Source organism: Pinus tabuliformis, chromosome 4_2 (assembly GCF_031772625.1).
Source record: "Pinus tabuliformis cultivar Carrire ecotype Pingquan chromosome 4_2, CPIR1, whole genome shotgun sequence".
Classification (NCBI taxonomy): Eukaryota; Viridiplantae; Streptophyta; class Pinopsida; order Pinales; family Pinaceae; genus Pinus; species Pinus tabuliformis.
This window is the reverse complement of record NC_142304.1, coordinates 662286560-662574917: the sequence shown is the minus strand read 5'-3', so window position 1 is coordinate 662574917 and position 288358 is coordinate 662286560. Positions and strand designations below refer to the sequence as shown.

At 38.1% G+C, this 288358-nt stretch overlaps 1 protein-coding gene across 7 annotated transcripts; it reads right to left on the bottom strand.

Moving 5' to 3' along the window:
* Positions 1–60640: 60640 nt before the first annotated feature.
* On the bottom strand, positions 60641–187335 carry LOC149171150 (uncharacterized). Of its 7 annotated transcripts, XM_089424039.1 has the most exons (10): positions 187043–187335; positions 186827–186877; positions 186506–186624; positions 64608–65516; positions 63704–64267; positions 63459–63590; positions 63113–63294; positions 62907–63018; positions 61387–61530; positions 60642–61276 (listed from the first exon to the last, which is right to left on the bottom strand). In XM_089424039.1, the coding sequence occupies exons 4-10, from the start codon at positions 65436–65438 to the stop codon at positions 61160–61162; spliced, it is 2082 nt and encodes a 693-aa protein (XP_089280165.1). In that variant the 5' UTR covers positions 65439–65516; positions 186506–186624; positions 186827–186877; positions 187043–187335; the 3' UTR covers positions 60642–61159. The 7 variants fall into 7 exon arrangements, with proteins under 7 accessions (XP_089280168.1, XP_089280165.1, XP_089280162.1 ...); XM_089424042.1 differs by lacking the exons at positions 186506–186624; positions 186827–186877; positions 187043–187335 and adding an exon at positions 67012–67570 and having other exon boundaries at positions 60641–61276; positions 63704–63990; positions 64132–64267; XM_089424036.1 differs by lacking the exons at positions 186506–186624; positions 186827–186877; positions 187043–187335 and adding exons at positions 66408–66516; positions 67012–67570.
* Between the last annotated feature and the right edge of the window lie 101023 nt (positions 187336–288358).

Here is a 288358-nt window from a genome sequence, read left to right as displayed (position 1 = left end):
GTATAATTCTTGGTCATCCTGAGTCAAAAAAACCGTTTCCTCATCATCTAACCCCATTAAGTTAATTTGAGTGTCTAGTTTAGGGTCTTCTTGATGGGAAGTTTCAACATAGTTCTTTTGGAAAGGAGGTCTAATGTTCTAATCCTGATTTTCACCAGTGTTTTGGTTCTGGTTTTTCCTGAATTTTGGATTCCTTACTGGAGATGCCGTTGGTTATCCCAATGAGGTTTCCTTTCAATGGATTCTATTCTATCCATCAATCTTTCCATTCCTTTGGCTAAAGCATCCATTTTTTGATCAAAGGGTGAGGTTTCATCTTTCAAGGGTGTTCTTCTTTCGTTTCTAACCTTGGCTCTTTTGGCTGGCAGATTAGCTTCTACACTAACTGCTACACTCTGCATATCTTCTAGGGTTGGGGGATTCCTTTCTCTCAGTTGGAAAGCCATATCAAATCCGTTTGGAAAGTTTATCAGGGCTAAGCCAGGTGGAGGTCTAAGGTCAAGTGGTATTGCATTATATACATTGTTAAACCTAGTATAGTAGTCCTGAACAATTTCGTTTGGTCCCCTCTTGAGGTTTTCATATTCAGAAAGAATTTGAAGAGGGTTCTTTTTCTTCTCCCACCTATGTAAAAATTTCTGGTAAAAACCTTCTAAACTATCTATACTATTATTAGGCAGATATCTAAACCATGTTCTCACTTCTCCAGCTAGAGTTTGGGCAAAAATTCTCATTTGGACATCTCCTATGTCAATTTCATGCAGTTCAAAATAATTTGTCATTTTTCTTGTGTGCTGCTGTGCTATGTAAGATCCAGTGCCATCAAATAGAACAATTTTACTCTGATAGTCTGGTGGCAAGACACCTTGAGGAGCGGGCATCACAAGAGGGGCATATCTGAGTGCCATAGCTCTAAGTTGAACAAGATTGAGAACAGGAGTTGGGGTAACAGGGGGATTTGAGACAACAGGGGGATTTGGGGTAATATGGGTAATGGGTATTTGATGGGTAGTGATAAGCTGATGGGGAAGCGAAGGTATGAACGGAGATGAGGGATGAACTTCAGAAGTGTGAGGAAATGAGGGTGAACTAAAAGAAGTTGAAGCTATTTCAAAAAGTTCAGGGATCCTATCAGTAGTAAGGGATGACTGAGGGGAATTCAAAAGGTACTAATCAATTGAAAAGTTTTCCCTTTGGACTTCGAGTTCTGTTGTAAATTCTGGATTTAGAACTATGTCCTAAAGTTCACTCTCAGACTTGGTTCTAAATAGGGAATGGTCAAAATACTCATCAAAAGGAAGGTCTTCTATGAACAACCACTCACTAGGGTAGGAATTGGATCTAAATAAAGGTCTTGGGCTTACTGAACTTTCTTGTCTTCTGATTATTCTCGAAATAAGGTTGGGATTGTCAAATACAGGGGGAGGATTTGGATCAGGGTTGGCCCTTGTATAGTGAGTTCTCCTTGAAGCTAGATTTCAAGCTCTTTATTTTAATTATTTTCTTTTTTATGAATTTTTGTGAAATAACTTCTAATAAACCCTTTAAGAGGCTTGAAAATAAAAATTTGAATTTCTCAAAGGTTTATTAAGACTGGGGGTTTGATTCCCCAGTATGGTCGCCACTATGTTATCACTCAGAAGTCTTCCCTAGAAGTTATCAAAGAAGGAATAATCTGAGGTAACCACAAACCTAATCTTTTAGACTCGGGTTCTAGCCAACCTAAGTCCAGAGAGGGCTCTCTCTTTATAATTTAACTTTGTTTTGGGTAGGATTTCAGGCTAGTTCTTAGTGCTCATGATGTTTTGGTTTTGATTGGGTGGTGGAATTAAGAAAATAGATGGGCAGAACAAGTATTCAGGCCATTGGGCTATGGAGTCAATCAAAGAGTGGCTTAACTAGATCTGATCAATTACTAAAGTAGGAGTTCACAGGGCAGGCTAGCACAACAAAAAGAAAATCTGCAAGTTCAAATGGATGAGGTAGTCCTAACCAGGGTAAAAGGGCAATGAAGAATCCTTAAACCGGGATCAAGATGAAGAAAAGAAGGAGATCAGTAGCAAAGGGCAACTAAGAATCCTTTACTATGGACCTAAGGGGGGAAACTATGGAAGTAAGGGAGCAATTAAGAATTCCCAGACCAAGATAGTTTAGTAGAAAACAATGAGAAAGTAAACAGTCAAAACAGAGAGCATTAAAGCTAATTCTGAGATATCATTCCTTGTTTACTATTCAGATTGCACAGTGAAAACATGTGAATATTTATAACATGACGAGAAAACAATAATAAAACATGAAGAGATAATACTTATTTGGTTCCAATTGTGCACAAGAATATAGTGAAATGTCTTTAGCTTTATTTCATGACCCAGCAAAAACCAGTCCAGTCTTGAATACAATAGCTCCTTAGCTCGATATAAAATGTCTATAGAAATGTATTTTAATCCACCCTAATTACTTCAAAATGTGAAGTATTTATACAAAATATGTTACAAAATATCTCATAACAATATAAGAATTATTCTAGGAAACCAAAAATATCTTCAAGCATGAAAATAGAGATAGTTGGAGAACTGCCTTCTTGTTGTCCATTTTATTCTAAATGTGCTGACTGTTGTAATTCGAATTTGGCTCTTTCAGTTGCTTTATAGCTGTGTGATGGAATCACTTTCTGTCTTCAATCTACTGATACTCCTTACCTACTACTCTTTGACTTTGTTTCATCTGTTTTACCTGGCTACCATATAGATTTATTGTAGTGACTTTATAGTAAATCGGTTAATTTCATCCACCATTCACCTTCAGGTAATTTCATCTTTAGCATTTTTCTATATATCTCATCAGCCTCGGTGTACTTGGAAAAATTTCGCTTGTTGTTGAACAAGTGCTTTATCTCATGTTCTATAAAAAATAGATTTTCCAAACTATCATATAATACCTTTCCAGTGGGAAAAGCTTTTACCCCTGAAGTACTAGCTTGGCTGCTGGCCAACTTATTTAGTCTTTCAATGTAATATTCCTGGGTCATTAGCTTGTCATGGATTACCATAGGACTGGGGAGTCCTTTTTCCCTTAAAATACCATACTTTGTCATAAATCTATCAATATCAGCTTGGATGCTTTGGCATCTTTTCTCAAGATTGAGCATAAGGTTCCTTTTGGTGAGAATCTTCTTGATTTCTATGATGGTCCATGTTCTATCTTCTATGCCTAGTTCATCTATCTGATACCTATTTTTACTATTCAAAAGTTCTATCAATTGGTTGGCCTCTTCGGGTTTGTCTCCCAGCGCTTCTCTTGTTTTATGAATTGCTTCGGTGGCCACTTTCACCAGTTCATTTTGCTCAAAAGTTACTTGAATAGATTGCCAAACATCATTGACAGAGTCAGTGATGTTGGCCCAGAGAATTTCCTTCATATCTCCTAGTGGCTTTTGCAATGTCAATTCCTTTTCAAGGACTTTTATCCTTTATCCCATTCTTTGATTCTTCTGAACTTCTTCCTTCTATTGTATTTGTGCAAGTTTGCAATAAGTCTCCAAACTTGACACTTTTTCTCTAAGATTTTTAAGCTCAGTAGCCTGGATGGTCATTTCCTCCATGGCTTTTACTAATTCAACTGTCTTTTCTATGGATGTCTGTGCACTTGTAGATGTACCTGTGACTGGCATAGTTGTAGCTGGTGGAACTATTGCTGCTAAGGAAGCAGCCAATGTGGAGGGTACTGTTGTAGAGACTATAGGAATGACAGTCTATGGAGTGGTGGCCAACTCACTCTGTCTAGACTAAATCAAGTTATCCAGCTCTTTCTCTGTTTCTTTTAGTTGATCATTCAACTTAAGGACTAAGTCTATAAGCTCTTCCTCTTTCCAAGTTTCCAATACTTTAGCTGTTTGTGGATGGTGCACAGAAGGAATTTTAAGCTGCTTTTTCAATGCAACTATGTCATCATTTTTCTTTTTAATTAGCTTTTCTGCAGCCTTTACATCCTTGGGATCATGTCCCATCTCTATGATTAAGTCCTCTAAGGACTTTATCCTGGTATCCTTGGCTTGTGAAGAGGCCTTCTCTAACTGAAAGTGCACTGATAAATTATTCAACGAATTTTGGAGTTGATGTGCTGTAATGGCCTTGCTGGTCAATGTAGAATAGACCATTTCACGGGTATGTTTGTGTAATTCTATTTATTTGATAGGATGTATATCCTTAGCCAACACTTCAAAATCTGTCTTCAAATAATCTGATATATACCTGGGCTATTGTGTTGTAGGCTTCATGAAAGTCATTTGCATTTTACCTTCTTTTACATCAAAGGCTGACATTAGCCTTGTTTGATTAGTAGTAGCCAGTTTAAGGTATTGTGCATAACTTTGGGCATTCAAGCTTTCATTTCTAGCCTTTATTTCTTTGTATTTCTCTCTAATGTCCTGGTTATGGCTTGTTGGAGCCCTAAAGGAGGATACTTCCACGCTCTGTTGTCCCTCCAACATTTGAGCCTGTGAACTGGAAGGTTCTTGTGTACCTCTAGAGGGAGTGTTCTGCTAGCTTTCTACTCTTTTTGTACCTGTGGTTCCAGCTATTTCCTCTGTGAATTCTTTTTCTGAAAAAGGATTCAACCTTTGCCTCTTGACATAAGCCTGTGCAACAGGTCTGCTGGAAGGAGTGGCCTCCTCTCTATTTCTTTTGGGATTCTTATCCTCATTTAGAGGAGTCTATACAATAGGAGGATTACACATGATGTGTTCTGGTTGATCCAGCTCTTCTGATATGTCTAGTTGTTCAGATTCCTCTTGCTCTTGAAGTCCTTCTTCTGGTAGTGGCTCACTGTGTTCCTGTGTCTCCCTTTGGGATTGGGATTCTTTTGGCACCTATACAAAGGAATCTTCATCAAGTCTTCTTTCTAAATCAATCAACACATTATTGGCAATAGTTTCTGTGCTATCCCTGTCTACTAGAGTATTCTCCACCCATTCCAGTTGATTTGCATATTTTTCTATTTCAAGAATTCGGTGGTGGGATTAGGGAGTCAATTTTTTTTTTGTATTCTGTTACAGATGACATCAAAGGGGTCATATCTCTAGATGAAACTTTGTTTGAGTTTGAGCCCTTGAAGGATTTCCTCTGCAACTCTTTTAGCTTCTCTATTGTTACACACAAAGGGGCCTAGCTAGTTTTTTATTCGGAGTTGTGCCTTTTTCTTGGACTTCACAAATTGTACCTCGTCAGAGTTGATTATTTGCCTATAGTACTCCAGAGCAAATAATCTCATTGGGAGGTATCTTGGAAATTTGTAAGGTGCCAATTCGCAACCATATATTCTGATCTCAGTGTGATTTTGGTACAAGTACCAATCTCCCACTTTGTACTATTTGGACAGCTATAGGACCCTCCTGATATCTACACTAATTCTTGGAGGAGGACTTCCTATCAGCATGGTAGCTAATGGATGCACAAATAGATCTATAACATCTGTATAGGTGTATGGAGATTCATATTTGTGGATTAAAGGGGCCCAGAAGACTACTGATCTAGGATTGCCTATGGTGTTAAGCTTCTGAATAGTGAAGGGAAATTTGTTAGCTTGATAGTAAAGAAAGAGATGATACAACACTGATGAGTATTTGAACACTCTCTCATTTTCCAATCTCATGAACTGATCATGCATTTTATTTGAGATGAATTTTTCATAGTCAAACATGATGGCAGGGGACTGCCCAGGAGTGAAAATGGACATGTAGGCAAGAATAATTTCATCTAAATACTCACTAGTAGTATAACCTAGAATATTGGATATCATTGATACGATGTCTTTGCCAAGCTGAGAAAAAAATGATGACATGTAAGGAGGGGGATCCTTTGGTATGTGCTTTTATTCTACAATGAAATTCTGGAGTAATTAAGCAATTTTGGAAAGGGGAAGTTTAGGGAATATGTCAAGCAAGTCTATAATAGAAAGGGGAGTAAGATTTTGACCAGGTTGCAACTGCAACATTGCATTTATGGACTCAGCGGTGATGGTGAAAAGTACTGTCTGGTCGAGGGACATCACCAATCTTAAGGTCGGATTGTAGCTCGCATGACAATAGTGAACAATTGCTGGGAAGATTTGTACGCTGGGGAATTGGTGCTTGGGTAGATTTGATTCCTAGAGACCTATTTTGTCTGCATGGTTCAAGTACTGGTCTCTATACATGCAGCATAATTTCAATGGGGATTCTTCAACAGAGATGTCTTTAATTTGAAAGTCTTTGTCTGCTAATGGGAGATGGTCTAAATCCATGTGGGGAGTAGAAATGGGTGGGACATTCAATGCAACTGGCGCAGCCATCCTTGGTTCTTGTGGATTCAAGGACGGGGGCAAAGGTTTTTTTGTAAAACTGGGGGCCAATTGATTTAGTTCGGAATGGTTTGGAGTTGCTGGGCACTTGTTTTACTTAATTACTTAATAGCTTATAGCAATTGAGTAAAGGTTTGGGAATTAAATAGGGTTCCTTAGTGAATTTGGGTAAATACCTAGTTTCATCTCTGAATGAATTGATGGGTGACTATACACGGTTCGCAGGAAGCATTCGTGCCTAAAGGGTGGTCTTGAAGTTCAATAGGTTGGCAATTGGACGTGGGTTAACGGTCACCCGTACACCGGTGCTTGCATGGAGGTCTTGTTGGCATTATGATGTATGTGTTGTACTTGATGGCAACCCTCTTGTAGCAGAACAACTCTCGTCTATATGGGAACTAGATGAATCTACAGAAGAGATATCAGATGTGACAGAATGCATGATAGTAGTGTTTACAGATGTGATGAAATGCAGGGCAACTTCAAGTAATCTGTTTAGAAGGCAACTCACTTAGATGAAAGATCACAGTATAGAAGGTAAATAGCAAATAATTACAAATCAGTCTTCACAAAATGAAGAAAGAGAGGTACACGCAGGTTCACCACTGACCAAGCTGCATATACATGCAGGTTCACTATATACAAGTCGCATATACGTACACACGCCCTTTCACAGAAGGAAAAGTGTGTATACCTTGGAAAAAGTAAATTTTTGGTCCGAAGTATTTGGTCCATGGTATTTTGATTATGGTATTGGTCCAAGGTATTGGTCCTAAGTGGTTTTGGTTGAAAGGCCTACAAACTATAAAAAGAGGATAAGATCATTAGGCCAAGGTGTGCAAGTATCGAATATCTGATGAAGTGTGAGATCTAATATGCAAGTTATTGGCTTATGGTATTGTGCTTGATCTGAACCAAGGATGAACCTTAGTGTTTGATAAAATCTAATGATGTATCAAGATCTCAAGGCTTGAAGTGAATTATCTTTATGTGGTTTGATCATGTATCTGAATAACTGGCGCATGTTGTAGTCTGTAATTATGATGATCTGGGTATGACTGAAGTCTAGAATAGTTGTAATGTTTAAATCATCATTTATAGATCTATACGCAGGTTCACTTTAGAAAATGAGCATATACATGCTGGTTCTGCATATCAAAGCCGCATATACATCATAAATTTGATTTGTAGATCTGTATGCTGGTTCACCTTGAGGAAAGAGCGTATGCACGCAAGTTCGATATATGCAAGTAGCATATACCTTATAAAATATGTTTTAGTAGCTTCTGTTTGATGTTGCAGTGTTTTGGGTTCTGGTTTGGGTTCTGGTTACTATATTCTAGTGACAGCATTCTGAATGATCAGATTGATGGAGTGACTGATTGATTCGGTTATGGTTGGTTCAAAAGGAGATTGGTTGATGCAGATATATTTGATGATTGAATTATGTTGTTGATGGATCCAATCTGAAAATTTATGAAACGTGGTCCCTGGAAGAAAAGAGAAGGTTGTAGCCTTCTGTAGGCCATCACCTATAGCTAGTTCAAGAGTTAGGGGGTTGTATCTCCCTTCCAATTGAAGCTGGAGAATGAGAGAAGGTTGTAGCCTTCTACATGTAGAAGCCTGCGTACTGGTATAAGACTGCACTAGTACAAAAATTGCAAACAAAATTCTCTTATTATTAAAAGAAGACAGAGACGATTGCAACGGTGTTTTTCACCCACATTGGGTTTCCACCTTATATCTTGGTGTTCATGTGTGTTACTTATGTGTGATGCTTTATTCTATTTTTACTACACTGTCTAATGAATTTCTAATATACTGGTTAAATTTCAATGCATGATAATTTGGGTAAATCAAAAGATCTCTACATATACGCTGGTTGCATTAAGTACAGTTGCGTATACACGCTAGTTCACTAAGCTAAAGTAGTGTATACAAATCAGTTTTGAAAATTAAATTATTGATCTAATAATACTGATTCACCCCCCCTCTCAGTATTATTTCCAACAATTGGTATCAGAGCAGGTCCTTCAGAAGAAGCTTGATCGCTTGAAGGAAGATCCATCATCATGAGTAATCAAGAAAGCGGGGGATCCATCAAACCGCCAATCTTTGATGGGAGCAAGTTTGTTTATTGGAAGGTAAGAACCACAACCTATCTTCAATTTCTTGGAACAGATGTCTAGGAAATCGTGGAAGGAGGATATACAATTCCATTTGCAATTCCTACAGATACAATAGGTAAAAAGCAATATGAAACCAATGCCAAGGTTGTCAATACATTATTGGGAATTCTGTCACAATCAGAGTTTGTCAAAGTTATGAAGCTCAAATCAGCCAAAGAAATATGGGACAAAATCATTCTAAGCTACGAAGGAGACTCTCAAGTAAAACGTGCTAAACTACAAACTCTCAGAATTCAATATGAAACTCTCAAGATGCACAATGATGAAAGTATAGCTAGTTACTTCTTACATATATATGAGATTGTTAATTGCATGAAGAATTTGGGTGAAGAGATAAAGGAAGTTACCTTAGTGGAAAAAGTTTTAAAATCCTTATCTGCTAGATTTGAATCAAAAGTATCTGCCATACAAGAAAAGCAGGATCTACAGACTATTACTATGACACAGCTTCACGGAATATTAACTACCTTTGAGATGAGAAGAGGAGGTCCATCAGATATGAGAGAAGCTACATTTAAAGCTTCAGCAAAAGGAAAAGAAGAACTCAATGAATCAGGACATATTTCAGAAGAAGAAGAGGAAGAAAACTTTGTCAAGAAGCTTCAACGGGATTCCGGAAGATTCAAAGGTAAACTACCTTTCAAATGTTTTGCCTGTGGTAGAGTCGGTCATTATGCTACCAAATGTCCTAATAAAGATAAATATGATAAAGGGAAGGAATCCGCAAAATGGAATAGAAAACAAAGTGTAAGTAAAAAGAGCTACTATACTCATGAAGATAGTGACGGTTTATCAAATAGTAATGAAGATGAAAATAGTAATGAATATAGACTTCTGATGGCTTATGAATATGATGATTTTTTGGATGCTTTAGATGAAGATGATCTTTATGAAGAAATCTCTAAACTCAAAATCTGTTTAGAAGAAAAGAATATGATTATAGATACCTTGACATACCAACTTGCTGAAAGAGAAAAACACAATGAAAAGCTAGAATGTGAAATTGTGGGTCTAAGAAAGGATCTTGAGAAAACAAAAACTCTCAATCTTAGATCTGTTAAAGGATCAGAAACCTCAAATGAAATTATCAAAGTGCAGTGCTCTCCTTTGATAAATACATGTCCTCGATATACTGAAGAAACATCTCAATCACAGAAGCCGTCAACCTCCACTAAAAGCTATCTTGATGTAGCAAAGAGAAGTGAACAATTTGACAATCGTCAGCAATGGCATAAAGTAGATCACCAAGTGAATCAAGCTCAATTTACTTCAAGGATGAAAAGAAGCCACAATGAACCTTAGGTAAATCGTACTCAATTTGCTTCAAAGATAAATATCAATAGAAACTACAATCAACAGGTCAGTAGATTCGATAATCGCAGGAACTTCTTTAATGGTCAATGTTTCTCATGTCATAATTTTGGACACATAGTTGCTCAATGTATTTCTTACAAAACTGTCATGACTAGAGAAGCATGAAATCAAAGGAACGTGACAGGGATCAAGAAAAGTTCCTATAATAACTTTCTCTTCTTGAAAATGAAATAGAATGCTCAATCTGTAACAACTTTGGCCATGAAGAATCTGAATGCAGGAGTAAATTTCGGCAAATAGCTCAAAAGGAGAAAACTCCATTAAATCACAAAATATGGAGAAAGAAAGAACGTCAAACAGAAAGATGTGGTATAGCCTTGTATGCAGAAGGACAAGAAAACCAGTGGTACATCGACAGTGGATGCTCAAAACACATGATAGTGACAAAGAAAACCTACACTCATATAATGCCTTAGAAAAGGAAAAGAGTGTCTCATTTGGAAACAACACTCCTGTTGTCATAAAATGTAAAGGCTCTGTTTTCTTGAAAGAAAAAGTTAAAGCTGGGAATTTTATGTATGTTGATGTCTTAAAGCATAACCTGTTGAGTGTGAGTCAAATATGTGATCAAGGAAATGAGGTAGTGTTTCGATCAAATGGATGTGTTGTTCGTGAGCTTGATACAAGAGAAACCATGATCAAAGGGACAAGAACTCCAAACAGCTTATACATACTCAAGGGAGGACAACAACAGTGCTATCTAAGAAAAAATGATGAAAACTGGCTATGGCACAGAAGATTGGGACATCTAAGCTTTTCTCAAATAAGAAAAACATGCAGATTCCAAGATGTTCATGATCTTCCAGATATCAACATTCCTGAAAATACTATATGCAAATCTTGTCAATTCAGTAAGCAAACCAGATCTCACTTCATCGAAAAGGAAGGGTTAGCTAGTAAGCCTCTTGAACTTGTTCATACTGATTTATGTGGACCATCAAGGAAAAAGTCACCTCGTGGAGAAGAATAATTTATATTATTCATTGATGATTTTTCTAGAATGTGTTGGATAAGTCTTCTAAAGCATAAAGATGAAGCATTTAAAAAGTTCAAAGCCTTCAAAGCTTTGGTTGAAAATGAATCAAATTGCAAAATCAAATGCCTCAAATTTGATCGAGGAGGGGAATTTACCTCGGATGAATTCTTTGACTTTTGTGAACAACATGGAATAAAAAGGCAGTTCTCCACTACAATGATTCCTCAACAAAATGGAGTGGTAGAAAGGATGAATAGAACTGTTCAACAAATGGCTTGTGCTATGCTAGATGAATCTGGAACTCCTGCAACCTTCTGGGGTGACGCTGCATTACCGTCACTATTCTCAACCAAGCAAATGTTCGGGTAAATAGTACTCAAAATCCACATGAACTTTGGTATGGTAAGACTCCTACTGTAAAATACTTCAAAGTTTTTGGAAGAAAATGTTACATAAAAAGGATTAATGAAAAACTTGGTAAGTTTGAATCGAGAGCAGATGAAGGTATTCTTCTTGGCTACTCTTCCCGAAGTAAAGGTTATAAATGTTACAATAAAAGACTTGGGAAAATTATTGAAAGTATTGATGTTGTGGTTGATGAAGAATGCAAAAATCCAAAACAAATAAAAACCGAAGATTATGACAATGAAGAAGATGAGGATCATTTTCCCACATCAAATCACATTGATTTTGAAGAAGAAACCAATGAAGCACCAGAAGAAGAGATAACAATAGAAGAAAAGACTATGTCCAGGTATGTTTAGAAAAATCATCCAGAAACTCAAATTTTAGGGGAAAAAGAAGCAGGTGTGTAGACTAGAAGAACCATTGCCGAAGCTTCAAGCTATCTAGCATTACTATCTTCCATTGAACCTCAAAATGTAAATGAAGCATGCAGAGATGAATGTTGGGTCAAGGCCATGAATGAAGAACTTGAGAAAATTGAAAAGAATAATACTTGGGAATTAGTTCCTAGACCTCATGATAAGAATATCATAGGAACTAAATGGATATTCAAAAACAAGCTGAACGAAAATGGAGAAGTTATTGGAAACAAGGCCAGACTTGTTTGTAAAGGATATGCTCAACAAGAAGGTATAGATTTTGAAGAAAATTTTGCACCTATTGCTAGACTTGAAGCCATAAGAATGTTTCTTGCTCTTTCTAGTTTTCAGAAATTCAAAGTATACCAAATGGATGTAAAATCTGCCTTTCTTAATGGAGACTTAGAAGAAGAAGTCTATATTGAACAACCAAAAGGATTTATTCTTGGAAATGATGCAAAACTTGTATGCAAACCCAAAAAAGCACTCGATGGTATAAAACAGGCTCCAAGGGCATGGTATTACCATCTTGACAAATATCTCCACTAACAGGGTTTTTCAAAGGGGTCAGCAGATAGCAATCTATATACAAAGATGGACACTGGTAAATTGCTAATAATTGCTTTGTATGTTGATGATATCATTTTTGGTAGCAAAGAAGAATCCATGAGTTAGAATTTTGCTTCAGTAATGTAGCAAGAATTTGAAATGTCCTTGCTTGGTGAGCTTACCTATTTTCTTGGTCTACAAGTTCAACAAAATAAAGATGGTATTTTTCTCTCACAAACCAAATATCTCAAACAGATCCTGAAAAAGTACGGCATGGAAGATTCTAAACCAGTATGTACCCCAATGGTAACAAGATGTAGTCTTAGCTCAAATGATGAATCAGCAGCAGTACATCAACCAACTTACAGATCCATGATTGGAAGTCTGCTTTATCTAACAGGTACCCGACCAGACATCATGCATGCAGTGGGAATTGTTGGAATATTCCAAGAAAATCCAAAGGAATCACACCTTTAGGCAGACAAAAGGATGTTCAAATATCTTCAAGGAACATAGAACTTTGGTTTATGGTATCCTAGAGATATAGATCTTACACTTCATGCATATACAGATGCAGATTGGGCAGGAAGTGTTGATGACAAAAAAAGCACTAGTGGTGGTGGATTCTATATACGTTCCAGGTTGGTGTCTTGGTTTAGCAAGAAAAAAAAGTTCAATTGCATTATCTACATCTAAAGCAGAGTACGTGGTTGTTGCATCTTTGCTGCACACAACTACTTTGGATGATGTAAACCTTGCAAGACATTCAGATCACATGCACTCCACCCATTTCCATTCTATGTGATAATACAAGTGCCATTAGTATTTCAAAGAATCCAGTCATGCACTCCAAGACCAAGCACATACCCATCAAATATCATTTCCTACGTGAACAAGTGCTTGAATAAAAGGTCAAATTGGAGTATGTTCCCTCCAAAGAACAGATTGCTCATATATTCACTAAACCACTGCCCAGAGAGACATTTGAATATCTTAGACAAAAGCTAGGAGTAGTTTCTGCATCATCCTCCTATTAAATCCTATTTTTCAAAGCAAGGTGGTTATACGCGAGTTTCATGAAGCATAGTAGCGTACATACGCTAGTTTCTGTGGGCACAGTCGCATATATGTTGGTTTGAAGAAAAGCAGTGGGCCAGACTCAAGAAAAAGGGGTCTGCTATGGTTATGTCAATTATCTGCTCTTTTTGATGATGGTTTCAATCTGTTGATATATTGGTCCTCATAGTTTTGTTGATCACTTGATGTATATCTAATAATGATGATGCTTTGATATCTCTTACTGACATATGCAATGATCAGATCTGACAGTGAACAGGTGGAACTAGTTCAGGGGGAGAACATGGTTGATGATATTTTTGGAACTAATGATGGACATATACAGATTGCTGGTCTGGATGCTATTGACAGATGTTGTTGATGATAGTTTTTGATGACTATCATGGTCTTCTTTAAGATATTTGGTCTCTGTTATATATGTCATGTATATCTTTTAATGTAACGGTCATGAAAAGACCTAATTTGTAACCCCACTATGCATGCGATGGATGATGTAATGTTTCTTGTTTTTGACATGTATAAACATTTGGTGTATCCCCACTTGGTTGGGAGATGGATGTATGTATGAGTCATTAGTGATAGGAAGTTCATTTGTATAGAGTCATGTTATTCTTTTAGAACCTCTTTTTGACTTTGCTTATGCTCAGAGGGAGCATGGACTCGATCATGGGAGCTTAATCAGCTTGCCCTCAGGGGGAGCATGACCCTTTGCCCTTGATGACAAAGGGGGAGAGTGACTTGGTATGGTTTTTGTTACTATCAAGTCCAAAGGGGGAGATTGTTGACATTATGATGTATGTGTTGTACTTGATGGCAACCCTCTTGTAGTAGAACAACTCTCATGTATATGGGAACTAGATGAATCTACAGAAGAGATATAAAATGTGATAGAATGCATGACAGTAGTGTTTACAGATGTGATGAAATGCAGGGCAGCTTCAAGGAATCAGTTCAGAAGGCAACTCACTCAGATGAAAGATCACAGTATAGAAGGTAAACAACAAATAATTACAAATCAATATTCACATAATGAAGAAAGAGAGGTATACGTAGGTTCACCACTGACCAAGTTGTGTATACATGCAAGTTCACTGTATACAAGTCGCATATACGTACACACGCACTTTCACATAAGGAAAAGCGCGTATACCTTGGAAAAATAAATTTTTGGTCCGAAATATTTGGTCCATGGTATTTTGGTCCATGGTATTGGTCCAAGGTATTGGGTCTGAGGTATTGACCCTAGGTATTTGGTCCAAGGTATTGGTCCTAAGTGGTTTTGGTCCATGGTATTGAGAAAGGCCTACAAACTATAAAAGGAGGAGAAGATCATTAGGCCAAGGTGTGCAAGTATCGAATATCTGATGAAGTGTGAGATCTAATATGCAGGTTATTGGCTTATGGTGTTGTGCTTGATCTGAACCAAGGATGAACCTTAGCGTTTGATAAGATCCAATGATGTATCAAAATCTCAAGGCTTGAAGTGAATTATCTTTATGTGGTTTGATCATGTATTTGAATAACTGGTGCATGTTGTAGTCTGTAAATATGATGATCTGGGTATGACTGAAGTCTAAAATAGTTGTAATGTTTAAATCATCATTTACAGATCTATACGCAGGTTCACTTTAGAAAGGGAGTGTATACACGTTGGTTCTGCATGTCAATGCCGCGTATACATCATAAATTTGATTTGCAGATCTGTACACTGGTTCACCTTGAGGAAAGCGCGTATGCATGCAGGTTCAACACATGCAAGTAGCGTATACCTTATAAAATATTTTTTAGTAGCTTCTATTTGCTATTGTAGTGTTCTGGTTTCTAGCTTGGGTTCTGGTTACTGTATTTTGGTGACAGCATTCTGAATGATCAGATTGATGGAGTGATTGATTGATTCGGTTGTGGTTGGTTCAAAAGGAGATTGGTTGATGCAGATATATTGGATGATTGAATTATGTTGTTGATGGATCCAGTCTAAAAATTTATGAAACATGGTCCCTGGAAGGAAAGAGAAGGTTGTGGCCTTCTGTAGGCTGGCACCTACAACTAGTATAAGAGCTAGGGGGTTGTAGCTCCATTTCAGTAGAAGTTGGAGAATGAGAGAAGGTTTTAGCCTTCTGCAGGTAGAAGCCTACGTACTGGTATAAGACTACACCAGTACAAAAATTATAAATAGAATTCTCTTATTATTAAAAGAAAACAGAGACGATTGCAGCAGGTGGTTTTCACCCACATTGGGTTTCCACCTTATATCTTGGTGTTCATGTGTGTTACTTATGTGTGATGCTTTATTCTATTTTTACTACATTGTCTAATGAATTTCTGATCTACTAGTTAAAGTTCAATGCATGATAATTTGGGTAAATCAAAAGACCTCTGCATATACGCTGGTTGCATTAAGTACAGTTGTATATACATGCTAGTTCACTAAGCTGAAGTAGCGTATACAAATCAGTTTTGAAAATTAAATTATTGATCTAATAATACTGATTCACCCCCCCCCCCCTCTCGGTATTACTTCCAACATGTCTGAGCGTCTTTTTCACAATAAAACCAAAAAAATGAGTTTTTTTAGTTTTATTTTCAAATTCAATTGTTTTGGCGGGTACACCGGGAAAGGTACGTTTGGAGTTAAGCAGAATATAAGACGTTTTGTCGTCTAGCGGAAGGTGGTAACTGGTTTTATTTCACAAAGCTTTTGGGTTGGAGCAGTTTCAGGGGAAGGTCGCCCGTTGCCATTCATCGGGCGCCACGTAGCAGCGGGGGGAACAGTGAAACCACCCATATCAGGTGGGTAAAGGTCGGCCTTTGGAGGCCACCCGATATGATCATCAATCGTCGGATCAAATGGGACCTGATCGCACGGTGATCGGGGCAGGGATTTGACATGAAATTTAATGGAGGGGCCCGGCGGGGGTTTAAGCATGGCGGAATTAATTAATCACGGATTATGGTGGATTAAGGGCATCGGGGGCGATTTCATTGGTGGAGGTAGATTATTAATTAACCACAGATTGGTTAGTTAGTTTATTTTATTTGTCAGAGGGTTTTGGTTCTTAATTAGCCGTTGATCGACTAATTTTAACCCATTAATGATATAAATAAAGTTTATATTTCAAACTTCGGGACGAGATATTAATATTAAGGGGTTTTAATAAATACATAGGGAAAAGGGTTATTTTCTCGGGAGTTAATACATATAAATAAAGTCAAAAGTTAATATGAATGAAGGCGGAAAATTTTTTAGCGCTAAGTAAAAAATGAGTTCTTTGCAATTTGTTTTTTCTTTTCACATAGAAAACATAAAAACTTAGGCTAAGTATGAATTTGTGGGTTTTTTGTGATAAGGGGTTTTTATGGGGATAATGGCTTTTCTAAGGTTTTATCCTTGGAAAAAGGGATTTATTAGGTGAAAGTAAGTTTATTTGGGAATATGAGTGAATTTGAAGGGGGTGAATGCTTATGAGGGGACTTTTACTACTTAGGACTTATAAGTTATTGGGCCGAGGGTCCGATCCCTCCAGAAGTCAGAGAAATGCTCTGAGCCCGTTTAACTTAAGATTTTAGGTACTTTAAGACTTTCTTTGGAAATTAGTTAAGTGAAAAATGTAATGAATGAGGGAAGTTAACCAGTTGACTTTGTGTACTTTGGTAAATGCTCAATATACTTAGAAATTTGATGATGAAGATGAATAATATGATGTTTATGTAATCAATCATCACAATTCTGCAACCATTCTTCTACTTACCCATCTACTCATCCTACCATTTTTTCTTCACTTTATTAGGGTGCACTTAAGCTGGCAAACCCTTTATCAAAACTTTTTTTTTCTTTTATAAAAGTAATCTATCTAAAACTAACCTTATTACATCCAAGGGCTCAGATTAAATAGTTGAGCTCCTTTTATTTACTCTACCTATCTACTTATCTGCCAAGATTAAACAGTTTGGTCAGATTTTATTCTCTATCTCTAAGCATAAAATTGAAAACATGAAATAACCAAGTTTAAACATTTTGACCATCCATGGATTGTGGCAAAGGTAACAAGCTACACACAATCTTTTATTCTGCATCAAAAGTAAATAGTAGTGGCATTTTGTCTTGCACACTTTCATGGTCTTTTTCTTTCTTGGGGTTCATTTTTTCATTTTTTTTTGACCTTTTTATTCTTTTTGTCCTTTAATTTTTCTTTAAGGACATACCCTCTTTACATTTTTTAAATTTTTCTTTTTTAAGGTTTTGAATATGGAAAACATTTGCAGAAAGCAAAGGTATGTACATATTATAGATTTGACCTCAGTTATTCAAAAATTATGACTCCTATTTGTATAGGAACCTAACATGTCCCACCACTGTCTATTTACCCCAATGGACCTAACCAACCCATCCATCTTTCATGTTCTTGCCTTCAACTTCCATCTATTCATTCATTGCCCTTCATCTGGGTCTTACATTGCTTGTTAGGTTTCACTTAGCTCTCCCCGTGCTCCATTAGCTTTACTATTTTCCCCAACCAATTCCTAATACCCTAAAAACATAAAATGCAAGAACGGGAAGACAAGATGAAAAAAACATAGAAATACAGACAACAATACAACACCATAAACAAAGTGGCATGACCATGCATCAATCACACCTAAAGAACAAAACTTTCAATATACACCATGACTCAACCCCCATGGTCTCCTAGTTCTTTGAAGGGTTCATGAGTGAAATCTCAACTCGATACTTCTTCAAGATATATGGAAGTCTCTTTTGCAATGCAATTCCCTGCATCAAACTACCATAAACACACGATTGTTAGTGCATTAATAAATATAGCAATATACTAGTTATCTTGCCCTATTGTACCCAACATGTTTCCCTGCAACTGAACACTCACACATATCATCTCTCAAGGGATTCCAATCCCCTTAATGAATTCAACTATAAATGAAATCCAACTATTATGCCCACATCTGATCAACCATCTTCCATGTAGTTTCCTTGGCCCCAATGTGCTTCTATGCACTTTAACTTGTTCTATGGATCGGTTCCGGAGCATGAGCTTATTTCGTTGTCCCACTCTGATACAAATTAAAATCCTTCCTTCGATAATATCCACCACAAGTTTAACACTGCAATGGTTCTCTTCCATTTCCTTTATTATGTTTCTCCTTGGACTAAGACCCATTTCCTATCCCAACTACATTGAACTTATTATGAGGTGCCACATTTTCCTTATCACCTACATCCTAAGATCTTTCTTGCTTCTCAGGCCATTTTCCTTTAGTCTTCTCATTACCCTATAGTCACCCCTGAACTCAGGCTTGCACTTTGACTGCTCATAACAAAGCTTCAACTTCCGGAAGAGTCTTTTAAACTCATCCCAAGTCAACTCCTCTTCTCTGATGCCTATAACATGATTAACATCTTCCCACTAGATATATGTTTTTCCCTTGAGACTAATGGTAGTTATATTTGCCTTCATGTTCTTTGAGTAATCATGAAATCTGAATAATTTCTTCATCCCAAGCAACCATTCTTCTACAACTTCTGATTTTTTCATTTCTCCATCGAAAGTAGGAGGCTTGGCTTTCTTGAACTCTTCTGGCAAGTATTACTTCTCACTCCTCCTATAAGGATGTTGGCAGTGATGGCGATGATGTCTCTTATAACCGAAGCTAGAATAAAATTCATGAGTGCTAGCCCTCCTGTCGGGTTTATCCAAGGATTTGCCACCCTTTACTGTATCATCTTTGGCCATTTTGTACCCCTTCTGAGACTTGCTTCCATCTGCACCATCAGCGTTTTATTCCTATCCACAAATGATCCCTAAATGTCCCTGCTTCTACAAATCTGAAAGGCTTTGGAGGATGATTGCATTAACCTCAACTTGCTTTTCTTAAGCTCTGAAAATCCTTTCCTCTGCCTTAATAAATTTCTCATTGTCTGCCTTCCAACTAGCGATTTCTACTTTCAAACTTCTCAATGTGTCTGTCAAACCAGGAGAATGTCCCTCTCCTTATTTCTCAAGTGATCTCTTCGATCCTACCAATGTCTCTTCGAGATTGTACGTAGAGTCATATGAACTGTATTCAACTATTATTCTCTTTATCTCTTGACCTTCTATTTCCTGCAATATGTCATTGTTAGCTAAATAAAACATAATCAAAACCATACCTCAAGGTATCTCAGGGGAGGCTATTATATCTACACAAGCCAATTCAGATTATCACAATACAACATCACAATCATACTAGCTCATACATGGATATCATAATCATAACAATAATCAACTAACATGCATGCATACTACCATATAGACAAATAACATGTATGCATAATAACATATAGACAACTAGCATGCATGAATAACAATCTGCATTTACCCTAAGGTCTAATGCTGCAACCTCGCTTTGATACCACTCTATAGCACCCCATCCCACATTTACCCACTTTTAGTATGCATGACAAAACCTCCAATATTTTGTTATGGAAATGGGACCCAACTTACCAACTTGTCTAACGCTTGTTGTAACACTCAGGAACACCTGAGTACACCCTTAAGAACTTGATTCCACTAGCAACCTTTTCCCTGAGTGTAGGCCACTCCCTGACCTATCTCATAGTCTAGACACATGCACGAAAGGCAGTCAATGCAGATAAAGGATTCCGCCCACATAGATGACCCATTCTTCCAGTGGTTTCATCCACATGGATGCCCCAACTTCAATGTGATTTGGGGTAGAGGATTCATAGTTTCAATATTTGGCTGTGTTCCTACTCAAGCTTGTCAAATGCATGATAATAATTTATCCAAACACTTTGTAAACATAACACCCACAGGTCATGAATGCATATCTATTCACTCTATCATTAGTTTCATCAAATAACCATCCAAAAGTCTTACTACTCTCTCTAGCTAGCTACAATAACACTAGTTAGCCCATGCATTCACATAACCATTCACTAACTTATCAATCCATAACAAGATAACATCATTTAACCATGTCTATAACCAAAAATCAAGCCATGACAAACCAGCCATAAAATCAACATAATAATTTAATGCATGTGCTCATAAATCTCAATAAGGAATAACACATACTAATATATGCATAAATCCAACCAAGTCAGGGACTTCCACGTACCACCCAACCACAAATTAGGCTGAACCAAATCTTTCTTTCATTCAATCACCCCCATGCTATATTCCAAGCATGAATGTGGGATCACATGGGATAAACCAAAACAAAACCAACCAGGGGTTTTAGAGGCTAAACCACCTCAATCCTCAACCACATTGATTTCACCTAAATCAATCCAGAAATCACCAAACCCAACAAGCTTAGATTCCTCCAACTCCTTCACCATACCCAGAGGAATTTTCCTATCTCCACCCATCGGTTAAGAGTTTCATGAGAAATCCAATCTCCACCCTCGACCCTTAGGAAATTTTCTGAGACCACCTCACCAGGATCTGAAATCTACCAGCCATATAAAGGCTAAACTAAAACAAGGAAGCCACTACATCATGGCTATCAAGGAAACAACAAGGCAAGGCTGAAACCATTGTTAATCCAGGAAAATCACATGCCAATGACAACAAACATAAATAATAAACCAATGCATGCACCATGCATTTGAATCCTAACATGCTAAATCACACATGCACATTGTTACCTACAAATCCATAGTTATTTCCTGCACTTACTTGTTGTCCAAAATTCCTCTTGCACTCTCTTGCTTTCCTTGCTTGCTTGCTCCCTTATTTGTTTTCTTCCTTGGAGTTCAATTTCTAAAATTGATCAAAAGTTCTCAATGTTTCTCGGGTTCCTTTTTTATCATTGATGACGTGTGATTAGGAATGAACTTAATCTTGCTAATATCTAGAGTGAAGCTACATTTGGGTATTGTGTTAATAATTTCTTCTCTGATATAAGTTTAAAATCACAAGGATGCATCCCTTTAATAATTTCATGGGTTATCTGGACCTTTAGAATTTTTTTCATATTTCAAGATAAGTTTGTCCCTACTTGGGTGACATCCTCAATGACAATGGCTTGTTTAAAATTATATGGATTTTGGTGGGCTCCAGTATTGTAGCAATAATGCTACAACTCCTGGAGCTTCTTATCTCTAATTTTATCAACCCGGTAGTTCGTACAAACTTGGAAGCGACGGTGCTGAATGCACAAGTACTAGCTCTTGTCGCAGCTGTCACTTGGTCAGCTGGCACAAGTCCGCTAGGGCTCAAGCCAACTTCTATATGCTCTCAGAAGAAGCTTTATGAGTGATGGACGAAAGCTATCTCGAAGAAAGCTAGCCTACTTTGCAAAAAGGAAACTGAAAGCCAACAAACCATGGAAACCCTAGTAAACCCTAATTTGACTGCTAGACCCTTACTATGCAAAACTGTGAATGAAACCACTACCAATAATGCCATTACTTGCAGTGAACTGAAATACATGCATCTAAGCTACTTGCATCTGAAAAGACATGTTTTTGTATTTTTTCATTAAGTGGTTGGATTTATTGTGATGATGCCTTTGATTAGGGTTTGGTTGTGCAGGAGCGGTTTGAATGGAAGGAAAGCATGGGCAAGGTCAGGATGGCTAGGGGAGGTCCCAGAGGGTCTCTAGCATCAGTCCACAGAAGTCTACCACGTTCGGATGCTCAGCAACCGAGTTTGCAGGCTTCTACAGGAAGTCTGCAGGGGATCCTACAGGAAACTCAGGGATTTCTACAGGAAGTCTGTGCAATTCTACAGGATGTTTGACCGAGGAAGTTTTGGGAGATGGTGAAGTGTTGGAGTGGTGTGGGAGGATAGGTGAGATGGAGATGGAACTAGTGATGGCTCAGGAGCAGAGAAGTCAGATGGAGGAAGAGTGCATACAGTGGGTTGATGGTTGGAAGGATGGGATCAACGAAAGTTTAAGTAGATGGAGCTAAGTGAATAATGGATGAGTTGGAGGGTAAATGAGCTGGACAGAGGCCGAGTGGGTGGCTTGAGGAGAGTTCAAGTAGAAGAAGAAGGAAGTGGAATGATATGGAGCAGCGTAAATGAAACAAATGACTTATGCACCAAAACGAGAATTCATCAACCTATGTTAATTGTGCCATTAAACCTATGATCAGCAATGGAAAACCGTGAAAAGAAACTCGTGCATGGAAGTGGAATGTAGAAGTATGCTTCAATATCAAAAGTGCATGGATGGATCTTCAACGAAAATGACTATGTTGCAGCTTGCATGGAAGTGAGAAGAACTGTGTTTCTTTTTGGTGGTTGGTTATGGACTGCACCCCAATCCCTAAGCAGAGATGGAAGTGAGCTCTAACAACCTTTTTCTGGAGCTCCAATGAATTATATCTATCCTCTTCTAACCTAAGCAACTGGAAACAAATTCACCATAAACTAATCCTATTCAATCTCATGAAAAAGACTAAATTAACAAACTGTAAATTCGAATTGCATGTTAAAGTAAAAACTCAAAGTGCTGGAACGAAATGCAAACAACATTACAACACCGAGGAGATCTATTGCTCTCAGGTTGGGCCCTAACCTGAGAGCTATAGCTCCCTTAGAAACTCAGAATGAGATCAAAATCTGCCTGCCTTTATTCATAAATAAAAATCTGATGTCATGCCAAAACTGGCTTACAAAAGGAACAAAACACCGAGCTGTAGCTCGTACTTCCAAATTACAAGAGCAATACAAAAGTTCAAAAAGCTTCTATCCAAGGCTACGGCCTCAGTATTTATGCAAAATGATCATCCAACAGGTGTCCTTGATTTGTGGAGCTCGGCTGTCCAACTGAAGGTTAAACTGTTGATCCTGTAGAACAGTTATAACTGCTGTTCCTGTAGAACAGTTGGCTGCCTCTAAGCTCGGTGGGGAGATTGATTGGAGCTCGGAGCTATGGTGGGAATCATGAGGAAGGTCCCCAAGACCGTGGACATCCTCTCCTAAAAACCAGCAGTGCCACCTCACTGTCTCCTTGTCTCCTTTCTCGTGGTCTTTGCTCCCTTTTAATGCCAAAACCTGAAATCATCATGTATTAGTCACGTGGATAGAATGCCTACCCTTCTTCCTACAAACAACACGAATAAACCAAGAAATGAATGCATAAGCAATAAAAAATGAATGGTTTGAGCAGAGCAAGTAGGCCATATGAGCCCAAATTGTACCAAAAATTGGGGCTCATCATCACCCCCCAGCTAAACTATTTGCTCATCCTTGAGCAACTTTGCTCTGGCTCCTCGTCTTTGGCCGAGAACTAGAGCCCGGATCATGCTTTTCCTTTCCTGTTTTTGGTGGTCCTGCCTTTTCTGCCGAGGGTGGCGCTTCTTCCTTTCCTATTTTTGGCGGCCCTGCCTTTGTTGCCCCTGGTGGTGACGAAGGTGGTGCTTCTTCCCCCTTCCCCATTTCCTTGAGCCGGGCTTCGGAAGGCGATTGGCCTATCTTTCGTGTCCAGGAAGTAATTTTTGGGCTTCCCTTCTCGGGGGTGGCTGATGTTTTAGAGGGGGTTCTTGCACTGGGCGAAGTAGGGACATCCCCTAAAATGGTTTGGCTACTGGGTGGAGGCTGTGGCTTGCCCGTGTTTATCCTCTTGCTTCTCCTGGCTTCAGATGGTAGAGGGGTCTCCCTCTCTCTCTTCTCCTTCGGCTTTGGAGGTGTACTGAGGGCAGCCAGCGCCGCTGCTGCCTCCTTTTCTAGAATACCAGCCTTCTCTTTCTTGCGTTTTGCTCTCTCAGAGCTCCTTGTAGAGGGCCCCTCCTTTTCAGACTTCGGGCTTCCTGTAGAAGACCCTGCTTTGCCCACTTCCGGGCCTCCGGTAGAAGATTCTTTCTTTCCCGATTTTGGGCTTCCTGTAGAAGACCCGGCTTTAGCCACTCCCGGGCTTCCTGTAGAAGCCCCTTTCTCTGTCTTCAGGCTTCCTGTAGGAGCCTGTTTCTCAATGACTTTCGGGCTTCCTGTAGAAGCCCCTTTTTCCAATTTCGGGCTTCCTGTAGAAGCCTTTGTCTCTGTTTTTGGGCTTCCTGTGGAAGCCTTTGTCTTTGTTTTTGGGCTTCCTGTAGAAGCCTGTTTCTCAATGATCTTCGGGCTTCCTGTAGAAGCCTTTGTCTTTGTCTTCGGGCTTCCTGTAGAAGCCTGTTTCTCAATGATTTTTGGGCTTCCTGTAGAAGCCTTTGTTTTTGTTTTCGGGCTTCCTGTAGAAGCCTGTTTCTGCTTTCCTATAGACACAGGTGTCTCCACCTCTGCTTGCTTGCCTGCCTGAGCTTTGCTTTTTGCTTTGGTTGCCGGTGCTGTTGAGGTACTTGGGCTGACGTGGACCACCTCAGCTTTGTCCATTCTGCTCTTCATCCTCTTTTCTCTTGCTGACAAGATAGGTGTTCCACCTTTTTCTTTGTCCTCCTTTTCCTCATGCTTCTTCCTTTGTTCTCTCTTCTGTACTGTGGTCGGGGTCTTCTGGCCTTCTTCTCTCTGTCCCTCGGCCACTGCTTCTTGTTCCTCACTGCTGGAGGAACCCGTTTCTTCGATCAACATTTTAATGTCTCCATCTTTTGTTAAATTCCGGAAGGATTCCCATGAGAGGGGGACCTTATATGAGTGCAGCGCATCCTCCACAAGAAGCTTGATCAACCCATGGTGGGCTATCTGATCTGGCATGCCCTCTTTCAGCTTTGTGGCACACTCCATTAGAGACTGCAGTAAGTAATAAGGGATGCTCAGTTTTTGTTCTACAGGAAGATCAATTCGGTGCCTCAATTCAGTGAGCAGCCGAAAGTGATATGCATACACGATGCTGAAACGGCCTTCACAAGTTATATATTTCATGATTTGCAAACTGACTTCATTCCATGGTGGCAACAGGCTCGTTCTTCGCACCTCATTTTTGTCCTCCGAGAATTCTTCCTCAGGTGGAAAGAATTCTTTCTTTGCCTGCTGGCTCAGCTTTCTTTCTTCCTTATCCCACGGCAAACCCATAGGAAGTTCTGTGATCCGACTGATATGTTCCGGGGTGAGCTTGAGGCTTAGACCTCTGAAGTTCACTGTGGCCACTGTCTGGGATTTAGGCTTCAGAGCCTGCAAGAATTCTTCGGCCACTTCATCATCGTAGCCCTGCAGCTTATCACAAAAAGGCATCCATTGTGCTATGGTGAAGAGCTCTACCACTGCCGGGTTTTCCCTTAATTTGGTTGAATCAGTGGGTTCCCGTCTTATAAACCCACCCGGCATGATGAACACGGTTGTTTTAATTAAAGGTGGCAAATGCAAAAGAGATTTGGTCTATTCAGACAAAGCATGCACATAATCCACAAAATTCAACACAGTCTACTTATACTGACATCCTGTAGAACGACAGCATAGGCACAGCAAACAACAATTCCACCAATATCTTTATGACCAGACTGTGGACGATGGTCTTGCCACTCTTACTAACCAGTTGCATGAAGAGTTCAGGGTTACCTCTTTAATTGGCCACCTTTTTCGTGAGGCACCCGCTTCCCTGTAGAAGACTGCGTTCCTGTAGAGACTGCGTTCCTGTAGAACTGCGTTCCTGTAGAAACTGTGCGCAATTCTCGGGGAGGACTGTAGTTGGCCCGCGCTCGAGGTGTGCTTCACCGGCGTTCTGGTAGCCAACAGCTCGGTGTATCAAAGTGCAGAGGAGATCAGAATAGCCACCCGAGTTTGAAGTGGTGGTTGATAAATGCATGCGCATGATCTAGCCGATTAGATTTTGAATCGGCGCAATCCGTGGCGCGGGGGATGAGCTGTCCCCGCCGGACCGTTGGGCGACGTCATCCATCATTCGCCTGCGTATTCACTTGCTACCGCATCCATTCCCACAGATTTGCCGCCGCCTTTTCCTGTTAAACTCATTGTTTCCGACGGGAGTGTTCTCACGTGCGTGCCGCTCATTCTTTTTGTCGTGGCCGCCACCCAAACATCCAATTACACTTTAACTAGCCGACGTGGCCAGTCGACTGGCCATACGGCCGCTCAACCATTCAATTTTACGTTGTGCAAACAATTTCAAAGTAAAATTCATGCGATTTGATAGAAGGAAGGGTCGAGACACTTACCTGCGTGGCTGCACACGATTTTTCCAGTTCTTGGACGATGGTGAGTGGATATACCTGCTGCATGCGAACTTACACAGACCCGGAGGCTCGTGGTTACAGGTTGCTGACGATGGAGTGGATGCTTGGGTTGCATGCGCCCGCGTTTCCTTGCAGATGGCGGTGCTGTGAATGGTATCCACTCTAGCAGGTTGAACTGTTACAGGATTCCCGCGAGGTGTCTCGTAACAGTTCTTTCTCCTTGGGTGCATGCTGCACGACGGAGGATCTGGCCGTTCAATCACGTTCCCGGAGCTCTTGATGCCTGTGGTATGAGATCTCAGCACTTGTTTATCTTTGAAAATGGCTTTTCCCGCGAGAACTCATCGATCTTCTTTGTTGGTGCAGGGAACTTGGTTGCATGTCGACAAGGATGGTGGAGCAAGGTGACAGTGATGTGCAAAGGTGCCAACAAAGGCTTGCATGCATCCAAACCAATCCGTAGTCGCTAAATCTCCTTTTAAGATGAATTCTGAGCCGTCCCAAACTTCTACAGGAAGTTTCCTGTAGAACACAGAGCTTCCTGTAGAAAGTTCGGCCTTCCTGTAGAAAGTCTGTACTTTCCTGTAGAAAATCCGCGCCTTCCTGTAGAAAGACTGCACTGCATCTTCCTGTAAAGGACTCAAACCATGATAAAATTGCACATACCTTGAAAAAAACATGGGTACCCTTGGAGGAGGTGCTGGTGAGGTCTCTTGACAGCATGATAAGGACCCTTGGCTTTGAGTTGAAGGGCTTCCTCTCCTCCATAGAACATCTGCAACCTGCATGCAATTTTACCATATTTTGCTTATTGTTTTTTTCTTTTTTTTTTCTTCTTTTTTTTTGAAAGATAACAGGGGCGCCTCAAAGAGGTTTTCACCCGTGCCATCTGCCCTGAGCGCCTCAGAGAGGTTTTCACTCAAGGATCTTTTTTTTTCAAACATTTTCTCCTTTTTTTTTTTGAAAGACAATAGGGACGCCTCAATGAGGTTTTCACCCCTACCACCTGCCTTGGGTGCCTCAGAGAGGTTTTCACCCAAGGATCTTTATTATTTTTTTTCTTTTTTTCTTTTTTTTTTTTTTTTTTTTTCATATCCCTCAGGGTATGCCAAAAGCAGAGGCAGAACCCCTCTCTAGGACCAATACAGATTTCTCCACGGTTTTGATGAACTCTTGTCTTGAGAGAGGTCTCCTGTAGATCTTCAATCGATGCCCATTGACAAGCATGGGAATGGCTTCCTCATCAATGGTTCGAATGAGGACAGATCCATTGTCATGGCATTTCTCCACTGCATATGGTCCTAGCCATCTGGTTCTCAGCTTCCCCTTGAAGTCTTTGTATCGGGAGTCATACAACAAAGCCCAATCTCCCGGCTGAAATTGCTTGTCATGGAGATGTTGGTCATGCCACACCTTTCTCTGAAGTTGAACCACTTCTGAGTGAAGGAGGGCCTGCATTCGGTGCTCATCTAGGCCATTCAGCTGCAGTAGCCTTTCTTGTTGTGCATGGCTGAGATCCAGGTCCAGCTGAGCTGCCATCCTCAAAGTGTTGTACTCAAACTCAATGGACATCAAAGCTTTCTTCCCATAGACCAGCTCATACGGTGTGAAGCCGGTGGTGGTCTTCCAAGTGGTGTTGTAAGCCCATGTGGCTTCAACCAGGCGATCTGCCCAGTCCTTTCTGCTGCTGCTCACCACCTTAGTCAAGATCCCTTCTAATGCTCTATTGGTGACTTCCACCTGCCCATTTGCTTGCGGGTGATAAGGGGTGGAATTCCTATGCTTGATCTTGTGATGAGCTAGTAGATCTTCAACCAGGTTGGAGGTGAACTGGCTCCCTTGATCGGTGACCAGCTCTCTTGGATAGCCAAACTTATAGAAGATGTTTTCTCTTAGGAACTCGGCCACCTTTTCTTCTGTTGTTGCTTTGATTGCTTTGGTCTCGGCCCACTTTGTCAAATAGTCAGTACACACAATGATGTAAGTCCTTTGCCTCGAAGAGGGGTTGATTAGGCCCACAAAGTCCATGCCCCACTTCTCAAATGGCTCAAGAGTCACTTGAGGTTGGAGAGGCATCTCATCCCTTTGGGTCGGTTTCCCCATTCTTTGGCATTGGTCACACTGACTGACATATCTTCTGACATCTTGATGAAGTGTGGGCCAATAGTAGCCTGCTTGCAGGATTTTGAAGGCAGTTCTCTTTGCTGCAAAATGTCCTCCACAAGGCCCATCATGACAAGTGAGGAGGATATCAAAGACTTCCTCCTCCCTTACACAACGCCTTAAGATCTGATCGGGGCCAAGCTTGAACAGATTGCCCCCGATCCAAGTAAATGAGGCACTTTTTCTGATGATTCTGCTCTTCTCTCTGGAAGATAGGTGTGGAGGGAACTGTGCTGAAACAAGATAGTTTGCTATATCAGCAAACCATGGAGAGAGTACTGAAATAGCAAACAGATGTTCATCGGGCATCTGGTCATCCACTGTTCCATCCTCATCTGCAGACAAATCCAATCTAGATAAAAAGTCAGCAACAACATTTTCTCTACCTGGTTTGTCAACAATGGTCAAATCAAACTGCTGCAATAAAAGTAACCATCTAATAATACGAGCATTCACATCTGGTTTATTCATTAAATATCTAATAGCAGCATGGTCAGTATGTACAAAGGTCTGGTAACCAGTAATATAATGTCGGAACTTGTTCAATGCATGGACCACAGCCAAGAATTCTTTCTCGGTTACAGTGTAATTCAGCTCAGCTTTGGACAAGTTTTTGCTAACAAAGTAAATGGCATATGGAAGTTTTTGCTCAACTTGTCCTAAAGCTGCACCTATGGCCTTGTTCGAGGCATCAGTGTGGATGTGGAAAGGTAGGGCCCAGTTTGGACCTCTCAGGATTGGGGCTGACACCAACTTGTCCTTCAATTCATTCAAATCCCTCTGGCAATCGTCAGTCCAATTAAACTCCACATCTTTTGCCAACAGGCCAAACAATGGCGAAGCTAGCTTGCTGAAATCTTTAATGAATCTCCGGTAGTATCCTGCTAATCCCAAGAAACTCCGGGCATCCCTTACCTTTTGGGGAGGTGGAACCCTCTTGATGAGAGCAATTTTGTTAGGATCCACCTGCAACCCTTGGCAAGAAATGGTATGGCCTAGCACGGTCCCTTCAGTCATTAGGAATTCACATTTTTTAGGACTAAGGGACAAGTTCATCTCGGTGCATTTGGTTAGGACTTTTCCCAGGTTGGAAAATGCTTCCTGGAAGTTGGCCCCATAAGGAGTAAAGTCATCCATATAGATTTCTACTGCATCATGGACCAGCTCCGAGAAGATGCTCAAGACAGCCCTCTGGAAGGTAGCAGGAGCATTGCATAGCCCAAAGGGAAGGACTCGATAGGCAAAGGTACCCCAAGGACAAGTGAAGGTGGTCTTATCTTGGTCTTCCGGGCTGATTTGGATTTGGTTGTACCCGCTAAACCCATCCAGGAAAGAGAAGAACTTCTTTCCTGCCAGTCCATCCAACACTTGATCTATGAAAGGTAGAGGGAAATGGTCCTTCTTGGTAGCTTTGTTCAACTCTCGGTAGTCCACACAGATTCTCCATTTCCCGTTTTTCTTGGGAACCAACACTAGAGGGGACACCCATTCACTATCTGAGATGGGGTAGATGAACCCGGCATCCAACAGTTTTTGCAATTCTTCCTTGACAATGTCCTTAAGGGCTGGATTCATTCTCCTCTGAGGTTGCCTAACCGGTTTACAATCCTCTTTGATGTATATATGATGGGTACAGACCGAAGGATGGACTCCTTTCATTTCCTTATAGCTCCAAGCAAAAGCATCTAGGTGGTTGGCCAACAGACTGCACAGCTCCTTTTCCTGGGAAGGAGATAGGGAGGAGCTGATCTTCAATGCTTTCTCAGGGCCGAACTCCACATTCTTGACTCTGGGAGTAACAGGGTTGGTTGTACAAAGATCCACTAAGGTGCTGGCTTGGGCATCCTCCACCAATTTCTCTAAGGGTAGTGCACTGGAAGGTGGATTCTGGATCAAGGTCTCGATCAAGTCATCCTCGGTTAGGGGGTCTCTTCTAGTGGTATCTAAGGTGCACAGAGGTGCTTAGTACACCTCGTCTTCCTCTCCTTCTTCCAACCAGAGTGGTAAGTCATGCTCTAAGGAGGGTTGGGCAGGAGGGTATAGGACTAGCTGCTTGGACATGGGACCATTTTTGATGGTCATGTTTCCTGCACGACAACTTATGTAAGCATCTGCAGTAGCTAACCAAGGCCTTCCCAAAATGAGAGGATATCCAGTAAGCTTGGCCTTTGGTTGCAGAACCAGGAAGTCTGCAGGGTATTCCCAAGAGTCAATAGAGACCAAGACATCCTCCACAATCCCTTCGGGAGTCATGGTGGAGCGATCTGCTAATTGCAGTACTGTCGAGGTCTTCCTCAAGGAACCCTGAAGATTAATCTTAAGCATGGTATCCCTGGTCATCACATTAATGGCAGCCCCCAGATCAATCAAGGTGTGAGGTATAATGGTGCCATTGATGTGAACATCTACTACAGGACTTCCAGGATCTAGGTACTTTGGGCAGATGACTTGTCCTAACATAAGGTCAGACAGTTTTCCTATGACATTGATAGTTGAGGCATCTTTCTTCCGTCTGCCTGGGTGTTTGAAACACTTCTCCTTAACCAGTTTGTTGTATATTGGCACATCCTTGATGGCTTGGAGAAGTGGTATTTTTACACACAACTGCTTGAGCTCACCCAGAAGCTCATCCTCCTCTGGGTTGGGTTGTGTGGTGGCTATTAGTCTCTCAGGAAAGGGTGGAATAACCTGCGGTTCACTTTCCTGTTTATCTTTCTCATCCTCTGGGGGAGGAGGTTGGCGATCTGGTAGAGTCTTTCCAGATCGAAGATTGATCTCCTGGATCTCCACAGCATAGGTAGGGCATGAGGTTTCCCCAGTGTATACCTGCTGGGCCTGTCTATTGTTGGGGTTCGGGTTCGGTTGAGCAGGCATTTGAGGTTGCCTTGGAGGAGCAGGAGGTAATGGCTGAGGTTGAACTGGTGGTGGAGGCAAGATGGCAGGAGGAGTGTTGTATTGGGGCCTCCACCCCGACTGAGGTGCATTCCATTGAGGCTGTGGCTGGGCATGTGAGTGATATGAATGAGAAGTAGGTTGAGTGGGGTACTGAGGTGGATAAGACCATGGAGGAGGCATGGACCATGAAGGATGAGCAGGGGGACCCCAGGAAGGCATAGGAGTCGATTGGTTGGGGCTGTAATAAGCTTGAGATGCCCCTTGCATCCCCTGTTGATAAGGTCTAGATCCCTGTGGCCTCCTTTGGTTGAGGTAATAGAGAGGTTCAGTGGGAGCTTCTGCCCCTTGGTACATGGCTTTAAACCCAGGTAAGGTTGGACACTGATTTGTGGGATGGTCCTCCTCACAAACGAAACACACTTCAACCGAATGCAATGGACATTCGTTCTTAGGGTGTCTCCTTGTGCACCTAGGGCAGAAGACAGCCAAGGCTCTCTCAGCTTCTTCTTTCTTTTGCTGAATCCTGAATGTGTCAAGCTGCATGGCAATGGTCTGTCTCACCTCACTCTTAAGATCTTCTAATTGATTTGCAAGCTCATGTTTGGAGAAAGGGACACTAGTTGAGAGGTGGTTTCCTCTACCTCGTTTCCGAGCTGCCCTGGAGTGGTTTCTAAACACAGTCTTGATGTCCTCATAAGGCAGTTGGTAAATGTCCCCCCCAGCTAACATGTGAAGGGTATCTAAGAGGTCTTCAGGGACTCCTCGGAGCAGGACCAACTTGAGGGATTCAGGGTCAAGTGTGCACCTGGCCCGCTTATAGCTTAGTTGGAACCTCTCCTCATAATCCTCTAAGGACTCATCATTTCCCATGGGCATCCGAAAGATTTCCCCCTTTGTTTCCTTGGACCTATAGTAATCCCGGTACTTGGTGTTGAAAGCTTGCTGCATCTGAGCCCAAGTGGTGATACTATTCCCAGGTAAGCCCATGAACCAGCGTAGTGCGGCATCCTTAAGAGTGGAAGGGAAAAGTTTCAACTTTTGCTCATCTTCAGTATAGTCATAGGTTCTACAAAGGACAGCAAACTCAAACAGGAAGGTATCCGGATCTTCAGTGGTCAACCCATGGAAGTGAGGTAAGGCGGAGGGGCTAATGTTCTTCATTTTCATCTCTCCATTGGTCTCTCGGATGGGGAAGGCACCTTCTATTCTCTCATCGTCTCTTCTATTGTCAGCCATAGCTTCAGATGGAGTGGTCTCTAACTCTTCTTCTACTATAGGATCTTTGGATATCTCAGGATGTTCACCTATAGGTTCTTCTGCGTCACTGTCACCAAAGAAGAGAGAAGGGTGACTCAGTGATGTGGTGGGGGTGTTTGGTAGGAATTTGCCTGATCTATCTCGGTTCCTACGAGGCATGAAATGGAAAAGACTTTCTTTTTCTTTTGATTGTTTTTTCTTTGCTTTTCTTTTGGTACCTGCAAAACTGAGACAGATTGATCTACACTAACTATGAAAGATGCAGAATTAAACTGAAAGCAGGAAAGAACTATTCTACTTTGCTCAAATGAAATTGCAAGAATGGAAATGCTAGTCTACGCTTGCAGAAAGGAAATGCTAATCTATGAAAGCAGGAAATGCTAATCTATGAAAGCAGGAAATATCTATGCTATTTTTGCAGAATGGAAATGAAGTAAACTACTTGGCAGAAGGCAAGAGTAAGAAAGTAGAAGAAAAGCAACAATTACTAATACTCTGACGCTTCCCCGGCAACGGCGCCAAAAAGATGGTGGGCTCCAGTATTGTAGCAATAATGCTACAACTCCTGGAGCTTCTTATCTCTAATTTTATCAACCCGGTAGTTCGTACAAACTTGGAAGCGGCGGTGCTGTATGCACAAGTACTAGCTCTTGTCGCAGCTGTCACTTGGTCAGCTGGCACAAGTCCGCTAGGGCTCAAGCCAACTTCTATATGCTCTCAGAAGAAGCTTTATGAGTGATGGACGAAAGCTATCTCGAAGAAAGCTAGCCTACTTTGCAAAAAGGAAACTGAAAGCCAACAAAGCATGGAAACCCTAGTAAACCCTAATTTGACTAGCAAGACCCTTACTATGCAAAACTGTGAATGAAACCACTACGAATAATGCCATTACTTTCAGTGAACTGAAATACATGCATCTAAGCTACTTGCATCTGAAAAGACATGTTTTTGTATTTTTTCATTAAGTGGTTGGATTTATTGTGATGATGCCTTTGATTAGGGTTTGGTTGTGCAGGAGTGGTTTGAATGGAAGGAAAGCATGGGCAAGGTCAGGATGGCTAGGGGAGGTCCCAGAGGGTCTCTAGCATCAATCCATAGAAGTCTACCACGTTCGGATGCTCAGCAACCGAGTTTGCAGGCTTCTACAGGAAGTCTGCAGGGGATCCTACAGGAAACTCAGGGATTTCTACAGGAAGTCTGTGCAACTCTACAGGATGTTTGACCGAGGAAGTTTTGGGAGATGGTGAAGTGTTGGAGTGGTGTGGGAGGATAGGTGAGATGGAGATGGAACTAGTGATGGCTCAGGAGCAGAGAATTCAGATGGAGGAAGAGTGCATACAGTGGGTTGATGGTTGGAAGGATGGGATCAACGAAAGTTTAAGTAGATGGAGCTAAGTGAATAATGGATGAGTTGGAGGGTAAATGAGCTAGACAGAGGCCGAGTGGGTGGCTTGAGGAGAGTTCAAGTAGAAGAAGAAGGAAGTGGAATGATATGGAGCAGCGTAAATGAAACAAATGACTTATGCACCAAAACGAGAATTCATCAACCTATGTTAACTGTGCCATTAAACCTATGATCAGCAATGGAAAACCGTGAAAAGAAACTCGTGCATGGAAGTGGAATGTAGAAGTATGCTTCAATATCAAAAGTGCATGGATGGATCTTCAACGAAAATGACTATGTTGCAGCTTGCATGGAAGTGAGAAGAACTGCGTTTCTTTTTGGTGGTTGGTTATGGACTGCACCCCAATCCCTAAGCAGAGATGGCAGTGAGCTCTAACAACCTTTTTCTGGAGCTCCAATGAATTATATCTATCCTCTTCTAACCTAAGCAACTGGAAACAAATTCACCATAAACTAATCCTATTCAATCTCATGAAAAAGACTAAATTAACAGACTGTAAATTCGAATTGCATGTTAAAGTAAAAACTCAAAGTGCTGGAACGAAATGCAAACAACATTACAACACCGAGGAGATCTATTGCTCTCAGGTTGGGCCCTAACCTGAGAGCTATAGCTCCCTTAGAAACTCAGAATGAGATCAAAATCTGCCTGCCTTTATTCATAAACAAAAATCTGATGTCATGCCAAAACTGGCTTACAAAAGGAACAAAACACCGAGCTGTAGCTCGTACTTCCAAATTACAAGAGCAATACAAAAGTTCAAAAAGCTTCTATCCAAGGCTACGGCCTCAGTATTTATGCAAAATGATCATCCAACAGGTGTCCTTGATTTGTGGAGCTCGGCTGTCCAACTGAAGGTTAAACTGCTGATCCTGTAGAACAGTTATAACTGCTGTTCCTGTAGAACAGTTGGCTGCCTCTAAGCTCGGTGGGGAGATTGATTGGAGCTCGGAGCTATGGTGGGAATCACGAGGAAGGTCCCCAAGACCGTGGACATCCTCTCCTAAAAACCAGCAGTGCCACCTCACTGTCTCCTTGTCTCGTTTCTCGTGGTCTTTGCTCCCTTTTAATGCCAAAACCTGAAATCATCATGTATTAGTCACGTGGATAGAATGCCTACCCTTCTTCCTACAAACAACACGAATAAACCAAGAAATGAATGCATAAGCAATAAAAAATGAATGGTTTGAGCAGAGCAAGTAGGCCAAATGAGCCCAAATTGTACCAAAAATTGGGGCTCGTCAGCTTTGTTTCCTCTCCTCGTGTACCCAGATAGGTAAATAATTTGATCATTGACAAATCAAAGTCTTGGGCTTTCTTCGATGGAGCTTGTTCAGACAGAGGACTCAAGAGTGGACTTGTGTTTTCCCCGTGGATTAGTGATGATCATCAATATACTTTCAAAGCTAATATGGGCGTTGGAAGAAACAAATTTGCTGAGCTAATGGCTTGTCTCTGCTTATTTAAAATGGTTGCAAAATTTGGTGTATTCTTATTTCAGGTCTTTGGAGATTCCATGCTTGTTATACAACACCTCAATGGTTCTGTTGACACCTAATCATAGGGATTGGGTGAACAACTGTAATTAGTGTAAATAAATAATAGAGGAAATGGAGAGTCATCAGGAGATGAAACTGAACATTCTCTCCCTCTTGTATATAATAATGAACAACCTAAATGAATAATACAATCTCATTTTCGAGGAGTTACCTCCTGGCCTGACATGGTATCAGAGCTAGCTCCATTTTTAGTTTTCCTTCCCTTGTAACTCCCTTCTTTCATTTTCTGCAATCTGCCAGATTCTTGTCATCTTCAAGCTTGGAGTGATTCTCGCTCCCTGTCTCCCTGATGCACATGACATCATTTCTGCGATGGTGTATTTGAAGATCGGTGTGGAGATTGAGTTTGCTGCCTTTGGTCTGAAAGGAATGAAATAGTGTGGCATTTTCTGAGAGATGATGTGGTTGGTGTGGCGAGTTTCAGCACCTTACCTTGACACAACAATTTCAAGTGTTAGTATGTGGTCTGGTATATCTGGAATGTTTTTTAAAAACATGGTGAATGTTATTGTAATGTGTTATTATAGATTTTTACCTGGTGTATGCGTTAGGCACATTTAATACCTCTCCAACACCCAAAAGCAGCAAACGTTGTCTTTGTCCTCCCGGTCTTGTGTATTAAATCTCAATCCGCTCTCAGTTTTTTTAAATCCACTCTCTACTGTCTCAGCTCTGCGTTAACCATACAAATGTTGGCCCATACAAATGTTGTCTCGGCTCTGCGTTAACCATACAAATGCTGGCCCATACAAATGTTGTCTCAGCTCTGCGTTAACCATACAATTGATGGCCCATACAAATGTTGTCTCGGCTCTACGTTAACCATCTCTTCTCCAATAAATATGCTCTGTGTTAACTCCATATACGTTTCTCCTTGCTCTAATACGTAGCCATCTCTTGGTATACGCAGCCTCCTCCCAATATATGCTGCTCCTTGCTCATATATGTAGCCAGCTCATATACGCAGCCAACTCTAATTCGTAGCCAACACCTCCCATACAGACATGGTATGCAATTTAAAACAATGTTTCTATATCAATCCCACACTACATAATAGTGGCACTTTGCATAACGCATTGTATTAAGAACCTCTGATATATATTTATATCAGAATTGTAATTTTTTTTACAAAACTACCACTGGAAGTCCTATTTTTTGGCAGCAGAAGTATATTTTTACAGTACACAAATTTTAAAAAAATGCATTCATTGATATCTATCGTGGGAGTGATTCTCACTGGCAAGGAGAACTATCTAGAATGGTCACAGAAAATCAAACACACTCTCATTTTTAATGAGTTGCGGAAAGGAGTGTGTGTTGGAGATAGAGACAAAGAACTAGAACAACCTACCTCAGACAAGGAATTCGCATTTTGGAAAATAAGAACAACAAGGCTTATCCATTGATTGCAGCATCAGTAAATGAAGAGGTGAGTCGCCATATTTCACCATTTTCAAATTCTTTTGAAGCCTTACAAAAACTAAAGGAACTCTATGGATCACACTCTACACTTGAAGTTGTTCAACTCATGATTAAATTGGTCACCCTTGAATTACAAATCGTGATCCTCTTGCTCTTGCATCAGAAGTAAAATCTATTATGCATGATATCAAATTCACTAATGTTGAACTGGAGATTCCTCTGATAGATTTTCTCAAGGCACTTTATCCCACTTACTCAAATTATCTTGAGTCATTGCAAGCAAATGGAAACCTCAAAGATATTACCTTTGACTCCCTTGTGAAAAAATTTGTTGAAAGAGAGAAAACTTTTAGGAAGAAGACAACTCCTCAGTCTTTTGAAGAGGCTATGTGTCTTGCACATAGAGAGAATAATCTTGCTCAATATTCTTCCAGAGGAAGAGGTGGTCAAAGTGGAAGAGGAAGAAATTTTAGAGGGAGGGGGGGTAGACACTTTCAAGGAGAAAATTCGGATTTTCACTACATACACTGCAAAAGAGATGGATCACATGATGCATCCACATGCAAGCTACCTTGGGATAGAATTGAGTAGGAAAGAAACCAACCCAAAGGTAAAAATAATGACAGAGAGAAAGGTAAAGCACCTGAATCCGCTCACTATATTGTGGCACACTGTAATATTGGAGTAAATGAAGACTTATTTAATGCTTCACTTGCTTCTTGAAAAAATTATTGGTTGCTTGATTCAAGAGCAACTTGCCACATGACTTTTAGAAGAGATTTTTTTAAAGAATTTACTGACAATGTTGATGGAGCAGTATACTTTGCAGACAAATCAAAACTCAAGCCATCAGGGCTTGGTACAATCAGGCTTAAATTGCCTAGCCTTCTAGCCTTTCTTTTGCATCATGTTTTATATCTCCCATAGGTGAGGAGAAACTTGTTGTCCTTGGTCCACATTTGCCAACAAGGACACTCCATTCATATGTTTGATGGCAAGCTTGAGGTGAGAAAAGCATTAGACCACTCACTTTTCATGACAGGGATTGAAGAAGAAAGGCTTCTCATGCTGCAGGATACCTCTGCTCATGCACAAAATTTCTCATACAATTCTCATTATGAAGAAGGTACATTTCCATCAAGTTTATTATGGCATGCTAGATTTGGACACTTGAACTATGACAACCTCCGCTTGTTGAAGAAAAATGGTGTTATTGGTTTTCCTACAATTCCTAGGAAACTTAAGCAATGTGATGCTTGCATTCTAGAAAAGCATAGCAAACAGTGTTTTCATGATTCACATTAGCACATAGGAAAATTGAACTCATTCATTTAGATTTATGTGGTCCATGTCTGTTCCTTCTGCAAATGGAAATAAATATATGATGACATTGATTGATGACTACACCAAAATGTGTTGGATTTATTTATTGAAGAACAACTCTGATCCTTTTTAAACATTCAAAAACTTTCATACATGGATTGAAAATGGTGCACAATCTCATATTTGCTTTATTCGCACTGATAATGGAAAAGAATACACTTCAAATGAATTTGAAAACTATCTTCGCCAACATGGGATCAAATATCAAACAATTGTGCCTTATAATCCCCAACAAAATGGAGTAGATGAAAGAATGAATAGGACAATCTTAGATATGGTGTGTTACATGATGTTTTTCAAAAATGTAAAATTGATGTTTTGGGTTGATGCAGTTCTATGTGTTGTATATGTAAAGAATAGATGTCCATCTAATGCTATTAGAAACAAGACTTCTTATGAAATCTGGTATGGGCACATTCCTTTGGTAAAGCATCTCAGGGTCTTTGGTTCCACATGTTATGCCTTGATACCAAAGGTACATAGAAAAAAACTTGGTGCAAGAAGTCATAAGTGTATCTTCCTGTGGTATTCAAACACCTCCAAATCATACCATCTCTATGATGAAGTCAATAAAAAGTTTGTTGTATCTAGAGATGTAATCTTTCTTGAATCATCCAAAACTGACAATGTTGTTGAGCAGAAACTTGATCTCTTGGATAGATTCACAAATGCAAAATCATTTCAAGAATTTGATAATCAAATTCCACATCTTGAAAGGGGGATTCCTATACTAGATCAACCTGTGGAATATTCTTCTGAAGCACTCTCTCCCCTGCATGAAACTCCAACAATGGATGATACTTTGAGTGATGTGATTGACAAAATTGGGAGACTCAATCTTGATTCAGTACCGACTTAATCAATGGAGCAGCCTAGACCATCTCAGAAAGGTCCCCAAAAGTGGCTGATAAAGACACTTGAAAGTGTTCATCCTGATGAGGTTGGAAAGACAGGAACTAGAAATTCAACCCGACAAAATGGAGGCAATGTAGATGACTCTGATTCACCTGTTGGTATGGATGTTTCTTATGACTATGAATTGAAATTGTCTACATAGTTTGAACCAACTTCCTTCAAAGAAACTGCTTCTCATGATGAATGGAAAGAAGCAATGCAAAAGGAGTATGATGCCTTGATAAAGAATGGCACTTGGAAGCTGGTTGATCCTCCATTGGGAACCAAACCAATTAGCTGCAAGTGGGTATACAAGAACAAGTATAAAGTTGATGGCTCACTTGACAAGCACAAAGTTAGGCTTGTGGCAAAAGGTTTTGCACAGAAGGAAGGGGTCGATTATGAGGATACTTTTGCCCCCACAGCAAAATGGGATACCATCCGGACACTCTTTGCCCTAGCAGCTTAGAACGGTTGGAAAGTCCATCAAATGGATGTAAAAACTGCTTTCTTGAATGCAGATCTAAAAGAGAATGTTTTTATGTCCCAGCCTGAGGCTGTGAAAGGACATGAACATAAAGTATGCAAACTTGTGAAATCCTTGTATGATCTGAAAATGTGATCTTAGACTAATATTAAGGTATTACAGACTCATGTGCAGGATTTTCCTATATTAATTAGTGCAACAGATCGAAAGGATTGCGAATAATATAGATAATGAATCAGTTAAAGAAACATAATATACAAACACGCATAACACAGCAAATAATCAAGGAGTTCACCCAAAACTCTTGGGCTATGTCTCCTGGTCCAGCTTTTAGTGGTGACCTCTCTATTATGTCTTCAAGAGCAGAGTTTTTACAAATGTGAGCTCAAATTGAGTCTCAACACAACAGGAATCAAACAACAGGGATTTACTTGGATCCCCCAAGTCTTTTTTAGTACAAAGACTCTCCCTCTCACTCTCTGTCTCAGCACTGCCTACCTCTGTCTCTGTCACTCTATGGCTTTTAAGCCATTCGGCGCTGTCTGTTCGTTTCCTCTTCGGCCTCTCTGGCTTTCAGCCTCTGTCCGCTCAAATCCCCTTTGAATGTTAAACAATCATTGTTAAACATCTTTAGGGATGGTGGCCACCTATTTTGCATTGGAAGGGACCATTGGCACCTTTGAAATCCCCAAGATAATCGTTCTCTATTTACACAGAGAAATACACAAAAACACTGTAAAAATCCACCAAAACACCTTTTTCCGGACTTGAAATATTATTAATTCCGCCTTATAACTCCATCAGGTCTGCCTTTATATTGCTATTTCATATCCACCATTGATCTATATGATCGTTGATCCAACGGTTGCTATTCATTTTGGGCAGCTTATGCGTACGGAGATTACCCCCCCGAAAAGGCGGTTTTCTCATGCCACGTGTCGGCCAGTGGATGGGATCGGGCGGAGCCCGTCCAATACCACTTACTGCCTAAGGCCCGCTCGAAATCCCGCTCATTATGAAACTCAAAATATATATCGTTGCATGTGTAAACCCTTTCAAGTCCATTTTATCGCTCCATTCGCATTTCCTTTGTTTTTTGTTTATTTAACGAAAATGTGAAATACATAGAAAAAACATTTTACAGGAACTCAAAATATATTAAATTTCATCCATAACCCTGTCGGGTCCGGCTATCACAAGTCGCATTTATATCAGCCCCGCTCCTTTGTATTGCTCCGATTCGGTATTGCGATGCGATATGTCATAATCGCACATCGCATAGTCCCCGAGCCTTTGGTAAGCGCTCCATTGTATTTTGCTGATGCGATATTGCAAGTTAACCTGGGTCGTCGATCTGCATGCTTGATTGACAGTCCTTGTTGACTCGTGCTAATCATTGTCACAACTTTCATATGGAAGCCTCCGATAGCCTCCGCTTGCCATCTCCGATTGTGATATGCCGATCGGATCTGGACCATTGATCGACCAGATCCGACAACTCCTGTGCATCATTGTTCAAGCCTCCGTTTAATTCTATTTTCACCATTTCTCCTTGTTTTTCCTTTGCAATAGTGTTTTCTGCCATTTTCTAATGTTTTCCCCTTGCAATAGTTTTTAAGTATATGAAGACTTAGAGGGTTTTATGATCCATTTTGGATCACGCCTTCCCACTGAAAAAGATTTTGGACCTCCAAAAGTTGGTTTTTAAGCATCGATCAAGTGAGGATACAGCATCCTCACTTGTCCAATCTCTATCCATTGTGCACTGCTTGGTTTCAAACCTTTGAGTCCGATTCTGGGGTACTCAACATCCCCTCTGTGCATAGTTCTCACCTTTCTGTCTAGAACTATGTTTTCCTGCAACTCATTGAGATATTCAGACAACAGATCATCAATAGAAGGCAACTGACTTTGATCTTCAGGATCTTCAATCAATGAAGGTTCATATAGCCTCAAGTTCTCTACATTAATGACTAAATAAATATGCATATAAGCTGGCAAATCAAGGCGAAAAGCATTTTCACCAATTTTCTTAAGTATCTTGAAAGGCCCATACCCATTGGCTTCAGCTTCTTGCCTTCACCTTGCATTCTGTCTTTGCTAATGTACAGCCAGACTTGATCACCAACTTGGAAGCTATGCTCAATTCGATGCTTGTCATGCCTTCCCTTGTACTTGGCCTGGCTTCTTTCCAGCTATTCCTGCACTAACTAGTGAATTTCTTAGATATGTTCAATGAAATTGGTTGCTTTGTCCACATCACTATGTCCATCAACTGTTATGTCTTTACTAAAGACACAATCCAAGGGAGACTTTGGTGTAAAACCAAAACAAGTCTCAAAAGGAGATCTCTGAGTAGAAGAGTGTTTGGCACGGTTGTAAGCATGTTGCACATAACACAAATGTTCATCCCAAAGCTTTGGATGCTTGATGCAATAGCCCCTGAGCAACTGGATCACTGTCCTGTTGACCACCTCTATTTGGCCATTTATTTTTGGATGAAATGTTGTGCTCTTCTTCAATCTGGTATCCATCAATTCCCACAGACTTGACCAAAACTTCCCAACAAATCGGGAATCTCGATCAGATACAATGGAAGTGGGTAACCCAAATGAACCCAGACATGTTGAAAGAACAACTTCTCTATTTTCTCAGCTGTAATTTGCTTGTTACAAGGTATTAAAATACACATTTTGTTGAACCTATCCACAATAACATAAAAATAATCGTGACCTTTTCTAGATTTTGGCAATCCCCCAACAAAGTCCATGGAATCACTTTCCCAAGGACGAGAAGGAACTGGAAGTGGAGTGTACAAGCCTATTTCTCTATTGCTGGGCTTTCTTTTAGCACACATAGTACACCCTTTAATATATCTAGAAACTGTTTCTTGCATTCTTGGCCAATCACAGAACCTTTGCAGCTGTGAAACTGTTTTACTTACACCAAAATGCCCTGATATAAGAGAAGTATGTGCTTCTCGGATTATGTTAACTCTTTTAGTTTGTGGAATGCATAACTTTCCCAAATGATACAAGAGTTGTTCATTAACATAATAATCCAATTCTTCTACTTGTTTTCCATTACTTAAAGTTGCATATACATCTTTAAAATCTACATCTTGAACATATTGTTCAATGTAGCTTTCATGCATTACTGAGTTATTCTTAAGTATAGTATATGCATTTATGATTGGTCTGGATAACATATCTGCAACCTTATTGTGTATGCCCTTCTTATATCTAATGACAACATGAAATTGCTGTAGAAAACCCATCCACCTATAATGTCTTGATTGCTGCAATTTAGTTTGTAAGTGCAAATATTGAAGTGGTTGATGGTCTGTTTGTATGATTGTTTCTTTGCCCATTAGGTAATGTTTCCACTTTTTCACACTCTGTACTAATGCATACAAATCTTTATCATATGTGGGATAATTAACTACTGCAGAAGTAAATGTCTCAGAATGATAGCATATGGGTTTACCGTGTTGCATCAACACTGCTCCCATGGCATAGTCACTGGCATCCGTTTCAATCTCAAATGGTCATTGAAGATCTGTCAGTGCTAGTACTGGTGCTGTAATATTTTTTTCTTTTAAGGTTTCGAAGGCTTTCTGCTGCTTGCCTCCCCACTGAAACACCTTGTTCAATCCTGTTAAAGCATGTAAGGGAGCTGAAATCAAGGAAAAGTTAGCAATAAACTTTCTCAAATATTGTGTTGCTCTTAGGAAACTCCTAACTTCTATAGCAGATTTGGGTTTAGGCTAGTTCACAATGACTTCAACCTTAGAGGGATCTATCTTCAATTCACCACCCCCTACAATATGACCCAAATAATTTAAAGATGTTTTTCCAAATTCACATTTTGATAACTTCACATAGAGATTTTCTCTTTTCAAAACATCTAAAGTCTGCTTTACATGCTTCAAATGTTCTTCCCATGTTTTACTGAAAACAAGAATGTCATCTAAATATACAATTACAAAATCATCAATAAAAGGTTGAAGTACATCATTCATAACTCTCATGAAAGTGGCAGGAGCATTAGTTAAGCCAAAAGGCATAACCAGCCATTCATACAGCCCTTTCTTTGTTTTGAAAGCAATCTTCCATGCATCTTGTTCTGCGACTTTGACTTGATGATAGCCACTACGTAAGTCCAACTTGGAAAATTAAACTGCTTCTTTCAGCTGATCTAAAAGATATCAATGCAAGGAGGAGGATAGCGATTCTTGATCGTTATTTTATTCAATGCTCTATAATCAATGCACATCCTCCACGAACCATCTTTCTTTCTCACCAATACGATTAGAGATCCACATGGTGATGTGCTTGGTCTTATGAACCCTTTATCGAGCAACTCATGTACCTGCTTCTTGATCTCTGCATTCTCTAAAGCGGATAACCTGTACATTCCAATGTTAGGCAATGGAGCATCTTGCTGCAAATGAATATCATGTACTATTTCCCTTTTGGGTGGCAGACCTTTAGGTTCTTGAAATAGGATATCATATTCTGAAACAACTTTAACTAAATCAGCTTTCTGTTTAGCATCACAGCCTTCAAATACATTGGTTTTATCAGGGTTCTTTTCCTTTACAACCATTAGTAAAAATTGCTTGCATGAATTTACAATTCTTTTCATCTACCCTGAGTTTATGAGAGAATAGTTATTCTTGAGTTTATGAGCTCTTACAATATATTCTATTCCATCCTTAATGAGTTGATACTTATTTTTAGCTCTATAGATTATGGCTTTTCTATCATACAAGTAAGGACTTCCTAAAACAATACCACATATATCCAAGGGAACTATGTCTAACTCAACCTCATCTACAAATGTTGACCCAATAACAAACCTAAGTTTACATTGTCTAGTCACTTGTAGCTTTGATTTATTACATACCCAACCTAATGGATATGGTTTCTTGTGAGGTGTTTTAGTAAGCCCAACTTCTTTACAATTGTTTCAGAAATCAAGTTTACTTGTCATCCACTATCAAATAAAGTATCAATCTTTTGGTGCTTAGAAATAACTCTAATATGAAAAAGCTCATGTCTTTTCCTCTCATTATCTTCATTATCAATAGATTGTGCAAAATTACTAGTAGATGCTTCAGAATTTTTACCTTTTATACCTGTGGCTGTGACTGTTGTTTCATCACCTAAGTCTAACCCCAAGTCTTTTTTAATAGCAACAGCAGTCTTCTTCTTCTTACCACCGAACTTCTTAGTTTTCATCTTCGGATGCAAAGACCAGCAGTGTTCATCATCGTGTCCATCCTTTTTGCAGTGAGTGCATGAAGGTTTGTCTTTCTGTACAGCGTTTTTCTTCCTCTCCTTCCATTTCAACTTCTTCTTTTCCTTGTTCTTGCTTGAAGAGGGTTTTGATGATCCCCCAATCTCTGGGTTCACATTCTTGCCTCTAGCCTCTAGATGTGTAGCCTGAACTGATACATCATCTAGGCTAGTGGGATTAAACATGAGAATGGTGTGCTTCAAATAGCTATGCAAACCACCTATATACTTCAACAAAGTTTTAGGTGAGTCTAGAGAAATGCCTAGAGTTAAAGCTCTTTTTCTAAATTCCTGGGTATAGCTTTGTACACTTTTTCCCTTTAATTGGCGAAGAGTTTGCCAACTCATCATTGCTTACTGCATATAAGCTAGAGGATAGAATTGTTTTTTAATGGCGGAAACAAATTTGTTCCAGGTAGAAAGAATTTTACCATGCTTCTTCAAATCATCTTGTGTCCTGCCTTCCCACCACACTAGTGCAGTTCCTCCAAGGTGAAGGCTAGCCAACTGAATCTTTCTCCTTTCTGAATCAATGTTCTGCACCCTGCAATATACATCAATCTGTCTAATCCAGTTATCTAGCTTTTTTGCATTTAATTCTCCATCATAAATTGGCAAATCAAACTTTACATCTAATTTAATCAAAGAAGTTTTCTTCATTTTCTTTCCAGGGCTAGATGGAGGTGCTGGTGGAGGAGATGATGGAGGAGGCTCTTCCCCTTTCCCTTTTCCTTCTGAATGGGCAACTAGAAGAGGTTCCTCTATTCCTTTACCTTGTTTGGGTGTTGAAGTGCTTTCACCTTGACCCTTCTTAATCCCCGGGTCTTTGGTAAGTGCTCCCTTGTATTTTTCCGATGCGATATTGCGAGTTAACTTGGGCCGTCAATCTGCGCGCTTGTTCGATGGTCCTCGTTAACTCGCGTTGATTGTTGTTGCAACTTTCATATGGTAGCCTCCGATAGCCTCCGCTTGCCATCTCCGATTGCAATATGCCGATCGGATCTGGACCATTGATCGGCCAAATCCGACAGCTCCTATGTATCGTTGTTCAAGCCTCCGTTTAATTCTGTTTTTGCCATTTCTCCTTGTTTTTCCTTTGCGATAGTGTTTTTTGCCATTTTCTAATGTTTTCCCCTTGCAATAGTTTTTAAGTATATTAAGACTTAGAGGGTTTTAGGATCCATTTTGGATCATTTTATGGCCTCAAACAAGCACCGTGAGCTTGGTATGAAAAACTAACTGAGCATCTTCGGAAACTCAATTTCAAACATTATGATCTTAATGATGCAACTTTGTTTGTCAAGAAGGTTGGAAAAATAGTTGTATATCTTGTGGTATATGTAGATGATCTTTTGATGACAGGGAACAATGAGAGCTACATTGCATCCATAAAGAAGGAATTGAGGAAAGGTTTTGAAATGACTGATTTGGGCTATGTTCATTACTATCATGGTATTGAAGTAACTCAACATCTGAAGTTCATATTCCTTTCTCAAAAGAAGTACATTGGAGATCTGTTGAACAGGTTTGGCATGACTAAATGTAATCCTTTGATTACTCCAATGGAACAAAACTTAAAGCTCACATCCATTGAAGGAAAAGAATTTGAGGATGCAACAAAGTATAGACAGCTTGTAGGAAGTCTCAACTACCTGACTACTACCAGACCATACATTTCGTTTGAATTGGAATCCTCTTTAGGTTTATGCAAAAGCCTTGTGAGGGATATTGGTTTGCTGCAAAAAGAGTTCTAAAGTACTTGAAGGGAACTCAAGGCTTTGGACTCAAGTATACACAGGTGGGCGACTTCAGCTTGATTGGATACTCTGATTCAGACTTCAATGGAGACAAAGAAACTGGGGTATCTACTTCAAGTTATGCTATGAGTCTTCAATCAGGAGTTGTCTCTTGGAGATCATGCAAACAATCAGTTCTAGCAAATTCCACAACAGAGGCAAAATATGTGGTAGCAGCTGAGGCAACAAAAGAAATTGTGTGGCTTAGGAAAATTCTGGAAGATTTGCAGGTAAAACAAGTACAATTGACTCCACTCATGATTGACAATACCTTGGCAATAAATTTGGCCAAGAACCCAAAGTTCCATGATCGAACGAAGCACATCAATACAAAATATCATCTGATTCGACATCATGTTAAGGCCAAAACAATCCATCTTCACCATTGTTTCACTAATGAGCAGATTGCAGACATCTTCACTAAAGCGCTTAGAAGAGAAAAGCTTGAAAGATTCAAAACGATGCTTGGACTCACCAACATCCCTTCAGATTAAGGGGGGGAATGTTGACACCTAATCATAGGGATTGGGTGAACAACTGTAATTAGTGTAAATAAATAATAGAGGAAATGGAGAATCATCAAGAAATGAAAGTGAACAATCTCTCCCTCTTGTATATAATAATGAACAACCTAAATGAATAATACAATCTCATTTTCAAGGAGTTACCTCCTGGCCTGACAGGTTCGAATAGAATAAGTCACTTGAATCTTCTCGAGCATCACAAATTAATGTAATTTTTCTCTTATTCAATAGAATGGAGTACACACATGTCTATAGAGAAAATAACATTTATCAAAATATGACTAGAGATGACAACATGAACCTATGAGATTACTCATACTGTGGATGGTGAAGCGGATCGGGAAAATGGTTCCCTTCAACAATTTTTGGACTAAATAGATATTTTTTCTGTTGTTTTGAAGAATAGGCATCAAGTTGCCACTAATGATGTATTCCCTATGGCAGGTCTTTTTATTAAGGCATATACCAATGAATACTCTGGACAAATAATCATATGTAGATTTTGAGAATATATCGGTAAGCCGACTTATCGGTTATATCAAAATATATTTTGTATTTGCGTTCGAAATGAAAAAGTATGACTTTTTCCTGGTAAAAAAAAAATTATAACATTTATAAAACATATAAAAATCAATTATACACCTTCCTAATTTTATCATTAATAAAACATCTAAAAATCAATTTTACAAGTCCCTATATTATTACTATGTGATATACCATGTAATATTATAAATATTATACTATTATCACATGTACACTTAACATTATTCTCCACCAAAGTTTTCATTGTATCCCACAACATTTATTTTATCTCCAAAATATATATTAAAAATATATATATGATGTAATAAATACCATGTAATATTATAAATATTATACTATTATCACATGTGCACTTAACATTATTCTCCACCAAAGTTTTCATTGTATCCCACAACATTTATTTTATCTCCAAAATATATATATGATATAATAAATGTGAATGAATTGAAGGAATAATATTGTAAAAGAACTAATATATAAATGGTTTTCTTAAATAAATTTGATGTGAAATTTGAAATTTAATTGGGACTATGTGAGAAGTTAGAATTCTAATTACATAAAAGGAAATGAAAATTTAATTAAGTTTAAGATGATTTTTCATTATCCATTTTTTAAAAATGATTAAAAAGCGTAAAACTTTCACTAACTCAAAAAAACAAAAATTCATAAAAATAAAGTTTTTTTTTAAATATTATAAAAACATAAAACTTGGACTTACTCAAAAAAATAAAAGCCAGGAAAAATAAAGCTATTTGAATGTTAGATGGTCAACCCCATGAGTAGTTATGTAACCATGAATAAGATTCTAAATAGTAGTATAAAGCTTTTTGTTCTCAATATACCTATAATGAATAAGATTCTAAAAATAATAATATAGCACTTTTTTTTCTCAACATACCTACAATGAATAAGATTCTAAAATAATAATATAACCTTTTTTTATTAAATTAATAAAAAAAAGTTAATGATTAAATTTGTATAATCCAAATATCTTTAAAAAATTCAATCATTTATATATTCAGAAGAAAAATTAAAAAATAAAATATTATAATCCCTTTAAAAATCATACTACCCAATTCCAACAAAAATAAAAAATAATTAATGCTTAAAATCTTCATTTTCCATTTCTAAAAAAAAATATTAAAAAACATAAAACTTTAACTAGTTCAATTCAAAAAATTATTAAAAAACATAAAACTTTCACTAATTGAAAAAAACAAAAGCTCATAAAACTAAAGTTATTTTTAAACCATATTGAAAAACATAAAACTTTGACTTACTCAAGAAAAACCAAAACCGGTGAAAATAAAGTTATATGACTGTTAGATGGTCAACCTCAATTAATAGTTATGTAACCATGAATAAGATTATAAATAATAGTACAACACTTTTTGTTTTCAACATACCTATAATGAATAAAATTCAAAATAATAATATAATACTTTTTCTTCTTAAGCTATCTGCCATGAATAAGATTCTAAAATAATAGTATAACATTTTTTTTATTAAATTAATAAAAAGTTTTAATAATTAGATTTGTATAACCCAAATATATTTAAAAATTTTCACTCAGTTATATATTCAAAAGACAATCAAAAAGATTTATTTTAATCCATTTAAAACATGCCACCCAATTCCAAAAAAAATAATAATAATTAATAATTAAAATCTAATATTCATTACTCTGTAACTGAATGCATAATGTTTCACCCATATTTCTTTAAAACACAAGCTTGTGTCACATTACTTTGTCATATTCAACAACTTCAACCGCCCATGGTTGTGACCATGTGAACAAATGACCATCAGCTTCCCCGTATAGGTTACGTTTCACCAAAAACCCGCACACTTTTCTGCAAGGACATTAACAGCAGCCTCCCATCAAATCCAGTTGGGTGGGATACACAGATTTCAGAGACAAAATGAAATGGCTTTTAATGCAAGTTTTTATATGATAACCAAAAGTCAAGATTTGCAGAAATGGAGTTTCACTGTTCGATGTGAAATCTGAACCGTAATTACAACTGAATGGATTTATAAATGTGCATGTGAACTTTGCCACTATGGAGTGCCTTAACATTGACGCATATAGAGGTGGCTTAACCTTGACTCATTAGTTATGAATTGCAATATTAATTTCCATAATGAGATATCCATTGGAGTAGCAAGACTCATTGCTATTAGTTGTCATTGTTTTCATTTTTTTTTGAAAAATAGTTAAATCAAATAAAATGGGGAGATAGTAGTTAGTGATGATTGTTTTTCTCGTTGAAATAGACTACTTAATCATGATAGATTATGTTATCTTTGGAGAAAACAAACAAATAAATAAATTATTAACATTGAATAGACAAATTGTTGAAGACAATAGCTCATAGCCAACTTTGCCATAGAACACACATTTTAGAAAGTCACTCAATAGCAACAAGTTAAGTCTACAAGCATTGTGTACAAATGCAATCATGGAGACATAGGAACTCCAACACAATACTATAATTAGGATTTAAAACCAAGACAACATCTTGAAAACAAGAAATATTGGGTACATATGCAATCATGAAAGCATAAAAACTCAAGAGTCAAAAGTAATTAGTATTTAAAATTAATATAAAAAGTTGAAAGCAAGATATCATAACCAACTTTATGAGCAAATGACTTTGTGTACACACTTATGAGCCAACACACTAATGTCAAAAGCAGAAAATTTGAAGAAATGAACACACAAAAAGTATATCACATATATATATATATATATATATATATAGCTTGGAAGAGAGAATGTTATGAGTGAAGTGATAAATGAATAGAAGATGGTGATTAAAAGTTAAAAAGTGGCTAGTGCATACCTCCCAAGTCATGTGAGTTACCTTGAGCCCTAAGCTTTATGAGCTAAAATTAAATTTGCAGTTTAAGCCCCATTTTTATCACATTCGATTGTAATGGAAATTATAAGAACAAAAGAAGTTCATTGCAAAGGATTATGATTATTTGGATGGATGTTGAATTTTCCTTAAGCCATAGATCTAGTCTAAGGTTAATAATGCACACAAACACAGTAGGAGCCCTCAACTTACAAGCACTTTACACAGTGGAAATCTTAAGTAGTAAAATCAATTTAGTACATAGAGATTTGAGCTCAAAGCTCGATTATTTTATTAGTCCATCAATAAAAGAATCATGGGCCTCCCTTACCAAGGATCATGGCCCTCGGTCACTAGTACAACTAGTATACACAGTAAACAAAACTAGGGCTTGTGATATGCTTCTTTAGATCTGCAATCTACCCAAAAAGACAAGAACAAATACACATGACTTGTTGAAGATGTCCTGTTACCACCAACCCTTTTAGTCCTCATTTTCCCTTGACACTAGGTTGACCTTCACCTCCAATGACCACAGGGAAATAACTCCTTCTAGTCGTTTGTCTACCAGTTGCTCACAGAGTATTTTCTCCTTCAAATACTTGCATATTCAACCCCAAAACACTCAACTTTTCATAGTACTTTTTCTCTTCAAACTCGGTGTACATAAGCCCTTAAGCATTAGCTACTCACAGAGATCTTGATCCATTAAGATCACTATATAATTAGCCTCAAATCCACTTCAGCACTCACAATGAATCAACCTTTTAACTCATTGTACATTAGCCTTTAGTGCCAATTGTTCATCGATCCTTTAATGAACAAACTTCTTGTGTTAACCCTCTACAATCATCTTTAGAAAATAAATAACCCTAACACCCTTCGTTGGCCTCTCCTTAGGCCTAAGTTTACTCAACCCTGTGCAACCAAACTTTTGAGGCCTCTTGGCCTTGTAACAGACCCCTACGGCCCTCCTATCTCAATGTATGATCTAAGGGAACTCGACCCTTCTTCCAGCAACCTCACAGGCCTTACGACCTTCCTGTCACATATAAATTAGGGTTTCGTGTTAGTTTTTGTAGCATCATATGGTGTTCTAGTCTCGAAACCTTGGTGGAGAGGCTAAAACATGAGTTCTCCAAAATCCAGAAATCGTTTCTGGAAATTCCACCTAGAGATAGCTCAATTAAATTAATTGAAAATCATTTAAATCACTAGTTAATTAATATTAATTAATTGAGAAAAGTAAGAATTCTCTAGAAATTCACACAAATCGACTTGGAGGTGATCCCAGCCATCGATTAAGTTTTAATATTGGCCATTAAAGTCCCAGCTGGAGATTATAAGAAGAGATTGATAGGTAGATGGAGAAAAACATATCACAGCTAGTGAGAGCTAGCAGTGTGAGGTCCTTGGAAAGTTCGAGTTAGCTAGCAATAGAGTTAGAGCTAGAGAGAGGACATAGGGCTAGAGAGGGGCAGAGATAGTGATTCAGAGGAAGAGTTTCCAGTTCCAAAGTGGCAAGAGAGGAGGTTGTATTATTTCTCCAGGAGGTTGCAAGTGCCTCAAGAAGGAAATATGGTTTCGCTAAAGAGGAGGTCGTTTCGATTTCCAAAGGCCAGGAGGATTTTATAGTAGGCACGAGAGGCACTTCCCAAGTCAGCAGCAAGTAGGACGGCTTGAGTAGCAACTATTTTAGGTTAAGTGTGTGGCAAGCTATGCAGAGGTGACGCAGATCTTGTGTAGAGGATTTGGACGACTTACTTGGGCTTCTCACTTTTGAGCTGAGATTGCTTGGAGACAAAGGTAAATTCCCTTAGGTGATTTTGTGAGTATTTCTCTTAAATTGGATAGCCAGTAGGGAATCCAGATTTATTGTACTCAAAATTCGTTGTTGCATAAAAATAAAACCCTCAATTGTTGCATTGGTTTTCCCGCACTGGGTTTTCCCGAGGACATTTGTCCAAAAATAATTGTGTCAATTTTATGTTTATGCTAGAATTTCTCAGTTCCTATTTTTGCTTCCGCAATATTTTATCTGGTGAAGAAATTGCAATGTCAATAATTTGATATTTTACTGTGAACAAAATAAACTACATAATTAATTTTTTAGTTAGAAGAATTATTTCCAGTTGTTGCATTTCAAGGAATTTCCTCATGGTATCAGAGCTTTTTTTAAAGATAGGAGGTTCAGAGGCAAAGGAGGAAAATTTTGTTGTTCAGAGGGACAATGGAGACGAAATTTTATGGGACTACACGTTGCCTAGCTAGGCGGTGTGAATTGCTGGATAGAGATTCAATTTTCTAATTGCAGGTGGAAAGAAAATTCAATTTGTCTGGGGAAGTGATTCCATCAGGCAGAGGGAGCAACAACTCAATATTTTCACAGCGTATATTTCTTGTCTGGGCACAAAGGGTTTTGTAACAATTTGTTGGAGAAGAATTTGTGTCGAGTGGAAGAGAAAGTGCACACATAAAGGGAAATTTCTTTGAGAGGGTTTCTAGTTTCAGAAATCCAAAATTTCTAGCTGTAGCAGGCAATAAAAATAGGCAAATGTTTCTAACTCCATGAGGGAGTGTGAATAATAGAGCTAGCATCCAAGCAAGAGAAAGAGGGAGATTTCCATTAGAGGTCTAGTTTTTGTAGAGATGGCCACAGTTGGGCTCAAACATCAGGACTGATTGGACGGTGCCTCTAACTATATCATCTGGAAGGCCAAAATGTCCTTTCTCCTAGATGAGTAGGGTCTGAAGACCTATGCAAATAATGTTGTGGTAGAACATATAGATTAGCAGTAGTTAGTGACTTTCAAGAAAGAGATGGCCAAAGCGAAGCGGATCATCCTGGATGGAGTCTAGGACCATATAGTTTCACACAAATCTGGCAAAAATGCAATCAAGGAGATGTGGGATACTCTCGCAGGGTTATATTAGAATCCTTCCAAGAAATGGAAGATGTTTATGAAAGAGAAGTTGCAGAATACTAGGATGCAGAAGGCTGAAGACATAGATCCCTTTCTCACCAAAATTTAGCATATTCAGGATCGACTTGCAGTGCGAGGAGAAGTGTCACAAACTATAGAGTTTGTGTGTTTTTCCATGAACAATGTCTTTGAGGAATGGGAAATCTTCATCCAAGGCATTTTGGGATGAGATACATTACTAGGATGGGACTGCACGTGGTTAGACCCGCAACAAGAAGAGATGAGGTGATATCTAGTAAAGAGCTCCATCAGCAGCAGTAGCAGCATGGGATTGAAAGGTGTGAAGGAGGAAGACAGTGTGGCCCTTGCATCAAAGGGGAAAGCAAAAGGTCCCAATCAGGGACAAGGATCGAAGGGAGAGAAGAAGAAGAAAAAAGATCTATCAAAGATCAAGTGCTTCAAGTGTGGCAAGTTTGGCCACTACAATACTCAATGTCCTCAAAAGAAGGACACGCAAGATCAGGCAGCAACATCCAGAGAGATAGACAAAGTATTCTCCCAATTTGAGGAACAATTCACCATGTATGCAGTGATACCTCTAGGAGTGAGGTGGGGTGATATGGAGTTTTAGTCCCATAGTTGCACAGTGATTTAGGCAGGGTCCATCGAGGTAAGCATCACGTGGTGTTTTCTCATGAATCATTACCTTTATTATAGGGGGCCATAGTACTCAGTAGCAAGAGGATCAACGTCACTTGATGCAGCCAGATTCTAGAGTGACAGTTGTAGACTAGTGGCAATCAAATGTTAAGGAGCGTTGAGCAGTGTTGATAACAAAGAAGGAGGTTCAGTAAGAGATTCATAGTGCAGAGGCCAACATCAATCAGAGACTCAGGAGACAATTGCATCACAAAGACGCAATGGTTTAGTATTTCGGATGCTTCTCACCTGCAGTGGTTGCAATAGCAGCAACAACAGTTGAGAGGGAGTATTAGTTGGGTTGCAATGCAGATGCAGAGTTGATAGTAGTACAAGTTGTACAGTGCAGTGTCAACAACATCATAGATGCAACATGGTTCATCTACAGTCAGTGGCAAATGAATCAGAGTTAGCGCAGTAGTTGGTGGACAGTGGAAGGCAACTATAGTTGTCAAACATCAACAACGTGTATTGAGGATGTTATAGAGATAGAGTTGGAGGACACCTTCCTCGCTAAGAGGGAGTGTTAGTTTTTGTAGCATCGAATGGTGTTCTAGTCTCGAAACCTTGTGGAGAGGCTAAAACATATGAGTTCTCCAAAACCTAGAAATCGTTTCTGAAAATTCCACCTAGTGATAGCTTAGTTAAATTAATTGACCATCATTTAAATTTTTCCTAAGTCTAACTTAGGAAAACTGATTAATTAGTAATAATTAATTGAGAAAGGTGAGAATTCTCTAGAAACTCACATGGATCGACTTGGAGATGATCTCTGCGATCAATTGAGTTTTAATCTTGGCCATTGGAGTCCCAACTAGAGATTATAAGAAGAGGTCGATGGGTAGATGGAGAAACACACATCACAGTGAGTGAGAGCTAGCAGTGCAAGTTCCTTGGGCAATTCGAGCTAGCCAACAACAGAGTTAAATCCAGAGAGAGGACGCGGGGCTAGAGAGGGGCAAAGACAGTTATCTAGAGGAAGATTTTCTAGTTTTAGAAAGGCAAAAGAAGAGGTCGAATTATTTCTCTAGGAGGCTGCGCAAGGACTACGCATTGCCTCAAGAAGGCAGTTCACTTTAGCTGCAGAGGAGGTCATTTCAATTTCCAAAGGCCAGTAGGATTTTCCAATGGGCAAGAGAGACACTTCCCCAGTTAGAAGCAGGCAGGACAACTTGAGTAATAGCTATTTTGGGCTAAGCGTGTGGCAAGTTGCGCAGAGTTTGGACGACTTGCTTGGGCTTGTCAATTTTGAGTTGGGATTGCTTGCAGACGAGGGTAAATTCCCTCAAGTGATTTTGTCAGTATTTCTCTCAAATTAGATAGCTAGTTGGACATCCAAATTTATTGTACTCAAAATTCACTGTTGGATAATAATAAAACCTTTAGTTGTTGAACCGATTTTCCCGGATTGGGTTTTTCCAGGGACATTTGTCAAAAAATAATTGTGTCAAGTTTATGTGTGTGTGCTAGCATTTCTTAGTTCCTATTTTTTCTTCTGCATTATTTTATTTGGTGAATAAATCACAGTGTGAATAATTCAATATTTTGTCATAAACAAAATAAACTGCATAATTACTTTTTCAATTAGAAGAATTATTTATGGTTGCTGCATTTCAAGGAATTTTCACACTTTAGCCTTCTCCCAATGCATAGAACCAACTCGCCCTTCAAATAAAGATGCTTAACCTCAATGGTGGTTCTCTTTACCTTGCACATAACCATTAGTTCAACAAATCAGACTTCTAAGGACATTCAACTTCCTTCCCAAGACATAAATTCATCCTCTCTCAGATATACAGCTTAGGGCTAATATTTATCATAAGATGAATTGCAATGTGGTTATGTTCTCACTAATGGGAACCCATTAACTCACCACTAGATGTCCTTCCAATACTTTGGTTTGTTTGATCCAGTATGTCAGACAAGCTCCTGAAGGTTCTCGGCCCTTCCAACAATTTCCATACCATGGTCCTGACCCTCTGTTCAATCTACGAACTATCTTGAGACCCCCAACCTCTCCTTCATCCTTGGTTTCATGGTACATAATCAACCCACATATCCTTGAGGCCCTCAGCTCCTTTCTCTATGCTTTGGCCCTCAAATCTAGGGCTTGGTTCACTATAACAGCAAACCATTGGTTGCGGCTTCCTCACTTGGTTGCGACTTCATATGAACTCGACTTACTTTGAGCAGAACTCAACCCTCCTAAGGTACGGTTAGCACAAGAGAAATCACATCTCTCTTGAACACAATGAGCCTCTCCTTGGCTCTCCTCTATTTATCCTTTTCCCTTGGGTCATTTAGGAAACCTCTAAACTTAGGGTTTTAGCCTCTGAACCCATTAGAATAAACACTTATTTTCTTTTAGACCTAAACCCAACTTTGGGGTAAATTTCTCAACCAAACACTTTTGATGGGTATCCTTCTCAAAAATACCTTTCAAGCTACCCACAATTCAAACACTCCCTCTCAGTGAGGAAGGTATTTCCTTCATCCTTCCAGATCCATGACTTTCCTTGCATGCCCATGATCATCCTCGTAGGAGTCACGATTTTCCTTTTGTAGTCATACCTGTCCTTGCATGTGTCACATCTTCCTTGTATTAAGCCTAGCTTCGTCTTGCATGGTGCATCAATGTCCTCTCATGCAACATGACTTTTCCTTGCACCACTATGGATGTTCTCACATGGTCCTTAATTGTCCTTGCATGGTTGAAATCTCTAGTATTTTGTTAGAACCTAAAGATTCGGACTTTCATAGGGCGGCTGACAATCCTTCATAGTCTCCCTCTAAAGCTAGACTCCCTCTGAGTTTACACAACCTCAAATGGATCACACTACTTCTTGCACACACTCTAATCCACATTCTCTTCAAAGTAGCTCTAATACCATGTTGAATTTTTCTTAGGCCTTAGATTTCATCTCAGGATAATCATGAACACAGACACACTAGGAACCCTCAAATTACAAGCAATTTGCACAACATAAATATTAATCAATGAAATCAATTTATTACACAAAGATTGGAGCCCAAAGATCGATTATTTTATTAGTCCATCAATAAAAGAATCACGGGGCTCCCTTACTATGGATCATGGCCCTTGATCACTAGTATGACTAGTATACACAATATACAAAACTGGCACTTGTGATTTGCTTCTTCAAATATGTACTCTGCCCAAAAAGATGAACAAATACACATGACTTACTTGTTGAAGATGTCCTTTGACCACCAACCCTTTCTATCCTCATTTTCCCTTGACACCTAGTTGTCCTTCTCCTTCAATGACCACAGAGAAACAACTCCTTCTAGTCCTTTGTCTACCAACTGGTCACAGTATTTTTTTTTTCAAATACTTGCATAATTAGCCCCAAAACACTCGGCTTCTCACAGTAGATTTGCTCTTTGAAGCCACTGTACATCAACCCTTAAACATCAACTACTCACAAAGATCTTGATCCATTAAGATCATTGTATAATTAGCCTCAAATCCACTTCAACACTCACAGTGAATCAACCTTTTAACTCACTATACATTAGCCTTTAGTGCTAGCTATCCAACGATGCTTTGTTGAAAATAATTCTTATGTTAACCCTCTACAATCATCTTCAGCAAACTAGTAACCCTATCACTCTTTGTTTGCCTCTCCTTCGGCCTGAGATTACTAGGCCCTGTGCAACCAAACTTTTGAGGCCTCTCGACCTAGTAGGAAGCCCTTACGGCCTCCTAACCTCAATGCAACCCTCCTATCTCATGCCGCAACCCCTTTTATACCTATGCGTATGATCTAAGGTAACTTGGCCCTCCTTCCAACAACCTCACAAGCCTTATGGCTTTCCTGTCACATAGAAATTAGGGCTTCAGCGTTCTCCCAATGTACAAAACCAACTCAACCCTCAAATAGAGATGCTTATCCTCAATTGCAACTCTCTATAGATTGCACAAAACCATTCATTCGGCCTCCTTCTCAAAACAAAAATGCATCCTCTCCCATATCTATGATTTAGGGCTAACATTTATCATAAGATGAATTGCAATTGGTTTTGTTCTCACTCATGGGAACCCATTAACTCGCCATTGGATGACCTTCCAATACTTCGGCTTGGCTGATCCAGTCTGCCAGACAAGCTCTTGAAGGTTCTTGGCCCTTCCAGCAGCCTCCATACCACAATCTCAGTGATCTGGTCAATCTGCCAACTATCTTGAGACCCTCGGCCTACTTCCTTCAGGCCTTGACCTACTTCCTTCAAGCCTCAGCCTCTCCTTCAACCCGGGTTTGATGGTACAAACTTCAACTAGCCTATCCTTGATGCCCTCATCTCCTTTCTCTATGCTTCAACTCTCAAAGTTAGAGCTTGGTTCACAATAATAGCAAACCCTTGGTTGTGGCTTCCTCAGTTGGTTGTGGCTTCATATGAACTCGGCCTACTTTGAGTAGAACTTGGTCCTCCTAGGGCACCCTTAGCACAAGAGAAGTCATATCTCTCTTGCACACAATGAGCCTCTCCTTGGCTCTCTTCTATTTATCCTTTTTCCTTGAGTCATTTAGGAAACCTTTAGAATTAGGGTTTTAGCCTCTCAACCCATTAGAATAAACAATTATTTATTTTGGTCCTAAAGCCACTACCTTGGGTCCAAAACCCCACTTTTAGTCATATAGCCCAACCAACCACTTTTGGTGGGTATCCTTCTCAAAAATACCTTCCGAGCTACCCAAAATTCTAACAATAAATATAAAACATCTTACATGGTAATGTGCGGGAACTAGCACATGTTCAATGTTATTACAATTGATTTGGGAAGATCCTTTCAAGTACAATTATGTTGTGTCATTAGACAATTCAGAATGGTTACTAGTCCTGTTTAACCCTTTCAGTTATCAAATATTTTGTATATCAAGGCTTATGCATATTTTGATGCGAATAAAAATGCAACAATTTAGATAGATGGGACATTTCTTGAACAGGGACCAATTCTCATGATAGTAACACACCACAAAATGGCCAGCTCTTCAACCAAGAGCACTTACAGATACAGAAAATTACCTATTTTGAGCTAAAGACTTGCATTTTATGTTAGGCATTGCTATCAAACCATCGCATTTTAGACGACAATTTAGGAAGTAGCAAAAGCATATCTGCGTTTTGCATTTTGATAAGAAAGAACGCTCAAATACAATATATAACAAAGAAAAGAGCCCTTGAACATATTAAAGGTCAAATCCGATCCCTTAACCTTGTAACTCCTGAAAATGTTGCTGTCTAAAACCAAAATATTAGCTGGATCACAGGTTTGGATATCTTAAGAGTTAAAATTTTGTCATGTTTTAGATCCCAATGAAATGATCAAGTGCAATTTGGATGTTCTAACAAAATGCATCTCTACACACAATTCTTCCACCATTTACATAAAAAAATGTCAGGGAACAACCATTTCTGTTAAAAAAGTAAGGAAGCTATTATTGTTGGGTCCATGATGTGAGAAGAGAATTAAGAGGACTTCCTTTTCTCTGTTTTATATTTACCATATATTTTCACTGTTTTTGTACATAGCAGACTATTACATGTTTCTACAAGGGGCCAATACAAATCTGATGCCTAATATGATTTGGAAGATGCCAATATCATGCCATTCAAATTTTGACATAACAATAATTTTACTGTTTAGCATTAAAATGCGCATTTTGTAATTTACATTTGTATCCACACTCATCTAAAGACTGATTTTATGCAAGATTCTCAAACAAACTACTTCATCAAAATATTGTATTAAGATTGAAAGTACAGACAAAAAACTTTGTGATAGCATCTAATGGAATTTGGTTTAACATCATTATAATTAGAGTCAAACTTAAAAATGCTCATCAAGAAATTAGTGTCCTTGTTGAGATTCGCAGAAGTGATAAGGAGAACGCATCATACAAGAATTATTTGCAACTGGCTTGTACTATTATACTGTGAAGTTGTATGAAAATCTTGAAAAGTTACCCACTTAGTGTGAAGTCTTGAGAGCTTCTAGAACAGAATAGATGAACATGATCTGCGTTATTTTAGGAATTCAAGTGAAACAGATTTACTATACTAAAATACCATTTAGCCTTTAGGCAATGATTTACTTTAATTGAATGAAACTAAAGAAGGCAGTGGCTCCACAGATTGGCTATGTACATGATTTTTTTTTTTTCATTTTTATCTAGCAAAGCACAGGGCTGAAATATAACTCCATGCATAATAGGTACCCACGTTCTCATTATGGCTTGGGAGGTGCACACAATACACCTAAAATTTTCGATCAGGGACTATCCTCTTACAATTTCACTCAAAGCAGTCCATCATCATGGCCCATCCCATACATAGAAGGCACGAACAATCATAGAGATAATCCAAAACTGCAGTTGTCAAGACTCAGAAGTCCAATACAATGCAACAGGGCTGAATAACGGCACATTGGCATATGCAGAGTAGTGTGCTCTCAGTGATTTGGTCCTAGGACCTTGCAATGAGAACAAACTAACAAATCCAATTGGAGAGACGGAGTTTATTCTTGAAATTCATGGTGGCTGTATAGAACTTAATGTCTTATTACACACATCATTATCTTTCAAGAATCATAGGTGTTTGCTTTGGAAGGCTACTGAGCTGATAAACCAGACAACTGTAAATTTTGTTGCTCTTCATCATGGATGCAGGCTAGTTTTCTCAATTCCTCAAAAGCATGCATTGTTTCTTCATCAAATCCTCCTGCAAACTGCAATTTGGATAGAAATATAACAAGAGAAGAATCATTAATAAAGCTGGTATAAAAATATTTCAAATCATGATTTTAAGACTTCATGTTGTGTATGATGGGAATATTACCTGATGAGCTCTATAAGCAAAACGCACGCCTTGAAGCAGCAAGAACTCCAGTGCAGGTTCCTTCTCAGGGTTTCCCATTGATTCAAGCTCGATAGATATTCGGTTCATGTACTTTTTGGCTAGTTTAACAGAAGCCACCTTTATCTGCTTTCAAAGGAGGCCAATTGATTACTACATTATGATGGTGCACATAAGCCAACATTTAAAAAGCGGTAGAAATACAAGAGATATAGGACTGTAAATGACAATTGACTGCTGAATGCAGCGTAGCATCACCCTCTTCCATGTAACCCTCCTAATACCGATAGAGTAACCAAAAGCATCATGTTTCAGTTAAAGACAAATGTTGAAAAGTAACAAAGAAAGCCAGACATTAAGAAAATCTCAACTATGATTGACAGTTCAGCACAACCAAAATGGCAGCATTCTGTGCGTTAATGGTTGTCGTATTTTATCTAGTGCACTGTCACTTGCTTTAACACGGACATAACAGTAAAGGAAGAGTATGAAGGAACCTTTAGAATAAAAAGCATCTCCACCGACATAAATATGTATCCGGCCAACCTTGTGTTGCAATAGTGAATCACTGACTATACTTATGAGAGGATCATGCTCTTCTGAAAAAATTACAACATTTATATAGGCAGGCACTGACAAAGAAAGAAAACCATCCCCTGTCCCTGCTTATGCAAAAATTTGGGGGTGAAGTTATCTTCAAATTTGTCACACGAAAAAAATTATTAGGAATGACTGTAAATCAATGAAGCAATGTTTGCCATGACTGCCTGAAGATGATAGTCAGATAGGTGGGAGACCTAGCTCTAGATTGGAAAAAATGGAAACTTGATTACTCTGAGAAACTTATACCACATTTCATCGGAAAAGGCAAAAGTGGACTGGGGACCTATCCTGCTATATAGCTTGCACTGAATATTGTAGCTTTCATAACAAACATGCTTTCTCTCACCATTAGCATCTTTAAGATGCTTTAATATTCACTCTTGTGGAGCTGGTTTTCTGAGTCTTCAAGAGCTGCAACCAATAACCAGCTTCATGTGTGCTTATAATGGGAATTGGTGAGAAGGTTTGAACTGGAGGGTGTTGTTTATCAGACCATCATAATTCATGATAATTTATAAATTTTGTCAACAATAACTTTGTTTTGTTCCCAGTTTACCTCAGAGGTTTAAAGGGTGTCAAACATAACTGCGGAAAATTAGTAGTCTCGAGAGATGAATATAAGAGAAGCTGTTCATTGAAATGTTTCTTGAACACCACCCAAAAGGTCTTTTCTAAAGGGGAATGGCCTCATAAGAGTTCTGAAAAATATCATTCGCAGACGGAAATCTGGGCTCTGACGTTCTGGAAAGAACACTTAATATTCCTCTCGGCATGATTTTAAAAGATGATCTCTTTCGATTCAGAGGGAATGATGTGAATATTAAGAAAACTGCAATGGAATGCAAAAGCATTGATGCAAGTACGAAATTCATTTCAATTCACCAAGGAGTCAGGACCACCTTGCTTATCATGCCACTGTCAAGCATCCAATCAGTTGGAATATGAAACTGTTTGTAGACGGTAATTGATGTTTCTCTTTTACGTAGCAGGTTATAGACACTTTGCTCCAGCCTGCCACAGCAATAATATGAACAGAAATAGTTATGTTGGGCATACCTTAGATATAGAACTGCAATAACAAACTAAAAGAATTGGAAGTTCTTACTTTTCTAATAATACTGTCATCTTCTTTAAGGCAACATCACAAGGCTGACGAAGGTCATCTTCATATTGCCAAACTTCTGATTCCAACTTTTTCGCATCCTGGTATCCAAATGCAGCTTCCCGCATTATGTCAGCTTTCTTCTCTGGCCAGTCAAAATGTTTCAGGACTGCTCTCTCATCTACCTGCAACAAGGAATTTGTTATTCATGAGATCACAATGCAGAACCTTATCCAACTCCCCTTTCTACCCACATTCTAGTGAATACTTGTAAATTGAAGAGAATGGCACAAAATATCATTTGAGTGAGGATTAGTACAAGCATTATATCTGGGATCATCTTACTTACAAGAGAAGCAAGCTCATCGTCAAGCCACTGAACAAAAGCTAGAACATCGTCGATGTCTGTATATGATGCACCCTGCACTTCTCTTATCAAGGATCGGACAAAGTGACCTTTTGTCTCCACATCTGATTTGATCTATAAATTTCAAAAAGAAGAAAAAATATGTTTATGACATTGGTCTGGCAAAACAAAACAATAACTGAACCACATTTCAAAGTATAGGGGAGCCCAAATAAAGTTTAACTCACTGCCAGTAAATGTGCAGAACGATTCTTGATTTCTCCAATCATGTCACTGTGAGCAATCGCTACATCTTGATTATCAAAAATTCCAGTTCCACATGTGTCTTTTTTGGCATCTCGTTTCATCAATGACTGGTAAAACTTGACTACTTCTGGAGCTTTCTGCACAACATCTTTTCTAACTGTGAACTTAGGATGAAGGGCGTGATGAGTAGGAGGTGGTGGCGGCGGTGGTGGTGCTGGCACACTGCTGTCACTTTTTGGAGATGCAATAGTTAGGCCTGCGGTAGTTCCTGACAGAGGTTTTGGAGGAGGCTTGTGTAAGTTTAATGGCTTATTTCCATCTTCTAATGAGATAAATTTTGTCAAAGGAGGCTGCTTGACAGCTATTGCTTCATTCTCTACCATAGTTTTCCTTGCCATTTCCACCTTACCATGTTCAAGGCTACGGAACATCGAATCGTGTTTGACTTTAGATTCAGGGTATTTTCCCGCAAGCTCTGTTGATATGGTCTTTGATAGAAGAGGGACGGAAACCCCTATGCCGTTAGGTCGTTCATTTATCTTGGCCTTCAACATTAAAAAGAGATTTTAATGAGCTTGTTTATGCCCAACCAAATTAAAAGTAAATAATGCTACTACGCTGCAAGACAGTCAATATATAGGAATTAACATAATCTTTTATCGTAATGAAACCGGCCCTGACATTTCATTAGAGTTCCAATAAAACAGGCACAACCCAATTTTAAACCTTGTTACAGATTTTATGCCATTCTACCAACTCTGCATATGCAAGGAACATCTTGAAGCCCTTATATTTCTAAAAAACCGTATGCGCTGTGTTCTATTGAAAAATATACATAGAAATCACTCAAAAGTGAATTACGGAATGCTTTTCAGGCAAACTCACCTCAGTGGCATGGCTTAAAGGACGAAACTGCGATTCCGCTGCTTCAAGCTTGTTTGCCATTTCTATTTTCTGCTGCTCAAGTTCCTTGTTCAAGTCGCGCAATTGGGTAAGTTCAGCCTTCAAATCTTTCATCTCCTGTGACTGCTGTTCTACGTTTGCAGAGTTCTCGGTTTTCAGACAATCAATTATCTGATTCAAATACTCAATTTCACCACACTTCGTGCTGAGCTCTTTCTCTAACTCGGCAACTTTATTCAGTGTCCTATTTAGCTCTTCCTGCTCGAGTAGAAGTTCATTTTGAAGTTTTTCTTCCTTTTCCTGCAATTCCTTTACCAAATGTTTTAGCTGGCCCGATTCATTACCAGATGCAGCAACTCGTCGGGTAATATTACATTCAGATTCCGACGAGTTAGGAGGCCTTTGAGATCTTTTCATACGGGCGTAAGCCTCACTTGTTCGAACCTTTGGAATTTGTCGCGTAACAGGTGTCTTGCTTCTTTCAAACTCTGGACCTTCATGAACTTCTAGGATGGGAATCGCAGAATTTTTTTTCCCAGGCTCGCCTCTACGATGTACTGGAGTCTTGGTGGTGGCTACAGCAGAAGTCGGGATGCCCTTTGTCGTTAAGGTATTCCCTTCTATCAAATTTGTCTTAACCTTTGTGTTAATTTCCTTTCTGACTCCATTGACAGCCTCAGGTCTCCGCGGCACTACATCTCTAAGCTTTGTACCATTGACGGAATTCTTGTTCTGAGACCTTGAGTTATTAATCTCATTCGCCAATTTTGAAGCAATCCCGCGCCGCGTGGCTCCAGGAAGCTCCTCCTTCATATTTGAACACTAGAAGCCTATGCACTGTGCGCCTTATGTTTCAGAAAGGCGAAATTGGGAAATTTTGCTCGGTCTTATCTGTAAGTTCAAAAAGAAAAACATGAGATTCAAGGATTGATTTGGCAAGAACTGGTAAGCTGCAAAAGAAATTGAGCAGGCAAATTTAGCGTTCTGGACATCCCTAGGCAAAATACGAGTTTCACTGAACATCTTTCACTCTTTTTAGATAGGCAAGCATTAGGTTTCCCCTTGATGGAAGGTGCAAAACTCTGTACCACAAGATGTAGAATATGTAGGAGATTCACCGTTAAAACCTTAAATCTTTGGCGAATTTCCTTCTGTGACGCTCAGCGGTGGCTCGGCGTGTAAAACCACAAATTCTCACGTGAAGGAGACTAACGTTCGCCTGAACAAGGTAATAATGTTCACCGTCTCTGCATATTTCATATGCAAAGGTTCCCCTCTATAATCAAATTCAGTTGTTAAATTTTAAGGATGTACCATGTGTATATTGATTAAATAATGATTGTTATGTAAAAGGTTTTTTATTAAATTGGGTAATTAAATGAGTAGTCAGTTATAAATGAATTTGTTTTTTAATTAAAAATGGGAGATATATATTTAATTTTTTATTATTTAAATAAAAACTGAAATTTTACTAGCATCTAAAATCTATAATTTTAAAAATTTTAAATTATTACTTATTAAATTAAGTTACTCTGATACATTATGTACATTTTTCATATTAAAGGTAAATAAATTAAAGAATAAATACACATTTCAAATGCCTTAATCAACTCTGGCCCATGCTTACATACAAAAATTAAAGATAATAGTGCCAGTCGGAGAATCTCAACCCCGTGGAGAAAGTAAGAAAGTAAGAGTGTCTAATTACAAAAGTAAGATTCTGTTTAATTACAAAAGTCCACGAGGAAAAGGAAAAAAATAAAATAAAATATATTTATTTACCATTTACTGTTTTTAACGAAAACTGGTAGCCGCGACAAAAAAAACTCGCAGCCTTGACAAATACAAGGACACTGCAGTGATAATGCTAACGGAAATGCCGACCAAAAATCTGTACATCAGCAAACAAGGGTTGGTGTATAGTCCGCCGAGATCAAGAAAGTATCGACCCAAACAAACTAAAATCTGACGGCAGCATTATCTTGTTAGCTTCAGAATAGTCTAAGATTCTGCAAATTAAAATGTAAAATGCAAGTTACTCATATAATAAGTCCCGGTTAAAGCTGTAGAAAATTTTCAAACTCGTTACTTGTATAATCAAGCCGGCTTAATGCTGCAGAAAATTTTAAAAAATGTACTTGTATTATGACTCGAACCTTAAAGCTAAAGAAAATTTCAAAATATATTACTCCTACTATCAGTCCACCACGAAATTCCATAAATTATTCAAATTTGAAGAAGGAAAGCACGCCAGAGTAAAGCAAACTCCTTAAATCCGAACTAAACTCTTTCCGAGGCCAAATTTCTACTGCTAAATTCAAAATAATAGTTCTTTCCGAACCTAAATTTCTACTGCTAAATACAAAATCACATATGAAAATCGTACCAGAGGCGACCCTGTACACAGAAATCGAGGATTGTTCCTCTATCTGCCCCTCCCCTGCGTAGAAGCCTCTGCATTCCGTAAATTTGTTGAAAAATCTTCCTAATTTGAGATTCAGGAAACCCGAAAACAGTATGAAACACCATTATTTTGTCATTCAGTTAGTAATTTCTACACCGAACACTGTCGACAAAATTCCGATTCCGCAAATGATCTGTTCCACGGAATCCTGCTATGAAACCCTGAAATTTGTCAGGTTCACTCTTCGCGTGCAAAGTGTTCGATAAAAATCCCTGAATGATATTCGTTGCATCAGGGCTTCATAACATATTGTTTATCGGAGCATCAAATGTCCGAAAGTTCTTGAATTTTATGTGACCCCGCTAAAGAGAAATAGAATAGCATTATTGTTCTCATCATCATTGCGCGGGGCATATGAAGGGACATGCACATGATGTTGAACCCAAATTTGAACCGCATAATATATATAACATGGCCCCCTCTTGCGGAGTCCCCGCAAGTTTGAAATTCCGCTATTCCCCTTCTTCGTCACGCAAACAATGCATACAAATTCAACTTGGTGGAGACATAGAGAACCAATACTTTTGCACTTTACTCCATTCCTTAGGAATAATAAAAGTGGGCATACGACCAGGAGGCTTACCAATAAAGTGGTTGGATGCGCCTCGGAAGTTTCGGCTTCGTACAGCTTTGAAGGGTGAGATGACTGTCGGAAAGTAGCATTTTCGTACATTTTGAAAGGTTAATTGACGTTGCAGCCAGAGGACATTATTGAGAACCAAGCCGATTGCCAAAACAACCTTCTATTTTTGACTGATGGGTTATGTTGTAGTCGAATATATTTGCATCAAATGGTTATCCTAACGTGTCGTAATCTGCACCGATGGTGCTAAAGCGACAAGTGACCAAGAGGAATCTTTCTACCACAATCTCACCCACTAGGAATCAGGTCGTTCATCTTCGAAATGAAATATTACTACTTTATCATTCTTCTTCATTATACCGATTGTGACATGGAAGGGGAGCGAATGAGTTGAAATGCCCATATCATGCTCAATGATTTGAAATTGGATCTCAAGTTTTCGGAAAGCCAATTTTGCCGACAGAAATATGATACCTGATGATTTGAAAGTGGATCTCAAACTGACCGTATTGTTTTGGCACATTGGGTCCAAAATTCGCTGAACGCCATTTTTGTCAAGCATTAGATAAGTCTATTGAATAAAGGAATTTGTTATGGATTATTTTGGCACATTGGATCCAAAATTCGTGAAATGCTAACCTTTGTCGAGCATTAGATAAGTCTGTTGAAAAAAGGAATTTGTTATGGAAGAAAAAGGAGTATTCTTGAAGAAAAGACACCGCGGTCGAGGAAGCGAATCTCGGTGTAAAAAAAATTGTCCAAGGGGCGAATTGTCGAGCACAGGGATATACTGTGGTTGGGAAATCGCATGGGCTTAGTACTGCAGGAGTAGTGGATTCTTGCTACGCATACATTGCACATACGGACGGATAGTTTAATGAGCAAGCAACCTTCCTTTCACCGAACTAAAGAACTTCACAAAGCTAGAGTAGGTGAGAAAATAAAGTGTCGGCTCATTGAGCAAAGAGCAAGAACTTGTGTTGTTCCACACCTTAGATCACATGGTTTGGGTTGATATTGGGTTATGCAACAATTAGGTTTTGTTTAAATTTTAATTTTTAGATGAGGTTTATATATATAAAATATACAATTTGAGGTGGTTTAATTTGAATTTTAAATTTTAGATAATATTTATATATATATATATAATATATTTTTGAGTGGGTTTAATTTGAATTTTAAATTTTAGATAATATTTATATATATAAAATATACCATTTGAGTAGGATTAAGAGTTAAGAGTATTTGTTTTTTCTTTTATATATTATAATAGAGTATATACATTTTTGTATATTTCAGTAGTTATATAGATGTTTCAAAGCAAATCCTTTGTCTCACAAATAAGTGAGTCTTATATATCAATTTGAATTGTGACACCAAATTATGAGTTTGAACTATGGACCTAGTCAATAGCCATAAAATTCACTAAACCTAAAAAAAATTCATGAAATTATAGACCAACCAAGATTTTTATACACCAAAAAAAAACTTAAAATTCCTTAAAAAACCTCAATAAGCATATGAGAAAAATCCCCATGAGAATTACTAGCCCAAAAGATACATACAATTAGAATTCAATTTTCGAAATACACATTTATAAGGGACATATATATATAAAAGATGGGAAACGTGATCATAGTTATTTATTACATTTTCTTAGACCGTTTATTTCATTATGGAACAGTGATGGAAATATCTTTCATTACCTCAAACAACATAAGGAAGATCTTTTTTTCGTTAATCAATAATGCTTTAGAGATATTTGTTTCTTAGTTCGAGTAAAAAGACCCCAATCTATTGTATGTGTTTTTGGGAATTCTATACCAAAAAAATACTTGGATCTTGAACATCTAAAGAGTAATGAATAATGAATGCAAAATGGGTGATTGATTATTAATTTTGCCATTGTAACTTCCATTATTACCTAGATCCATTTTTCATCCAATAAACAGTAGTGAATAGTGAATGCAAAATGGGTGATTGATTATTAACTTTGTCATTGAACTTCCATTATTACTTAGATCTATTTTCCATCCAAGATCTGTGATTTCCTATTCACAATTTTGATTTGGTCAATTTAACGGGGTCATAGTCAGTAATGGATAATAATGGATGGACAACATAGAGCATGGACATAAAAATATTAAAATCCATCTTAATTTTGGATCTATAAAATATAAACGAAATTGTTTTTAGTGAGATTTTTTGGACTTTCCCTAAATGAGGCAAAAAATTTTGAGGTGAAATATTGATTTGTGTAATTTAAACTGGTTTTTTGACTATATATATGGATTCAGTGCCCAGAAAATCCCTAAGGCACTTCTATTGTGCAGGGGTTACCCATCAAGCTTTTGATTTCAATAAATTCCTGTGTGCATGGGTTGTGATTTCAATAAATTCCTATTGGATTTTAGAGAAATTAGACCAATAAAAACCCACCGGAAAAACTTTTAAAACATCTCACTAAAGACAACTCAAATATAAACTAGTGCACCCACATTAAAAATATTAATGTGGTTGATATAGCCAAATATTTCATAAATATAACAAAAAAATATTGCAACACAAAGAATGCCTTACCAATGTACATTTACCTGATTAAACATGTATAAAAAGGTTATGGGTGAACTTTAACTTGAGAAAAAAAGGAATTACACATCTTATTGTAAAATGGACCATTTTGCTAAATAAAATTTGCTTATATATAAATGAATGTTATAAATAATAACGAGGGACTTATCATGGAGGAACTTATTAAAATTGGAATAATCTCAAATCCCCATGAAATTGGTAGGTGAGAGCCACTTGACACGAATCTAATTTTGTAAACTTATTAAAAGTAATGGACCATTTTGCTAAATAAAATTTGCTTATACGTAAATGAATATTATAAATAATAATGAGGAACTTATTATGGATGAGCTTATTAGAATTAGAATAATCTCAAATCCCTAGGAAATTTGTGGGCGGGTAGCCACTTAGCACGAATCCAATTTTTTATATTTATTAAAAATCAATGCAACCTAACAAACTTTGTTAAAAAATAAAATTAATAAATAAGTTAATATAAAAAATATTATAATACAAAAAATTTTAAAATCCTTAACAATTCCCACAAGCATTACTTAAAAGTCAATAGATTTATATACCAATTCACACCATATATGGTTTCTAGCATTCTCTCTTTCTTAACATAGGCTAGTTTAACTATTAATTATTATTAATTGCCTCTAGAAGCGCTCTCAAACCTAGTATCTTCTCAAACCTAGTATGGAAGGGATATTGCCTTGTCATGTTTTTGTTATTTAAATATTTTGATTCGGTCAAATCACAAAATAATAATAATAATAATTAAAAAAATTGAATACATCCAATTACATAAAAATAAAATAATAAAGTAAGATACATTTTAATTCTGAATCTACCATAAACTAAAAAAGATCAAATATATTTTCACTTTAATTTTTTTTCAATATCAATCAATCAAAATAACTCACTAATATTATATATTACATACACTATCAATACATCGAACATTATTTTTAATAACATTATTTAATTAAAAATAAGTATTTTTCATTTTCCCAACTCTTTACCGTAAAACACGTATATTTCATTCGGCCTGGAGTATGTCGTAAAACTGCTTCTGCTTGGCTAAGAGCTCGTCTTCCTCTCGTCTTCCTCGGACGTAAGGAAACAGGTTAACGGCCCAAGACCCAGAGGCATCTGGCAGGAGTGAAAGCCTGCTCCCTTACGGACCACCAGCGGGTTATTACAGGTGGCGTGGTTTTCCTTAATAACGGTGATGAGTCAAACCGACATTCGCGGATAGCAGCCAGAGATGGCTGTCCTCACTGTTGGTTTGACACCTGAGTTTGATAGGTTTTGCCACCTTCGAAAAAAAAAAAAAAAAAAAACATATATTTCATATACTTATCACTTCTTCGATTATATATGACGATTATAATTATATTTTTTATCACTTGTTCAATTATATATGACGATTATAATTATATTTTTTTAATATGGATTGAACCATTACATTACACATATAATCTGGATTTTTAATTTGGATGTTTGGTTTTTGAACTAAAAACTTTAACCTTAGTCAAACCTACATGAATGAATCAAAACCAAGAATATTCTTTTCCCTCTAACAAATTTATGTTCAATACTATTGCATCCATCTAATAAAATGGGAAGATTCCTTCATAATAATATGCGGAGATTCAAGTGGTTTGTGTTTAATGTATTCATATACGGGCATTAAAGTAAACATATATAAAAAGTGATTATTATAGTATTTTAAAGTAAAGTTGTCATCGTTAGGTGTATTTATTTTAGAATATAATTTTCAAAATTTTAATTTAATTTGTAGATAATAGAGATTGGAATATTCTAGAATATTTATAGTAGTATATATAAATTAAAGGTTGAGATTTATTTTTAATTATGTCATTTTTGTTTTTATAATTAAATTGATTAATTGAGCAAAATGTTATATGAACAAGTGATATATACAGTTTGAGTGGGCCTAATGGCTAAGAGCATGTGTTTCCTCCTAAGAGGTCACAGGTTCAAAACCAAAGGGGGGTAGAGTATGTATGTCTTCGTAGACTTAGCAGTCAAATCGCTGCGCGAAGGTGGGTCCCTTGTCCCACAAACAAGGGGGTCTCATACACCAATTTGGTGTCTCGCTTGGCTGTGACCTTAAAAATAGATATTATTATTATTATCTCATTTTAAGGTCACGACCAAGCTAGACACCAAATTGGTGTATGAGACCCCCTTGTTTATGGGACAAAGGACCCACCACCAAATTGGTGTATGAGACCCCCTTGTTTATGGGACAAAGGACCCACCTTCGAGCAAGTGTTATTGATAAGCTATGGTATTAGCCCATAGTATTGTAACAAAACCTTAAGAATCTCCATGATAAAGTGGGAGTAAATTTACCTAGTTAAAATCTCGTTCCATGTTTTTTTAAATGTATGTATGTTTAACTTATATATTAATTCTTTTTATTATTGTTTAATAATAATACTAATAATAAATTATTATTATTATTATTATTATTATTATTTATCCCAAGGGGTAGCTCAATTGGTGATGGAAGTAATGTGAGTCCAAAGAAAACTAAGAGATTAAACCCCCGTGGCTCAGTTTATGGAAAGGAGGATAGGCCATAGACCCTCGAAGTTTTACTGGTAGCCACTTGTCATGCGAGTTGTTGTGTTCCTCTCAGATACAAAATAATAATAATAATTTTAAATAAAGTTAATTAGTTTTTATATTTTTTAAATTTTAGCAATGTAAGATGTATGATGCAATAAGTTTCTTGATGCTCATTATGAGTTGATGCATATCAGCATTTACCAACCCTTTAATTTACATGTGTGAGCTAGTAATGTGGGATGTATGATGCAATAATTGTCTTGATGTTTATTATGAATTGATGCCTATCAACATTTACCAACCATTTAATTTATATGAGTGAGTTAGTTTACTTGTATTTTGAAATTGGGAGGATGTTGTTGACCTCTTATATACATTGGTTTTTCATCTAAATTCAACATGGAAATATTCTACTTAAGATTTACACAAAAATGATTATATTTGACTAATATTTTATTATTATTATTATTTTAAATGCGACATGTTAGATTTCCATTGAGGGTGTTTCACAATAGACTACTTACTTTCCCATATGCACCATTTTCTCCTCCCTTTGGCAAAATGAAAGGCCCTTATCTTGCTTTGTGCACCCATCTTGAACCATTATACATATATTCTAGCACTAATATTTACCTAAATTGATTTCACAAGTGGCAAGTCTACCACATAGTCTATATAAGTGTATTTATATGTTACATATCTAGCCATTCACTAGTCAAGCCTTGGCCTAAAGCTTCACATGGGTCATTTATTTAAGCCCATATCATTGAACTCTTATCATTATAAATGCACATTTACAATTTATATATAAATTAGCTCAATACTTTCGAAGGGTCAAAATTAGGGTATTACAGCTAAAGGAAGCTTATTAAAGGGATATTCAAAAGAATCAATTGGTTGTCTTAGTGTTAATAAAAGTCCAAAGAAAACCAAAAACAAATGACAATCTACACTTATATGCCTGGAGAAAGGTCTTATTAGTTCAAAATGTTGACAAGTAAAGATGGATGAAATGGTTCCAACTAGCCCACTACATTCCCAAGGCTATGGCTTAGGCATTTGATCCAAAATGGATCCATTTACCCTCTAAGTCTTCAAAATCATTCAAAAGATCAAAATTATCACATGGGCAAACCTTTTAAAAAGCCTGAAAAACACTATCGAGAGGCGAAAAACACAGGAAAACGGTGAAAACAAAGCTATCGACAGAGTAAACAGTGAATGCACAGTAGCCATCGGATCTGGCCAGTGACAAGCGAAGGAAATCGGAGCACACCACATAAAACTTGTGATAGCGATTGGTGCGATCAACGAGGACTGTCAATCAAGCGCGCAGATCGACGGCCCAAGTTGAATCGCGATATCACATCGGCGAAACACCAAAGGGAAGGCTTACGGAGACCAGAGACTGGGTGACTTGCAATTATGATATCGCAATATCGCATCGGACCTACACCGAAGAGCAAGGCTATATGCACATACATATATGTGATGCGATTGACTGGACCCGATAACATTATAAATCACATTTGATATAATTTGAGTTCCGGGAAACTGCCATTTCCTTTGTATTTGTGTATTTCGTTTATTAAACGAAATACAAAGGATGAAGCGCCGATGCGATAAGCCAGACCCAAAAGGGTTCCTTAAGGCTATTGTATGTTATTTCAAATCCGTCATAAGCCATTTTTACGTTATTTTCACAATTTTAACATATTTTTAAAATACAAAGGAACAAGCCATTGCGATATGCGACAACGACTTATAGGCGGACCCAATAGGAGTATAGACTGGATTTGAGGACTTTTGAAGTCCGATACATAGTGTTTTTGGTGGATTTTCTTAGTTTCGAATACATTTCTCTGTGTTAACAGAGAGCAGCTATTTCAAGGGTTCCAAAGGCTTGAGGCACTCTTACGTTGCAGAATAGGTGGCCACCTCCCCTTGATGCGTTATGCAATGATTGTGTAACGCTACAAGAGGGATTTGAGCGGATAGAGGTCGGGAGACAGAAAGCTGAGAAGGAGAAACGAACAGGCAAGCCAGATTAGCTTTAAAGCGACAGACAGAGAGCAGACTGAGGGCAAGCAGTATTGAAGGCAATGCCAAGACAGAGAGCAAAGACAAAGACAAAGAGTGATTGAGAGAGTTTGTGTACTCAGAGAGGCTTGAGAGGTTCAAGAAAACTCTTGTTGTTGTATTTTTTGTGTGTTGAGTCTCAAATTGAGCTCATACTGTTGTAAAACTCTGTTTGAAGACATAATAGAGAGGTCACCACTAAAGGCTGGACCAGGAGATGTAGCCCAGGAGTATTGGGTGAAATCCTTATTAAATTTGTTTTGTTTATGTGTATTGTCTATTATGCTTCTTTACTGCTTCCTTGTCTGTGTATTTCACAATCTTATCAATCCATTGCATAAAATAACATAGGCGAATCCATGCACATGAGTCTATAATACCTTAATAATTGTCTTAGATCTCATTATTAGAGCAAGTGGTATCAGAGCTATAGGTTGCTAAGGTTAGACAAGCTTGTGATGGATTGGTGAATGATAACTAGGTCAAAGCTCAAATTAGGAGGAGAACTGGTTGAAGCTAACCCAGAAATAGGAAGAGTCTATCCTAGGATGAAAATGGCAGAAGAAAATCCCTTGGAATCAGACTCTCAGTTCATGGACAATTTCATGACCATGAGAGCCATGGTAGAAGAGATGTATCGAGAATTTAAGAAAGGTAGAGGTGAAGATTCTTCAACCTCCAAACAAGACAAAGGAACAAAGGAATCTCTTCTAGATGGCCATTCTGAAGGCAAAGGGAAAGGAAAAGAGGCTCCTCTATCCACACCTCCTGATAGCCCTGAAAATAAAAAGAAGAAAACATCTTTGATTAAATTAGATGTTAAATTTGATTTTCCAATATATGATGGATAATTAAATGCAGAGAAGCTAGATAACTGGATTAGACAAATTGATGTGTATTGCAAGGTGCATAATATTGACTTAGACAGGAGTAAAATTTAGCTGGCCAACCTACGCCTTGGAGGAACTGCCTTGGTATGGTGGGAAGGCGGGACACAAGCTGACTTGAAGAAGCATGGTAAAATTCTTTCTGTCTGGAGTGAATTTGTTTCTGCCATCAAAAAACAATTCTATCCACTGGTTTATATGCAACAAGCAATGATGAGTTGGCAAACTCTTTGCCAATTAAAGGGGCAAAGTGTACAAAGCTACACCCAAGAATTTAGAAAAAGAGCTTTAATTCTAGGCATTTCTTTAGACTCACTTGAAACTTTGCTGAAGTATATAGGTGGTCTACACAGCTATTTGAGGCACACCATTCTCATGTTTAACCCTACTAGCATAGACAAGGTATCTGTTCAGGCTACACATCTAGAGGCGAGAGGCAAGAATGTGAACCCAGAGATTGGGGGATCATCAAAACCCACTGCAAACAAGAACAAGTAAAAGAGGAAGCGGAAATAGAAAGAGAGGAAGGAAAATGTTGTACAGAAAGACAAACCTTCATGCACTCACTGCAAGAAGGAGGGACATGATGATGAACATTTATGGTCTTTGCATCTGGAGCTGAAACCCAAGAAGTTTGATGGCAAGAAGAAGAAGACTACTGTTGCTATAAAGAAAGATTTGGGGTCAGACTCAGGTGATGAAACAACAATTGTAGCCACGGGTATAAAAGGTAAAAATTCTAAAGCATCTACTAGTAATTCTGCACAAAATGTTGATAATGAAGAAAATGAGAGGAAAAGACATGAGATTTTTCATATTAGAGTTATTTCCAAGCATCAAAATATTGATACTTTATTTGATAGTGGCTCACAAGTAAACTTGATTTCTGAAGCAATTGTGAAGAAGCTGGGATTACTAACCACACATCACAAGAAGCCATATCCATTAGGTTGGGTATGTGATAAAGCAAAGCTACAAGTGACTAGACAATGTAAACTTAGGTTTTCTTTTGGGTCAACATTTGTAGATGAGGTTGAATTAGATATCGTTCCCTTGGATATATGTGGATTTTTTTTAGGAAGTCCTTACTTGTATGATAGAAAAGCCATCTTCTATAGAGCTAAAAATAAGTATCAACTCGTTAAAGATGGAATAGAATATATTGTAAGAGCTCATAAACTCAAGAATAATTATACTCTCATAAACTCAGGGCAGATGAAAAGAATTGTAAATTCATGCAAGCAATTTTTACTGATGGTTGTAAAGGAAAAGAAACCTGATAAAACCAATGTATTTGAGGGTTGTGATGCTAAACAGAAAGCTGATTTAGAAAAAGTTGTTTTAGAATATGATATCTTATTTCAAGAACCTAAAGGTCTACCACCCAAAAGGGAAATTGTACATGATATTCATTTGCAGCAAGATGCTCCATTGCCTAACATCGGAATGTACAGGTTATCCGCTTTAGAGAATGCAGAGATCAAGAAGCAGTTACAGCAGCTGCTTGAAAAAGGGTTCATAAGGCCAAGCACATCACCATGCGGATCTCCAATTGTGTTGGTGAGAAAGAAAGACGGTTTGTGGAGAATGTGCATTGACTATAGAGCACTGAATAAAATAACGATCAAGAATCGTTATCCCCTTACTCGCATTGATGATCTATTGGATCAGCTGAAAGAAGTTGTTTACTTTTCCAATTTGGACTTATGTAGTGGTTACCATCAGGTCAAAGTAGCAGAGCAAGATGCATGGAAGACTGCTTTCAAAACAAAGCAAAGGTTGTATGAATGACTAGTTATGCCTTTTGGCTTAACGAATGCTCCTGCCACTTTCATGAGAGTTATGAATGATGTACTCAAGCCTTTTATTGATGATTTTGTAATTGTATATTTAGATGACATTCTTGTTTTCAGTAAAACATGAGAATAACATTTGAAGCATGTAAAGCAAACTCTAGATGTTTTGAAAAAACAAAATCTCTATGTTAAATTATCAAAGTGTGAATTTGGAAAAACATCTTTAATTATTTGGGTCATATTGTAGGGGGTGGTGAATTGAAGATAGATCCCTCTAAGGTTGAAGTCATTGTAAACTGGCCTAAACCCAAATCTGCTACAGAAGTTAGAAGCTTCCTAGGAGCAACACAGTATTGGAGAAAGTTTATTATTAACTTTTCCTTAATTGCAGCTCCCTACATGCTTTGATAGTATTTAATAAGGTGTTTCAGTGGGGAGGCAAACAATAGAAAGCCTTCAACACCTTGAAAGAAAAAATTAGTACAGCACCAGTACTAGCATTGCCAGATCTTCAAAGACCATTTGAGATTGAAACAGATGCCAGTGACTATGCCATGGGAGCAGTGTTGATGCAACATGGTAAACCCATATGCTACCATTATGAGACATTTAATTATGCAGTAGTCAATTATCCCACATGTGATAAAGAATTGTATGCATTAGTACAGAGTGTAAAAAAGTGGAAATGTTACTTAATGGGCAAAGAAACAATTATACATACTGATCATCAACCACTTCAATATTTTCACTCACAAACTAAATTGCAGCAATCAAGACACTATAGGTGGATGGGTTTCCTACAACAGTTTCATCTAGTCATCAGATTAAGAAAGGCATATACAATAAAGTTGCAGATATGTTGTCTAGACCAATTATAAATGCATCTACGATACTTAAGCATAAGTCAATAATGCATGAAAGCTACATTGAACAATATGCTCAAGATGTAGATTTTAAAGATGTATATGCAACTCTAAGTCATGGCAAACAAGTATAAGAATTGGATTATCATGTTAAGGACCAACTCTTGTATCATTTGGGAAAGCTATGCATTCCACAAACTGAAAGAGTTAACATAGTTCAGGAAGCACATACTTCTCTGATATCAGGTCACTTTGGTGTAAGTAAAATAGTTGCACAGCTACAAAGATTCTGCTATTGGCCAAAAATGCATGAAACAATTTCTAGATATATTAAAGGGTGTACCATGTGTGCTAAGAGCAAGCCCAACAATATAAAACTAGGTTTGTACACTCCACTTCCAGTTCCTTCTCATCCTTGGGAAAGTGTTTCCATGGACTTTGTTGGGGGATTGCCAAAATCTAGAAAAGGTCATGACTATTTGTATGTTATTGTGGACAGGTTCAGCAAAATGTGTATTTTAATACCTTGTAATAAGCATATTACAGCTGAACAAACAACAAAGTTGTTTTTTCAGCATGTCTGGGTGCATTTCAGGTTACCCACTTCCATTGTATCTGATCGAGATTCCCGATTTGTTGGGAAGTTTTGGTCGAGTCCATGGGAATTGATGGACACCAGACTGAAGAAGAGCACAACCTTTCATCCACAAACAGATGGCCAAACAGAAGTGGTCAATAGGATAGTGATCCAGTTGCTCAGGGGTTATTGCAGCAAGCATCTCAAGCTTTGGGATGAACATTTATGTTATGTGCAACATGCTCACAACCGTGCCAAGCATTCTTCTACACAGAGATCTCCTTTTGAGACTTGTTTCGGTTTTATACCAAGGTCTCCCTTGGATTTTGTTTTTGAAAAAGACATAGCGGTTGATGGACACAACGATGTGGAAAAAGCAACCAAGTTCATTGAACAGATCCAAGAAATTCACCAGGCAGTGCAGGAACAACTAGAAAAGAGCCAAGCCAAGTAAAAGGCAAGGCATGATAAGCATCGGATGGAGCATAGCTTCCAAGTTGGTGATCAAGTTTGGCTGTATATCAGCAAAGACAAAATGCAAGGTGAAGGAAAGAAGCTGAAGCCAATAAGGTATGGGCCTTTCAAGATACTTGAGAAAATTGGTGAGAACGCTTTCTGCCTTGATTTGCCAGCTTACATGCACATCTATTCAGTGGTAAATGCAGAAAATTTAAGACTGTTTGAACCTTCATTAATTGAAGATCCCGAAGAGCAAAGTCAATTGCCTTCTATTGATGATCTGTTGCCTGAATATCTCAATGAGTTGCAGGAAGATACAGTTCTGGACAGGAAGGTGAGAATCACGCACAGAGGGTATGTTGAGTACCTAATAATTGGACTCAAAGGTTCAAAACCCAGCAGTGCAAAATGGATAGAGATTGGGGAAGTGAGGAAGATGTATCCTCACTTGATTAATGCTTGAAAACAAACTTTTGGTGGTGCAAAAGCCTTTTTTAGTGGGAAGGCGTGATCCAAAATGGATCCATTTACCCTCTAAGTCTTCAAAATCATTCAAAAGATCAAAATTATCGCATGGGAAAACCTTTTTAAAAGCCTGAAAAACACTATCAGGAGACGAAAAACACAGGGAAACGGTGAAAACAAAGCTATCTGCGGAGTAAAGAGTGAATGCACAGTAGCCGTCAGATCTGGCCGATCAACAGTTTAGGTCTGATCGGTGAATCGCAAATCGGCGGTGACAGGTGGAGGAAATCAGAGCGCACCACATAAAACTTGCGATAGCGATCGGCGCAATCAACAAGGACCGTCGATCAAGCGTGCAGATCGACGACCCAAGTTGAATAGCGATATCGCATCGACGAAACACCAAGGGGAAGGCTTACGGAGACCAGAGACCGGGCGACTTGTGATTGCGATATCGCAATATTGCATCGGACCTACACTGAAGAGTGAGGCTATACGCACATACATATATGTGATGTGATTGACCGAACCCGATAACATTATAAATCACATTTGATATAATTTGAGTTCTGGGAAACCGCCATTTCCTTTGTATTTGCGTATTTCGTTTACTAAACAAAATACAAAAGATGATGCGTCGATGCGATAAGCCAGACTCGAAAGGGTTCCTTAAGGCTATTGTATGTTATTTCAAATCCGTCATAAGCCGTTTTTACGTTATTTCACAGTTAACGTATTTTTAAAATACAAAGGAACGAGCCATTGCGATATGCGACAACAACTTACAGACGGACCCAATAGGAGAATAGATTGGATTTAAGGACTTTTGAAGTCCAACACATAGTGTTTTTGGCGGATTTTCTCAGTTTAGAATACATTTCTCTGTGTTAACAGAGAGCGGTTGTTTCAGGGGTTCCAAAGGCTCGAGGCACTCTTACGTTGCAGAATAGGTGGCCACCTCCCCTTAATGTTTTATGCAATGATTGTGTAACACTAGAAGAGGGATTTGAGCGGACAAAGGCCAGGAAACAAAAAGCCGAGAAGGAGAAACGAACAGGCAGCCCAGATTGGCTTTAAAGCCATGGACAAAGAGCAGACTAAGGGCAAGCAGTATTGAAGGCAGAGAGAAAAGACAGAGACAGAGAGTGATTGAGAGAGTCTGTGTACTCAGAAAGGCTTGAGAGGTTCAAGCAAACTCTTGTTGTTGTATCTATTGTGTGTTGAGTCTCAAATTGAGCTCATACTATTGTAAAACTCTGTTTGAAGACATAATAGAGAGGTCACCACTGAAAGCTGGACCATGAGATGTAGCCCAGGAATATTGGGTGAACTCCTTATTAAATTTGTTGTGTTTATGTGTATTGTCTATTATGCTTCTTTACTGCTTCATTGTCTGTGTATTTCGTAATCTTATCGATATGTTGCATAAAATAACATAGGCAAATCCATGCACATGAGTCTGTAATACCTTAATAATTGTCTTAGATGTCATTATCAGATTAGCATTACAATAGAACAAGTCTATACAAGGGTTTTTCAAAGAGATCACTTGGTTATGTTTATGCTAAAAATAATCTAAAGAATCTAAAAACAATGACAACCTACACTCAACAGCTTGAAGCAATTCCTTAAGTTGTGGGTGGGTTATGAGTTCAAAATGTCAATAAGTAAAGATAGATGAAATTGTAGAAACTCCAACAAACTCTATCAATACTTCATACAATGGATTCTTAGTGGATTCAATGATGATAAAATTGTAAAAAGGACTTTTTAATAGGCTAAACATTTGTAAGTAGAAGGAAAGACAATTTTGCAACCTTTTTATCTAAATAACTACTTAATATAGTCTCGAGTTCTAGTTATGCAATGGGTTTTCTTCCAATTGAAAAGTGTATTCCAGGAATACATGTATCTGAACTTGTAATTATGTTGGTTGTTCAACTTTAAAACATGGAACAATAACCAAATAACTTTAATAAATAATAAAATACAGTAAATATGTGTTAACATATTTGATTTTCACTAAAGACATATGATTTGAAATGTCTATGGATTTAATTATCAAGATCAATGAAACATATGAAACATATGCCCCCTAGATACTATTCATGGGAATGTTTACAAAGATAATAAAGAAGGTCCCTAAGCACAATCAAATAAGTAAAGACAAACCAATAATAAGAAAGAATATAATAGTAGTGATATGAATGTAATCAAAATAATAAAAATGGAAATTTGAATGAGAGTTGTCTAATTATTCTATGTTTATGGTTTTTTTTCTATATATTTTCCACTTATTTTTTTCTAAAATCTAGAAATGTAATTTAAACAATTAAAAAATAAAAATTTGCAAGAAATTATATTATCCTATTGCAACAAAAAAAGCTAAAACATAAAACAATTATATCACACCATTTATATGTAACAAACAATAAAAATATATAAAATATGAACAACAAAAGTTGTTTATAGTATAATTGGAATGTGAAAATTTTAATGAATAAAAATGATCGCAATTTGTATAACATATAATATTCACATGGTAATATTTTGTTTTTGTTGGTAAAGGATCACATTATATTAACATTGCAATATGCATAGAGTACAAACAGAAAGTCATGGGGGGTCTCTGCCCATCACCCAACATGGGTCTCTGTCTCTAGAAGGGGAAACCAGAGAAATTTTCCCAAGTTTGCAAATTAAAACTAATGTATTGCTTTAGCAAAACAAGATTTGAGTTCAACATTACAAAATTTGATTTCAAAGTTATGTGGTGGAACAAAGCCACCAATAGACAAACATGTAGATAGAGTATCAAAACAAGTGTTGTTAAAAACACATGAGGAAGCCTAGTTGGCACCATGAGGACCTAGGAGCATGTTGGTTTTTTGTTGTTGTGCTCGTCCATCTCTAAGAGGGTTGGCCATGTTTGCATCAGCAGGTGTTTCTTCGAAAATGTAGCATCCATGTGAACTAGGACGAGGAGGAAAAGGCTTTGGAGCCATCCATTGAGAGCCCTCCAAAGGTGTCGTTGTTACCTGATGCCTGCGCACTAGAGAGGGGTGGCTACCTGTTGCCAAGAAGGTTGGAGGAGAAGCGGAACCGAGGGGCACATAAATGGTAGTTGAGGGGCCAAGGGAAGAGGAGGAGGGGATGTTGGGAGGGAATTCAATGTCAAGGTCACGGAAGAGGCGTGACAGAGAGGTGGTGCTGTGGTTATTAATGGCGGAGAGCTCGACAATCCAACAAGTGGCTCTGGACTTGCTTCGTTCATGGGAAAGAAGGCGATGAGTAGGAGCTTGTGAAGCGACCAAAGAGTGTTGCAGCCCCGAAAAAATTCTTTAGCCTCTATGTCAAACACTGACAGTGGATATGAACCGGGATGGTTTGGTCATACAAAATCCAGTCTTCTTCTGCGACAGGGAAGGTGGGCGGGCAACCTCTCCCCCTGCCATGCCCAACACGACGTCCTTTTCCTCTTTCATGGTTCATGATGAAGCAGTGGGAGTCAAGGGGAGAGCAATAGGCGCAACGACGACTATGGTTGCAGTGATCAAGCAAGTGTTTAGGGGAGGCTAAACTGTGAGTGAGGTGAGCTGAGGAAAATAACAGAGACAGGCCATAGTATTGGGGGTTAAAATACCTGGAGGGAGAGCATAACGCACATTGAAATCAAACGTGCGACAACCCTGCAAGAGGCAGAGGATAAAGGCTTTGGATGACCTAATAAGACACTACAAAGGTAATGGTCATTAGGTGTAAAGCGCCATCATTTTGTCCTTGAGTAGGTGGCGAGATGAATGAAAACACCCAAATTCGAAGAATTCACATGGTAATATTAAAAGAAATGTTATAAATTTAATGTGAATATATATAATTACATAAATAATATATAAATTTTATTATTTTAAGTAATAATCCTTGATTATAAATATGAAATATTAATATTATATAATTTAAATATGATACGAACTTTAACAAAAATAAATAAATAATAATTTTATTAATCTAAAATTATAATTGTGATAAAAATATACTATTGAATTGTTAATTTTAATAAAAATATAAAATAAACCCCAAAAACAAATAAAAACTACAAGGCATTTCGGTATTTAATTATCTTAAGAGAACATCTCCCACAGAAAACAGTGGAGTGAAAAAAGCGGCGGGAATGTTAGAAGGCGTGCCAAAGAGAGGTTGATTTCAAACGATACTTGAAAGTAGGAAAGTAAATGCCTAGATAGTGAAAGACGCGGAGGGGAGGGAATCTTAGATGGCATGCCAAATAGAGGTTGATTTCAAAGGACACTTGAAAGCAGGAAAGTAAATGCCTAACCCAGATGTATGAAATTGGAAGAGCCTAACAAATTAGGAGGATGGTGGCCTTGGCAGCGCACCAAATATGAATCTTTACTGAAGGCCATTGTTTATAGGCACTCACAAGATGGAACATTAAATATTTATAGTAAAGGCTGAATTTAATTTGATGGTAGATTTTACAAATATTATTGTAGAAGAGTAGAAAAATCAAGTTAATTGTTTAACTTAGGTCTGGATATTTATATTTTAAAATATTTTTTTTGTAATTAATATAAGAATGGTCATCATATTTTCAAATTTTGTAAATAATATAGGGGTGGGATGGAGTTTTAAGTAATTGATATGATTTTATTTGTAATTTGGTAATAATAATATATTAATTATATAATTGAAATATCAATTAATTTTAATAATATAATAAAAAATAATATTAGTTATAAATTATTAAATTAAAAAAAATAAATGAAATTTATATCAATAAAATTATTATGAAATGTTTTTATTTAAAATATAATAATAATTAAGAAATTTAAATTTATGATGAACTAAGTTTTTTTTTATAAATATTGTATTGTTTTCTAAATAAGAATCTAACAAATAATAACAATAAAATATTCTTTTTAGAGAGGTATAAGATATCAAAATACTTGGGAGTTTAAAATTAATGATACAAAATTTTAAAAACAGGTCTTTCAGCCTTGGAAATAAATAGAGAAAACAAGAAACTAAGAAATTAGGGACATAACAAAAGATTAGGTAGAGTGGTCTGAATCAATAGTTGTGACCTAGATAGGATCTTTGTTGTCTCTTGGGGTACCTCCAGTAGGGGAGGGGAGATACTAAGGTGCTACTCTATGCACTCCCACTGTTGATCGAAGTCCTTCATGTGGTGATGCAAGTGTTCCATGGAGCGGAAAAGATATGCTCGATGCTCGTAGCTATCCAAAAGTACCCTGCCTAGAAGGAATTTCATATGCCAATATAAACTATGTGCATGGACTAGTTGAAGCATCCACATGTATGATCAATGTCTGCCGCCCAATCTGCTAGTTCGGCTAGAACTCTGTGTCTGAGAGGTGATGCCTATGGAAGGTTCCTTCTCTCTCAACACGAGTGAGCTCGTCTTGCATGGGGTCTAGGGTAATCTCTCGGAACCAGGCGACAATTTCCTCCAATTGATGGTGTGTACCTATGTTACCCGTGCCATGCTTGGTAATATCTCACTCCCCTGCAAAGAAAAGCTCACTAGTAAGGCATAATCAGATCACAAAGAAAGAAAAGGAGACAAAGAGCCAGAAGTGGGAAATTAGAGGGTTAACAAAGATCCATGGATTAGAGAATTAGGGAGTGTGATGGAACAATGAATACGACTAAGACAAGGGGGAAACATAGACTACTGACAAAGGATAAGGGAGGGGAGTCGGCCATAGAAAGAGCTAGGAGGGAGACTCGGTACTAGAGAAGGAGAACTTTGAGGGGTGGTGAGAGGCTTAGAGAAGTGAATCACTAAGAAACCACATGGGCACTAACACTGGACAACCAAAGGGACAAGCAAACGAAAACATAATGCAGAGAAAAGCAAACAAAGAACCGTGAAAGAAGAGGTGAGACCAAGAGTAGAGAGGAGGCTCCTAAATGGGTGCAGTGTATTTTCACAGTTGTGAAATGTGTTGTCTAGTGGCAAGAGGTGTCGTCGCCATACATGCAATGGCAATTGAGTGTGAAGGCTACAAAATGCCCTACAAATCTGCAAGGAAAAATTCATAGTAGGGAAAATGCAAGCTCTCGAGACGTTTAGTGGTGATTGTCAAAGTTGTAGTCCAAATTGGCAATGTGAGGGCCTTCCTTATTGAAATTTTGGAGATACACAGAAAATTGCAGGTTCATACTAGACCAAGTCTCAAGAAGATGGGCTTATAGAGGAGCCCAATAATATTTAGCAAGAGTCAAAGCTTGCTTGGGGAACACAGACCTTCGGCAGCTGGAGTTGGTATAATTAAGAATTGCTTGAACCAAAATATGAATTTCCATACTTGTTGTTGGCTTGTATTGATGCTTTGCACAGGAGAAGCTCCAATGTATAGTCTGGAGAGGTGGATGGGAGTTGAGGCAGATTAAACTAGTGTATGGAGTGTGAAAGACTTTAATTACTATTATACGTATTTGTAAATGGCATCACCTCGAATTCATTCAAAACATTAACAACTGCTAAGGAGCTCGCTGCCATGTCCTTGGCTGCCATGTCCCATGGCCTCTTGGCCAATGAGATGATTGCAGCCGAGCCCCTCATTTTTCTCAAAAAATACCCCATCCATGACATATTGAATTAAGTATTTTTAACTTTTAAAAAAAAATTGTAAAATTTTTTTTCAATTAAGTGAAATTTAAATATTTTTACATATAATTTTAAATTATTAAATATAAAAGTATTTTCATCTTAAAACAATGGTAATAAAAAATCTTGTTGTAACTTAAAACAAAACACCAATAGTCAGTTAGCTATAAATTTATCATCCATGGTCCCAAACATCATTAGATCTATATTGAAAGGATTTGGTTCATGCTAACATTACAGTTAACCTATAACCTTGACGGCTAACATTATCCACTTGTTATGCAGAATTAATCACCCAGCCTTTAATGCCTTATAACTGAATGTGTTAGCCCAATAAATATTTGATGTTCTGTAAGTTAGAGTTGATCTGATAGCATAACACCCAACGGCCAGAGCATTTATTCATCACTGAAGACCTTGATGAGCGACAGCTCAAACAAAGTTCTCTGCCTAACAAAAATGTACGAAGTTTTGTCTTCAAACATTATTAAATCGACATTGATATTAAATTATCATAATTTTATATAAAATCTAAGTTTAAGTTTTAAGGAGTTGTTCAGCGAGATTTTTTGGATTTTTTTTTTAATTTTTTTTAAATTTTGTAGAAATTTATTGAAATTATAAGTTTGATGGATAATATTGTATAATCGAAATATCTTAAAAAATTTCAAAGTCCCGAATCCAAATATATAATCAAAAAACCAATTTAAATATTACAAATATAAATTTCACCTCAAATTTTTTCCACCAAATTCTAACACACAAAAAATCCAAAAAATTACACTAAAAACGACTCCAAATTTTAAATTCACTAATCCTTAATAGAAACTAATAAATCTAATGCTATCGAGTCATAAATGAACGACGAGTGTATATGCCCACCGTTCGATTTTGCTAATACCAAAATCAAACGGTGGGCATATACACCCGCCGTTAATTTATGGCCCGATATCACCATCACTAATTTACTTCTCATATACCATGTGCATACGGACATTGTCAGCCGAGGTTTCTGTCCGGTCTGAGATTATGTGCGCAGGAAGTGGTGGAAAGCGTCTCCAACGTCATATACCTACCTCTTCTCCATGTGCAGAGCCTAACAGGAACCACAGGCCGGTGAACTGACGACATGTGGCATTTTTGGGAAGGTCTAAACTCATCCCTAACTTCGAAATCGATTGGCAAAACAAGGCTTGAAAATGCCCACCTTCATCGAACCAAATTAGGTAGACAAATTTAGGGTTTAGGTGGACATTCCAGGCTAAATATGATTTCATTGAAAATCTTTAACTGAATTTAAATGGGAAACATTAGCTCAGTCTCTCTACGGTTTGCTGTGTAGTGGAATAAATGATTTAGTTTTGACTCTTGAGAGTTGAAATTTCAAATCAAAACAAAACAGCGGTTGACGATTGGACCAGTGTACGGCCGCATTCTGAGGTTTAAAAAAAAAAGTTATGGGGGTTTCAGAACGATAATTGCTCGCGAGCCTGGAATTTGACGTTCATAACAGTTTTAAATAGAGATATTTAGAAAGTGGTCTATGACTCTATCATCAATTCTAATGAGAAATTTAGATAGAGATGAAGTTAGACAATTTTTAATTGCAATACTTATTTTTTCTAACAATTTTTGGTTGACTAACTGAAAATTAAATTATTATAAACACAAACCAACTACCCAGTTGGTGTCAGTGTTAAAATAACTTTAAAATTAGAAAAAATATTTCAAGAGTTAAAATTTTAAAAATCAAATTTACTGGATACTATATATATAAACAAAATTTAACAACTATTTTTTTTAATACAAGTATGTTGTTTTATATATTATTGGAATATTATATTTATATTATAATGGTTTACATATATAAAATAAAACAAAATTTAAAATATATTTTTATATATATATATATATATATATATTTTAATTGGTATAGTGTTTGTTATTAAAATAATTTGGCTATTAAGATGTCATGGGTTCAATTTTTAGACATTTTGAAATCAAGTTATGTGGTTGAGCCACTCGGATTGATTCAAGTGTTTCCTAGTTAATCGAGCCCCTTGGGCACTATACCTCCCACACTTGTCATGAGGTTCGCTTCCATCTTGCGGCCCTGCTTAAATGTTTTGAACCACGTGTTCTGCCCTCAAGGCATTACAACCTCTCCTTCAGATCCTCCACATTTGCCTTGTGATCTCCCTCCCGTCACTCTTAATGCTTCAATTAATGAACATTCTCTTAATGCTTCAATTAATGAACATTCTCATGCCTTTGTACATGTTAAACGGTCCCTCCCTTTATTCCTCCATGTTGTTACTTGAGCAATATAGAATCAGGCTTCTCTATGCTCCCACAACCTATGCAACTTAAGCCTGTTAGCCTTAGAGCTCTTCGGATAAGCACCATGGTTAGACAGTGAGGTTGCATTCATCGCGGCGGTAGAGGGCGTGAGCACCTTCCTAGTGCTTCTTGGTTGGGAGACCACATGGAATTATTTGATGCGGACATTCCTGAGCACATCCAACGTAGTGCCACCATGGAGGTGGAGGAGCACAGAAGACTTGGAGATGGGCACAGGGCAGTCAGGAATTTACTAGTGCGTCATCTCTAGAACTTGGATCGCACATGAGCTGGAGCCAAAAGAAGGGTAGCAGAATCAAACACATTCATTAGCCATATCCAAACCTTGCTCTGCCACCTCTCTAGAACCATTTGCATAGATTTTCCTCCTGTTCCTGCAATGTCCATGTCTTTAGGCTCTCTGGAAAGGCCCTCAGGTCGACATCCTTCTCAACAGCCTGACTCTCCTTCTCCCTCTGTCATCCTAGTTGGAGAGGGGCGTAGCAAGGGCTTGTTTTTCCATGATCCCCCAAATCAACAATTCGCGGTCAAGGAGAGTAGCTAGTGGTCACTCTGCATCAATGTTGTATAGCTTGTCGACAGGGTAACCTCTCGTCATGCCTAAGCCACTATGGATGCTTCATTATGGAGGAAATTCTAGACGCAAGTCCCTGTAGCACTATGAGAAATGTTGAAGTTAGTCCCAGTCAAGTGCCACCAACTCTTTCAAGTTCGAAGGGCAAGCACCCAGCATGAGCAGGTTCACTAGTCCGCTCTACTTGTTTATGTTTTCCTTTGTTCTCATAATAGCACATGTATGGTAAGCTGCACCCGCAGTCATTTTGGCAGAAGACTTCTGCAACCTGATTGCGTTTTTTATTTTTTTCTTAGACATTGAATGTATATGAGACCTTTACCTCCTTAACAAACCATCTGGTTTCCCCTATCTGGGGCACATGGTCCTCTTCAAGATCTTATTAGTGGGGCCTGGGAGCCTGGACTCACCATGAATTTTTGCATGTAAACTATGTGTAATATTTATGCTAATATAAAGTTGTTTATTTGCCATTAAAAAAATATGTCGTTAAGCAGATAGGAAGTGAATTAAGTAGGAAAAAAAACAAATTTATTTGTAAATAGATAAATTTATATAATTTAAATATATATGATATAAATAAAAAATTAATAAATATATATAAATACTCCAAAGCCATAAATAAGAACACAATTTATATATATATTTTTAATTTATATATGTTCTTTTTATATATTCAATTTCTATATTTTATTGAAATATTATACTTTTAAATTATATAATTTAAATGTATATCATATACATTAAAAAAACTAACAAATATATATTCAAAAATAATAAATAATAATTTTAATTTTAATTTTTTAAAATTTAAATATATTTCTTGTATATTTAACTTTTATGTTTTATTGAAATATTAAACTTTTACTATTATATATTTATATAATTTAAATGTGTATGGTAAAAATAAAAATTTTAGATACATATATTAAAAAATAATAGATAAATTAAAGTATTTTTTAATTATATGTGTGTTACTTTTATATTTTATTGAAATATTGCACTTCTATTATAATTGTTTATAAATATATAATTTTATATGTGTGTATGGTTTAAATAAAAAAATAAGATATCAAAATTGTGAAGATAAAGATAAAAAATAGAAATAAAAAATATTATTAAAAATCAGGGTAGATTCATCTTAATCGCAAACTAACATGAGCCCAGAGATCAAATTTCTTCACGTACAAACTTATTTTAAAGTGAAAAAAAATTATATGTAAATTTTCATTGTTTAAATTGTATTATTGAATGCTAGATATTTTTAAATATACATCAATATTAATTATGTTGGAAATACTGTGAGAGGAGGGGGGGGGGGGGGTGGGGGTGTGGGGGGGCGACGGTTGTTTAAATTGTATTAATGAATGTTAGATATTTTTAAGTATACATCAATATTAATTATGTTGGAAATACTGAGAGGGGAGGGGTGGGAATCAACATTTATTTTCAATTGTTATAATTTTTACCAATTAGATCACTTATAATTAGAACACAAAATGAACAATAAAAATGATACTTTTATTAATCTCAATAAATCAAGTATAGTATTTATGTAGGGCTCCAACCCTAGATGAAGACACCAATCTTCAATCTCCCAGGCTCCAACTTGTATTTTGCCAAGCATCAACTTGGACTTCCTAAGGCTCCAACCTTGTCACTTTGAGGCACCAACCTCTAGGGCTCCAACCTTATCTCTAGTACAAACACCAACCTGGTCTCTTGAAGACTCCTATCCTCCAGGGCTCCAACCCCATCTTCTAGGCACCAACCTTGTCTCTTTAAGGCTTCAAACTCTAGAGCTCCAACCCTTAGTTTTACTTCGTCAAGATATGTTTGGTTCACGGCTCCCAATGTCTTCTTCAACGAGCCCTGTCAATCTTCAACTATGCCTTCACTTAGTCTCCACGTCACATCATCGATGACTACTTTGTTCTTCACATGAAGATGTCACCACTACTTTTCATGTCACCCAAACAAAATTCTCCAAGGTTATTCCATGAGGTCTTCAATCATGCATCAATGTCTTCACCAATGCCTCCAAGTCAGCTTCTAAAATCTCTTCAACAATGCTTGCCCCAGCGAGATGTTTTCAACAAAATTGCCTTAGTAATAATTTAACACTGCTGCTACACAAGTTCTTCAATGAGGCTAGTTCTAAGTCTTCAATGAGTTGTTCAACTAAGTCTTCAATACTTAAGGTGTCTTTAATAGGTTGTCCCAAGATATTCTCCAAGATGTTCAAATGTTCTTTAAATGCCACTCCAAGATATTCTCAATAGCTCTGCACACCACTCTTACAATGTTCTTCAACAAAACTTGAAGGGTACTTCAATTCTACTTCAATGTCTGATTCAAAATCAACCTTCAATCAAGTCTCAAATTATGCTTCAAGTGGTATTCAATGATGGTCCAAGCAATAATCTAGGAATACCAATAAATGCTTCACAGGTTGGCCCACAAACATTTGGTTACTGAGATCTTCTAGAACAAGCACCAAAAGGTTGTTTCAAATATGCTATAATAGTATTTAAAGATCTGCCCAACACTACTTTAAGTTCCACTTAAAGGTTACTTCAGAAAGTCTACAAGGAAGCCCTCAATAGTAGATTGCTCCTAGATTGAATAGGTTTTGTTTAAATTTTGTCTTCAAAAGGAATTAAACTCCTTTCCATAATGGTTGCAACGGCTCTAAACCTTCAACGCTAAGCTGAAGGTCCACTACCACAAGACTGCAACTCAACTAGTCAGCGATCTGAGCTTATTGTCCAACCTTGAGTGATAACCCAACCAAAATAACCATAGATCCGAGACTGTAATTCTTCTAGAGGACTGCAATCTAAGCTTTCAAGAAGACTGTCATAAATCTGAAGTCTGTTGCAATGTAGTCTCTCCACATATCCAGAATACCACAAAGGTATTCCTCCTTGGCCTCCTTAAAAAGGTTGCCCAAACAATATTTTATAATGTGCTCCTCGGCCTCCTTTTAATTTTGTGCTCAATCTCAGAAAATATCACCGAAATTTGATGGCTAGAATGAGGAGACTAACCTTATATTTATAGTGATTTCGTCTAGACATGAAGGGACACATCTATTTGAAGTGAGGCCGACTTGTGTGCCAAAGTGTAGGTCGGCTCACTATTAGGTGTAATTTTCTTAATCTTAAAAATTTAATATCTCACAAACTACTGGGAGTTTCAGGACAAATAAGGGCTCATTAGAAAGGAAAAAATATACTCTACAAGATGGTATAGGACCCATGTTGATAGGTTGCCTCCAAGATGCCAAAATTTATTTTTCTTTGTAACTATCCTTGAATTTTTTATGTGCAGAAGGTGATTAGGACAACAAGGCTTTTCTATTGTTTGGGACAACATGGCTTCATCATTGTTTGGCTCAACAATATTATTATGAGTGACATCATGAGTGTATCCAATAATGTCATCATGAGTGTATCATCCTGTATCCAACTATCCAACAATGTCATCATATACTTGTGCAGTGATAAGTCATAGTGCAGCATAAATTTCCCATTAGGAGAGCTCCAAGGCAGTGTTCCAATCATGTCATCAAGTGCCATCATCAAGTGTGGTCATTCATCAAGTGTATGACATCATCAAGTGTAGTCCTTCATATATCATCAAGGGCTTCTGGAGCATCAATCAAGGCATATGATTGACACTTGGAACTTAGGACTTCTTAAGACTTCTTCATTATTGGCTTGACATATTAATTGATGGCATTCTTATCAAACAAGATTTATGACATCATCATCTGGAACCAAGCATCTATTGTCTTCAACCTTATCATCACACTCTAGGGTTTCATAATATTCATTAGAAACCTCAAGAATATTTGCATCTCAGCCAATGCCATATTGACTTCAATGACAACCTTGACTAACAAATTCATATTAAAATATTTTATTCATAACCTACATTCTATATTTTATATGTACAACATTAAAATATTTTCTTTTAACATTTATTTTTATATATAAATATAAATGAAGTTTATATTCACATAAGTGGATCTATTTAGAGAATATTTTATTTTTATTTTAATAGGGACACATGTCAACTCCAAGTTGAGAACGAACATACTTACACATCACCTTCACATTGCGCGTGGTAGAATGACACTCTAGTAAATTAGCAATACGACTCTAGTATGAAAGCTATCTTAATCTCTATTGATCTATTCCTAGTTGTCAAGTTTGACATTTAGACACAACATTTTGTTAGTGCAACCAACTTAATAATAAACTTGAAATGAATTTCAACAAAATTCTAAACAAAGTAGTGAAATTATTTGTGTTCATGTTGACTTATTCACATTTCTGGTGAGATTTGCTTCATGTTAATTTGCAAACCTTAATTAGCCCCAACAATGAAAATAAAGAAACTTCAAATTTAATTAATTTTTTTTCCGGATAACTTTTTTTTTCTTGTAAGCTTCGCATGACCTTTTCCATTAATTTTCTTATAACCCCAACAATGAAAATAAAGAAACTTCAAATTTAATTAATTTTTTTCTGGATAACTTTTTTTTTCTTGTAAGCTTCGCATGACCTTTTCCATTAATTTTCTTATAAGGCAAGTTACTACATAGATCAAATTGTTAGGTGGCCTCAACCTACTCAACAGAAACTAGATCTAGCCACCTAATTACATTATATGCCATCCAAAACTGAAAGAGTTTGAGACTGTCAAGCAAAGCTATATATGTCTGAATGTCATGTATCCTACTATATGCTAATATCTAACGTCTAAAACTAGAAACTGTAAACATTGTATATGGCAAAATATAAGTCAAAATTGAGACATCTAATCAATTAATATTTAGAAGAATCCACTAGGGCCAGATCCTTCACATTGGAACCTGGAAGTTTTGACTGAGAAATGCACGAGATGCAACTCTTAATGCAGCCAAGGGTTCCATTTTGTTGCTGCAGTTGAAACTGGATCTGCTATAATTTTTATTTATTTTTTAATTTTAGCATGTCCATATTCTGTTTGAGTACATTCACTTGGAGGAGTAGGCAAGGCTTTGGCTATGAGGTTCTTCATTATCCAGTAGGGGTAAACAATTTTCTTATATTGGGAGGACCTTCCATGAGAGTGACCTGGGTCTGGATGTAGATCTTGTCAATCTCCCAAATCCACATTTGATTCTGCCACCTATTGGTTCAACAATGCTTCCCATCTTGAGATTAATTGATAGACCTGTTCTGGAGTACCCATTTCAAAAACCTGAGTTGCATAATGGATAAGGTGAGAGGTGGTATGACGACTAAAAATTCTCAAGGTCGAGACTAGGGCTAACTGGCACTGTGGTGCTTCCCAATCACTCTATCGTGACCACGACCTCCACTAGTCGACGAGCCGGTGGAAGATGAGGGGCGGGCCATGAACTTAACAACCAAATAGATGCACAAATGAATACTGAGATGGCTAAACCCAAGCCAGGGCGCGATAGGATCCGACGCATAGTGGGTGACCGACTTAACAATCCAAAACCATTTCCACCCTAAAAGACCTATAGGAGTAGTCAAGTAGACAAACATATAACTATGGGATATGATTCTATCAATCCCACCATGTGATAGGTGCATAGTAGTGAATATGGATTGTGGAGTGGAACATTACCACCCAAGTCTCCTCTGGACAATAAGAACCAAAATATTTAAACAAAGAAAGAGGGCCATGTTCGAATTCTAGAACAAATTCAACAAAAACCACAGACTACTGACATAAGCATGTCCACAAGCAAGCCAACATATGAATCCAATGAAATTCCATACCTGAGCCTTTGAATACATTCCCATACACAAAATAAAAATACCAAAGTATATAGAAACAACAGACGGATCAATAGACAATTCAAACCATAATTTCCTTCTTCCTTTCACGGGTTCGTATCTCATTAACACCTGATATCATGATACTTCACCATCGAAAATGCACAGACATAGACCAGACATAGGGGATTATAAGATAGGACACTGCCATAGGTACATACCAAGAGGAGAAGACTGCCGAAGGAGCCAATTTCTCTGTATGCAGGTGATGAGCCATGGTAGTCTCCAACTCTTGTCAGTGTCTTTTTCTCAGTTCGCCAACTACCAAGACCTCTCTTCCTTTTTGAAGGTTATGAAACCTCGATGGAGCAACACCATTAAGAATTTCTTAGCTACTAATGATCATGCCACCTTCTCCCTTGTCATAAATTCTTCTCATGGAGACTACCACCATTACTACCTTGTCGAGCATGTAAGGAGTACGGGGTCTCCATCCGCCGCCCAAGCTCCCCTTTATTTATTTCCATCTCATCCTGCTATACAACTGGATCGCACCCTCGATTGGGGATGCTGGTTTGGGGTTTAGTTGCACTGGTTTCCTTCTCCAACGTCCTAAGCCATTATTCTTCTCAAATTAATCGTCTCCTAACTCTGGTTTTGAGGGGGCCATGCTATCTCTAGGTTCTAATCCTTAATTAAGCATCCCCAATTCGCTAAAAGATCAGCCACTTTGTTACCTTCACGTCTAACATGAGAAGGGATAATATAATTAAAGCAAGGTATCATTTCTCCTATGTCATGAACCAGGCGGGTTGTTCTCCAATTGTGACTAAGCTTCTCCAACTCTTGCCAACGTCTTTTCCTCAGTTCGCCAACTGTCAAAACCTCTCTTCCTTTCTGAAGGCTATGAAACCTCGACGAAGCAACACCATTCAAAATTTCCAAGCTACTAATGATCATGACACCTTCTCCCTCATCATAATTGCTTCTCATGCAGACTGCCACCATTACTAACCTACCAAGCGTGTGAGGAGTACGGGGCCTCCATCTGTTGCCCAAGCTCCCCTTCATTTGCCATTGTCTCATCCCGTTATACAACTAGATCACACCCTAATCAGGGATGCTGGTTCAGGGTTTGGTTGGACTGGGTTCCCTCTCCAATGCCCTAAGCCATTATTCTTCTCAAATTAATCATCTCCTCACTCGAGTTTTGAGGGGGGCATGCTATCTCTAGGTTTCGATCCTTATTTAAGCATCCCCAATTCGCTAAAAAATCAGTCGCTTTGTTACCTTCACGTCTAACATGAGAAGGGGTAATATAATCAAAGCAAGGTTACATTTCTTCTATGTCCTGAACCAGGCAGATTGTTCTCCAGCTGTGACTAAGCTTCTACCATTTGGAGCTATGGTTCATTTTTTTAATGGTATCAATCACTAGTCTTGAACCTCCTTCAACCACCATTTTTTTGTAGCCTAATCGTTTGGCAATGATAAGGCCTTGTTTTACTGCATGGTATTCAACCTCATTGTTGCTAGTGTAACCACAATTTGCAGCATAAATAAATCTGGTCTGATTCTGGGAGTCTCTGAAAAGACCACCAAGTCTTACCGGCCCTGGATTGGCCTTAGATGCCCCATCAAAGTTCAACTTCATAAAACCGGTCGGAGGCGCAGAGTAACAAGAAGGAGATCAAACCGGGGAAACCATCGGTTTCCATAAGGATGGGGCAATCATCTACGGAGATAAATTCAAAAGATGGAGAATCTAGCTTCATGAGGGGCAACTTGCCAATCATTTGGATGACATTTATCAACCAATATTGTTTCTCTTATATTTCGTATGATTCTTTGCCATACCCTTTCCTGTGTGTGCTATTGATCTTTGAAGATTCGTCGATTCCTTTGTTTCCATATAGCCCATAGAAGGAAGCCCAGGCCTACACCCAATGCATGGTTCAAGACCGAACTTGAGAAGAGCCTTGTTCTCCAAATTTCTATGGATTTGTTAACACTATGTTGGTCCCAATCTAGGAAGCCAAATAGGTGGCTAGTCTTATTCCATAGATCAACAAAAGAGCAAGAATTCAGGAGATGTTCCATGTCTTCATTTTGGCAACCACATAGAACACATAATGAAGGGCCAAAAAATCCCCTTCTTTGGAGTTGATCCTAGGTTGGGATTCGTCTTTGACAAACCAGCCATAAAAAGTGCACAACTTTAAGGCAGAAGTGTCTCGTCCATGTCTTTCTCTAGATAGGACTAAAATGATTCTAGTGATCCTCAGCTGCCAATTTGTAGCCCTCTTTTATGGTGAACATGCCTGTGGAGGTATAGCCCCATCTCAGAATGTCATGACCATCCTATTTTGTAATTTTCTTGAACTGGAGCTCCTTATCCTAGATATGCCGTTGATTGATTTTTGGAGGGTTAACCCAACCCCCTTCCATTGTCGCCACATTGAATCTGATTGAAATTGATTCACCAAGGAGCAATTTTGATCATTAGTGAAGAGAAATATGTCTCCGAGATCTTGTCTTGTGAACAATTTCTCTCTTTGTTGCCATGAATCTTGCCAAGAAAGGGCACTCCTCCCATCCCGGATTTCCCAAAAGTTATGCTGGCCAATAAGTTTTTTATTGGTAGATGCGAGATTCCAGATTGATGATCTTTAGGAATGTTAGTGTTTTTGAGCTTGCCATGTGGTCTTTTCTGGTCCATATTATTTTCCACCAATCCTATCCCTCGTCACCAAAGTTTGGCTCCCATAACTTTATTTAGAATATAGGGATCTCTAAGGCCAGGCCGTCTGCCATCTTAGGTTTAATGAGATTGGATCAAAAACCAGGACCTAGTTTTTGAGCTTTTGAGCCCCGGCCCATAAGATTTTTCTGAAAATCTCCGTCATACCCGTGCAGGAACTATTCGAGGCTGCCATACCCGAGAGTTGGCTGATTTGTTCCGGATAACTTAGAACACAAAGAAAAATCCAAAAATAAATTTAAAGTAGTGGCATTCTCTAATTGATATAGATTTTATAAACAATTATTAGATATTATAAATCTGCGTAAGAGATTCTCATTGGCCAGAAGCCTACCTCGCGCTCACAAATCTACACCAGGCATGGACGACAAATAACGCAAATAACGGTGATCAAATAACCAATTTAAATTTGAAATTCCAGAATGATTGCTCATCAAACTCGATCTCCGTCCCTGCTCGACGGCACTGCGTGCGAGTAAAGGCACAGAGCCTCACGTGAACGAGGGACTGTTCACTCGAACGAAGTAATAACACTCGCCGCGTGCTTACAGGTCATTCTCCAACTCAATTTTGCTATTAAAGCAAAATAAAGTGCTTGTTGTACAGGTCTGTTCCAGAAGCACGACTTTAAAAAACGAGTGGGTGAAGGGAGAAAATATGTAACAACAGGTACGGCCGTTTGCCAGAGAAACTAATATCTCTGGATCTTTGAAAAGCCACGATCTTTCATGAAGTTTTCAAAGTTTTTACTTTAAATAGGACGAAACAGGGCTCAGTACTGCCAACAAATGGACAAAACACCAATAATGCTAACGGAAATGCCAAATATAAGGTGGCGGTATATTGGAGCCGTACCAGCAGCATCATATTTGCTGAGCTTTTAAAATCAAGTGCAAAATATATTCAAAGATTCTGAAACTGAAACATGATGTCCATCGACGCACATAAATAATTACTCGTGTAATCAGTCCGGCTTAAAGCTGCGTAAAAATTTCAAAAATTTTACTATTTTTATAACTCAACTTTAAAGCTGCAATATTTTTTACAATATTTCCTCTTATACACCTTAAAACTGCATACAATATTTACTACACCTAAGCTGCAGAAAAATTCAAAATATTTTCCCTTTTTGTCACTCCATCGTAAAGTTGCAGAAAAATTTCTAAATATATTGCTTGTATCGCTCAAACCTAAAATCTCTGAAGTTGTTCAAACTTCAGGGGATAAAAGGCACGCCTTAGCCCAGCAAACTATGTAAATAAAACAAATGCGACAGCCACATCGTCCGTATGGTCCCAGTACGTTGTAATATAGCCATAGATAAACATGACGTATTTAACATTGGAGGTCAGGGAACTAAACGATGAGAAATCTTAGTGCGAAATCCAAATTAAACACTTTCCGAAGCTAAATTTCTGTTGCTAGCTTCAAATCGTACGAAAATCGCTGAAATTGTTCAAATTTGAAGAAAAAAGAGAAGCAGCAGCACGCCTTAGCCAAGCAAACTATGTAACTAAAGTAAATGCTGCAGCTACCTATGAATTTACATGATCAGAAGACAAATTGGCCATTGTCCGTAAGCTCACGATACAAGACGTATAGCCATAGTTAGTTAGTTTGTTGTTGTTTTTGTCGGTTTTTTAAAGCTATAGCTAAAGATGACTTCAATCATATTGCAGGTCAGGGAGCTAAATTAGGAGAAATCTTTGTGCGGATTCCAAATTAACCTCTTTCTGAAGCTAAATTTCTTCTGCTGACTTCAAAATCACACGAAATTGCTGAAAATTTCAAAATTCGAAGAAAAAAATTGAAGCGTGCCTTATCCAAGTAAACTAGGAAAATAACGAAATCCAACATCTACCTAGAAATTTACATGATCAGAAGACAAATCGGGCATTCTCTGTAAGTTCCCAGTACACAGAAGTATAGCTATAGAAAGAGATGACGACTTCTTTAACATTGCAGGTCAGGGAGCTAAACTGTGAGAAATGTTTGATGCGAAATCCAATTAAGCTCTTTCCTAAGCTAGATTTCTACTGCTAACTTCAAACTCACGCAAAAGTATAGCTGTAGAAAGAGGTGATGACTTCTTTAATATTGCAGGTTAGGGAGCTAAACTGTGAGAAATCTTTAATGCGAAATACAATTAAACTCTTGCCTAAGCTAGATTTCTACTGCTAACTTCAAAATCACGCAAAAGTATAGCTGTAGAAAGAGGTGATGACTTCTTTAATATTGCAGGTTAGGGAGCTAAACTGTGAGAAATCTTTAATGCGAAATCCAATTAAGCTCTTCCCGAAGCTAGATTTCTGCTGCTAACTTCAAAATCACACGAAAATCTAAATTCAAAATACATACAAAAATCTTACCAGAAGCCACCGGGTACACACAAATCGAGGAATGCTCGAGTCTCTTCCCTTCCAATGAGAAGGGGCCTCTGGTTTCCGTAATATTGTCGAAAGCGCTCCGTATTTTGAGATTCTGGGAACCAGAAAACAGTTCGAAATGTAATTATTTGGTCTTGCTGTCGGTAAATTCCTGAGAACATTTCGATGGATTCCAACTCGGTAAGCATCTGTCCAGACTCCAGGCGATCTACATTTATGTGAGCTGAATATCAAACGTAAGGAAGTATATAGCAACTTACGTCACCTTAGAATTCTATTCATTCTGAAGGCGATTATGACAGGACAAGCGAGACGCACATGAGGCTGAATCAAAATTTAAATGCTCCTTTACACACTCGTACTGTAACCTAACAATATTTATTATGTGGTCCTATAAGTTTAGGATTCACAGTTGCTCTCGTTGATCACTCGAGACAAATGTTGAAGTGCTGATAAACAAACATAATAAATGAATAGATTCTCGTGCCTTTTTTTAAAACTTTACTCCGGACTTTTATACTAGGTCGGTGTAGGCAGGATGGATTTTGAAAGGCAAATTCTTGTCACTGGTTGGTTTCTCCATCAAATTGAAAAATTTGCCAAACCTTCGAGATACTTCGGTGAGGAAGGTGTGAAATCCTTTTGGAAAAGTGTGAAAACTGTCCAATTTAACTGATCACTTTATTTTGAAATTCCAACTCATAAAATAACTAAGCAGCAGTTGTATTTCTTTAAATAATTAAGCAGTAGTTGCATTTTTTAAAATTAAATTTAATAAAAAAATAATAAATTTATATTATTAAATATATATAATTTATATATTTAAAAAAATCATAAATTTATTATTATATATAAAATTATAATGGACAACAAAATATTAAAATCTTACAAATATTCAATAATTCCAAAAATCCAAAAGAAATCAACTCATTAGAAAAAGACAATTCTTATGCTTTTACCCCTTTAATCAAAATAGATGTGCAAGAGGTTCGAAGCGCTCTAAGCTTTCAATATTTCACAAGTTAGGAGCCCACGAGCATATCTATTTTTCCTAATTACTAAATAATTTAATTTAATTTTTTTTGCGAGGCATGGAATTTGATTAATTAGTTTGGTTAATAAGATTCACAAGAAGTTTGGTTATAAGATTTATAAGTTGCGGTGGCACGAGTAGGAGAGGTGATTACGTATCTTATTGAAAGAAGAAAGAAAGAAATTATTTTAATGTTCATGAGGCTAAAAATAGCTTATGGGACAGATTGCTTCTTCATGTGCTTGATGTATTCGACCATTTTTCTATGAAGCTTCACAATAAATGCTCCCATTTTCTCGACAAACCCCTCGGTAATAGATTGTCCCAAGAGCTAGTTGCCAGCATATCTGCATAATTTTCCCTTATGTCTTTTAAGGCCTCACATTTTAAAATGAAATGTTTTTCTGTTTCCACTTTTCCGGAAGAACAAAAAATGCATACTCTTTCCTCCCACACTTCTTTTGGCATTTTCCAGCGCCCTGTTTCACAATGAAGTTGATGAGAATTAGTCCTTAACTGAGCAATAAGAATTTTGGCTCTCCAAGGGATATTGGCCTCTATGTATGCTTTTGGCTGATGTCTATGAGTGGGATTAAACACTTCAATATAGTACTTTTTCTTTCTTCCTAGCTCATTATCCCAAGTACGCTTGTGGAACTTTTCCATAACAAAAGCTTTTATCTCTTTGCTATTTATGGGACACGCGTTCAAGCAAATACCCCATTTACTAAACCATTTGTTATTTTGCTACATCCAAGTTTGTTTGTTTTTTTTTTGTTGCACAATCTGTCATTAAAGACAACCTTAGGCCATCTACCCTCTTCCATTTGCTCAATTTTTTTTAAATACCTTATGACCCTTGTTTCAATAGGAGCAACCCCTGTTTCACTTAACAAGATAGCATAAGGAACTGCACTTTTAATCTTGAATTTGTTTGTAATCAAACACTTATAATTTTCTCAATTTGTCTCCACTGCATGTCAGATGTATTGCTAGCCCATAATTCACAACCATAGAGAATCACTGGAATCACTAGAAGCCCAAAAAGAGTTTGAGTGGTTTTCCAGTCCCATAACTCTGTCTCTTTACACCTATTTTGAAAAGCATAAAATGCTTTCCAACCCCCCATAGTTCTTTTCTTTCTACAATCATCCTAGCTTAGATTTTTGTTGAAGTCAATCCTGAGTGTAGGAATTTACAGGGTAAGTTCCTCAGACAGAACACCAAAGGACACCGCTCACACACAGATCACAGATCAATACACTAGTATTTTTGACGTGGTTAAAACCCTCAAAGAGGGAAACAGTCCATGGCCTGAGCCAACGCGGCCACTTCAGGCAATTTATTAATAAAAGAATGAAAATTTACATAAGCTTCTCTCATGGACGGTTAACCTACAAATGACCCTCCATGCTCTTTAAATAGAGATCATGGACCAATCGGGTGTTAAGCCACAGATCAAGTGTCGGTAATACTGAGGAGAGAATGAACCGTCAGATCACTACATATCGTGACCGTCGGATTGTAAGTTACAAAATGTACATAGTAAAGAAACACACTTTACCTAACTCTATACTAGACCAAGTTATACTTAACTATTTCCTATGTGTCGGAATATCCTAACATCCCCCCTTAAGAACAACTTGGGATAGGATTGAAGGATTTACAAATATGACACAATAGGAGAAGGAAAAAGGCACTAGAGCCTATCCCCCCTTAGTGACAACTTCCTAAACTCCAACCATAAATCGAAGTTTAGTGAACTTCGCCTCTGTGAGAGCCTTTGTAATGATGTCTGCAACTTGATCATCTGTTGAACAATATTGCACTTCAAGAACATGGTCGTGGATGAGCTTTCTGATGAAGTGCATGTGTAGTTCAATGTGTTTGCTGCGCTAATGTTGGACTGGATCTTTGCATAGTTGAATGGCACTCTGATTATCACACCAAAGTGTAGTCAGATGTTGCTGCTGAAAGCCAAACTCTGACAGGATCTGACGAAGCCACAAGGCTTCCTTACTAGTTTCTACGGCACCACGATACTCAGCTTCTGCTGAAGAAAGAGAAATGGCACCTTGTTTCTTGCAAGCCCATGTAATAGGTCCTGAACCAAGAGTGAACACATAACCTGCAGTAGACTTCCGATCATCAGGGTCACCAGCCCAATCAGAATCAGTGAAACCAACCAATAGAGGAGATGCTTCGGCACTGTAATGAATCCCAAACTGAACTGTACCTCAAACATAACGAAGTATTCTTTTAGCTGCTTTTCAATGACTTTCACGTGGGTTTTGCATAAACCGAGCAACAAGGCCAACAACAAAGGAAAGGTCAGGACGAGTATGGGTTAGATACAAAAGTTTTCCTACAAGTTGACGGTATAAGGTAGCATCAACTTCAGGAGAAGTACACGTGACTGAAAGTTTGACTCCAGACTGAAAGGGAGAAGGGGTTGGCTTACAGTCTTCCATGTGAAAATGGCGTAGAATATCACAGGCATACTTGGACTGGGAAAGGGAAATACCTTCCTTGGATTGCAAGACTTGAAGACCAAGAAAATAATGTAAGTGTCCTAAGTCTGTCATTTCAAACTTCCTTTTAAGGCTAGACTTCACATGGTTTATAAGGTTGGGATCACTACTAGTTAGGATAAGATCATCAACATAAAGAACAAGAATGATAAGAGACTTGCCCACTTTCTTGGTGTAGACAGTATTGTCAGAATGACACCTAGAAAAGCCATTTTCTAAAAGAAAGTTATCAAGGAATTTAGACTTCTGTGATCCATAACATTGTTTAGTAATCTTCGGCAAAATCACATAATCAATCTTATGTCGACGCGTTTCGAACCAACCAGTGTGGTTCATCGTCAGGACAAGTTGAGGAACTAATCTGGCTTAGCTTGAATAAATAGAGTGTGCAGAGACTCCAACGGCTATATTGCAACAGCTAATTTTGACCTGATGACCAAAGTCAAACTAATAATTTTATTATTATTAGTTAATTGAACAATAAATTTATTGTTTTTAAATATAATGGTTATTATATTTATTAAAAACCTATATTTATTATTATTTAATTACAAATAAATAGTATTAAATTACTATTTGGATATTTATTTAATAAAAATTGTTTATATCTAGGGATCCAATGGTAAACTAGATATAATAGTAATTAATAAATTATGGTAAACTAAATATAATGGTTATTAATCAATTGTATCTTCATAAAACCTATATTTATTATTATTCAAAACACCATTAAATATTATTAAATTACTATTGTTCTTCGATTTTAGTTACAATAGGTAAAAGATTAAATCTGATAGATCATTTTAATTTAATATTTAAATGTAAAGGCCCATTAAAATAATAAGTTCTATACAGTAATCTATATTTTCTTAATAATTTATAGTTAAACCATTAATATTCTTAGAATATAGTTACATTAGGTAAAATTAAAGTACAAGTTTATTAATAGTATATCCATTATCTCAAGTTATTGGTTTATCATATATTTAATAATTTCTTGTTTACCATTTAAACCTAAGGGTCATTTGGTAAACTAGATCACTTTTTATCATTAATTTAATAATTTATATTCATTAATTATTAACTATGTTATTAGTTAATAATCATATTATTTATAAGGTTTCAAAAAAGGGGGGTCTTTATTAAATCGAAAGTTATCCATTTTGGCATACCAAGCTCGAGGAGCTTGCTTGAGACCATAAAGGGAGTTCTTAAGCTGACATACAAGGCTGGAGTCTGTTTGTATAAAGCCAATAGGTTGTTCCATATAGATTTCTTCATGCAAGTCCCCATGCAAGAAGGCAGATTTAACATCCATATGATGGACTTCCCATTTGAAAGAGGCAGCAAGGGAAAGAACAAGGCGGATAGAGTTCATTTTGGAAACAGGGGAGAAGGTTTCAGTGTAGTCAATGCCTTCAACTTGTGAAAAACCCTTAGCAACAAGACGAGCTTTATGTTTATCAACTTTCCCATCTGGTCCATACTTGGTTCTGTAAACCCATTTGCATCTAACAAGTTTTCGTCCCTTTGGTAGAGGAACAAGATCCCATGTATCATTTGCCAATAATGAATGATATTCTTCATTCATAGCTGCTTCCCAATCTGGATGGCCTGAAGCTTCTGCAAAGGTGTCAGGATCATAATTCACTAAAGCTTGAGCCAATAAAGAAGAGGCTCTATCAAACTGAGAACGTGTACGTCGCTGATCTGTAGGATCACCGGCAAGATCACGTGCTGCATCCCGAGTAGCACGGACCCATTTTGGAAGCTGAGGAGCTGAAGGAGGATCCTGAGAAGGTGGGGGGAGGATTTTCATCCTCGCTTTCATCATCTGAAGAAGAAATATTTTCAAAAGTAGAAGAGATAGGGAGAGGTGGCACATCCGCCGAACTAGGCTCGTAGGCCGATATATTTTCAACAAACTTTACATCTCTTCTAATGATAACATTTTTGGACTTAAGTGGAATAAGTCTATATCCTTTGATATCTTCAGAATATCCAACAAAAATACATTTTTCACTCTTAGGTTCTAAAGCTTTATGTTTCTCATCTGGAATATGGGCCCATGCTTCACTTCCAAAAACACGAAAGTGACTTACATCTGGTTTAATTGAGCTCCATGCTTCTTCTGGAGCGATATTCTTTAAAACCTTAGTAGGAGTGCGATTTATTATGTAATTTGCACAGTTAATTGCTTCTGCCCAATAATTAAGACTAAGTCCTTTAGATTGGAGCATACAATTAGCCATTTCCTTTAAGGTGCGATTCTTCCTTTCAGCTACACCATTTTGTTGTGGAGTATATGGAACAATATGTTGCATTTGAATTCCATTCTCAGTGCAAAAGTTGATGAATTTGTTGTTAACATATTCTCCGCCATTATCAGATCTTAGCTTAAGGATTTGTTGTCCAGATTGTTTTTCAACAAAAGCCTTAAAAGCCAAGAACATGTTAAATACTTCACTCTTGAGTTTTAAGAAGTATACCCAAGTGCGTCTGGAGAAATCATTAATGAAAGTTAAGAAATACTTGTAGCCAGAGAATGAAACAACTGGAAGTGGACCACATAAATCACTATGCACAAGCTGTAAAGGGGCTGAGGCGTGCCAAGAGGCACGTTTTTCAAAACTGTCCCGATGATGTTTTCCGAGTACACATCCGGAACAAACACCATCTCTGCAAGATACGATTGGAAGACCTATCACCATATTTTCTTTACATAGATTCTGAAGAGAGCGATAGTTTAAGTGACCAAATCGCTCATGCCAAAGTTTGCTCACTTCATCATTATGAGCAACAAATACCGAGGGAAGATTTGATGACCCAAAGTTGTGAAACTTATACAACCTTGTAGAATCATCAGCAATGCCAGTAGCTAAAATCTGTCTAGGATCTCTTAGGTCCTTAATTACAACATCGTAAGGTGAAAATTCAACGATTTTACCTTCACCTGAATGAGTTATCTGATATACAAATAGAAGGTTGTAGGGTAAGGTTGGAACACATAATACATCATTAAACTGACCATTGTCTATATGAACAGTTCCAGTCCCTACAACACTAAGAGATCTATCATCACCAACATATATATTTTTGGTGTTACAATCATTTAAAGAAGAAAACATGGCTTTGTTTTTGGCCATGTGATAAGAGGCTCCAGAATCAATGAGCCACTCATGAGAATGAGAAGAAGAAGATACATTTAGTGCATAGCCAGACCGAGATGCTTGACAACCACATGCATAAAGTGCCATTCCTGAAGATGAAGTTGAAGTTGAAGAGTGCTCCAAATGGATGTTATGCTTCTTCATTGCTGCTTCCAAGGCTTCCATCTTCTTAAAGCATTTGGATTCTAAGTGGCCATCTCGATTACAAAAGTTGCAATGTCTATCAGTCTTCTTCCCTTTGTTTTTATTTGTCTTATCATTTTGTTGAAATGATTTTTCATTTTGAGGCTGAAATTGCTTAGGACCCTTGTTTGGTTTAGGACCATTCCTTTTAGGATACAACTTCTTAGGATTCTTTGGATTTGGTTGCTGCTGGGCGGCTAACGCTTTCTTAGAAGAGTTTCCAAGATTAAGAAGACCAAGGTGTAAGAGTTTTTCTTGTTCTCTTATTAAAGAATCACAAAAAGAATCAAAGGAAGGGGACTTGTAGTCTTGTCCTTGAGAAATGAAGGCTTCTCTTGTAGAATGGAAGGTGGAAACAAACACAGAGTAGGCTGGTCCCAACTTAGTAAGAATGGAATAGATAAGGTTACTATCTTCTTTCTTAACCTTAACGCCTTCCAAGAGAAGTCTAAGGGTCTTGAACTTGGACAAAAAATCTTCAATGCAAGAAAGATTATTGGGGTCCAATGTAAGCAACTCATTTTCAAGTTGATAGGCTCTAAGTTCATTTTTTATTCCAAAAACTTTAGTAATCTGTTTCAATGCTTCATCAGGAGTATCAAGTTCTACAATATGGAATCTAAGATCTGGAGAAATAGACATCCCTATCAACCCACGTGCTTGATCTTGCCTATTTTCCCATTTAGCTGCCTTATCTTCATCTTTCGGTTTGGTTTCTTGGCCTGAGGCTATTCTGTAGAGACCTTTACTTCTAAGTAAATCCACAATGTAGGACCACCATTGGAAGTAGTTGGTGCTGTCAAGAATAACTTGGCATGGACTTTCCATTTTAACAGAAACTGAAGCTATAGATGTTGAAACTAAGTGTTCCAATGGAAAGATCTCGAAAAATTAGGCTGTTAAAAAAAAAAATGGTTTTGAAAACGGCTTCCGGATGAAGAAGTTATGCTTTTTGAAGAAAATTTGGTGAAGATGTCGACGAAGTGCGGGAATGTGCGGAAATGAAAAGTCTGCCCCCACAAAAAGGAGACTTGAACTCAAGACCTCTACTCTCATAAATTAGCTTTGGACCAAGTGAGCTATACAAAAAGTTAGAGAGAGAGAGAGAGAGGTTGAAGCTTTGGGTTGCGTGCTTGCTTTGAGAAAGCTCTTTTTCCCTACAAAACAAAAAACACAAAACCCAACACGGACATACAAAAAAAAAACGAACCTTGCGGCTCGAAGTTAGCTTTAGCTGGAAACTAAATATTTTCCTCAATGTTTCTGATTTCCCGAGATCACACTAAGGCGCAGCTGAAAAGAGCATACGCATGAGAAAAACCCTTCCTTTCTGTTTCTGATTTGCCCGGATCACACAGAGTCGCGGGGAAAAGAGCATACGCAGAAATGAAAGGTATAGATCCGGTAATAAAAAAGGCTAAATAAAACGAAACCGAAATAAACAGAGAGAAAATAACTGTAAAATGCAAATAAACACAATATACCTCCAGATCTTAAAAATGACGTAGCTAGGGCTACCGGAAACCTTTTCGCGTGAAACGAAAGGGGTTCCTCACTGGAACATATGCTCCCAACACAATAGAGCAGTCCTCTCGGCCCGAAAGTAGTCAGAAACAGTAGATCTAGGAAGCGACAGTCGGATGCAGTTCTACCGGCTTTAGATTTGGATCACTAACGGATGCGGCCCTCAAATAGCTCTGATACCATGTAGGAATTTACAGGGTAAGTTCCTCAGACAGAACACCAAAGGACACCACTCACACACAGATCACAGATCAATACACCAGTATTTTTGACGTGGTTAAAACCCTCAAAGAGGGAAACAGTCCACGGCCTGAGCCAACGCGGCCACTTCAGGCAATTTATTAATAAAAGAATGAAAATTTACATAAGCTTCTCTCATGGATGGTTAACCTACAAATGACCCTCCATGCTCTTTAAATAGAGATCATGGACCAATCGGGTGTTAAGCCACGGATCAAGTGTCGGTAATACCGAGGAGAGAATGAACCGTCAGATCACTACATATCGTGACCGTCGGATTGTAAGTTACAAAATGTACATAGTAAAGAAACACACTTTACCTAACTCTATACTAGACCAAGTTATACTTAACTATTTCCTATGTGTCGGAATATCCTAACACTGAGGTATTTGTAATCTGCAACTTATTCCAGAATGTTGCCTTCAAAGTAGAACTTATGCTGGTTATGTTTTATTTTCTTAGAGAAAACCACTATTTTCATTTCGCTGATATTGACTTGCATCCCCACACTTCTACAAAAATGCTCAAGGGATAGTAAGTGCTCTTGCAAACCAAGAGCCGATTTAACAATTAGAATAAGGTCATCTGCATACAAAAGAAGCCTTATAACAAACTTTCCCAAATAGATACCATCACCCCCTTGCGAATTTAACCACTCCTCAAGCTTGTTGATATATAAACCAAAAATGGTAGGAGATAGTGGGCAACCTTGCTTGACCCCGATATCGCTTCTAAAACTTTCAGAAATGCCCGTTGAAGTTCTAATTTTAACTTTCACCTCTTCATACAACCTATGCACAATTGCTCTCAAATGTTTATGAACCCCAAGTTCCTCCATTTTGTGCCAAAACTTGTCCTTGGGAACCAAGTCAAATGTTTTTTTGAAATCAACAAAGAAAATTTTCTTCCTTTTTCTCCCAAATAATTCAATGATGTGCCTTAAAGTTATACAATGATCAACTATGAAATGTTTAGGTCTAAAACCTTCTTGCCCTTTAGCACACTTATCTCTTTCTTCTGCCCACTTGCTAATTTTATTTTCTAGCATGCTTCCAAATAGCTTTTCCAGCAAAGGGTTTATCATGATGGTCCTATAATTGGAGGGATTATTGATGTCACTGGTCTTGAAAAGAGGTATTGCCAGACTAGTTGTCCAATTTCTGGGGAGACCCCTGTTGTATGATGTTATTGAAATCTTTGTAATGTAAGGTGAAAGGATCTTTGAGCCCCACTTTAGATATTATGCTTGGAGTTCAGCTAAGTCTTTTGCTTTTCCAACACCCAACTTCTTGATACCCATCTCTACCTCTTGCATCGTGAAGAGTTCAGTATCAATGTTGACCAAGGGGGGAGGGTCAACCTTGGGATCCTACTCATAGAGCTGTCTTGCATAGTTAAACCATTTAGAAGCTGTAATACTATTTCCAGTTTGTATCTTTTTCGGTTGGAGCTCCTTCCAGAATAATTTGGGATTATTTTTCGCAAGGAAGATTAGTTCTTCCCTCCTTGAAACCATGAAATCAACCTTTTTCTTGCTTAATAACTGCTTGTAAGCTTTGAGCCTTATGGTATCCTTGTTTGAATCTTTCCACATTCTCCTTGCCTTTTTGCATTCCTCGTCAAACCAAGCATTTACCAAAAAACAATTTGTTTCAGACTTCTTAATTAATTCTCTTTTGCACTTTGCAAGTGCACATTGAATTAAATGTGTTAATTCATGACTATGAAGGCTGTGAATTGTGATTTTCTTCTTCTCGAAGAGCCTCTCTAGTGTCATTTTGAAGGTATTACAATTTTCTGGAGTCAAAAGAATTCTGCCTTGTGGGAGATTTTTTTGGACATGCTGAATTTTTTACTCTAATTTTTTCTTTCCAGTCCAAGAGAAACATAAATAAATTGGCTTGTGATATGATTTTAAGTCCCACAGTTGATCTCCAACAAAAAATTCCTCAATTTTCTCACACAAACCATGTGAGAAAATTACATAATCTACTACACTTGCTCCATTGTAAGTATTGCAAGTGAAATTACCAGATTTTGCCCATCTAGTCAAGCCATTACAAATGACTAAATCAAAGGCCCCACATAGAGGGAGCAGTTGTTCACCAAAGAGATTGTAGCCCTTGTCCTCTAAAATTATTTCCCGCTGATGATTACTCTCTTCTGTAAGCCAAATAGGGTCGCCATAATCTTTAAAACAAAGAATGCTAGCTTGCTCACTTGCAGTCCTAGCATTGAAATCACCCACTATAAGGAATTCACCTAGTTGTGAATATGTTGCAATATCTGCTTTTAAGGCTGCAAATGGATCTTTGTGGTCAAGCCCTCTACCTTTGTAGATTTTTTAAACTTGCGGTGCAAAATAACATGATGCAATTCTGATGTGGTTTCCATTTTATGATATTTTAAACCAAATGAATTGCTAATTTGAGTCTTTTTTTCCTATTTGAATGAGACGAACTTCTTTCTCTCTTACTAAAACCATGATACCCCCGTGCCCTTTTCCATTCCATGCTACCTTGTTCCACACTACCATCTTCCAGTATCCTTCAAACAAAGGTATCTTGCACCCTTCATGCTCATGTGTTTCTATGAGGCAAATTATGTCTCTATATTCCGCAATAGGCCCTAACCCCAGTCCTCGTCTCCATGGGTAACCTCTGCAGTTCCAACAAACCAATCTTAAGGAAACCTAGGTATGACTTGATTGCTATTTATTTTGACATGAAAGACTCACATTTGAGTCTTTGTCCCTGCTTTCCCATACTGACCTTGCTTCCTGATTTCCTGTTGAAGAGTTTGTTGCCTTTTATTTATTACCATCTTTCTGCTCTGTTTTGGAAGGAGGTCCAAATCACGTTATCACAGCTTTGCCTTTATAAATCCATGCTCTCTTGCCTTCATATCTTTCTTCCCTATCCTTTAACATTTCCTCCTTCCTTTCCTCATGTTGTTTTACAGTTATATATTCTTCTAGGAAAAAGCGAGAACCCCTCAAGAGATGCTCCTTGCTTAGAATGGTGTATTTATCACACAAGCTAGCCATGATGACTTTTATGGGTCTGACTCTCTCACCGTTAAACTTACCCACCCTCCATGCTTGGCATATTTGTCCTTGCCATAGCAACTTGTCTTTCAAGAAGTCTCTTGCAAGGTCAAGAGTACATTCATTCTTCCCATAGTATTTCACCCCTTTAATAATTATGTTTGCTGCCCTATTTTGTCTTTCCTTGCCTTCTCTATCTTGCATGTTGTTAACCTGAATGTTTGTTTCCCTTTCCTTATTAGCAGAATTGCTAATAACTTGAGCCCAGGTTTTGGAAACTTTGGCGGAATATCCTTTCCTTTCTTCTCTTGCTTTCTCTTCATCGTTGTCTATTTGGGCAATCATTTTCCCTTTATCCTGGGATGATTTCGCATTCACCACCTACGTACTTTCCACTACAGATTTATCTATGTTTTACACATCCGCCTTCATGCATTGCCATTCCGTCTTCCCTATCAGGAGAGCTTCCTGTAGCAATGCCACTTGTTCTTTTAAAACTTTATTTCTTTCTACTAAAGCCTTGTTCTAAGCTGTTATTATATGAATTTTATGATCTCTTTCCTTCTCTTTAGATTCTAAAACCTCCAACCTTTGTTTTTCATTTAACAATTCTTTCACATAAAGATCAGATAACCAGGTGAGAGGTGTGGATGTGGGAATATATAAGGCAAAATAATCAATGATGTTTCCTCTGGACTTATTGTTGCCACGTGCTTGTAGAGGGGACTTGTTCGAGTGCTTCTTGCGAAGGGCTCAAGTACTTTCCTTTTTAGACCGTTTTTTCCTTGTCTGCTCCCATTTTAGACGGGCTAGTCTTCTTTTTAAAATGCCCCAATATTGTTTGGCATTGGCATATGTTAGGCATGGGATCCCCCTAAGACAAGTTATGGGGCTTAAAGCCCAAGTTTTGACTAAGTCCGATGTAAAGACTCTACGATTTATGGGCACGGAGTGCGAAGATGGTAAATGAGTCAGAGGGTTGTTCGCACTCATTTTTGTAAATGTAATGTTGGTTTGAGAGATCTACCCATGGTCCGCGGACCATGGGATTGTATAAATAGAGCGAGGATCTAAGTGTAAAGGGATGAATATAGAGGAATCAATCAATGAAATATCGAATAAGGAAGCATTGAGTCGAAGTGTAGAGTCGTGTCTTTGGGCCGTAGAGTAGGAGAAGGCTCTACAAGTGAGTGTGCAGAGGCCTAGTAGTCCGCAGCTGAGTGCGCGGACCCCTACAGCTGAGTGCGCAGAGCAGGTTGAGTCTTAACCGATTGAAGCATTAATAAAGAGAAGTTTTACAATAATTCTGTGTATCTTTTCCTGTTTTATGCGTTGAAGTATATTGGGCATGAATTGCAATTTTACTGTTTATTTCTTGTGTGAAATTATATGAATGTGCTAAATAAGTGAATCTAATATAAGGTATCTGTTTACGCGAAGATAACTAACTGTTATAAGAAGATAAGTAAGATCCGCGGTGTGACTTAGGGAAATAGTGCAGATTGTTGCATTAGCAGCGCGAAGCTCCTTAGCCCCTAAGAAAGAAATTGAAGGTTGGTTGGATAGGAGATTCACGAGTTCATGGTGCAGGAGAACATGAATCCGCAACTATCAAAAGAAGAGTGGTTAGACTGCTACCTGTACACAGAGATCCACGAAATTTTCTTCGCATCTTTCCCTACTGAGTTGTACGAGTGGATCACGAAGCTAGCAAATAGCAAAGGAAGGTGTAAGCTCTATAGTCCTATTGTGTGGACCCTAGAGTTGGTGGGAAGATTGGAAGCATCGAAGGATAATATCGCACGCGCTGTTGATCAATGGCTCGACCGGGTTATAGGAGGATTCATTACTGAGTTCGCAGTAGATACTACAGTAAGCTACAGCGAGGCCGAGTGAGGCTTTCTAAAAGGACCGCGAGGTAAGTACATTAAGTCTCTGAACACTTGGATTAAAATGCTACTGTGTAAAAAGCAGATTATGTGAATACATTGATGTTTGGGGCTACACGAAGTGGGAGAATTTATAGAAACGAAGGTAGTGCAGAATTAGGTACTAGCCCCTTGATTTCACCTCCGCGAGGGGACGAGGAAGAGCTCGCGAAGGTCTCACCAAGAAGTGCGAAAAATTTGATAAGGCAGAGGATTCCACGCATACCACCCCCACCCACACCACCACTAGCTTCATCGCCTTCACCCCCATCTTCGCCTGTATCACCTCCGCCACCACCGCAAGTCAATATGGCAAGCGCGATAAAGTTGCCGGTGTTCAAGGGAGTAGGAAATGAAGATCCGGACCAGTTTTGGTTCGTGATAAGGGCTGTGTGGGAAGTGCAGGGAGTTACAGATGATAACATAAAGAAAGAAACATTGGTCAGTGCTTTGCAGGATTGCGCGCTGACCTGGTATATTAAGTATTCTAATGACAATCCGAATGAGGGGATAACGATATTCAAATTGCGCTGAACAGAGAATTTAGCAGGCCAAAGTCAGAGGCGCAGTTGCTCATTGGGTTCAAGGAGATCACAATTCTACCAGGCGAGACTCCTTGGGAGTTGGATTAGAGACTGAAGTCCACCATTCGGGAAGCTAATATGACTTTGACGGATGGACAACACTGTGAATGGTTTGTAGCATCGTTAACACCGCATTTGAGGAATGCGCTGTCGCAACAGAGGTTAACAACCCAGGCAGAGGCCTTGGAGATCATGATGAGGCTGCATGAGACCCCGATACAGGATCCTAACCTGGGAGTTCAACAGATCCATGTGTAGTTGAAAAACTTATGCCTTGAGATGCAGAGTCTGAAACAAGACAGGACAGCTCGCCCGGAAGTGCGCGAAGAGGTATGGTGTGTTAAATGTAAGGGTTAGGGTCATGACAAGGACCACTGCCCAGTGTTCACGAATTACCTCGCGGGAGGAGGACCGATGTCGTTAAGACCAGAGGCACAAGAAGGACCTAGCGCGACGCCTGCTTTGTGGTGCGTGATTTGTCAAATAGGAGGAAAGCATGCTATGGACAACTGCCATTTGTTGCAGAAGTACACACAAAATTCACAACAGTTGTTTTGTAATTTATGTAGATTAGTGGGACATGATGAGCGTATCTATAGAAGCTATGAGCTGATGATGGATAGTACTCCCACCTATAGAGTTCAGGCCGAAAAGCGGCCCCTTGACCAGAACGCAAGAGTGGTGTGAACCGGTTTCAGGGGCACAGACGAGGCCGAGGTGGAGGAGGACCTGGAAGAGGTCGCGGACAGTTGATGCGTTACAATTGCGGGGGCCTAGGACATTATGCTTTTGATTATATGAATCCAACACGTCCATCATGTCTGTATTACACCTTGTTTGATCATGAGATGGAGGATTGTCCCACACTGATAGCTAGGCTACGCGACAAGGGAGTGCTCCAACGTCCCCCGACTCAGAACCTGCAGATGATGAGGTTCGAGCCGTATGAGGAAGATCCCAATGTGAACATTGTGCTTCGAAGTAGAATTACGACAAGAGATGATAAAGGCAAACAACCTAAAGATATCACTTGGGTTCACAAGGCTCTGATGAAAGAACCAAAGTTTGATTTGAAGTGGGCTAAGGAAACCTTCATGGAAGCTAGGAAGAGCTTCGCTGATGCGTCCACTTCAGGAAGAAAAGACAGACCACAGCCAGAAATGGACCCATCTATGCTCATGACGTTCCTAGAAACATGCATGAAGCTACTATGTGACAGTAAGGCTGTAAAGGGATTGTAGGAACTCAATAATAGATGCGCAGGGACTACGCCAGGAGAACCATGCGTAGTCTGGAAGATTGGAAAGCATGCAACAAGGACGGGAAGAGAAATGAGGTTGACCACGTAGATTGGAGAATATGAGATGGACCAAGTAATTCTGGACCTAGGATTAGACGTGAACGTTCTGCCGAAGCAGACATGGGAGCGCATGGGAAGGCCTGCTATGCAATGGTCTCCTATCCAGCTATGAATGGTGAACCAACAAAAGATAATACCCATGGGAAGATTGTAGGGAATCACCGTGGATATTGAAGGAGCAAGCGCGCTAGCAGACGTTGAAGTGATAGAGATTGTTGATGACAACAATCCCTATCCCACGCTCTTAGGAATTGATTGGGCCACTTACATGAATGTCGTGATCAATTTAAAGAAGCGCAAGATGATTTTTGAGAAAAAGTCTCTACGCGTAGTCGTACCTCTGGACCTTGCAGAAGGATCATGCTACATAGAGCCGGTGCGCGACTATGAAAGCGACGAAGATTTGGACTGCATCTACAAGAGAACCACGCAAGAGCAAGATTGGGTAAATCCCACCACGAATGGACGAATCTCATGGGAGCGCGAAAGCTCCTGTACATCGGATTCTGATGAGGAGATAGAGTGATGGCAAAACTGGTTGCACGAGGTGACCACACTAAACTGTAATATGATGACAAGATCATTGCACTATGTATCAACAGAAGTGAGGGACTTGCCTATTTATGATGGGCTAAGTGAGGTAGATGCTTTCTTGAATAGATTTGAAAGGGAGGTGCCAAAACAACAACATTTCGAGGCTTTGAAATGGGTACTATGCGCTACGCCCGCGAGGTGGTGGGGTGCGCACCAAGGAAGGTTTGAGGACTGGCATGAATTCATGAGAATGATGCACATGAATTTTAGGAAGCCTCGGGTGTAGCTAACAGATAAATATAATGTACGGGATGGTCCACGCGCGCATCTATCTAGGTGGGTATGTGCATATGTTAAACAACCTGCGTGGATGTACATGGACTTCACGTTGGGAAACACGGTAAATAAGCATGTGTTGGTGAGGAAATTGTGCGAACGGTCCCTCCAGTTGGGACAACAGAGTGTGGAAAGAATGAGTGTGTAGAAGGTTACCCATGGAGAAGCCTTTAACGGAGTGTGCGAAGCACTGAACAGGGTATATAATGAACAACAGAGTGATTAGGACCTGTGCGTACCAGCAGTTTTGTGGGATTATAGGAAAACATGCAAGAAATTGACAGGATAGATGCTTTCTAGGCTAGCCTATGGAGCAAACGCTGTAGTCCCAATAGGGTATGTTATGCCTAGTCCGCGTATAGCAGCACCGGTGGATATGACGGTTTGTGGAGCCTCGGAAGAAGGGATCACGCAGCTGAACAAAGAAGAACATTTGGGACCTAGGGAAGAAATCTGATAGGGTGATCTTAGGCTCCAAGGACTCATGAAAGAAAGAGTGTGGTTAAGGGAGAAAAGAACTCTGGTAGAAACAGAAGTCAAGAAGCTTGAGGAAGAAATAAAGAAGGATTTTTTCGATAAGAAAACTGTGGTGATAAAACAGGGTGTGCATGATGACATTGACAAATTTGGGGACTACTGCCGAGAGTTGATCAGCTTGATGCCTTAGATGGGACCGTATATTACTAGAGGGATCGCCCATGGTGGCGCGATGTCAATGGTGAAGTGCGCGACACAGACAATAAAAATAAAAGGTGGATTTTTTGCAGGGAAAGTGATGGATGGTCGGTTGAAGCCATATACAGGTGGCCCAACCACTTGACTAGCTATGGGAAGCACAGTCTTAGCACTCCAGGCAGTTGAAAGGAGGCATGGGACTATAAACTACTCTGCCCGAGAGCTGTGCGATGTCTGGGCTGCACGTTGGAGCAAAGTGTCACAAGGTCCGCGACCACGCAAGGGTGGTTGTGCTGCCGCGCGGGTTGGTTGGAAAGTGATTGTTGTAGTCACTATTCACTATGTGATGCTCGACTTGAGACCAAAGGGAGTGGGCGGTAGGAATTTAGGATGAGCATTATGGGAAATATTTGGGAAAATCTGTAGCTAAAGGAGCATTAATGGATTGGATTTGGGGGAACAATCGAATTCAAATTCAAAAGGCACTATAAATTGCAAAGGGCTGCCCAACAAACAACACTTGGTCATTTGCGAATTGATCTATCGTGCGCCCTGAGTATTCCGAACTAAGACCTGTTTGTCCTGTGGAGAGCGTTGGTTGAGCACTTGATTGAACAGTTGAAAGATTTCTGGATGAACAAGATGGCAACGTCTGAAGAAGTTAGGGAAATTGCAGAAATGATCGCCGAAGAAGCCACGTAGGCCATGACCATAGAAGATGCCCCTAAGAGCACCAGGATTGTTGCAAAAACCCTAAATCATTGCGTAGGCCGAGACCGAAGAATGATAAACAACCCATGATTCTGGTGCGTGTGTCCCCTCGAAACCCACTACGAACTAGATTAACAATGGAGGAAAAAGGGAAAGAGGTTAACTTGGAAACTGATGAGGAGGAAGAAGACCTTGAGGATATCATAATCGAAGAGGACGAGGACGAGGGCATGGAGGAAGAAAATGAGGGCGTGGTCCCTCTAACCAAGCTGCCCGCATATGTCCCTCCGTGGAAGGGGAAGGCAAAGGTGCCCAAGGACCTCGATGAGAGCAAGAGCTCTCTGCAGAATCCAATCCTCCCAGACGATATCATTTTTGAAGGAACACACCTGGGACGGGTGTTGAGATTAAATTTCGAAGACTGGGATCTTAAAGACCACAAGAAATTCCCTCACTTGGCGATCGCGCACCTCATGAAGCCAAAGAAAGACACTGCGATGGGAGTTATAGAATTGGAGCCGCACAAATGGTTGTGTGGGGTCAAAAAGGCAGGGTTGTTGAACTTGCTCTGGGTGCTGCATTACCATCGTGCCCCAGTAACTATCTTCATCATCAAGCAGCTGCTCTGCCTGGTGCATGGTGGGTGTTTGTGGTTGGAGGAGCCCATCCCCATCACGGACCACCTAATCCATCGAATTACCCGACTCCCGTGTAAAGGAGAAGACCCAACAGACATTTCGGAGGGTAAAAGTAGTGATTTGGCCATCACGGAGGCCATGAAAAAGAAATACAAGTTGGAGAAGAAAAAGAGGGGCTACGTGATCTCCAGTATCAACAATAAGGTAGTCAGAGTTGTGACTCAGATACTAGCGAGTAAGGTCATGCAGAAGTGCCACGCAGATGAGGTGCCCGCACTGGTGGTTGCACTTGCTGAACAGTGCGTAGAGGGGGTCCAATTTAACTGGTCTATAGTCTTGTGTAAGGAGTTCCTGGAGAATTTCCGCGAGGTGCAGGAACAAGGGAAAAACTTCCACTATGCATGGCTTTTGCTATCCATAGTGTTGGTGGCTAGGGAATTGCCTGAGGACAGCCAGAACCCTACAATTGCAAGGGATCTCCTAGTAGCTGCGAAGTACGCCTCGCTGTGGGCTATTAAAGACGTGCACCGCATCTGCGACAGTAAAATATTTTGGGTGTTCATGGAGATGAACATCAGGATGCGGATTAACCGCAAGCCTCGGTTATCACCCACTTTATACAACAGCCTACAAAGTTTCGCAGAGTTTAAAGTAGACTTTCATCACATCTACCTTAGGGCGCGCAAGGACCCTACAAAAAGTGGAACAAACTAGCCTATATAGCCACAGATGATGTGATCTTCAACATACTTGAGATGTTGCCGCCGGAGTGGCACGCACCAGACATCTCCGCGGTGGAAAATTCTGCTGCGTAGAAAAATAAGGAGGAGGCAAAACTGCGTGTGGCACAGTTGGTGGAAAAGAGAAGGAAAGAAGCAGCAACAACAAAGGCGTAGGAGGCGCGAGACACTGCGAAGGCCACAGCAGAAGCACAGAAGGCAGTAGCAACAGAGCGCGAGGTTCGGAAGTCGCCTTCACCTGAGTAGGAGCAAGAGATGGAAACAAATATAGAGGAGGGTGGCGTGCACCCATAGACAACATCAACACAATTGAAGCTCTAACGCCCAAGAGAGCAAATGGGGTCAACCAAGAGGTAAAAGCATCTAAGATGTCTATTGACCTGATCACCCTTACCGAGGGGGATCTGCACGATATAGGAGAGACTTTGCGCGACGTCACCACAGAGGCCCTCCAAAACTTTGCAGAGGAGAATCAAATTGTGTTGGGGGCCCTCCGAGCACAGATTCAGGGGTTGCAAGTGCGCACTCCTCAGGTTGGTAATCTCTTGACCAGCCTCACAGTAAGAACAATCGCAGTCGAGGAAATGTTGCGTGCTTGTACGACCAACACAATAGTGCTTCTAGAAGGGGCACTAGTTACAACAAATGAGGCCGATAGGCCTACGGTCAGTACATTAAAAGGAATAGGGATCAAGATGGTTGCGCTCCCTCGGGAGATGCTCTATGTTCTGCAGGATGGAATTACTGCAGAACTATGGGCTAGGGAGAGCCACATGCTGCAAGTGTTGAGTGAACAAAATATCAACATGGAGCAGTTGAGCTTGCAGTGCGACGAGCTCGTGTCTCAGAACAGGCAGATGGTACAGGTAATTGAAGAATTCTACCAGATTGTCCCTGAGTTGGCCATCCCAGCAAAAGCACCAACAGAGGTGCGCATCCAGAGATTAGCAGCAAGGGTACGCGAGGCATAAGAAGAAATGGCCAAGGTTCAGCTGGAGTTGAACCTTCAAATAGCAGAGCTGTGGTTGAAGGTGCAACCTTCAACTCTTCCAAAGGTAAGGGAACAGCGCGCCAGTGCCTTTACATCGGGGATGGAGGAGATCAACAGTGCAGTGAGGGATTGCACCAAAATGTTGGAAGAATCGTTCGAGGTCCTCACCAATCTGTAGGAGGACCCAAACATACAGTGCTTAGAAATAGAGGCACGTAAGCTACAATAGTAGTATGACAATGTCAAAGGGACCACGCAGACGGTGGCCCTCACATAGAGGCTCGCGCGAATGCAACAGGCCAAGCGGCTAAGGGGCAAGTAGACATAATGTGACACAGAGAAGCGGTTTTGAAGGCGTGTGTTCAGCCTTGGATTGACGAGGCCTTCGTAATCACCACAATAATTGAAGGCAAGCTCGCGCAAATATAGGGGATGCAAGAACAAATACAGGGGAGCAGTTTCGACATCGCGGTCTCGGAACATCGCGTACAAGAGATACAACAAGTAGCCGCTCAGTGTGCTGCTAACCTTGCAGTAGTCCGAGCAGAGTTGGGAGGTCTCCGCGCGAAGATCTTGACACCAACATAGTGAATCGAGGGCTAGTCACGATGTTTGTGTTGGGGGCCTGTTAGGCATGGGGACCCCCCCAAGACAAGTTTTAGGGATTAAAGCCCAAGTTTTGACTAAGTCCGATGTAAAGACTCCGTGATTTGTGGGTGTGGAGTGTGAAGATGGTAAATGAGTCAGAGGGTTGTCTGCCCTCATTTTTGTAAATGTAATGTCAGTTTGAGAGATCTACCCATGGTCCGCGGACCATAGGATTGTATGAATAGAGTGAGGCTCTAAGTGTAAAGGGATGAATATAGAGGAATCAATCAATGAAAGACTGAATAAGGAATCATTGAGTCGAAGTGTAGAGTCGTGTCTTTGGGTCGTAGAGTAGGAGAAGGCTCTATAGCTGAGTGTGCGGACCCCTGTAGCTAAATGCGCATGGTAGGTTGAGTTTGTAACCGATTGAAGCATTAATAAATAGAAGTTTTACAATATTTCTGTGTATCTTTTCATGTTTTATGCATTGAAATATATTGGGTATGAATTGAAATTTTATTGTTTATTTGCTGTGCGAACTTATATGAATGTGCTGAATAAGAGAATCTAATATAAGGTATATGTTTACGCGAAGATAACTAACTGTTATAAGAAGATAAGTAAGATCCACAGTGTGACTTAGGGAAATAGCGCAGATCGTTGTGTTAGAAGCATAAAGCTCCTCAACCCTTGGTTAGGGTTGCGCGAAGTTGAGTATAACAGGGCACAAAGGCCTCGTAGGTCAGGAAAGTGCGCGAAGTGACTTGTGCAAAGGTATTCATAGTTGGACTAAATCGACCCCTCAGACATCTTAAGGGTGCACAAACTTGGTTCCAACATCCCCCCATACTGCTTCGGGTGAGACCTCAGTCCGCACTCCACGGACTATTACCGAAAGGGCCAGTAGTATAGGGATTTGTTTGGCTAATTAACTCTGAACTTGGGTCAGGCCCCATCAAGCCAACAACCCAAACCCACTTCCCAGCTTTGGCAGATGAGGAAATTTTCACTTGTCCTAAATAATTTGTGTCCACATGTTCTGAAATTTCTTGTCCCGTTGTCATGTTTGAATGCATTTTTCGTCCAACCTATTTCAAGGAAGATGTAGGTCTATAAAATGCCAAGATTACTTCGTACTTCTCCTCGTTGTTCAGGTTATCCCTACTCCTTTCTCGTTGCTCGATATTTCTACTGCATAAAAGCTCCCTGCTTTCGCACTGCTCACTGTTCACTGCTCATTGCTCTCATTTCTAACCATGTTGCTCACACTGATGTCCATGCTGCTCGTTGCTCATCAAAATTAACCTACATATATCAATGACCTTTTGAAACGAATCGTCACAGATATCAATGATCCTTTGAAACAAATAAAAAAATATGATGATAAAACTCCTCATATACCCAAATCTGTTTCTAGCAGAAGCTCTGTTTTATGTAGAAACCCTTGAACATTCGCAATCTTCAGTTAAAATCCGCAAACTCGATCCATTGATTATAAAATTTCTCTGCATACATTTTTCTCGCGACTTGTGTATAAAATACTTTCGAACCTTTGCAATAAGAGGAAATAAAATTTGTGTGGGGATTAGGAGTAGCAATAAATAATAAGACTAAGCTCTTCATGCTTTGGAAAGTCCTAGAGATTACTCTAAGTCTTGGAATCAAGAAATTGAGTGTTATAGGGGACTCTCTATTGGTAATTCATATGTTTCAACCCTTAATATAAATTCTGATCTCTCAAGAACCTCTCTAGTTAAAAGAATCAATTACCATTTGAAGAAGTTTTATGAGCTCTCTTTATTCCATGTCCTCCGCCCACTTAATTGGGAAGCCGACAAGACGGCGAATCATGGCACGCTGTTGGGAGCGGGAAAATGTGAAACAAATGGATGAGACAAGAGCCTAATTCCAATACCATAGAAGAATGTTTGTTTGGGTGGAGCGCATGGCCATGAATGATGATGCTTACAGATATATGATGACTAGAGTAAGTGATTACATGTGGGACAGGTGGATGATGGAATGGGATGAATCTCCACTTGGAGGCGTTTTGCAATCCCGAGGAAACGCATTAAAAGCCCTAACGAGATACATATCTGAGTTTAGGGGTTTTCTGGATAGAAGGTTAATTCACCTACTTGGGAGGATTGTAATTCATACAGGGGCTTTAATGGTGAAGATATGGAGACATAACTCACCTTATGCCAGAACAAGTTGGCTGCATGGTTGGTTTAACATTTCTCTCGAGCATAACGTATATTTAATGGGAATGAAGATGGAAAATATGTATGCGTTAATGATGAGAGATGAAGGTACTGTGAAGTTCGGGACAACATCTTATATAAGGAGACTTTTTCTCCATTAGTGGCATATGTTGGTCCAATCATTGAGTGTAATTTCAGCAATTGTGTTTTTTTCAGTGAATTGAGGATGGCATCGCAAGGAGGGAAACCTTCATAAGCCTATTCAGTCAGGTGGAAAAGGGTTGTCAAATTCATATTTAAACTGTTGATGAACAGAATCGACCTCCTTGCGTGTTGTGTGGAGTTGCTGGAGAAAGATCACGTGGCTAATGCAAACTGCATCAATGTTAAGTTCGAAAGTGTAGAGGTGAACTTGGAGCGGAAAATTGTTAATATGGAAACAAATCTCCCTTCCTCTAATTCAGAATTGATTAGTAATAGCATGTTCACTGAGGTGCAGGAAATTATTGTTGGGCCCCTGATGTTGTCCTTGTCTAGTTGTAGGGAAACTCAAGCGCTGGTGACGAAGGAGAGGGAAGGAGTGAAGGAAAAAATTGCACCAGAAAGGAAGCCAAACCTTCAAACATTGGTTAATGCCTTTTTATGTACTGCATATATGTTTATATTTGAGGTCAGTTCTACTGGTCATATGGGAAATTTTAGTGCAATATTATAGTTTAGAAGGTTTGTAGAGGAAAGAAAGTCCTTTTTTGGATACACTGGAACATAAAAGCAATTGAAATTACTGAAGCAAGTTTGATTTTTTGATGCAAACGATTTTGGCCGTATAATCCTGATTTTTAATATAAAGTATGTCTCGTTTAAAAAAAAATATAAGATCTAGAAGGTAATAACCCCACTAGCATATCTATTTTTCCTCATTGTTAAATATTTAATATAATTCTATGTTTATGAGTCATCGAATAAAAATGTATTTAAAAGATGTGCTTCTCTTATTTAAGAAATCCTTCGTGGTATATAAGTGCTTATATTGTTTTTTAAAGTTGTTAATTATTATTTTATGCGATAGTAGTTTTTCGCATTCAGTTTCAAATTAATGGTATTATAACAATATGCTGTTTACTTTTTTCATTCATGTCTACCATGAGGTTAGGGTGTAGGAATTTAGGTCCTAAACAAACTAAACCACCAATATACACTTTCTCATTGATCCAAATGGCTTGGTGTGGTAGATAAACATATATATGTTGGAAGAAGAGACCCTATCAAGTTGTTTCTCCAACAAGTCCTTGAGAAACATCGAAACAAAATAATGTCTCATTTGCCTAGGTCATCTAATGACTCCCAACAATAATGGAGTTACCCTCAATAAGAATCGTTTTAAAGGAATTATAGCTTCCAAGATACATGTTCATTTTGATATTCCTATGTTTGGATGAAAAATATGCATGGAAGGTTTAGAGAGATGGTTACATAAATTAGAGGGTTATTTCTTCAATTATAAGTTTTCCCACAATGAAAAGGTTACCTTTATATTTATGAATTTTCTCCTCTCTATCGAACATAAGAATCTAAGAGAAAAAGTTTGGAGATTGTTTTGGAAGATAAGAGACATAAGAATCTAAGAGAAAAAGTTTGGAGATGGTTTTGGAAGGTAAGAGACATAATCCACTTGGGGGGGTTTTCTAAATGCCCTTAACTAGAAGTATTACTTTGTTAGATGCTATGAATACTAGTGAATGAAATGGATAGTCATGTTTTAGTGTGAGGACCAAATTATTCCAAAGTACACAAGTGCCTTCACCATCATACATGAAAATACGGGTACAAAGGACTTTGAGTGGAACATGGTTCTCAAATATAACAATGGCCTACAAAGATACATACGGATAAAGAGGTATTTTTTGTTCATCCCTTCACTAGGAGCAAGTTACCATTATTTTGTTAATACTAATGAAAGGTTTCTACATGAGGCCAAGAAAGTGTTTGGTGCCAAAAATTAGCTATAACAAAATAAGGGTAAAGGAATCCTTAACTCTTATAACATATATGAAATATACCCAACCTCAATATAACCATTCAAATTTACATGAATGTCAAGCTAGATAATCATTATCGATGAAGATAGAAACCACAAAATCTAATTCAATCTTGATGTGAGTAGATACCATGGATTATGGGGAATAGATCATTGACATGGAACTGAATGTTACTATCACCATTCCTAAGGTTCAACCAAATGAACTAGAGAAGCCTATGGAAGGGGAGCATTTCTTCCCCTCAGAAATGTGGATGAAGGGGAGATTTCTCCAATTCATTGTTGACAATGGTATATCGATAAGAACTTGATCTCAATAGAGGTCATTAAGAGGATGCATTTTTTAGTCATACTACATTGCGATCCATACATTTTCTTCATCCAAGGATGAGATATTTTCATTGGTCAACAATCATGCCTACAATATCGCATCACACCCTTTAAAGATGAGGTATTGTGTGACATTTCTTCACTCTACATTTGTTATGTTTTGTTAAAACAACCATGTATATGGAAGAATCATACTATTTTGATTAGTCTAGGCCTCATAGTGTTATATTACCCTAGTATATTAGCTTTATAGGATACTGTTGATGTGCTAGACCCACCAACATTTAGGGGATATCTCCAGTATGAAGTCCTAACTAGACCTCACACCATTTGGTCTAGGAGTCCCATTCGATACGATGGTCCGGTTGGCATTATCTTAGAGATTTTCCTTAGCTCTTACTATTTAGCACATGAGAGTGTTATGCTTGTAACTTCAAGAAAGCGAGGTGAGTGTGTGTGGCGAGTGCATAATGTAACTTTGTGTCCGGGTTCTCTTATTGTCAAAGGGGAAGGTGAAGTGAGCCTCTTGATGAGAGGGAATAGTCCCAACCTAGGAAGAAAAACACGCGAACAACAACAAGGGTATGTCCAACATCCAACTGAATAGTTCACAGTAGATGCGGTAGTCATGAAAACCAAAGTTCAAGGGAAAACACGTACACCATCCAGCGGAGTAGTCCACATGGGGGTGACGGTTGTTAAAACTAATTAAACACAAAGATGATCTGTTTAATGTTCGGCGGAGTAGTACACATGGGCAAGACATCAATGATAAACAATACAACACATCTTCAACAATGTAAGTACTAAAATAACTGAAGTAGTTCAACTATCTTAGTACAGGTTAAGAAAACATGCATCACAAATGTTTAAAGAATAGTCTTACAAACGGATACAAAACATGCATGAAAATGTGTTGGCCCGAGTCAAGCTTCTGAATTAAGAAAAAGTTTCAAGACACATATTGTTGAAAATAGCAACAAGAAATGCTAAAAATAGAAGTGCTAAAATTAGAACTGCTATAAATAGCATTTCGGGATACCTTCCTATTTTAGTTAGTCCCTGAACTAAAATTGAGAAGTAAAATTCGAATTTGTTCTTAGCAGTTATTTGATTAATAATTAATTAATTCATCTTGAGTTAATTAGTTGGAGAAAATCAAACATGAAGTCTATGTGAGGACATGCAATAGTTATCCCATTGATTGAGGAATTTATCCCTTAGTTAAAGAGATAAGGGTGAGTTGTAATTTGAGTTGTAATTAGTTAGCTCAGTTAACTGAGTTAAGTCCAGTTAGATTAGTTCAAATAATTTTTTGAACTAATTGTGAGTTCAGTTAGTTAATGCATGCATGCATGTAATTGCTGCACTTCAGATAATTGAATATTCTCTCATAAATAGCTCATGCATGTCAGTTCAAACAGAGACCCAATTGAGATCAGATGATGGTACAATGTACTATTAGTTGCAGGAATATTCCATGGAGGATATCTCTTGCATGCAGAAGGAATTCATTCCTTGGAGATTGCGCAATTACTTTTGGGTTTGGTGAGTGTGTGATGAGGCCAATTCACACAGGTGGCAGCATTGGACCCCAAGGAAAACTGCGCAAGGAAATAGGAGGCTTGGAGGGCTGAGGGAAGGCATATCTTGTGTCTATTCAGTCTGTGAGCTGTATTGTTCGATTGCACTGAGAGCAGGATAGCTTGTGAGCTGATTCTTTGTGTAATCTGAACATATTTCCACTTGTATGATAATACAGAGATTGGGGTTTTTAGCTGAGGCTTTCCCCAGAGTATCCTTTTGTGTTCATGCGTGATTAATTTCTCATTCTCAGTTATATGTGTTCTATTTGATCTTTCTCATATTCGATTAAGCTTCTGCAAGTTTGTTGTAGAAGTAGATCTTGTGTTTTGCTTTAGTATATTGCATAATCTATTGATCTATAGTGTGAAATTTATACATGGTATCAAAGAAAAGGTGATCAAAGCGAAGAAAAATATACAAAGAAGGGAGAAGTTCGAAGTTTCAAGTTCCTAATTATAGAAATCGAGTTCTTATCACATCTCAACTTCACCAATGGCGTTCAACAGTTTAAGACTCGAGTATGCCCTTGATGGCAGCTCGAATTATATAGCCTGGAAGGATCGCATGGAAGCAGTATTAGTGGACAACAGTCTAAAGGACTTCATTGATCAAGAAGTCCCCAAGCCGACAGCAGCTAATTCTATAGAATTGGCGGAATGGAAGAAATGTGTGGCTAGAGCAAGGAGAATCCTCTTGGAGGGAGTTCGAGACCACATTGTCTCGAGCCTCCATGGGAAGGAGACACCACTTTTGATGTGGAAAACATTGAAAGATCTATATCAGAACAACAGCGATCAGAGGAAGCTAGCGCTGAAAGATAAGCTTCGGAAAATCAAGTGTGAAAAGGGCGACGCGATCTTTACATATCTGAACAAGCTCACCATCTGCTGGGATGAGCTTGGAAGTGTAGGGATCACGACAGCCGATGATGACATGGTGAGTCTTGCGCTCCTCAGTCTTCCTAAGAGTTGGCATAGCTACCAAGACTCGGTAAATGGAAGAGAAAAACTGCCAGATTGGGAATGACTTTGGTCGGATCTGATGCAGGAGGAGATAAGAAGAAGCACCAGAGATGGATCCTCATCAAAGCAAGATGATGAGATAAATCTAGCCTTAGCGAGTAAGGTGAGGAAGGGGAAAGGGAATGCGTCCCATTCTAAATCCAATTCTTCCCATGGTGGGAAGAAGTTTGACAAATCGAAAGTGCGATGCTTTCATTGTCATGAAGTGGGCCATTATGCTACGAATTGTCCACATAAGAAATCAAAGAAGGGATCCTCGAAGGGATCTGATAGTGAGGCACTAGCCTCACAGTTTGAGTTGGATTTCTCTCTTATCACATGCATGGTTTCATCGATGGTGGGATGTGTTTGGTACCTGGACAGTGGAGCCTCTTTCCACATGTCCGGCGAAAAGAATATGTTCAGTACCCTGGAGGAGAAGGATCTCCAGATGCGGATCGAGATGGGTGATGATGGAAAGTACCGTGTTTCAGGTGAAGGTATGGTTGTGTTTCAGAGGGAGCATGGAGCTACTCTCACCCTGACTGATGTACAGTATGTATTGGGTTTGAAGAAGAATCTTGTGTCTGTTGCTATGCTAGAAGATAAAGGCTATGATGTAGTATTTAGTAAAGGAAAGGTATTCCTAAGGCATATCGACATTGGACATACCAAGCGAATCAAGATTCAGTAAAGAAGCTCTACAAGTTGGAGGTAGACGACTGTGCTGCATTGAGTTCCAAAGCTAAGATGGTGTAGAGCCAAGATGTTGGAGAGCTATGGCATAGAATATTAGGCCACTTGCACCATGGAGCCCTGAAGATCATGCAATAGATTTCTACCAGACTTCCCAAGGGAAAACTGGAGTAGAAAAATGCATGCAAAGGTTGTACCTTGTGTAAGTATGCAAAATCTTCCTTTTTGGATTGAGACAGTAGAGCTGGAGCAATCCTGGAGCGAGTTCACACAGATGTTTGTGGACCATTCTCTACAGCCTCCACCACTAAACAAAGGTACTATGTTATTTTTATTGATGATTTTTCTCATAGATGCTGGATCTACTTTATGCAAAAGAAGGATCAGACCTTCTTGAGGTTTTGTGAGTTTAAAGCCTTGGAAAAGAAGGAATCTGGAAAGAAAATAAAAGCCTTGCATAGCGACAATGGTGGAGAGTATGTTTCCCAACAGTTTAAGGATTTCTGCATTGCAAAAGGAATTAAATGAGAGTTGACGGCACCCCATAACCCACAGTAGAATGGGGTGGCCAAAAGGAAGAACAGATCGATTGTGGGAGCAGCTCGAGCAATGTTGCATGACCAAAGCCTACCACTGCATTTGTGGGCTGAGGCATGCAATACAATAGTATACTTGTAGAACAGAAGCCTGCACCGTATACTGGGAATGAAGACACCTATGGAGGCCTTTTCTAGGAAGCGACCAGATGTGAGTCACTTCCAAATATTTGGATCATTGGTTTATTGCCATGTGACCAAAGATGCCCGGAAGAAGCTAGATCCAATAGCTGAGTTGGGAATATTTGTGGGGTACATGGATACACCCCATAACTATCGGGTGTTCGTGCATACCAGTCAGAGGACAATGGTACGCATAGATCTGAAGTTCAACGAGTAGAAAGCAATGCGAGTATCACTTGAGAGGGAGCTCAAGTTGCATGCAGAGGAGGATCTTTTAGTTCCTAAGGAGGAGGAGCCTTAGATTGATGCGGAGCAGCCGCATGCAGAGGATCAGGGAGTGTAGACATCCATTCATGTTGAGTCTTCCAGAGATGGGCAGAAACACTCAAGGGAAGCTGACAGGTTGATGTTGGATGTATGGGAGAATGTGGGATAACCATCTTCTCAGTGCAGACAGAGCAGGTCACCCGAGTGGTACACTAGTTACATGGCCCTGGTTGGGGAGTGTGTAGAGTCCGAACCTTCTTCATTCGAGGAGGTAGTGCAACAACCAGTCTGGGCTGATGCAATGGTAGAGGAGTATGACTCTATCATTCAGAACAGTGTGCGGGATGTTTTCCCAAGACCTCAGGACAAGTTAGGGGTGAGTTCCAGATGACTTTACAAGGTAAAGTAGGTAGCTGATGGCAGTGTTGAGAAACATAAGGCAAGGTTTGTTGCCCATGGTTTCTCACAGGTTGAGGGGATCAACTACGATGAGATCTTTGCTCCTGTAGCAAGGTACTCATCTATTAGATCAATGTTGGCACTATCAAATCATATGGGTTGGAAGATCCATCAGATGGATGTGAAGACAACATTCCTCAATGGGAATATTAAGGAGGAGGTGTACATTAAGTAGCCAGAAGGTTTCGAGACCTTCGATCATGAGTCACATGTGTGCCGACTCAAGAGGGCTTTGTATGGGTTGAAGCAAGCACCTCGTTCTTGGTACACAAAGATCAACAACTATTTCACTAAGTTGGGCTTCACCAAGAGTGAAGCAAATGCGAACCCTTACCACATCATGGTATAAGGTAAGCTATTGATCATTGTTCTTTATGTCGATGATCTGATTTAGACAGGTAATGATCAACTGATCCAGTCTTGTAAGGAGGACCTTGCAAGAGAGTTCGAAATTAAAGACATGGGTCTTATGGAGGTGTGGCAGAAAGATTGGGAAGTTTTTGTGTCTCAAGGCAAGTACGCCAATGAGATACTCAGGTGGTTCCACATGGAGAAGTGCAAGCCCATGTAGACTCCTCTAGCTGGGAACTGGAGGAAGGAGGATGCTACTTCAGGTGAGGTAGTAGCTGCTACTGTTTATCGGCAGCTTGTGGTTTCACTTATGTATTTGGTGAACACATGACTAGACTTATGCTTTGCAGTGAACCAGCTGAGTCAAGCTATGGTTCAGCCTACCAAGCTATTTTGGAAGGCAGCGAAGCATGTGCTGAGATACCTCAGAGGAACATCTCAGTATGGATTGTGGTACAGATGGATAGAGGGAGTGAAGCTTCAAGGCTTCACAGATGCGGATTGGGCAGGGAGTCCATCAGACTGGAAGAGCACTTCTAGAGGAATCTTCAACCTTGGTTCAGCTGTAGTTTCCTGGTACAGCAGGAAACAGAGATCAGTTGCATTTAGCTCAGCAGAATAAACAGTAGGATTTCGGGATACCTTCCTATTTTAGTTAGTCCCTGAACTAAAATTGAGAAGTAAAATTTGAATTTGTCTTAACAGTTATTTAATTAATAATTAATTAATTCATCTTGAGTTAATTAGTTGGAGAAAATCAAACATGAAGTCTATGTGAGGACATGCAATAGTTATCCCATTGATTGAGGAATTTATCCCTTAGTTAAAGAGATAAGGGTGAGTTGTAATTAGTTAGCTCAGTTAACTGAGTTAAGTCCAGTTAGATTAGTTCAAATAATTTGTTGAACTAATTGTGAGTTCAATTAGTTAATGCATGCATGCATGTTACTGCTGCACTTCAGATAACTGAATATTCTCTCATAAATAACTCATGCATGTCAGTTCAAACAGAGACCCAGTTGAGATCAGATGATGGGATAGTGTACTATCAGTTGCAGGAATATTCCATGGAGGATATCTATTGCATGCAGAAGGAATTCTTTCCTTGGAGATTGTGCAGTTACTTTTGGGTTTGGTGAGTGTGTGATGAGGCCAATTCACATAGGTGGCAGCATTGGACCCCAAGGAAAATTGCGCAAGGAAATAAGAGGCTTGGATGGCTGAGGGAAGGCATATCTTGTGTCTATTCAATGTGTGAGCTGTATTGTTAGATTGTACTGAGAGCAAGATAGATTGTGAGCTGATTCTTTGTGTAATATGAACATATTTCCACTTGTATGATAATACAGAGATTGAGGTTTTTAGCTGAGGCTTTCCCAAGAGTATTCTTTTGTGTTCATGTGTGATTGATTTCTCATTCTTAGTTATATGTGTTCTATTTGATCTTGCTCATATTCGATTAAGCTTCCGCAAGTTTGTTGTAGAAGTAGATCTTGTATTTTTTTTTTTTAGTATATTGCATAATCTGTTGATCTACAATGTGAAATTTCTACACATATGTACACCATACATAACTAGCCCCAGTAGTGGGACATTGGAGCCACTCCTCACTCCTCAAAGAACATATTATAGAATCTCAAGGCTATGTGGGAGGATCCAAGGTGAAAAGTCATTTACTCATACAATGAGGGGGTATATATAGCCAAGGGGGGATAACTGACCCTTGTGACTCTTCGACTTCCATGACTCTTTAACTTCATATGTGCATCTGTAGCAGGAGGTACTGGCAGATATTTCTATGCAGTTTTCAAGAGTAGGGTTGGATCGGGTTTTGGGGAGCTGTTGGTCAGAATTAAGCATTTCTAAGAGACAGTGTCAAGTAGTTATTTTTGTGTAATTTCCAAGATGAATGTAGAGCATGGCAGTAGCGAGGTTTCCACTCAAATTTGCGCAATTTTCAGAGGGAGAGAAAAGCAAGCCAACAAGGTGCTTGACCTACCAGTTATATCTACACAATTATTAGGAACAATGCAATGACAGGAAACAAAGGCCTGACTCACAAGCTCTACGCAGTTTCCGCAGACAATGTAGGGCAAGCATCTAGGCAACTTCTGCGTAGTTTTGGGGAGCAGTGTAGCCCCGAGTGACAATACAGTTCAAATTTTCTGGAAGACCAGAGGAAGGTTGGATGAGTGATGCAACAAGTGGCACAGAGTGGATCAAACTTGGGGACAACTTCTACGCAGTTCTGGGAGACAGTCGACTGGCTCAATTCCAGGATTGCGTAGTGCAAACTGCCTCGGAGGACAACCTCAAGATCCACACAGTTATGGGAAGTAGAGCAAGGTCACTGAGATCAGGGTCCGGTTGAAGGAGGGTTGTCTATTCGACATATTTTCAAGAGAAATGACTAAGTGCAAAATCAAGTGAACTTATGCATAAATGACATTGTGATCACACACTTAGCACGACTCGACGACAAGACACCTCAACCAATAAGAAAAACATGTGCTCCGTGAGACTGAATCAAAGGTTAAGAGCGACAAGTGTGACACTTGAGATAGAACTTCGAACAACTGTGATGACACTTGCGTGACAATGTTTACAAATTTGTGTGTGAGTGCAACCAATGTTCATAGGGTGAAAACAACTCATACACACAAAGACAAACCTTCAAAATTGCCAGAACAAACTCATAAGCATGGCATAGAAATCAACATGCCAAAAGATGACCGGTAGCCAATCAAGAAAAAGGGTGTAAAGACTCAACAAGAGCTCATGGAATGAGCTTGAGTGTTTGCAACCATCAAGGCGAAAAACCAAGGAAGGCTTCAAAATTTGGATGCAAGCCAAGATTTTGGAGGGTGTTGCAGCCACTACAACAGATACCAAAGATAGTTCCTATTACCATAGTATATATGATCATTGCTAAGAAGTTAAAAAGATAATATTTGTTATTGGGAGATTCTTCATCTATATGGTTTGATCAAAAGGAGTAATGAAAATCATAATGATCGCTACAACCTATACAAGAGGTCCATCTATGCAATAGAGACAAGTAGATTAGATGATCAAAGAATATACAAACATATTGATCTAAAATATACTAGTACCTTTGCATTGCTAAGAAAAGCATGCATTTGATTTGATGTTGTGTGACCCTCTACCCAATAGCCATCTATACATAAGTTCTTTTCTAGAGAATTTAGAGATCTCTACCTAATGACCATGTATACATCTATAGTTCTTCAAGGGAAACATTGGTCCTATTCATTTGAAGGATTGCTTGGTTGTGACATTTTTTGTATCATTATTATTATAGGGTTTCAAATCCATTCTTGGCCCCTTTAGAAGTTTCTCTTGAGATCATCACAAGTGATAAGGATTCTTAATAGGTATTAGCGTCTTATTAATTTTTTGAGACCTTGATAAAAGTAATTCTAGTTTGTTTCCCCTTGGTTTCCTATTATTGATGATAGTTAAGATATTTTCTTTAGTTAGATATATTATTGTAATTAGTTAAAAGTTTCTAGTAGATTGTTGAGATTTTCTCTCAAATCTTGTTGACTAACATGTTAGAAGCATGCTAGTTTTCTTGATGTAAAATCCATATAATTTTATATACTAAAAACATTTAATCATAATTTTTATTAAATATGTACATATTTTGTAGAACTCTACTCAAGTGGTTTTGATCCACATCAATGAGACTTCTATACCATGGAATGAATATATTACTTGTTTGTTACTTAAATGGAAATAATTTTGTATTGGATTTAGAGGATTGTACTCTTAGTATTGCTGACACCTTATATAGATATATTCTCCATATTCTAGGTTGATACTTTTATATTATATATTTTAGTTAGTGAAAATATACTCCTTTGCATTTGGAAGTGATTCATAATGAATCTAATAAGTTTGTGGTTGTTTGTTTGCAAGGAAAACCCATCTTATCTCATTTGATGCAGTTCCCACTCACAAGTCCCTAGAAGTTCTCCAATTCTATTTTATTAACAAGTATATACATGACCATCAATTTATTTCAATGAATCTTTTGCTTTTGTGGATCTATGCCCTTCACATTATGATATTTATCCTTATGGGACATCCTCTCTGCAACACACTTCATTGGCTCCTTTTTCATATCTCTGCTAGAGAACCCTTTTCCCAATTATGGAAACATATTTTTCTTTGTATTATGGTGTTTTGGGGAGGTTCTATATTTATATGGTTAGCATTCAACATTAGAAATAGAAAGTGAATTTGAATTCTTTATCATCTTGGACTGATATCCATCTCATGGAGGATGTTGTGCATGTGAGAAGCCACATGTTGGCATGGGTATTTACTAACCCTTTCACTTCTTTATTTTAGCTACTGTTAACCATATTTTTGATTTAGTTATTCAATCACCAACTATCACTTATACTTTGGTCACATATATTCTATAGTTTGGACACAACCAGTCCTTGTGAGGGGCAGAATATTTATAAACTCACTCTCATCTTATATTTGAGGTGGGCACTCTTATCACTTTTCTATTATAAGATATTTTTTTTGACACATCTTCAAATGGTCATCTCAACTTTCCTGGTAGATGCATAGTATGGAAAGGATATCTTTCCTCCCTCCTTCATTTATGAGTAAGTCAGTGACAATTTCTTCCAACAAATGAGATAATCAGTGGATGTAATCATTTTTCTTATACAAGATGTATATTATGACACTTCTTCATATAGATAGTTCAATTGTACCACTCTCCTATTATATGAGTGACATATCAAGGATATTTTTTCTTGTCCTCCTCCTTTGGATGGGAAAGACAATGATCATATTTTCCATCAATTGAGAAAATGTCTAGCTATATTCTCCATTTATACATAGGTTGTTTCTTCCAATACTCTATTTAATGAGAATTAAGTGGCAACACTCTACCAATATGTGCACAATGTGGTAGGGATATGTTTCCCTTGTTCGTTGGTTGAGTAGGTAAGTGAAATTATCCCCCATAAAATGACTAGTTTGGTGGAAACAATATTTCAACTTAGTGGCTCCACTTTTGTATATAGTTAGGTCATCAAAAACCCACTCTCCCTTCCTCTAGCTATGGATGACTTCACACTAATTTGGTTATGCCTACTCACTTTTATCTCTTGTAAATATGCCTTTTTTCAACACTTCCTTATCTAATTTCCAAATCATTATCATTTTCCCCAATGTTGAGTTGTGTCTGCCCTCTCAATTTTATGACTTTTACTTATGCCTTTTCCCAACTCTTCCTTATTAGATGACCAAAAAAAAATATCATGTCTCCAAATGATAAGTATTTTAGTGATGGAATTGTCCAAGGATTTGAGAAGTTTTATGATGATGGTTGGGTCTTCGTATATGCATCCATGCTTTTATTCAATTTGGGTCATCTCATACCCACTATGATTTATATTTTTATCTATGATTGTATCTCTATTTCATTCTATATGCCCACTACTTGGGTCAAAAAAGGAGGCATCGATTAGGGAGAAAAATTCCCTTACATTCTACCATAATTTAAGGGATGATTGGGAAGTTAAAAGTTGGGAAATCAAGTCATTCAATATTTTGATGGTTATTTTTTGGACATAGGGACATAAAAGATTAATAACTAGAGCTAGTAGGGTAGTGTCAACCGTACTAGAACACAACAATTGAGAAAACTATTATTGTGAAAGGGAATCGAGCCAATGATAAACCTTAGAAAAGGAAAAAATAGTCTGAGTGGAGCTAGAGAAAATAGTTGTTGGAGAGCTACACTTGAGAAGGACATCGATAAGAAGCAATGCATAGAATGAATATTCAAAGAGATAATCTAGTTGGTTCAATGTTAGGAAGACTTCCAAGCATCTAGAAGTAATGCCATTTTATAACAAATGTCCTAAAGAAGGGAATTGAGTTGTGGGTTCAAATGATTGGCAACTAGGGATGAATGAAATTGAAGAAACTCGAACAAAATATATTAATATTCACATTGCAAATTTTCATTGATTCAATAATGTTAGAATTGTAAATGAAATTTGTAAGAACCTGATCCAAATCGAATCTACGCAAAGAAAATTGGATATTAGCATAGGTCATATGATTATCAACATTGGTAAGGCTTGAGGCTATGGATGAGGGGGGAGACAACATGGTTAGTATGAAGGGCCCTCACAGGGGGTTTCACTAGGGGAGCAATACCATACCATGTGCATTAATATTGGGGGATATAGACTGAGGAAAAAATGAAATAATATATCATTTGCGGAATATATAGGGGATAAAACGTTTTTATATTGGCAGGCATAAAAAATGGAGCTCAAAGCTAATGAAAAAATATAAAGGGGAATAAAAACTGTTAATGAAAAAATGGATGCCTACAATATCTAGTGAAAGTAGGGGTTTTTTAAGTTGGGAAGGTGTATTGAGTTTGTATCTATAGGGGGTTAGCTAATGTGATTTTTAGAGGTATTTTTCAATATGTAGTCAAATTAAGGGTATTGTTTAATATGCCATGAACACACGTGATATGTCAAAGGTTCATTGAGTGAAGCCCCTGTGAGGGCCCCATACCATCATGATCGATGCCCACTTATGCATTAATATGAAAACATAAGACAAGAAAATAAAATGTAAAAATACAATGAAAGTATTTTTTCTTAAACATACCATGTACTTGAAAAATAAAAGTATGACACTTCTCCTCAAATGTAATAAAGGAAAAGAAAAGGGAGGAGAAACAAGCTTGGGGAAGATGAAAGTATGATGAAAGGTCGGGATGCTTGACCTTCCAACTATCCTCTAGTTGTACCATCCTCCTATATACCATTTCCCCACAGGAAGAGGGGTTATTTGGCTAAGAGTGAAGGAAATGCTACCCATAATTCCATATGGAGCACAAATATGGAAAATAGAGCTTATAACATATATATTTCGTAGTAATAAAGAGCTTGGTTAAAGCCAATTGGATTTTGGTTTCTCCATATGGTTTTTTAGGGTAAATAATGTCTTGATGTGCATTGATTTAGCTCTACATTATTTTTTGTTGTTGTGTTAACTTGCATTTGTTGTCTAATGAAGCTCCTATGTGTTTCAAATGACCACACTAAGGATTTAATGGCTATTTTTTTAGTGATTGAGTTGAAATCTCATTCATAACTATAGTGAGGGATTCATTCATATTTACAATAGTTTATGAGTAATTGCATAACCAAATAACTCTCTATCCTCTATTCTTTGTTTATTTATGAGATTGCATATTTTTGGACACCGTTATTTTTCTATTGCACTTTTATAGGTGGTTTTTAAATTTTTTCTTGTGAATTTGATCATTAGAAGTGAGGAAAAACACCATTATGATTTGCCATGTTTTCCATGAGTTTCTTGTAAATTTTTGTGGCTTTATTTGGTTATCTATAACTTATTGAGGGCCATCATATAGCTCAACATACCTCAAGAATCTATCCCATTGTTGGTAAATACATTTTTCATCCTCTATAAGATGTATGACCATTTTTCTCAATAGTTGACAGGCCATAAAATAGTGTCTAGGGTTATATGAACCACATAGTCTCGTACGGGGGAATATTTTCTTGGGAGGGTGGCATTGGATGCTTAAGTGAATAGAAATATGTTTCCTCAACACTCCCTTTTAAATATTTGTTTGTTTGTTTTTCCTCTCATCAATTTTGATTTGTTTTCAAGATTTTGACTCCATCTTATGTACGCTAGTGAGTTGTGGTTGGAATAAATTAGAATTTGGTTGTGAACAAAAATAACTTAGAAATTGATACATATCCAAGCCAATAAGTGGCCATTAAGTTTAGTTTCTTTTGCATTTAAGTGTTGCATTATAGAACTATGAAGGAACAAGTAATTAGAGTTGGTACATGATTGTCTGCTACATATTATTTTTGAAATTATGTACAAGGATTAAAAAAAATAAAAATTGTTTGGGAATATATATAAGTGAGAAGGATAGGCTATAAGCCTAACATTTCTAGATCATATGGTATCATATCCCAAGTTCGAATAAAACTGCCAATGAATATATGGGGAGCACCTGTAGTCACAATAGAAAAGTGAACAAGAATTGTTGTTAGGGCTACAAAGAAGCAAAGCACCAATAATTATAGGGGGTCATCATGCAAAAAATGAAGACTAAGATTCTAGGTTCAAGTTGGAACAAGTAGAGTAGATCATTTCCATGTTAACTTTGATGCTAACACAAATATTGGTAGAAAGGGGTATGGAAAATCTCTCAATAAAAACTTCTCATGAAGATTCCAAGAAAGAGGGAAATAAACTAGATATAGAGTGTAATATGGAGATAGGGATTGGAGAAAGAAGCTATAACAAAATGTAGGTATCTTTCTTTGTAGAGGAAAAGGTAGACATGAAGCCATATACTAGGGAAGTTAATGCCATCAAACTAAAACAATGGCTACAATAGATGGAGGCATACTTAATTGTACATGAAGTCACTAGCAAACAAAGGATTGCATTTCTCAGTTGAAACTAGAAGGTCATGCTTTAATATGGTGGGGGAGTGACACGTTGGGAAAAGAAGTAGAAAATGAGTTTCTTGTGACCAATAGGGAGGTGTTTAAGGACATGATGAAAGATTAGTGCTATGCAATCAAATATAAGGAGTGCGAATAGATTTTGTGGCATTATTTCATGCAAAAGTAATGGAAATTAGTATAAAATTTCACCATAAAGTTCAGGAATAGAGATAAGAAGCTAGGTGTACCTTTGAAAATCCCATATATGATGATTAAGTACTTGAAAGCATCACTACCTTATATTAAACATCAATTGATTTTATTCAAACCTAATATGATCGACGAAGCTAGTGTTCAAGCATAATACCTCAAAGGAGTAAAGTGGAAGTAATGGTCAAGTTTTCACAATCAAATAGAACTACAAGAGTAACAAAGAAAAGGAAAAAAAATGTAGAATGAGAAATATATTTTGGTGGTGACACAAGAAACACCTTTTGTTAAGAAATGGAAGGGTTGTGATCTAAAGGGATACACATGGGAGGGTTGCTGGAAATTGCACCCTAAGAAGTGACCCAAGCACTTTCAAAAGAAAAAGAAGAATAAGACATCGATAATAGTGGATGTTGAGGAAATGGAGGGTAGTACCTTAAACCTAGAAGGGAAGATTAGTTGCATTTATCTTCAAAAGGAAGTGACACTAGTTGGTTGTAGTCACAAGGGAGAGAAGGAGATGTCTAATTTCTTCAACATCAAAATCCACATGAAATAAAGCAAGGTAGGTTGATTGTTGATTCCAACTCACAATCCAATTTGATCTCTAAATAATTAGTTAAAATATTGGTATAGAGACATAGGAATATGTATAGACATACCCCCTAAAATAGTTCAAGAAAGATGTAAAATTAGGAGTGAACAAGCAATGTGATCTGAATTTAAACAGGAACGCAACAATTTACAGATATAACCATAAATATAGAGATGCAACAAAAATAACACTTCATTTCATTAATATTAAATACTGAAGTATGCTTACAAAAAAAACGGAAATAATACTAGCTCGGACGATGATAGCTTATTTCTGAGAAGAGATGTGGCGGCTACATGCCTTTGAATTGTGTTACAATGAGGATCCAAGGCCTATTTATTGTTGCAAAACAAAGGAAAACCCTAAAAATCCAAAAACCTAACCCCAGGAGATCAAGCGCCAAACTATGGGCCCCGTTTGGGTAAATTGGTACATCAACTTCCTCGGGTCGTAACTTTGGCATACGATCTTCGTTTGACACGTACAATACCTCGTTAGAGAGATCTATCCGACGACTACAACTTTTGAGTGGCCAACATTGGTTTATGTACAATGATGGCCCCCGTTTTCCCAAAAAAATGTCGTTTAAGGCCTCAAAACGGCTTCAGAAGTTTAGGACACGAAAAACTGCCAGAAATAGTAAATTGTACTATAAATAAGGAAACTGAAAAAATGAAAGAAATAATGGTGGGGGTCCAAGTGGAACAGGCGGGTGGCTACCAATATCCACCTGGATCATTCCTCCCCCCCTTAGGAAGCAATGGTTCCCATTGCGTTGAATTCCTCCATGAGATGAGGAAACTTTTGTTGAACTTGGTCTTTGGTGAGCCACTTGCCCTAGTGAAGGATTTGGCCCACTTTGACAACTCGATATAGTTGAATCCTTTATTTTATGGTGTTCTTGATCGGTGTGTCCATGATTCGATCAGTTGTGGCTTGCTCCATGCAGTCTAGATTTAACTCTGTAGGTGTGAGATGTTCTACAATGTCTAATGTGTCCAACAATGGTGGTAAGTATGGTCGAAGGCGGTCCACATTGAACACTGGGTGCAGGCCAAGGAATGGGGGAATGCAGTGCTCAAATGCATTTTCTCCCATAGCCTTGGTAATGGTCTAAGGACCATATCAGAGTGGTTTGAGTTTCTGATAGGCTTCGATAAGACGTTCCTTCTGCAAATGCAACTAGACTTTGTTGCCCACCTGAATCATGTGTGGCACCCGATGTTGACCATGTCATTGCTTGTAATTGGCATTTGATTTCTCTGGAATGTCATGGACTTGCTGGCAGATGTGTTGGATGTGCTTAATGAAGTTGTTTGCCTTGTCAGCTTCGATCTTGACATGAGCCGAATCTACCTGAGCAGCTGCAAATGGTATGGCCTCATCAATGGGACATAGTGGCTGGAATCCCAAGCCCACTTGAAAAGGGTTGTGGCCAATCGAGCTGTGGAGAGCTTGGTTATAGTTTTGCTAGACATATGGGAGGCTCTCATTCTGTGTGGATGGATGCTTTGAGTTGTACATGAATAGAATGTGTACAATCATTTTATTGACGACCTCTATCTTTCCATCATTTTGGGGATGGAAAGTTGTGGACTTAGTGAGATTAGTGTCTAGCATCGACCAGAGATTGGACTAAAATGTACTGAGGAACCTGTTGTCCCGATCTAGACTATGGGATCCCAATGTGTACCCAAACTCGTTCAAAGAAGAGTTTAGCAGTGGCTTCTGATGTGATATTCTTCTTGCAAGCAGGAAAAATGGCCATCTTCGAGAATCTGTCGATGACCACAAAAACACAGTCGTTTCCATGCTTAGTAGGAGGAATGCCTGACATGTAATCCATGGAGATGGATTCCCAAGGTTGACTAGGGGTAGGTAGCGAGTAAATAGGCCTTGCTTCTTGATGGTCAGTTTGGCAATGGTGTAGGCAGTGTAGGATCTGATGTACTTCCTGACACCTTGTCGAAGATTCGGACAATAGAAATACTTTTGCAGTACTGCCACGGTTTTCTCGACCCCAAAATTCCCAGCGACCTAACTATAGTGCAATTCCCAAATAATCTTGGCATGCTCGCTTGAAGGAACAAAAAGGTGTCCCAGGTGGCTTAACAGTGCATCCTGGAGGTGTAAAATACGGAACTTGTTGATCCTCCAAGATCGTCTGGTATGTGTGGCCGAATTCTGGGTTGCTTTTGTAGAGAAGTGGCCAATCAAAAGTCTCGTGTCCACAAGAGTTGATCACGATGGTTAACGCCATGATCGGTGGTCGATTGAGGCAATCTGCAACATTATTGGTGCTACTCTTCGTGTACTTGATATTCCAATGGAATTGTTGTAGGTATGTGGACCACTTCTCATGGTGATTATTCTGTAACTCCCCTTGCATCTGTATGAACTGCAGGGGTCGGTGGTCTGTGTGGATGACCATTTCCTTCACCAAAATTTAATGCTTCCATTGTTGGCAGGCTTGCACAATGGAATACATATCTTTGTTGTAAGTGGGATACTTCTAGACTGTTTCTGAAAGTGTCTCACTATGATATGTCATTGGATGCCCCTGTTGAGTAAGGACTGCCCCATAGTCAGAGGCATCTGTCTCGATCTCAAATGATTGTTGCAAGTCTGGTAATGTGAGCACTGGTGTAGAGCAGAGGTGTTGTTTCAACTTTGCGAATGCCTTTTGTTGATATTCAGACCAAAATAATTTTTCTTTCACTCCTCCCTTGCTGACTTGACTCAAGGGCCAAGTGATATGAGAGAACCCCAACATGAACTTGAGGTAGAAATTGGAAAGACCCAGAAAGCTACGGAGCACTATCAGAGTGGTTGGGGTTGGCTAACCTCGAATGACTTGGATCTTGGTTGGATCCACATGCACCCCCCGTTCATTAATAATATATCCTAGATATTGAACTTGGGTCATGCCGAAAGTGCATTTCTCCAAATTGGCACACAATTGGAGTTGCCACAGTGTTTGGAGAAATTGTCGGATGTAGTGGAGGTGCTCTTCCCAACTTTGGCTGAAGATCAAGGTGTCATCCAAGTATACCACTACAAATGAGTTGGAGAATGGCTCCAAGATGTCGTCCATCAACCTCATGAAGGTTCCAGGAGCATTCGTCAACCTGGAAGGCATAACCAACCATTCAAAAAGGTCCTCCTTGGATTTGAAGGCATTATTCCACACATCAGAGGGCTCGATTGGTACCTGGTGATATATAGACTTCAAGTCGATCTTGCTGAAATATTTTGCCCCCTTGAGTTGGTCAAGAAGGTCATCAATCCATGGGATCAGGTACCTACTCCGGACAATGATATTGTTCAGCACTCGATAGTCAATACAGATTCTCCAAGTCCCATCCTTCTTTTGTACCACCATGATTAGGCTCCCATAGGGCGATGAGTTCGGTTGGATGTGAACTTTCTGCAACAACTCCTAAATTTGCATCTTGATTTCGTCATTCTCCAAAATAGAGCGCTGATAGATTGGTCCATTGGGAAACGACACACTTGGGATCAGATCAATGGAGTGCTTGACCTGACAGTGTAGAGAAACCCCTGCGAGGGAGGTGAATATGTCCTCGTACTCCTCCACGAGGGAAAATTTTAAGAACCCCCCCCCTAAATTTATAAATATAATAAATGGGCGAATCTCCATGGTATATAGGAAAAATGGAAGGCAATTTTATCAATAATATTATATGTATATATAATTTTTTGGCGAATCTCTCACCAGGCATGGCGAATATTTTACTCAATTATAAAATCTTGTAAGATCTTGGGGAGTCTTTCACTAAATAATAAAACTTTGTAAAGTCCTAGTGAATCTTAGCATAGGCTACATGCTGGTTTAATTCCCCCATTTAAATAGGCTACATTCCAGGTGAATACCATGGGTCAATACCATGTGCCATTTTTATTTTTATTAATTCTAATATTAGGGTTAATAATGGTTTTTTGCATGGTATTAATAACAATCTAGTCCATGGTATTTGTCCCATAGTATTTTGGCCATAGGTTTCACCTAAATATAACCCATTTTTTGAGTGTTTGTAATTATAAGGTGACTTATGGAGTAAATATAAAAAAATGTTTTATTTGTTTACCATACCTCTCCTTTATTTATATTTTTATTAATTTACCATACCTCTTTTACAAATATGGTATTTGGCCCATAGGATTCACTTAAATAAAACCTATTCTTGAAAATGGACGAATGGAAGGTTGTAAGTCCTAATTTCAAGGGCTAAATTTACCTTTTTTACCCTCTCCCTTAAAATAAGGTGGGCTATTTGAGGTGATTTGTAAAAATGTACTATGATACAAAATATTCGCCCACTAAAAATTTAAAACCCCTTAATTTCGCCAAAGGGCGAACATTTGCCCCTAAAATTATCCTTGTCCTCCACGACCTTTTCCATCTGTTTTTGTCGTGTGGAGGGGCCCTTTCTAGAGGTCGTAGCCACCGTCTTCTTCTTTCCCTAAGGGCATATTATCAGGAAAACAAATTTCCATGTTTTGGAAATGAGCTTACTACAATGTTTTGCAGTAACCAAAGAGATGGTGGTAGGTAGTGCTACCTTCGGTATCCTGTACAACTTATTTCCCAAGGTAACAATAACAACGCGAGGCCTTGACTCATATATAGCATGTCGATTCCACAAGCATTTTTGGCCTAATAATACATCACAAACATCAAGGGGAGCAACATCACATAATACCTCATCCGTGAAAGTCTTGATGTAGTATGGAAGGCAACACTGCTGGCTAACACGAATATCTCATCCTTGGTGAAACCACTTGATGGTGTACCATTGTGGGTGTGCTATGGTCAGTAAGCCTAGCAGCTTCACGACCTCTGTTGAAATGAGGTTCTTTTGACTCCCGCTGTTGACAATGAACTGTAACGGTCAACCCTCTATCCACATTTGGGAGTGGTAGAGGTGCTCTTCCTCCTCTGGATCTTCGGGTTCCTCCTTCTGGATCTTCATGGCGGCAATGATGGCATTGGGCTCTGCATTGATAATTTTCTTCCCTTTGTCATTCCCCTTGTCGGGTTCTAACTCAAATTTGGAACATGCATCTGATTTAGAAGACTTTAATTCGGCCACTAGTGACTGCTTGGCCCGACACTCACTTGTGTTGTGAGTGGATCTCTTATGGAACTCACACCACTTTCCTATGTCCTTCTTCGGCTTCGCAGTGTTTTTCTTTTCTTGTGGATTTGGCAAGTTGTCCTAGGCCACCCCATCTTAGCTTTATCCTTTGTTCTGTGATTTGGGGGCACCTTTCCCTTGCTTCAGATTCATGGAATCCAAAGTCTTGCTTCTTCTGTTTAAGCTTATGCTCGATCTTGACAGCATATCGGTATGCCGTGCTAAGCTAGGAGATTTCCTAGAACTCCATCTCATCCTGGATGTACCTATGTAGGTAGTCACGGTACTTGAGTAACAAGTGTTTCTCAGAATTCTTGATACCCAACTTTGTTCAAAGGGTATGAAAAATATTAGTAAACTTTGGCACATCTTGGTCCCTTCCCTGCAGCAGCGTGGTCCACTTTATGTATTTATCCTCATAGCTCTCGGCATGGTAGTACTGCTCCTTGATGGCATCCCGGAGCGAATTCCAAGAGGGCGCGGATGAAAATAGTGATGACATAATTTCATCCTTTTGCTCACAGTGGGTTTCCCACTAGTCCTTGACGTGGGGGGTGGCTTTGAGAAGAACAAAAGTAATCTTTTCCCGGCTGGAAAAATCATGAACAAAAAATATCCTTCTAGAATATTTAACCATTTATGTACAATGTCTATAGCTATTTGGCCCTCAAATATGGGAATGTCAAATTTTACTTGTACCTTAAAAGGAGTGGTGCCTCCATAGTGACTGTTGGATGTGGATGCATTGTCGGTGGGCAATCGTTCAATGATCTAGGCAAGGTTATCTATCATCGCGTTCCTTTGTTTCTCGTGGGCCTCCTCGAGCAATATTTTGATAGGATCTCCTACTCCCTCATATTTATTTTCTTCCCACATGGGAGGACGTCGGGATTTGTGAGGCTGGTCTTGCAAAGGTTCTACCAGTTCGAGCCCTAACTCCTTATATCCTGACCGCGTTGGGGACATGCAAAGAAAAATACAGAAAGAGCAGACCACTATGATCCCACTGATCAGAATTTAAACAAGAATGCAACCATTTATAAATATAACCATAAATACAGAGATGCAGCAAAAATAACACTTCATTTCATTAATATCAAATACTGAAGTATACTTACAAAAAAATGGAAATAAGACTAGCTCGGGCGATGGTAGCTTATCTCTGAGAAGAGATGTGGCAGATACATGGCTCTGAATTGTGTTATAAAGAGGCTCCAAGGACTATTTATTATTGAGAAACAATGGAAAACTCTAAACTTCCAAAGACCTAACCCTAGGAGACGAAGTGCCAAACTATGGGCCTCGTTTGGGTAAATTGGTACATCAACTTCCCGAGGTCGTAACTTTGGCATACGATCTTCGTTTGACGCATAAAATACCTCATTAGAAATATATATCTGAGGAATACAACTTTCGAGCAGCCAAAATTGCTCAATTGTGCATGTTGGCCCCTATTTTCCCAAAAAACATCGTTTGGGGCCTCAAAACAGCTTCGGAAGTTTAGGACCTAAAAAAATGCCAAAAATAGTAAATTGTGCTATAAATAAGGAAATTGAAAAAATGAAAGAAACAATGGTGGGGGTCCAAGTGGAATAGGCGGATGGCCACCAATATCCACTTGGATCATTCGTCCCCCCTTAAGAAGAAGTGGTTCTGATTGCGTTGAGTTCCTCCATGAGATGAGGAAACTTCTGCTGAACTTCGCCCCTCGTGAGCCACTTGCCTTGGGGAAGGAGTTGGCCTGCTTTGACAACTCTATATAGTTGGATCATTTGTCGTCGGGTGTTCTTGATCCGCATGTCCATGATCCGATCAGTTGTGGAGTGTTCCATGTAGTCTGGATTTAACTCTGTAGGTGTGAACTGTTCTGCAATGTCTCATGTGTCCAACAATGATGGGAAGTATGTTCGAAGGCAGTCCACATTGAACACTGGGTGCAAGCCAAGGAATGGGGGAATGATGAGCTCAAATGCATTATCTCCCACAGCCTTGGTAATGGTGTAAGACCATATCAGAGTGGCATGAGTTTTCGATAGGCTCCAGTAAGGCGTCCCTTTTGCAAATTCAACCAGACTTTGCCACCTATTTGAAACTTGTGTGGCACTCGATGTTGATCATATCATTGCTTGTACTTGGCATTTGATTTCTCTAGAATGTTGTGGACTTGCTGGAAGATTTGTTGGATGTGCTCAATGAATTTGTTTGCCTTATCGGCTTTGAACTTGACATGAGACGAATTTTCCTAAGTAGCTCCAAATGGTATGACCACATCAATGGGATATAGTGGCTGGAATCCCAAGCCCATCTGAAAAGGGTTGTGGCCAGTCGAGTTGTGGAGAGCCCAATTATAGCTGTGTTGGACATAGGGGAGGCTCTCATCGCGTGTGCGTGGATTCTTTGAGTTGTACATGCACATAATGTGTACGATCATCCTGTTGATGACCTCTATCTGGCCATTAGTTTGGGGATGGAAATATGTGGACTTAGTGAGCTTGGTGTCTACCATCGACCAGAGATTGGACCAAAATGTACGGAGGAACCTGCTGTCCTGATCTGAGATGATAGATTGTGGGATCCCAAAGTCTACCCATGCTCATTCAAAGAAGAGTTTAGCAGTGCCTTTTGTTCTGATATTTTTCTTGCAGGACACCATAATGGCCATCTTCGAGAATCTGTCAACGACCACAAAAACACAGTAATTTCCATGCTTCTTAGAAGGAATACCTGACATGTAATCCATGGAGATGGATTTCCAAATTGACTAGGGGTAGGCAACATAGTATAGAGGCCTTGCTTCTTGATGGTCGGTTTGGCAATGGTGCAAGCAGTGCAAGATCTGATGTACTTCCCGACATATTGTCAAAGATTCAGCCAATAGAAATACTTTTGCAGTACTACCACCTTTTTTCTTGACCCCAAAATGCCCAACAAAATGACTGTAGTGTGCTTCCCAAATCATCTTGGCATGCTCGCTTGAAGAAACACGAAGGTTTCCCAGGTGGTATAACAATGCATCCTAAAGGTGAAAATATGGAACTTGTTGAACCTCCAAGAGCATTTGATATGTGTGGCCAAATTGTGGGTTGCTTTTGTAGAGAAGTGGCCAATCAGAAGTCTGATTCCCATAAGAGTTGAGCACGATAATCAACACCATGATCGTTGGACGGCTGACGCAGTTTGAAACATTATTGGTGCAGCCCTTCTTGTACTTGATATTCAAATTTAATTGTTGCAGGTATGTGGACCACTTCTAATGGCGATCATTATGCAACTTCCCTTGTGTTTGTATGAATTGCAGGGGCCAGAGGTCTGTGTGGATGACCATTTCCTTTCCCAAAATGTAATTCTTCCATTGTTGTCAGGCCCACACAATGGAATAGATCTCTTTTTCATAAGTGGTATACTTCTCGATTGTTTTTGAAAGTGTCTCACTATGATATGCCAACGGATTCCCCTGTTGAGTAAGGACGGCCCCAATAGCATAGTCAGAGGCATCTATCTCGATCTCAAATGGTTGTTTCAAGTCTAGTAATGTGAGCATTGATGCAGAGCAGAGGCGATGTTTCAACTCTGTGAATGCCTTTTGTTGAGATTCAGACCAAAAGAAATTCTTTTTCGCTCCTCCCTTGGTGACTTGACTCAATGGGCTCCTCCCTTGGTGACTTGACTCAACGACCAAGTGATATGAGAGAACCCTAACACGAACCTGTAGTATAAATTGGCAAGACCCAGAAAGCTATGGACCTCTGCTAGAGTGGTCGGGGTTGGCCAATCTTGAATGACGTGGATCTTGGTGGGATCAATAATGTATTCTAGATACTGAACCTGGGTCATGACTCATGGCGAAAGTGGATTTCTCTAAATTGGCACACAACTTGTGTTGCTATAGTGTTTGGAGAACCTGTAAGATGTGGTGGAGGTGCTCTTCCCAACTCTGGTTGAAGATCAGGATGTCATCCAAGTATAACACTACAAATGAGTTAGTGAATGGCTGCAAGATGTCATCCATCAGCCTCATGAAGGTTGTAGGATCATTTGTCAACCTGAAAGGCATAACTAGCCATTCGAAAACGCCCTCCTTGGCTTTGAAGGCAATCTTCCACAAAGTGGAGGGCTCGATTGGTACCTGGTGATATCCAGACTTCAAGTCAATCTTGCTGAAATTTTTTGCTCCCTTGAGTTGGTCCAGAAGGTCATCAATCTGTGGGATCGGGTACCTATTCCCAACAGTGATCTTGTTCAATGCTCGATATTCAATACAGAGTCTCCAAGTCCCATCCTTCTTCTGTACCAACACGATCGGGCTCCCACAAGGTGATGAGCTTGTCCAAATGTGACCTCTCTACAACATCTCCTGAATTTACCTCTTGATTTGTTCATTCTCTAGAACAGAGCATTGATATATGGGTCCATTAGGTAACAACACCCCTGGTGTCAAATCGATGGAGTGCTTGACCTGACAGTGCAGAGCCACCCTTGCAGGGGAGGTGAAGATGTCCTCGTACTCTTCCACGATCTTGTCCATCTGTTGTTTTTGTGTGGAGGGGCCATGTATGGAGGTCGTGACCACCATCTTCTTCTTTACCTGAGGCCGTATTATTAGGAAAACAAATTTCTTGGTTTTGGAAATGAGCTTACTGCATTGTTTTGCAGTAATCAAAGAGATGGCATTAAGCAGTGCTACCTCAAGTATTCTGTACAACTTATTTCCCAAGGTAACAATAACAACGTGAGGCCTTGAATCATATACATGTCACTTCCACAAATATGGTTGGCCTAATAATACATCACAAACATCAAGGGGAGGAACGACACATAATATCTCATCTGTGAAAGGCTTGATGTTGTATGGAAGGCGACATTGCTAGCTGACGTGAAGATCCTATGCTTGGTGAAGCCACCCGATGGTATATGGTTGTGGGTGTGTTGTGGTCAACAAGGCTAGCCGCTTCACGACCTCTGCTGAAATGAGGTTCTTACGGCTCCCACTGTCGAAAATGAACTGTAACGGGGAACCCTTTACCCACATCAGGGAGTGGAAGAGGTGCTCCTCCTCGTCTGTATCTTCGGGTTCCTCCTTCTGGATCTTCATGGTGGCAATGGTGGCGTTGGGCTCTACATCGATAATCTACTTGCCTTTGTCATTCCCCTTGTCGGGTTCTGACTCAGAGTTGGAACATATTAATAATCTGGTTCCTTTTGTCACTCCCCTTAACAGGTTTTGACTCAGAGTCGGAACATGCATCTCATTTAGAAGCCTTGAGTTTAGCCACTAGTAACTACTTGGCTCGACACTCACTTATTTTGTGAATGGAGATCTTATGAAACTCACACCACTTTCCTGTGTCCTTCGCTGGCTTCGCGGTTATGTTCTTTTCTTGCAGCTTTGGCAGGTTGTCCTGGGTTGTTGTTCCTTCACTCTGTCATTTGTTCTGTGGTTTGGGGGAACCTTTCCCTTGCTTTGGATTCACAGATCCAAAGTATCACTTATTCTGTTTAAGCTTCCTCTCAATCTTGACAGCATATTGGTACAATGTGCCGTGCAAGGATATGTCCAAGAACTCCATCTCATCTTGGATGTACCTATGTAGACAGTGATGGTACTTGAGTAGCAAATGTTTCTCAGAATCGTTGATACCTAACATCATGTGAAGGGTATGAAAAACCATTAGTAAACTCCTGCACATCTTGGTCCCTTCCCTGCCGCATCGTGGTCCATTTTATGTATTCATCCTCGTAACTCCCGACAGGGTAGTACTGCTCCTTGATGGCGTCTCAGAACAAATTCCAAGTGGATGCAGCTGAAAACAATGAGGGCATACTTTCATTCTTCTGTTCATAGTAGGTTTCCCACCAGTCCTTGATGTGTGGAGCAGCTTTTAGAAGAGCAAAAGTAATATTTTCCTTGACGTGGGGAGCGACTTTGAGAAGAGCAAAAGTAATCTTTTCCCGATTGGAAAAATCATGAACAGAAAAATATCCTTCTAGCAGATTTAACCATTTATCTACGATGTCTGCATCTATTTGGGCCTCAAATATGGGAATGTTAATGTTTACTTATACCTTAAAAGGAGTGGTGCCTCCAGAGTGGCTGTTGGATGTGGATGTGCCGCCGGTGGGCAACCGTTGAAGGATCTGGGAAAAGTTATCCATCATTGCATTCCTTTGTTTCTTGAGGGCTTCCTCGAGCAATATTTTGATAAGATATCCTGCTCCCTCATCTTTATTTTCCTCCCCCATGGGAGGCCGTCCGGATTTGCGACGCTGGTCCCGCAAAGGTTCGACCAATTCAAGCCTTAACTCCTTATATCCCGACCTCGTTGGGGACATGCAAAGAAAAACAGAGAAAGAGTCGACCGCTCTGGTACCACTGATCCGAATTTAAACAAGAACATCGGAATTTACAGATATAACCATAATTAAGAGATGCAGTAGAAATAACACTCCATTTCATTAATATCAAATACTGAAGTATGCTAACAAATAGAATAGAAATAAGACTAGCTCGGGCGATGGTAGCTTATCTCTGAGAAGAGATGTGGCGTCTACATGCCTCTGAAATGTGTTACAAAGAGGCTCAATGGCATATTTATTATTGAGAAACAATGTAAAACCCTAAACATTCAAAAACCTAACCCTAGGAGATGAAGCACCAAACTATGGGCCCCATTTGGGTAAATAGGTACATCAACTTCCCTAGGTTGTAACTTTGGCATACAATCTCCGTTTGACGTGCACAATACCTCGTTAGAAATATCTATTTGAGGACTACAAATTTCAAGTGGCCAAAATTAATATACTATCCATGTTGTCCCTCATTTTCCCAAAAAAACGTAGTTTAGGGCCTCAAAATGGCTCTGGAAGTTGAGGACCAGAAAGGCTGCCAAAAATAGTAAATTTTGCTATAAAAAAGAAACTGAAAAACTAAAAGAAACAATGGTGGGAGTCCAAGTGGAATAGGCAGGTGGCCACCCATATCCACCTGGATCATTCCTCCCCCCTTAGAAAGCAATCGTCCCCATTGCGTTGAGTTCCTCCAAGAGATGAGGAAACTTCTGCTGAACTTGGTCCCTGGTGAGCCACTTGCTCTGGTGAAGGAGTTGGCCTGATTTGACAACTCGATATTGTTGGATCCTTTGATGTTAGGTGTTCTTTATCTACTTGTCCATGATCTGATTAGTTGTGGCTTGTTCAATTCAGTCTGGATTTAACTCTGTAGGTTTGAGTTGTTTTGCAATGTTTGATCTGTCAAAAAATGGTGGGAAGTATGGTCGAAGGCGGTCTACATTGAACACTGGGTGAAGGCCAAGGAATGGGTGAATTCTGAGGTCAAATGCATAGTCTACCACAACCTTTGTAATGGTGTAAGGGCCACATCGGAGTGGTATGATTTTCCAATAGGCTCCGGTAAGGCATTCTTTCTGCAAATACAACCAGAATTTATCGCCCACCTGAAACTTGTGTGACACCCCATGTTGATCATGTCACTTCTTGTACTTGGAATTTGGTTTCTCCAGAATGTCGTGGATCTACTGGTGGATTTGTTGGATGTTCTCAATGAAGTTGTTTGTCTTGTCTGCTTCGGACTTGACATGAGCCGAATCTGCCTGAGTAGTTGCAAATGGTATGGCCACATCAATGGGACATAGGAGCTGGAATCCCAAGACCACCTGAAAAGAGTTGTGGTCAGTCAAGCCGTGGAGAGTCGGTTAGTTGTGTTGGACATAAGGAAGGCTCTCATCCCATGTGCATGGATTCTTTGAGTTGTACATGCGCATAATGTGTACGATCATCCTGCTGATGCCCTCTGTCTGGCCATCAGTTTGGGGATGGAAAGCTGTGGAATTAGTGAGTTTGGTGTCCAGTATCAACTAGAGACTAGACCAAAATGTACTGAGGAACCTGATGTCCTGATCTGAGATGATAGACTGTGGGATCCCAGAGTGTACCCACACTCGTTCAAAGAAGAGTTTAGCAATGGCTTCCTCTATGATATTCTTCTTGCAGTCCACCATAATGACCATCTTCGAGAATCTGGACGAACACAAAAGCACAATCATTACCATGCTTAGTAGAAGGAATGCCCAACATGTAATCCATGGAGATGGATTCCCAAGGTCGACTAGGGGTAGGCGGCAGAGTATAGAGACATTGCTTCTTGATGGTCGGTTTGGAAATGGTGTTGGCAGTGCAGAATGTGATGTACTTCTCGCCATCCTTTCAAAGATTCGACCAATAAGAAATACTTCTGCAGTACTAGTACCATTTTCTCGACCCGAAATGACCAGCGACTTGGCTGTAGGGCGCTTCCCAAATAATATTGGGACGCTTGCTTGAAGGAACACAAAGGTGTCCCAGGTAGCATAAAAATACATCCTGGAGGTGAAAATATGGAACTTGCTGACCCTCCAAGAGCGTCTGGTATGTGTGGCTGAATTATGGGTTGCCTTTGTAGAGAAGTGGTCAATAAGAAGTCTTGTGCCCACAAGAGTTGAGGATGGTGGTTAACACCATGATCAATGGTCGGCTGAGGTAGTATGCAACATTATCGGTGCTGCCCTTCTTGTACTTGATATTCAAATGGAATTGTTGCAGGTATGTGGACCACTTCTGATGGCGATCATTCTATAACTTCCCTTGTGTCAGTATGACTGTTTCCTTGTCGGCAGGCCTGCACAATGGAATACATGTTTTTGTCATAAGTGGGATACTTCCAGACTGTGTCTGAAAGTGTCTCACTGTGATATGCCACTAGATGCCCCTGTTGGGTAAGGAATGCCCCATTAGCATAGTCAGAGGCATTTGTATCGATATCAAATGGTTGTTGCAATTTTGGTAATGTGAGAATTGGTGTAGAGTAGAGGCGATGGTTCAACTCTGCAAATGCATTTTTTTGATATTCATACCAAAACTTTTTTTTTTTTCGCTCCTCCCTTGGTGACTTGACTCAAGGGCCAAGTGATATGAGAGAACCCCAACACAAACCTGTGATAGAAATTGGCAAGACCCAAATAGCTGCGAAGCTTTGTTAGAGTGGTTGGGGTTGACCAATCTCGAATGAATTGGATCTTTGGTAGATCCACATGCACCCCCCATTCATTAATAATGTACAATAGATATTGAACCTGGGTCATGCCAAAAGTACATTTTTCCAAATTGGTACACAGCTTGTGTTGCCATAGTGTTTGGAGAACCTGTCGGATGTGGTGGAGGTTCTCTTCCCAACTCTGGCTAAATATCAGGATGTCATCCAAATATACCACTACAAATGAGTTGGTGAATGGCCACAAGATGTCATCCATCAGCCTCATGAAGGTTTCAGGAGCATTCGTCAACTCGAAAGGCATAACTAGCCATTCCAAAAGGTCCTCCTTTGCTTTGAAGGTAGTCTTCCTCACATCAAAAGAGATAACAATAGTATAAATCTAGACATGATCAACATAGAGATTATCATAAGTTCCATGTTGGAGGCAAGGTGTGAATTTACCTCCATTAGGAGTAATTACAAGGAGTAATGAAGAGACTCAAGCCCCTCAAATATAAACCATTTTACATAATTGAGTAGGTGATATATAATGCCTTTAGGTTGAGACATCCTCCTTTAAATATGTAGATTAGTTTAGTGGTGAATATGGAGTACTTGGAAGTTTTTTGAAACTTCCATGATGAAGAAGAAGATGACCTTTAGTTTCTTCCTACTCTCGTAGTCTTTGCACTACATGATTTAGAAGAATTAAAGGAAAATAAATTTCTATAACATAAGGAATGGGTGACTTGCAAAGGATGGAAAGAGATCTAGTAGATTAGTCCGCTCCAGGAGGAAGGTGAAATGGTATGAGAGGAACTATATTGAAAGCAAGTTACCTCACCCATCCTTGGAAGATTTTGAGGGCCAAAATCCTCCCAATGGGGAGGTGTTATATCAAAATCATATCTACACAAAGTCAATAATTGGCTATATTCAACTAGTTTTGGAGATTTATTCAACTAGTTGTAGGTTACCAAGGGATAATATATAACCCAATGAACCTTGAGAAGCCATTCCACAATTGTAAGCACATTTTTTAGCATCTATAGGCCATATGACTATTTTTCTTACTAGTTGATAGGTTGTAAGAGGATGCATGAGCCCTATGTTCTAGTATGGTGGTATATTTGCTTGCGATAATGGTCTTAGATGTTCAAGTGAATTTTTTTTTTTTTTTAAAATCAACACTCCCTTTACATCCTTATCTTATTCTTTTTTCTCTTGTCAATTTTGATGTATTTTCAAGATTTTGAATCCACCTCATGTATGTTGGTGAGTAGTGATTGAAATAAATTAGAGTATGGTTATGAGAAAAGAGAAATTAGAAGTGGATACATCCACAAGCCAATAAGTGGCCATCAAGTTGAGATACTCTAGTATTAAAGCCTCACGTTGTGAAACTATATGAGAACAAAAAATTAGAGGTAACTTATGATTGTATATTATATCTCAATCTTGAAATTACATACAAGAATTAGAACAAATTGTAAATTAATTGAAAATATGTAGGGTAAAATGAAAAAAATATTGACATTGTTGTCATTGATTCTAAGGACGAGATGGCCAAAAAAGAAGAAGGCCATTGATGTCAAGGTTGAGAAGGTGGAAAGAAAAAAGTAACAAGTCAAGAAGGTCGAGGAATTAAAATGGTGAGTTGGTGCATTTTGATGCTTATGTTCTTTTCCATCTAGTGATAGGAAAACAACCCACTCTTAGAAAATGACTAGTATATCAGGTCCATCAAGCAACAAGCTCAGGAGGAGTTTTAGGCTAAAGACTAAGAAGTGCAAGAAGAAATAAAATTCCAAAGGCCAAGAAGGCCGATGATCAAGAAGGCCAAGGAGATCGAGAAAGTTATCCCCAAAGATGAGGTGATAGGAAAAGAATTTCGAGATGATGTGGACACTGGGTGGCAGGTCAAATGACATGGAAAGATGAAGCTCTGACACATGGCACTCACTTTTGGTGTTTTTGGGTGGCAAATTGGAAAAGTGGTAAGAAACATGTGGCAGATGACATGGTAGGAAACATGGAAAAAGAACAGGTGGCACTCGGTGAATGGGAGGGTGAATCACTATTTTTAACTTTTCATTTCATATTCTGAATTTTGTATGCTATTGTTCTTCATGTAATTAGTGTATGTATGAGACTCTTGTGAATGCAAACAACGTATATCCCATTAACTTAATTTGACATATCTTTCATCAGAGAATTAAATTAACCAATGCATTATTAATTTATTCACCATCTAGAATGCAGTAAATAATAGATAAATCACAACACATAAGCAACAAGCATAGAACACCAGGATTTTAGGTGGAAACCTAGTGTGAGAGAAAACCACTAATATTGCTTTACTCTATCTTCTTTGTTATTATATAAAGAAAATATTCATTTCACTTTTGTACCGATGAAAACTCTTACCAGTACGTAGGCACCCACCTACCGGAGGTTACAACCTCCACTCGTTCTCCAACATCCACTGGAAAGGAGATACAACCCCCTTAACTTGTTTACCGGCTCCTACCGGAAGGGAGTTCCTACCCCCTTTCTGAAGGCTACAACCCTCAGCTCCTTGTGGACCATTTTTTAGAATATTTCACATTGGATCCAGCTATCAAAAAATCTTGTAGGCCACCTTTCATCAAATTTTCATACTGGACCCACACCAACAAAAAGCCCCAACCAATATCCAAATTAAAGTATTGTAACACAAATATAAATCACTGAATCTTTGTAAATCAACTGAATCTTTGAAGCATCAACTACTGAATACAGAACCCAACTATAAAAATGAACTTCAGAATATGTACATGGTTTTTCTTAGTAGAACCAACATATATACGTGCTTCCTCTGCATAAAACCCATGTACAAATATCATATCGTTGAACACTAAATCATTTGGTTAACTAGATCACTGTAACACTGAATCACTCACTAAATCAAGTATTGAACCAATCACAAATCATTGAACCATACCCAATCATCATAACTGATCAATATAGAAATCCATAACTCAATCAACCCAATAATTGATCAATATAGCAATCCATAACTCAATCAACCCAAAAAACACTACCAGATACAAATCATGCTTATCAAGACATCTTTGATAAACAACAACAAATAGATATACATCATCAATAGTTATCATTAAGAAACATTGCAAACCCTGACCAGATCTGACTCAAAATATAAACATGATTGTTATTAGGTAGACTTGCGTATGTACGCTTTTATCATGTGCAATACTTGCGTACAGATCTGAAAAAATTTCACTGCAAACATAATTCCCATTCCGCAAATCTCATTGTCACCATAGATATGTCATTATTAGTTACTAGTATAAACATATCAAGCAAGATTATTAATTATTCTTTATTATACTTTCAGATCTATTAGATTTGAGCTATCTTCTTGCTCCTTGGTGCACACTTGTTTCAGATCAAATCACATATGAATAACTCATTCACTTTTACGAGAAATTCTTCGGCGTAAATCACAAGATAAATCATTTGTCGACGCGTTTCGAACCAACAAGTGTGGCAACTTGTCCTGACGATGAACCACACTTGTTGGTTCGAAACGCGTCAACAAATGATTTATCTTGTGATTTACGCCGAAGAATTTCTCGTAAACCTGATATGGATCACAGAAGCCTCAATTAAAAATTAACTCATTCACTTTCACCCCTGACACCTTGATCTCCATCTCCTCATATAGCTTTTGCCTTAGTCAATACCTTAGGTAAATACATTGATAATGTCGTTAGTATTTGTCGGCAAGTTCAAATGATCATTGTCACTCCAATTACTATGGGCCAATACCATGGTAATTCCCCCTGGTATCCATATTTCCATGGTTTGGATTTTTTACACGACTTTTACTCACAATATCTACATATGTATGCAACCCTTCTTCATAGAAACCGTGTATACTTTCTCAAACTACAGTTTTGTCATTCATCTGTAGCTGAACTATCCTTTCTCTATTCATATTCTCTGTAGCATCTGTACAAATTTGCATTAGTTCCACAATAATCAATGTTGACATCAAGTACATATTTATCAAGAAGTTTTCCATCAAGGACAACATAGAGCACTTTGGTGTTAGGACGCCACTTGTAAACACCTACAAAACACCAAGACTTCTCTCCAAACACCAAGCTTATCTCCCCCTTTGACATTAATAGAAAATGAATGATTTAGGATAAATGAAGTACTTCCCTTGTAGTGTGGATCGTTGTAGGTCTAATCTGGTGAATATGGATCATGATATCTACATGTTGACCGTGCTCCCCCAGAGCATTTGTTGAACCTTCCGAAAAAATTCAATAGAGTAAAATACTTTATGACTCAACTAAATATGACCTTTCCTATCACTAATGACTCATGATTACATCAGATACCCAACATATTGGGTTTACATAATGGACCCAAATTTTACATCGATGTCTCAAAATAATGCGATTAGATACATAACATATCTTGATCCCGATAGTCCATACATGACTGAATTTTAAAATGATTTACAACATGGTCCTTTTCATGGCCTTTACAACAGGAGACATATATGGTACTTACAACCAAATAAAGGAACCTCAACAATGAGGCAAGACCATGATAGTCATCAACAATCATCATCATTTGCTAAGAAAGTACAAAGGTATATTTTCTTGGAACTACGATGATCTTAAAACATATGATACCTCTATTATACAACACACCATTCCCATGATATCCAATGAAAAACCTGTACAACAAAAATTAAGGAAAATTCATCCCAATTTAGAAAGTCAAATCAAATCTGAGCTGAATAAACTCCTTAAAGCCAAAATTATCTTTCCTCTTAGGCATTCAAAATAGATTTCAAACTTAGTACGTGTCAAGAAGAAGAATGGTGACATTCACATCTGTATTGATTTTATAAATCTCAACAAAGCTTGTTAGAAGGACAATTTCCCATTATCAACCATGGAACAAATACTACAATCAATCGCTGGTTCAAAACTAATGTTTTTTCTTGATGGATTTTCAGGATATAATGAAATCCTTGTTCATCCAGATGATAGATTAAATACTACATTTAGGACTAAATGGGGAACCTATGCCTACCAGAAAATGTCTTTGGGGAACCTATGCCTACCAGAAAATGTCTTTTGGTCTAATTAACGCAGGGGCAACTCTCCAAAGAGCTATGGATATAGACTTTAAAGGTCTAATAAACAAAAATGTTGTCATCTATTTGGATGATATCACTATTTATTATAAGAACAAGAACAACCATTTACATGACTTAAAGTAGATCTTTGAATGTTGTAGGAAATATGGAATCTCATTAAATCCAAAGAAGTCTTATTTTTCTCTAAGTGAAGGTAAACTTCTAGGGTTTATTGTATCAAAAAAAGGCATTTGTATTGATCCAGACAGAATAAAAGAAATTGCTGAAATTTCTTTACCCCACAAAAAAAAAATCTATGTAGTCTTTTCTAGGTCAGATAAATTTTGTTAAAAGATTTGTCCCTAAGTTTTTCCAAAATGTTTTACCATTACAAACCATGATTAAGAAAAATTCAATCTTTAAATGGGGACATAATGAAAGAGAAGATTTTGATCTTATCAAACAATCCATTACAAATTGTCCCTCTTTAACAACTCCAAATTTTTCTATTCATTTCATTTTGTCTGCATTCGCTTCTTAAACATCATATGCTGCTAATTTAACACAACTTAATGATCAAGAAATTGAAGCACACATTGCTTTCTTTAGCTCTAATTTTCAAGGTGTTGAACTAAATTATTCAAAGGTGGAAAAATGAGTTTTGGATGTTTTCAAATATGTAAAGCACTTCAGGTCTTTATCCTTAAAACCCATACTAAAATAATAGTCCCATTCTGAGCAGTAAGACAATTACTTATGCAAAGGGAAATAGTAGAGAAAATGGAAAATTGGGTAACAACTCTGCAAGAATATGATATTGACATTAGACCAGCCAAAATTGTCAGAGGACAAGGTTTTTGCAGATTGCTTACAGGAGCTTCCAACATACCAACAGATGAGGACTCAAGTAACACTGTACATATACCAGAGGTAAGCCTAAATGATATGGAGTCCCAATATGCTGATCTTATTTTCTATTTGAAAAATGGATATGCTTCTCTTGAACTCAATCATAAAAGAAAAAGGGATTTAAGATTGAAAGAAAATCCATTTGAAATCATTGATGATGTGTTATTCAGAAGAAATTACGATTTTGTACTATTAAGATGCCTTGAAAAGTCTGAAGCATAGAAGGTTTTGCAAGAACTCCACGATGGACTAGCTGGTGGGCATTTTGGAGGGGATACTACTGCACATAAAATCCTACATGTTGGGTACTGTTGTCCAACCTTGTTCAAGGATACCCATGAATACATAAGGAAATGAAAAATATGTCAAACTGTTGTTGGAAGACAACAAAAACCTGCCTTACCTCTACAACCAGTCAACATTGATTAGCCTTTTGAACAATGGGGATTGGATATCATAGGTGAGATTGTTCCTCATTCCTCAAAGCAACATAAGTATATCCTTACAACTACAGACTATTTTACTAAGTGGGTGGAAGCAATTCCACTAAAGATAGCTAATTCTGATGCTATTATTGAATTCATTGATCAATTCATTATTACTATATTTGGCTAACCAACTGCACTTATGTTTGATAATGCATCTTACTTTTCAGGAAATAATATGACTGAATTTACTCTTAAGAGGGGTTTCAAACTTAAATACTCTGCTAAATATTACCCTCAAGGAAATGGTTTAGTAGAATCAACCGACAAGAACCTCATAAAGATTATTAAAAGAATTGTTGATCAAAGCCAAAAGAATTGGCATAAATCTTTGACATTTTCTCTATGGGCAGATCAGATAACTCAGAAGGCCTTAATTGGCACTTCTCCATTCAATATGGTATATGAAAAAGAAGTTATCATTCCTTCAAATCTAGCTATTCCTTCTTTAACTCTGGTCTAATTTATCGAAGAAACACCTTATTCTTATCTGCAACTAAGATAGCCTCAAATTCATAAACTAGAAGAAGAAAGGGGAAAATCCAAGCTTACACATACCTGCCATCAATAGTTAGTCAAATATTCTTTTGATGCAAATTTTGTTTCCATGAAATCATTTCAAACTGGAGATCTCGTTTTGAAATGGGATAAGGTATGTAAGGAAAAGGGAAAGCATACCAAATTCCAGAAAATATCGCTTGGACCATTTCAAATTGCTGAACAAGTAGGCCCATCAACATTCATATTGGAAGATTTATCAAGAAAGAGAGATTCGCTTCCTATTAATGGGATTATTTTGAAAAATTCTTTTCTTAGAAGATTACATCTTCTATAGTACAGTATTACATTTAATTTTTGTGTTTTTTAAGGAAAATAATGTTAAATAGCATCACTTTTGGCTTTACAATAGAATCTCTTCAAATATTTTGATCTTTCGCTTTCAAAGTAGAAATTCTTAAGGAAATGATCACAACATTTGAATAGCTAATTATCATAAAACTTTGAAAATTTCTTTTCCATTGAAGTTATTCTTTGAAAACCTCAACTTTATAAAATCCTTTATTCTGTTATCAGTCGAGAAAGGTTATCTTTAACAAAGTAAATATTAATTACAGCTAAGCATCTCAAACTCTAAAATTGTCATCCAAAACTCTTTAGGAGTCAATGATTCTCCCTATCCATTAACTTTACTATTTTTAGAGAGTAATTAAAAAATATATTAACGTTAAAAGATAAGGGGTCTCATCACGAGCCAACTTGTTCAATTCAATTACAACCAGTGAATGGCATTGTCACTTTCTGGTTACCAAACCAGGACAATGAATTTTAAGTAATAAAAAAGTTGTTAAAAGAAAAATAAATAAATAGAAAAATAAAAATGAAATATATATATATACTTTTCAAATTATCTCTAAAGACTGCACTCTTATATGGATGGGATTCTAAATCATTGATGGTTAAAAGGTAATCTTGTCGAGGCTATGTATGCCTATTGGCAACAGTGGCTTTACCTATGAAAAATGAGTGTATCAAAATGCTAAGTTGTAAAAAGACCCCTACTTTATCTTTACAACTAATTAATGGCTCATATAGATGAAAAGGATTTTCATTTATAAGAGTATCTAAAAATAATTGTAATTAAGTGAGTTTTTACGTTTAAAGTAATGTTACTTATCCAAATATTTCAAAAATATTTTCTTTCCTGAATTATTTTTACTTAGAAAAGTTTTAGAAATTTCATTATTATCAGAGATAACTAGTTCTTCCAGTGAATCACCAATTGTTGTGTTGTGCAACAACCCCCCCATTTATTTTTCTTAATACTTAGGTGATTATTGTACAAATAAATGGGGACCCTTAAAAAATTAAAAAAACATAAGAATACAAGTTTAATTTGAAGATTTTCTTAGGAATAAATTTGACTTTATTTTATTAATAAAACCTCATTAAAGCTTGAATGACCAAAGAAGGCCACTTTAAAGGAAAATCCGACAATATCGCATATCGCAAAGTCTCAAGAGTATAATAGTTCATCTACCAAGCTGTTGACGTGTTGGACCTGCCAACGTTCATGGGATTAGCTCAGTATGAAGTCCCAACTATACCTCACACCGTTTGGTGTGGGAGTCCCATCCATTATGATGGCTCAGTTGCCATTATCTTAAATATTTTCCTCAGCTCTTGCTTGTCAGCACAAGAGATTGGTCATCTTTGTCTTTGAGTAGTAAAGTTCACGTGCCTAGTGATTGCTAGCATTACTTGTGTCAATGATTCTTTCATCATAGAGGGAGAGGGTGGGAGTGAGTCCCAAGTCAGATAAGAGGAAGCCCCAACTATGTTAGGAACAGACAGCACAACAGGATGTGCACAGCTTTCGGAGGATCAGTCCGCACGGATGCGACATCACAACACACAAGGAAAGATAACACGTACAACACACAGCGGAGGAGTCCGTGCGAGTGTGACAATCATTATAGCAAGTTTACGTGAAAGTTCTGTCTAATGTCCGTGGAGGTAGCCAACACGGGCATGACAGTGTTAACATCTCATACAACACATTTTCATTAATATATATGCATTACAACAATTGAATGAGTTCAAGTGTTAAACATAGGTTAAAGCAACATGCATTACAAGTGTTCAGGATTAGTCTTACAACAATTACAACACATGTGTGAAAATGTTCTAGCCTATTAGCAAGCTTATGAATTAAGCAAAAGTTCCAAGACACATCGTTACACCATACATCACTAACCCCGTGGGTGGGGCATTGGAGCCACTACTTACTCCTCAAAGAAAATATTACAGACTCTCAAGGCTATGTGGGAGGAGCCGAGGTGAAATGTCCTTTGCATGTAGAAATGAGGGGGTATTTATAGCTAAGGGTGGAACTGACCCTTGTGGTTGTTCAACTTCCCTCACGACTGTTTGACATTTATGACCTTTCGACTTCACATGACTCTTCATATGACAAGTGGGTCTCTTGGACTTCCACGTTACATTACATTGATTGACAATATGGCCCACAGTAGAGATGTGGACGACATGACTCATGACAAGACTTGACATGACACTGCTGGTACATTCGTGCTGCTGCTGGTGTGTATGTCGAGCTGTAGTGTTGTTGGGTGATGAATGTCCTCATCGTGTGACACAGCTTCACCTCCGCATGGCAAAGTGTGCGGAGTCTTCGATGGTTGTTGGGTTTGCTTGATGTTGCATTTGAACATTTCTCCTTGCGTGTATGTTGGCATGCTTGACAGGTTCGTCCGTTCGTGAAAAGTGCATGTTCGTCCATTTGTCCATGTGCGAACACATCCTCGCATGTTTTCTCGTTCGTCCATTTGTCCGTGTGTGAACACAACCTTGCATGTTTTCTTGTTCGTCCATCCACGAGCACATCTTTGCATGATTGTTTATTTGCGAGCACATCTCTTTGCATGCATCATTTGTTCGTCTGTTGGCGAACATGTCCTTTTGTATGCACTCCCTTTGTTCATCCCATCCGTTGTCGTGCCATGTTTGTTTGTGTACCTGTATCTGCACTCACTCATGAAGAGACAACATCAAATCCATAAACCTCCTAGTCTACCATTATGCATTATTATTTTGGATGCAAGTGACCGGGAGAGAAGACAAGGTTGTGAGCTTCGAGCTGGGATGGAGGCTCCGGGCACTGCTAGTTAAAACTGCGTAGAAGTTAGAGGGAGATGGTGACAAGCAATCCAAATTGACAGTGACTGTCTGCAGGGTCTGGTTCAACTAGAGGAAAAAACTGGGAAATTTTTTGGAGGAGCAATCTGGGTTGCGGGAAGGCTGGGCAGACAAAATTTGCGGAATTCTTGGAAGGAGCGGGCAGCGGGATCCTGGCAACCAAAACTACGCAATTCCTGGAGGAAACTAGCAGCTGGCTGCCAGGACCTTGGTAGCAAAAACTACACAATTCCTGGAGGGAACTGGCAGTCAGCTATTGGGACCTTGGCAACAAAAACTACACAATTCCTAGAGGGAACTGATAATCAATTGCTTTTGCTTGGCAGCAAAATCTGCGCAATTCCTAGAGGGAGCTGGTAGTCAGCTACTGGGAGTTTCTGGCTGGAAAAAATACTTTGATGCTAGAGGGATAGCATACTAATCATCTCTGCATCGTTTATGAGCTGAGCGGACTGCCAGGAAATAGAGGGTTTGCTCATGAAATTTGTGCAATTTTCCAGGTGAGGAGTTGGTCAACTAACTGGTGGGCTGGCTGGAAAAACTACACAATTTTTTGAGGGAGACAGGGATGGGCACTAGGTGTCTATCTAGCCTATCTGCACTGTTTTCTCAGTCAGTAGAGCGGGCAAGGCCTGCAGCCTCTACGCGATTTTGGGGGGAGTCAGTCCCGGGGTGACTGTTGGGTCAAACTCTCCGGTTAACTAGCATGAAGGTTGATTGATTAGTTTGTGGGAGACACAACTTGAAATGAATTGCTTGATGATTCTGCATTGTTCTGGGTGATAGTCAATCAATTCAATGGCAGGGTGAAGGTCTGGCTATCAGAGGGGAATCTGGTCATCAGAATTTCAGAAATATGACTAAGTGTGTGAGTGAGTGAAAATATGAATACATGAACTTGCAAACACACACTTACATGACTTGACGACGAGACAACTCAAACCATCCAGACACACATGCTCAACATGACTAATCGACGGTGTGAGCGAAAAGCATGACGCTTGTGATAGATTGTTGGATGGTCGCCACGATGTTTGCATGATAGTTCATATGACTCTGTGTGTGAGCGCGATGAATGTTTACATAGTGAACACAACATGTACACACGAAGCGAAGACCTTGTGTATGACCAAAACATGGTCGCAAGAATGACACATCAACATGCACAAGTTGTCTATCGAATGATCAAGCAAGGTGGGAGCGAAGACTCACATGAGCTCACGGAGTGATCTCGAGTACATGCAAAAAATCAAGTAAAAATCTCAAAGGAGGCTCTTAAATTGGATGCGGGCCAAAATTTTGGAGGGTGTTGTCGCTGATACAACACTTGGCGACACACTGGTAGAACTCCAGCGTCTCTGTTTTGGTTCATTTACAACACAGGGCCTTGGTCTTTCAGGGAGCATTGAATCGTTGTGTGGGCTACTTCAGCTTCCAACTTACCCCATGGATAGACATGGTTCACCCTTTGCCAACTCAGTCAAACACAACAAAAGTTAAGCTTCATCATAGTGTTTCAAAATAAGGAAGGGTAGTTTAGCTCACAAGTTGAAGATTTTCAAAGTATAAGTTTTCATCTCTGGTGTTGCTCTACTGCCAGCAGGCCTAGACAATACCCCGATGGAGTCACACAGGAACACACACATTGCTCCACTGCCAGCGAGCTTGGTTAGTACCTCAGTGGAGTTGTGTGTTTCATCTCTATGCACAGGAAACCTTTCTCTTCTTTCACCTTCATATTTTTTCAAGAGGACTATGCATAGGCACTTATTTGTTTTTGGGGCGGGAGAGGGATCCCGACTTATTAAGAGCAGAAGAGGTTGTTCCTTCAGAGAAGTAGGTAAGACCTCTGACATAGGTTTTCTCATTTAGATTTTCCCCTTCTCCGTTTCTACTAGTTGAATGAGCTTGGACACAGAGTAGAAAATTGAGTACATGCATGAGGCTTCCTCGTGGGGACACAGGTTAATGGTTGGACCAAAAATTCCCTTGCAAATGGCTTGTATTTTCCATCAAGACTTCATCGGCCAAAAGTTATAACCAAGCATAGAGAAGACAAACATATGACTGGCCAAGTGCTGCAGTGTCACAAGTCTCTTCATATCTCAGCCACATACTCATTCAAAAGCCATAGCTTCGTAGATGGCAACACTTATTTCCAGAAACAAAAATAGCAAGGTATTAAGAAAACTAAACAAACGAAAACAAAAATAGTAAGAAAAGAAAACAAAGTGAAAACAAATAAAGTAAACAAGGTAGAAAAAATGAAAACAACCAGCAACAAGTAGACCATGTACATGGCGCGGGGCGTGGCCCGACCTACCGAAAATAGTGTTTAAGATCTTGGCCGTTGACAGGAAGATTGTCAATCCTCTCGTCAAGTGATTGCAGATGGGATGTGTGTGGGCCAAGTTTCTCATGGACTATCTACAAACTATCTGGTTCCTCTACCGGAACCTAGTGGTATCCCAAAAGACCTTTAGGTGAAGATGACACTACTACTTTAGATACTGTGTGTAACATAGATTTCGATGATGGCACGGGGTAGTTGTTTTTGTTTCGAGAACGGTTCAAGTTTCTTAAATCAATGCATGAGCGGATTTCCCTGGATTTCTTACGTACATAACTTGAATTATAAACCAATGTAAAATAATGAACTTTGTAGGTGATCCAAACATCCAACCACTGAGTCAATTCATTTTGTATAAGGGGTTCAAGCAATAGATGTGTTTTACCCAGTTTTTGCTGCAATGGCTTGGCTCCTTCTTTGCTTAAAATCCCATGTTGGATTATTCACGTCGTATGTACTCAAGTCATCATATGCCCACGCAGACACATCCTAGTGTTGTTTGAGCAAGAGGACAAGGGTTGGCACTGCTGCAATGTGCATTACGTACCAAGATTAACTAACTCTGGATCGTGGTTTGTTCTCAGGTTGCTTTGTTCATTCCTCGTGGTGGAATGGTGGGTTTTGTTATTTCTTGATCCTTGACAGTGGTTTTGCAAATCGTAGAGCTTGTTGAGAGAAACCACACCCTTGGGGACGAGGTTGCCTTTCTCAACATTAGCTGCAGTTTGTAGGGTTGATCATGCTTATCTTCATCAACTGTTGTGTCCTTGAAAGCATGGACATTGTTTGTGAAGTGTAGTATTTGTTGACCATCACCAAAAACACATAGCTCAGTTATGTTATCAGAGACATAAGATATACAAAATTTCAACAATACATATATCCCTAAGTGGTGGCATGCTAGCAGCTGCAGTGGCCAAGGCGTTGGCAGCTGCAATATGCATTCTGGGCCCAACAATGATATTAAATGTTTGGAAGTTAGAGATCAGTCACCATACCTCTAGCTGGTAAATTTTGAGACGAGGTGACAAACATTGAACAATGTTACATACTTACTGTACCACTATTTCTAAATCACCTACCACTTTGAGTGCGACCACGTTGAGACTAATGGCTTTTTGCAAGCCTAACACGAGTGCTTCGTATTCAACAACGTTGCTTGTGCACTCAAACTCCAAGCAGCTTGACATCATGTGCTTTCAGTTTTTTGGGTCGACCAAGATACACCGAGCTCTTGAGCTATCCTGTGTCTTTGATCTGTCGAAATACATGGTCCACAACTCGTCCGTGCATAGACTGTTCGACACGCTTTCACTACTGCTACTGTTGTTGCTACTACTACTGCTATTATTGGTACAATGTACTGTACATGCTTCATTACCATCAGTTGGGTAAGGAAGGAGACCCAACTACGTGTCTGGTGGGGTTGGAGCTGGCCGTGCAGGATAACACCCCAACATTGTTTCTAGGAGGCAATTGCCAAACATGAGTTCTGTGAAGGCCAACGATTCATTTTCGCCATTAATGGGAGTGACATTATGCCTCATATACCTCTCGGATAACACCTAAATTTGATTGTTTTTACCCTTGTACGGAAGCCACATGTGCGACCAGTCTGTAGCGAAATATCCATTCATTTTGCTGGACCAGTCTCTGCTAAGTAGTAAGCCATATGCTTCTAGTATGTCCACAACAATAATGTTGATGCATTGGTGAACTCGACCATCGTGAGATAGTCGGATGATCACATCTCGAATTTCACCAATGGCTGGTATAGATGTTTGATCAAGTTGGATGATTTGCGTGGATGTCTTGCTCCATTGTGCATTGATATTTTTGGCAATGGAGAGCGACATGACGTTGGCTGCCGTGCCAGAATAAACCAAGAAATTATGAACATTACAGTTGAAAATTTCAAATGAGAGAAGGAATGGTGGGCAACCTGAGTTTGCTTCTTCCATCCGGAGTGTGTTTAGCACAGTTTAAAGTGATCCAGGAGGTGTTCTTGCTCCCTTGTTGGTAGACGTTGCGTTGTCCATTGTTGTGTGTCCCAATGCGCATAGCAAGATGTCTCGCTAACTCTAGATCTTAGCTAGCTTGAAAAAACTGATGTTCACGTGAGTTTTCTTCATATCATCCATAATGTTGTAGTCCAGAGGTAGTAGACTTACTGAGGTGTCCGGGGTAAGACTTAGGTTCGTGTTATGCATTTATTTCCATGTGAGATGCCATGACTAATATGATTGTGTTATTAAATAAAGGTAGAGAGATACCTTAGTTTTGAAGACTTTTGTGTGAGGAAACCTTTCCAAGGGATGGATCGTCTCAGGGACTTGGGAAGGATAGAAAGGGATTTCTGGACTTGGAAGGTGTGTGTCTGCAAGGAATATTTAATTGAAGACAATTGTTTTTCGAAAGGTTATGTGCGTACTCAGTGTGATCAAGCATACATTGGATGTGTCCCAAGAAGCAATGAGTTGGATTTTTTCCTTGAAGGAACCCTAAGCACAATGAAAAACACGGTTGGACATAACCATTCAAGACGTAGTAAATGTTGTTGAGATAAAGAGTTTTAAAGTTAGAGCTTGATTTAGTTGATATCTTGTTAAGTCCCTATAATACTAGGGTAGCCCCCATATTGTTATTGTTGTGCCCTTGCATTATTATTGTTATGTAGGCCCTGCTTGTATTGTGACCCTTTAGACTCCTATATATACCAACGAGGTCTTATCATTTGTATCATCTAAGAAATATTCATTTATGTGATGCAAAAGGAGGTTGCCCCCTCAAAGAGGCCTATTTTCAAGTATCTTTTTTTTTTTTTTTTTGTGATTGGTTACATAACATTTGGTATTAGAGAAAAATTACGGCAACAAGAAAGTCTACCACTCACAACTATAAAGATGGAAGTGTTGTTTCTCCTAGCCTCCCACAACCTATAAGGTTGACACCACAACAACTGAAGGACAAAAGAGCGAAAGGACTTTATTACAATTGTGATAGAAAATACACTAAAGGTCAGAAGTGTGCTAAGAAGAAATTATTTTACATATATTGTGAAGAGGAGGAAGAAAAGGAACAAAAACCATCAAAAGAAGAAGATATACACTAGGAACAAACCCAAAGAAAGAATAAATGATTCCAACCTCATGTTTTAATGCATGGCAGGAATTACCACTCCTTAAACTCTCAAGATAGAAGGATATATCAAGAAGAAAAAGGTAATAGTGCGGATTGATTTGGATAGTACCCATAATGTTATTCATTGTAAGATAGCCAAAGAATTGAATTACTTTGTATATCTAACACCATAGTGTCAAGTGATAGTTGCAAATGTAGGAACGATAAATTTCTCATGGAAGTTCCATAATATCAAGCTAACCATGGGGGAATATGTATTGAATAGTCCAATGCTTTCTATTCCAATGGGCGGTCTTGATCTTGTATTAGGAGTCCAATGGTTACAATCTTTGGAGATGATAGCTTTCAATTTTCAAGAATTTTTCTTGAAATTTTTATAGGAAGGAAAGGAAATTAAATTAAGGGGTATCACAGGGAGACTGGGGAAGATAATCATCTCTAATGGCATGACAAAGATATTTAAGAAAGAAAAATGAGGCGTAATTGCAAAATTATGTTCGCAAGAGGTTGAAACATTGAAATCATCCCTTTCTCTAGATCTACAAAGAGTCTTGGACAATCATTCCAAGGTATTTGACACTCCCAAATGTCTGCCAACTATTCATGATCATGATCATGCTATTCACTTGACTCTAGGAAGTGTTCCTCCAAACATCAGACCTTACAGATATCCCTATTCCCAAAAGAGTGAAATTGAACATATGGTTGTAGAAATGTTAGAGGCAGGTATAATTCAACCTAGGCAGAGTTCTTTCTATTCTCCGTTAGTATTGATGCACAAGAAGGATGGATCATGGCTTATGTGTCCTAATTATAAATAGCTCAATAAGCTCACTATTAAAGATAAATTTCCCATTCATTTCATTGATGAACTGATGGATGAATTACATGGAGCAATTTACTTCACCAAGCTGGATCTTCATTCCAGATATCGTCAAATTAGAATGAAGACGAGACATTCCAAAATAGTATTTTAAAATCGTGAAGCTCATTATGAATTTTCGATCATGCCTTTTAACATTACTAATGTACCTTCCACATTTCAAGATTTAATGAATTCCACTTTCAACCCATTTCTTAGAAAATTGTGTTAGTATTTTTTTATGATATACCGAGCTACAACAAGTCTTGGAAAGATCATGTTCAACATGTTGAGAGGGTGATTAAACTATTGGAGGAGAAACAATTGTGTGCAAAACCCTCCAAATGTTTCTTTGGGGTGCAAGAGGTGGAATATTTGGGTCATATTGTATCTCATGAGGGTGTTAACGTAGACCCTAACAAAATTAAATCCATCAAGGAATGGAAAATCTCCACAACCCTAAAGCATCTTCAAGGATTTCTCGGGTTGAAAGGGTATCGTTGCAAGTTTGTTAAAAATTATGGGAAAATAACAACACCTCTAACAACATTACTAAAGAAAGATGCATTTTTTTGGACTCTATAAGAAATTAAGGCCTTTGAACATCTTAAAGAAGCAACATGCCAAGTGCTGAAAATGAAACAAGAAAATCCTGTTGTCCTTGAATTAAATTAGGAATAAAATTGTAATTCCACATCAAAAGATAACTTTTATGAGTTAATTAAGTTAATTTGACTTAGTTGGCTCAGTTAATTGTAGGATCTAACTTGACTCATGTAGAGTGTCTCCTACTCTATAGGAGCCTTGGTTGAGTTTATTTTGAGTTGTAATCAATTAATTCAGTTTAATTGATTTAAAGTTAGTTAAACTAGTTCCAACTGATGGAGGAACTAGTAGGAGGTCAGACAATGGGGTGTTGTTTCATGTGTTCAACTAGTTAACTGCTGATTCAATCATAAATAATTCATGCATTTCATATTTGAGAGTTACCGGGTTGATATTGGAGTTCAAGGGCAGTGTACTATCAATTTTATAATCATCCAAATTGTACAGGTGATGCATGTAGTCAGAGGAAGGCCTATGAGGATTGCGTAATTCCAATTGAGGAATTTCCCTAATTAATAGGGGCTAATTCCCAAGGAAACAATGCAAGGAAATAGGGACTTGGGAAAGTAGAAAATTGGTTAAGTATTGGCCTAGGCTTGTCTAGGAAGTAGTGAGATAGATAGAGATAGTGCAGAGGTTTCTCGGGCTTGAGCAAAGCATTGTAATCTTCTCATATTTTATGACTAATGCAATATACAGATAGCAGGGGTTTTTAGTTGTGGCTTTCTCGTGGAAATCATTGTGTAATGTTTTGATTGGATTCTTTCTCTTGTATGGTTTGTGATTTGTCAATCAATTAACTATTTTCACTGATGAGTAGAATAGATTCAAGTCTATTGTTTTAATAAACTACAATTAGCAGTTTGAATCTATAAGGAATTTCTACATGGTATCAGAGCAGAAATCACACTACAAGAGGAGAATACGAGTTTCTCTTTGCAGGTGAAATCGAATTTGCAAGATCATTCTTCAGATCTAGCAGGATTTCATTCTAAGGATTGAGACTCAAATATTCCCTTGAGGGTAGTTTGAACCATATTGCTTGGAGGAGCAGGATGGAGTCAGTGTTGGAAAGCAACAGGCTGAAGGAATTCATAGATAAATATATTCCTAAGCCTCCAACAACAGATGCTCAAGATCTGGTAGAGTGGAAGAAATGTGTTGCAAATGCGAGAAGGGTCATACTAGAAGGAGTTCGAGATCATATTGTCTCGAACCTCCATGGGAAGGATAAACCATATGCAATGTGGCAAGCCTTGATCAACTTGGTTTAGAACAAAAATGACCACAGGAAGATGGAACTGAAGCACAAGCTTTGGAATATCGAGATGGAGAAGGGCGACACAATACCACAATACTTGAGCAGGTTCACCCATTATCGGGATGAGCTTGGGAGTGTTGGTATTATAGTTGTTGAAGATGATTTGGTTAGCCTAGCACTTCTAGGCCTTCCCAAGAGCTGGCATAGTTACCAAGATTCAGTAAATGGGAGGGAGCATCTACTAAAGTGGGAGCATTTGTGGTTTGACTTGGTGCAAGAAGAGATAAGGTGGAGCACCAAAGATGGAACCTCATCCAAGCATGATAATGAGGAGTACCTTAGATGGAAAGGTGATGAAAGAGAAAGGAAAAAATTCCAATCCAAAGGAGATTCCAATCAAGGCGACAAGAAGAAGGACTTCTCGAAGATTAAACTTTTTCACTGTCATGAGCTAGGACATTATACTACGAAGTGTCCACACAAAAATGCCGACAAGAAGCTCTTAGAGGAGTGATAGGTGAAGCTCTTGCTTCACAATTTGAGTTGGATTTCACTCTCATTGCATGCATGGTGACATCGGTGATGGCTAGTGTGGTATCTAGATAGTGGAGCCTCATTCCATATGACTAACAATAAAGAATTTTTCAGTAACATGGAGGAGAAGGACCTCCATATGCACATCAAGATGGGAGATGATGGAAGGTATAGCGCGAATGACATCAGTATTGTTACTTTTTAGAGGGATTCAGATTCTCCTCTCACATTAAAAAGATGTCATGTGTGTTCCGGGTCTGAAGAAGAATTTAGTTTCAGTTGCTATGTTGGAGGACCATAGCTACAATGTGACATTTAGCAAAGGAAAGGATTTCCTTTGTCACATAGCCATAGGACAAGTGAAGCTGATCGAGGTTCAGGTGAAGAACCTCTACAAATTGGAGGTAGAAGATTGTACTACTTTGAACATAAAAGCAAAGAAGGGGAAAATCTGAGACATTGGTGACTTATGGCATAGAAGATTCGTCCATCTTCGCCATGGAGCTTTGAATATCATGTAGCAGATTTTGACAAGAATTCCCAGGGGTGCATTAGAGCAGAGAGATACATGCAAAGGGTGTACATTAGGGAAGTACACCAAATCCATCTTTCATGACAATTATAGTCGAGCGCAAGCGATCCTTGAAAGAGTTCACTCAGATGTGTGTGGACTGTTATCAACAACCTCCACAACCAAGCACAATCATTATGTAATATTGGAGATGATTTCTCACATAAGTGTTAGATTTTCTTCATGTAGAAGAAAGAGCATACGTACTCTAATTTTATTGAATTTAAAGCACTTTTTGAGAAAGACACTGGTAGGAAAGTGAAGGCTCTCAGGAGCAATAACAATGGAGAATATGTGTCAAATGAATTCAAAAAATTCTATGCATCAAAAGGCATTTGACAAGAGTTAATAGCACCCCATAATCCATAAGAGAATGGGGTGACTGAAAGGAAGAACATAAGTGTTATGGGAGCTGCATGGGCGATGTTACATGATCAGGGCCTACTGTTGCACTTGTGGGATGAAGCATGCAACACAATTGTATATGTGCAAAAAATTCCTCATCGGATTCTTGGGATGAATACACTAGAAGAAGTTTTTTAGGTAAGAAACTAGATGTGGCAGACTTTAGGATGTTTGGTTCATCAATTTACTATCATGTTACTGAGGATGCAAGAAAAATCTAGAACCAATAGCTAAGTTGGGTATATTTGTGGGGTACACTAATACACCTCACCATTATTGCGTGTACGTGCCATCTCATAGGATGACGATGGTTTGTAGAGATGTGAAGTTCGATGAAGAGAAGGCAATTAGATGTTCCCTTGAGAGGGAGCTTCAGTTGCATGTAGATGAGGAGCTTTTAGCTCCAAAGGAAGAACCTGAGGATGATGTGGAGCAGCCACATGCAGAGGAGTAAAGAGTGGAAGCACCTACTCATGCAGAGACTTCCAGAAATGGAAGGGAGTGCATAAGAGAAGCTGGCATATTGATGCATGGTGCTAGAGAGAATGTGGGAGCACCCACATCACTGCGCAGACAGAGGAGTTCACTAGACTGGTACACTGTCTACATGTCTATGATGAGTGAGAGTGTAGAGATTGAGCTATTCTCATTCGAGGAAGAAGTGTAACAACCAATATTGGTTGATGCCATGACAGAGGAGTATGACTCCATTATTAGAAATAGTGTTTGGGAAGTGGTCCGAAGACTAGCAGACAAGTCAGTGGTGAGTTCCAAATGGATTTATAAGGTAAAGCAAGCAGTAGATGGGAGTGTTGAGAAGAGAAAGGCCATATTTGTGGCCAAAGGGTTCTCTCAGGTGGAGGGAATTGATTAGAAGGAAACCTTTGCTCCAGTAGCAAGGTACTCTTCAATCAAATATATTCTAGCACTTTCAGCACAGATGGGATGGAAGATACATCAAATGGATGTGAAGACAACATTCCTCAATAGAGTGATTGAGGAAGAGGTGTAGATTTATCAACCAAAGGATTTGAGACCTTCAACAGAGAGTCGCATGTGTGCTTGGTACACCAGGATCGTCAACTATTTCACTAGGTTGGGCTTCACCAAAAGGGAAGTAGATGAAAACCTTTACCATATTATGGTTGCAGGTAAATTATTGATTATATTATTATATGTCAATGATTTAATTCTAATAGGTGATGAGAAGTTGATCAAATATTGCAAAGAGGATTTTGCAAGAGAGTTCGAGATGAAGGACCTAGGACTCATGCATTGTTTCCTTGGTATGGAAGTATGGAAAGGAAATGAGGAATTGTTTATGTCTCAGGGAAGGTATGCCAATGAGATATTGAAGAAGTTCCACATGGAGAGAAGAAAACCCACCGAGACTCCTCTAGCAGGGAATTGGAGGAAGGAAGATGCTACTTCAGGTGAAGTAGTGGAGGCTACTATTTATAGGAAGATTGTGGGTTCACTGATGTATTTGGTGAACACACAACCATACATATGTTTTGTAGTTAACTAGCGTATTCAAGCAATGGTTAATCCAACCAAACTCTATTGGAAGGTAGCTAAACATGTGTTGAGATACCTTGGAGGCACCACCCAGTTTGGTCTTTGGTACAAACAAATAGAGGGAGTGAAGTTGCAAGGCTTCACAAATGCAGATTAGGTAGGGAGTCCATCAAACAAGAAGAGCATATCAGGGGGAATCTTTAGTATTGGGCTAGCAACAATTTCTTGATATAACAGGAAGCAGAGATCAATTTCACTCAGTTCGGTAAAAGAAGAGTACATGGCTGTTAGTCAAGCAACTTGCGAGGCTATGTAGATGAGGAAGATCCTTGTTGGGTTATTTGGTCAACAGATGGATCCTACAATGATTTACTGTGACAATTAGAGTTGTATCAAACTCTCTGAGAATCTAGTTTTTCATGATCGGTCCAAGAATATCGACATCTGATATCACCATCTACGAGATTGTGTGCAAAGGAGAATCATGTTGTTGGAGTACATTCTACAGAGGAAAATGATGCAGGCATCTAGACTAAGGCACTGACTAGAGGCAAATTCGATTTCCATAGAGGCAGGATTGGGGTATCTGATAATCCCTTTCTTGTTGAGAGGGAGTGTTGAAAATGCAACAAGAAAATCCTGATTTAATTTTGTCCTTGAATTAAATTAGGAATAAAATTGTAATTCCACATCATAAGACAACTTGTACGAGTTAACTAGGTTATTTGACTTATTTGGCTCAATTAATTTGAGTTGAGGGTCTAACTTGAGTCATGTAGAGTGTCTCCTACTTTATAGGAGCCCTGGTTGAGTTTATTTTGAGTTGTAATTAATTAATTTAGTTTAACTGAGTTAAAGTCAGTTAAACTAGTTCCAACTGATGGAGGAACTAGTAGGAGGTCATACAGTGGGGTGTTGCTTCATGTGTTCAACCAGTTAACTGATGATTCACTCATAAATAACTCATGTATGTCATATCTAAGAGTTACCCAGTTGATATTGGAGTTCAAGGGCAGTGTACTATCAATTGTATAATCATCCAAATTGTACAGGTGGTGCATGTAGTAAAAGGAAGGCCTATGAGGATTGCGCAATTCCAATTGAGGAGTTTCCCTAACTAATAGGGGCTAATTCCAAAGGAAACAATGCAAGGAAATATTTGGCAAGAACAAAATTGGTTAAGTGTTGGCCTAGGCTTGTCTAGGAAGAAATGAGATAGATAGACATAGTGCAGAGGTTGCTCGAGCTTGACCAAAACATTGTATTCTTCTCATATTTTCTGACTAATGCAATATACAGATAGTAGCGGCTTTTAGCTGTGGATTTCCCGAGGAAATCATTGTGTAACGTGTTGATTGAATTCTTTCTCTTGTATGCTTCGTGATTTATCGATCAATTAATTGTTTCCATTGATGAGTAGAGTCAATTCAATTCTATTATTTTAGTAAATTACAATTAGCATTTTGAATCTACAAGGAATTTCTACACCAAGCTCCATTCTTAGCTGCACTAGACTTCACAAAACCTTTATTTTGGAATGTGATGCCCCAGGAAATGGAATTGGTGTTGTTTTAATGCAAGAAGGAAGACCCATTTCTTTTTAAATTCATCCAATCAAGGGAATTATTTACACAAACCTATTTATGAGAAGGAAATGTTGGAAATACTACATGCCTTGAAGCAATGATTCCCTTACCTAATGGGAATACACTTCAAGGTAAAAATAGATCATGATAGTCTTAAATACTTTTTGGAACAAATATTATCTTCAGAAGAGCAGCAAAAATGGGTCACAAAGATGTTGGGTTTTTTTTTTGAAATCTACAAAAAAGGGAAGCAAAATGTTGTTACAAATGTGCTCTCAAGAAGGGACAAGGATGCAGAAACATTTCTTTGTGCCATTTCTATTATCCAACCTGATTGGATAATTGAAGCAAGGGATGAATGGAAGAATGAAAAAGAGGTGTGGACACACATTCAAAAGTTGCAGCAAGATGCCAATACATATGATACATTTACCTAGAAAAATGATTCATTATGGTGCAAAGATCACTTATATATATGTAAGAACACCCAAATCAAACAAAAGATTCTTTTGGAATTGCACACCTCTCCTTTAGATGGGTACTTAGGATTTTAAAAACTTACCACAAGATCAAGAAGGATTTTTTTTGGGATGGCCCTAAATATGATATTCAGATGTTTGTGGTAGAATATTTGGTTTTCCAACAAAATAAAGTTGAGACAATTAAGACCCTAGGTCTATTACAACCTTTATCCATTCCAAGTCGGCATTGGGAGGAGGTCTAAATGGATTTTATCACAGGTTTGCCCAATTATAAAGGAACGAGTGTCATCATGGTGGTAGTTGCTAGAATTACCAAGTATGCACACTTTTGTGCACTATCTCATCCTTTCAAAGCCAGAAAATTTCTACTCCATTTAAGAAAAGAATTCAAAAGCTATATGGAAACCCAAATATTATTGTAAGTGACAAATATCCCATGTTCACGAGAAATTTTTGGGAAAAATTATTTTACTGTCTTGGTACCCAATTAGCTCATAGCTCATATTATCATCCTCAATATGATGAGAAAATTGTGATAGTGAACAACTTTTTGGAAGGATATCTTCATTTATTTGTATCCGATAAACAAACATAATGACTCAAGTGGAATGCCTCTAGTAGAATGGTGTTATAACACTTCCTTCCATACCGCTGCAAAAACAACTCCATTTATGGCACTTTATGGATATCATCCACCATCCATCACATTGTCTTTAAGAGAAAAGTCTAAGGTTTAAGCAATAGAAGATCACATTGAGCATCAACAAGAAGTTCTCCAACTTTTAAAGGATAACCTAACTCTAGTGCAAAATTGAATGAAACAACAGGTAGGTCAACTTCGCAGTGAAAGAAGTTTTGACGTAGGCGATTAGGTATTTTTACAACTATGACCATACAAGAAAATGTCCCTCAAGCAAGCTAAGAAGTATAAATTATCACCCAAGTACTATGGTCCTTACAAGGTGGTTCAAAATATTGGTACTATGGCATACAAGTTGGAGTTTCTTGCAACTTACCAAGTACACACAATTTTCCATGTTTCATGCCTAAAGAAGGTTATAGGTGACAAGATCCTAGTTCAAACAATATTTCCAGAACTTGATAAGGAAGGAAAAATCATATTGGGTCTAGAGCAGTCACAGAAACAAGAACTTGAAAACTACAGAATCGATTAGTTTCAGAGTATCTCATTAACTGGAAGAATTTACCTGTTGAAGATTCCACATGCGAGGATGAAAATTTTATACAAAATCATCTAGAACTACTCAAGCATGTGGACAACACTTTTTTGAAGGAGAGGGGCATGTTAGGTCCTTGTAATACTAGTGTAGCCTCCATATTGTTATTGGTGTGCCCCATGTAGCCCCCATATTGTTATTGTTATGCCCTATAGAAGCCCACTATTGTTATTGTTGTGACCTTACATTATTATTGTTATGTAGGCCTCGATTATATTTTGACCCTTTAGACTCCTATATATACCAAGGAGGTATTTTCAGTTGTATCATCTATGAATTTTTCATTTATGTGATGTAAAAGGAGGCTTCCCCCTCAAAGAGGCTTATTTTCAAGTCATTGATCTATCGTTTTTTGTTTTTGTGATTTTGTTATAACATATCCTCTGTTTTTCATAACATCGAGAACAATGTTCCTTTTAGGGGTGGGTTTTGTAACATCCCCTTATTCTACCCCTGCTTTATTGTAATAATGATTGTGATTGTAACACCAACATGGAAGGACCATGACATGATGGACCTTTGATTAAACATATGATTATTATTATTATTATTATTATTATTTAATTAACAAAAATGAAGGTTGGATACCCTTAGATATCTTTGGTCTGAGGGAAGCTTGTTACTTGCCCGTTTTGCTAAAGCCATATCCCTTACCAGTTGAATTAAAAGACGAAGTTACTAATGGTGTTCTATTGAGTTACATTTTTTGCTTTCTTGTTGGGTGCCTATTTCTTTCTATGAATAAGCCTATACTCACCTCAAGAGGGAGGTAGTTGCAAGCCACCAACTATCACCAAGAAAAGATGGGATGGGATAGAGGAAAGCATGGAGGTTTCATGTTGGGATGTGAAGGGGAGGAAGGGACACACCAATAGGAGGATACAAAAAGATTTAAAAGAAAAACAAAAGAGAGGTAGACTGAGACATACAACTCTCACTAGGAAGAGAGAGAGGCTATTCAAGAGATTTTGGGGACTCGTTCTAAGTCATAAATCGTTGGTGTACACTGGTTCTAGCTACTATTATAAAACATTCAATATTGATGCAAGGTGGCATGTGTAGTGGTGGAGGAATGAAATAAATGATTGGGGGTAGAACCAGAGTTGAATTATCAATTTTGTAACCTAAAGTTAGTGCTTTATGACCTTGATCTTGTGCTTTGTCACTTTGGGCACCAATTTTTCTACCTATGTTTGAGACCTTGTTTGTTTAACCCTGAGTGTGATGCATGAAGTGAAGTGGTTGAATGAATCATTGGTGTAAACCTCCCTTCTGCAACTAAATTCCTTAGACCCTGGATTAGACTTGGGGGTGGTCAACTGCAAGAAAGGTTACAATGAAGCTGACCTATGGTTGGGAGGAAAGTGGGAATCCCTCCTTCATTTTCCAACCATTTAAAACTAATTCAAATAAGGATTATTGGATTATGCATGCTATCTTATAGATTGTAACATGCCTTATTGGATTCATGGCCAATGATTAATCCTATGCCTTTTATATAAGGATGTATGATTCATTGTTTAATCATGATTGACCAACTAACTTATGTATCTATGATGATTATGAGTTGCTTGAGTTATATGGATGCAATATTTTCATAATTTTGTAGGTTGTTTGGTATGTCCTTGATTGGAGGTCTAAACTCACTTAGGACTAATCCATGACTTCATTATCATATTAGGAGTACAATTCATGTGTTTTGTATGTAAAATATCTCTACCTATGGAATGATTTTTGAGATCCATGTTTGATAATAAGTTATATGAATAGGTATGGTTGCTTAATATGATTTAGCTAACCTGTTTTGGTATGTTATTTCTCTAATTTAACATGTCGCAAATATCATGGTTCATTGCCTTGGAGACTGCAAACTCCCTCATGAGAGGAGGAAGTAATTTGGTGCATGGACGCTTGAAGTTCCTTAGTTAATATGATATAAAATTTGATTTCATTCATCTAGTTTTAGCAGAGCTGCTTGTTATTTACAATTAATAAGAGCATCTAGTGGATGTACACACCTGTATAATGTTGCATTGTATTGAGGTTTATAGAGGAAGTATGTCATAGGAGTATCTTAATGAAATGTTGTATGTGAGTGTTTTCATGGTTATCAAGGATTTGGAGGCCTCTATGGTTGTTGTTAGGGGCTTGGAGATCTATGTGTTTTCTCATACTTTCTTATGTGCATATATATTTACATTATTGGATATGAATGTTTCTTGATTTTATATGCAACTGTGACTACTTGCATGCAGTCATACAACTAATTGTTATTAGCAACAATTTTTAACATGCTTATGAAATGAAAAGCTCACTATCTTGCTTAATATTGCAATGTATCTTGTGTGTGCTATGCATGACATAGCATATGTAAATGAAAGGTTATTCTAACCAAGTTTACAAATTAGTAGAACTTATGATTTAATTGGTTTCATTCTCATCATGGGTATGCTATGAGCCACCCCCATACCCAACGAAAGCTTGACAACCTCAAGAACACTTGGTGTCCTAAGTATGTGTATGGCTTGCAAAAACTTTCATTTTGGTTATATAAACCTTGAATTATTATGTGAAAGAAATGTGATTTTGGCAGAGTTTTGGTTGATGTGGCATGAGAAAATCCTCATTAATTGACGTGAAAATACACGTTGTGCTACACCTCCCTCATCAAGTTGTATGCATTGGTAGCTTTTGAGTGGGTGATATTGACTAAGGACACAAACAATTTTTTCCTCATCATTTGATGAGAAGATTCATGTCGTGCCGCATTCCCCCTAAGTGGGTGGTATGAATGGATTGTTTGGGTGTGGGCGATATTGATGGAGGGTGCAAGATGAGGTTTCTCCTCTGTCACTTATGATGACTTTTCACATCACGCTATGCCATGACTGACATAAAGTCCTCGCTATGTCATGGTGTTATGGTGCGATGATGGGATGATAATATACATGTACTGGGGAATGAAAATGATGCATGGATTTTAATAAAAAATCACAATTGGGACAAAATTTTGTATAACATAAAAAGCTCAATATTGCATGAAAGAGCCTGGCCATGTGGGACCCCGAGCGCACGCTGAGGTGGAAGGCTTCACGTAGGCTAGGAAAGGCTACGTGGATGCCACATGGATGGTGATGAAATACGATGACATGGCACCTATGTGGCGTAACATGTGGTAGGTAAGATCAACCTAGTTGGATGGCTAAAGAGTCAATTTTTGGATGACGTGTGGAACCATTAAAGGATGCCATGTGGAACCATCAGAGTGTTCCATGTGGCAGGGTGACATCACCCTAATGTTAGCATGAGATCAACAAGAGACAAGGATACATGGGATGTGGCGCTAGATTATGTGAATGCCAGGTGGTGCCATAGGGCATGCCACGTCAGATGTAACAGAAGGCACGGTGTAAAATAAAGGCAATAAGAGACAGGAAGGTTCCTATTAGCACCTTTTTTCTAGTGCCTGATGAAGAGTGTTAGATAGGAAAACCTTCGGCAGGGAACGCAAATGTTTGTCTCATTGCACTAGTTTAGAATGGTGTTCCCCTGTTGCCTTAGCACAATGGTGTTAGGCGTGCTGATGTGGTGGGATCCACATTGGATTTTGAGCAACATAATAGAGCCATGTATGCCATTTGATATTTCCACGTGGTGGTGCATGCTGATGTGATAAGGGTTTAAAGAGCTAAATCTTCAAATGGGCATAACTTTCAATCTCAGGTTCGAATTGAGATAAAATTTATATCATCAAAAATATCTCAGTGAGCCAAACACGATGGTGGAATTTATTTTGAGTTTCTATGAGGTTGGAAAAGGAGGATTTTTGTGACCCCATCTTCATAATAAAATTGGAAGATCAAGTTAATTTTGATATAACACCTTCCATAATCTGACAAATAACCAAGGGGGTGGGAGGGTGCGCTATAACAAGTATCTCCATGGTGGTAGATAAATTGTAAGCAAATTGCTTATACCTTATTTTGCAATTTGAACATTTCCTCTTGCAGGTTCTAGAGGTCCTAATCAAATTTTTAATGATAGTTTCTCCTAAAAATTATCCCACCTAACTTCAAACTCAAGTCGACGATAGTGCTTTGCTGAGGTAGTGATTTACATAGATTGGAAAATACTTTAGCTCCAAACTCTAAACCTACAACGTTCCTACCAACTTGTGGCACATAAATTAGAGATTCTCTATTACTTCCACACTCATCACTACTATAAATTCTAGGAATGGTGACCACATATAACAATAAACCCCTCAAATTGCAAAACTTTCCTTTAGAGGCGGACAAATTGCCAAATTTATCTACCTAATTAAAAAGGACAAAGCACATCCTAACATGAAAGGGTGTTGAAATATGTTATGTTGATCTCATACATCTACTCTTGCGAATTTCTATCATTTCCATATACATCCCTATATCCACACTCATTGTTGTGGTTGATTCTCGTTTCATAATGTCAACTCCTTACAAGGATCTTTGAATCAACATTAAGCTAAACTTCATCTTGTTCTTTGGTCCATCAAGTTTCAACATGGGAAAAGATTGTATAATCCTTTTGAATGTTATCTATCTAAAGGCACTAAGAGTGAATGCTATCTATCTGCATCAATGATAGGACCATCAAATTCACCTTACACCAAATTAAATTAGCTAGTATGACTTTGAACATGACTACATTGTCCACCCTCCATAGGCACACATAGAGAATGGAATTGTCGTGTTTTAAAACCTTTGTGCATGAAACAAGCACATGGTTCAACATGGCATAAGCCATGTTGAGGCCCCATCTATGCTAATCAGGAACTTCATATCAAAATCTTGGTTAATTAGGGGATTGGGAGATAATCCCTCCTTCCATTAATACTAATGATAAAGGGGTCTAAGGATAAGCCTTGATTAGGCAAAGAGTCTGCTACTTGATTATTTGAATGAAGAACATGATAATATACCTCTTGTAGTGTCACTAATTTGGTAAGAAAGTAATTCTTTTGAAAATGTTTCTAAGTTTGTAGTCCACAAGGAAGGGACCTGGCATATTATTCATGAATCCGCCACTATAATCAACTTCTTCAAAAAGTTAATACCGGAGGCTTGAATCAACCTTTGAAGGAGGCAATATGCCTCTTCCTAGTTATTAGTGGCTTACCCTAGACTTTAAGAAAATGAAAGCTCAACTTATTCACTAAGGTAATTATCTCCCCTACCCCATACTTCTACTCCCCTCGAAATCCTAATTTATCAAAAACTCAGAAAAATCAAATCAAATTTCTTAATATATAAATTCTTTAATAATTTAATTTCATAATATATATTATAAAAATTAATCCCCTCGTTATTTAATAAATAGTAAATTTTGGACTTCTGATTTTTTAATAAAACTTTTTTTTACGTATTTTTTTTATAAAACTTTATATTCATCTATGATGATTCCTTTTCCATATTAAACTATACTAGTAAATTAAATTTATAATTTTTATTCTCTCTCTTTTTTTTATATATAAATGTCTGTTTGCTCGTAATCACTTCTCTTTCGGACTCACCGATACTACATCTTACTACTCACCGCAATAATTCAAGTAAAATTAATATATAAAACTTTCTTTAATGATTCAAGTAAAATTAATATATAACTTTCTTTAATGATTCAAGTAAAATTAATATATAAAACTTTCTTTAAGGAAGAGAATAGCTTTTCCACGTAGAACTCTCAGTGTTGGATTTTGCGCATCAAACATCTTATAGTTATTATCTTATTCATTATTTTAAGAAAAAAGTAAACAAGCCAATACGTGGAAAGCGCAAAAGGAAAGTTACAGGGTAATCAAAAGGATGTGCTGGATTGCATATGGCAACAACAAAATCCAGCATCAGCTTTGTTGGAACTCACAATGGAGTTAACGGTAGCCAGCTAGAAGACAGGATTGTCGTTAAGGAAAAAAACCATTAAATTAAATAAGGACATCACATGGGTTACAAATTATAAGAGAAAATGTCAAATGCCGTCATTTTCCAGGGGAGGACTTGTCACAGGGAGAGCACTTGAATTTAATACACCCTGCAAACTCATAATCGGAATGGTATCCTATCTCCATTTCGAGGATCCTATTTTTGCGTACAAAGGTTCACATGCCGATGAAGTAGTGACTTGTGCTGTCTCATGGAAATTGATTTCGCAAAATTAAGTTAACCTTCTAGGAAAGAATTGGCCGACAAATTTAGCGTTTCGTTGGGTATTTTAGATGAGATATGAATTTCGCTAAAGTTCTTTCACTGAATTTAAATGGGGAAGCATTAGCCGGAAGAACTTATTTAGAATGTAGTAGCTAGGTGGAAGCGTTGATTTAGTTTTGATTCGCTCGGCGGTGGCTGCGTGTAAAATCGCGGAGTAGCCCGTGAACGAGGTCCTGTGCACGCCGATAAAGTGAAAATACGCATCGCCTCTGATACTTACACGCAAAGGCCTCCATCCTACAATCAAGCTTAGCAATTAAACTTAAAAAATTGCCTTCAGTATAGGCCGGTTCCTGAAAAGCGACTTTAAAACACAGGTGGTTGAACGGAGAACTAAAATCTTTGGAAATCCGCGATCTTTCATCAAGTTTTCAACGTTTGTCTTTCTCTACAGTACGACGAAGACAGGGACACCACAACAATAGTGCTGACGGAAACGCCAAAAATATGCATAAACAAACGAGAATGGGTGGACACTGGACGAGGTGGATACTGGACGAGTGCCAGAAATAGCGGCAATGTTTAAATTCGCTAAGCCTTTGAAAAAAAGTCCAAAATATATTTAAAGATCTGAGATAGTAAGACTGGACGAGTGCCAGAAATAGCGGCACTGTTTAAATTCGCTAAGCTTTTGAAAAAAAGGTCCAAAATATATTTAAAGATCTGAGACAGTAAGATGCAGTCTGCAAACTAATGTACATCAACGGACATGAATAGTTATTCGTATGTTCAGCCCAGCTTAAAGCTGCGGAAAATTATCAATTTTTTTTTGCTAGTATTATCACTCCACCTTAAATCAGGATAAAATATTTGCTATTATTATCACTCCAATTTAAAGCTGCAGCTCTTATCATCGGTCCAAGCTAAAATCGCAGAAATTGTTCAAATCTGAGGGAAAAAAAGCATGTCTTTGCGAAGTAAACTATGAAAATAAAGAAAATGCAACAGCTACCTGGAAATTTAGATGATCCGAAGATAAGTCGAGCATTGTCCCTCAGCAGTACCTCGAAGTATTGCTGTACATAAAAATGACTTCCTTAACGTTGCAGGTATTATCACTCCACCTTAAAGCTGCACACAATAAAATATTTACTGTTATTACCATTCCACCGTAAAGCTGCCGAAAATATTTACTATTATTATAGCTCCGCCTTAAAGCTATATTGCTCGTATCATCGCTTCAAGCTAGAATCTCAGAAATTGTTCAAATCGCAAGTAAAAACGTACATCTTTGCGAAGCAAACCATGGAAATAAAGAGAATACAACAAATACCTGGAAATTTACATGATCGGAAGCCAAGTCGAGCATTGTCTAGAAGTATTGCTGTACATAGAAATTACTTTCTTTATTAGCATTGCAAGTCAGGGAGCTAAACTGCTTGAAATCTCTGTGCAGAATCAAAATTAAAGTCTTCCTTAAGCCAAATTTCTGCCGCTGAAATCAAATTCACACGAAATTTAAGTTCAAAATCAGATATGAATATCTTACCTGAAGCCACCTGTACACAGAAATCGAGAACTGCTCCGCTCTCTTCCCCTCCTATGAGAAGAAGCCTCTGTTTTCCGTAAATCTGTCGAAAATTCTCCGTATTCTGAGCTTCTGGGAACCCGCAAACAGTCTGAAAGTAATTATTTTGTCATTCTGTCATTCATGCCGAAAACATTTCGATAAAATCCCGATACCGCACGCGATCTCTTCCACGAAATTTCTGCTACAGCGATCTGAAATTTGTCAGTCTTCTCACATTCACGCTTCTCGTGCAACGTATTTGATAAAAATTACTCAACGACCTTAAAATTGTGCTGTAAATTGATGCCATTTTAACATCAAAGATCCAGTGACTAGCACTTTATGTCAACTTAGAATTATATTATCATTATGGGGGCCTAGTGAGAGGACAAGAGGGACACACATCATATAGAATCAACATTTAAATAATTCTTCATTCCAATATTTATTTTGTGGCCCTCCCATGTTCATACGGTAACCTTACAATATTTATCATGTGTCTCTTGCACACCTAGCCCCACAAGTTTCAAAATTCAAAATTGCGCTGCCTGTTCACGCAACACTAGAGACAAACTTTCAACTTAGTGGAGAAATAGGCCAAATAAATCATATTTTTTTTTATACTTTTGTTACTTTCCTCGAAAACTGTCCCTAATTAGTGTAAGATTAAAATAAAGTTAGTGGGAGGTCTATATTTTCGCGCTTTTGCAACTTTACTCGAAACCCAATGTACCCATTAGTTGCAAGACCAATAAAATTAGGTTATAATTCCATATTATGAGTAATCAAATTAGCTTATGTTATGAATCATCAAATTAGGTTATGAAAGAGAGTGAAAAAAAGAGTAAAGAGACATTTGAGTGTGCTAAAATTGACTTAAAAAAGGAATTTCAATTAAAGTGTTGAAATATTTGAAAAGATTGGTTATTAAATGTATTTTTAAAAGTTAATAAAATTGATGTATAAAGGGTTTTTTGTTTTTGTTTTGTTTTTAATTATTAATTGTGTGTTTTATAGACATAAGTATATATATTTTATCTATTTTATATAAAGTATATATATTTTATTTATTGTTTAAAGTTCATTATAATGATGAAGATCTACTCATTTCTCTCCATCATTTGGAATAATCTTAGTTGATTAGTTATTTTATAAATTTAATAATAATAAAATTTACATTGTATTAACCTCTAATTTTAAATATAAAGTTGATGTCTTTTCCTCCTTTCCCTATTTTATGATAGAGAAGGTTACCTTTTCTAAAATAAATTATTAACTTTAGTATACCAATTTTTTTGGTTAATTAGTTAATGATGATAAGGTTACCATTGAGTTGGAGATCTGGCTTCCTCATGATTTGGGATGTTTCTATTTACAAAGATGATGTATCGATAAATGTAGATTTGATTTTTTAAAGATAGTATTCAAATTTCAAATAATTCTAATTTCCTGTGAGAATCTTTATTGTAGAGAGGTTATGATATTTGGTAATAAAATATATTTTAGAGTTTAGGCTTCTGTGATCCATATCAAGTTAGAGAAAGATTTCGGCGAAAATCACATGGAATCTCATTTGTCGACGCGTTTGTTGACAAATGAGATTCCATGTGATTTTCACCGAAATCTTTCTCTAAAATATATTTTTTTAAAAATTTAAAATTAAATTGATTTATTAAACTCGAAATATTTAGACTAATATATTTTTTTCTCATTTACAGAAATCTTCTCATCTACCACAAGTAAAAAAAACCAAAATAATTTATATTATGTTTTTATTTAAAAATAAATAAATAAAGATATTGAATCCTAAATATTTAAATTAGGATTTCTTAACTAATAATATGGAAAGATATTAAATTTATTTATAAAGAAATATAAGTAAAATACGAAATAAAAATATATTAATTGTAATTTTATTTTGTATTGTTGTATGATTAATATAGATTTATCTTTATTTTTAATTTGATCAAGCATCTATAGAGATCAAATTAATTTTTTTAAGATGCAAATTTTTTTTGAATGAAAAATTTAAGAAATGAGATTTTATTACTATCAGCTTTTGGTAGATCTAGAGTTAAGATTGATTTATGTTAGTTTGAACAAAACTAATAATATGTTTTAACTATAAAAATTTCTTATTCACTAGTTTTATATGATATATACATAATTGATATTGAAATAATTTATTTATGATTACATTATCCATATTAAAATATTAATAGATGCTCCCTCATATGAAGAAGTAGAAAACATATATCCATAGGATACAATCACATATAAATTATTTTTGTTATTAATATTTTTTATAATATTATATGTCAACTCCATATTAAATATTGAAGTAATTATAAATATCTCTGGTACCTTGAATTTAGACAGAACCTATAGAATACAAACTTTCTAGGGCTCTCTCTATATATTTAATGTTAAAATCTTTTACTCAACATGCATATTTATAATTTTAATTTATGACCCACTTTTTTTGTTATTAATATTTTAAAAATATTATATATGGATTCCGTATATAAATTACACATATTTTTCATAATGGGAAGTGAATATATATATATATATATATATATATAATTTTGATATAAAATTATGTTATTTAACATAGATATTAAATATTTTATTTATGGTTGACGTTAATTTATGTTTTGTTATTAATATATTTTTGTTTTAAAAATTATATGTGAATTAAACATAGAATGAATTATAGATCATAATATAATATCAATAATTCAACTTCATATTAAGTAATGAAGAAATTACATATCTTTCAAAAGTAATTTTTTTTATTATTTTTTTTTTTTTCCAATTACTTTATCTCTATATGTAAAGTTGATATAAAACTAAGGTGGAAACTGAAGTATTTTATTTATGGTCAATATTGACATTTTTTGTTATTACTATTTTTTAATTCGTTAATGTAAATATTATTTTTAAATGTATCCTTAAGTAACAACATGTTAATATGACTGTAGAGTGTCTCTCAATCACACTATTATAAATATTCTTATGTTGTTAGATTCCTTTATTGCTTTGATTCACAAGTAAATTTGGTCCAATTTCAAATTTTGCAAAATAGTTCCATAATTTCTTTTTTTTATATGATACTTTACAAATGGACCTAATATAGAAAGGAAAAGTAAATAGTTAAACCTAGAAATGCATAGAGTAACATGGAGCACATTCATAAAACTTAAAATAATAAAAAATCCCTCATTTTTATGGTGCATTTTAATATACCTATTGTGATTCTCAATATTATAAACACACCATTTAGTGTGTTTGCTAAAAAATATCTTAGACCTCTGAATGCGCTATTCATTGGTCATACCAAACCATTATTCTTAGTGTTTTTTGAATTTTCTTCATGCACTCATTAAAATAATAGAATGACATGTATGCCATGTTCCCCTCTACCATAGACTCCTTGGGATTTTCCCTTTATCGAACTAACCCTTTCAACTTTTTCATATACTTCTTTAAGAAGAAAATCAAATGACATGAGAGCACCCCAACTAATTCAACATCGTTAGCTAGGTGAATTAGAAGATGGACTTGCAAGTCCATGATACTCATTGTTAATTCCTTGTCAAACATACAAATAGTCTCAAGTATCTTTCAATGTCGCCATAGAATATTATCCATGCAAACATTGTTTCATTTAATCCAATGTGCAAATGAAGATAATTTAGATATTGCATGTCATAGGTCTTGAGGAAGTCATGGTTCACACAACCACACTCAAGAAAAGGATAATGACATTACTATAAAATAAAAACAAACAAAATTAATTGGCATAACGTTGTGGATGCATAACATATTATAACTTACATTATAGAAAAAGGAACATGTAACCGACATACCCATTGTTAGAATATTCAGATGCTTATGTGATTTCAACCTTGACAATTTTTCGTCTAAGGTGAAGCAACATCATAGAGTTGACCTGTATAAAGAAGGCACATTCACACCCAATATAACATTCTTCACCATGTAATATGATCCTTCATCAAAATCCATGGGACATCATGTTCTTTAAAATAACAAGGGAGACCAAATCCTCTACTTTATTTTCTTGGCCAATGTTTCTTTTAGTCTTTAAAGAAATAGGAACTATCCTAACACGCAATGTGCCAATTTGTATCAACGATATGTTTATCTTTAAAAAAATATGTATTTTGAATATATGCATGGGATCTCGTAAGTGGGCAATCTTAAAATGCAACCAACATGGGAGCTCATAAATATAGTTTTCCTTTTCATCTCAATGGGAATTTTCTTAAGACAAATGTCAAAAAGTTTCGGATAATCAAACATAGAGCTCACAAATATAGATTTCCTGTTCATCTCAATGGAGTTTTATTGAAACAAGTGTCAAAAAGTTTAGGATAATAAAACATAGACTCCCCATTTGAATTGAACAATTATGTATTTTCTTTCTCCTTATTAGTGTCATATCCCTAAGCTAATATATCAGTTCTTTGGGTTCTCTCTAGGTCACAATAGAAAGCTAATGTTACTCTTCTATAAAAGTGGTCTTTTGGAAGGATTTCCCTAAAGTATTCATACATTAGCTTCATAAGTGGTTGGATCACCTAGTGTTTACAAAATGTCACAGCATTTACATTCATGATACCCTTTTCTTACAAAGCATGTAATGATATGCATATGAAACACCATACTGTCAAAGAAGACAATTTCACCAAACTAAGTATGTACATCAATGATACCATTTTGTTATAAGACCTATGAACAATTATGTATATGAAACATATTTTTGTCGAAGAATATAGTTGCACTAAATGAAGTATTTCAAATATCTTTATGAATATCAATGAATCAATCAACACACTCATCAGAACAAACTCTTAGTCCTAGGTAATTGTGTATGGTGTATGCACATATGTCCTACAATGTCAAATACCTCTTTGTTGGGTGGGTCTTGATATGTTATGCTCTTAACTTGCAAGACGATACCAAAATACAAAATATGCGAAGAAATATACCCAGAACATAGAATAGTGAGAAACAACAACAAGTATTTTATTATTCAGAAAGCAATGCTCACTTGCCTCTTCGAGGGGCAACCTCCAATAGAGTAGAGCTCGATTACAAAATAAGACACGATGCTCCTTGCAGGGAGTCTCTATCCTTTATATATGACTCATACATGCAATACCATGGATCAATACCATGGTTCTTATTAATACCATCTATCTAATACCATGGCCCATTTGCAATTAACTGTGGTCCCGTCATTAAGTGCGGGTTAACAGCTTACAATTGTTAATATGGGCATTATTGACTCTTTACTTAACTATAACTAGGACTCGATCCTACTACATAAATAAAGGGGTTAGGTTGGGACCCTAACATGCCCTCCCCCTTAAGAATAGCCTTGTCCTCAAGGTTGAAGCTGCGGAAACTGCTGAAGAACAGTGGCTAGTTCCCAGGTTGCATCTTCCGGAGAAGTGTCTTTCCACTTGACGAGGACTTCCTTGATCATGCGGCCACGCAGGTGCCGTTCTTGTGTGTCTAGGACCTGTTCAGGTTGGAGCCAGATTGACCCTTCTTCATCCAATTCAGGTAGATTGGTTTGAATTCTGCAATTGTTCCCAATCACTTTCTTGAGGCATGAGACATGGAAAACTGGATGGATTTTTGCAGTGGGTGGCAAAGCTAGCTTGTAGGCCACTTCTCCAATGCGCTGAAGTACTTGATATGGTCCGTAGAATTTTGGAGATAGTTTCTGACAACCCTTGTCTTTGAGTGATGTTTGCTTATATGGTTGCAGCCTCAAAAATACCTGATCCCCTTCTTGAAATTGGTGCTCTGAGCGATGCTGATCTACTTTTTGCTTCATGCGGTTTTGAGCTTGACGAAGATTCTCTCTAAGATGGGCAAGCATGGTTGTGCGGTTTTGTAGGAGTTGATCCACTGCTTGTACCTTTGAGCACCCCTTGATATAAGACATAGGGGAAGGAGGGAGTTGACCATAAACTGCTTCATAGGGAGTCACATTGGTGGTGGCATGATATTTGGTGTTATACCATCATTCAGTTAGAGGTAACCACTGTACCCAAAGATGTTGCTTTTCTGAAGTGAAACACCTAAGGTAGGTTTCCAGACATTTTTTGACGGCTTCAGTTTGACCATTCGTTTGTGGATGATAGGAAGTATTGAGTTTTAGTTGGGTGCCTTGTAGCCTGAAGAGTTCCTGCCAAAAATTACTGGTGAAGATCGGGTCACGATCAGACACAATAGAAGTCAGCATGCCATGCAATTTGAAGATCTGATCCATGAAGATTGAGCGACCAAAGTCGGTGTAAAAGGGTGGGGTAGGGCGCAAAAATGAGCATACTTAGAAAGTCGGTCCACAACCACCATGATGGCTAACTTGTTTCCTGAATTTGGAAGACCTGTAATGAAATCCATAGAAACCTCCGTCCATATTGATGTCGGGATGGGCAATGGTTGTAATGTGCCTGGTGCTTTGACTGTCTCCCCTTTGTGGCGCTGATAGATATCACATTCCGCTACAAAAGTAAGGATGTCATTTTTCATGCCTGTCCAAAAAAATGATCTTCTAGTGCGAGCATACGTCTTCTGAAAGCCTGAATGTCCTGCAGTGGGTGATGAGTGCAATTCTGCCAAAATGCGGCTTTTAAGGGTGGATGTTGGTGATATTACGACTCTGTCCTTGTAGCGAAGAATCTCATCCTACCACGAGTATCCCTTGGTGGAATTTGGATCCGCATGCAATTGAGTAATGAGTTGGGAGAGCTAGGGATGTGAAAACTATTCCCTGCAAGCCTCTTCAATCCATTCTGGAATGGGAAGGGAAATTGTGAGAAGGGTACTTTCCTCCTCAAATTGGCGAGATAATGCATCTGCTACAATATTTTCGCGCCCTTTCTTGTAAATGATCTCATAATCACATCACAGCATTTTGGCGAGCCATTTATTTTATTGTGGGGAGGATAGGCGTTGCTCCAAAAAATATTTAAGACTGTGATGGTCTGTGTGGATTTGGAAACGTCGCCCCAATAAGTAAGGTCGCCAGGTATCTATGTCATGTAATATGGCCATCATTTCCTTCTCATAGGTAGATTGTCCTAAATTCTTCCCACTTAGTTGTTGTCTTGTAAAGACCAAGGGTTGACCTTCCTGCATTAAGACCACCCTAATACCTGTACCCGAAGCATCACATTCAATGACAAAAGATTTGGTGAAGTTGGGTAGTGCTAAGACTGGCGTGGAACACATGGCATTTTTTAGAGCTGTAAATGCCTGTTGTGCTTCCTCATTCCAGAAGAATGATTTTTTCTTGAGGAGTTGAGTGAGGGGCTACGCAATGCGACCATAATTACGGACAAATTTGTGATAGTAGCCTGTGAGACCCAAAAATCCTCTCAGGCTCTTCAAGGTCTTAGGTTGAGGCCAATCTTGCATGGCCTGGATCTTTTTGGGGTCCACCTTGACACCTTCACGCCCCAAAATGTGGCCCAGATACTCAACTTCTTCCATGCCAAAAGAACACTTTGACATCTTAACAAATAATTTATGCTTGCGGAGCAGTTGCAAGAGCAGATCTACATGCTGAAGATGTGCGGCCCAAGTGCAACTGTAGATGAGGATGTCATCGAAGAAAACAAGGACAAATTTCCTGAGATACGGTTTGAGAAGGTGGTTCATAAGGCTCTGAAAAGTAGATGGGGCATTACAAAGACCGAATGACATGACCAGGAACTCATAATGGCCTTCATGAGTTCTGAAAGCAGTCTTTGGAATGTCGACTTCCTTCATGCGAATTTGGTGGTAGCCTAAGCAAAGATCCATCTTAGTGAAGAATTGAGCCCCATTGAGTTCATCCAGCAAATCATCAACAACCAGGATGGGAAATTTATCTTTGACTGTCAACTTATTGAGGGCCCTGAAGTCTGGACACATATGCCATTCCCCATCTTTCTTGAGCACCATGACCACCGGTGATGAATAAGGACTAATGCTGGGACGAATGACGCCTGCTTCCAAAAGTTCCTTGATTATTTTTTCTATTTCATTTTTTTGGGTGAACGAGTATCTATATGGGTGCACATTGGGTGGTTGGGCCCCTGGAACCAAGGTGATGCTATGATCATGTTCCCCTCTTGAGGGTGGAAGCTCATGAGGCTTGTCAAAGATTGGCAGATGGTTATTTAAAATCTGTTGCATCTCAGGATGAATCGGCAGAGAATTGGGTTCGATGGCCTGGATGGCATTAAATTGAGCTATAACTCCATGATGGCCCTTTTTTAACAATTTTTCCATCCTATGTGAGCTGATGATAGAGGGAGCTCCCGCTTGGAGTCCGCGGAGGGTATGTGTGGAGTTGTTCTGCTTAAAGCTCATATATAACTCCTGGAAATCCATTGTGATTGGCCCAAGAGTGCGAAGCCATTCAGCATCGAGGACAATGTCACACCCTCCCATGTGTATGGCAAACATGTGGGTCTTCAACTGATAATCCCCCATTTGAAGTTTGACATTTTCACAGTGACCTTCACATTTCGTTGTTCCCCCATTTGCAATTTGGACTTGGAAGTTATAAACTGCTTGGACAAAACAATGCACTGCTTCTGCGACTCTTTGATGGATGAAATTATGTGTACTTCCACTATCAATCAAAATTACAATTGGGCGATGCTTAATAAATCCTTTGATTTTGAGAGTTTGAGGCGAAGAAATCCCTGCCAAAGCATGCAGGGAAATAACTGGTTCATCAGGGACATTGTCCTTTTGGTTGTCCTCTTCTGCCTCCTCAGGTTCCTCAAGTGGTGGGGCTTCCTCCGATGAGCTGTAATCAGTGGCAACAATTTGAAAGAATTTGGGCTCCTTGCATTTATGACCTGGGGAGTATTTTTCATCACAGTAGTAACATAATCCCTGCTTTCTTCTTTCAACCATTTCTGCAGGTGACACCTTTTGAGCCTTAAGTGTTTGAGTCGTGCTGTGAGACTGTGGAGGATGACCCTTGGCGATGAAATTTGGGCGAATGGACTGGGCCGCTAACGCATGTTCCACGTTACGAGCTACATTGCAAGCCTCCGACCATGTGGGAGGGTGGTGCAATCGGACGTGGGCTTGTATGGCCTCTTTAAGATCGTTGATAAAACATTCTGTGTAGAACGCATCTGGGAGACCCCTAGTGCAGAAAGCTAAGGCTTCAAAGGCTGTAACATATTCATCCACTGTGCCAGTTTGTCGGAGCTTAGTGAGACGACCTAAAAAAGCAGAGTCATGATCAAAGCGCTCTGTAAGAGCTTTTTTGAAGGCGTCCCAAGTCAAAAAACTTCCATTGCAACGTTGATGCCATTGCCACCATTGCCATCTTTCATTGTCCAAGTACATGCTCCCCACCATAAGCTGAGTCTCATTATCTAAGATGTAATTCAGATTGAAATATTGCTCCATTTGTGCTACCCATGCTACCGGGTGAGAACCATCAAATTTATGCATATCCAGCTTGGGAGGTCGCCGACAAGATTTTTGGTGGGTGCCCCAGAGGTGAAGACAGTGGCTAGACTCACCCTCACTGTGTTCATGGCCAATATACGCCTCCTCGCGGGCTTCTGCCTTGCCCTTAGAGAGTGTGTTAGTTAGTTTGTCGAGCTGATCTTGGATTTCTTTCAAGGATTGTTCTAGTTTGTCGATCTTCTCATTGGCCATAGCTTGAGCTCTAGTTTCTACCATGCACCGATCCGATGGACTTGAAATTTGGGACTGCCTGAATTTTTTTTTTCACTAACAATTGAATGGTACCACCTTGCTTAGCTCGTCGTCCTGATTCTTATGGGATAGATCACCAATAAGCGCCTCGGGGGGTCTCAGAGTTTTTTTTTTTTTCCTGAAAACTCCTAATGGAGTTTTACTCCTTGCTTAGGAATATTGCAGTAGCCGAATCCCCAAAATGTCAATGCTGCCAAAAGTCTTGTGAAAGCCATGCCCCGATATAGGAACCCCACACAATTAATCTGATCTTGTGGGTCTGAGAGATCTGAATGGATGATTGGATAGTTCTAAGCGGCGGAACAGATTGCTGCTGCGGATCTGATGGATCTAATAGATCGGAATGCCTGTTTTGTTAACTCGGAACTGCGGGACTGATGTCTGCTGTTGCTGCAACCCCACTTGCGAGATCTGATCTAGCAGAGATTATGCGTGATCCCGAGATAGAAAAGGGAACTATGGTCTCGAGGAGTGTCAGGTGCTACAGATCGCAATATACATAAGGGTCTGACAGTAGTACTCGGCCCAATGTTTTATGGCTCTAACTAAGGAGGATCAACCGTACCCTTAGCCGTACAAGCCGACTACTCTATCATACAGGCGAGTAATCTCTCCGAGTGTTGTTTTCGGTGTACTGTAGCAACAAGACGGCCGACAGTTTATCTATGGCGAGGTTTCAAAGGAGCTAGGGGGCTTCCGATATACCCAGAGGGTACTTGGAAGACAGTCCGTGCGCGGTTCTGTTTAATGCGCTACTACTCAAAGGGGTACCCACATGGGTTACAAGGGAGTCCAATAAGCGTGACCACCTCTTGTATTTCCTATGTGCATGCCTCCCCAAATCCACAGGTTTATGCGCTCAACGACAGATCCCATGGTTTAAAGACGCTGGAACACGTCTCTAGCCAAATTTTTTTTTGCTAAGAAATGGAGATCCCACCGGCCCTGGAAAGAGCTCTGATACCACTTGTTATGCTATTAACTTGCAAGACGATACCAGAATACAGAATATGCGAAGAAATATGCCCAGAACATAGAATAGTGAGAAACAACAACAAGTATTTTATTATTCAAAAAGCAATGTTCACTTGCCTCTTTGAGGGGACAACCTCCAATAGAGCAGAGCTCGATTACAAAATAAGACACTATGCTCCTCGCAGGGAGTCTCTATCCTTTATATATGAATCATACATGCAATACCATGGATCAATACCATGGTTCTTATTAATACCATCTATCTAATACCATGGCCCATTTGCAATTAACTGTGGTCCCGTCATTAAGTGTGGGCTAGCCGCTTACAATTATTAATATGGGCTTTATTGACTCTTTACTTAACTATAACTAGGACTCGATCCTACTACATAAATAAGGGGGTTAGGGTGGGACCCTAACATGATACATCGTAGACATGTATGCTTCAATTAATTGATCAATGGTTAGAGGTGGAAATCCACTCTCTTTAGCTATCTTCTACCAAAGACTCTAAGAGCGAACAAAATAATTTCATTCTTCATGAAAAATAGTGGGTCAATATTGTTTTTGATTACAACCACAAGCCAAATAGAATAGATGGTGTTTTCAAAGGAATATATGTTTACTCCATCAATGCCTATGTTTGATCGAAGGCTTTGTACTTCATCCTTGACTTTATTAGTTCATATCCTCTATATGCTTCATGGCTATTGAATTCACCATGATTCACAAAAATCATAGAGGTATGCCACCCTTATAACATGGACAACTATTTGTAATGAAAGAGCCCTTGAATCCTTGGGATTATTTCCTTGTCCCTTAATATCTTATGAGGAGTACCATGTGCCTTTCCCTTGTTTATTTTTTAATTCTTAATTTTTGATGGCTAAGACGTCCACATTTTGGACATATTTCTTTATCCTTGTATTTTTCTCTATATAGAATGCAATCATTAGAACAAGTGTGATATGCTGTGTTCTCAACACCCAACGTTTCCAAAAATTGCTTTTCCTTATCACAATTGTTGGGGATGGCATTTTTAATTTGAACTACCTTATCTTTAAGTAATTTGCAAGGAGTGGGAAATATAATGTAGACTATCATCAAGCATGCATAAAATCACTTTTCACTATTGGTTACGTGAAGGATATAATAAAATATAGGGGAGTTAATGGTCAATTACCTCAGTGGCGTCGGCATACCATACATTTCTTTCAAGTTGTACATTAACATTCTTGTTCTTGGTTGGGTAGACCTTAACCCATGTGAAAAGGCAGGGGGTAATGAGAGTAGACTTTAACCTTTTGAGGAAGATATTGATGACATTAGAATCATCAACTAGGCCATATTACTAGAATATATGTATCAACATGCCCTCCATGGAATGGAAATCCCATAAGAAGTCTTCCATACCCACTTCTATATTATTATCTTCATCCCCAACATGTGAAGAAATAATGTTACTATAAATATTCTAAACTAGTGACTTAGGAAATAGTGGGAATTGAATAGATGGTTGATCCAACCATGCTTGGTATGCTTCCTCTTAGAGTTGTGATCATTTAACAACCTTCTCTCAATTTTATATTGTAGTGGGGACGAAACTATAGATGTTAAATAGGTCACTATTGTCAAAATCTTGATCGGAAAACATTGAACATTAAGTCAATACTATTAGCTAACACAATGCATTTGGTATGTTCAAACATTAGACCAAGCATTCATTAGAAGCACGTATTTTTTATTTTTATTTTTTCTTATTTTTCCCAATAACACACATGAAAACAACCACATTATAAAAAATTATTTAATTAAGCAATACATTTACATTAATTCTATTGAAAATCCAAAAATACAATTACTTAATGATATATTATATAAGTTCTCACTGTAGATTACCTGATAATGCAATGTAACTAAAGAAAAATACATGAACTACTTCTACAAACAAACTTGTAGAAGCTTAATCGATTTGAGCAAGATCAAACAGAACACATATAACAGAGAAGAAGAATCAATACACATGAAACATAGAAGAACACAATGGGGAAAGCCTAAGCTAAAAACCCCGCTATCTATATTATCATACAAGTGGAAATATCTCAGGATTACACAAAGCTTTAGCTCACAATATATCCAGCTCTCAGCATAATCCCTCACTGCTGCTCATAGATAGAATAGACAACACATATGCCTTCCTTCAGTCCTCCAAGCCTCCTATTTCCTTGCGCAGTTTCTCCTGGGTCCTCAAGCTGCCACCTGTGTGTAATAATTCCTCACACACTGCTCTAACCTCTGAAATAACTGCGCAATCCTCAAGGAATGAATTCCTTCTACATGCAAGAGATATCCTCATGGGAATATTCCTGCAACTGATAGTACACGATCCCATCCTTTGATCTCAACTGGGTCTCTGTCTAAACTGACATGCATGAGTTATTTATGAGAGAATATTCAGTTATTTGAAGTACACTAGTTGGATGCATACATGCATTGACTAACTGAACTCACAATCAGTTCCACAAACTGTTGGAGCTAATCTAACTGGACTTAACTCAGTTAACTGAACTAACTAATTACAACTCATCCTTATCTCCTTAATTAAGGGATAACTTCCTCAATCAAAGGGATAATTGTTGCATGTCTTCACATAGAATTCATGTTTGATTTTCTCCAACTAATTAACTCAAGATGAATTAATTAATTATTTTACAAACAGCTGCTGAGATCAAATTCGAATTTTAATTCTCAATTTTAATTTAGGGACTAATTAAAATTGGAATATATCCCGAAATGCTACCTATAGCAATGTTATTTTTAGCATTTCTATTTTTATCATTTCTTGTTGCTATTTTCAACATATATTTCTTATTTCCCAACAGGACATCTAGAGGTAGTCCTAATGTAGGACATCTTTGATGAGTGGTTGTTGGTTTATGATAGTTATGATTTATTAACAAATTGTCACTAAAAGCAAACTATGTGTTACATGCACAACAATTGAGTCTCAATGCCTTCCTTTTCATTAAGAACTCTTTGTCATAGGATTGTTCCTCAAACAAACAATTTGTACCAATGAACCAGATTCTCTCAGCTACCAGAATTAACCAAGATCTTTTACTTCTGTGAAGTTAGAAAAATTTCATGTGAAAGAGTATAAATAAACCACATGTGCATACTTTAAAGAATAGGAAACATAAAGGCAACCATCAAATCAGAGAACACACATAAATTGATAACAGATTTCACTCAGTGCGGGTTACGTCTTCAGACCCAATGTCAAGAGTGGGGAGGTCACTTCATTAATTGTTGCAAGATGATTATGAATACATGATGTGTTGTTTGTCAACACAAGAAAGAAATCCCTTAATTAGAGTAGCATGTCTCTCCATGAGACGCTCTTCTATAAGAACTCTCACTCATAAAATCTCTCATTCAGCACGACAAAATAATAAACTCTCACATGAAGTGGCATACAAGGATCCTCCAACAAAATTCCATACATGTATCTCAACATCAAAGTATCATCTCAGTAAAACTCAAAAGAATACATGACATCAATGCACGTTATACCTCCAAGTCATGGGACGACTTGAAAATTGACTACTCGGATGAAGGAAACTCCCACACCATCATGTTCCTTGCAAAAGTCTGTGAAAGATGACTGTAAATTGTAGAAATTCTCACTGTAGAATAACCTGATAATACAATATACTAAAGCAAAATACTTAATCTACTTCTACAATCAAACTTGAGGAAGCTTAATCGATTTGAGCAAGATCAAACATAACACATATAACAGAGAGGAAGAACCAATACACATGAAACACAGAAGAATACTCTGGGGAAAGCCTCAGCTAAAACCCCCGCTATCTGTATTATCATAAAAGTGGAATATCTCAGGATTACACAAAGCTTTAGCTCTCACAGCTATCCAGCTCTCAGTACAATCCCTCACTACTTCTCATAGGCAGAATAGACAACTCATATGCCTTCTCCACTATCCTCCAAGCCTCCTATTTCCTTGCGCAGTTTTCCCTGGGTGCTCTAGCTGTAACCTTGTTGACACTAATCTCACACACTGCTCCAACACACTGTAAAATTGTGCAAATCTCAAGGAATAAATTCCTTTTGCATGCAAGAGATTTTCTTATAGGAAAATTCTTGCAACTGATAGTACACTGTCCATGCCTTTAATCTCAACTGGGTATTTCTCTGAATAGACATGCATGAGTTATTTATGAGAGAATATTCAGTTATTTGGAGTACACTAGTTTCATGCATGCATGCATGCATTAACTGACTGAACTCACAATTGTTTCCTCCAACAGTTTGGAACTAATTTAACTGGACTTAACTCAGTTAACTGAGCTAACTAATTACAACTCAAATACAACTCATTCTTATCTCCTTAATTAAGGGATAACTTCCTTAATCAAAGGGATAACTGTTGCATTACTTCATGAAGACTTCATGTTTGAATTTATCCAACTAATTAACTCAAGATGAATTAATTAATTATTTTTCAAACAGCTGGAGAGACTAAATTCGAATTTTAATTCTTAATTTTAATTCAAGGACAAATTAAAATTGGAATATCTTGAAATGTAATCTTTAGCAATGCTATTTTTAGCATTTCTGGTTGCTATTTTCAACACTCCTCAACAAGAAAGGGATTATCTGCCACCCTGATCCTATCTCTATGGAACTCGAATTTACACTTTGACAATGCCTTAGTCAAAATGTCTACATGTTGCTCCTCGGTCGAAATATACTGCAACAACTTGATCCTCCTTGCCACACAGTCTCTGAGATGATGATACCGAATGTCGATATGCTTGGACTTTTCATGAAATAATGGATTCTTAAAGGGTTTGATACAACTATGATTATCACAATAGATCACAGTTGGATCCATCCTCTGATCAAACAAACCAACTAGAATTTTCCGCATCCATATGGCCTCACATGCTGCTTGACTTGCAGTGATGTATTCAGCCTCTGCTGAGATGAGTGCAACTGACCTCTGTTTCTCGCTGTACCAAGAAACTGCTGCTGACCCAAGGTTGAAAATTCCTCCTGATGTGCTCTTCCGATCTGATGGACTCCCTGCCTAATCTGCATCAGTGAAGCCCTGTAGCCTCACTCCCTCTGTTTGTTTATACCATAATCCATACTGAGATGTGCCTATGAGGTATCTCAAAACATGCTTAGCTACCTTCCAAAACATCTTGGTAGGCTGAACCATAGCTTGACTCAGCTGGTTCACGTCGTGTGTTCACTAAGTACATCATTGAACCCACAAGCTGCTTGTACACAGTAGCTTCTACTACTTCTCTCGAAGTAGCATCCTCCTTCCTCTAGTTACCTGCTAGAGGAGTCTGCATGGGCTTGCACTTCTCCATGTGGAATCTCCTGAGTATCTCATTGGCATACTTGCCCTGAGACACAAACAACTCCCCATCCTTCTACCACACTTCCATGCCAAGGAAGTGGTGCATGAGACCCATGTTTTTCATCTCGAATTCTCTTGCAAGGTCCTCCTTTCAAGACATGATCAACTGATCATCACCTGTCAATATGAGATCATCACCATAAAGAACAATGATCAACTGCTTACCTTCCACCATGATGTGGTATAAGTTCGCATCTGCTTCACTCTTTGTGAAGCCCAACCCAGTGAAGTAGTTGTCGATCCTAGTGTACCAAGAACAAGCTGCTTGCTTAAGCCTGTACAAATCTCTCTTGAGTTGGCACATATGTGATTCACAATAAAAGGTCTCAAAACCTTCCGACTGCTCTATGTACACCTCCTCCTAAATCTTGCCATTGAGGAATGCAGTCTTCACATCCATTTGATGGATCTTCCAACCCATCTGTGCTGATAGTGCCAACATCGATCTGATAGATGAGTACCTTGCGACAGGAGCAAAAGTCTCATCATAGTCAATCCCCTCGAACTGTGAGAAACCACGGGAAACAAACCTTGCCTTATGTTTCTCCACACTACCATCAACAACTTTCTTTACCTTGTAAAGCCAATGGGAACTCACAACTAACTTGTTCTCCGATCTTGGAACCACATCCCAAACACTGTTCTGAACTATGGAGTCATACTCCTCCACCATAGCATCAACCCAAATCGACTGCTACACTGCTTCCTCAAAGGAAGATGGCTCACATGGCAAAATACAGATGAGCCAAAGATCCTGAAGTGACTCACATCTGGTCTCTTCCTGGAAAAATATTCTTCTGGTGTCTTCATCCCAAGTATGCGGTGTGGGCTTCTATTCTGCAAATAGACTGTTGTTTTGCATGCCTCGGCCCATAAATGAAGTGGTAGGCCTTGGTCATGCAGCATCGCCCGAGCTACCCCCACAATCGTTCTGTTCTTCCTCTCGTCCACCCCATTCTGCTGTGGGTTATGAGGTGCCGTCAATTCCTGTTTAATTCCTTCTACTGCATAGAAGTCCTTAAACTCTTGAGAGACATACTCTCCACCATTGTCGCTTCTCAAGGCCTTGATCTTCTTCCCTGATTCTTTCTCAACCAAAGCTTTGAACTCACAAAACTTTGAGAAGGTTTTATCCTTCTTCTGCATGAAATAAATCCAGCATTTACGAGAAAAATCATCAATGAAAATCACATAATACCTTTGCTTCGAGAATGGTCCACACAAATCAGTATGAACTCGCTCTAAGATCACCTTAGCTCGACTGTATCAATCATGAAAGGAAGACTTGGCGTACTTTCCCAAGGTACAACCTTTGCATGTGTCCACTTGCTCAAGTTTACCTTTGGGAAGTCCGGTAGAAATCTGTTGCATTATCTTCAAGGCCCCATGATGCAAGTGGCCCAACTGCCTATGCCATAACTCGCCAATGTCTTGGCTTTGCACCAATTCTGCTTTCAAACTCAATGCAACACAATCATCTACCTCCAACTTGTAGAGATTCTTCACTCGAATCCCAATCCTGTTGGTTTGACCCACGGCTATGTGTCTCAGGAACACGTTTCCTTTATTGAATAATACATCATAGCCTTTCTCTTCCAACATTGTGACAGATACCAAGTTCTTCTTCAGTCTAGGCACATACTTTACATCAGTTAGGGTGAGAGGATCTCCATGCTCCCTTTGAAAAACAACCGTGCCTTCACCTGAAACACGGTACTTTCCATCATCACCCATCTCTATGCACATCTTGAGGTCTTTCTCCTCCAAGGTACTGAATAAACTCTTATCACCGGTCATGTGGAATGAGGCTCCACTATCCAGGTACCAAACACAACCCACCATCGATGAAACCATACATGCGATGAGGGTAAAATCCAATTCGAACTGAGAGGCCAGTGCCTCACCTTCTGATCCTTTTGAGGATCCCTTCTTGGATTTCTTCAATGGACAATTAGTTGCATAATGGCCCACCTCATGACAATTAAAGAATCTCACTTTAGATTTGTCAATCTTCTTCCCACCATGAGAAGAACTCGATTTGGAATGGGAAGCCTTCCCTTTCCCTTTCCTTGCCTTACTTGCTAAGGCTAGATTTTCTTCATCATCATGCTTAGATGAAGAACCATCTTTGGTGCTTCTCCTGATCTCCTCCTGCATTAGATCCGACCACAGTTGTTCCCAATCAGGTAGTTTCTTTCTTCCATTCATAGAGTCCTGGTAGCTATGCCAGCTCTTAGGAAGACTGAGGAGAGCAAGACTCACCATATCATCGTCAGCTGTAGTTTTTCCTACATTACCAAGCTCATCTTTGCAAGTGGTGAGCTTGTTCAGATATGTAGAAATAGTGTCTCCCTTTTCACACTTGATTTTCTGAAGCTTGCCCTTGAGCGCCAGTTTCCTCTGGTCACTGCTGTTCTGATAGAGATTCTTTAATGTCTTCCACATTGAAAATGGAGTCTCCTTCCCATGGAGACTCGAGACAATATGGTCTCGAACTCCCTCCAGAAGAATCCGCCTTGCCTTCGCCACACACTTCTTCCATTAAGCCAATTCTTGGGCATTAGCTGCAGTTGGCTTGCGGATTTCTTAATCAATGAAATCCTTCAAACTATTGTCCTCTAATACCGCTTCCATGCAATCCTTCCATGCTATATAATTCACGCTGCCATCTAGTGCATACTCGAGTCTCAAGCCATTGAACACCATTGGTGAACTTAGAGGTATGATAAGAATTCAATTTTACTTCTCCAACCAAGAACTTCAAACTTCGAATTTTTCCTTCTTCAGTATACTATTTACTGCTTCGATCACCTTTGCTCCGATACCATGTAGAAATTCTCACTGTAGATTAACTTGATAATGCAATATACTAAAGCAAAATACTTAATCTATTTCTACAATCAAACTTGCGGAAGCTTAATCGATTTGAGCAAGATCAAACAGAACACATATAACAGAGAAGAAGAATCAATACACATGAAACATAGAAGAATACTCTGGGGAAAGCCTCAGCTAAAGACCCCGCTATCTGTATTATCATACAAGTGGAAATATCTCATGATTACATAAAGCTTTAGCTCTCACAGATATCCAGCTCTCAGTACAATCCCTCACTACTGCTCATAGACAAAATAGACAACTCATATGCCTTCTCCATTGTCCTCCAAGCCTCCTATTTCCTTGCGCAGTTTTCCCTGGGTGCTCTAGCTATAACCTTGTGTGACACTAATCTCACACATTGCTCCAACACACTGTAAAACTGCGCAAATCTGAAGGGATAAATTCTTTCTGCATGCAAGACATTTTCTTATAGGAAAATTCTTGCAACTAATAGTACACTATCCCTGCTTTTAATCTCAACTGGGTCTTTCTCAGAATAGACATGCATGAGTTATTTATGAGAGAATCTTCAGTTATCTGGAGTACACTAGTTTCATGCATGCATGCATTAACTGATTGAACTCACAATTAGTTCCTCCAACAGTTTGAAACTAATTTAACTGGGCTTAACTCAGTTAACTGAGCTAACTAATTACAACTAAAATACAACTCGTTCTTATCTCCTTAATTAAGGGATATCTTCCTCAATCAAAGGGATAACTGTTGCATGACTTCACAAAGACTTCATGTTTGAATTTCTCCAACTAGTTAACTCAAGATGAATTAATTAATTATTTTTCAAACAACTGGTGAGACTAAATTCGAATTTTAATTCAAGGACAAATTAAAATTGGAATATCCTAAAATGCTATCTTTAGCAATGCTATTTTTTGCATTTCTTGTTGCTATTTTTAACATAAACTCGACCCCTTTTTGATTCGGTCAAATCTGGGCTTCCCAAGAATCTCAAATATTCCCCACAAGATTCTCTTCTGCGGGTTGACTAGAATTCGATTGCTCAGATGGAAATTATAACCTGACCACTATGCTCCTTGTGAAAAAACTGGTTCAAATGAGTATAAACTTGACATATTTCTGACACCTTCAATATTTTGTCCCTAGGGAATCTTAAATATTCCTCAAATATTCCTCATAGAGAATATTATTTAAAATATTCCCTAACATATGCTCTAACAATATTCCTAGAATCTTCTTTAGATTCACCACTTCATTGGTTTGCTTCCACCCTCATCTTGCACGTATTCTCCATGGTTCCCTTTGAATGATTTGAATGGCATTTTATAACAAAGTGTGAGGGCAAATAACACAAAGTGTGTGCTTGGCATAATGGTTGGCATAGTGATATTGAGTTAGTTGTTGTTGAAGAGTTTTTGGGTTCAAAACCCATGGACTCTTAATTTTTCTTTAATATGGTTTTAAAGCTCAATTTTGGTTTTAATATAGTTTTCAAACCATATAATATATGGTATACATATGACCATACTGTAACGACCCCCCAAACTATGAAAATAAGAAAAAAATGTAGGTTGCACCTTGCCAAGGCCACTTGGGCCTAATTTGAGGTGCTCTCATTGGTCCACATTATATGCCACTTCTATCACCTACATGCCATGTGTTTACTTGTGATATTGCCACATCACCTGATATTGTCCACCTGGTATGTTGATTGGGTTGCCATGTGACAGACTGTGCGAATTCCACATTTCACCCTCTGGTTGACTTTTGACTTTGACTTTTTTCAATGTTTGGTACAAGCTTCAAACTGCAATAACTATCTCATACAAACTCAAATTTCAGTGCCATCTATGCCATTGGAATCGGAAAGACGAGCTCTACTCTTTGGTCTTGTTTTCAACGAAATATGAAGACTTTGATTTTTGAGCCTTTCGGAAGTCACTTGGATCAACTAAACAATGAGAACCTACACCTATTTATAAACTCTACAATGTTCCCATGGATGTGTGAATGACCATCAATATATAACATGTTCTTGTTAATTTTTTTGGGTGCATAGCCATTCATGCACATACTCTACATGGAAAGGTTTTGTTTTCATTTGACAATATTCAAGTAATCAAGTTGATTATATAGAGGGCCATGAATTGGCATAATTGATATTGGTTTATTGGGAGGAATGAATAGTACATGTGAAAGGATAAATAAACCAATATTTGTAGCATCTATTTTAGACTTGAAAACCATGTAATTATAACCACTAAAGGAGAATTTTATGCCAACATTGGGCATCAATAGGGAAGACAAGCAAGTGCCATGGAGAAGTATAGTAATAAAAGTTTGGTATTTACTTTACATATGGAAAATAAGAGAGAAGTCATCACCATCATCTAATAATTAAACTAACCTTGGTCTATATGTGTCATTTTTTCTCAGTTCGTACAACATTTTACATCTAATAATAGAGATATTTTAAGTATTATTCATATCATACTTTGGCTCACTATAGCTCTCAAATGAATCAATAACATAGGATGGTGGGTCAAATTGAGATGAAACATAGTTGATTTGACTTCCAACTTTTCAAAGAAATAGCACATGGGAGTTTTTCTACAAGTATTTTCTTATCACATATTGCATCCTTCACTATAGCGAGAGGTATTAAATCATGCAATTTTGGTAGTTGGGGATAGTGTGACATACCTAGGGTGCACCTTCATCCCTGTACATTTTGAACAACCACACACTATTAGGGTTTCGTAAACGAGATCTAGCTTTGCGTCATGTACAACTAGCCTACTATGGTAGTTGGAATATGGCATGTTACAACTCCAAAGATAAAGTGGCTTTCCATTTTCATCTATCTATAATATTTTTTGCCTAATAAGAGAGTCACAATTTTGAAAATAGGGAATATCTTTCTCATTTAAACTCAAACTAAAATCAAGATCCTACACAATTTAATGATAATTATTCAAATGCATGTGTAAAAACATCACAAATTCAATAAAATAATCAAAATATAAATAAAATTTATACTTGTTGCAAATGACAAGGAAGAAAATGTGATATTATCAATTTTTTTTGGCTCATATTTGAACCAAAACCCCAATCAATACATCTCCAGATTCTTAACAGAAATTTTATGATGCACATAATATTTTAAATTCAAGAGCTTTGAATGTATATTTTAGAAACCTATATGTCTCATTCACTTACACTACACCAATGCATATTTTTATTATAAATACGTCATCACATAAAATTACGATACACATCTATAGGTAATGTCCACAAGAACTTCCTCAACGAAAAAATTTACAAATTTTTAATTACCGAGGGTTGCACTTATCTTTTCTTTGTACATTGTTTAATTATGTCAACGCATCACATGTGTAAGATTAGCCAGGAGCCAAAATGGAAAAAAATAATGCATGGGTTTATTATCAATGCACCAAAATATAAAGTGAACATGAGAAAAAAATTCAATTCGTAAAAGTTAGTTTATAAAATTTGTAATCCATAATTTGTTATTTGCTAAATGTTTGAGAGGGACTTGTGCAAGAAACATTTACTAGGGACAAATTTAGAGTGAATAGATTATTCTAAAAAACCAAATTTGCAAAGAAACATCGTACATTACATACAAATCTATAGAATATCACTCTATTCATATTAAATTTACCCTCATTGATTCAAAAATTTTGTATTTTGTTTTTTCTAAATTTATTCCTATTAGTATTTATAGGAACTAGCAAGAAAAAAATGAAAGGGGCTTTAGAGTTTCCCTCAACATTGGCATTGAGGGTTTATTCTCACTACAATTTGAAAATGAATTTTGTCTTTAGCAATTAATATTTATTGTCTTTCCGTACTTGCATATGGACTTTTAATCCATTGGATTTTGGACTTTCTCATCAATCAAAAAATCTTTCAGGGTCCACAATGCTCCCATTCACATTATACAAAAATAATGCATTATTGCATTTTTATCTTTCAGGGTCCACAATGCTCCCATTCACATTATACAAAAATAATGCATTATTGCATTTTTAATAAATTCACACTATATGGTGTTGCCTTTTAAAAATACTTATAGCTTTAGTAATGCCTAATATACATAATGAGGCACTGAAGCAATATGTTGTATAAAGCATATTGTTTTATCATTGTAATGATTAAGTTGTTATTTTTACTTAAATGAGGTACTCATGGTAATGTTATTTTTATGATTTTAAGAATTTACAGTGTGTAGCTTGTTAAAGCAATATATTGTACAAAGCGTATTGTTTTATCATTGTAATGATCAAGTTGTTATTTTTATTCAAACGAGGGACTAATTGGTAATGGAAATGCTATTTTTATGATTTTAAGAACTCATAGTGTGTAATTTGTTATATGTATAAACACTTTTTAGGTATTAAATGTGTATGGGCGATTTTATGATACAATATACACACGGGGGCTTCATAATAATATATATTATTATGCATAATAAATGTAGCATATTGGTGTGTATTATTGATATATTTTGTAGTGGTTTTAATAGCTAAAATATGTCATGTGCAAGTAAAATATGTTGTGTACATTGGTGCTTTGGTTGTCAATGTATATTAATGTATATTAGTACATTATGCAGTAGTGAATCATAAACATAAGAATGACACTTATGTGTCTTATGAATTTAAGTGTATTATGTTGAAAACATTTATTATAATTTTTAGTTGAATTTTTTTTGGTTATAGTGGAAATTTCGTAAAACCTCTACTACTAATAGTAGAAGTTTTATTAGATGTTCTTTTGATTTGTGCAGTCTTGTAACACTGAAAATCTCCACAAAAACTTTCACTAGAAGGTGTTTTCATTTTATTGAAAAAGTGACATTCAAAATTAACTTTCTAGACACTGACTTTTTCACCTCATCTCTTAGGATTAGAGTTTCTACTTTGGAATTTGTGTTCTCTATGGTTTTGGATAAATATTGTATTGAATTGAATATATATCCTTAGGTTTAATGTCTTTCATATCTTCTCATAGGTAACTTACCACCATTCTAAACCCTGTACATATTGTTACATACCTTGCATTGTTTTTCAATATTAATAGAAAACAAGTTTTCATCATGATAATTTTTCTTTTTGTCTTTTTCCCATATTATCTCATGTTGTGTTGTGCAATATTTTGTGTTATTTTTTTTTTGTTCAGTCGAATCTAGGTCAATGGTATTAAAGAAATATTTTGTTTGTTGTTTTTCATGCATATATCCCATGAAGTTGGGGCATAGGAAAATGGACCTTGAACCTTTAGTAGGGATTTCCTCATTGACCCAAGTGGTCTGACATGGAAAACATATAGAAATATGATGGAGTTGATGATCCTATCAAGTTGTTTCTCTAGGAGTCATTTGAGTGATGGAGGAACAAAGTGATGGACCATTTCTCCCAAGTCCTCTAATGACTCCCAACCATAATGGAGACATCTTGGACAAGAAGTCATTTTGGAGGAATGACATTATTTAAGCTAAAAATTCTTTGTGATATCCCTATCCTGTGTAGAAAAACATGCATGGAAGATTTAGAGAGATGGTTATAATAATTAGAGGGTTATTTTTCTATTTTTATAACTTTTCCAACAATGAGAAGAATACCTTTGTACTCATGAATTTCCTTCCTCTTATAAAAACTAATGGGATTTTCACTATGTTCACAAGTTTTGAGATGGATTTGGAGCATAAGGCATTTAATTCACATGAGGGTTTTTTTTTAATGCCATTAAGGAGGAAGATTACCTAGTTGAAAAATATGAAGACTAGCATATGAGATGGAGAACCTTGAGAATGAGAGAGGGCTAATCTATTCTAGAGTACATAAATGTCTTCCAAACCCTACATGAAAATATGGATATAAAAGATTTTTAGTGGAACATGGCTCTCAAATACCACATTGACCTACAATATCTCATCATCCTACATAGAAGCATATCAAAATATAGAAAATATTTTTGCATCCATTCACTAGAAGCAATTTACCATTGCTTAAGATCAATGAAAACTTTTATCATAATGGTAAGAAAGAGTTTGGTGCTAAAAATTAGAGACAAAAATAAGGATAAATGCATCTCTAACTTTTGGGGAAAAAAGGCATAAAAAACATAATCAACCTCAACACAATCATTTGAATCCACTTGTACACAAGAATAACAATTAGACAAAAATGGACGTAAAATGGTGCAACCACTACAAAATGTGGCACAAAAATGATGGATAAATGTTACATAGTCCTTATTGGATAAAATGAAAACCTAAAAATATTATTCAACCTTGATTCAACTAGATACCAAGGATAGGGGGAATGATCATTGACATAAAACTCAATGTTATTATTGCCACCACTATTGTCCAACTAAATGAACCTTAGAAACCTATCAAGGGGAGCATCCCTTCCACTCAAAGATATGAATGAAGGGATCACTATTGTATTTTAGTGCCGATTGTGTATCTATAAGAACTTGCTCTTAAAAGTGGTAAACAAAAACATGAAGCTTCCAATGACATTGCACTCTAATCAATACACCATTGGTTGTTTGAAAAAAGGATGATACATCCACATTGATAGAAAATATTTCCATAAATATGGTATCCATCCCTTTAAAAATGAGGTTTTGTGTGACATTGTCCCACTTTTAGTTTTTTTTTGTTTGTTTGTTAAAACAACCATTTGTGTGGAAGGATTATGTTGTTGACATTATGGCAGGTTTGCATGTTGGCATTGATGTCAACATGATATTCTTGGTGGTTGGCACAATCATTACTAGTGTTATGTTGTAGATGGAAAACAATTGATTATTATTGAATATTGTGGTTATGATAGTGTGTGAATGCTTGACCAAGGGATCATCTTGTTAGTGGTTTGAATTTGTCCCCTACAATGTGTGAATGCTTTGATTGGTTCAATTATTGTGTTGATATACTCCTCCAAGATATGGTCGATTTGGTTGAGTCACCAAGTCGAATTGGTCTTCATGAATTAATGAGAAGTGCCATTGATCTGGTCAAAGTTAATGAATTGATTTGGTTACGCAAGAGAGCACATTCATTGCGTGAATTGGTCCAGTAGTTGTGATCGATTTAGTCATAATCATAATGTGAACTCATTAATTAATCATGTTGTGGATCTAATGGTCAACTTGGTCTCAAGTTCATTGAAATTATGTGCATGGATCTGGTCAAGGAGTAATGGTTTAGTGGTAATCACTGTATTAATGGTTTGTTGGTCCAAAACTCCCTGATTGATTCCACTTGTCATGCATTGATTGAATCAATTGTTTTGGTAGTGGATAAAATTGATAATGAAGGTCAATTTGGTCAATTGATAGTACTACACACGATTATTATATATTTATATGTGTCAATATTTGTTAAGGTTAGTCAATATGTGAGTGAAGTGAGAGTTTGAGATTGGTGTGTCGAGTATATCTCATACACTTGTGCAAATGGAACAAAAAAAATGGGACAGATCGATGAAGTTATATTATGCATGGTGTGAATAGAATTAACCTAAATGCATAGCTTGAGATAGAACAATTTGTGTATAATTGAAGAGAAAATGTATAGTGTGAATAGAATTAACATGTACGCATAGTTTGACATAGAGCACTCTTTGTATAATTGAAGAGTGATGGAATGTAATATTAGGTTTCTAGAATATGGTTGAAGGTTGTGTGCAAAGGAAGGAATGACATACTGTTCGTTGACGTTAGAATGAGATTGTGTTCACAAAAATCATAATTAAATAATTGTAGAGAGTGATCTAGAGCTAGTGCGCATACCCAAAAGAATGCAATGCAATTTGAAGGTTGATTAAAGAGGTAGAGTGCTTGGACAGTTCATGAGAATGCTATATTGTTGTTTTAGATAGAGAGAATTGGCGCAAATCACAGAGGCGAAGATTGATTTAGCTGGTATACTGATTAAGTTCACATATTTCTAATTGATGCACACCTACAACTGAAGCGCACACCGTGATATAGTATAGATTTTGAAAGAGACTTCTTTACATTGTTGTAGTAAAAATCATGAATAATGATTGTTGGTCTACATAGTGAAGTAGAGATAGCGTTAGGAGATCACTTGTAGCAGAGCATGGAGTGGAAAGTGTGACAAAGTATGGAAGAGTTTAATTAACTAAGTTTCTTGTAGTCCGGTTATGTGTTGGTATTTTTTATGTTGACCTATTTGTTTTGCAGAGAAGTTATGGAAAAGTGTCACATGTAGTAGAGAGCTATATACATACTTTGCATTTTATCTTAAAGGGAAATAATTTTTAGTAAGTTTTTTTGTTAGGGGTATCTTCCATTCATGTATGGATGAGTCATTGTTGTAGATATCTTTGATTCCACGAGCTTACATGGATTTATATGTAGCTATCCATTTTGGGTTGAGTCTTTTGTTGCTAAGAACCATTATTTTCATGTTGTATATGGTTGAGTGAGAGAGTGGTCATGAGCAGATTTGTTATATGTGTGAGTGAGAGTTGTCTTGACTGATGGCTATTGTATTGAGAGAGATGATTGATTGTGAGATATTTTTCACAGAGATGATGATGTTGTGATTTGTATTTGAGGGAAAAGTTTGTGTTTGAGTGTAGAGATGCTAGGATTTGAGCATATTTTGTATTATTGAGATAGGGTTGAGTCAGAGAGGTGTTTGTATTCAATTGTTGATAAGCTTATTTCCAGAGTGGGCCCAATATGAAAATGGGATGAAATGAGGCCCATGATTGTATGAATTTGATGTGTGGATTCTAGTATGAAATATTGTGAAACATAGTCCACAAGAGAGCTTGAAGGTTGGGGCCTTCAGTGAAGCAAATGGTGGCTTGCATATTTAGGGTGTAGCACCATCCTTCAAGTAGTGGCTTGAGAATTTAGTAGTGGTTTCCTTCCATGGGGAATTCACTCATTGAACTCTGACATGTCACATGCATTCATGGCATAGTAAACAATACCCTTAATTTGACTACATATTGGAAAATACCTATAAAAATCAATTTATTTAGGGACCTATATGAACCCAATACACCTTTCGAATTTAAAAACCCCTACTTTCACTAGATATTGTAGGTATCTGTTTTTTCATTAGCATTTTTTTATACCCCTTTATATTTTTTCATAAATTTGAACTCCATTTTTTGTACCTACCAATATAAAAACCTTTTACCCCCCATTATATGATCAATATATGTCATTTTTTCCTCAATATACATGCCCCAATATGAATGCACATGGTATGGTATTGCTCCCCTAGTGAAGCACCCATGCTTCCTTCAAATTGATGAGTCCTAGTATTGCAACAAGAATGATGCAACTCTTAAGGCTACCAACTTAAATTATCAACCCGGGGTTCATACAAACTTAAGAGGTGTCAACACTATATGAGAAACATACAATATGTCCTCCTTTCATTGATCCGATGTAATGGAGTGAATGCCATGAAATTAAAGCCTAAACTAATTGCATATTTAATGTAAATGTTACTCTATTTGCAAGAAATGCAAATGCTACTTGCTCAAATGTAAACACTAATCATAATTGTAAGAAGGTAAAGGTTATGCTATTTGCAGGAATGAAAAGTACTTGTATATTTTTAGAATGTAAACCTTTTTCTACTTGCAACAATGTGAATCATTAATGTAATTGCAGAATGTGAAAAGTTGCCTTGAAAAGGAACTAATCCTATGCAAGAGCAAAAATTTATAATTGAAATCCTAAAAGCATGAATTCAAGGAAATAGGCTTAATCTACTTTGTAAAAAGGAAAGTCCTAAGTAGTGTTTATACTTCCCTAATCATGGATTTAGAGCCTAGGGGTTAGTATGCAAGCCTAAGAGACAAAAACAAAGCTTTTGGAGAAAATATGGTCAAGTTTACACATGCTACAAGAGTGCTACAAGATGTGCTAGATATTAAAGCTAAAAAAGACCTTCATTAAGTGTAGAAGGATAAATTTAGTATAGCCTTTATGTACCTAAGAAAGGTTATATGAGACTTAATTTGTGTCTAATTTTGAGGCCCATCATACCCCCCTACTAAAACTATTGCTCATCCTCTGAGCAACCTATCCATGTTCTTGTCCTGGTGTTCTTATTTTATGCCTTGGATGACTTTTATAATGACCCATACTGATGTGGATGTAGCTTCCCCTGCTGGATAAGGTTTGTGTTTATCTCAATTTCCCATCATTCCTTTGATTCTCCCTCTTAGTTTTAGTATTTCAAAAGTATATGCTGATTCTCCTTCTCTCATGACTTCAATAAGAACAAGGAGTTTCTCTTTTTTGCTACAGGAGTGAGAGTGTTTATGGAAATAAATATAGAATACATGTTATTTTTGTGATGTTGAGGAGAAGAGAGAATTTGACATGCAACCCAAGACACTTTATCGTTAATGACATAAATTCACTGATCTTTCTTACTGAGATTTAAATATGTGGCAACTACAAAGTATGTTTTTGAGAATTGAGAGAGTTTTAAGGGTTTTCATGCCACGTATTGGTGGGGAAAGTTTGTACTTACCCTTTCCGTCATGATTTTTTCCTCCTTCCTAGTGTTTGAGGGAAATTATGTCCACTACCAAGCTTCCTGTAGCAACTTGTGACTTTCTTGTTGTTGGGTTGTGTTATATTCTTTCCACGACTAGCCTACGTAGTTAACCGGGGGGTTAGAGGAGGGGCAGATCCCCCCCTTCGTTGCGTTGATTACGTAGTGGGGGGGTCATAGGGGGTTTGAGGGGGGTGGTAGCCCCCCTTTACGGGGTTCAGGGCAGTGGCCTGGGGAATTTTTTTTTTGGACCCTATATTAGGTTAGGCGGACCTACCTATGGTTTTGTGCATGGTTTTTGTACATGGTTTTGGACGCGATGGTTTTCGGTCCATGGTATTGGATGCTTTGGCATGTATAAATATGTATTGTAACATTGAAAGGAATATAATGGAAAATTAAGCTGGTAGTCTCGGTTTTGGGATCCAAGGGAAAATCTTTGTGTATATGTGTTTTATGTGTTATGCTCTCGCATTGTTTATTTTTTGTGTTTTAGAATTCATATGCAAGTAATTTTTGTACGGGGTTAAAACCTACATTTGGTATCAGAGCTGTTTTGGCTTCAAGGGGACGCCTTTATTGCTAAGGGGTTTCACTCGGGCCTGTGGTAGACCCTGTTCAGTGGGAGATTTGTGGGATCGATTTTGGTGGTGAAAGAAGATGGCGAGCAGTGGAAAGATAGAGATCGAGAAATTTAATGGTCATAGTTTTGAGTTGTGGAAACTCAAGATGGAGAATCTATTGGTGAATAAAGATCAATGGATAGCGATAGATCTGGGTACTAAAATAATAGGAGTATCCGATGAAGAATGGAAGAATTTTGATCGGAAGGCAAAGAGCACAATATGATTGTGTGTCTTAGATTCAGTATTGCTGAATATATCAGGGGAAGCTACGATGAAGGCTTTGTGGGAAAAGTTAGGGACTTTGTACCAATATAAGTCTCTGGTGAATAAATTGTTCCTGCAGAAAAAGGTGTATAACCTGAGGATGAAAGATGGAGACTCAATGATAGAGCATCTGAATGAATTTAATACTGTGGTAATTCAATTATTATCTGTTGATATTGAAATTTTAGATGAAGATAAGTGCATTAGTTTGTTGTGTTCTCTACCAGATTCGTGGGATAGTTTGGTTATTGCAATAGGTAGTAATGCAACTACCTTGCAGTTTTATGAAATAGTCTCATCCTTGCTGACGGAGGAGATGAGACGGAAAAATATGGAGAGTCAGAATGGAGATGCCTTTTCTGTAGAAGGACAGTCCAATAACAGAAACAAAAATAAGTCATCGAGTGGGAGATCTAAATCTAGAGGGAGATCTAAATCTCCAGGAAAACCTTTAAAGGTGGTTTGCTGGAAATGCGAAAAGGAAGGGCATTGCAAAAGGGATTGTAACGATGACGCCTTATTCCCCATGACACTCTGTACAGGACTAGGTTCAGCTCCGCACAATAATTATTCCCGGTGATATCATTCCAAGGAAGTGATAGCACGAGACAAGTAGCGGTAGACGGTTACTCAGTAGCAGCTAGCGGTAGAAGGTTATGGCCAATCTAAAGCTCTTGAGAAAGGAAAGGGAACTAATGATGCTCCTTCTGCAGAGGTGAAAACCACCTTAGATGAAGGTGGGGATGTGTACTTGGCTTCTTCAAGTACACATGTAGATCATGAGGCATGGTTGATTGACTCAGGTGCATCCTTTCACTTCACTCCCCATAGAGAGTGGTTCTACGAGTATGAGAAATATGATGGTGGTGACGTCTTCTTAGGGGATGATAGGAAGGCTAGAATCGTTGGTCACAGAAAAGTAAAGTTGAAGTTGCAAGGTGGAAGGGTTAGAATACTTCTGGGTGTTTTGCATATTCCTGCATTGGCCAGAAATCTGATTTTTGTAAGTAAGCTGGATGATGTAGCTGTAAAAATAGTGTTCGAGAAGGATACCTGCAAGATGGTTTAGGGAGCACTGGTATTGATGTGGGGAGTTCGGATTGGAACTCTGTACAAGCTGCAGGGTAGCACTGTTGTTGATGGGTGCAACAGTTCTATGGTTTCTGAAATTGGAGCAGAAAATCTAGTGGTCTCTGGAGAGAAGACCATGTTGTGGCATCAAAGGCTTGGACATACTGGAGAGAAGGGCCTTCAAATACTTCATGGTAAAGGTATGGTAGAAGGTATGAGTAATAGCTCTTTGGATTTTGATTTTTGTGAAAATTGTGTATATGGGAAGCAAAATCGGGTAAGTTTCCCCTCTGGTGGTAAGAGGGTGAAACATATATTAGAGCTTGTGCACAGTGATGTGTGTGTACCTGTAAAGGTTGCATCACTGGGTAAGTCTGTGTACTATGTATCTTTATAGATTACTTCTCAAGGAATACATGGATATATTTCCTTAAGAAGAAATTTGAAGTCTTTGAGAGGTTTAAAGAATTTAAGGCTCTGGTGGAAAACTAGACAGAGAAGAAGATAAAGGCGTTGAGGACTAATAATGGTGGAAAGTTTTGCAGCAAGGAATTTGAAGAATTCTGTAAGAAGTGTGGTATAGCACGGCAGAAGACTACTCCATACACACTTGAGAAAAATGGAGTTGCAGAAAAAATGAACAAGGCGTTGATGGAAAGGGAAAGAAGCATGCTCAGTGGTGCTGGGTTAGGACGGGAATTCTGGGTAGAGGTGGTGGAGACAGCGTGTTACCTAGTCAACAGATCACCTACATCAACGTTGGAGGATAAGACTCCACAAGAGGTATGGACTGGTAAGAAACCCTCTCTTTCACATCTGAGGGTATTTGGATGTGATGCATATGTACATGTTCCAAAGGAGAAAAGAACCAAGTTGGATAGTAAATCTGAAAAGTGCTTCTTCATTGGGTATAAGGATGGTTTAAAGGGTTATAAGCATTGGAACCCAGTAACAAGGAAGGTTGTGTACACGGAGATGTGGTGTTCAGAGAGGTGAAATATTTTATTAAACATGAAGTCCAACCAAAGGAACCTGAGAAGATAGAGTTTGAGCTTAAGAAGGAAGAATCAAACTCTACACTAGAGGAGGAATCAGAAGATGAAAAGCCACAAACTCCGGGTGTGAGAAGATCAGTTCGAGAAAGAAGGCAACTAGAAAGGTATAGTCCATCTGCTTTCTATTCAAATTTTTCTTTATCTGTTACTGATCCTAGAACTGTGAATGAAGCAGTAGATTCATAGGATGGAAAACTATGGAAAGAGACAATTATTGATGAAATGACATCTTTGCACAAAAATGAGGCTTGGGATCTGGTGGAGTTGTCGGCTGGAAGAAAATCCATTGGCAGCAAATGGGTGTTCAAGAAGAAGACAAATGCAGAAGGAAAGGTGGAGAAATACAAAGCTTTGTTGGTAGTAAAAGGTTATTCCCAGGTGCTGGGAATTTGCCAAGGTAGCTTCTATTAGATTACTTTTATCTGTTGCTGCTGCTTTTGATTTTGAGGGAGAACAGATGGATGTGAAGACAACATTTCTTCACGGGGATCTGGAAGAGGATATCTACATGAAGCAATTTTATAGCTCCAAATATCACCCTTGGTATTTGTGATGCTTGATTTATGGCCTAGGGCAATCCCTCCTTCCAGACTTGGTCCAAATATTTTAAAAATAGTGTTTTGCCTTGCTTATTTGGAGGAAAATTTGTATTTGAAACTTGCATTCTCTTCAAACACTTAAGTTGGCTTATTAAAAAGTTTTAAACAATTGCTTTCATTTCTTTTTAGAGTAATCTAGAATTTTGCATTATCATGTACACCTTGCATTAGGGTAGTTTTGCAGTATTAAAGCATCAGTAATCTTTTTAGTTTTTGTGAGTGTGAAGTCTACTATAAGAAAAGAAAAGGAAAAAGTTTTTGCTTTATAGAAGTTTCTTAGAACGCAAGTAGAAATTTCTTTCATCGAAGAACAAACAAGTGCATTACATATAAGTTAGCTTTTCAATAATTTCTTTTGCATCATACAAACACCATCGGTTTCATTTCCATATTATCCCTTTGACTTAAAAGAACAACCACTTAAAATCAAACGCTTAATAAAGTAAACTAGAACTTTTTGTATTGTCAATTAGTATACACCAACAAGTTTTAGGTTTATTTAGGGCCTTGGATTAGGCGAGAGGAGAGTAAACTCTCCAAGGCCACTCTAAATTGTAAAACATAGAAGTTTGATTAAAGAGTGAAATCCAATAGCGTTAAGGAGACCGGGAAAGCTTCGTGACTGGGAGTTAAGCACAAGGGTTTGTGAAGATAAGGACGAGAGATAACCCCTCTCTTACTTGTTGGATCTTACCTCACGACTGTTCTGCCCGGCTTCTGATACGAGTTGGTGTCTTTAGTTGCCTATCCTAGGAATCTACACAGGTGGCTGCGGAGGGGAATCCTGTGGCACCTGAGGTTGACGTTGCATCACGTTCAGCAGTACTTCTGGAGGGCACCCTTGCAAAGCTTGGGGGCTTGCACCGGCAAAGGATATTTTCTGGAGGTTAGCGTAACTACCTCTGATACCTTTGCTAGTAGACTTGGGGTGTAATTACCCCAATCTATTTTGGGAAGGCCCTTATTATTTAAGTTTCTTGTATTTTGATGTCCGGTCCTAATCACCCAGAGAGGAAATACTTGGAAGTTGTTTGATTGCTGATTTCTTTAGGGACATTTTTAGTGAGTGTTCTGTGCTCCTTGTCGGCTTAGATTTCAATTTTCTTTAGTCTTTAAGTAGATCTTATAAAAATAATTCAAAGAGGCTGACCTACCACCTCGACGGTCCTGTAGACTTCGTGGGTTTTCACCTGCGAACTAGAGCCTTCTCCTAGAAGGCGTAGGAGAGATTCTGCCAGTGGTTTTCAACCAGTGCCAACAGGCGCATCGTAGATTGATCCTCCGCCTGGGGGCATTAGTTCAAAAGATAGACTTGGTACTACCACAGAGTTAGAGAGGAACACACCAGTTCTTTCTCGAGTGCTCTTCCAGTCAGAAGATAGTATTGAAGTGGAAGAGTTTTCAGAGGCGGTGGTGGCTCCGAATTCTCCTCTCCCTCTTGATCATCCAGACATATTGTTATACATTGGAACTCTGACTCATAGGCCTTCGAGCCCAGGTCCACACACATTTATCCCTTCGATGATCACTGCTGGAAGCATGGCATCCACCACGAGTGTTGCGAGTATGAAAACTCCCATATCTATGCAAGGAGGAGGAACTATTTCCATCCCTTTTAACACTCCCAACACATCCTTATTTGGGTCTACCTCCATTCCATCGATGAGTGCAAGTTCTCAAGCCAATGCATCCAGTTTTGGATTCTTCCCTTTTGGAATGCCCTCTCAAGGTATTCCTTCAGTTCCATTGGATGTACCATCAACCGCCTCCACGTCCATGATGAGTGGATCGACTTCTTTTCAGGGTTTCCCATTTAGAAGTGGTCATATACCACATTCCAATCCGACAGTAGGGTCTATGCCTTTTCCTTTCACAGGTCAAGGTAGTAATCCCTTTTAGAGTTGGACAAACCCTGCAGTTAGTGGGATAGGAACTGGGAGTCAGTTTTTTAGTCAACAAGGGAATGTGCCGTATTCCTCGGTCAATTCATTTCAAAGTTTCCCACCCTTAGGTAATGCTTGGAACCCTTATTAGGGGCTATTAGTTCCTTACAATACTTCATTAGGGGGAAACTTTACCAGTTATAGAAGATTTCTGGCTAGAGTTGGTCAAACTCCGAATTTTGCTGGACCACAAGGGTCACCTTTTAGTTCAGTAGGTTCTACTAGTTACTTCGGGCAACCTGGTGCCTTTCAAAATCCAGGTCATTATTTTCAGACTTTTTGGAACCCCGCCTAATCTGGGTGGAATCCACAAGGTCCTCCACGACTTCTTTTTCAGGCCACGCTTAATCTGCCAGACTTGACTAAGTTGACAAACGATCCAATTAGATACAATCTGGCTTGGCCTCTAGTCCCAACCAAACTTCCATCGGATATTCCAAAATTCGAAGGGAAGAGTGCTGAAGACCCAGGTGACCATGTAACCACGTTCCATTTATGGTGCTCATCTAACTCCCTAATCGATGATTCGATCAGGTTGAGGTTATTTCAGCGCATCTTAACTGGGAATGGGGCTAAGTGGTATATAGAGTTGCTAGGGGGCACCTTTACTTCTTTTGCTGATTTGGCTAACATTTTGTTAAACCATTTTCAGTTGCATGTCCTTTACGAAGCCAGAACTGAGCTTTTGGCCAATTTTCATCAGGACACGGCTACTCACATTTCGGATCATATCCAGGAATGGAGACAGAGAAAAATGCTCAAAGACAAAATTCCACCTGAATTCCGTCTCGAATGGTTTTTAAAATCATTACAACCTGAGATCTCCAAGGATGTTTCTATGTTTGGTGTTTATTCGGAAGAGTAGGCTATCTTTCGCACCTAGCAGTTAGAACTAATATATTCTTAGTCCGGGACTCTTAAGAAAATCTTGCCTGATGCTCCTAGATCCACGGTTGATGTAGCCAGACCGAAGCCAAGCCCTCACATTGATGGTATAGTTGGATCGGTTGATGCAAATGCAGTGAACCTTTTGAACCAATTGTAGTAGTTGTCTCTACAAACTAATTGTTCTAATCAGGCTACACCATCTACTCCTTTGCCTTCCCAACCTTCTTCCATAAACGTCGTTCAGGCTTCTAACCCCGAAGGAAATCAAAATTCCAATCGGAAGAATAAGGGACGAGGTAAAAAGAAGAATCAGGATGGGAAGGGTAATGCGAACAAGCCTGGAAACGATGCTGGTGAGGGTAGAAAAGAGTCTAAGAAAAAGGCTAAATTTCCATGCAAGTTATGTAGTGGAGATCATTTGACTCATCTTTGCCCGAAAATTCAAGATGCTCAACACTTGTTAGTGCAGCAAGGGTCTTCTAGCTCCCAAGCTGTCTTAACTAACCCTTTCCTCCAAGGGTAGCGGTTACTTGCTGGCGTGGACTCAAACCCTGGTACTTCTGCAGGGGGAAACCAGGAAGGGGACAATTCCTGAAATGTTTTCATGATGAGTTCTAATGTCAATGTGGCTACATGGTCACATGATTATGGTGAAGCAGAAACATCTAAGGATAAATCTGTTCCCAGAACTACGGATCCACTTCATATTGAGCGACCCTCTGTCGAGTCTATACCTCGGATACCGAAAGGTTCCACCAAGCATGCGACTATTAACCCTAATGCTAGGGTAGCCCAGAACTACTCCATTGTAGAAGATCTGGCTCAAAGTCCTTGCGCTATGTCTGCTTTAGAGGTACTCCAGTCGTGTCCTGCTCAACGAAGTGCTTTGCTTTCAGCAATCGGGGCAGTTGATCCAAACAATTCTTTAGTGCTCACTTTTGATATGCTCAATGTCAAAAAGAGACTTCCTCATCATATGGCTTTTCAAATAAAGTCTACTTACTAGAAAACTAATATTTTTCGAATAGTTATAGATGAGGGAGCTTCCACATGTGTAATGTCTATGTCATGTTAGAAGGCCATTGGATCGCCTTCAGTTATTCCTTCACCCACTCTCTTGACAAAAGTTGATGGACATTCTCACAGGGCACAAGGAATTATCCCAGCTTTTCCTATATGTGTTGGAGGAAATGTTTTTAATATCGAAGTAGAAATCGTTGATGCCAACCTAGATTACAATCTCCTCTTAGGACGGAATTGGATTTATGAAATGGACGCCATAGTTTCAACTCTATTTTGCTTCCTTTGTTTTCCTCATGAGGGGAGAATTGTTAAAATTGATCAATTGCATTATTCTCCAGTTGACCCTTGTGCAACTTCGGATTCTATTTTTACGTTGGTGGATAACCCCCATCAACTTATCGAGAATCTAGGAGTTGGGATGTATTCTTCATTGATGGGTACATTTGATCTTCCCACTCCTATAGCTAGAATCAATGCCATTTCATCCTCCAAAGAGTCTTCACAGGAAGAGTTCTTGTGGACTCATTATTTTTCAGACCCTTGGACCTTACCTTCGCCTATAACCACATTAGATGAAGGTCAGGTTGGTGGAACGACATTCCCTATGTTTGCAACAGAGCTTAGATATCAGTCTATCATTAAATTTGCAGACGACCATCCTACTCCTTTTTCAAAGGAAGAGTTAGATGGTGATGTGGCTCGAGCTTGGACCCTTGACTCTACTTCTACTATGTATTGCTTAGATATGGTTTTACCATTTGACGAAGCAATCTTAGAAGCAATGATGGGTGTAGATCGACGGTGGGAAGATTTACATCATCGTTCATACTTTCTTCCTCCATTGCAGGAAGTCGAATCCAGGTTCTCCAATCTACTTACTGGCGATGTTTGTATGGTTTCAAACCCTTTGGATCCAACACAAATACGTGTCGAAGGTAATATGTCGGTCCTTTCAAAAACCATACCAATAGACATCTCTAGGAACCCTAATGTGATAGAAAATGTCTTCATCGGAGCCGAGTGTTCCCCTGAAGAGATTCAAATTTACACTGACCTATTTAAAGAGTTTTGGGATGTATTCGCTTGGTCTTATGAAGAAATGCCTGGTATTGATCCATCCATCATTTAGCATAAGATCAAGAAGTATGAAAACGCCAAGCCGATTCGTCAGAAGCTTTGGCCGGTCAATCCTAGGAAAGCAACAGCTATTAAAGCTGAAGTAGAAAAGCTGCTCAAGGTAGGTTTCATATACCCCGTTCCTCTCACGGAGTGGGTTTCTAATCCAGTCCCAGTTGATAAAAAACAAGGAACGATCTAAGTGTGCATTGACTTTAGGGATTTGAACAAAGCTTGTCTGAAAGATAATTACCCCACACCGTTTATTGATCAGATAGTTGATGAATGTGCGGGTAATGAGATTTTCTCGTTCATGGACGGATTATCTGGTTATAATCAAATATATATTCATCCAGAAGACTAGCATAAGACAACTTTCATTTGTCCTTGGGGTACTTTTGCATACAAAAAGATGCCTTTTAGTCTTAAAAATGCTGGAGCTACATTTCAGTGGGCCATGTCTTACGCTTTCCACGACATCAAGCATGTCATCGAAGCATACTTGGATGATTTAGATGCTCGTTCTCGAAAGAGAATCGATCATCCTAGTCACCTTCGATTAGTTTTTGAGAGGTGTCGATTTTACAAGATCCAGTTGAATCCAAATAAGTGCGTTTTCGAGGTTACATCTGGTCGGTTGTTAGGGTTCATTGTATCAACTGAAGGGATTCTAGTTGATCCCTTCAAGGTTGAGGCAATAATTCAGTTGCATCCCCTGTCTTCCATTCGACAATTTCAAAGTCTTCAGGGGAAGGAAAATTTCTTGAGACGGTTTATAGCAAACTATGCTGAGTTAACTAAAGGATTTATGCGTTTGCTGAGGAAAGGAGTTCCATTTTTATGGGACGACTTTGCACAACGATCTTTTGATGCCTTGAAGTAGGCGTTAATCTCTGCCCTGCTTTTTAATCCACTGGGTTATGGTAGAGATTTTCTTTTATATCTTGTAGCTGCAGAATCAACCATAGGTATGGTTTTGGTTTAGGAAGATGATGCTCTCACATAACATGTGATTTAATACTTGAGTCAAGGCTTGGTAGGCCCTGAACTACGCTATTCTCCGGTTGAGAAATTGGCCTTGGCAGCCGTCCATGCTGTCCAATGGCTTTGTCACTATATTCTGCTACGTAAAACGTTTGTCTTAGCGGCGATCAATCCTTTCCAATTTTTCCTCAGTAGGTGAGTGATTGGGGGAAAATACAATTGATGGATTGTTATTCTACAAGAATTCGATCTTGAGTTCTTGTCAGCCAAGTCTAAGAAGTCATTAGTTTTTGTGGAATTAATTTCTAAGCTGCCTTGTGAAGAAGATACTGTTTATGAGGAAAGGTTCCCAGACGAACATCTATTCCTCATCTCTTCACAATATCCCTGGTATGGAGATATCATAATCTATCTCCAAACTTCAAAGTTCCCTTCTGCTTCCTCCAAGGATGAATGTCGAAAATTACGTCACCTGGCTAAGAACTATGTCATCATTGGTGATAAATTATATTGCCAAGGGGTTGATTCAATCCTTAGGCGTTGTTTAACTCTAGAGGAAGCAGAGTTCGTGCTTAATGATTGCCAAAATGGAGCTTATGGTGGTAATTTGTTTGGGCTTGCAACATCCTAGAAAATCTTGCATGTCGACTACTTTTGGCCTTCGATCTTCAAAGATTGTATTGAAGCAGTCAAACATCGCCACCCTTGTCAAGTCGGCCAGCAGCTTAAGCGACAAGCAGATAAGAAACCTGTTTTCTTTTGGTGCACCTCACACTGCTACATCTGTATACTCAAAAGATGCACACACATCCAACTCCTCTTTTCCCTGTTATCATTGTCAGTCCTTTTAAAAAGTGGGGTATTGACTTTACTACTTGTAATCCACCTTCAACGGCAAATCACAAGTACATTATAGTGGTTGTAAACTACTTTACGAAGTGGGCCGAGGCCATGCCTACTTATAAAAATGATAGTGAGACAACAACATTGTTCCTCTTTAATCAGATTATTTCACATTTTGGTATCCCGAGAGAGATTGTCACTGATCATGGCAGTCATTTCCAGAACTAACTGATGATCGAATTGGCTCTTAAGTTGGTCTTCCGGCAGGAGCATTCATGTCCGTATTATCCTCAGGCCAATGGGAAAGTTGAAGCAGTGAATAATTCCCTCAAGACGATCCTGCAAAGGAAAATTGAAAAAAATCGCTCCAATTGGCTTATCATGTTGTATCCGACTCTTTGGGCATACCGAACCTCGGTAAAGACTGCCACCGGTTTTACACCTTTTCAGTTAGTTTACGGACTGGAATCTATTTTTCCTATTGAGTGCGAAATTCCATCCCTTAAGCTAGTTGTTGAGCTTCTTCCAGAGACCTCTAGTCTCGAAGAGCACCTCGTTCATTTGGAACATATCGATGAGTAGCGTCGAGATGCCGCCATAATAAATGAGGCTTATAAGAAAAGGGTTAAAACTTAGTATGATAAAGCTATCCATCCTCGAGTCTTTTCTGAAGGCGACCTTGTCTTGGTCTATGACCAAGATAAAGACGCCTTGGGGGCAGGAAAATTCAAGTCTATGTGGTATGGTCCCTTTATAGTGAAACAAGTTTTAGGAAAAGGGGCTTATGAATTACTCGATTTTGAAGGAACAAGTTGGCCGAGCCCTGAAATGGGCTCTACCTCAAGAAGTACTTTGCTTAGGTTACGACCGAGCAATGGCTTCTTTGTATATTTTGTATTTTTGTACATATTTTATCGGGAATTTTTGTGATATCAACACTTTTTTTATCTGCTTTGGCAGGTGTTGATGGATGACTTGGTCTATTTCAGCACACTCGGAATCTCGCTTCCGCAGCTTGGGTGATTTATTATCCATCTGGTCAGTTGATGGTGTCAAGGGGAGTATGTATTAGCTATGCGTCAAATAATATTGCCAAATATACTGCCATTATTAATTTACTATCCGAATCTATTTCTTTTGGAATTGATTCGTTGGTAGTGTATCTTGACTCACAGCTGGTAGTGTCACAATTAAATAACATTTATCGGGTTCGGGATCCTTATTTATATCACCAATTTTTGAGAGTGAGGGTGTTGCAACGATCATTTGTTTTTATTACTTATTTGCACATTCCACGATTTGAAAATTCATTAGCGAATTCTATCGCTAATCAAGCATTAGATTGGCATATCAATCATTCATCAAGATAAAAACAAACATAAAAAATTTGGAACTATATATATATATATATATATATATATATATATATATATATATCTATATATATATATATATATATATATATATATATATATATATCATAAAACTGCCCATGTGTACATAAAGTGTTTCAAAAATAATATACAAAATTGGGACTAAATGCCCATAATCATGTCCAGTCTATCTATTGACCCGGCTCAGGATGAGCAGCTAAGAAAGTGACCACTTCATTGGCCACACGCCGAAGGATGCGAACCCAGTCTCATGGTACTCCTATCACGTGGTGCTACATCTCCTCAAGTAGGTATTCTATGGCCACCAACGATAACTAGTGAGTCAATCTCACCAAGTTTCTTTGGACTACATATAAGACCCTCTCTATCTCAGCAGCTACCTCTTCGGCACCTCTTCCGCGAGACCTGTGCTGCAAAAATCCATTTGTTCTTACTGGACCCACATCTGGAACATGATTGTTATGTCAATATTTTAGTCCCATAAAAAATATTTCTAAGTTCATATTTAAAAAACAAAAAACAAAATCTTAAAAATTGATAAAAACTTAAAAAAAAAATGGCTACCTATCTCTCCCCATGCTACGTTTGGTGGCAACACCAAGTCCGGATCTCCTCTGAAATCCATGCCAGCATAGGGATAGTCGTCCACAACGATGATTTTTTGTTCCCACTAGGAGAAGAACTCATCATCAAAAGCAGTCCTCGGCATGTCCCCGCCGCCAAGGCGTTTCATTAGGTCAGCCCACCTACCCATTCGAGGATCTCCTGGGCTAATGATAGAGACTGATACTTTGGGACGCAACCCAGGCACCTTCTCGAAGAAGAAGGAGCATAAAATGGACCCATATCCAAAATTTTTGGTCTTCCCTTCCTGAATGGAGGACAACTGACTCTTCATATTGGTAAGAAGAGGTGTACACCAGTCAAAAACAGTGGTGAGGCACTCCATGGCAAAGTTCATGGATACTCATGAAGCTTGGTGCAATGAGGTTGATCCGTTTATCCTGGCTATGGTGAAAAGTAGAATCCTCAGGGATAAGCTCTCCACATGTTTTATTGGAATCTCACTTCCAATTTTTTCCGAATGCCCAGGATAGTAAATGTGTACATAGTCTTCCACTACAAGACTACATCGTGTCCGGCCAATCGAATGTACAACTTCTCCTCTCCGAGAGAGACTAGTGATAAAGTAAATATCCTCCACCTCTATCCTCAAAGGCATTTGATCAATCATAAATGCATCATCTTCGACACTCTAATAGTGGATTAGCATTTCAAGCAAATGGGTGTTGGACTTCATGTTGAGCATTTTGAAAAATTTCGACAAGCCACATCCCCTCAATGCATCTAATGCATGCTGATAATTCATAACTTCAATATCAATGGTAGTATGCTCCCTCTCTCTCCATGTGATTGTCATCTTGAAAAAAATTGAGTTTCAACCATTAGATTTTTGTGTTTAAATTTCAAACCGCGTATACGCGTGTCCCTTTCACATACAATCGCGTGTAGGGCCTTCGTATATGCGGGTCGATAACATACAACCCGCGTATATGCCATATTGAAATTTTTAACATAAATTCCTATGGTCAAACCTTAATAAAAATTTCTAAAAACAATCACAAAGTAATGCAAGATTGAATTAGGGGTTACCTGATGATTTTGATCCAATTTGAACGGTCCAATTCTTTGGGGGGTAAGTTTTTTCTTTTTTCTCCGTAGCTTTTTCTCTCAACACAAATGGTACAAATGGTGAGTCAAAAGGTCATTTTATAGCTTTGAAAATGTCAAATTTTTTTAAAAACTTGATTTTTTTCGTCTCATGAATCTTTTAACTTGTGAGCTTGGATTGTCGGGAATAGGTTGTCTTTTCAAGACATTTTGGATGCTTCTTCAAAATTTCACATCGGTTCCATGACCGCTGAGCTATCATGGCAGGTATCGTTTACTCATTGGCATATAGGTTATGGAAACCATTTTTTCGTTTCATCTTGCATACTAGCCTCCATTTGTCGATACACTTGCCATAAGGTTGATCCCATCGTGTTATGGTTAGTAAACCATGTTCACTTGCCGATTTTTAAATCATGACATGATGGTAGAGCCATCCTTTACATGGGAATCGTAGTTAGCACCTCACTGACATTTGTTGCCCATGCTGTAATATTGAGTAGGATCAGGAGTCCTCTTTAGTCCCGCCATGACTTGTGTGTTGAAGACTCATTCCTCTTTGCCTCTTCTCTTCGTTGTGCCCTTATACCCTAGAAGCTCCTTTGTGTTGAGTTGTACTACTGCATTGCATTTTGACTATTTGTACCTTTTGGCCTTGAGCCGACTTCACTTGGACTCGTGTTTAAGCCATTTTTTGACCATGTCTTCTGCAAACTCAAACCTGCAATCCCTTAGTTTCTGCAACTTGACACACCCTTTGACCCGTGGAGGGAACATCCCTTTGAGTGTCCTTGTCCAGTTTCACCTCCCTGCATTGAGCATAGGATTGTTCCCATCCCAAGAACTAGATCATCTGTTTCACTAACACTCATTCTTTCCACTATACTATAGCATTCTTTTATTCTTTTTCCAGCTTAAAGAAAAAGACAAAAGAATTATATATTCCAAAAAGAGCGGGAACAGGACAACATTTCCATATATTGTTGGCAGCTAGAGTCAGTTGTGTCGCCCTTGAACAAAGCACTCAAAAGAAAGTCTCTCCTCCATTTTGGGCAAGATTTAGTTTGACTTAGGTATGCCTTAACCTTGTTATTGAGTCAGTTATCCTCCGATTAGTTATCTCTTCCAATCATATGGAGAGTTCGTTCGTACCTCTTGCATGACGAACTTATATAGAGTTATCATATGATGCCACATAGTCATCATTGAGTCGTGATTTTGTTCAAGGGAAGTAAGCCTGAGTCGGCCTCTTTGTGGTGTCTCTTGACCTATTTTTCAGTCGGCCATCCCTAGTTGTCAATATCATGTTTGTCATCACATCAGTTATATTGGTCCTTTGATCGTGCCGCTTTGAAAAGGTCTCCATTGACTTCTTGCTGGCAGGTCTTGTCCTTATCGATGATGACATATTACTCTGAAAGCAGGCCTAGAGCCGCACCCTGGACCTATTTTCATTATTGATAGGTCACCTTGTGCTCAACATCGATCAGTATCATGGGTCTTTGACTGAGTGGTTTCCCTTGTATTCGACATCAGCTTTCATTATCACACATTGGGATTCGTGCACTGCCTTGGTTTCCATTTGACCCTATTGGTGGATTCCTCGTCTCTGTGACAGCTTTCATTATTGGTTGGTTCAAAGGGTTTTTATCATGCGCTAGCTACATCTTGTGTACGCTGGAAACGTGCTTTGGTCGGGTTACTACATATTTTTTCATCTGATTCCTTCCACATTATTGGCCTACGGGTTACACTCGCGTTAGATTGATGAAGGATGCCTTAATGCCTTCCTTCTAGTGGATCTTTTCCTATCGACTATGACTCATTGCTCTAGGGAAAAGGTCTAGAGTCTATTTGGTAGTACCTTGGGGTTTGCAATCATCAGTGGCAGATCCTTCGCTATCGACAGTGGGAAACCATCATTGTCCCCTGATTGGTAGATTCTTCTAGGTGTTCGACCTCAGCTCATTCATTCGCACTTGGTAGATTGTACTGGGTACCTTGACTCTCATTATCATTATCAGTGAGTAGTCTCACGTTTGTTAACAGTATACATTAATGACCGATAATCAAACGATTTCTCACATGGTCGACTTCAGATTATTTATTCCCATTGTGTATAAATGTACCACGGCGGTTAGTGAAGACCTAGGGTTGCATCAACATTCTTTGGTTCACTTGTCAGTTGCTCCTGTTGCTGCTAGTCGAGACCATTCCACATTATATGTTGCAGTCCTTCACAGTGACATCTTATATGTTAGCATCCGAGTTGCGATGTAGTATCATCTTATTCCATCATGTTCATTTGGAACTATTGGGATCAGTTTTTGACTTCAGTGATCAACTTCATCTTCCATCTTCATTGATCATCTTCTAATATGTGATATTTAAACATGTACTTGTTCGATCATGATCAGATGATCCATTATGTACTTTCAGTTCTTTATACTTGTATACATAGTGGATCCGCTTGTAATTGATATGCAGACATGCTTTACTTTCTCTGAGCATGGGTATGCCCGCCTCTGACAGCTGTTCCTTTCTGATCTTCTTTTTGATGGCTTGGCAGGATGAAATCTGGTGAAGTCCTTCTCAGTTTTTGATAGGTTTCCTTTCCATATACTTAATACATTTTTGCCATCATGTACCCCTTTTGACCTCATATATTAGGCGACATCTGTTATAGCTCCAAATATCACCCTTGGTATTTGTGATGCTTGATTTATGGCCTAGGGCAATCCCTCCTTCCAGACTTGGTCCAAATATTTTAAAAATAGTGTTTTACACCCTGGGTATATGTGTTAAAACACTTAAAAAACTAAATTTCCTTAATTATGGGTAGAGTTCATGGGTTTTACCTGTTGATTACCTCCTAGTGCCTGTGGCCCAACTGTTCCCAACTGTTTGCCAACTAAAAAACTAATTTGAGAGAAGTATAAAAAGACTTCCATGGGAAGGCCTTAAGAAGGAGAGAAGAGATAGAATTACTATACTGAGATTATCCCCTGATCATGTCTGAAGTATCCCTGTGCTTCAAGCACTTCCCCAAGTTTAGGAAACCCTTTTTTCCTTGAGTGTTGATATTCTCCCACTTGCTTGAGATATCATGGTATTGGTTATGGAAGGAGGCTGTTTAAGACTGGGACTTGATGGACCTGGAGGACGGTTCCACTTGGAGTCGGAAGAAGGAGACTCAGGTGAACTCTTTTCATGTTTATTATAGTTTTCTACAATAAAAAGAAATGTTGTCTTGTTCCTGAGATTAACCTTGTTTATGCATCAGATGTTGTAATTCATGTATGAATGATTATTTTGATGTATAACTAACCATTTTCTTATATGATATAAAGTCGATTTCGTTAAAATTCTTTATCTATATGCTGCTATGTATGTTCGTATTGGTTGATTTGCAGATTCGAAGATCATCAGGAGTTGTAGAGGGTTTGAACCCTGCTTGGACTACCCAAATGAAGAACATCCGGGTATGTTCATCCTTACATAGTTTGTTTATTTAAGCATGTTGCCTGAGTTGTATGCGTGTTTCTTGTTGTAGATTACTCTTACTCTATTGGGGTTCTGACCCAAAGCCCTAGGGTACTTATTCTCATAAGAAGAAACCTGAAGGATTTGTGGTGAAGGGTAAGAAAGAACTGGTATGAAAGTTAAAGAAGTCTCTGTATGGGTTAAAACAGTCACCAAGGATGTGGTATAAGAAATTTGATACATTTATACGGGGACTTGGCTTCACTAGAAGTAAAGAAGATCACTGTATGTATTTTAAATTAATTGGTGACCATGTTATTTATTTGGTCTTGTATGTGGATGATATGTTGTTGGTTGGAAATGACAAAGAAATTATCCTGGATTTGAAGGCCCAATTGTCCTCCAAATTCGACATGAAGATCTTGGTGCTGTAAACTATACTTTGGGCATGGAAATTAAAAGAGATCGGGCAAAGAGGAAGCTCTGGTTAAAGCAAAGGAAGTATGTCGAGACAATACTGCAGAGGTTTAATATGCAGGATAGTAAACCAGTGAAGGTTCCTATTCCTGTAGTTGTAAATTTATTTGCCGAACAATGTCCCAAGACACAAGAAGAGGAAGAGGACATGTCCTGTGTTCCATATACAAGTGCAGTGGGTAGTCTGATGTATGCGATGGTATGTACTAGACCAGGCATTGCACATGCAGTGTGAGTATTGAGCAGGTTGATGTCAAAACTAGGGAAGGAGCACTGGACAACAGTGAAGTGGGTTTTCAGGTATTTGTGTGGCACTAGTGATTATGGCTTGTGCTACCAAGGAAGAACAGGATTGGACAGAGTGTTGGATATTCATGGCTTTGTTGATGCATATTAGGTTGGAGATCTAGATCATAGAAGATCTACGAGTGGGTATGTGTTTAACCCATTTGGAGGTGTAGTCAGTTGGATGAGTAAGAAGCAATTTGTAGTGGCACTATCAACTACAGAGGCAGAATACATGGCAGCCACTCATTCAAGCAAGTAAGCAGTTTGGTTGCAGATATTGTGTTCAAGTATGGGATTAGTATAGGGAGCTATAAGGATAGACTGTGACAGCCGAAGTGCAATTTTCTTGGCAGAGAACCCTGCTTATCATTCAAATACAAAGCACATTGATGTTTAGTATCACTTAGTGAGGGATATGATAGAAGACAAAAAGGTGTTGTTGGTAAAGGTGGACACTTTGAAGAATACTACAGATGCATTGACAAAATATGAGAACTCTGAGAAGTTCTCTTGGTGTAGAGAAACAATGGGCATTGTAGGGATGGATAATGGACCCTATATTAGGTTGGGCGGACCTACCTATGGTTTTGTGCATTGTTTTCGCACACGGTTTTGGAAGTGATGGTTTTTGGTCCATGGTTTTGGACGTGATGGTTTTTGGTCTATGGTATTGGATGCTTCGGCATGTAAAATTAACATCGAAAGGAATATAATGGAAAATCAAGCTGGTAGTCCCAGTTTTGGGATACAGGGGAAAATATCTGTGTATATGTGTTTTATGTGTTATGCTCTCGTATTGTTTATTTTCTATGTTTTAGAATTCGTATGCAGGTAATTTTTGTGCGGGGTTAAAACCTACACTTATAACACTTTTTGTAGACCCTGTAGGTTCCTATGCAGTGGAAGTTGTTGTAGTAGAAGAAGTTTTTGACAGTCTTGTTTCAAGGTTTAGGAAAGAAAAATTACAACATGCACCCTTGCCCTTTTTCAACACACCATATTCTTAAGAAAATGCTCAACCAATCCAACTGTTTTCTCTTACTAGAATCTAAACTGTAAATTTGTAGAGTATGTTTTCTTGATGATTGACGTACTTTTGGAATCCTTATGCCAAATGTTGGAGAGAAAGAATTTTTACTTACATTTCCTTTGAATATTTCCTTGCTTCCCAAGGCTCTAGTGGTTGTTCTAGGCAAAATTTGCTTTCCTATAGCACTCTGTGAGCTTCCTATAGGAAATATGTTCTTCCTGTAGAAATTATGTTCTTATTGTACCAGTTTTGTTCCTCCTATAGTAGTTGTGTTCTTCCTGTAGAAATTTGTCCCTTCTTGTAGCAACAAGTATTTGCATGCCAAGAGTTGGTGGGTCCACCTTTTATTTTTTATTTTTGTTTTTTTGTTTTTTTACTATTTTTTATTTTATTTTATTTCTCTTTTTTCATTACATGCAAAATAAACTTAGAGTGTTTTTCTTGTTAGCCGAGTTGGCCTCCAACTACTTTTTGAACTCCATGACAACATCCCACTTTCTTAAGTCTTTTTTTAGTTTTGTCTCATTTATCTCCCACATGTGTGCATGTCCTTTGGAGAAAAGTTAAGTGACTTGCTAGATAAGGCTGAGGCTTCCTGCTATTAATTTTGGCTATAAAATACCTTTCCTTCTTACACTTTTAATGTTTTCTCAAGCTTGAATTGGTTCGAAGGGTGAGGTTAGAGAGTTTCATACCTGTGCCTTACCATGAGTGTTTTTTTTTCTTTTGTAGGATGTTGTTGTAGTTGTGGAGGCTGCCTTTGATGATCTTGAAGTTGCATGTGATAATATGCTGGAGCTCCTCTAGGTTTCCTTCTTGTTGTTGTTGCTATGCTCCTGAGATTATCTTGATGTGAGTGTTGTAGATGATCATATGTCATTTCTAAACAGAGGTAAGGTTGTTGTGCATGTGTTTTGCAATTTCTTGAGAAAGATGTGTATTTTTTTATGATCTCTTGCTGGTTGATGCTTGATGATGCAAGTCTTTCTTTCATGCATATGTTATTTAGATCAATTTTTGTTATTTGTTGAGTGATCAAGAATCTTGTAGCAGATAACATAAGGTATTTTAGCTACTTGAGGATCAAAGTTATCATCTCCAAATTCTCCATGGTGGTTGACTTATGGATCTGGTCCTCTGGCTATGGTCTTGCAGGGGATGTGTAGATTGCTAAGGTCAAAATTTACTTTTGGTTATGCCTTTATAAATACTGATAATTCATGAGTAATATGTTGACAAGGATTAGAGACCTTTTTTTTGTTGGAAGGGATGGAAGAAGGGGTAAAAATGGGTTCTTTTCCTAGACAAAGATGAAAATGAGAGTGGAGAAGAGGTCAATTGGTGTGGAAAATGTATGATGATGCTATGGTGGACACATCCTCTTGTTCCTAGATGAAAAACATAAGATATGAACCGTTTTTCCATGCTAATAACACTCCTATAACACTTCTTGTTTCTCTTGTAGCATTTTAGGACAATCTACTATAGCAGAATTGCTTTATCCATATCTTTCAAACGCTAGACTAGATTGACATGAAATTTTTTGAGGATGTTTCCATCATCCTTATGCACCTCAGTATAAAAAATCTTGGCCAATGGATTAATGAATCTCTATAAAATTAAAAATGGATGTTGGTGATGGAGGCCAATTTTTCAAAAATTTTGCACTAGAATTTGCTAAAATTGCTTGAGCATGTTACCATCATCCATATGCATCTCAATATGAAAGAGATCGGCCAACAGATGCACAATTTTTGAGATATGGTTAAAACAAAACCCTCTTGTAGAATTTTAGGACAACGAGGAAGATGAATGGCAAAGACTTAGAAATGATGGGTGGATGTTGGAAATGGATGAGGGTGATGGATTGACATGGCCTTGGTCCTGTTGGAGGATCTGAGCAATGGAGGAGAAAGCCCAAGTTTGACTTCCTTTGACTATATTTTTGACTGACTTTTTCTTTTGGTGCTAACTTGTTTTTATTGCTTGCAAATGTTGGAGAGAACTTGCATTCATCAGAGAGAGATACATAGAGATTTTTTTTTTTTTTTCACTTTTTTTCATTTTTTTTCTTTTAGGCCTACTAGCTGCCTCAATGAGGTTTTCAACTAGTAAGTCTGCGTAGGTGCCTCAAAGGAGGTTTTCACCTAGGATATTTTCTTTTTCTATTTTCTCTTTTTCCCAACCCATTTGACCGCCCCATGGAGGTTTTCAAGCAATGAACCAATATCAGGAACCTCAAAAGAGGTTTTCACCTGAGATTTTATTTCTCCTCTTATTTCTCTACTTGAAAACAAAATTCCTTTAAAGTATAGGAGTAATTCCAATGGAGCCATGTGCACATCAAGATGAAAGATAAAATCATGTGCAGGCTCGACACATATAATTTGACATCTACCTGAATATTAGAGACCAAATGCTTTGGCTTTCATTATATCAAGCACTGTTGAAGAAGAGAGTGATTCTCTATCTTGTTTATTTTCTAGAATCAAACCTCAATATAGATTTGATTCCCTTGGTTCGCTTGCTCATCAGGATCATTCTTCATGTATTTTTCTACCATGACATTCAAATCTTCCTCTTTTTGCTGATTATTCTCTTGAACACATGGAGGACCTGATGGTAAACGTGAGGGAACTTTCTCAATCTCCGATTTTGATGTTTACTCTTCATCAAGTGCAACCTGTGAGCCTTGTTGGCATTTGGCCCAAAAATGGATCCAAAACACTTCTGAAGTCTTCAAAATTTGCTTAGGATCACCCAAAGATCAAAACAATCACATGCCAAGAGCCCTTGGAAGGGAGGAAAAACACTATCGGGAGGCGAAAACACATGAAAAATAGTGAAAAACCATGTATTGAAGGAATACATAGTCCAACGCACAATAACAGTTAGATCTGGCCGATCAATGACCCAGATCTAAGCAGCAAATCGCAATCGGCCTAGCACAGAGGAGGACTTAAGGTTGGGTGGAAGACACCCCCAATCAATGATCTCCGATGATCGGATTGGCGGGTTGCAATTTGTGGAGGCAAACTGGCGGAGTAAGGGCAGACCAAGTGGAACTTATGATTGCGGTCAGCGATGCAATGTGGACAGTTGATCAAGCGTGCAGATCGACGACCCATATCGCATCGCAGGATCGCTATCAGGGATTACAAAGAGAGCTAGCACATGGGCTCTGGGCATGAGTGATATGCGATTGCGATCAGATCGCATCGATGTATCCCAGTGGAACAACACCATGGGGTGGGACCTATGCACAGGTATATGTGCGACTTGATGAACCAGACCCAACGGAGTTCTGATTAATATTTCATAATATTTGAGGTCCGTGGGAAAGCCATTTTCAATGCATTTTTCATGTATTTCGTTATTTAATGAAATACAAAGGGAACCTTGGACTTGTGATATGTGACAAGACCCAGACCCGAAAGCGTTCGGGAAGGGAAATATACAAAAATTCAGGTCTACCAAAGCCGATTTTTCGTGGTTTTTAGTGTTTTTTAACACATTCCAAAAATACAAAGGGAATATTTCAACAGGCCATCAGCAACTTGCGATAGAGACTCAGAGGACGGACCTGATGGGAGAATAGACCAGTTTTAAGGACCTTTGAAGTCTAGAAGAACAGATATGGGCGAGATTTTATAGTGTGCAGTGTTTTCTATGTTAAAACAGGAAAACAATCATTATAAACATTTAAAAGGAAAACAGAGGCCCAAAGACCCATTCCATCACAGAGTAGAGGCCGGGAAACAGTTGCTGGGAAATAGAGGTCGGAAAGCGATCATGGAGCATCACAGCGCAACATAGTCGAATAAACCTGAAGCGGTCATGGAGCCACAACATGACACATCCAAAACAATAGAAGCAATCATGGAGCAGACAACGCAGCTCATCCAAACAAACAGAACGGTCATGGAGCATCGCTTGCACGAGCGAGCTCCTAGACAATGCAACAAACTACCCCAATGTGGTTACTCTTCTGTCAGAAGAAGAAACCTCCGAGCCCATGCTTGCCTAGTCAGGGAATGAAACAGTTAAAAAAATAGAGAGGCTAGATTAAGACACTCCGAGCCTTTGTGAGCTCAGGAGCATTGTAAAGGGCGTATAAATGGCTGAAAGAAAAATGTATGAAGGGTTCAACTTTTGGAGACTGTGGAGACTGTACTCCTCTAGCTTCACATCTTCATTCTAGCAATATAAGCTTTTTTTGCTATTACATGTTCAATTCCCATTTTCTCTGCTGTTCTATGCTTGCACTTGAATAGGTTATTCATGTTTTCTACTGTGTCTAATTCCAGATAACTGTCATCTTATCTCTACATTGATAAATTAGATTTGCAAGTTCTATTTACTTCCTATAGCTAGCCAATCATATGTGTTTATGTATGCATCTGCTGGTACAGTCAGTATTCCCCATATATCCTTTGAATATATAAACTATTGAGCATTAGTGGTCTAAAGCTTTGTATTGTTGAGGGTGTTCATGCATGTCTTGAGTGAGAATAGAGCTAAATGGTTATCTGACTTGATCCAAACCATCATCCATTCCAATAGTTCAGAGAACAATATTAAAGATTATATGTTACCAGGCATCTCCGAGCTGCAACCTAGGAGAGTTTCCTGGAGTGATAAGATAATTGGCGCCATTTTTGGGGACAGGACACTGAAGCTCAGCTTCCCTGGGAGACGACATAGATCCAGCTTTGATGATAGACAAATTCTAGGCACTTTTTTGGTTGTAATCATTTATCTGGCGACTCTACTGAAGGACGAACCTCTTGGCGACTCCACTTCATAGTTCTGGCTTAGTTGGTGAGGCATACTGGGAGAAATCCTCAGAAGCTACAAGCTGATCCAATACCTGATCCTAAAAATTTCATCATAGAAAGAAAGTTAGTGCAGAAAGGAGCATTAGGTTCAGGTAAACCTAAACAATCTTCTATATCTCTTCAAGAAAATCTTGCAATAGAACAAATACATGTTGAGAGTATAGCATCTAATACTAGCAGTGAAGAGAAACTCTCAGAGATTTATAAATCTCCTTATTCTTTAGGTTATCCTTTTGTTGTATGCCCAAAGGAAACCTCACCTTCTATCCATCATACTCCTTTAGTCCTATCAATCACTCCTTAGCCCTCTATCATTTAGACTGCCAGTACCCTTATAGCCACCACAACTATGGCAGGTCCACAAGCACCTACCAAAATGGAAAGAATCATAGCTGCTAGATATGGACCTCTAGTACTGCCCACTCCTTTGAATGCCATGCCTACTGGAGAATATCAGAAATATAGGCCTAAGTTCACTGGGACTGAAGGTGTTACAGCTGAAGAACATCTTGAATCATTCTATAGCTATGCTGATAACCTGGACATTAGTGAAGATGATGTGTGGATGAGAGTCTTTGTCCAAAGCCTAGATGGAGAGGCTAGAAAATGGTTCAGAGAACTAACCCCAAGATCTATAGCAGATATTGAGGCTTTAGATGATGCATTCCTAAAGCATTCGGGGAATAATAAGGATCTCCTATACTACCACACTGAGTTTGGGAACTTAAAATGGGAAAATGGTGAGTTTCTATCTGATTTTAATAAGAGGTTTAACCACATGTACGACAAGATACCAGATGAAGTAAAACCCACCACTACCTCTGCTAAACTCACTTATTTCAGTGCTTTTGATTTTTACTTCTGCCTACTGTTGAGGGAGAGCTGATGTGCTACTTTGGCTGATATGTAGGATGCAACCTTGGAAGTGGAATAAAACATCATCGCTACAGAGAAGCTCAAGGGAAATGTTGATGGAAGAAGACAAAGGGGCGAGTCTTCATCATCTTCAGATCCAAATTAAAGGTTGAGTAGCACCCTGGGAAAGGAAGAGTTCCTAATACCTCTGCTCCTAGAAATCCAAATCCAAATCCATATAGAAGAGCTAATGAGCAGTTACATATTTTGCAAAGAAGAAAAGATGGCAATGAAGACCAAAGGGTGGAGACCCATTTCTAGAATGTAGTCATGGAAGATAAAGGCAATGCCTCCTTTTTGACCTCAGCTACCTATGAAAAGTCATTATTCAATGACCAGATTAACCAAGAATGGGATGGTGAAGCTGTTCTACAAACTAAAGATCAGCATAGATATAATTTGAGGTCGAAGATGAATAATGCCAAGGAAACTCCTGTTCAAAGAGCTGCTATCCCTGTAGTATAGCAAGCTAAAATCCAGAAGCGACCAACAGTTGATCCTGTCATCCTCAAAGCTCTAGCTCACGAGGTAAGAGGCCTTGACAAGTCTCCTTATCCTTTCAGTTTTTAATCAAAAATTCAGAAGCTAAGAATACCTATGCCTATGATTGAACTAGTGAAGAATGAGTCCTTCAAAAGATCCATCCTCAAGGCCCTTGAGCCTAAATCCATCCAAGCATCCACTGAGTATGTAATCTGCAAGATGAAAAGCCAGCTGTTATTCTCAGCGCAATGATTGAAAATTGTGAAGACAACTCCCCATCGTTCTATGCCTCTCTGACTATTCATGATAAGATCCTTCACAACTGCCTTATGGACACTAGAGCCAACCATAATCTAATGCCCAAGGCTATCATGGATGAGTTGGGTCTTGACATTACCAAGCCTTATCATGACCTGTTTTCTTTTGACTCTAGAAAAGTGAAATTTCTGGGATTAATCAAGGACCTAGCCATCACTTTATTTCAACTGCCCATGAAAATCATGTTGATGGATATTGTGGTAGCAGATGTACCCCCAAATTTGGCATGTTGCTTTCCAGAGGTTGGATCAAGAGATTAGGTGGAACATTGCAAAATGATCTGTCCTATGCTACTGTCCCAGTTTTTGGAGGTGAAAATAGGAGATTGTACAGAAAGGCTCAGTTGGCTTATATCATTAGTGATGAGAAGAATCCCACTAATCATACCATCTATTCTGTTGACACTGATTTTTGAGCTTGTATTCTTCAGATTGAAGAATCTCAGATGCCCTCCACGCAGCTTAAGAAACTAGTTTGCCAGATCACAGAGGAAGAAGGCCCACAGATTTGGGACATTTCGTTTGATGGAGCTTTCTCTAAGGAAGCTGCAGGGGCAGGTGTAGTTCTTGTGTCCCCCACACAGGAATACATTCATTTATCTATCAAATTAAGTATTCAAGTAACAAATAATATAACAGAGTATGAAGCCTTGATATTGGGCTTAGCGCTGCTAAAGAAATGGGCATCAAAGGCCTGAAATTGTTTGGAGATGAATACCTCATCATTCAGCAGGTCAATAAACATTTCTAAGAAAAGCATCCAAGGCTGAAAGAATACAGAGATGAGGTATGGAGACTCAAGGATTATTTTAATAATTTCAGCATTTCTTACATTCTGAGAATGAAGAACTATCTTGTCGAATCCCTTGTTGTGTCTGCTAGCACGTTTATTCCTCCTCTGCCTCCTAAATTGACGTATGAAGTTCAGGTGAAATATAGACCGTCTCTACCTGACAATGTCAAATACTGGAAAGTTTTTGAAGACGATGATGAAATTAATAGGTTTCTACAAGTCGTTGAGGAATTTTCTGAAACACACATCGACTAAGAAAATGAAACCATGGAATAATGCGACCAGTCCAAGCTAAAGGACGAGATTTTCCAAGGAAGCATTGTCTAACTGTCTGGTAACCATATACCCAAAGGATTGGTGCCTCTAGAGAAGCTGTTCGATCATAACGATGTGCCTTATAAGCCTGCCAAAAAAGAAAATGAGTTTGCTATTTGTAAACATAATATAGGGAGCCCAGCCCATCCGAAATACATAAATCTGTCCACTCATTTGTCTTCTGCCTAGAATTCTGAGTATTGCACCCTCATGAAGCAATTTACTGATATTTTTTCCTGGGAATATAGCAATCTTAAAACCTATGACACAGACATAATTCAGCATAAGATTCCACTAGAAAAGAACACCATCCCTTTTAAGTAGAAATTAATACCTATCAGCCCTCTCTTATTGCCTTTGATTGAGAAAGAAATCAAGAAGCTATTGGATGCCAAAATCATAGTTCCCCTAAGGTATTCAAAGTGGATAGCTAACCTTGTGGTAGTAAGAAAGAAAAATGGAGAAATCAAGCTTTGTGTTGACTTCATAAATATGAACAAATGCTTTAAAAAAGATAACTACCCCCTGCCTAAGATGGAACACTTGTTGCAAAAAGTTTCAGGGGCTAGAGTCATTTCTTTCTTAGATGGATTTTCAGGTTACAATCAGATTGCTGTACATCCAGAAGATCAAGAAAAGACTGCCTTCACTACTCCTTGGGGCACTTTCATGTACTCCAAGATGGCTTTCGGACTGATGATTGCTGGGGCTACTTTTCAGAGGGCCATGGACATATCCTTTGTGGGAGAGAAGGACAAGTTTGTCGTCATTTATCTTGATGACATAATAGTCTTCTCCAACAGTCACAAGGACCATTACCAAAATTTGAAGAAGGTCTTCCTAAAGTGCAGACAATTTGGAATTTTGGTGAACCCAAAGAAGTCACCGTTTTCTCTAGAAGAAGGCAAACTTCTAGGACATATTGTTTTTGCTGAAGGTGTGAAGATTGATCTAGCTAGAGTTCAAGCAATTCAGACATTGTCCATCCCAAGGTCAAAAAGGGACATTCAATCCTTCCTGGGTAAGATTAACTTTGTAAGGAGGTTCATTCCAAACTTTGCAGAGATAGTAAAGCACATCACTTCCATGCTAAAGAAAGGATCATAAATAAAATGGATGGATGCTACAAGAAGCTCTTTTGAAGCCACCAAACAAGCTATCATGGAAGCTCCCACTCTAATCAACCCAGATTACACTAAGGAGTTTTGTATCTTCTCTTTTGCCTCTTATGATACACTTGCAGCAGTTCTGTTGTAGAAAAATGATGAAGGCATAGAGAACCCCGTGGCCTTTTTCAGAAAAACTCTAAGGGATGCTGAACTAAGGTATGACCTTATTGAAAAACAAGATTATGCTCTCATAAAATCTTTAAAGGCATTTAGAATTTATATTCTGCATTCCAAAGTGGTTGCATATGTACCTTCAGCCTCAGTAAAAGATGTATTAACTTAGCCAGATATTGATGGAAAGAGAGCTAAATGGGTTGAAAAATTCATAGAGTTTAACATAGAGGTGAAGCCCATTAAGCTTGTCAAAGGCCAGGGATTGGCTAAACTTATGGTTGAGGAAAATTGTAGTTTGTTAGACATAAATTGCATGGGTCCAAGTTCAGATGATGAGAAGACAGAGGAAGAAGCAGAAGAGCAAAAGAAGAATCAGCCTTTGGCTGAAAATATAGCCACCTGTAAATGGTATTCCAGCATAGTTCATTTTTTGTCGAAGCTAGAAGTCCCTCCAGGGCTTAGCTCAAGTCAAGCCCGGGCCATTAAACTCAGATCAGCTGAATTCTGCATTAATAAAAATCTGCTTTATAGGAAAGACCCATCAGGAATCCTCTTGAGATGTCTAGATAAAGGACAATATGTGGAATTCATGCACCAGTTCCATTCTAGCATCTGTGGAGGGCATCATTATTGGAAAACCACAACCCACAAGATCCTGAGGGCTAGTTATTATTGGCCTACTCTATTCTCTAATGTGTTTTCTTTTGTGAAATCTTGTGACAAATGTCAGAGGTTTGTAGGGAGACAGCATCTAAAATCTCTTCCCTTGAAGCCAATACATGTCAATGGTCCCTTCCAACAGTGGGGCTTGGACTTTATGGGTGAGATCAACCCACATTCCAATGGCCAACACAAATGGGTCTTGGTAGCCACTGATTATTTCACCAAGTGGATTGAGTCTATACCCACTAATAATGCCAATCATCAAGTTGTCATAAAGTTCTTGAATGAGAATATTTTCACTAGATTTGGTTGCCCAACCAAACTAGTAACTGATAATGGAACAACTTTCAAGGCAAAAGAATTGGTGGACATGATTGAATCCATGGGCATTCGATTGGTGCATTTTACCTCCTAGTATCCTCAAGGCAATGGCCTAGCAGAATCATCTAACAAGAGTTTGATAAGGGTAATCAAAAAACTGTTAGAGGACAACAAAAAGAGCTGGGATCCCAAGTTGAAGTTTGCACTGTGGGCTGACAGAGTTACCATCAAGAAGTCCATAGGAAATTCTCCATTTAAGCTGGTTTATGGCGTTGATGTTGTTTTCCATATCTAGCTAATTCTCCCTGTGACCAAATTTTTGCAAGAAGAGCAAGATGAAGAGAATGACATGGTAAGGAGAATGAATAACCTGGTTGAAATACAATAGATCAAAGAGTAGCTGGCTGAGAAGTCAAAATCTCATCAGAAGAAAATCAAAGAACCCTTGATAGGAAGGCAAAAGTGGACAATTTCGAAGTTGGTGAGTGGGTTCTCAAATGGGATGCATTTAAGGAAAGAAAGGTAATCATGGTAAGTTTTACTCCTTATGGACAGGTCCATTTGTCATCGCTCAAATTCAGCAGAACAATACCTTTATTTTGCATAGTCTGGAAGGAGGAGATGTTTTTGATAGCCCAGTCAATGGGCGGTTCTTGAAACTATATTTCATTTAAGGCATTGAAGCCTTAGTATTGTAAATATGTTTTTTCTAGTTTTTATTTCATTGCAAAATAGACTCCATGCCCAATGGAACACTAGGAGGAAGATTTGATTTTGTTTTTACAGGAAAGGCATTGTTCTGTGATTCTTGAAACCTCACAGGGAGGATTTCATCCCTAGAAGGAGCCAGTGTTAGCCTTGTTGGCATTTGGCCCAAAAATGGATCCAAAAGACTCCTGAAGTCTTCAAATTTTGCTTAAGATCATCCAAAGATCGAAACAATCACATGCCAAGAGCTCTTGGAAGGGCGGAAAAACACTACTGGGAGGCTAAAACACGTGAAAAACAGTGAAAAACCATGTATTGAAGGCATACACAGTCTAATGCACAACATCTGTTAGATCTAGCCGATCAACGGCCCAGATCTAAGCAGCAAATCCCAATCGGCCTGGCACAAAGGAGGACTTAAGGTTGGGTAGAAGACACCCCTGATCGGTGATCTCCAATGATTAGATCAGTGGGTCGCAATTAGCAGAGGCAAGCTAGCGGAGTAAGGGCAGACCAAGTGGAACTTGCAATTGCGATCAACGATGCAATGTGGACTATCGATCAAGCATGCAGATCGACGACCCACATCACGTCACAGGATTGTTGTCAGGGACTACAAAGAGTGTTAGCACATGGGCCCTGGGCAAGAGTGATATGCGATTGTGATAAGATCGCATCATTGTATCGTAGCGGAACAACACCATGGGGAATGGCCTATGCACAGGTATATGTGCGACCCGATGAACTGGACCCGATGGAGTTCTGAATAATATTTCATAATATTCGAGGTCTGCGGGAAAGCCATTTTCAATGCATTTTTTGTGTATTTCGTTATTTAACGAAATACAAAGGGAACCTTGGACTTGCGATATGCGACAAGACCTAGATCTGAAAGGGTTTCGGAAGGGAAATATATAGAATTTCAGGTCTGCCAAAGCCGATTTTTCATGGTTTTTAGTGTTTTTTAACACATTCCAAAAATATAAAGGGAAGATTGTAATAGGCCATCAACGACTTGCGATAGCGACTCAGAGGATGGACTCGATGGGAGAATAGACTAGTTTTAAGGACTTTTGAAGTCTAGAAGAATAGAGATGGGAGGGATTTTACAGTGTGCAATGTTTTCCGTGTAAAAGCATGAAAACAGTCATTATAAACATTTAAAAGGAAAACAGAGGCTCGAAGACCCATTCCATCATAGAGTAGAGGCCGGGAAACAGTTTCCAGGAAACATAGGCCGGAAAGCGATCATGGAGCATCACAGCGTAACACAGCCGAATCAACCCAAAGCGATCATGGAGCCACAACACAACACATCCAAAACAACAGAAGTGATCATGGAGCAGTCAGCATAGCTCATCCAAACAAATAGAGCTGTCATGGAGCATCGCTTGCACGAGCGAGCTCCTAGACAACGCAACAAACTACCCCAATGCGGTTACTCTTCTATCAGAAGAAGAAACCTCTGAGCCCATGCTTGCCTAGTTAGGGCATCAAACCGTTAAAAAAACAGAGGGGACAGATTAAGACACTCTAAGCCTTTATGAGCTCAAGAGCATTTTAAAGGGCATATAAATGGCTGAAAGAAAAATGTATGAAGGGTTCAACTTTTGGAGACTATGGAGACTCTACTCCTCTAGCTTCTCATCTTCATTCCGGCAATATAAGCTTCTTTTGATGTTACATGTTCAATTCCCATTTTCTCTGCTTTTCTATGCTTGCACTTGAATAGGTTATTAATGTTTTCTACTGTGTCTAATGCCAGATAACTATCATCTTATCTTTGCATTGATAAATTATATTTTCAAGTTCTATTTACATCCTATAGCTAGCCATTCATATGTGTTTATGTATGCATTTGTTGGTATAGTCAGCATTCCCCATATATCCATTGAATTTATAAACTATTGAGCATTATTGGTCTAAAGCCTTGTATTGTTGAGGGTGTTCATGCATGTCTTGAGTGAGAATAAAGCTGAAATGTTTATCTGACTTGATCCAAACCATCATCCATTCCAATAGTTTAGAGAACAATATTGAAGATTATATGTTACCAGGCATCTTCGAGCTGCAACCTAGGAGAGTTTCCTGGAGTGATAACACAACCCATGATTCTTTGGTCTTCTCATTTGAATCTTATTTTTTTGAATGTTGTCCTTCAATGACATCAAGAGATTATTTTTTTTGCAATACTCTTCCTGAGCTAAGATGAATACCATGTAGATCAAGAGGAGATGTTTGGAAGTGTGGTGCCTCAACATTGTAAGTGGGCTGAGCTACTTCCTTGTGTGGGTTTGGAATTGGTGGTACAAGTAGCTGAGTGGGAGTGGATCTTTGATATGGATGTGGTTGAGGTTGTGGTTGTGGTGGAGATGGATGGTAGGGATAGCATGGAGTTGAGTATGGAGGATATTGTGGATTTCTCCCGTAAGGTTCTTTCCAACCTTGTTGCCAAGATTGCTTTTGGGGTTGAGATGGCCAAGGTTGCCAAGGAAAGAGTGTGTTCCAATTACTTTGAGATGGATGTGCATAACCTTGAAATTGTAAATTAGGTTCTTGCGTCATACCATGTTGACTAGGCTGCCAGAGTCTTTTCAGAGCTACATAACATAGCTACTTTGGTGATTGACTTGCTCCATTGTCCTCTTGATAAAATTTCTTCAACCTTAGAAATGATGGGAAATATTTAATAGCATGTGATTATGCATGGACAACACAAATGTCAACATCTTATTTTTCCTCATCTTGCATTATCAAAATTTCTACTTGTTCGCTTAGATTGCTAAAACTTTATGTTTTAAAGTTATCAATCAAATTTCCACGTCCAAATTGACTTATCAATCTTGATGTTGATTTACTTACTCTTGCACTTCCTCTTGATATGCGCTTGCATGTTTCACAAATTTATTCAAATGATAATTGGTACACATCACCTCTAATCATGAGATCAAGGATGTCAATCCACTCATCCCTAATTGTTCTAAGTAAGAGGGTTTTTAATGTGTTAAATCCTAAATGATGCAATTTTTCCCTTTGAACATTATACATAAATTTCTCTATTAGATCCTCAAGGCTCTCATCTTATTTTTGAGTCATTCTAAAGATTTCTTCTTTAAGATCAAGATCTTTATATTTTTATAGAAATATATTTTGCATATCATTCCATGATCATATTGAACCAATCCCTAATCTCATGAACCATTTAAGAGCTCTATAATTCAATGTTTCCAGAAACAATCTCAATTTTTGAGTGTGTACAAACTTAAGAGGTGTTAAAAATATATGAGCATCATACAATGTGTCCTTGTTTTATTGATCTGATGTAATGGTGTGAATGTCATGAAATCAAAGCCTAAAATAATTGCAGAAATGGAAATGTTACTCTATTTGCAAGAAATGGAAATGCTACTTGCTCAAATGCAAACATTAATCCTAATTGTAAGAAGCTAAAGGTTATGCCATTTGTAGGAATGAAAAGTACTTGTTTATTTGCAGAATGTAAACCTTGTTCTACTTGTAACAATATGAATCATTAGTCTAATGGAAAAATGTGAAAAGCTGCCTTGAAAAGAAACTAATCCTATGCAAGAACAACATTTTGTAATTGAAATCCTAAGAGCATGAATGCAAGGAAATAGGCCTAATCTACTTTGTAAAAAGGAAAGTACTAAGTGGTGTTTATTATTACCTAATCATGGATTTAGAGACTAAGGGTCAGTATTCAATCCTAAGAGACAAAAACCAAGCTTTTGGAGCAAACATGGTCAAGTTTACAAATGTTACAGGAGTGCTACATGAGGTGCTACAAGAGGCCCTGTTTTGATAGAGGAGGAGATAACTTGCATAATGCCCAAGTAAATTAAATGAAAATGGGATGGGAATTTTTTTTTTATTAATTAGGATTTATTAGGACTCCATTCCAAGTGGAATTACTCCAAAATACCACTGTTAACACATTCTAAAAAATAGCAGAAAATTACTACTCTAAAAACTGGAAATTCAAGAACTAGTGAGCTAGTTATCCTACCAAATTCCTAACCTAATTAAGTGAAAATTCTATGGGGTAAATTTTGTTATTAAATTGAATTTTTATATGACCAAATACGAGTAGAATAAACTCAAATGAATCTCATTAACACATTCTAAAAGGTAGCATAAAATTACTACTATTTTGCGACAAGGGACTTCCAGAAATTCTAGATTTGCGAACTAGTAGACCAATCCGAGTCGCTCAATGATGAAGATGGATTTTCAAATTTTTTCTAAGGATTAATCATGCTTTTGACTTTGTAAATAACCTAAAAAAAATTCACTTCAATCATTTAACCAATGTAACCTACAACAAAAGAAACATGAACAATGAATGCAAAAATAAGAGATGCAAGTGAAAAAAACATTCAAAGGAAATAAAGAAATTGTATAAGAGGGGTATGAGGCTCCTGGGATGGCCAATCCCAAGGAAAAGTAGATTACTATGAAGAAAACCAAGCTTTAGAAGCTAAAAATGACACCAAACTTCATTATTTGAATTGATCCAGGTACATCCATGCTAGAAATGAAAGTGGAGCTACTAAATAACAAGTTTTCTCCACAAGAAGACTAAGAAATACATGCCTATAGAGGAAAATTATAATTGTTACTTATAAAAATAGATGAGGAAGAATTCTCCTTGAAAGGAGGAAACTTTCCCCTCCAATATCCCTCAAAAATTGGATATGGTTCCCATCATTAAGAATCTTCATTAAATGACAAGGAACACATCCCTAGATTTTCTCAATCAGTGGAGCTCTAGAATTTCTCAATAATTTCATGATATCTTGTTCATCTCTTATCCAATATTGGCCCATACTTTAGTAGGGATAAAGCCCCTATATTATCTCATTTAGAATTCACTCAATATTCTCTCAGTATTCTGCAAAAATAAATAATATTAGACACATAATATGAAATTATCTCTAAACCTTCTTAAGAACATATTAAAGCTAAAAAAACATCTTTAAGTGTAGAAGGAGAGATTTAATATAGCCTTTATGTGCCTAAGAAAGGTTAGATGGGCTTTAATTTGTGTCTAATTTGGAGGCCCATCACCAATGGTGGCTAGAAATGAATTCGGTGTTGGGGCATCCATCGGGTGGTGGCCTACAAAGTCATGGGAGTGGTGGCTTCCAACAGATCATGGTATGAAAAGTTTCAATAGGTAGTGGCGTGGAGAGAGATTTTTTCATGTGATTTGAAAGTTGTGGCTTGCACATTAGTGATGTGCAATGCATATGATGCAAAAAGAAGATTTTCATTAATACGAAGAAGAGTGAAGCAGAAAAACAGATGGTGGATTTCTCCCTTTGGTGTTATAGACATTTTTGTGCCTTGCAGATCCAAGCATGAAATGTCCATAAACCAAGGGCTCCTAAGTTCCTAAAAGTGTTGTTCCAACCCCTAAAGGAACAAGGTCAACAAATTACAGCTTCTCCCAGAAGTTCTCCACTAGAAACTGCTCAGAATAAGTCAAAACAGGATCATTTCAGCTGCTCCACTGGCTAGCTGCGTTGCATAGCACCTAAATAAACTAGCTGGGTGCGTTGCAACGCACCTAAATGCACTATGAGGGTGCGTTGAGCGGGAAATGACAAATGGCAGTGCCATTCCGCGAGGTGGAAAGACAATGGAAGCTTCCAGAATCTTATCCTATGACACTTGCCTCACTGAATTCGACCAAGGATGAGTAAGAGGCTTTCAGTCTCCAAGTGGAAGCAAGAACTGACAGAGAGAAGACACTAATCAAATCATAAGCTGACTCATCCTTCTTGCATACATCTATATATGGATCCCTCATCCCAGAGATCCAGAGGCTGGAATTTTGTACATTGCAAGGAATTGTTGTTGGTTTTGAGATAGATATCAGAGTATTGGGTGATTTATGCTTTGTTGGAGGTGAAGAGGGGCTTCTTTGCTGGGAGGTTGATGCTGGGTCAAGAATCATCGGTTGTAACTCCTCCTGGATCTTCTTGTATATCAATAAAAAATATTTGAGTTTTTCCTACATGCTTGTGTATCATTGATGCTTGTTACGTTTGTATGGTTAGCTTAAATCTGATCCTAAGATGTTTATGAATATAGATCCATGTCTTTGTATAGTTTTATTCTTCTGTGATCTTATAGGAACTTGGTGAAGCTGGGCAAGTAAGGGAGCAGATAGCTGGAAGCTATCAAAGAAGAGAGGGATTGGATCAAAGGATTAGCGCAAGACACAGGTTGGTTCTTTCTATCCCCCTCTATCTTTAATTCATAAAGGAAATACAAAAGTAGTTTTCTCTGTTTGTTTCTAAGGCAGCTGTCACACCTTAGTGGGATAGAGCAGTTCTAAATAGACACTTTTCCCGGTAACATTTGGGTTGCCAACTTACATATTATGTCCCCATGTTTCGATCTCTTGATTATTGTGCTTATGTGTATGGTTTCTTATGACTCATGCTTATGTTTAGATATTCTCATGTATTATGTTGCTAATGAAAGAATGAACCAGGGTTTCTAAGAAAAAGAAAAAGTTGGTATAAGTGCACAATACCGATTCACCCCCCTCTCTCAGTATTGTCAAGCCTCTAACAATTGGTATCATAGTAGGTCCTTAAGGTGTATCTCAATCACTGGAAAGTAGATCTGAGTAGATTTGGTGCAAATTTAATTTTTTTTAGATGGATTTTCAGGGAGTCCCTCTTCTCACTATTGCAAACTTCAAAGTATAGATAGAAAAGTTAAATATGAGTTTTATCTTCTTATGGATATATTGAAGGTTATGGAAAATATCCTCCATTAGTTAAAGTGATGCAACAAATTGTACAAGAAAGGTGCATGATCTATGGAAATATTCGTAATGCAGATTTAGATAAGGCAACAAATTTGAAACCTTCCAAGGAGATTTTGGACAAATTGCAAGTTTTATATGAAGGAAACAATAATAAAAAAAAACTAATGGGGAGGTAGATAAGTAGAGTTAAAATAAAAATAAGAAGAAGGGGTCACAAAAGATATAATCTCATCCGGAAAAGACTAGTCTGCTCCTAGTGTGAATGGTGCAACTGATAAATTAGAGGATAAAGACTTAGTAGAATCAAATGTATTATAGAAAATTAGATATGAAAGTATAAGTAAATATGAATTATTTTTTAGTTATGTTTTATACATATCTAATGATAGCCATGTTGAGTTTTCGAGTGAAGATGAGAATGATGTTAAGTTTTTTAAATCTGAAAATGAATCAGCCATAGATGTAGTAGAAAAACTTTATGTTTAGATTAGTAGACTAACAACTGCATGTAGAGATCAGGAAAGGTTATTGCAGATATGTGATGACAAGGAGGTTGATCTGAAAAGAGAGAACATTAGTTTGAAGACCCAACTGTAAGAAGCTAAAAGAATTGAATAGGTTATGAGTAGCCAACATAAAGAGAATGAGGGCCAAGTTGAAGAGCTTGAGGCTAAAGTGGTCTCATTGAGAAAGTAGCTAGAACAAAAGGATATTCAATTGAAGTAGGAAAATATTTCAATACTTTTGGACAACATGCTAAAAGGTCAAATATTTCCATTGAATATATCTAGTGTTGTCTTTGATGAGGGAGATTCCAACTCGCATGCAGGAAAAAACAACAATGTAGAGCCCAAGCAACCTGTAGCAAGTATTAGCAACATTAATAGCAGTAAAAGACAAAGAAAGTAGTAGATCCAACAATTGAGAATAAAATCTAGAGGAGCAACTAAATTTATAAGACCATTCAAACCTTTAGTTGATATTAACAGATTGTAGAGGAAGAGTAAAAAATCCTTTGCTCCAGCGGTGGATGAGATTGGGTGCTACAATTGCCACAATTTTTGACATGTTGCAACCGACTATACGAGAAGAGTGTATAGATATTATCAACATAATGGATAGAAAATTGGGCAGCTAAGGAGAGGAGAAGCCTCCAGGTATACTAGTGCTTTTAATTGTTATTTCTTTTCTTGTATCCTTTTTAGCCACAAGGAAATTGATTGCATATCTAGCCAACATAGTAGAGGAATATTTTATGGAGATAGAGATCTGGAACAGTAAGTAGAATATTTGACCCTCTAGCCACATATCTCAATCATGTGACATTAGAGAAAATTTGAGGTAAAAAATGGGCCCCAAAACAAAAATGTACAAAAAAAATTAAATTGTTAATAACCAATAGGATTCAATATGATGATGTCAACCATGGGGGACGATTCACCATTTTTGGAGTAAAAAGGTAAAATGATAAAGAATAAAGAAATAAAAAAAACTACTTTTTCAACTCATTTTACTCAAATTTCGAGTGCGAGCACTCATTGGATGTAGAAGTTAATTTTGCATTTGAGTACCCATGTTGCATAATTTTGATGGACCCTACTACACGAAAAACATGAAATACATGAAAAAACATGATGAAAATAATGTTTTTCATGTATTTCACTTTTTTCATGTACTAGGGTCCATAAAAAATATGCAACATTGGTATCCTTTGGATACAAAATTAAATTTTGCATCCAGTGAGTGCTCCTACTCGAAATTTGAGTAAAAACATAGTTGAAAATATGAGTTACAAAAGTAGTTTTTTCTTTTTCCCCTCCAAAACTTGATGAGGTAATCTAATCTTATTTTATTATTTCCACTATTATTTTATAATATTCCTTAGGATGCCCATTTTAGACCTCAAAATTTCTCTAATGGGCATTTTACCAATGACAATTTCAGTCACATGGCTAGAGATTGCCAACTATTTAGTTCCTTAAGTCAGATATGGAAAAAGGAGCAGCTGAAGCAGAATATGCCTAGTAAAAACAAATAGGAGAATGTGCATGAAAAGAGGTAGCCTACTACAATGTGGAGGAATAAGGAGTAGTAGCAGGTCAAATGTGGCATTGCCCTATGTGTAATTGATCATGATGACTGATGGTATATAGATAGTGATTTTTCCCATCACATGTCAGGGGATAAGAGTAATTTCCTCTCCTTGAGGAATACCAAAGATGGCCATGTCATTCTTGGAAGAAATACACCTGCTAAGGTGTTGGACAAAGGAAGGGCTAGTCTTGGTGATGAGAGAAAAAATGTAGATGATGTATTACTAGTAGAAGGCTTGAAGCATAACATCCTCAGTGTGAGTCAAATGGTTGATGGAGGCAAGGAAGTAATATTCAACTCTAAGGGTGGCTGCATCAAGAAAGAAAATTCAAAGAGAGTGTGTACCAAAGGGATCAGGACCATAGACAATGTGTACATGTTGAAGGGAAGAGTGAGGAAAATCAAGAGATCAAGGAGTCTCTTCCTATTTAGATTACACGCAGGAGAGTTCAACCCTCTTTATAGTTGATTGGTTACCAAATGCATATTCTTTAAATATTACAGTAGTACCTGAGAGGTGGATAGCCTTAGGGGGAGTGTATGGTAGCAATATGGCAGCATGGCATGTGTATGAGTTTTAGTAGCAATAGCGTGGTGTGTACAAGAGTCCTCATGCATGATCAAGTCCAGAGAATTAGCTGTCTTATTGAAGGAATAATCAACTTAGGGGGAGTTATGCATGACATAAGGGTTTCAAGGATTTTATGTCTTTCTCACTCATTTATTTTGTATTAGTTCCATCCATTATATACATGAATGAAAAGGAATGTACTTCAACCTTGTATGTACTCATTCATGGTTATAATTGTTAGTTGGATATGTTGTTAGAAAATTATATATTACAGAGAAATGGTAAACATAAAATATTGCGGAAACACAAACACAAAACACACATAAAACAAGAGAGACATAGATATACGTGGTTCACCCAATTTGGGCTACGTCCACACAGAAACAACCAGTACTTAATTTATATTATCCAGCAAAATGAAGAGATACAACCTACAAAAAATCCACTGTAATTTCCTCTTCGCTCTCACACAGTCTCCTCTCTCTTTCTCGCTCAGAATAATAATACACAATCATAATACAATTCCCTCATATAAACCGAGGGTTACCTTTTAGGGAAAAAAACCTTAAATTAAATATAACTTCTACTGTTAGAATATTCGCCTAATGAACGATCCAAATTGACTACAAAATTACAATATTTTACAAGGTAATTTTACTGGAGGGGTGTACAATCTTCCTGGGGTATACATTTGGCTGAAACAAAGACCTTTGAATCAGGAAGATAATCAAGCTCCACATCCAACATATGTAACCCTAGTAAGAGTCATTTTCATAGTCATGCATAGGATGAAGAGTCATTAGTTTGGCATGCATATTAATGGGTCATTTATTCTTTCCATGTATACACTGTTGAGTGCATGTTCTAGCCCTATACATTTTTGCATTCATCCTTGTATTTAATTGGTTGAGTAGTCCTCGACATGGTGAGAGTCATTTATTGGGCATGCATAGTAGTCGACATATATTTCGTCTATGTAATAATTTTAGTGCATTGATGTAACAACCATGTACTTGATTGCATATCATTGTCATCATTGAGTTGCTACTGGAGAGTTGCATGGGAAGAGAGTCCTTATATTGGAGAGAGAACTTGTCTCTAACATGCATAGAAAGAGTATGGTTCAACCATATGTTGGAGAGTGATCCACTTATTTTGGCATGGTTAGAAGTGTATCATATTTTTTATCCATGTAAAGCACATGTGTGCACAATATTATAGCTATGTAACATGTTTTCCTTATCATTCAACATGCATCATAGTGGTTCTAGAATTTAGCCATGCATTAGAGTGGATGTATACTTCAGCCATGTATGGGCTTGTCAATGTCATCTAGTATTTCATATAATTGACATAGCCATATATCATTGTTGCATTGGGTCACTTGGTTGAGTGATTTGTCTTGGGCCTATATAGTCATGAAAATCATTTGTATTGACATGCAAAAAATGAAGAGTCCATATCAACCATGTATGCACCCTAGAGTGAAATATAAAACCATGTATCATCATTGTTTTATCATTATGTCAAGATGGTTGAGTGGTTATTGTGATAGGATTGCATATGAGGAAGATTCATTAGTCTTAGGAGAGTCATCTTGAGTCATATTAGTTGGTGATAAGGATGCATTGAAGAGTGTCATCATAAGGGTTATTTTTTCCATGTGCGGGCCTAGATGTCATTGTCATAGCTATGTATCACATTATTAATCCATATATTTTATGTACATTCTTTGGTCGTAGATTTATTGGTCCATTTTTTGGCCTCTTACATGTGCCAAGGAGGCAAAGGAAGCGACAAAAGTTTGTACAATAGTTTGAAGGGAGTTATTTGCATACCTAGAATATGTGCAAGGGGAATATGTTTAGCATGAGGAAGGTCATTGTTGGGCTTGTTTCCATTTATGTCCATTGATTGAGGAGTTTGAAATAGATGGTTTCTAATTCCTAAGATGAAAATGTTGGTAACTGATATGTCTTCCTCAACAAATCAATTAGTGTTAGCTTTTCCTAGTGATGTCAAGATAATGATTAGTGAGATGGGCACACCTTTCCACTAATGTGAAAGGGGGGGAGAGAAAACATTAGATGGTTGGATGTCTAGAGGAGGTTTCCATCAATGCCAAAGGGGAAGCTTGTTGGGATTATGGTAGGTTTGCATTCTGGCATTGATGTCAACTTGATAGTCATGGTGGTTGACACGATGATTACTAGTGTTATGTTGCAGAAGGAATGCAATTAATTATTTTTGAAGTGGTTATGACAAAGTGTGAACACTTGATTAATGGATGATCGTGTTAGTGGTTGGAATTTGTCACCTACCATGTGTGAATGCTTTGGTTGGTTTGGTTATGGCGTTGATTTTGTCCTTGAAGCTATGTTCAATTTGATCAAGTCTTCAAGTCAAATTGGTCTTTATGAATTAATGAGAAGTGGCAATGATCTAGTTGAAGTTAATGAATCGATTTAGTTAAGAAAGAGAGCACATTCATTTCGTGATTTAGTCCAACAATTGCAATCGATTTGGTCATAGTCATAATGTGAACTCATTAATTAATTATGTTATGGATCTAATGGTCAAATTCGTCTCAAGTTTTTTGGAATTATGCACATGGATACAGTCAAGGAGTAATGGTTTAGTGGTGATCGTTGTCTAAATGGTTCGTTGGTACAAAATGCCTTGATTTATTCCACTTGGTATGCATTGATTGAATTAATTATTTTGGTAGTGGATCAAATTGATAATGGAGGTCGATTTGGTCAATTGATAGTGTTGGGAATGATTTTTATATATTTTTGTGTGTTTTTCATTGTTAAGGGTGGCCAGTATGCGAGTGAAGTGAGAGTTTGAGATTGGTATGCAAAGAATATCTCATACACCTATGCCAATGGAATACAAAAAATGGGAAATATTGATGAAGTTAGATTATGCATGGTACAAATAGAATTAAGTTGTATGCATAGTTTTAGATAGATTTCTTTGTGTATAACTGAAGAGTAAATGCATGGTGCAAATAGAATTATCTTGTATGCATAGTTTGAGATAGATCACTTTGTGTATAATTGAAGAGAAATGAATGGTGTGAATAGAATTAATAGCTATGCATAGTTTGAGATAGAGAACTTTGTGTATAATTGAAGAGTGATGGAGTTTAAGATTAGGTTGCTAGCATATGGTTGAAGGTTGTGTTCAGAGGAAGGAGTGACATACAATACGTTGAGGTCATATTGAGAGTGTGTTTGTAAAGATGAGTTTTGAATAATTGTAGAGAGCGATCTAGAGCTAGTGCACATACCCAAAAGAATGCAATGCAATCTGAAGGTTGAATAGAGAGGTAGAGAGCTTGTAAAGTTCATGAGAATGCTAAATTATCCTTTTGTTAAAGAGAAAGGGAGAAAATGGTAGATGTGAAGATTTATCTAGCTGGTCCATTGATCAAGTGTGCATATATATAATTGATTCACACTTACAACTAATGCGCATGGTGTGACATAGTATCAATATTTGACAGAGACTCCTATATATTGTTGGTCACAAATGTCATGAATAAGGAGCGTTGGTCCACTTAAAGAAGAAGATACAGTGTTAGGAGATCACTTGTAGCATAGAATAGAGTGGACAGTGTGAGAGAGTATGGAATATTTTAATTAACTAAGTTTATTGTAGGGTTATGTATTGGTATTTTGTATGCTAACATAATTTTTTTGCAGAGAAGTTATGGAAAGGTGTCACATGTAGCAGAGAGTTATATACATACTTTGGATCTTATATTGAAGCTTTGTAATTTTAAATGAATTTTGTTGTTTTGGGTATCTTCTATTCATGTATGGTTAATTCATTGTTGTAGATATCCTTGATTCCATAATCTTACATGGCCTTGTATGTAGTCATCCATTGTGGGCTGAGTCTTTTATTGTTTAGCTGCTGTTGTCATGTTGCATATGGCTAAACAAGAGAGTGGTCATGAGAAGATTTATTCTATATGTGAGTCAGAGTTGTATTGACTGTTGGCTATAGTATTGAGAGGGATAATTGATTATGAGAGTTGTGTTGTAGAGATGATGATATTGTGATTTGTATGTGAGGGAAAAGTTTATGTTTGAGTGTTGAACTGCTAGGGTGTGAGCATATTGCTGAGGTGTTTGTATTTATTTTTAGATGAGTTTATTGTTAGTGTGGGCGCAATATGAAAATGGGATGAAATGAGGCCCATGATTTTATGAGTTTGATGTGTCGATTCCAGTATAAAATATTGTGAAACATGGTCCACGAGAGATATTGAAGGTTGGGTCCTTCAGTGGCGACTTGCAGATTTAGGGTGTAGTGGCATCCTTTAGGTAGTGCTATGAGAATTTGGGAGTGGTGGCTTCCTTCCAATGGTGGATGGAATAAAATTTGGTGTTAGGGCATCCAACAGGTGGTGCCCTACAAAATCACGGGAGTGGTGACTTCCAAAAAATGGTGGTCTAAAAAGTTCTAACAGGTAGTTGCCTAGAGCAAGAGTTGCTTACATGATTGGTAAGTGCATATGATGTAAAAATAATATTTGAATTAAAAGAAGATGAGCGAAGCATAAAAGCATATGGTGGTTTTCTCCCTTTGGGTTTCCACCTTGCATACTATGTCCTCATGTATTAATCTCTTGATTATTGTGCTTATGTGTATTGTTTCTTTTGACTCATGCTTATGTTTATATTTTCTCATGTATTGTGCTACTAATGAATGAATGAATCCGGTTTTGTAAGAAAAATAAAAAAATGGTATAAGTGCACAATATTGATTCACCCCCCTACCCATCAATATTGTCAAACCTCCTACGTATGTTGATTATTTTTTCAGGGCCCGGTGTTATTCTTACTTTGGGGGGATACCTCTACAAGATCCTATAGGTAGTCCCCATTATCACAATACCTATGAAAAAAAAAAAGTACAGAAAGATCATATTTGAGACTAGGATATTTCCTCTTTATGGTTTAGTTGAAAGGTGTAAGGCCCTATTGCTAGGGCATCAAGCTAAATAACTCTATAATACAATTGTTTCTAATAAATGAGATGAAAGTTATTTAATGAACACTTTTTTGTCTTTTTCAAGTATTAAATTGGCACTAGAAGAATACATTTTATTTATTTATTTATTATCTAGAGTAATCAAGCATTGGGGCAATTTCATACTTGCATGACATCAGATCAACTTCAAATGCTACCACTATAACCTATAGGTGCCTATCTATGCCCCTTCCATAAGAACACATTAATTGGGTAGATTTGAACCTCAAATCTCATAGTTTACATAATACTCCTTAACAAATCCATTGCCAATTAAGTCCCCTTTGAGAGCTAAGATATACATAATATAAATTGTATATGGAAGCGTAAAATTGATTTTCCATTTATCATCATAACAATTTATAACATAGTTATAGTTATTTAATTCATAGATTTAAGTAAAAAATAATTCAAGAATCAAGAGGAAAAATAAATCTAGGTCTATTTGATTTGGCCTTTGATGAAATATTAGTGTTAATTTCTTCTTGAGTTGTTGTTTCCTTCCCTTTTATGCTCCTCAAAAGTTCCCAACCGGATTTACCTCCTAGCTAGCTAGGAATAGCCTCTTTGGATCCCTAGCTCCTAGGAACCTCCAAAAGTTCCCTAGCTCAATGCACCTAAATTCCTCATAAACACAATAAACCTAGTAGGTCCAAGATCACCCAACCTCAACCCTAAATCCTCAAGGGTCCAAATCTCCTCATAGTTCATAGTTCCCTCCTCTCTAAAGATATGACCTAATGTAATCTACTTCTCCAAAAGAACATCAACTTCCTCCTCCTCTCTTCTCATTTTCTTATAAAGAATTCTATCCTGTACCTTCCTCCCTCAACCTAACTTAGAATGTCTAAAAAATTATCTTTGGGTACCTTCCCATCATAAAAATATTGAAAACATTGTTAAGTCATTGACTTTTGCATCCCATCCCAAAATTGATACCTTTATCACTCATTAAAATAAATTATATTTTTAAATTAAAATAAAAAATAAATTATTAATATTTCATAAAATTTCACATTAGGTTTAATAATAAGATTAATGATTAATTTGGAGAGTAGGTGTGAGTGGTTTGGAGGTGGGGTGGGTGGGTTGGTGTGTGCGAATATTCTAAATACCATGGGGAGAATCATCAATTCCTTTGAATGGTTTTTGGGTATATTGTCCAATAACCATGCAAAGGCATATTCGCTATTGTAATGACTACAATAAGCACTTAATATAAAAATTTGGAAACTCATGGTGCTCAATGATTTTAGTCTTATTATCTAGCATATGGTACACTAGATGCTACCTAAATACATATGACTAGCCTCCATTATATCTAGAGTCCAACAAATATGCACAAAATTTAAATTGTAGTAGTGGCATCGCATCCTCCATGAACACAATTCCCTAGCAGACACAAAGACAAACAAAACCTTGAAGTAAAAATGGGAGTCATTAATGATAAATGATCAATGTCATGAAAGTCCAATCCCTTACTTGCCGCATTCATTCATGTGAACATTGGTAATTGGATCATCATATAACACATACCTTACATTAATACATGAATAAACAACCTCTCATGCCCATGCCTTATGTTACACACTCCCTACATTCGTTATTATGATTACCTTGTGACAACTCCCATGAAGTGACGTAGGATAAAACCATGACAATATTCTAGATCCACTAGCTTTCATCCCTCAACTGGCTCCCTCGACTCATTACAGTGAAACTCTAGACCATTAGCACTGCCACCCCCTATTCATGTACAATGGATGACCCTCATCTTCTCCCCAATGTAATATACATGTATGAGTTAGATGACGTGGAAATTATGGTAATAATTGACTTTCAAGAGCTTTGGGAAACAAGGTAGGCTCTTCAACTCCATGAAGTAGCCATCAATGTTCTCAAATACACACAACAATCTCATCTAATTAACTTTAGCAAACATGAATCTATATGAAATTTTATGCTGAGATAATTCTTGGGATTAGATGGTAGAAACAAATTTGAATGAACATGTTGGGCCATTGGTTTGGAAGTTGAGTGATCTTGATGAATAATTCAAGAGGTTAAAAATTTAGCTTGCTACACCCTTGGTAGAGTGACAACAACTCAAAATTGATCTATCTCTTGAGTCACCAATCAACACTCGTCTACAACCAATTATTATACCTTTAGGAGAAATGAAGGAAAACCGGGACAAATCATCATCAACAAGAAAACAAGGCCCCCCCTAATTTCTCTTTGATAATCTATGTGATGTTTTAAATACTTAGTTTCTATTATCTGTGGTATACAAGTATAAGTAGATTTGCCCCATTTTGTATACATAAATACAATTACTCAACAACATCCTTCTTATTCTTCGGCTGAATTTTTGTAATATATTGAACCTTGGTTATAAAAGGACATACTCTATCTTGAATGATGTACAACACCAAGGTGGGTAGCCACTTTTGTACTACTATTGTAAACTATTACTTTAGCCCATTTAATTGATAAAAATTTTCAAATTTATGTTAGAAAAAAAAGTATTATTGACTATTCATTGACTAATAACATTAAAATTAACATTAGGTTTTAATGTAACATTTTTTTTTTATTGTTGGTAATATTTCCATCTATTAATGTAGAAATTTAAGCATTTACATATAACACATAAGAACTATAAAATACATCTATACTACTCTGTAACTAGTGAATTTGAGCTGCATGTTAAGGAAAGCATTAGCTAAAAAACTAAGTAGACTATAGGCCTATGTCGTGGGAAACCAAGATGAGAAGAGTGCAGCATTTATAAGTCTTAATTTATGCAAAACTTTAAGAGCAACATAGTCAACATGTAAACATGAACCGTCATAAACTTTTAGAACTACTATATTATAGAACATATAGGCATAAAACAAAATGCGATTGTTCAAGCCTGAAAGGAAAAGAGTTAAAACATCGAGACTAGGGACTTGGAGGAGATAGCTTAGACATGTAATTAGTTGAGGGGTCAATGGGGTGCTCCTATGAGCCAAATGATGGTACTAAAGCTAGAATACCATTGTGCTTCTTTACCGACCACAAATAAAGAGTAAGAAGTATTTTACCTTTCTTTTCCAATATATATATAGATGAGATTGAATCTCTAGGCATTTGAACTCTCGACACTAGAGTGCATATGCAATGAATGAATTTATATGCATGTTTCCAAAATTTGGAAAAAATTCATGTCATAAGTGTGACTCAAATCCATATTCAAGATGAAATTACTTATCTGTGCCTTAATGTCCTCTGAGTGGAGCATATCTATCTCTATTTGTACATCATCCTCGAGTAACCTTATGCACTTGCAATAATCAAGATAAAATTCCTAGTGGAAAGAACAATAGTAATTGAGGATAGAAAATTTAGCATGGGTGTGATGCAATGAAAATCAACCTCAGTCGACTAAGTGAGGATCCATTGGAATGCATAGGGGCCTATAGGAATAGACATATAGGTGGCATGGGATGATATGAACCAACAGAGTGAGGAGTAGAAGGAGAAGATGAATGAAAATAGATTTAACCGAAAGAGCTATATTATTTAGAGAGAAATAGGCACTCCAGAAAACCCACATGCTTCCATGATAGTTGTTTCCAATTCTAAGCTTTAGCTACACTGGTATGAGGGACATTATATGAAGGATAATACACTGCCAAAGCTAGAATATCAATGTAGGCATAGACCTTTAAAACACATAATGAGTATTTTTGTCGCATCTTTTGTCAAACTTATTTGTAGATACATTTATTGGCTAGGAAAACATCCACTTTTCTGTATGCAAACCTGAATCTATCCTAAGAAATGATTTTCAAAATTCTATACATGAGATTCCCACATTAAAAAAATGTATATACATTGTTCTTCCCAAAGAAACCTATGTATACCTTAGAATATATACACAATTTTTGGGTGGGGTTTATGAGTTGGATTGGAAGCCACCCATTACAACTTATTTCATAATCACCAAAACCAATTTATAGTGGTACTTATACACACTTGGGTGGTGCGCCTATGCATGATTTTCGTTTGCATCCAAACTCTAAAAAATTTATCCCCATTCAAATTTTCTATTCCCATGCTTATAAGTACTTTCCTAACTTCAGGAAACCCTAGTTTCTATGTTGTAGTGTTATGTTCCCTTATGTCACACTTATATAGCTTTTTTTGGAGGAGGAAACTTTTAGCCAAATCCTCCCTTTTAGGGCCACTAAAGATATCCTCCTCTAACCAAAGATATAAGTGTTGAAATGTGGAAACAAGAATATTCCAATTTTAATTTGTCCTTGAATTAAAATTCGAATTTAGTCTCACCAGATTGTTGAAAAATAAATAATTAATTCATCTTGAGTTAATTAGTTCGAGAAATTCAAGCTAGAAGTCTTTGTGAAGTCATGCAATAGTCATCCCTTAATTAAGGAGATAAGGATGAGTTGTATTTGAGTTGTAATTAGTTAGCTTAGTTAACTGAGTTAAGTCCAGTTAAATTAGTTCCAAATAGTTTGAGGAACTAATTGTGATTTCAGTCAGTTAATGCATGCATGCATGCAACTAGTGTACTCTAGATAACTGAATATTATCTCATAAATAACTCATGCATATCTATTCAGACAAAGACCCAGTTGAGATTAAAGACAAGGATAGTGTACTATTAGTTGCAAGAACTTTCCTATAAGAAAATCCCTTAAATGTAGAAGGAATTCATTCCTTGAGATTTTCATAGTTTTATAGTGTGTTGGAGCAGTGTGTGAGATCAGTGTCACACAAGGTTACAACTAGAACACCCAGGGAAAACTATGCTAGGAAATAGGAGGCTTGGAGGGTAGAGAAGAAGACATATGAGCAGTCTATTTTGTCTGTGAGCAAGAGTGAGGGATTGTACTGAGAGATGGATAGCTGCGAGAGCTAAAGCTGTGTGTATTCATGAGATATTTCCACTTGTATGATAATAAAAATAGTGGGGTTTTTAGCTGAGGCTTTCCCTAGAGTATTCTTCTGTGTTTATGTGTATTTATTCTTCTTCTCTGTTATATGTGTTTTGCTTGATCTTGCTCAAATCTATTAAGATTCCAAAAGTTTGATTGTAGAAGCAGATTAAGTATTTTTCTTTAGTTATATTGCATTATCAGGTTAATCTACAGTGAGAATTTCTACATGGTATAAGAGCAAAGGTGATCTAAGCTATGAACAAGTATACCGAGAAGGGAAATTCGAAGGTTGAAGTTCTTCGTTGGAGGTGCAAAATTGAATCCTTATCATACTTCAAAGTTCACCAACGGCGTTCAATGGCTTGAGACTCGAGTATGCTCTGGATGGCAGCTTGAATTACATAGCATGGAAAGATCGCATGGAAGTGGTATTAGAAGACAATGGTATGAAGGATTTCATTGATCTAGAAATCCCCAAGCCAACTGCAGCTAATGCACAAGAATTGGCTGAATGGAAGAAGTGTGTGGCGAAGGCGAGACAGATTCTTCTGGAGGGAGTTCGAGACCATATTGTCTCGAGTCTTCGTGGGAAGGAGACTCCATTTTCAATGTGGAAGACATTGAAGGACCTCTATCAGAACAGTAGTGACCAGAGGAAATTGGTGCTCAAGGAAGCTTCAGAAAATCAAGATGGAGAAGGGCGATACTATTTCTACATATTTGAACAAGCTTACCACTTGCAAAGATGAGCTTGGTAGTGTGGGAATAACTACAACTAATGATGATATGGTGAGTCTTGCTCTCATCGGTCTTCCAAAGAGCTGGAATAGCTACCAGGACTTTGTGAATGGAAGAGAGAAACTGTCGGATTGGGAACAACTGTGGTCGGATCTCATGTAGGAGGAGATCAAGAGAAGCACTCAAGATGGTTCTTCATCAAAGAATGATAATGAAGAAAATTTGTCCTTAGCAAGTGAGGCAAGGAAAGGGAAAGGGAAGGCTTCCCATTCCAAATCTAATTCTTCTCATGGAGGGAAGAAGATTGAAAAATCTAAAGTGAGATGCTTTAATTGTCATGAGATGGGCCATTATGCAACTAATTTCCCATTAAAGAAATCCAAGAAGGGATCCTCGAAAGGATCAAAAGGTGAGGCATTAGCCTCTCAGTTCAAATTGGATTTTACCCTCATCGCATGCATGGTTTCATCGATGGTGGGATGTGTTTGATATCTTGACAGTGGAGCCTCATTCCACATGATCAGAGATAAAAATTTATTCAGTACCTTGGAGGAGAAAGGCCTCAATATGTGCATAGATATGGGTGATGATGGAAAGTACAGTGTTTTAGGAGTGGGCACAATTTATTTTTAGAGGGAGCATGGATCTACTCTCACCTTGACAGATGTGAAGTATGTGCCTAGGCTAAAGAAGAACTTGGTATCGGTCACGATGTTGGAGGACAAAGGTTATGATGTTTTCTTCAGTAAAGGAAAGGAATTCCTGAGACACATAGCCATGGGTCAGACCAAGAGGATTGGGATTCGAGTGAAGAATCTTTATAAACTAGAGGTAGATGACTGTGCTGCATTGAGTTCGAAAACATAATTGGTGCAAAGCCAAGACATTGGCAAGTTATTGCATAGGCAGTTGGGGCACTTGCATCATGGGGCCTTGAAGATAATGCAACAGATCTCTATCAGACTTCCCAAAGGTAAACTTGAGCAAGTGGACACATGAAAAGGTTGTACCTTGGGAAAGTATGCCAAGTCTTCCTTTCATGATCGAGAGAGTCGAGCTGAATCAATCTTAGAGCGAGTTCATACTGATTTGTGTGGACCATTCTCGACAACATCCACCGTGAAGCAAAGGTATTATGTGATTTTCATTAATGATTTTTCTCATAAATGCTAGATTTATTTCATGCAGAAGAAGTACCAAACCTTCTCAAAGTTTTGTGAGTTCAAAGCTTTGGTTGAGAAAGAGTCAGGGAAGAAGATCAAGGCCTTGAGAAGCAACAATGATGGAGAGTATGTCTCTCAAGAATTTAAAGACTTCTATGCAGCGGAAGGAATTAAATGGGAGTTGATGGCACCTTATAACCCATAGTAGAATGGGGTGGTTGAGAGGAAGAACAAAACGATTGTGGGGGCAGCTCAGGCGACACTGCATGACCAAGGCCTACCACGTCATTTGTGGACTGAGGCATGCAACACAATAGTCTATTTGCAGAATAGAAGCCCGCATCGCATATTTGGGATGAAAATACCAGAGGAAGCTTTATTTGGTAAGGGAGTAGATTTGGGTCACTTTAGGATCTTTAGCTTATCGATATATTGCCATGTGACAAAGGATGCATGGAAGAAGCTTGAACCAAAAAATGAGTTGGGAATACTTGTGGGGTACACTGATACACCTCACAACTATTGGGTGTACTTGCCTACCAGTCGAAGGACAACAGTTCGTAGAGATCTCAAGTTTGATGAGCAGAAGGGCATGCGATTTTCCCTTGAGAGGGAGCTCCAACTACAGGCTGTGGAGGAACTTTTGGGTCCTAAGGAGGAGGAGCCTCAGATTGATGCAGAGCAGTCACATGCAGAGGTTCCAGGAGTGGAGACATCCACTCAGGCAGAGTCTTCCAGAGTTGGACGAAAGTGCACAACAGAAGTTGTCATATTGTTTTTAGATGCTAGAGAGAATGTGGGAGAACCATCTTCTCAGCACAGACAGAGGAGGTCACCTGATAGGTACACTGGATACATGGCCCTTGTTAGGGATGTATTGAGACTGAGGCATCTTCCTTTGAGGAAGTAGTGCAACAACCGGTTTGGGTTTATCCTATGGTGGAGTATGACTCCATGGTTCGTAACAATGTTTGGGATGTGGTTCCAAGACCGGAGAACAAGTCAGTTGTGAGTTCCTGTTGGCTTTACAAGGTAAAGCAAGCTGCTGATGGTAGTGTGGAGAAACATAAGGCAAAATTTGTTGCCTGTGGTTTCTCACAGGTCAAGGGGATCAACTATGATGAGACTTTTTCTCCTATAGCAAGGTACTCATCTATCATATCGATGTTGGCACTATCAGCACATATGGGTTGGAAGATCCATCAGATGGATGTGAAGACTGCATTCCTCAATGGCAAGATTGAGGAAGAGTGTACATAGAGCAGCCAAAAGGTTTTGAGACCTTCGATCATCAGTCACATGTGTGCTGAATCAAGAGAGCTTTGTATGGGCTAAAGCAAGCACCTCATGCTTGGTACACCAGGATCGACAACTACTTCACCGGGCTGGGATTCACAAAGAGTGAAGCGGATGTGAATCTATATCACATCATTGGGAAAGGTAATCCATTGATCCTTGTTCTTTATGTTGATGATCTCATATTAACAAGTGATGATCAGTTGATCATGTCTTGCAAGGAAGACCTTGCAAGAGAATTAGAGATGAAAGAAATGGGTCTCATGCACTACTTCCTTGGCATGGAAGTGTGGTAGAAGGATGGGGAGTTGTTTGTGTCTCAGGGCAAGTATGCCAATGAGATACTCAGAATATTCCACATGGAGAAGTGCAAGCCCATGAAGACTCCTTTAGCAGGTAATTGGAGGAAGGAGGATTCTACTTCAGGAGAAGTAGTAGAAGCTACTGTGTATAGGCAACTTGTGAGTTCACTGATGTACTTAGTGAACACACGACCATATTTGTGCTATGCCGTGAACCAGCTGAGTCAAGCTATGGTTCAACCTACCAAGATGTTTTGTAAGGCAGCTAAGCATGTTTTGAGATACCTCAGAGGCACATCTCAGTATGGATTATGGTACATACGGGCAGAGGGAGTGAAGCTACAGGGCTTGACTGATGCAGATTGGGTGGGGAGTCCATCAGATCAAAAGAGCACATCAGGAGGAATTTTTAACCTTGGGTTAGCTGCAATTTCTTGGTACAGTAGGAAACAAAGGTTGGTTGCACTCAGCTTAGCAGAGGCTGAATACATGGTTGCAAGTCAGGCAGCGTGTAAGGCCATCTAGATGCGGAGAATTCTAGTTGGTTTGTTTGATCAGAAGATGGATCCAACTATGATCTATTGTGATAATCAAAATTGTGTCATACTCTTTGAGAATCCAGTATTTCATGACAAGTCGAAGAAAATCAACATTCAGTATCATCATCTCAGAGACTGTGTGGCAAGGAGGATCATGTTGTTGCAGCATATTTCGACCGAGGAGAAACATGCTAACATTTTGACTGAGGCATTGTCAAAGTGTAAATTCGAGTTCCATAGAGACAAGATCGGGGTGGCAGATTATCCCTTTCTTGTTGAGAGGGAGTGTTGAAATGTGGCAACAAGAATATTCCAATTTCAATTTGTCCTTGAATTAAAATTCTAATTTAGTCTCACCAGCTGCTTGGAAAATAATTAATTAATTCATCTTGAGTTAATTAGTTGGAGAAATTCAAGCTAGAAGTCTTTGTGAAGTCATGCAACAGTTATCCCTTAATTCAAGAGATAAGGATGAGTTGTATTTAAGTTGTAATTAGTTAGCTCAGTTAACTGAGTTAAGTCCAGTTAAATTAGTTCCAAACAGTTTGAGGAACTAATTGTGAGTTCAGTCAGTTAATGCATGCATGCATGAAACTAGTGTACTCCAGATAACTGAAGATTCTATCATAAATAACTCATGCATGTCTATTTAGACAAAGACCCAGTTGAGATTAAAGATAGGGACAATGTACTATCAATTGAAAGAATTTTCCTATAAGAAAATCGCTTGCATGCAGAAGGAATTCATTCCTTGAGATTTGCACAGTTTTACAGTGTGTGGAGTAGTGTGTGAGATCAGTGTCACATAAGGTTACAGCTGGAACACCCAGGGAAAACTGCGCTAGGAAATAGGAGGCTTGGAGGGTAGCGGAGAAGGCATATGAGCAGTCTATTCTGTCTATGAGCAAGAGTGAGGGATTGTACTGAGAGCTGGATAGCTGTGAGAGCTAAAGCTATGTGTAATCATGAGATATTTCCACTTGTATGATAATATAGATAGAGGGGTGTTTAGTTGAGCCTTTCCCCAAAGTATTCTTCTGTGCTTCATGTGTATTGATTCTTCTTCTATGTTATATGTGTTTTGCTTGATCTTTGTCAAATCTATTAAGCTTCTGCAAGTTTGATTGTAGAAATAGATTAAGTATTTTGCTTTAGTTATATTGCATTATCAGGTTAATCTATAGTTAGAATTTCTACAAATGCAAGATAAGGGAACTCAACACTATAACATGGAAACTACTATTTCTTGAAGTAGGGGGAGTGCTTGAAAGCACGAGAATAACAAACCTGAGTGGGTATAATTTTTCGAGATTTTGGATGTAACGAAAAATCATGTATAGGTGCACCACTTAATATGTGTATAAATGCTAGAAGAAATTGGTTTGGTTGGTTTTGAAACACACTATAATGGGTGGCTTCTGGTCTAACCCGTAAACCCTGCCCGAAAATTCACATTTTATATATACTATTTTAATATATTTTAAGGCATACACATGTTTCTTTGGGAGGACCCATTTATATACACATTTTTCATGTGGGGAACTCATGTATATAATTTGAAAATTCCCTTTTTAAGATAAAGTTAGGTTTGCATAGGGAAAAGGGGATGTTTCCCCAACCAATAAGTGCATCTAGAGATAAGTGTGACAAAATATGATATAACAAGTATGGATGGTGGAGGTTTGTAGGTGTCTAAAAAAGGATATAGATGTATTACCAACCATCCATCTCAAACTTGGACATGCATCTCCATTGATCACTCAATCCAGGTGAGGAAAGGTCTTCTTGAGAAAGATGTAGGTAAAAGCTATTAAGGGAGCTAGTCTTTCCAATATTCCAAGTGATATTAAAATTGTTATAGGTTCAATCTATGATGGCATTAGAAATACCATCATTAGGATTTTTGGCTTGATGATGAACATGATATGGGATGAGGGATAGGAGGTATTGGAGAAGAAGATGCAAGAAATCCAAACTTTCTTCCCAACTCTAATGGGTTTAAATTTTGTTGACGGGTTAGCTATGCTGGAGTATGTAAAGCAGTGAAATAATCAAGTGGGCTTAATCCTCCACTACAAGAATTGAAAGACACAACTTCTTAGCCATGATGAAACCATGAATAAGCACACACAATTTGGTAGTGTTTTTAGTAGAAGAGCATATTTTACATGTAAATATTTTGAGGCTATAACTAGAAGATTCATGAAAGAGTTTTCTGTATATAACAGGCCCATGGTTTCATTTTTGGGCCCCATCAAAGTTGATTTTAATGAATCCACGGGGCGGGGGGGGGGTCTAGATTGAGGGGGAGAAAGGTTTAGAGATAGAAGGAGAATAAGAGATAAAAGAGAGAAAGGGGAAACCCCAAATTTGAAAGAATAGTTTTCTTGAGCAGCTGACAATGGAAAAATTTTTCTCTCCATTTAGAGACTTTTAAGGTCTCAAAAACAGATTTTTTAATTCTATGCTAAGTAAAAATAGAGGATTGTTCTCTATTTTTTAAATATGACGGTTTCTTTCTTTCTAGGTTTCCCAAAGAATAAATCCCGGGAAGAGGATCTATATTTTATTAAGGATGAGAGTTTGGAAAATTTGTTGACACCAAGAGGAAAGGGTATTCTAAATGCTATCTCTATTCTGATTAGATTGGCAAAATAGGGAAGCACCTTGGTCCCATAAAATATTAGGTTTAACATAACACTAATGACTAATATACAATCATTATCATTAAACTTACATTAAAATAATAATAATTATTAATATTAATTTAACATTAGATGAAACCACACAAATAAAATTATAATAACCAGTGTATATAATATTAATACTAGGGTTCACATGTGAGGTATGTATTCATAACTGACATATGTCAGTCTTCCTATCATATATGTGTAATTAAATCTAGATCACTTGTACATTCAATTCTATTAATTGAGGTCTCCTATGGACTTTCAAGACATTATACTCCATTTGTGCAGAGTATAGATACATGTATGAACTATATTGAAGGGTTTCTTATGATGTGGATTATCCTCTAGTCTAATGATAATTTTATTCTAATCGCAAACTTGAAATCAATGCAAGTAACTTTGTAAACAAGTTTCACTCTATTGTTGCAATGAAATTTAAAATAACATGAATGAAAAATAACATAACTAGAAAACAACTATAAAATGAAGTAGATTGATAACTTTTCTTCCAAGTTTAGTCTATGGCTATCTCATGGGATCAATATAAAGACAAGAAGCTCTACATATTATCCTATACTTTGTCACTATACTCAGAAACAAAATCTATCATTTATAACATCCATACAAACCAAACCAATAAAGATGTAATTATGACAAAGTGTAGTAGATTCATGCTAAAAACAAAAGTATAGGAAAAAAACAAATTTTTGGTTCCTTTAAAGTGGGCCCTTGATCCTAGGTGTGGGTTTCTTTAAGAATATATGAAAATAATGCTATAGTACTCTCAAGTTTCAACACAAAACTCAATGTTTCATTAGAAAAAATATGAATGTTTAGAACATTGTATATTGGTTCTTTATTAATCTATTCAATCCACACATACCATCTAGCTAAATTGTTGTTCTCATCACAATATATCAAAGCTAGCTTCATGTCAATTTTAGAGCAAGAAAATGAACACATAACAATCTTAAAAACTTGTAGCAAATATAAGAAACAAAATAATATTGATCCCCTATTCTTCATTTCTCTAGATGAGAGGGAGGGTTTGGATGAATCACCACTATGTTATGGGGATTGAATTTGGTTGTAATGTTTTAGATCATGAGCTAAAAACTACACCCATGTCTTCATGATTTTCATAGATGCTAGGATCAATGAATTGAGGATGAAATTTCTTGCATAGATTCTGTGTCATTTTCCAAAATATTATGGAGAAAAGTACATTTTCCAAAGAGTTCAAATATAAAATTTCTTGGTATTCCTTCCCCATATGATATTTGTGTTGTTGTAGTGTTTCATGTCAACCTAATGACTAAGGTGGCCTGTTTATTCTTCTTCCAAAGGATAATTTTTGCTCCATTTACAACCTTATCACACAATAAAAATTCTAATCCGTAACAAGTTTTTGCTAATAAATCAAACACTGCTTAAGACCATATTTATAGATAAGAAAATAACTAAATTGCCATCTAATATATCTAAGATCCACTCCCTAATCAAATACTCATGTTTGTGTCCAATAAGTGTTTTAAGAAGATCTAAGGTAGATAAAATAAAGGTTACGAAGAGTTTAAAATGTACCATAGAGAGGACTCATCATCTCTCCCCTATCAAATTTTTGCATGTCCTATTGCAACTTACTTTTTAGCCTCAATATACTCTACATGAACATCACTCATGTTGTAGCTTAGGTGACAAAAATCCTCTAATGTATAGAAACCTAAGGTTCTTTCTACATGTTTTAATTGTTTAATTCATTGAACTCATACTGTTTGGTAATGATCCTATATATTTTTGTTGGGAACCAAATGCGATGATAATGAAACCTCAATCCTAACCACATGGTGCCACTTCTCCTTAGTCAATTGGCATATAATTCTATCTTAGTAATTTCCAAATTAAGTAGAGGACATGCGAAGGGATATGTATCTCTCAAGAAGTTAGGTATCCCTACCCATTTCTCAAGTGAGTCTGTTAGGGCTTCAATAGCATACCAATGGATTGTACTCCCATAATCTACAAGGATCAATCATTGATGTGTTCTAATTGTTGCTACATTTCTAGGATCACCTAGAAGTAAATAATGTTCATCTTGAACTACCATAGGTAAGTGATAATCATCTTAGATAAAGAGGATATATTTAGCTTCTACATTCTCATAAAATTAGGATGCCTATTTCTTCTTAATTGTAAACAAGATATGAGAAGTCCCTAAGGTGAACTTCCCCCATGTAGGTTTTTGGATTCCAGCAAGAGTTATCATGCATTATGAAATAAAATTAACATAGTTCATAGATTAAATATTGATCATAAAATTATGCTAAGGAAAAAGAATCAAGAAACTCCTCAAATACATGAATCTTGGTAGTATACACTACAACTACCCTTTGGATTCATATTTTTTTCATCTCTCATGAAGGGATATACCATAATCCTGGATGGGGTTCTACATGCCAATGCTTGAATGACTAGTCCAAAAAATGTTTTAGTTACTATTGGAAGTGTGCTAATTTATCCTTGTAGTCCTTAATTTTAAATTTCCAATTATTTTCTTGATAAATATACATTTGAAACCACCCATCTTTTAGTTTTTGAATAACCTTTTCATGTATCTCTATATCTATCACACCTAAATCAAACAACTCATCTTGATTTCACAACATAGCCAAATTTGGTTTTAGTTGCAAGAAGTCATAGGTATTAACCATCACATCATGTAAAATAACATTAATGAATTTTCCAACAAATGAGATGATATTATCTATTTTTGGAGTTGATTTTTCATTTGGACTAGGATCCTCTGCTAAGGCATCTTCTTGAAGAAACACTTCCTCAATTTCACTTATAGAAATACCTAATGGTAATTCATTAAGGTCCTCCTGAACACCCTCATCCTCATGATCTTCTTCTAAAATATTCTCATTGTTATGCGTGAGAATTTTTCATCATTTCCTATGACCATATTTTCATCATTGTTTGTAGTGTCATCCCTATTTTCCTCTACTATAGTGGGACAACTCTCAAAATTTATTGCTTCTAGTAGTAGATCCATATTAGAGGTTTGCCACTTATATGTAACAATATTTTGTTTGAGTCATAAATTCTGAATTTTGAGTCTCTCAATAGTACTACCTAATCTCAAATATGAATATTTTTAGTACATAATAGATTTACATGGAAGAAGGATTCCAGTATTATCTTTATGTTTGAGTTTCCTCTTGTTTCTTGGTGATTTAGGTGTTATTCCTTCTGTATGGATTTATTGGTTTAGGAATTATAGTATACACACCCATTTAATCTTTGATTTGAACATCAAATGCTTTCATTCTAGTCTCCTTATACCAATAAGGCCCACATGTGATGGTCATATGAATAGGGTTTTTTCCTTTGTGATCATGGGTTTTCAAACATAGGCACGAATTTCCCTCTAACTATGTAACAATATAGGAATCTTCTCATCTTCTCCTACAATGATTGCTTTGATGTATATGGTTTGAACATGCGATTACAACATTAAGGGGCGCTAAAACTTAAGCCTCTCCTCAAACTTGTTTCGTTAGATCTAGATGAACAAAGGGTGTAAAACCCTAGCATAAGGATTTTGATTCAATATTATCCTAGACATAAATTCACTCCAATTTCACTTTCCCTCTCTCAATCCAATAACAATAATAATATCTACTAATCCATGGTGATACAAACTTGTTCAAGGTTCCTATTTCAATTGTGCTAAGGTAGCCATCTCAGTAAGACTCTTATGCAAATATAACGAAGGATCTATGAGTTGTTGGTTCTTTAAATGCAACATCAAATGGATATGGTAATGGTATACCATGGTGTAATTCCCCTCACATGTTCTATATTTCTATAGGTGAAAAGATACTTTGTAGCAAGGAGAAGCTAGTAAATTTATGAAACATTTTGAAAATATCCTACTCACACAATAGGTTTAATACCGAGCCCAACTATGTGGAAGTAGTTTAATATTTTTAGACAAATTTATCCATGCCATGGGAAATATATTGATGTCGAAATGTGATCAGGGGCTTAAAATTATGCTAAAAAATGAAAGTTTTGAGAATGGTGTGGAACCTGAATGAATGCATATTTCTCGGCATCCTGAATCCGGTGCAATTCGTTTCCCACGAAACAAACACTGTATTCTCCCAAAAACATGATTTTTTCACTTTATCAAGTAGGTAAAAAAATTGTAGATGGATGACAGGGATGCTGACTGGGTATCCATACCACCTAGGTGGCAAGTGGAATATTCCTAGAATATTCTTAGAATATTCTGATGTGGTGGCATCATTTGTTTGGCTCATGTTTTATAGTTTTGTCCAATTAAGAGGTGACACGTGGCTACACTAGAGGCCACCATGTGTCTTGCTAATGATCGATCAAACTTTGTTGGCAAAGAAAGGTCAGAGGTCGGGGTCGAACCTATGACCTCCCACACAACAACGCCAAGGTTTACCGTTGCACCCACATGATTGTTCTTAACTATCAGTGGTCGCGGGTTGTATTTAAGTTTTGTTCACCGTTAGGTTGGGGGGAGACTACTAGCGTAACCGCCGGTGGCCCTCCCATGTGATCACCTCATCCGCAGCCCACAAACGGTTACATTCACCGCCAACACTATTCTCGAGTCCAAGCATCCATGTGAACATGCTCCACTAGCAACGACATTTTTTGTGACCACGTGAGGGTTATAGGATTTTTTAATGGACTTATAATTTCACCCACCACGCGGTGAAATTTTCATCCACCACACAGTGAAATTTTTGCCTAGTTAGTGCTTTTTGGGTCAAAATTGTAGGATCATGTCGGATTTGGTGCAAATTGTGGAGCGAATAGGGGTAAAAACTAGGAGAGGTCATAAATTTCTCTGTTTTCGAGCAAATGGGATGAAAAAAGAGGCTAGGTAGCCATTTTTGCACATTCTGGACTCATTGAAGTAGGTTTCAGAAGCATTTAAGCATTGTAAACACATGTTTTTACATTTTTGAGAATAATAGAGAGGCCCAACCATTGGAAGTTGGACAAAGGAGACGTAGCCCAGGAGGGGTGAAATCCTTTATCATGTTCCTGTTGTAATGTGTTTTTGATGATGTTTTGTACATGTTTATGCTGCTGTTCAGTCTCTTATTTATGTTAAATTGCTCATAAAATTAACATAAAAACTCATTTTTTACTTGCAAAAATTGATGAATCATTAAACACAATGAAAGCATTTTGTTTCTAATCTGAGGACAATCTTAGCACAAAAATCTAGTATTCTAAATAACATCATTTTGTTATTAGAGCACTAGGTTTGCTTTGTGAAAGAAGGATTTAAATGTTTTCAAGTTTATGTCATGCTTACAAGGTTAACACTCAAAAGAGGAGAAGGGAAGCTGGTTGGAAGCCCTAAAGTTGGGTCAAGGGGAAGGAGAGAAAGGTTTCCACAATCTCCAGCACCAGTTGAGCCTCAAGTTGTGGTTGAGACTCCAGAGATCATGTTTCATGAAGGAGAACCTACAAACATGAAAGAAGATGAGAAGACCTTTCAAAAGGATTTCTTTGATACAACCGAGATGGTGAAGGTCCTCTATGAAGAGAGGAATACGAGGTTGCAAGGTGAAAGTTCCAAACCTCCAAAAGGAGAAGGTTATTTAGGAGGAGGTAATAGAAAAGGAGGCAATGGAAATGGAGAATAACCTCCACCCTCTTCACCATCTTCTTCATCTTCTTCTTCACAAGCATCTTCACCCTCTTCCACTAACACAACCCTTACTCATACTCACATCATACTTGAAAAGGAACTAGTAAATCACATTTTTTAAAAATTGATGTTAAATTTGAGCTGCCCATGTATAATGGTGAATTGAATGCAGACAATATTGATAATTGGATTCATTAGTTGGAGGTCTATTGCAAGATTCAAAACCTTCAAGAGGATGACATAAGGATTAAGTTAGCTTCCTTAAGAATGGAGGGTGCAACACTAGTATGGTGGGAATCAAAGACCCAAGAGGAGATTAAAAAACATGGTAAGATCTCAATTTCTTGGATTGATTTCATTGCTGCAATCAAAAGACAATTTTATCCTCTAGCTTAAATGTTGAAAGCCATCATGAATTGGAAGAACTTTAGATAGCTTAAGGTCAAAATGTGTAAGATTACACCCAAGAATTCAGAAAAAGGTCTTTAATGTTAGGTGCATATTTGAAATCACAGGATACATTGCTGAAGTACATAAGGGGTTTACACAGTTACCTTAGGCATACTATCTTAATGTTTAATCCCAATAATCTAGATGATGTGTGTGTGCAAGCCACTCATCTTGAGGCAAGAGGGAAAAACACTCCAGAAGAAGGTAGTAAAAAGTCATTTAAGGGTAAAGAGAAAGAAAAGTGTTTCAAGGGAAAGAAAAATGCATCCACTAAAAAGGAAGGAGAGAAAACAATATGTAAACACTGTTCTAGAGAGGGCCATGATGAAGCTCATTGTTGGAAGCTTCATCCTAAAATGAAACCAAAGAAATTCAAAAAGAAAGGAAAAGAAAAGAAAATTGTCGTCATTCAAGAGGATTTGGGATCCAATTCGGGTGGTGAAACTAAAATTACAGCCATGGGTATAAAAGGATAATAATCCATTGCTAGCACTAGTATATCAAATTGTCACACTAGTCCTCCAAATGAATAAACAAGTATTGAATTATTTCATGTGAGGGTAATATGAAATCATACAAAAATCGACACACTTTTTGATAGTGGTTCTCAAGCTAATTCGATATCTGACGACTTAGTCAAACAACTTAATCTTGGAACCAGTTCACATCCCAAGCCATATCCATTGGGTTGGATATGCAAGGACACACATTTACATGTTACAATAAAACACATTCTTTGGTTTGCAATCAAAGTAAACTTCATTGAAGAAATTGAATTAGATGTTGTACAGCTTGATATATCAGGAATTATTTTGGGTATCCCTTACACTTATGATAGAAAACAATATTCTATCGTCATGAAAACAAGTACCACTTGTTCAAGGATATCGTGGAGTATATTGTGAGATCTCGTCACAAGAAACTAAATCTTTCATTAGTTAATGCAGGGCAAATGAAAAGACTAATGAATTCAAGCAAGAATTTAGTGCTTCTTATGATCAAACCCAATGTTGATATTGATTATGAAGCAATTGATGGTTGTAATTCAAAATTGAAAATTGATTTGGTTGATGTAGTTAACCATGATGATGAGGTGTTTCAGAAAGACAAAGGATTTTCTTCCAATAGGAGAATCCAACATGAAATACCATTGCAACAAAAGTGTCTTCTTCCTAACATTGACATGCACATGATGTTAAGAAGGGAAACTACATAAATAACGAAACAAATCCAAGGATTTTTGAACAAAAGGATCATTCGACCTTCTCCTTTACCATGTGGTGCACCTCTTGTTTTGGTGCCCAGGAAGAATGGTAAGCATTTCATTGAATGGGATTCAAGAAGTGGTTTTCATGAAAGTAGAGTTGTTGAAGGAAATACATGGAAGACAACATTCAAAACCAAGCAAGGTTTGTTTGAATGGCTTGTTATTCTTTTTGGTATTTGCCATGCTCCTACTACTTTCATGCATATGAAGAAAGATGTGTTGAAGCCATTTCTAGACATGATAGTCTACTTGGAAGACATTTTCTTTTTCTAAAAAAATTATTATGAACATGTCATGTGTGAGAAAAAAATACTAGATGACATATGTCAAGAACATTTGTTTTTGAAGATGTCAAAGTATATGTTGGACAAAACTTCTTTGATGTACTTCGGCTATGATATTGGAGAAGATGAGATGAATTTAGAGCTCTCCAAGATTGATGCCATTATGGATTGGTCAATGCTCAAGATAGTCATTTGGATAAGAGGTTTTTTGGGAGAAACCCAATGTTGGAGGAAAGATTTTGTTAATTTTTCTTCTATTGTAGCTCATTTTCATTCTTTGGTAGTTGTGCAAAAGGTCTTCCAGTGGGGAGGCAAACAACAAGAGGCATTTGATGCTTTAAAATAAAAGACTAGTTTAGCCTTTATACTTGCTCTTCTATACTTGAAAAAGTCATTTAAGTTTTAGGTTGATGTAAGTGACTATGCCATGGGCGCAGTCTTTATGCAATGTGGTAAGCCTATTTCTTTTCATTCAAAATTTTTCAATGGTGAAGTGTTTAAGTTGCAACGACAAAGGAACTTCCATTGGATGGGTTTTCTTCTACTATTCCACTCGGTCAAAAGGTAAAATAAAGGTATAAGCAAGTTTTTTGATGTACTTTCTAGGCCTATAGTTTTTATAACTACTTTCCTCAAGCATCATTTTGTTTTACATGAAAGATGTTCAAAAGAATACATACTTTCAAGATGTACATTCAAGCTTGAGTCAAAGGAATCAAGTGGAGGAAGTTTTTTACCATTTGCATCATAATGTTTTGTATCATCTTGGTCAGAAGGATGTTTCTATTGATAGTAACATGGAAAAATCCAAAGAGTTCATTGTTGGGTTGTGTTATATTCTCTCCACAACTAGCCCCGCTAGTTAACTGAGGGGTTTGAAGGGGGGAAGAGCCCCCCTTCGTATCATAGTAGGGAGGTCATAAGGGGTTTGAGGGTGGTGGGTAGCCCCCCTCTACAGGTCTAGGGCAGCGCCTCAGGGAATTTTTTTTTTGGACCCTATATTAGGTTGGGGGGACCTACCTATGGTTTTGTGCATGGTTTTCGCACATGGTTTTGGCCGCGATGGTTTTTGGTCCATGGTATTGGATGCTTCGACATGTATAAATATGTATTGTAACATTGAAAGGAACATAATGAAAAATCAAGCTGGTAGTCCCAGTTTTGGGATCCAGGGGAAAATATTTGTGTATATGTGTTTTATGTGTTATTCTCTCACATTGTTTATTTTATGTGTTTTAAGAATTCGTATGTAGGTAATTTCTATACGGGGTTAAAACCTACATTCATTGAATGACTCCAAATGGTACATCAAACATTGCAAGAATAGTTTGAAAAGGGCAAAGGCAAGTACACAACAAGGCATGACAAGCATCATGTAGATCACAAGTTCCAAGTTAGTGATAAATGGATCGATATTGGAAAGGTGAGGGAATTGTACCCTCACCTATTGGACAACTGAAAGTGATGGTCCAAAAGGCTTCTAGTGGGGAGGAGTGATTATGTGCTAAAAATTATGATAAAAAATCAAAGTTGTCTTAATTGGGTGGAACTTGAATGACCGCATATTTCTCATCATCTTGAATCTGGCGGAACTCGTTTTGCACAAAATGGACACAGTATTCTCTCATAAACACGATTTATTCACTTTTTCAAATAGGTAAAAAAATTGCAGATGGATGATAGGGATGCTGATTGGGCATCCATACCGCCTAGGTAGAAAGTGGAATATTCTTAGAATATTCTGATGCAGTGGCATCATTTGATTGGCTCATGTGTTATAGTTTTTTCCAATTAGGAGGTGACACGTGGCTAAGCTGGAGGTCACCAAGTGTCCTCCTAATGGTCGATCAAAATTTGTTGGCAAAGATAGGTCGGAGGTCGGGTTCGAACCCTTGACCTCCCGCACAACAACGCCAAGTTTTACCGTTGCATTCGCATGGTGGTTCTTAACTATCAATGGTCATGGGTTGTATTTAAGTTTTGTTGACTGTCAGGTTGGGGGGAGACTGCCAGCATAACCGTTGGCATCCCTCGCAAGTGACCACCTCGTTTTCAGCTTGCAAACAGTTACGTTCACCGCAAGCACTAACCACAAGTCCAAGCATCGATGTGAACACGCTCCACTAACCGTGACATTTTTTGTGACCGCACAGGGTTATAGGAATTTTTAATGGTCCTACAATTTCACCTATTACGCAGTGAAATTTTTTCCCAGTTAGCGCTGTATAGGAAAAATTGTAAGGTCATGCCGAATTTGGTGCAAATTGTGGAGTGAATAGTGGGAAAAACTAGGAGAGGTCATAACTTTCTCATTTTTTGACCAAATGGGATGAAAAAATAGGCTAGGTAGTGATTTTTTCACATGATGGACTCAATGGAGCAGGTTTTAGAAGCATTTGAGAATTGTAAACACATCTTTTTACACTTTTGAGCATAATAGAGAGGCCCAAGCCATTGGAAGCTTGACTAAGGAGACGTAGACCAGGAAGGGTGAAATCCTTTATCATGTTCTTGTTGTAATATGTTTTTGATGATGTTATGTACATGTTTATGCTATTGTTCAGTGTCTTATTTATGTTAAATTTCTCATAAAAGTAACATAAAAACTCATTTTTCACTTACAAAAATTCACGAATCCTTAAGCAAAATGAAAGCATTTTGTTTCTAATCTTAGGAGGATATTAGCACAACAATATAATATTCTTAATCATATCAAAATGCATGACTTTATATCATCACTTTTGAAACGATGAACCTTAGTTTACACTTCATCAAATGATCGAACGAGTTCTAGTGTTACTCGAGGATCACCACTGTGGAATTGTTGAAGGAATTGAAACCATATTTCTCTTACAAGTGTAGTGAAGACTTTAGGATACAAAATTAGAGAATTGATATTATTTTTCTTGTTCCTATTGGTATTCCCCCCATGGTACAATGAGTCTTCAATTATGTGCTATAATATATGTAAAAAGTATAGAGAGTAAGTTCTATCACTATAAAAATTCCCTGTGATTTGCTTCTTCCTTAGTTCCATTTTTTGCTTCCACTGACTATTTTAGTGTATTTTTCTCCACATTTTTGAACAAAATGGTACTATTTATCGGGACGACGCTAGTTTTGGCATTGTTTTTTCCGATTATAGCTAGTTGGAGCTAAACAATGTTGACTTTAGTGCTAACCTAAATACCTAGTTTAACCTCTTCTTTAGCTCCTCTGTAGCTTCATGTATATCTTCCTATGTAACATCCTATTTTGCTCCTCATTATGGAATTTCTTTTATCATCCACTTTGGCTTCCTTTTTTTCTTCCATTTTAGCATCCTGTGTAACGTCCTATTTTACTCCTTATTATGGCATTGTTTTTAGCATCCAATTTAGCTTCCCTTTTAGCCACACATGAAATATTGTACAACATTGATCCATTCACTTTCCTTGTACAATGGTACATCATCATAATAGTAAGCCAAGGCAGGTACATTTTATTATCATTTACTTGTAGGATTTGGAGGGATGATATGACTTTTGCTGTTACACATGCCAAGGACAACTTTTGTAATTAAGTTAGGGGGGAGGAGTGTATCGTATGTATTTTACGATACACTATGAATATTCCCCAATTTGGTAACTACCATTTGGCTGACGTATAATACACTTATCCTAATTCAATAACTACCCACTACCACAATTACTCTTGTTGTCATTTTTTAAAATCAATTTGACTACTTGGAAATCATTCTTAGTAGTTGTCATTTTTTCACATGGTGGGAAAACCTATCATAAATCAGTTTTCAAATCGATAGTGGGGAAAATTGTCTTTGGCCATTATTTGCGAATGCAGGATAACTCATCATTGTTATTTAAGGAAAACCACACCACCTAGAATAACCCACTGGTTGTCTGTAAGGGGGAAGACTCTCACTCCTGCAAGATGCCTCTAGGTCTTGGGTTGTTAACATGTTTCCTTATGTCTGAGGAAGATGAGATATTAGACAAGATGAAGTAGTTTTAGGGCATACTTAGGACCATTGGTAGTTGTCATTTATGATGAAAATCCCAAATTCAATGAAACTATAACCTTAATTAATTCCCTACCCATTGCCAAATTTCATTCGACTGATATTCTCTAGCCTAGCAAGTGTTTGTTTTACCAAGTGCGGCCTTGTAACAATCTCTGAGAAGTTATGAGTAGTAATAATATTTGAAAAAACCATGGGAAGAGCGAAAGTCTATCATGAACCGAACTCCATTGGTGTGCTGGTACACCATCTTGGAGTCTTATAAATATTTAGGAATGCAGGGTGGTTAGTCTACTTTGAGAAGCTGCAGGGTTTGAACGAACAAATTTCTATGGAATTCGCACAGGCTCTGCAGGAGAAACATTCACAAGTTATAGGATTCAAATTTTTTGTTACAAAGGACATAATTTCGAGAATGATAGGTTTATCTCAGATAGGGGCTCACTGTTTTCTAGGAAAATAGTAGTTCCAACATCTAAGGCAACATTCTTACAACTAGAAGAGGAATTAATGATCAATAAGAGAGTTATTTATAGAACATCCCTTCCTCACACTTGGGATGATGTGGATTTATTTATTCAAAAGTTCATTACTTGTGAGGGATGTTTTGGGACAAAATTCGATTATCATTTTCATGGCACATCTTTGTAATGGAAAACTGAAAAATTTGCCCTATTATTTTCTAAAATATTTACAACATATGGCAGAGGTGTTGCGTATGAAAAAACATCTAAAGATCTACTTAACCAACCATGCACTCATCAAGTTAATCATAATTCATTCACTGCAACAACGGGGAAGCACATGGATTGGTTTATTGTAAAAGATACATGCACTAGCCACTAAAAGAGAGTAAAGTGAAAGTGAAGCACATGAGGTAAGTGCTAAAACAACACTAGAAGAGAGAGTAGTTACACCTCTAAAAAAAGTAGAGTAACTACACTTCCTAGACAAAGAAGTGTGTTTACACCTCCTAGACCCCATTGTAGAAACCCTAAGAGATGGAGTTCCATAAGAATGTTTGTTGGTACATTTGTTGATGAAGGAAAAAAACATGCAATAATAAAACTGTGGATATATCTAGTGGACAATATGAGGATAGTTATTATGGATGCTAATTCAAGTGGATATTGGTGGCCACCTTGCAATTCCACTTGGACCCCCACCATTATTTCTTTTAGCTTTTCAATTTCCTTAATTGTAGCATAGTTTACTATTTTTAGCAGTTTTTCGGGTCCTAAACATTTGGAGCCGTTTTGAGCCCGTAAATGACATTTTTTGGGAAAACTAGGAGCAACATGGGTCCTTGGACTGATGTTTCTCTTCCAAAAGTAGTAGTTCTCGGATAGATCTTTCTAACGAGATATTGTGTGCGTCAAACAAAGATCGTATGCCAAAGTTACGACCCTGGGAAGTTGATGTACCAATTTACCCAAATGGGGCCCACAGTTTGGCGTTTCATCTTCTAGGGTTAGGTTTTTGGATGTTTAGGGTTTCCATTATTTCTAAACAATAAATAGGCCTTCGAACCTCATTGTAAGATAGTTCAGAGGCATGTAGCCGCCACATCTCTTCTTTGAACGAGTGTGGGTACACTTTGGGATCCCACAGTCTATCATCTCAGATTAGGACAATAGGTTCCTCAGTACATTTTGGTCCAACCTCTAGTCGATGCTAGACACTAAACTCACTAAGTCCACAACCTTCCATCCTCAAACTGATGGCCAGACAGAGGTTGTCAACCGGATGATCGTACACATTCTGTGCATGTACAACACAAAGAATCCACGCACATGGGCCAAGAGCCTCCCCTATGTTTAGCACAACTACAACCGGGCTCTCCACAACTCAACTGACCACAACCCTTTTAAAGTGGGCTTGGGATTCCAGCCACTATGTCCAATGGATGTGGCCATGCCATTTGCAGCTACTCACGCAGATTCAGCTCATGTCCAGTCTGAAACAGATAAGGCAAAAGGCTTCATTGAGCACATCCAACATATTTGCTAGCAGGTCCATGACATTCTAGGGAAATCAAATGTCAAGTATAAGCAGCGGCATGATCAACATCGGGTGCCACACAAGTTTTAGGTAGGCGACAAAGTCTGGTTGCATTGTAAAAGGAACGCCTTACTGGAGCCTATCGGAAACTCAGACCACTCTAATATGTTCCTTACACCATTACCAAGGCTATGGGAGACAATGCATTTGAGATCAGCATTCCCCCATTCCTTGGCCTGCACCTAGTGTTCAATGTGGATCGTGTTTGGCCATACTTTCCACCATTACTAGACACATCCGACATTGCAGAACAGCTCACACCCACAAAGTTAAATCCATTTTGCATGGAACAAGCTGCAACTGATCGGATCATGGACACATAGATAAGGCACACTTGCCAGCAGAAGATACAACTGTATCGAGTTGTCAAAGCAGGCCAACTCCTTCACCAGGGCAAGTGGCTCACTGGTGACCAAGTTTAGCAGAAGTTCCCTCATCTCATGGAGGAACTCAATGCAATGGGGACCATTGCTTCCTAAGGGGGGAGGAATGATCCAGGTGGATATTGGTGGCCACCCGCCAATTCCACTTGGATCCCCACCATTTCTTCTTTTAGTTTTTTAGTTTCCTTAATTGTAGCACAATTTACTATTTTTAGCAGTTTTTGGGGTCTTGAACTTCCGGAGCTGTTTTGAGGCCCTAAACGACGTTTTTTGGGAAACTTGGGAGCAACATGGGTTCGGGGACTGATGATGCTCTTCCCAAATTAGTAGTTCTCGGACAGATCTTTCTAATGAGATATTGTGCACATCAAATGGAGATCGTATACCAAAGTTACAACCTCGGGAAGTTGATGTACCAATTTACCCAAACGGGGCCCACAGTTTGGCGTTTCATCTTCTAGGGTTAGGTTTTTGGATGTTTAAAGTTTTCCATTATTTCTCAACAATAAATAGGCCTTTGAGCCTCATTGTAAGACAGTTCAGAGGCATGTAGCTGGCACATCTCTTCTCAGAGATAAGCTACCATCGCCCTAGCTGGTTTATTTCCATTGTTGTTTGTAAGCATATTTCAGTATTTTACATTAATGAAATGAAGTATTATTTCTACTGCATCTATGTGTTTATGGCTATCTTTGTTATTTTTTGCGTTCCTGTTTAAATCCAGATCAAATTCCATATTGAAGAAGAGGGGCTTAAGGTAGAGATTTCTAAAATAAGGGCACCTATAAAATTTCAGATGAAGTAGGTGTTCCTGAAACAAAATTCCCCAAGGAATCTATGGAAGTATCTAAAAAATCAACTCTTGTACAAATTGCGGTGAAAAAGAGGAAATTGAAGAAACCATTGGGTGGAAATAATCCCAAGAGGAGAGTGTGGGTAATTGTTACACCATCAAATAACCCTAATATGTGAGGAATCTACTCATACAACATAACTAAAGGAGTCTGAGGGACAAAAAAATGAAGAGAAAGAAGAAGAATTTGTAAAAGAACATACGCCAACACTTGAAGTTCATATTGTTTCACCTGAAGCAAAAGAATCTGAGGAACAACAAAAAGATGAGGGGCTCAAAAAGGAACAAGAAGATGTCTCTTTACTAGGTAAGTTTGAAACTAACCTCCTTATTTAACAAATTAATAAATTGAAAGGGGAAAATTATAATTTAAGGAAAGAACTTATCATGGTTGAAGAGCAACATCATTCTAGAAAAAAATGGATTAGAAACCATAGAAGAAGTGGCAGAAGTAATGTCACTTAGATTATGTAATGGATGTAAGAAAGTGCAGGAGGAAGTATATTGTGAAATGCCAACCACTATTTGGGTTGGAATTCGAGTTGGAGAGCAAGATGAAGTATTCCATACCATTGTTCCACAAGAACATGTTGAAGATATTGTTACTACAAAAAACCAACACTTGAAGCAGAGCGAGATGGAGAGGTTTGGATGTAAAATCATGAATATATGGACATGCATATACTTAATTTGGGGGGAGATGTTGGGATGTGAAATTGACATCTTTTTGCACTCATTTTTCTACCTTTTCTTTACCCGTTTTGATTTTCAAGACCATACTAGACCACTGTAATAGCCATTATTAACCTAGGTACATCTCTTTTTATATTTTATTCTTATAATCCAATTCTAATTGTAATTTGGCATGAGAACTACTATTTTAGGCTACTTTTCTCATAAAACTAATAGTTGGGATGTTACAGGGTTTGTGGTATGTTGAGATGCAATTGCAGGATTACATTGTCAGGTTTTGCCTCATCAAGGATAGGAAAAGGATGTGTTAAGCATTATTGTTACACATGAAGATC

Coding starts and splice junctions, on each gene's coding strand:
- LOC149171150 (XM_089424039.1), bottom strand. CDS start 65,438: ATGAAGGAGGAGCTTCCTGGAGCCACGCGGCGCGGGATTGCTTCAAAA. Junction 64,268..64,607: donor CTTTAAGCCATGCCACTGAG/GTGAGTTTGCCT, acceptor TTAATGTTGAAG/GCCAAGATAAATGAACGACC. Junction 61,531..62,906: donor ACAGTGGCATGATAAGCAAG/GTGGTCCTGACT, acceptor CTTTGAAAGCAG/ATAAAGGTGGCTTCTGTTAA.